The following is a 218,567-nucleotide window of genomic DNA, read 5'->3' as shown; positions in this document are numbered from 1 at the left end:
GTCTCAATGGAATCTTGCCTGTCTCTCTGGGGAAAGAACAGGTGTGGTATGACTGGATTCTTTCCTATTTCAAGGAAAAAAATAGAATTCAAGGTGTAAGACGTAAGTGGCAAATCTGACTGTCCTGAACGTTCATGTAAATGCAGTTATACACTCGAACCTTCTTTACTAGGCAGAAAAGAAGGCATTTTTATGATGCATTTTATGGGGCTGAGGAGATGAGTGAGCAACGGTTGTGTGAGGGGACGAGTCACCCTTCTGAAATTCTCTAACAAGCATTTAATCTTTATTCCCTGGAGGGATGCTTTGGTAACTGGGAAAGTGAGAACAATAGAGAACTGAGGTCAGGTTTGGTGGAAATGGGTCACAGTAATTCATACCTCAAAAATAACTCATATTAGTTGGTATCCACCTTCTCAGGCTCCAATTTTGCCACCTCCCTGCAGATCCAGCAGCTTTCCTGTGGGCTCTGGTGTCTTGCTTGGGCAGCACTGACCAGTCTCTCACCCACTGTACAGATTCAGGCTGTGGTTTTCTAATCGGCTTCCAGAAAATTAAGAGGAAAAATTACCAAAGTCTTGTAGCCCCTTAGAAGACTGCACGTTTCCGTGTGTTCGAGCCTCCTGGATGCAGAATTCCCATCGCTCCGCAGCGGGGCCAAGGCTCTGAAGCGCTGGCTGCAGCCAGGCAGGTGCAGCACGGGTGGCAACACCTTGTGGGGACTCTTACAGGTGCCTGGAGCTCTCAGGATGCTGTTATCCCTGGAAAGGGGCACGTGGGATGCCTCTCCCCACATCCATGCCCCGGTGTCCGTCTGTCCTGCTGGCTGTAGTGCCTCACCCTGCTTGGCCTCAGCTCAGCCCTCCTATGCTGTGATCGCACCTCCTGATGGCACTGCAGACATACTTTTAGAAATCCCGAGCAGCTCCCCACTTAGACCCATATTTCGAGCTCTTATTTAATGTTGCCCCCTTTTCGGAGGTTTTAAGAAAGGTGGCAATGCTTTTTTGAGATTGGGTTGTTCTGAGGCAGGCAGAGTGATGGCATTTTATTTTGATTTCAACAGCACGCCCATTAGGATTTTGAAAGGTAGTAATATTCCCTGGAAACAGAAGAGGGCAGCTGTTTTTTGGGAAATGAAGAGTGCATTGACTATTTTTGAGAATGAAATAGCAGTCACTCAGATCTAGATGAGAGCGCTTTTTTTTTTTTTTTTCATGAATGAATAAAAATAGCACAGTATTTCAGGGCTCATGCTGGTGTAATTAGTGTGTGAAATAGCTGGACCCCCATCACCTTCCACCGAGTCCCTGGGTTTTGTCTGGCAAAATTAGATTCCTTGCAATTTTATTGCAATGTAATTAAAAAGCAACCAGGGGAATACAGAACTCGGTGTTCAGAGATGTTCAGCTTCAGACAGAGTAAAAAGCATCTGCAGCTCACTGAATTGAGTCAGTCTCTTTATTTACTGCCCATGAAGAAAAAAAAAATGCTGTCAACTGTCTGTATGCATGGAAAAATCAGGTTTAGTAAATGTTTTTCAACCCCCCAAATGCATGGGGATTTTTTAATTGGAAGAGTATTAAACAACAAATGCATAAGTTCCAAACCAAAACATCCTACTGGAGTGAAATCTTTGTTTCTAATTTCTCAAATAAGGTATCTTGATTTTTCAAACTTCCATTTCCAATGTTAACAATTACACAAGTTTGACAGGAGATTGCAATGAGCCTAAGTTCATCCAAATCTTTATTTCCTGGCAAATATTTGGCTGAAGACCATGTATCTGCTCTAGTGTGCAGCCCTGAGCCCTGATTTCAAGGCCCAGAGCAGCCCTGCTCTGGCACCAGCCCCAGCCTGCCTTGCCTTCAGCCTGTACACCTATTTTTCAGTGTATGCAAACAGCACACAGGCAGTGCAGCCTTGTAGCACAGGGTGGCCAGGTTTTCCATGAGAGATTTCCCATACTAATTTTCCACATGATGCCTGTTCCCCATCCAAAACTCACAAGCCCCTCTCCCAGGTCCCTGTGGCCGGGGCTGTGCTGGGGGCATGGCTGGATCCAGAGCCGGGAAGTTTGGTCTGTTTTTAAAGCCCAAAGAATTGTACTGAATCCCGTGGAAACACGTGTCCTGGATGTGTTTGCCCCCAGTGTGTTGTGTGTTTCCTGGATGCCACATCCTGGATGTGGCTCTTAATGAGAGGGGCAGTTAGTCCCCGTTCATGTGGGACTTGTACTTCCCAGTGCCTTCGTTGGTCCAGGTAGGTAATTTGGAAAACTCAAGAGTGACTTCTCCCAGCACCTTCCCAGTGCCACTTTGTCCTTCCAGCTCTGGAAACAAATGGGAATTTTTGTATTTGGCTGCACCAAGAGGCATGTGAAAAACAAATTGTCTATTTTTTTTTTTAATAGCTCCAAGGCAGAAATAATTAGAGACCCTCCGTAATGAAACAGTAGTGACTGAAAGGGTAGCCCAAAACTGCTCTTCTGATGCAGGAAATAATGAGGGCTGCCCTAAACTTTTAATTAGAGGCTCAAATTTTATTTGCAGCTCCTGACAAGGATAGCATCCCTTAATAATGCTCCTGACAGTTCCAAACTCCTGAAATTAATATGAGAGCAACGAGGATTTAATGGAAGCGCTAATTACAGATGCTGGAATTATTCTGCTGCAATTCAAAACCTCTGATGTGGAGAAACTCTTAGCATGGTTGGGCTGTCATCTAATTTCTATGAAGTTTTGCTGTGAAAGGTGACCCTGCCTGTACACACCTTCCTTCTGTGGGCATCCTTCCCTCACACTGACTTCCACAGCTTGCAAAGAACTTGGATGCAAGTAATTAATTCCCCCTGCTCTGGAGACACTGCTACTCATACCCCTTTTGAGTGCTCTTCCCTCTATTTCCCCTCTCATGATTAGTGATAATGTCCTCATGGACTCACATCCAGGCTTTCTCCAAAAAAGCCGACTGGTTATGCAGGTGGATAAAACACGGACAGCTGTGGCAGTTTGTACCTGGAGTGCCACCTCTGCAGCAGGAGCAGCTGAACCTCGTGTGGAGCAGCTCCTGCTTCTCTGTGCTCCATGGGCTCCTTTATTAGACCAACAAATTGGTGCCACTTCACGTGGCCATTCAGGGATTGGTGGGGCATGGATGGACGTGGAGGCCAGGCAGCCTCTAGGTGAGAGGGAATGATCCATGCACTCAGTCTCTAACCCTGAGTGCACCTCCCAAAAAGCACAGATCTTTGGAAAACATCTGACATTATCAGTAGACCTACTTATGCCGTGCTCCAAAGCCACTTTTTACCCCAGACTTCCTCCAAACCCCCCAGAGGTGCGTGGAGACCCTGCCAGGTCCCTGGGGCCAGTGGGCTGTGGGAGGTGGTCCCTGGCTAGTGAGTCTTTGGCAAGCTGGGCAGGTGGACTCCACCCTTAGCAACCACCTGGCTCTCTGGAGCTTTCATGGTGATGCCAGGAGATTGCTGCTGGCCTGACAAGCTGCTCTGAACACCCTGAAGGACCCTGTCATCATCCTCCGAAAGGTTTTGTTAGGGTTTTGGAGATATGGCAGCAAGCCCAAGCTGCCCTCCTTGCATGTCCTGAAAATGCTCTCTCTGGATGTTTAGCATTCAGGAGAACAAGAATTACATTCAAAGGCTTTAAAGTGAGAGCTTCAATTTCCAAGATCAGAGGAAGTCGCAGACTGAGGGACTGGAGAGGGACCTTCCCCAAAACATGAACATCTTTTGATCTGCACAACTTTTTCTAGTCTCTCTTACAGCCAGCTGTGAAACCTGAATCTTGATATTAGTTCCAACTGTTGAATGGCTATTCAACAGATGATGAATATCATCTCTGCTATTAACACAAAAAAGTAATACCATTTTCTGCTTTGCACATAATGCCTTTTGAGAAATAGATGAAGACATAAGGGACACCGAAGAAATATTTAATCTAAGCTTTTTTTCCTTCAGGCCTGTATTTTGTCACTCTATTGAATGATTACACTCCAGTTCCTGCCCTTCCCCAGTTACTCTGGAGACAGTGACAAAGGCAGGAGCCATCTCATCCTGCATCAGTGCCCCTCTCCTAAGGGAGGGGTGTGCACCTTTTATCAAAAAGTAATAAATGTTCTTTGGTATAACAGAGTGAAAAGGAGGAGGGGGAAACCACCAAGCTGGTTTCAATATGCTCTGTTAATAAGCCAGAGCCACTGTCATAAAAATGCCAGCACCAGCATTGAAAATCGAAATATAATCTCAATGATTCAGCTGTGAAATCTAATTTGGCCAAAGAGGGGGCTTGGAGATTTTTCCACTCTCTCTGGTCAACATGGAGTCATGTGCATAAATACAAATATTCCTGGGAAACTTTGCAATGAATTATACGCTCTGTGGCAATAAAGATGGAGAAGTTTTTATTGTTGTGGTAATTCCTGGCATGGGACATGGATTTTGTAGCTGAAAGAAAATGGCCAATTTTATGGATTTTTGAGCTCTTATTTATTTGTGAGGACCTTGATAGAGTGGAATTTGAACATCCCATTCCTCTCCTCCTCTGCTATTAAAAAAGGGAGCAATAAATCAAAGATGAATTGGTAGAAGTAAAAATGACAGGAAAAATCTTACAGTGTTGAATTTTGGGGAAGGATATTTGTAAACCAAATACTTAGTTCCAAATGTCACTGTAAAATAATTTTCTCTCTCAACTTCCCTGAAATCATGGACCATGTGCTGACCTCAGCTCATGCTAAACCTACTAAAAGTAAATAATTCTGAAATCAAAATTTCGTACCAAAATTGAGAATTTAGAATACTCAGAATTCTGAGCAGATTGAGTGGGGACAGAATGACATTTTACACAAGCATCTTAAAAGCTCCAGTTGTCCATATGACGTACTAGTGGGTGGCCTCATAACATCCATATTTGTGTTTAGTGGGGTTTCTAAGCACAGTTATAACTATGGTAAAATATACAGAAAGAAATGATTAAACTTCCCAGGGCTGGGAACAGAAATCCTTTCTTCTTTAGGGCCATTCTTGCTGCTGTTAAAGGTTTATCAAGAGGAAGCTGCATTTTTCTCAGCACATTATTTTTGTGGTTGTTTCCCCAGCACTGACAGCAACCCCAGTACTTTTCATTATGTGGTAGATGTGCAAAAGCCTGCTCTGTCTCCCATTAAAATCAATAACGATCTTCTTTAATTAGCATTCAAATTACAATCAGCCTTTTAACATTACTATCAATTAGGCACAGCACAGCCATGCCCTGTTGTTTGTCTGAATTCTTCCAAGTGAGCCAGGTTCACAGAGGCTGGGTGGGATCACGGGCAGGAGCCAGACCCCAGGGATTTGGGTTGCATCCACTGATGGTCACAGGCTCTCTGAAATATTGCTGGAGCAGCAGGAGGAGGCTCTCCTGAAACAACAGACGCAGCACAGCTGCGTTGATTGCCCTGTTCCAATCAAATGAATAACTTGGATGTGTCAGAAATGTGATTACACCCACAGAAAATGAGCCTTTCCTCCTTTTTTCCTCCGTGCTGGATGCTGAGGGCTGGAGTGACCTCGGCATGCAGTGAACTTTCCCCAGGAGCTGGGCTGGGGCCCAGAAGTTACCACAAGGCAAATTACAGCACATGGGAGCAAAGGATAACTGGTTGTGAAGCTGCAGGTTGGAAAGCCAGGGCATAATAATGCTGGGTTTATTCTTCTCCAAGTGCTGTACATCAAGGAACTGATGTAGATGTTGAGGGGGCACCATGGGAGCTTGGAATGATTGATGTGTCATCATAACTCCTCCAAAGCACCTGCCAAGGGGGACCTGGGACAGGGCAAGGCAGGTTCCAGGCACTGCAGCTTGTGTTTGCTGTGCAAGATTGTTTCTTCAGATTGGGATCAGAATTTTGATTGGGATCAGAATTTATTTGCAGGGCTTCAGTCAAAAAAAAAAAAAAAAAAGAAAAAAAGAAAGAATGAAAGTGTTTTGATGAAGTTAAAGCACAGAACAAATCTGGTTCCCTGATGGCTCTACCAAGGTTTGATGAAAATTAGCTGCTCAGCACATGGTGATATTTGCTAGCAAAACAGACTAAATGATCTAAACCAAAGCACATGAGGCTGTTATAAACCTCCTATGCCTTAGATCAGAAAATTGCTTAGCACTGGCAATTTACTCTAACATCCCTCCTCAATCTAATAGAGATTATCCTCTGGAAAGGTCTGTTTTCTACTCTGAAAACTCAGACTACCACGTATTTTCCTCTGTCCCCAAAGCTTATATTACATTTGCACTATTTAAACTGCTGACTGTTTTTTATACTATTGTGTTTTACAACCACGTGGTACATTTGAATTAATTCTGCATGTGGGAAAGCAAGGCAGACAGAAACCTGTTCTTCGGAAGCGAGGACTATTTCCCCTTGGAGCTCTATACTTCACCTCCTCTCTCAATTTTCTTTATGTGAGTTGATAGAAGACCCTCTTGGCAAGGATAGCAGTTGTCCACGTGGAAAAGTGACCTTTTAATTTATATTTTTCACTTTCTTGGATCCAGTGAGCACCTGGAAGAAGGAGTGCAGCTAGTGCTGCTCTGCCAAAGGGCTTTCAAGGGCTGCCAGCAGCTGGTCCATGTAGGTAAGGCAGGCTGCTCCAGACCAGAACTAACCTACTAGCATTAATTAAAAGACAGAAGTATCTAAGTGTGATGGAGCTTGCCTGTGTTGCTCCTGGAGAGGAATCTCAGTCTTATTTATGAACCTCTTTGCTGCACATTGAAGGACACACTTCAGGCATTGCAGCACACTCTGGTGTGACCACATCAGTAAATATGGACAGAACCAGGGCTTTTCCTGCAGGACAGAGGGTGTGAGCTGCCACAAAATACAAGCATGGTGCCCCAGTGTTCAAGGCCAGGCTGAAGAGGGCCCCGAGGAGCCTGGTCTAGAGGGTGCCATGGTTGGGGGATTGTAACTAAATGATCTTTAAGGTCCCTCCTAACCCCCACCATTCTGTGATCCTTGTGGCCATTTAGCCTGGACTGCCTGTCAAAGCAGGAGATGGGGATTCAGGGGCAGAAAGGAGAGAAACAACTTCCCCACTTCCACCTCTGCTGTCTTCTTTATTCATTTACATCTCACAACTGGATTTAATTTATCAAGATGTGCCAGCTCAATGAAACTTCTGTTTCTTCTCTTGACTGCTGTGATAATCTCACCTCTGCTGCCTTCTGAAAATAGAAAAAGCCATGCAGATAAAATAACCCGTTTTGATGAGTATCCTTGAGATTTTTCAGCTTTCTTTTCTTCACAGCACAGAAAACTTCAAATTTCACCTCAGCACCTGAGGCTCTGATTTCAATTTACATTAATTTCAGATAACATAAAGTGATTCCTTAATAGCTGAGAGCATTGTTAATAACTCTCTTTTTTGAGGTAAAGAAAGAAGAAAATGGTCTAAAAGAAATTCAGATATTGTTCATAATAACAATTTGCAATGAAGCAAAACCCTTAATGTCCCTATGAAAGTTCTTGCAATAAAATACATACAGTTCCCTGTTTGCCTCTTAATTCTTATTTCACACTTTTTGTTTGCTGGGCTTTTTGATTTTCTGAACAAGATGAGAAAAATAAACTCTTGGTGCTCAGTTCACAGGAGCCCTCTCATCAAAGAGAAGTGAGTTTCCTCCCTAACCCTGAGTAACTCACCTGCCTTCCACAGGTAAGGAGGGGGATGAGGGGAAATCCACACTCTGTGCAGGGTTTTCCAGTTACATCACAAGGTCTGATGGGGAGTCTCCAGATGAGAACTTCAAAGACTGGTCATTTAAAAACCCAAAGTCATGATTCATATTCTGACAGAAAGGTCGTAACTCTTGCTTTAGCTTGGGAAACTGAAAAATGGCTTTATTTAACAGCAGTGCACTTATCCCCCTTGAAATGCGAATGAAGATTAATCCTTGGTCACGCTGGGAGAGACTTTGCTTTGAAATGGCTGTTACAGTGATTTTAAATTAACATACACAGCACACAGAGTGAATTCTTTTCCTCTGAGTGTGTCCACTCTGGGCACTTTTTACTACAATTTAATTGACTGCCAATTAATGTAAAGTAGTCAGACATTTTTAAGGCCAGGGTAGACATTTTCCCACATTAATCTGCAAGCTGGTTGATAATTAATCTGAGACATCTATCCTCCCCAAGCCCAGAGATAGGTAAAACTATCAGATAGCAGACATTTGTTACTAAAAACCACAATTATATCTTCATTTATAACAGCTGAGGAACAATGTTTAATTAGTTACGTGATATTATTTGTGGACAACTGACTTCCATATAGACAATGTCTAGAGTGGCTCAAGTCATATATTTGGGTTTGAAAATTACCTCAGGAAATCATTTGCTCCTTTGTGCTTCTCTTCTGATCTCCTATTTAACACCAGCAAAAGAGAATGAAGAAGTGTTTCATCAAAGGTAAAGTGTATTCTTTTCAATAATGAGTTTGTGGATTTTTTCCAGTCAAGGGAATCTCAAGAAATTAAGCAAAATATTTCTCTCCAAATATTTATTCAGCCTGAAGTTATTTGTGACTTTCTTTGGAAAGAAAGGAAGCATTTTTAGAAGAGACATGTTCTACAAAGCATGTTGCATGTGCACCTGCTTCATCTGCCAGCCCTTGAATTTGGATGGAGTGAAGGTACAGGTGCCTTTGCATTTACCTGACATTTTCCAGTCCCTCAGACACAGGATAACCTCAGGCTCACTACAAGCACGGGATCTGTTTGGTTCTCACTCTTGGAGAGATGCCCCAGCACCCACATCAGAGCATTACCTCTCTGAGCAGGGTCTTGTCCCTGCATAGCCCGGCCCTTGGGAGGGGCTGTGCTGTGCCTGGTGGAAGGTACAGGGGAACGAGCAGCTCACAGAAACACAAACCCACTCATCCCATGTCTTACCTCATTTCCCAGCGAGCACAACCACCTCCTTACAGCTGCTGGGTGATGAAAACCCTCCACTCTGCTAGCTAATAACGGTGTGTGAGCCAAGCTAGTCCTTGAGAGAGAGAAAAAGGAGCTGGCAGAGCCTCCTGCTTTCTGCTGGTACCCACCCACCTCCCTGAGTGCCAGTGACTCGTGCTTGGATCTCCAACAGCAGACATGCTGCCCAGTGCTGTTGTGACAGATGCTGCCAAAGCCTTTGGGGCCTCTTTCTTTTGCCAGATCAAGGCAAAATATTTAAGAAAGTGAGACCAAGTGGACTGTTCTGCTCCCAAGCCCCTTGTTGAACTCATTGCCTCAGGACTTGCACCAATGCTTCAATGATGGTTTCTGCTGGGCCCTCAAAGCCCTCAAGCCTCAGGCAACGTCTCAGAGTCAGGGTGCTGCGGGCAAGCTCAGAGGGTTCTGGTGACCACAGGCTGGACTGGGCTGGTCCACCTTCCTCAGTCTGTGATACCAAATGTATACTGGTCATACTGGGGGCAGTGCAGCCTCTGGAGCTGATGCTGCAGTGCAGACAACACTCATGGACACCCCCACCCCCAGTTAAGAGCAAGAAAACAACTGTGACCTTCACTTGCAGACCTGGGTTTCAGCTTTGTGATTTCTGCCCACACCCCATCAAAGCCTCTCCAATTCTGTAGACACCCCTGTGGCTTAAGGACTTGAAACTTCTTCCAGGGAGGTTGGAGGAAAGCCCCTGCACAAACATTGAAAGGTTCTTAATCAAAGTCAGTAAGTGCCAGAGCAAAATGAATTGAACTTGGGGGTGAAAAATGGCTTTTCTTTTTAAGAAAGGTGGATACTTTCTATTGATTTTTTTTTCTTTACTTAGGATTTTGCAGCAAATCCATAAAGAAACTTTCACTGCAATGTTCTTGGAAATAAATGGTCCACATATTATACACATTCATTTACACCCAGCAGACCTATCTAAAGAGAATAGGAACTGATTGAGTTAGTTTTCTGTAAATGAAAAGGGGCTTGGCTGTACCAGTCTTTTTGCAAAGTAATTTATCTGCTTGAAAGTTGGATCATCAGCTGTAGTTAAACCTCATTTTGCTTTCAAGATGCTTGTTTTGTGCTTTCAGTCTAGGCTTTTTCTAAACCATCACGAGCTCAATTTATAGCTTAAGTTTGCACAAACTTCAATGAATTAGGTCACGACTAGGGATGAGCCTTGCTGCCAGTTCAGTCTAACCACTGCATGACCTGTGGCAGCAGATGGTGGGATGACCAAGGCAGCTGCTGGGAAATAGCCCATAGTAACACCAACAAGGCTTGTAAGCTGTGAGGAATTCTGCGTTTTTCAGTGGGGATGCTTATTAGGTACTCAATTCTGTTTCTTGTACCAATAGCCGTCCACATCCTGTTGCCCTCTTTGTTTCCTGTCTGGACAGCTACACAGACTATGCAAAGAGGCAGAGTGGCTTTTGGGCTTTGAGAACTCTCTCCTTTTCCCACTGCATTCGTTCTAGAGGAGCAGCAATCCCAAATCTTTCACTACAGTCATCTCTGTCTCCTTGCTGCATTTATTCCCCCCCAACCACCACCACAGGTCTTGGATATTAACTATCCTACTGCCCACTAGCTTCACTTTGATACCAGCCTGCTCAGACAGAGGTTAATCCTGAGGAAAAGCCTCCCACAGGATCCTCTTTCCTTTCTGCCTACTCACATGAGCCAGCGAGCTCGTGAGTGGGGTGGGGAGGGAGCAGGTCAGTGCTCAGGCCCCTGCATGGGGGAGCTGAGAGCTCAGCATTCCAGAGATGCTTTGATGTCCAGAGAGCTGCAGCTCTTTGTTTTCCCTGCCCTTAGCTCGGGCTGGCTCCGAGGGATGTCCATCTGCTCCCTCTGGCTTTAGGCAGCTCTGCCCCAGCTCTGAGGGATGTCCACCTCTGGCTTTGGATAAATCTGCCCCAGCTCTGAGGGATGTCCACCTCTGGCTTTAGGCAGCTCTGCCCCAGCTCTGAGGGATGTCCACCTCTGGCTTTAGGCAGCTCTGCCACAGCTCTGAGGGATGTCCACCTCTGGCTTTGGATAAATCTGCCTCAGCTCTAAGGGATGTCCACCTCTGGCTTTAGGCAGCTCTGCCCCAGCTCTGAGGGATGTTTATCTTGGCTTTAGGCAGACCTGCCCCTTGGTGAGGGCAAAGCCCGGCGAGCTCCCATGCTGTAACTCTGCAGGAAGATCGGGGCACCCCAAGACCCTCCAAGGCTGCAGCAGTTCACAGGCACAGCTCAGGCCACAGCCACAGCAGCAGACAGTGCTGGGGACATGAGTGTCACCCAGCCCAGCACCTGAGGTGCTGCTGCTTAAGCTTTTGAGGGCACACACATCATTTTGTGAGTGAGGAAGCAGGAAAAAGAGGCTGACAGAACATCCAGAGCCCCAGCAGCTGCCAGCAGTCCTTTGAGCGAAGTGGATCCAATCCACGATAGCCATGGATCAGGATGAACAGAACCAAACAAGCAGGTGCTCCGTCAATGTCCCCTTACCTGCAGAAATGTCTGACAGCCTGGCTGGAAGGTGCAGGAGAGCTCCCAGCCCACATCAGCCGTGCTGGGTCCAGGGGCTCTCCCCAGGGCTGGTGGGCTCTGGCTGAGGTCTGGAAGACATGCCGACCACAGGCAGGGCTGTGCTGCCAGGCCCTGACAGTGATTTACCTGATTTGCAGCCCTGGGGGAGGAAAAGCCTTCAGAAATCAATATTAGTGGATTTTAAATTAAGTGCTAAATTATCTCACCTTCAGTCACAGTGGATTTACTCCAGAATGGTCTCTACAAAAATTTACTGGTTTTCCATGCAAAAAAATATGTGGCAAGTACAGCACATCATGTATTCCTTCTGCCCCCCACAAAAGGAAACAGTAAAAATTCCTTCTTCCTCCCTAAATCTATGTTGAGACATTCAGATTTATCTCGCAGCAAGTCACTGGTGAAAATAGCATGATGTAAAATTATTTGGGGAATAAACCCCTCTTACGGTTGCATCAGGCATAGATACAACGATATCATACATAACTCTGGTGAGCTTATAAATATATGGATAGAAAATGACCTGCAAGTTGTTTTTCCTCTTGGCTGTGAGATCAAGAGCCAGTAGCTCTGATCAGTGTACACTTACACTTTACTGCAGTGCAAGGGAATATTTTTTATGCTAGGAAACACCTGTGATGGAAAAACAGCAATATAAATACTTCATCATTTCAGCCACAGCTGCTCAGTGGCTCTTGTGTGAATTCTAAGAGATAGCAAAACCCGTAATCATTTCCCTCTTCTGCAGTTTGTAGCCAAAACATCATTACAGTAAAACACCAAGCTTTGCAAAATGCAAGAGGTGAAATCATGACCCCCACATTTAGATGATTGCAGCCTGGTCTGCCACGTGTGCCTTGTTTCCTGTTCCCAGGGGTGCTCCTCGGGTACCCACCACGTGCCTGACAGTGGGAAGTGAGTTTGGAGTCCTGAGTGAGCTTCAGCTGGTGCTCTTCATGGTGCTGTGCTGTGGCTGCTGGAGGAAAAGGTCTTCTGACAGCACATCAGGACAGATGAATTTCTTAATACATTTTTGTAGCCCTAGGCTCTTGGTTTGACTCCATCAGCCCTGCTGAAGGCTCTCAATAAGGATGTCCCAACCAGCCTGGTGGTCAGGCACTCCAGAGGTTCTTGTGATGCCAAATCTGCCTGTTAGTTGATAGGTCACAACCTGTGCCCCTTTGTTTGGTGTTTTTGGCTGTATCCAGCTGCTGTGGAGAGGTTATGGTCCTGGGGGAGCTGTGTGGCAGCTCTGAGAATAGGGAGGAGCTCTGTCCCTGGATGACACCAAAGGTTTTTGTGAAGAATGGGGAGCTGCAGGTGCATGGAAATGCTAATGGATTGTCCTAGAGAACATGTCTGTGGCACTGGGGGCAGTGCCCCAGTGCTGGCCTCATTCACTCCATCTGCACCTGGGTTGGGATGTTGTGAACAGACTCACATTTGCAAATGGAGGAGAATTATAAACTCTTTCTGAATTCTGTCTGAGAACTGGGCTCTCTGGTCAGTGCTGGGAGGCTCTGGCATCAGCAAACATGCTGTGGTGAATACTGGGCTTTTGTGGGAACTCACTGGCCCCATCCCAGCTTGGGCTGGGTCAGGTGCTCATCCCTTACACTCTCTTTTTTGCACTTTCTTTGCCTTTCATGTGGCAAATAGCTCCCACCAGTGAATGTCAGGATTTTTTGCTCATGAGCAGTTACAGACATGTTAATTCTTCCTTAAAGAGACTTAAAAAGAGTCAAACTCCATACCCTGGTGCACACATTGTATGTAGTAATTAAAAGCTCTTATCACACCAAGTTTTGCTTTAAATATAGTTCATAATTCCCTCTGGACTACAGAAAGAAAAAGTGATTCTAAAGCAATGTATGATAGATAGAGCAGCCTGTGAAATTCATATCCCTTCTGAAAGCTGGGTGGGGAGACCTTTCCCAAGGAGAGTTGGAGGGGGGAAACTGGAGACACAAAGAGAGAGAAAGGAAAGAGAACAAGAAGACTCAAAGCAATGAAACACTCACCCCTTTCTAAATAAATGCCTAAACTCACTTAACATCCCAGCCGGATGGGTGTGGAAAGATATCCCAAGGGAGAAGTGTTGAAGGGCAAAAGAAACAATGAAGTTCCACTCTGACTTGAACCAGCCCACTGTGAAGGCTGCAGAAAGGCTGGCAGTGCCACCAGGGTCTGACCCTCTGGGCTTCGTGGTGTTTCTGGAGCTCTTTGCCACAGGGACCACTGACATCCCTGGCTATTATCTTCAGCTCAAAAAAAGGAAAATTTGGTGCACTGAATGTGAAAATGAGGGTGTGCTTTACTCCAATAGAAACCTGCCTCACACCTTGCTCTCCACAGCCCAGGGCATCCTCTGAGGATTCTCTGGGTGCTCTCTTGCCCAGCGACTGGAAAATATCAAAAATGTTTTTTTGGAGTGTCCATAATGCTCTGTGGAGAAGCCCAATGCGAGAAGACAATCAAAGAATGGAAATGGGTGTTTATTTCTTCACTTTTCTATTCGTTCAGCTTGACAGTACACTAAGGGGAGTGTCAGGGGATGCATGGCTGGGCTGGACCACGTGAGGAAGGAGCACAGGTCCGTGGAGCCCCCTCCCTCTGGATGTGCTGCTCGAGCCCGTGACACGCTGCAGCATCCCCAAATTACTCACACATCTGTTCCAGCACCAATTAGTCATGTGATGTTTGAAACATCAAATATTCTTTCCCTGCTTATCAACACTGCAATTATGGCCTGTCAGGGTTTTATGCTCTACTCAAAATAAACACCCAAATGTTCACGTTAACCCTTCAGCTCCCTGGACCTGGGGGGTTGCACAGCAGTTTGGGGGGTGAGCAGGGATCACAGGGCTCCTGCTGTGGGGTGAAAATGGGGGAGAAGGGCAGTGACTTGTACAGGGTGTGGGGTGCCAAGGCCAGGCTTTGAACTGAAGCTCTAGACTATTTGCTAGAAGGCTTTCATAATATTTCACCTTTTTTGCCATGTGATATTATGAATACAGGGCAGCTACCTTGGCTGTGGCAAAGTTTTGAAGCATCCTTGGAAGAACTGATAATAATTTTTTAGAACCCCTTTTTCTCCTGAATCAGGGTTTTTTTTTTTCAGTGTAACTGAAAATTTAGAGGAAAGAAACATATTTTAAGGGAGTTTTAATTTTCTCTGTTAAAGGATGGTTTGCTTTTGATCTGCCAACCAGAAGTTATCATGATTTTATTTTACAAAAAGGGGATGAGAACTAAAAGGTTTTAACTAATTTTTTTTTTTTTTTTTTTTTTTTTTTTTAAGAAACAGAGAACATCTTCCTGCCTTTTTGCTCAGGAAAACTGAGGTTTTCTTTTTCTCAGCTGCTTGAGCCTATGTTAATGACAACGTGGAACATACTGCAAAATCTTTTGCCTGGACAGACGCTGCAGAGGCTTTGCTTCATTTTGGTGGCCAGACAGGGTTTGTGTGCTGGTTTTCACCAGTCACAGCCTCTGCTGCCCTGCTCAAGCCTTACCCAGCAGTGCTGTGAAGGCAAAGAGGGCTTGGGGCATTTTGGGGTGCAGGGAGGAGAGGTCAGGCTGTGCTGAAGTACATGCAGTGAGTACATCCAGTATTTACCACTGCTGCAACCTGAATCTTTTAGACACAACCTGAGTCATCTTTCCCAGGCCACTTCTCCGTTTTTTTGGGAGGAACTTGGAAGCCAGCGCTCAAGAAAGACCCTTGGCTATGGCAGGTCAGGAGCAAGGGCCAGTGGCAGAGCCAGCCTTGGGAAACCTGCCCTACTTCTGCCTCTGGAAGTGCTGGGGTCTCTGTCTGCTCTTTGGGCTCTGAATTCCCCACTGAGTTCACCCCAAAGTGAGAAAATGAGCAGAGAGGCTGCAGGAGGGGTCACAGATGTGCATTGGCTCTGAGGGACAGACCTGACTCTGCTCTTCCCTTCTCCATGACCTTCCCCACTCCACTTTTCACACCTCCCTTGGCTTTGCTGTGCAGGTTTTGTTTGGAGACTTGGAACTGCACAGCAGTTAATAGTAATGATCTGTAAGCTTTTTTTTTTTTTTTTTTTTTTTTTTTTTACTCTCTATTGCTGCTTAATGGCCTAAACATCTTGAATGCTTTTGATAAGTTGAGTGAGGTGTGTATATTGAATTCCTGGTGTTTCTGCTGTGAAGGGCTCCTAGCAATGAGCAATGTCAGAGCTAATCTGCAGCTCTCAGGGCCTGGGACGCGCTGCAGCAATGTCAGGAGCCACAGCCCAGCTCATGTAGAAATCCTGCTTTATGGATGCTGCTCCAACACCTCTCCTGCAGAAAATGTCAATGTCAAACAGAGAAGAAAAGCAATGGGATTGACTTAGACTAAGAGAAGCTCAGCTGTGTCCCAGCCTGCTCTTTATCAGTGTCACATGGGACATTCATTATCCAATTTTATCTCTGCCTTGGGATTACTTATTTCTTTAAAGGAGAGCTTGCTGCTGATTTTCATCTTGAATGGCAGTACTGATCCAGTGCAACATTCCAGCTGGGTAAAGTTACCCAACTCCTACGTTTGCATCCATCCTTCAAACAAAAAAAAAAGAAGCTATGGTTACAAAAATGTTATTTATAAGAATACTTTAAGAATTTATATTTCCAAACAGCCCTTTTCCTACTATTTATTATTTTGCCTTTGGAGGATAATGTTTGGAAATGTTTCTTCTCCTCCCGGAGCTGTGTTGGATGCTGCCTTGCGCTGGCTGCTGATGAAGACAAGCTCTTGCACAGGTCTCTGTGCCGTGCTAGACAGGTGAGCTGAGTGGAAACCTCCTTCAGAGGTCCCTGACAGCCTGCCTGCTTTGCTCAGTGGCTCTGTGGCAGCAGTGTGGCAGATGGAAGCACAGCTGGAGTGCAGAGGCTGAGGGGGACGCTGCTAATGAGGGGTGGCAGCCCGGCACAGCCCAAACAGCTCGGCTCTTTAGCAAATGCCTCTGTGCTTTGGAAGGGCTTTCAGGCCTGAGTGGCCAAAATGGCTTTAGTGCAGCCTCTAGAACTGCTGCTGTGACCTAGCCCCGCTCTTCTAGACCCTCCAAAGATCTGAGTTTTGCATGCATCTGCTATTTCCAAGGCAATTCAGTGAGTCAGAACAGACCATAGATGTGCCATTGCCCAAGTCCACACTGCAGCATGAGCTGGGCATCTTTTGAAATACTCACAGAAGCTTCATCTCCAGACAGACATGGGCAAATTGTGACTCCAAGGGTGCAAGCTCAGCACCTGGGTTTGAACCTGTGCCTCTGTAAGATAAATACCCATTTCCCATGCCTGAGGACAGCAAGCCTCAGTTTCCCCTCTCACGCAGGCCAGCTCAGCTCTCTGACATGCCCTGGGATGTGCTGCTCTGCCCATCACATCCTTGCAGCACCCAGCTGTAGCCCTGGCCTGCTCAGGGGACAATGAGGAAGCCAAAATAACCCAATTCAGCTTCCAAGCCCAAGCCATTACCCAGAATCTGAGTGCTTTCCCTGCTGAGCTGTTACTGCTGCAGGTTCTGCTCCCTCAACTGCCCTTGACAAAGCCAAATCCTTCAGGTCTCCAGGTCTCCCAAGCCAAATACAGCAATCATTTCCCTGCTCTTTCTCTCTCTCTCGACTGCGCTTTTGCCCTGTAATTCCCACATTCCCAGAGGCTGCAACTTTCCAAATTTTTCCCTTGAGCCCAGCAGGAGATTTGTGAGTTCTGGGGTGCTCAGAGCATGAAATACCTGCTCTGGGTGCTGTAGCTGGAGCCTGGAATGTGTTTCTCAACACCACAGTCTGGTTTGTGGTTTCTCTCAATGTGATGATTCAGTTTAGTGCAAATGCCACAGTTGGGTGATATCTGATTTTGATACCAAAATGACATTTGATTTGTTTACAATAGAGAGTAAAGGAAAGTAAGAAATATGTTACTTTGAATTTCAAAGAGAAAATCCTCATCTGAAGAGATCAAATGCCTTCTTTGTATCCTTTAAGATAAAGAACTTTTGATACTATCACAATCCACCTTTGGTAATTTTGGGATAAGAAATATTATCTGATAGAAAGATATTTTGCTGAAAAATCAGTTGCTCTGCTTCTGAGAGAAATATCTGACACCTGTAGAAAGATATGTTACTGGAGAAAACTTTCAGCGGTTGTACATGAAGCCACAGCTGCTTCTGGCTTGCCTGAGTCAAATTCCCAGTCCAGCCTGGCAGAGCTGGAGCCTGTAGCTGCTGGTGTGTGCTCAGACACCCAAGGACAGCAAGGATGCTGCTATCAGCTCTTGTCCCTTGCAAGGCATGGGTGAGCCCACACTGGCTGCTGCTGGCAGCTACACAATTAACCTTGCTAATCAGCAGCTCTCTGAGGAAGGAAGTGTACTGATCCTGCAGGGAATTCATTTTTTTGCTTCAGGTTGATTGATATTCATGTACTTCAATATTTCAGCTCTCCTGTGCTGAGAGTGCCAGGTCTGGCTGGAGCAGGAGGGATTTTTCCTCTGCTAAAGCAAGGAAGAATTGCTCTGCAGGAGCTGGTACTTCCCTACAAATCTGATCTGGGCTGGGAGTTGCTGGAATGCTTAATAGCACTTGAGGAAATACAGGGGAAGGAGGACAAAGGAGCAAAACCTACAGGGGAAAACATCAAGTGAACTGAAGTAGCAGAGGGAAAATTAGGATTTGAGGTGGGATTTGGTGGATCCCAGGAGGCTGGCTGTGTTGTGCTGTCAGCTGGTCCCGCGTGCCTGGGTCTAATGTGGGTCTTGCACTCGTGGTTATTTAAAACTCAAATTGAGTTGGAGTGTGCTGGTGTCTGTCCCACGTGAACAGAGCAGGTCTTCCTGATTGTTGCTTTGCCTTACTGTGCTTCCCCACATTTTCACAGAACGTGGTGATGTTCACCAGGGCTGCTGCTGGCTGGAAACTGATGGTACATCCAGGTGGACCCTCATTGCTTATTGTAAGTATTGTCTGGGAAGAATCCATTGTGAGAGGAACAGGATTTGGTCTATCTGTGGGGCTGAGGGCTGGCTTTGTCCAGTTTCAACTTTATTGAATGCACAGACACCCTGACCTTTGGCCTGGCATATGGGGTGGCCAGCATGAACTGGAGGAACATGGGTTTTGGTGGCTACAGAGTCTCTGTGTCAACAGATTTTCTGGAGTTTGACACAAAGGAGTTAAAAAACCAATAGTAAACTGGCCCTGCTTCCCATGGGTCAAAAATGTCTGAAGATGATCAGTTTGGAGCTGTCAAAATGTTCCCTTCAAGTTGTTTTCAGCAGGAAGATGATCTGCTTGAGCTGAGCCTTGCTCAAGGCAGAGCCCAGTGTTTGCTCTGCTCCAGCCTGGTGGTTTCACCAAATCTTGGCAGATTTGAGCAGGAAAAGGATCCACAGTATTTTGGGGAAGAGAAGGTTCTCCATCAGCCTCCCTAAAACTAATCCTCTCCACTCTCACAGACATCTCAGCAGTGCTCTCCTCTGAAGGACATCAGGCATATCTCCCTGTTCCTCTCTTGCTCTGCCTGTATGGTGCCACTGCTGTGGCCCTGCCTGAAGGTCATTCACCAGGGCAGGGGTCCTGTGGAAAATGGTACATCTCTGTAGAGTTAGAGCCTGTATCACCGTGCATAGGTACAAGTGGTGCAGCATGGAAGCTATTCAGGCATCTCTATTTCTGGCATTTTGTAACTTTGGAGTGTCTGCTTTTGCAACCTGAATAATGTTCTTTTAAGTATAGAGTTTGGGAGGTTTTTTTAGGATGTAATTATAATCTTGTTCTACATAATTTAACAGCATCAGGGCAGGAGATTTTTATCCAGGGCTGGAAGTAATTGGCAGGCTAGTATTGAGCAGCCAAGCAGCTCGAGGGAAGGACAAAGCTGCTCATTTCCCAGTCACAAAGTGGAGAAGAGGACAAGCCCACCCCTGGGTCTTCACACAGAGCCTCTGCAGTGGGCAGGATGCCTTGTGAACTTTGAAGGAGCACGTTGGAGGGTAAAAATCATCACCAAAATATCTGCACCACAGATGTAGAAGAAATGAGTGACATTTGGGACTTACTGTGTTCCATGGGCACGGTGGCATGCCCAGAGCTGACTGCCATCTCCTGTCCTGCGCTTGGTGTGAGGTGTGAAAGGTTTGAGGGTTATCTCAGGCTTGGGCCAGCAGGGTTTGGGAGCTGGGGGTGTGAGTCAGCTCAGCAGAAGTGTCATTGGCCAGCAACTGCATGAGAGGGCCTTGGATGCACCTTCCTCACTGTCCCCTTTGGGACCTTGAGTCATTTGTGGTGATGGGTCCATAAAAAGCTGCTGGTGGTGGTGGCCAGCACCAAACTCAAAGGGCTGCTGCCACCAAAGCCTCCTTGCCCAAGCATCTGAATGTGGGTTAGTGCTGATCCAGTTTACATGGCTCTGATGATGGGAAGTAGATGGAATTTCATCTTTGCTTCTGCTTTCCTGCATGTGTTGATCTGCATGGCCAAGAATCTCACCTGGAGAGAGGCCAGGAGGGGTGGGAGAGGACTCTGAAAGGGTACAAGGGAACAACTGATTTCCTAGATCATTAATTTGCTATTTGCAGCCAGAGTGTTATTGGCTCAGGATGAAGGACTGCCAGGGACAGCAGTGGAAATCTGGGACTGCAGATGATTTCTCTTCTTAAGGTCACTGCTGAGTGGCACAGAGCTAGTGGCATGGCATTGGAGAAACAGGAGCAGGGAGTGCCTCCCAAATTCCTGTGCACAGACCATGTCCTCAGAGCCCTGGGTGCTGAGGACAAGGCATGATGTGCTGGTGGGACAGGGACACTTGAAGCTGCCTGCTCTCCCCTGTACCCTTCTCTGATTTGGGTTGCAACCCCTCTCTCCTTGCTACTGTCTCAGGATTAACTTTCTGGTTGAAGCTATCAGGTAAAACCTCCTGGTTTTGACAGCAGAAGATCTGGATTCCCTCCAATGCCAGTTCTAATTCTGGTGCTCTTTAACAGGGGAAAGCCTCCTGGATAGCTCTGCCATCTCTGCTTCTATGTCTTTCACTGGATGCTTTGAGTTAAGAGTGAAAAAAGGAGTGTGGTGGAGTATTAGCAAAAAATCAGGTTTTAAAATGAGGTTAACCAATTTCTCCACTCACAGCCAAGTCCATCACAGCTCTGACTCGACTCCTGTTCCTGTGACAAGACACTTGGCTACCAGGCACTTGCCTACCAGGTGCTGGGATGCCCAACCCCGTGCTGCAGCAGGTTTCCATACTTCACTCACTGCTTGAATAATTCTGTTTTGATACTGAACACTCAAAACTTTTAGCACCTGGTTCAGTGGGCCTAGTAAGCAGCTACTCCTTGGGAAGCAGAGATTTGTGAAGGGCCATGTGTTGTGCCCATGAAATGAAAACCTGGATTTTATATCCAAACATGGTGTGTCTGCCAACAGAGAATGAGGCCCCTGAACATCACCTGTCCTGGGAAACCCCTGTGTGTGAGCAGATAATCCTCATTTCTCCTGAGCAAATCAGAACATCTCATTTACTCATGTTTGCTGTTTGTCTTTCCCTCTCCTTCCTGGTGGCTGTTTAATAGAAACCTTGGATTAGTGACACTTCACATGCTGTGGAAAAACCTGCTCTGGGGCAGATTTCTTGGCCTCTGTTTTTCTCTCGGGTGGGAGATCTTGTCTCGTACTTGGAGGCTGAGAAAAAGAAGCCCCTGTGTGGGGCCGGGAGCCAGCACGTGCTGGGGAGGAATGGGAGCTGCCAGTGGTGGAAAACGTGCTGCTGCTGGTACAAACTTGCCTCCCCACTGTCTTTGAGCACACGGGGAAGTGGTGCCAAGCAAGTGGCAAGTAATTACACCCAGACCCCCTCTGTGACGGGTTTTGCAGCCTCTGCAGTGTTTGCAGCCTCTCGCTGCATTGTTCAGCTGTCTTGCTGTATTAATGGTTCTGAACTCTTGCTTCTGAGGGGAGTGATTAAGGTGTTGCTGCTTAGTCATCAGACTGTGCTTCCTATTTAATTTCTGATGAATATAACGGAGAGCTTAAGTGCACCGTGATTGAAATCATAAGTGCCTTCCCCGTGGAAGGGTTTCAAGGTGCTCTTCCTTTTTGCCCCCTGGATTTTGGGGATTGAGCTGCTCAGCAGCCCCTGGCTCAGCAGAGCCTTTGCTTGTGATCCAGAGTTAACTGGGCAGGTGACTGGGTGCTAAAAAGTGCTTGGTAACTGAATACAGAGCAGCAAATGCAGTTATGCAAAAGAATTGCCAAGGTGGAGACTTTAGGAAGAGCAGATGAAACCTCCCACCTTCCTCATACACATTTTCACATGGGGGAATCATAGAATAGTTTGGCTCGGAAGGGACCTTACAGATCATCTAATTCCACCCCCTGTCACAGGAAAGGACACCTTCCATATGGTATCTTAGAACACCTGTCCTAGGAGGCAGAGAGATTTTAGCCTGAGCTGAGTGGGAAGCACCTTTTCAATTCCACAATATTTTTTTGAGCTGTGAAATATTCTGCAGAATATTCGAAATATTCTGCAGACTGAAAAACCTGAAAAAAAATCAAGTTGGGTCAATACAAAGAGTTAGGTGAGATAGTGGTAGATCACTCCAGATTCAGATTTTGCTTTTGCATTTTTCCAAGTTTCAAAAAAAAAAAAAAAAAAAAAAGTCATAGTGGAACCGCTATCTTTATAAAGGAAGCTAGTTTTTGTGTGTACTGAATGTCACAGTGTTCCAGCAGTTTTCTAACCTTTTTTGTTTCCTGAAACATATTGAAAATTGAGCACGTTCCTGGACAAAAAAGCTGTACATTTTTTTTTACAACCTATTGAACTGTCTGATCCTTCTGTGCTCTACTGAAGGGTATGAACACAAATTTATATGGTTCCCTAAATCTGACCTGCCTGACTGCCTCTGGAGATGCTCCTAACTCTCACCTGCTTGTCTTGAACTTCCAAATTAAACACACCTTTTCTATGTGTTCTGTGAGAGCTGGTCTTCCATCTCTGCCCATGTTTTATGAGTCGTTGTTGAGCTCCTGCCTGGAAATGGCCATGTTTCCACAGAGCTTGAAAAGCACTTTAGAATGAGCATCTCTATTACAATAAAATCACTATGCAATGAAATACACTACATTCTTACCTAAATAAATGAAGTTGTGTTAAAAATAAATACTCACCTACCAGCTCCTTCTGTGAAAATGGAGAACTAGAAAAAGTAGACAGGCTGTATGGAGGGCTCTGCTAATATTAACACATTTTTTCAGTGTTTGGAGAAATTTTATTTATTTATAAAATCTTGGTGCGAATTCACCAGGCAGTATTGCTGATTTTCTTTTTCTTAGATCGTATCTGAAGGATGAAGATATGATCTAAGATCCTCTGTGTCAAATTAAGTTTGTTTTACATTTAGCAGCTGCAGGTCAGGGACAAAAAGTAGCTTGTTGGGGGACCAACAGGTGGCCAAAGGCAGCATCAACCCCTCCTGGTTCACTGGGATTTAACTTTAAACACAGAGTATGTCCACACAAACATCTCCATTCAGTAGCTGTTGCACTCTTTGAGGCAGGTGCTGTGCTTTGCTTTGCCCATCCTGGTGATCCCTGAGATGACCATCCCCACAGGAGCCTGGCTGGACCCTGGCTGGGGCTGCTGCTGCTTAATCCTTGTGATGGATCCTGCACTTCACTGGTGGGAGATAAAAATGAAAGAACCTTGCTGGTCAACCTCACAAAAAAAAACCTCATCTCAAAATATTAAAGTGAAACAATCAATTTCTGATCTTTTTTTTTTCTTTCACATCAGAGGAACTTTTATGTTTCTAACTATAATTTTTCACAATTTCCTATAAAAAAAGTTTCCCTCATGCCTAGATTTTAAAATGCTTCTACAGTTCAAACTGAAAAATGGAAACATTTTGTTTTCAAAACACTGAAACAAAATAATTGAAGTTGACTCCTGCTTTTCACTCTATCCTGCTTAACAAAAACAATTTGGCAAAGTTTGTATTCAGTTGTGAGATGTTTGGGAGCTCCAAAAACTGCGTGGTGTTCCTCTGAGTGCTGGGAAGTGACGAGTGCTCAGTGGAGCAGAAAAGTGAGGGATTTTCCCAAATCTTTGATGGATGATGAACAGTACAGGGGCTAATGGAGAGAATATGCTCAGAGCCTATGAAAAATTGTGTTGCTGCAGAGATATTGGATAACACCCCTGAATGCCTGGAGCTAATTTAATACCAGCATGACTGTATGAGAAGGGAAATGAGCTGAAAAAATGATAAAGGTGGTATTAAATGGACAACACCAGTCATGACAGAGTTTGTACTGCTGTAAGGTGAAGGGTTTGCCAGTCAAATGAGAGCAGGAATCCTCATGGAACAGATTAACACCAGCCAGCTCCTTCTCAGCAACTTCTTCCATTGAACTGACATTAACCCTAACCCAAACCCTAACCCAGCCCCTAATCCTTACCCCAACCCTATTTTTCAAGCAGAATTAAAAAATTAATTACCCAAGCTCACTCCTATCCTCTGTACAAAAGTAAAAAAAAAGAAAGTCACAAGGTGGGATTTATTCCCTATTTGTGCTTCAGGTGGGAAATCACTGCCTTTGTGTCTCCTCTTCTTGTGTTTCCTCAACCCTCTCTCCTTGCTGCATTCACCCAAGCTCACCCTGGAGATAGGTATTCTTCCACTGGGTACATTCTGTGAGATAAATTGACATCTCCTCAATGAAGAAAACTAAATCAAAATAAACTCTCTGTTGTCCTAGCTGGTGACATTTATAAATCTGCTGCAAGGTGCCAAATTTCAAAGTATTATAGCAAGGATGTTCACACTTCAGCTTCAGATTTAGATGTTCCAGAATAGGAATAAGGCTTGACATATACAATCTAATTAAGAAAATGACAACTACTAAAAGGCCATGGGAATTTGGTATCTGAAATACTTATGAAGGCTTTAAATCATTTTAAATCACACAAGGGTGCTTGTCATAGGCTTCTGATGCCTGGAAATACTGCACAATCTTTTTCAAATTGCACCTCTCCCTTCCAGGGTTTTCCAGGACAGGTTTGTCCCTGCTGCCCCAAATGACCAGCTGGGACATCAAGAGTGGAAATGTTTGTACTGGGAAGAGTCAGAACCAGCCTTAGAAGCAAGGGTTAGTTTGCCTGGCTGCTGAATTGCATGACATGTTTTTGCATTCATTTGAGCTGCCTGTAGGAACATCAATGCCTTTTGTAAGGGAAAACATGGTATTAAAATAGAGTGGAGAAAGAAATAGGACAGACTAACATCCCTGCTGAAACACCACCTCTCTTTGGGGCAACAGGAGTTGTCAAAATCCCATTTGCAGTGCTAACACTTCAGTAGGGGGTTAACAGTGCCAGGGATCAGATGGATAATTCCCTTCAAAATTATTGTTTTACCTCACTCCATCCAATTACTCAAGTTGTTTTGCTATCCCACAGATCTCTCCCTTAATGTCAACAAAATGATTATAGCCTACAACAGCAGCAAGATGTTTCACCCACAGGAGCTCTGGTGAAATGTTTTATGGCACGGTATGTTGAAAGGAGCGTTTGATGTGTAAATGTCAGGAACAATCAGCTTCCCTGCCACCGAGGGAAAGCACACAAACACAGGCACCAGAAATGTCACAGGGCACGTAAATCATTGTGCAAATGGCCAGCACAAGTGCTGGTGATGGTGGGGAAAAGCTCAGTGCTGCCAGGGCTGGGCAGCATTCCTGGCCTGGGAATTGTGATTGGCAGCACAGTCCAGCCCCACTGATGCTGAGGTTCCCGGATCTCCCAGCGCCGGCTTCTGCAATTCCAGCATATTGATCAAAAAGGAGGTTTTGCAAATGAACATTTATAAATTCCCTGGTGCACCAGCACTCCTCTTTTCTTCATAATGGAAGCTACAGAAAGCAGTTTGATGAAACAGGCCAGATCTGAAGGCAGCAGATACTGAAATCTGGAAGATTTAATTGAATATTTTTATTACATATTTTTGGAACCTTCATTATCCCCCCACCCTCCAGGAATTTAATTACCTAAGGAAAATTATACTACTGATTACAAGATTGCAGGTTTATTTTCACTGCTGAGAACTCTTTTTTTTTTCAGCTCATTTTACACTTGCATGACTTGTTTTGTAACATCCTGAAATTTTAATGCTATGATGAGGAAAGGTACTATATATATATATATAGGTGAACTAGGCAGAATACTTGATTTGCAGTCTTTTTGAAGGGAAAAATGTTATTTTCTTGGTTTGAGTAGGCCTGTATATGCTTTCTTTGAGCTATTGGATAATGAGTTCATCGGATTGCTCCCAGGATGTGCCTTGTGTTTGTCCTTCAGGCTGGGTGCAACATGAGGAACTGAGAGAGGTATCTTTAAAACATAGGAAGGAATGTTTTCTATAGGGGAATAAAAATAAATTATGCAGAAATTGTGACTACAGTGTGTATGAAATTAAACTGGCAAGTATACTATGGTAGATATTTGACAGATAGGACAACAATTTAGCCAGATTCTCAGTTTTTCCAATAAATCATTGCACCTGGGTCTTGTAAATCATAATTCATGTCAGCCAGCACTGAGTTAAGGTCAGGAGAGATTTCCGAATGTGTTATTATGATTATCTAACAATTCAGTTAATAGAGCCATAGAATTGGATGAGATTTTTGTCATTTCCCATGTCACAGCAACAGAGACCTTTGACTGAAACAACATCATGAATATTGGATAAGATCCTGCAGTGCTGCTTCTCCGTTATGATATTATCCAAGGATGAAGGTTACAAATACATGAATTGTACTCTTCATTTTCCAGTGGGTAAAAACAAAGGAAACCCCCCCCTAAACAAGTTTTAATACACAACTAGATATAATATAGCTTTATATAGCTTTTTCTTTATATATATATATATATCTATCTATATATATATATATATCTGTATATATATCAAGTAAAAAAATCTAAAATAGTTGGAAGTAAAAAATGAAAAAATAGCTGATAGTGTTATTTTTTCTTTACAGTGATATGGTAGCAAATACAAGACAAATGAATAATAAACCTTTACATAAGGAGTTCTGGTCCCACCTCCATCAATAGGGCTCAGACTGGAATACAAAATGGAACAAGGTGTTATTTGCTTTTTGGCTACAGCTTCTGCAAGTGACAAAAATTATGTTGATAAGACAGAAGAAAATTATAGCACTACGCAAAATAAAACTCCAAAGTGTTTTCCAAAAGACCTTACAAACACCATAGGGTACAATTGACTTCTGAACTGAGGGAGCAAACACAAAGCATCATCTAGTCCTACTGAGGCTGAAAATACTGTATGCTTCTCCCGACCCGACCTCAAAGTTCATCCTTTTTGTGCCATCTTGCCATTAAAAAAACCCTTATCAGTGCTTTCCCCCCACCCCCCACCGCTGCAGTCAGTATTAAAAAGCCAAAGCCACAAACCCATCCAATGGACTGAGCCAGGTGTGAGACCTCAATGATGCACAAATGGTCGGCTGCCCTTTGTCCAGCAGTGAATTTCCCCAGAATCTTTTACACCGAAAACATCAATTGACTAAAGCTTGGCCAATGGTCACACTGAGCCCTATCTTGGCTGTAGAAAAGAAAGTACTAATCCCAGCATAAAACAAGATCATAGAGACGGTCAACACAAAACAGTGACTTTTTCAGTTGTCTGCATAATAATAACATCATGTTTGCATATAGAACAGCTTTTGCATTATTGCTCTACTTAGAAGAATATAGTAAGGAACTTATACCAGACTTGCACATTACAAACTTAAGGTTCTTTGGTGAAGAATGAGAAAAACAGTATTTTCGCTGTCATTAAATTTCAGAGAAGTCTCCTTTCCTATCTGCTGATCCTTTGGATTCTCTCGCAGAGCAGGGAAAGGTATTGAGTCAGCTTTACCATGGCGACGATGGCGACCCCACCGATCATCATGCAGGTGGGCCAGAACAGGGAGTGGAACAGCACGTTGGAGCTGTACAGTTTGGTTAGGATCACGTTCTTCTGCACGCCCTCGGGGTCGTAGAAGCAGGAGAAGCGTTGGTACTTCCTGAAGTTCTCCATCACGACATTCACCAGCGACATGGATTCTTCGTAGTTCTTCCCGCACTTGGGGATGTACGAACACTGGGGAGAAATCAGAGGGAGAAAAATGTCTCCAAACCTTTTTACAATGTCTGTTTGCAGGTGGCAAGTGGGGAAATCTCCAGATGATTATGCTTTTCATAACAAGAGTGGAATACTATTACGCTAATAATGAATTTATCACAGCAAAACTCAATATTTTGCACATCTATGGAATTTCCCATTGGAGAACCTCCAAGTGCTGTTCAAACATTAATGCTTTAATCTGCACAGTGCCTTGTGAGATAGGTGAATATATTATTATTGCTAATTTACACATGCAAAAATAGAACTGATGAAGTACCTCTTCATCTTAAGTGGCACACATATGCTCGCAGTTAGATGGGTAATTGACTCTCTGTAAATACAAATCTGGAAGTTTAGCTCTCGCTTGGCTTGGATCAAAGTGATCACAGTGGGCACAGGAGTTCAGTCAGAGGGGAGAGGGATGAGGAGGGACCTTTACACAAATATTCTCATGGGGGTAATGCCTCAGCTAGAGACATATAAGTGGTCCAGGTTTTCCTACTGACAGCCCAGAGGACTTTCATTCAGCCTCTATCTGAAGATCAACCTGGTTGCTAGGGTGGCTCTTACTGAGGCTTTTGCTTTTGACCTTAGCATAAGTCCAACAGTTCCTTTTCTCTGAAGATGATCCCGGATTTTCAGTTTTAGTCCCAAAAGGAAATAAGATTTGGGGGTGGCTCTATCTAGCACAGTTGCAACCTAGATTTCCAGAGAATACTAAGGGCAAGTTATTTTAAAAACTGCTTTATGGAGTCCATGCACTGAAGGTATTCCATGGGAAAGGTGGGGCAGTGGCCCTGGGCTCTGCTGACCACTCCCTGCCACGAGCTGGTGGAGGCTGGTGAGGTGGTAGGCAGACACAAGCATTGAGACCATATCTGGACAATTTTTGACCTAGAGCAGAAACCCCTCAACTTGCTGTTGCTCCTGCTTGTCTGGAAGATGATTGATGGGAGCAGCCCAGGGCCTCTCACTTCCTTCTCTCTTCCATGCACTTACACCCCACCAAATCTGAAAGTTTTCTACAACTGCACAGGATTTTGAATTACTGCTTCAGGAGGAGTGGAAATCTGCTGCTTGACTTCTTGTTGGACATGCGGGGTGGGGGGGCAGCAGGCTGCTTGTCCTGGTGAGAACCTAAAGTAGCCCCAGATAATTTATAATTTATAAATTTATAATTTAATAATGAGAAAGTGGGTTTTGCTAAGGAAAGAAGATGTTTTGATTAAAATAATGTGACCCATGGGTTTTGATTATTACTGTTTTAATGTACAGACTTTATAAATGTCCCTCCGTTCTTTTTCATGATGTGCTGTGAGTTCTTTTTTTAACATACTGCAACAAATCTCTAGTCCTAATTATGATCAAAGGATTAACCTCATAATAGAATTTGATTGATTCATTGGCAAGTTATTAACACAGAATATGATTTGAAGCATGGCAGAGAGATTGTCTGGCGTTAGCAGACTGGAGCATTAATGGTGGAGCGTGGCCACACTGCCATTATGAATATTTCATAGAGCTCTAGAAATTAGAGATGAAAAATATCAAAGCATTAATATCTCATCCATCTTGCTGCTGGTGTGTGTCTGCTCCCTATAGGATATTCTCTTGTACTCTGACCAAATTTGTCTTAAATGTCCAAAGTCACGAGCCCTCTTCCAGTGCCCATGGGTCTTTAATAGATCATAATCTACTAAGTAGGGGAAATTTCTCAGTGAAGCATTCCTCATTTTCCCTTAGTAAATTATGTGTTATCACTGTCATATCAGCAGTATTTCCAGTTCAAATGGGCTCGTGTTGTTGTTTTTTCAGGGAATTTGGGGTTTTTTTCTTGTCATTTTTTCGCTATTCATTTCTGTTTCTGGAATTTCCATGAAGTAACCCAAATGAGGTGATTAAATTAGAGCTTGGCCACTTTGGCAAAATACAACTTCTCATTGACAGAAAACAGAAGGTATGTAGAAGCCAAAGGGATGAAAGATTCCTGGGCTCTAAGTTTGCAGAAATATCCCAAGAATGCAGTGAGTCCAAGTACTGTCCAAGTTTTCTCAGAGGGGACCTGAAGCAGAACTTGAGCTGTTCCCTACACCTGCTGGCACAGAGCCCCCATCCATGCTGTGCTGCCCATGATGGAGGGTCTGGGACCATGAACCTGTGAAATGCAGCTGTGCAAGGCGAGTTGATTTGTTTTGCCTCTCACCCAGACTCCATGTGCTGAAGCCGTGTCTCTGTCCAGGCTGTGGTCTCCCAGGTGCTCTCCAAGGTATGTGTGCCCTTACTCTGTGTGCTGTCTGCCTCACTCTGGCTCCTGAGCTCCTGGAAACATCTTGATCTTAGCTTTGGTCCTCAGCACAAGGACAATAAATTTTGTTTGTGGGGTGCTCCTGGCCTTCTTCAACATCTCAACTTTCCCAGTGAGATCCCAGGGCTGTGTTTCATAGGTGTTTGGCAAACAAGTAGGAAGACTCAATAACAGGATTGTTATTGTATTGATGTTTTCTTTGTTTTTCATAGTTTACATTTTCAATAGTTTTCTCCAATTCCTGGTAAGGAATTTTATATCCACAAGTGTATGCTGTACCTGTGAATGTAGACAATTAAATCTATGCTGATTTTTGGCACTTCTGCATTGTCAAACACTTGGAAATCTGCAAGTAAACAATGTCTGGTGCTCTACCTCAGGTGAAGATTCTGTGATACAGCGTGAGAAAGGTGGTTCTTGTGTTCCTTGCAATCTGAGCACAAGAAGAATCTATCAGACAGTTACAATTAGAAGTTGTGATTAATGTTTTCATCTCTACTTTCCCAATATAAAGGATTGGGTAGGTATCCTGCCTGAACTACCTCTGGACACATCCAGTCCAGTGCCCTTCTCAGTGCAGAGTTGCTCGGGGATGTGTCCAGTCAGGTTATGAATATCTCCAAGGATGGAGATCACACAACTTCTCCAGGTGAGCTGGAGGCAGTTTCCCTTAAATCAATGAAGATACAGTAAAAAGGCTGTTGCCAGAAAAGCCCCCAGTTCGGGCTGGGCAGTGAAATACACAACTCTCATCATATGTCTGTGGCTGGGATTGGTGTCCAAGCTGAGCCTGGAAACTTAGACAGGATGTGCTGTGGCAATCTTTGTGAGAAGGTGGTCAGGATGTCAATTTACATCTCCTTTGGAAAGTGCAACAAATTTGGAGAAGGGTTGAAGGAGATTGAAGGATTGAAGTTCTGTGTCTGAGTTGGCCTCAATTGATCCCTTCAGAAGGAATTCTCCGGTTCCCAGCTGGAATCCACAGCTGAACACCTCTGTTTCCCCTCCCTGCACCAGGCAAACTCCTTCCTGACTTACAAACACCTGAGTCTTCAGTGAGAAACCCTGAGAAGCCACATCATTTCTGAGTCCCAGGCAGTTACAGCTGATTTTGGTGATTAAATCCTTCTTGTTATCTCACTAATGGAGAACTGATATAAATCAGCAGTAGTTCCAATGACATGAAAAGAGTCAAAATTGCATAATAGGAGATCAAAATGGATCCTCTCTAATTGCTTTAACTACCACATCCCTCCCTTATGGTGACAGCCTGGCTCTGTGGCTGATTTACCTCTTGCAGAGGCTGTTAGAGCCTTTGGCAGCTGAGGAAGGAAAGTGCAGATGTGGAAGCATTTAAACTGTTTTGTCTGTAGTATTGACAAGGGGCTGGGCTTGTCCTAAAGGCTAGTGATAAAGTAGGCACAGCAAGAGCAATGAAAAGCCAGAAAAAAATCTTGTGTGCTCTTCTTGGAAAGACTTGGGCAGCTTGACAGGTATGCACTGACTTCCCACTGATTCCCACCAGAGACTGGCAGCAGCACGCTGTAGATCTCAGTATAAATTGTACCTACTCCTCACTCCATCTTCTGAGCTGACAGCCAGGTTAGACAGCAATTCTCCTGGATAAAGCATGATTTAAAATCAAAGTGGATTTTGCTCTGTCTGTGCTGGCTGGTGGGGAGAAGAGAGGGGCAGGCTCCAGATGCTGCTGTCTCTGTGTGTGGGTGCTCAGCAAAGCAGAGAGGTTGGTGGAGGGCTATCACCTTTTGAAAGTCACTGGTGCTGGTCTTGGAGTGTCAGGACTGTGCTCTGTGTTGTCCCCAGTAATGTCAGAGCTCAGTGAGCCAGGCACAGGGGTTTTTTTTTGTTGTTTATTTGGCAAGGGTAAAGACAGGGAACACAGATGTAAGTGGATGGACAGAGACAGGTTAGCACCCAGCACTGCTCAGGACTGCTTTCCTGCTGCATGGGGACGCTCTCTGGCCAGGGAAGAGGGAAAGCCAGGGAATCTGGAGTGCTGAGATTGGTTGAGCTGATTTGAGCTTGGAAACTGCTGATCTGAGCCATGAGCAAGAAGACAGGTATTTTATAGACATTGCAAAACTCCACTCAAAACTGCTCTTGTATTCAGGTCACATAGCCAGCAGCATGTCAGGAAAACCTAGGAATCCTCCTGAGAGCAGAGCTTAACCTGTAAAACAACCTTGGGCTGGAGTAGTATTAACTGTGTCTACACTAAATTAAGAGGAGGTGGCATCTGGGAGGATTTCAAAGTCCATTTCAAGCAAGCAAAAATTATCAATGAAAGAAGGTGGAGATTTATGCTGAATCTGTCAATTTATTTGAATCAGTGGAGCATAGAGCTTTATCTGATCTCTTTTAATCAAATTGAGGCGTGAACATCACGGTTTTGCTTTTGCCCCAGCAGGAAGTGAGGTCTGGCCTGCCTCAGGCTGCATGGACTGTGAGTGCCTCTTCCTGCACTGATGCCAGAGTGGAGGGGAAAAAGGGGGAACTCTTCTCCATTTCACACTTCAGAGCCAGAGGACTCCATCTCTCAGCCATGAGAGTTAATTATCCAGCAGAATAAGCAGCCTAGTGCAACCATGCCATATTTTGACTAATTTTAATATCACTTCATCTTAATACGCAGGATTAATTTGTTCTACTGAACAGCTGCCATAAATAGAAACACAATAGGTTAGAAACACAATAGTGTCAGCAGCCTGATCCGGGGCTCTGCTGTTCCAGGGTGTGCTTCATCAAGTTTGGGGTTCAGTGACCTTGGATAACCAAGCAGTTAAAGAAAATCTGGCACCTGTAAGTCTAATGATTCCACTGTGTCCCAGCTCCCTCCAGTTTGTACTCTCAGGGGCACAGGCACTGTCAATATGAAGAAAGGAAGGTGGGGAGAGGGACATTTCCCTGTTCCCAGCTCTCCTTTCCCTGTGGAAGGCAGGGGGTGATGCACGGCCCGTGTCTGCTGCACAGCTGTGCTGCTGCTGCCTTCTCTGCATCTGCTGCCTCCTTCAGCCTCCAGACAGAGCTCTCTCCATCCCACATGCGTGGCGTTACGCTTGGAGTTACTTGGAGTTTGTACTTGCAGAAGCAGAGACAGGGATTCTTCAGGTTTGCTCAAAATAATTCCATTATTTGCACGTCTGGAATCAGCTGTGCTGTAAAGATGGGGCAACCACTTATTTTATTCATGCCCCAAAGCCAGGCCCTTTATCTTGGCACCCCCCACTCAGCAAACTTTCATGTTCTCTGCAGGATGAGTGCAGTGACTGGAGCCCAGCAGCACAGCTGTCCTCAGGGGAGCTGCTCAGGCTCAGAGTTTGTCACCAGAGATGGAGATGGGCTCTCAGCTCTCCCCACCACCTTGCCTGCCCTGCAGAAATGGTGCCATTTCCATTCTCACTGCCAAGTGGATGCTCCCTGCACGTTTCTAGGGTGTTCACTGTCATGGGCAGCCATTCCTGGGTGGGAAGTGACCTGTCCACAGCTCCACTGTGCTCGGTGATCCCTGCTCCTGTAAAGCTCTAGAAAAGGATGAGGGAGGCTCCAGCCCTTGGGGCACAGCACCCCGTGTGGAATGGATGGAGGTAGAAAGTTGCCCCTCTCCAGACACGTGAGCTCAGTTTGTGCACTGATTTCTGCTTTCTCTGCTCTGTATTTATCAGTGAAGCAGGAGCTGGGAGCCTTATATTGCTCTAAAGCGAGGAATGGATGTAATGAGATGAGAAGCCCTCCAGAAACCCATTTAGGAACAAATTTTATTCTGTGCTCCTACCTCAGAATTAATTTTCATTGTTTCCTCGGTGTGGTAGAGTAGAAGCTTCTGGCCAGAAGAGGTGAGATTAACATACACCTGCAGGCAGGGGTACTGAGAGATTTTCCAGCACTCTGGACCGCAGTTAAATGAGCAGTTAAAGGTTTCTGTGATGGATGCATTGAGAAGCGAGCACTGAGTCTCTTCTGTCCAGACACTAAGCAGGAAAAAAAGAGACATTAGAGCATGGCAAGAATAGGCAAATAAGCACTAAAGCCATCTCAGGATTCCCATCAGAAATATACTGGGGGCATCTTGCAGGAGAGGCTACGTGTTGCAGCAAAGCCTGGCCTGTCTCATGTCACACATCACAGACAGTGTTTTATTCTGTAGTACCCAAAGTTTAGCCTTTGGGCACAAAATTACCCTATTCACTTATGTCTGTGTATAAATGGAAAAGTGAGCTGGAACTTGGACGCTGGAGAAGGTGTATCTGAAAGGGTGTCAGCAGAGAGAGAAGAAAACTGAGCAGCCTGTGCCTGGGAGAGCACAGCACACACGGTGCTGCATAACAAGACACCTGAGCTAAGACTTGAGGGTTAACTCAAAGTCCAGCTCAATTTAAAGTGAAGGTTGAGAGCACAATTTTGAATTAGCAGGGTACATGAAGACACAGGAACTCTCAAGGGGTACTTCATGCAGCTCTACCTATGGAAAGCTTTTCCTAGTGGCAGCTTGCTCAGTTTTCTCTGAGTTAAGCCAGTGGTTGCAACTTTTCTGGAGGATTTCATCTCATCTCCAATTCACCAGAGGCTAAAACTGGAACGACGGAGCCTGGCTGTGCACTAGCAATATTCACTGGCACGTATTTAAAAATTTACAGCGGTGTTTCCCTTGGGGAAAGGGCACACTGAGGGCTCTGCAAAAAGCCCTTTGTGGGCTGGGGGAAGGTTTCACCCAGGGCTCCCCTTTATTCGTGCTCAGCCCCTCAGCTCACCCCCAAGGTGGCTGTCTTGCCCTACCAGGAAGGGGATGAGGGTCTGCTTGCCCCTCAAAAAAACTGTGAGAGGCTTTACACAGTAAGTGATATCAAAGATTTCTGACTAATTCTATTGCTGTTTTATTTAAGCAGTAATTCTGCTGTATATTCCATTTTACATTTATATTAAATTATGCTATGTTTTCTGGGGGAAATTGAACGAAAGGATTTTTTTCACCCTCCCAGGCAGTATTTGGTGGAGGGATGTTGCTGTAAAGGAGAATAACCCCTGAGGAGATCTGTCTGTGTGGAAAAAAGTGACAGCAAAGGCTCCTGGGTTGTCTTCTCCTCACTTTCACCTTTCTGGCTGCTATTTTATTCATGCAGGGGGTTAATAAAGTAAGACCTACCTACCACAGACTTGTGAAGATGGAATAGTTGATACTTTGGAGGTGTTTTGATATCATCTGGCATTTTTTTTTTCACATATCATATAATATAAATCAACTCTTTCCACGTGAGCAGTTTTGACCTTAGCAGCCTCTGCAGTTGACCCTGATATTGCTGAAAGATCTGGGAGAGCAATTTGGAATAGCAAATGCTCTTGGATACTTAACAGGTTTTGATCTGAGTTTTCAAAATCTAAATTTTGCCTTGATTTAAAAAGGGACAAATAACTTTATCACATAAATAGATGCTTGTGAATCAGTAAAGCTCATCCTCATCTGTATTCCTTATCACTGCAGGGTCTAGAGGGAATACTCTCATGCAGGTGCACCAGTATAACTGAGGATGCTGACACCAGTTAACTGTAGGCACTTCTTGTATTTGCCATGTGGTGTTTGACCCAAAATATTCCAGGTATGTGCCCCTGCCTTAGCGTGGCTTGGGGCATGGCAGACTAATATTCTGATACCCAGTTACGCTTTTTTCATTCTCTTAACTGCACCAATCAGGACAGGGAAAAACCCATCACTGACAGTCTTACTGCAGTCTGTGCTGGATTTTAAATAGGGCTGGTGCTTGAAAACTGATTACAAATGTTGTTAATGAATCACAGGCCAAACTCTCTGCTCGGTGGCAGAGGAGGAAGCCAGAGACAGCCTCAGAAAAATTAAATGCAGTGCAGGAGTGATGGAAGATGGTCTTTTGCTTTCAGCAAATTACTATCTTTCATGAGGATTTCACGTGTTAAAATGAAAGTAATAACCGACATGGAAAACTACATTCTACAAAGAGCTTGATTTCTTCCCCAGATGAATTCTCCATCTTTCATTTGGAAGTGTACTGTTTCTCAAGGCTGCAAAATATTTTTTGCTCTTTTGTCCTGAGTCTGGGCTTTGCAGCAACAGCCCCTGAGAAGCTTACATGGTTCAGCAGACTGCAGGCCAGCTGATATGGGTGCTATACTGGTGTTAAACTGTGCCAAGTCTAAAGCCTGTGGATCGAGATTTTGTCAAACAGGGATCTAATTCTTCCCTCACTTTATGCCAGTATTACCCGAATTGCTTCACTGTGGCTGTGCCAAATTTATACTGGGGCAAGGAAGTGCAGAGTTAGGCCTATGCTGACCAAATGAACAATTATCAAACTTTAATAAAAACAGCCAAAAGAATGAGCCACGTGAAGTCAGCTGGAGCCGGGGACGTGAGACGGGGACAGCCTGGAAATTACCTTTGCATGTAGGAGCGCAGCAGCGTGATTCCCAGCAGGAAGTACATCATGATAGAGCACACCATCATGGCCAGCCCCAGGAGTATGGCCCGGTCTTCTCCAGCTTTCAGGGCTGTGACTGTTTTCCTTTTGTCCAGTAGGTCGTGATCCCTGATTTTTTGGTAAATGTTTCTAAGGTTGAAAATAATACATTCTTATGTGAAGTTCATGTTTAATCATCAGTGCAGCCTCTACAGGGTGGGCACTTCCACCTCCATACCCATCTCATGGGAGAGAAAGGCTTAAAGGTCCTCTGGTGTCCTTTTCCAACAGATTCACTCTGACCTGGTGGAAACTTATTCATCTCCAAAATAAATTACAGCCATTTCTGAAAAGGTGAAAACCCCTTACAGCAAATACAAATATTAGACACTTGTGCCAGCTCAGTAAATGCTTCTTTGGTACAGCCTCTTTGGCTCGGTAGAATTATCCCAGAGGTGCATTTGACCTGCCAGTGCCATCTCAGGCCACCAGAAGACATCCAGGTGTATGAGGTGTCTTTTTTTCCAGCTGAATAGGGTAACAAGTCTTATGTTACCACATGTAGGAAATAGCCTGAAGAAAGTCATCATTAATATTATCTGAAAGGACCATGCTCTCTTTTGATTAACTACAGGCTATTGGTTCGGGCAATTTTCCACGCTGAGTGTGACTCAAAGCTCATGAAACACTATAGGGATTTTGCAATTGATTTTTGTGGGTTTTTCTGATTGAGAGCTTATTTACTGTGTTCATAAAACAGCTTTTTGGAAGGCCAGTTACTCATTACAGTGAAAGCCCTCACAGAGAATTATCCACCAGAGCTATTTGTTCTGGGATTAAAAAAAAAAAAAGAAAAAAAAAAGGAAAAGGAAGATATAACAAACCATTCCCCCTTCAGCAGAGAGTCCTTTGCATTTTCTAACCATAAGTCCTTCTTTCATCTCCGAGCCTTTGATGATTCAATGGGTCATGAGGACACAATGGTGGAGAAGGAAATATTTGAGTACATTTCAAACACACTCAAACTTTGTGGGTTTAAAATGTACTTACAGACCTGAGGCTGGTCAAAATCTCCTGTGTTTTCTGTTATGGTTCTTTTGAATCATCCAGGCAGCACCCGAAGCATGTGAACCGCACACCTCTGAGCCCTGGCACCACCATAACATGGACACAGTAGTACACGTGGGAGAAGTTCCTCTTCTACTCTCTGCAAAATGGCAGGTGAGCAACATCAACGTCACTTTGGGCTCTAGCAAACCCACCACTCGTTTCAGCTGAAGCCACCAAGTTTCACTCACCGGTGGGGGAAAAAAATAAAAATCACTGAGTCAGGTCAACCAGAGAACTTACATTGGCTATTAAGGATAAAGAAATAGAGATAAGACAGATGTAAAATCATGCATAAACACAGTAGAAGCAACAGCAAAAAATATGTTTAATCATAGACTCCCTGAGACTGGAATTGAATTTCTATTTAGATGATGAGTCATAGCCAGGAAAAGCACATATGGTGTGGGCTTTTATAGCAAAAATCTTGCTTAGACAGTACTGCAGTCAATAGTCTCCTGTACCTAACAACCCTTGAGGTTTTTTTATCCAACTGTAGTTTACATCTTTAGGTGTCCATGGTTCCTCTTCAAAACCATCCTTTAAGGCTTGTCAGTGTTTTCCTTTTTGGAAATGAAATGGTAATTCTGCCTGTCAAGGTTTCCTCTGCTGTTTGGGAAAAAAAATATTGTAAACTGGCAGATGCAATTGCCTCCAAAGAAGTAACATAGAGTAATAATCTAATGTTACTTTTCTATTATTATTTATCACTCTGTATTTATCTGCTGCCATTAGGATTTGCATTGCTCCCAAATGCAAGCAGACAGGAAGGCAGAGATTGTCATGCAGTTCCAGAACATTAAATGATCACACAGCATAATTTATGTCAACGTGTAGGCATAAAACAGGCCCAGTGCAATCACTCACTAATGTCATTGGACATAAAAGTGATACAAATGGACAATTTGAAAACAAATAACTAATTGAGATTGGTTACAAGTGCTTCCCATTGGCCTTTAGCCAAGGAACACACCATCAGAGGAAAAAAAAGGATGGACTGAAGGGTGTGTAGTGAAAATGAGCTACCTGGCAAAGGTGACTGGTGACTACCTGCCAGGTGCATCCTCCAGGATCACCTGCGATAGGATATAAAACTAAAGAAAGCTCTGCCTCAGAGGTCAGGCTTGGAGCACTGCTTCCAATGCTCTTTTGTAAATATTTGTTATTCAAAGCCCCCAACAACAACAAAGTGGTAGCCTGCTACCTCTCACTGAGGGCTTTTTCCCCCTGAATTCCTGCCAGGAGTCAGCCTGGTGACCCTGCTGGGGCGGTGGTGGTGTGGCACATGCCAGCCCATGACAGCAGTCCTGCCACAGCCCAGCAGACAGCACTGAGCAGCCCTCCCTCCTCCTCCTCATGCTTGTGCCTGCACTGGGGAGGTGCCAATTCTCTTTGTGTGACACTGGCAGCATCTGCTGCTACAAAACTTCACATTTTTGCCCCTGAGAGCCCTGGTTTGGGGAACACAGTATGTGTTGCCCAGTTATTTGGCCACAAGCAGAGCAGTCTCAGCACCTCCCTCGCTGGGGCAGCAGCAGTGCCCTGCACATGAGTGTTCAGCTGTGTTGGGGTGGGTGGGATCATGTACCTGTGAACTTTTGGCACAGCTCAGGGGCCTCCCTCTGGCTCGGTCAGCTGGAATAATGCCCTGCTTAGCTGGCTGATTTTGGATCCCAGAGCTGCACAGCCACAGCCAGCTGCCTGCTGGGCTGCGTTTAACTACAGGTCATTGCATCCCAGGCACTGCTCACTGAGTGACTCCATCTAATCCTTGTGATTCCCCAGGATAACTCCCCATATGACATCCAGGGGGGCTGTTGGTTTTTAAAGAGGCCCCAGCTGTCAGAACATGGGGTCTCCCTGACCTCTGCAAAGGCACTTAATAGGAAGCAAGCCCCCAAGGACAAAAGGTCTTCGTGCCCTTGAGAATTTCCAAAGTGAAGTTCTCCCCTGCTATATTTCCCTGTCCTTTCTGCCAAGCTGCTCAGAGGGTAAAGACTGGCTGCTCTCCCCAGGCTCAGATGCCAGAGGAGAGATCTCAGCCATGACTGTGCCTGCTGGGGACAGGCAGAGATTTCCCTCTCCATGTCCCTGCACAGCAGCAGTGCGGGGATGCCTCTGCAATGTGGTCAGCAGATCCTTCTGTACCTCCTGCTCCAGAATGAGCAGTACTCAGAGCTCTGTGAAGAGTGCCAAGTGTCCTCACGGGAAAGCTAGAATAACCAGGCACCTGCAATTACTTTATTTATTTCAAATGAACACAAATTACCTACCTTCAAAGCCCTCCCCTTGCAAAGGGACCATGGTGTGACACTGAGGAAGACATTGCCTCCTCTGGCACCACGCAGTCGTGGGGCTCATCAGACAGGGATGCATGCCTGAATAATTCAAAATGACTTTGAATTCACATTCCCTTCTCTGATATCACAGTTGTTATGCAGATGTCACTCAAATTACCTCATGGTGAGGTGTTTACTGATATCAGAAATCCTTGAACGCAGTGGTCAGAAACTACTCCTGTGTCTTATCTGCAGAATTCTCTGTGTTCAGGGATTTTTTCTGCCCAGAAGCCACCTTCTTTACATTTTTCTTTACAGGTATATTTGACTGCACCAGTTTTTGCTAGTAGACCTATGGCAACAGGAAATCCTGATGGAGCCCTCAGAATAGATATTAACAGATTTGTTCACTCAATTCCTTCCCTCTTTCTCACCAAGCTGGACAAAGCTGAACCAAACCGAACCAAACCAAACCAAACCAAACCAAACCAAACCAGTGCTTTATTTTTCCAATGGTTGCAATAGCGTGGAGAACCTCTTTGACAGCTGAGAAAGAGTGAGGACTTGACTAGTTTTCCAAAGCATAAAATGTGGCAGCTGGGGAATCATTGATGGCTAAAACAGCAATGAAATACAGATATTCTGGTGCTGATCCTGCAAAAAGAGATGCCTGAGAGACACCTTCCACCCAGGAGGAGGTGATTCCTTTAGAGCAAGTGGCTCTCATTGCAGCACAGTCAATATTATTGTGCAACCCCTCAAAAGTCTCTGGTTGTAGCATATGTTGTGTGACAAGTTCGCTGATCCATATGACAATCTTCCTGTCTGAAGTTTAAAGCACAGAATTCTTGGGAAAGGGTCATTTAAGGTGAGTAATTTCTCTGAAAGGCATCACCTGTTTGATATAATGATGGCACTGGTGACCTTACATGTGTTGAAATCACTGCCAGACACTGGAGGATGAATTTCTCCCACTAACAGCACTTGCTCTGTATTCACACCTCTCCTCTGCAGTCCTCAGGCTGCCATCAGCACTCTCTCATTTCCATCTTCTTTTCCTCCCTTTCCCTCCTGCATTCTATTAATCACTCACAAAGTACAAAGAAGTCCTTCTGTACAGCTCTACGGAACCTCTTGGGAAACAAACCCACTCAAAGGCTTGTCAGGATATCTGAGTTTACCATGGCTGGTGTGTAGGCACGGAGATACTGCTCCCTATTCCCTGTTTCTGCAGGCAGGCAGGCATGAGCTCTGCCTGGATTTGTACTGACCAGACTCTGGTGAGCCCTCAGCCCAAGTTAATAAGCCTGGCTTCAAAGCATGGTGAAAGTCAAAGGCTGTGCTAATCAGGAGCTTCCAGCCAGCCCAAAGTGTGGGCAGATATGTCCTCCAAGTGTCTAACCCTGGACCAATGCAGAAGGACATTAGCCTGGGGAAAATTCAATTAAAGAAGAGACTGGCAGAAGTACAGGAGGCATTTAGACAACCAGCTCCAATGAAAGTTCATGCTGCAAAGTTCATGCTGTCTTCAAAATATCTGTTTGGGGTCAAAGAGCTGAACACCTATGCAACTTTTGCTGAAACATTCAGCGAATCGGCCAATTCTCCAAAGAATCCCAGGGTCCTGAGGGCAGCTCTGCTGCCTGAATTCAGGAGTGCATATTGCCAAGCAGAAGCCAACAGTTATGTCTCATTAGAATTACTGAAGAGTGTTCTTTGCTAATTGGCACTGTAGATACATTGATATCTGGTTTTGTTTCACTGGAGTGTGATTTTTTGTGATTACGTTTAATAGTGACTGCAAGAGGAACTGAAGGAGAGGTGGAAAGGGGCAAAGGAAAGAAAAGAAAGGCAAACGTGTCCTTGTTGTGACAAGACAAGCTGTCCAGCAAATCTTACTATAAAGGAGAGGGATTTTGGAAGGATGAGTCTGAGCATTACTGACAATCATTATTTCATCATTGATATTTAACTTTTATATTCCCAACTGAGCACTGCCTTTGTCTGTGGATTTCAAATCTCTCCTTCCCTTTCCTTCTCTTTGGCTCATTTCCCTGCTCCTCTGGGAGATCCAGTAACTCATTTATTCCTCTGTCTCCTTCGGCCTGTTTCCTCCAGGAACACCACTCAAGTGGGCTGGTGAGCCACCAGCTCACTTTCAAGCAGCTAAACAACCCCCAGATACTGTGCAATGTATTGCACACAGGCTCATCCTCACACGTGCACTACTTGTATAACCAGCAAACATCTCTGGCAGCTGGATGCATCACTCAGGTGTGCAACAGCTGTGTGGGGCAGTGATCTGCCGGGGGGACAGTGCGGCTAAAGGCTGGAGGCAGGACACCTGCAGAAAGCATGAAAGCTTCACAGGGGTTGGGGTTGCACACCTGTGGCTGAGGTTTGGTGTGCTTTTAAACCTGAATCAGAGATGGTCACGGTGTGCTGCTGATGTCTGAGAACAAGGAAGACTTTGGCCATGGCTCTGGCATTGCCCCTCGGCTCTGCTTTGGCTTGGCATGGTAACCCTGGCACTCCTGGGCTGCTCCTGTGCCTGGTGGAGCAGCAGCCAGGGCTGTGGGGCACAGGGAGGACACCCTTTGCATCCCTTCTGCTTCTCCAGTGCCACCATGGGCCACACTCACAAATATTCAAACCCATAAGAGACGATCAGCACAGGTGCCTTTACCTTTTCTCATCATGTCTGTAAGATGTAGATCCCCGGCCACTGGTCCAAATAAACATTTTAGAGGGCTGCCCAGTGTTGGCTCTGCTCGCTGCAGTGGGACGATGGAAGGACCTGGGGGAAGAGGGACAATTTTTGTCACTGCCCATCCAACATGGCAGAGCACATAATATCCAGTGTGCCAGACCCCCTGTGGCCATGCCCTGTGTGCTCTGAGGATGGACATTTGTTAACTTGAGGTGAGATGTAAAATAATGGGGATGAGAGACTAGTGTTTTGGAATGGAGAATAAACACCATTAGCCCCACTGGCAAAAGGTGAGGCTGGCTAATCAGGTTTAGCTCTGCTCCACGCTGCAAAGGATTCATACCATGGGCAAGAAATCATCAGTAGATCAAGAAAAGTTAATAGCTGTGTCCAGTGTTCTTATGGCAGTATTTTGGGGGGAGAAAATGGCTATTGTTTAAGCACATCCACACTCATTACAGGTTTTTAGTTGTTCTGCAGCTCTCTGCAAGGTGAGGCTCTCAGGGAAGGTGTCTGAATGGGGCACAAGTATGAGATGTAAATGCAGCATTTTGTGGAAATGTTAACTGATATGACAAAGATATCTTTTCCCATGGAGAAATTACTATCCCGAGGCCAGTTAGATCCCTGCCCAAGGACTTCCTTGTTTCACTTCAGGGTATGGGATCTGTTGCCTTCTCTCAGGGTTTCAGGCCGTACTGGACCTGCTAGTGGGGCTATGACTCCCCTTGTAGCCCCTCTTAATTTCTTCTGGCTTTTGTGAGGCTCAGTTAAAAATCTTGGTCTCTGAGAATTGGGCCATTCCAATGAAGGCTGCATTTTGCATTCTTTCACAGCACAACGTTTTGTGTTTTTAATGCATTCAGATACAAGCTTAAGGGGAAAAAAAATTCCAGATACCAAATACTTCATTGTGAAGTTTTCATACACTGGGGGCCATTCTTTAGTTCACAAAAAAATAAACCTGATGGCTGATGCTGTCAGCAGAGAAGGCACATGATCTGAGAAAATCTCTAATGTCACTGTCTCCATAACCATGCAAAGGGCTAATTTCAATATTTACATAGTGGTGAACCAGGAGAATACTTAAATACTGTAGAGATGGCTGCAGGGGAAGACTGACATGGATAGGAGCCAAAATCCATCTGTGTGCAGACAGGCTGATGGGTGCCGAGGGACTGGGCATTCCGCCTGGAGTCAGCCCAGGGCCCCCACCACAGGGGCCATGACACAGCCCCAGGCCAAATTCACACCCTGGTTGGGCAACTGGCTGGGCAAACTGGCCAAACTGGTGCTCCTGTCACCTTCTCCCTGCTGGGATCCTGCTGCCCTGCTCAGATGCTGGCTCAGGAATGGGACTTGCAGACAAGGACCTTGCTTAAAATAAGAGGCGGCAATATTTGATGAAGCTTTTGGCTGCATTGGTGAACAGCAAATTGGACAAGAAGGTGGTCCAGAAGAAGGGAGGAGGAAGGAGGGGAATCTTCCCCAGCCCTTTCCCTGATTCTGTGGCGATCAGTGCAGTCTGAATGCCAAGAACAATTCTGTTCTTTCCACTGTAGTTAAGTATTGGGGAATGAACAAGATGAGGCACTACCTCCCTGAAATAACTATAGTTTAGAAGGTGAAGTAGCATCTGCTGGGATCAAATTAATATAGCAAACAACTAAGTGTTTTGATAGTGATATTGGTCAGAAATTTCACTTGTAAGACCCTGAGCCAAATCCTCACACTGCTGGATAAGATTTTACCCACATTACCTCAGACAGCACCACAGTGACCACCCAGCTGGGGTTTCTGCTCCAAGCCATGCAGGAGGGGTCAGACCAACTAGCCAAGGGCCACATTGCATGCTGGACTGAGCCTGTCCGAGGCTGAGCCCCTTAATGATGGAAAATAAAATTATGTTTTATTTAAATTATGCCATTGCACTCTTTAGGATGTCACACACTACAGGAAAGCCTGGCTGGTTGTGCTGCCACAGCCTGAGTGGTCCCAGAGCCATCAGGAGATGGTGGTGAATGCTATTAGAGAGCCTTTTCTTAATTAAGCAAAACTTGGGCACACATTAGAGGTCATCAGCAGCTTCTGCCACCTGTCTGAGCCTACAGAGACATCAGGCAGGACTCCCTGGGCAGGGAAGCAGATTTATAAGCTCCAGAGCAAATTGCTGGGCTGGGAGCTGGGTGAAGGGGCCTGTCCCACTGAGGGGAAGCCAGAGAAGGGAAAGGGATGCTTCTCCTCCCAGTGAAGTGGGAGTGATTTCAGACTCCCTTGTAGTGCCAGTGCCCTGGAGCAGTCCATATGTGACAGCTTTAATGCTGCCTGCTTCGTTAGTTGAGCAATCCAAGCTAACCACCACTATTTAACACACAATTGCACAGCTAATTTTGTGTAAAATTGTAACACTGATGACATCATAACACTATTCCAGAGGTCGAATAAGTGACCGAAGTCCATGGCTCCCTTAGGCAGGGGTTAGACATTAGACAAAAACCTTTTGTGCACCAGCAAAAATACAAATCCTCAGTACCCTTCTTTGAAGGTCTTTGGAGGATTCATGACCTCCAAAGCTGCAACCTTCACGAGCATGCTCTGCCCCACCAGGTCAGTTAAACTTCCATGCCTTTCTCCCCTGCTGGGTAGGTCTCTAGGCAGGACCGTGAACTGTGTTTCTTCACTGCCCCCTCTCTCTTTTCTGGGAAAACAAATAACACTACTTTTTCTTGGCTTTTTTCCCCCACGGCTTCTCAGAGTCAGCTGCCGGCAACTTATTTTTATCATGCAACAAGTAATCAGCCTGTGCAACTCATTTCTGCAGGATGTCAGCCTTGCATTCAGAGTGGATTGTGTGATTGCTTGAACAGACGGAGCACCTAAAGTCATGAAAATACCTGTTAAAAACAGTGGAGAAGAGATGCTTCAAGCTGCTTTTTAGACTGCCAGGACTCTGTGGGGGATATTCCTATAGGGCAGGTTATCCACAAACTGCTGCAGTTGATGTGACTTTTGCTAGTCAGTGTGCTGGTGGGACTCTGGGCTTTCTGCCTGACCTTGCCTGAACACCTTGGTCTCCTTCACTATTTACACAATGTGGCATCAATGCAGTTGTCTCTTGACACGGTTGCCACAGTGACAGGCAAAGAGGCCAAGCTTTTTTTTTTACAAAACGCACCTCATTCTTCATATCTGGGTCTATCCTGAGTAAATGCTCAAGGCTAAGGGCAGAAATGCAGAGTAAAGAGTGCACAGTCTGGTACAAATACATGAGTCTGTGATGCTGTCCCACTCCTCCCATCTTCTCTTGTTCTCATCCTCTTAAGCGTTACCTGCTGATGGTTTTCATGGAACTCACTAGAAAACCTGACAAGATGTCCACTTTTTCAGCCATTGCAAGGTGAAGAATTGAGACAGCTCTTAGAAAATTAGAACTATTCTGCCCTGTCCTAAGGAGTATCAATATGTCCACACGACAGCAACCACCCAGTTGATGATTTCAGTGTGAAGAAAACACAACAGGGTAGCATTTGCTTCAAATTGCTCCAAAAAAGGATGTAATTCTGAGGGTAAATCACAAAATCCCTTAGCTGGTACCTTGGGGACTATATTACATACCCTATATTACTCTGTTGTCTTTACATTCACCCTGGGTTGGCTGTTCTCCTTCCTCTGTCTTCAGTTTGTGTCATGATTGGTATGAAAAGTCCCTTACCTCTAGGTCACCACAGCTGTGAACAGCCAAAGAGAGATGTTGCAGACCATGTTTTTAGATGGAAAGCTGGGTTTAATACGTGTGTTTGCTTGTAATTGCCTCTGTCTATGTTTATGTTAATCACAGGGTTTCTGAGACCTTGGAGAACCATTTACAACACCAAACTAATGAGCTTTTTTCCCCTTATGACATTTCATTTCCTGGGCAGTGTGGCCACTGTAAAAAGAGAAGCACTTGCATTAATTTTGCCTCATGAAAGACAGCCTGATTCATCAAAAGGCAAGCAAAGCTAAACATTCACCTAAAGATTCAATCACTGACTACCTCAGCTCTGTCTGAATACACCCACATCCCCCACTGTCCATGCTGACAAGTGCTGCATGCTTTATCCCAGTATTTTCCAGCCAGAAGATTCATTCAAACCCCAAGGGAGTTCTCTGGAAACCACAAAGTTTTCCTGCTAGCCTCCATGTTAACCTCTCCCCTTGCCACCCACAGCAGCCAGTGCCAGTTCTTGGACAGATGGGTCAGTGGCTGTTGAGTGATGGGAAATATTTGGTCTCTCTCATGCCTGGATACACCCTTTTTTTGAGTGGTCCCACCCCCCATCACCCATGAGAAAAGGAAGAGACTGAAACCAGGCATCCAAGACAACCTGCAAGAAGGCAGTTGTTCACTTTGAGGTGAATTTACTGAATACCAACAATTAGACTTTGTGTCCCAAGAGGTCTTACTCGTGCCTCTGTCTGGGGATAGAATGTTCTATTATGGATTTGATGAGCCAGAAAACAGGGAAAAGTGGTGTGTGATGAAGGATGGGAGAAGAAATAAAAGAGCCTGTTGAATTTTTAATGCAAAGTGCAGCCTGACTGGAGGGTAGTCTGGCTTTTGGGTGCCTTAGAGCATGGAAGAGTTTCCCAGGCAGAGTGGTGGAAGTAACTACTGTATTAAGATGCTCCTGTCTGATTCAGGAGATGATCCAGGGCAGTTTTCCAGTCCTGGTGTTAAAAGAATAAAAGAACTGGACCAAGGACCATTGTTTGCATCCAAAATATTACAGTAAACACACACCAAGAATAAAATTAAGCTAACTCACAAAAGAAATGCATCTGCATTAGCAGAAGACAGTCACCACTTAGGGAACATTCCATGCTCTGGCAGCAGCAGCTCTGGATGGCGGAGCAGCAAAAGCAACACCAAAGGGTGAATCTGTGCCTCGGGACAGAACTTTGCTGCTCCACAGCTGATGGACAGGGCCAGGACAGAGTGACACAAATGGCTGCTCTAGTTGCAGCATCTCAGGAGCCCCAGCTGTGCCAACAGACTAATCCAAGCAGCAGGTGACCTTCAGCCTGGGGTTTCTCAGTATGGCAAGGGGAAAATGGACAATGGGGAGCTGGTGCTAATGTACTGACAAGAGTATGGGAAGGCTGATGGTTAATGATGCTTCATTAATGATTCACCTCTGTTTCTGACCCTGCTTCAAAATGTCCCCAGAGCTCAGAGCTGAGCTCTCCATCTAGATTTTGAAATGAATGAGGGAGACATCCTGGACACAGAGTGGTCTTTCTGGATTCCCATGTCACAGGCATGTCTAGGACATTCCATGTCCAAAGGAGGAGAGTGGGGCTGTCAGGGACAGCTGAAGCCATCACATGGAGATGCAGATTAGCTGTGTGTGGAACACAGTGACATTTGGGTATGTTTTCTAAGGCAGTATTTCTTTATACTTAAAGTCACACTTGATAGTCGTTAATTATCGTTTTTCAGTATATACAGGAGAAAAAGAAGCATTCAGGAAGGCTGAATCTCTGTATCTTCCTGCTACATAACAATATGTCTGCACTTCAAAATTAAATATTCCAATGTAACCTCTGAATTTTCTAGGTTTCCATCTCATGAAGTTCTTTTCTCCAGTGCTGATTATCTTTGTTTTGAAAAAGTTTTCAAGCCTTGCCATTTAATTATGCCCCTCATCCCTAGGCTTCCACTTTCCCAACAGCTACCTTCCTCGTCCACCCAGCATGTCTGTAGATTTCATAGCCTTTACTCTTCGTGATCTTTTCACCATTAAATTCCTTCTCCATTTTTCTTTCCTTATTTGTTTTCCAAGTGCCTCTTCCTCTACATTACTATCCTCTCAGAACTCACCCCTGGTTGGGGTGGCCCGTAAAGGTGGAAAAGTCTCTCCTCCAACCCGTGCCTCCAAAGAAAGACTCAGTAGTCTTCAGTCATCCGGTCTCAAGGTAGTTTATTGTGTGTTATCTAAAAGATTTCTCCCTGAGCTGCTGCGGTCCGTTCAGCAGTCAGGCAAGGGCACACTCCGACGCCCAGGGGGCTAGTGCCTTCTTTTATATCACACATTACGTATTAGATGTTTACAGTTTTTCCCCAATGCCCATCACCTGTATTGAACAGTGACTTTCTACTCTAAACCAGTCTGTGAATGCCAACATCACCAAGAACATGGAGGTTAGGAAGAAGAAGGAAAGAGGACAGGGCACACCCAAGTCCCTCCATCTTAGAACTTCTGACCCCCATGTACAAAACTCAGACCCCTCTGTACAAGGCCTAAAACCCCCCTGTAACAGCACTCAAATATTCTTCCTTTCACTTTGTGACTACTTCTACTACAATATCTAAACTTTTGTGATTTCTTGTTCTTTCTGCAAGGTTGGTAAATTGTTCCATGGATCAGGTTCAAAGCCACAGGGGTCTGTGGCTGCATTCCAGGGTCTCAAATGCTTCTGACCTGGGCCCGGAACATCCAAGAGTGTCCAAGGGACATTCTGTGCTCCGACACTATCCCAGTGACAACTTGTTTCACTCACCTTGGCCACACCGTGTTAGTCTCAATTATTCTGATTTAGCTGATTGAAGCAGCGAATTTGAAGAAATTCCTGTGTCCCCAGCTCAGCTACAAAGGAGGGAGCTACTGTCTGTCACTGCAAGCAAGAGACTCACAACTTCTCCTCTTTGGTGATTTTTTGCTTGCCTTGGAGCAGTCTGGCATCATGGCCTCATTTTCCTCATCTGTACAAGAGAGGTGCTGGTGCCACCACTGTACCTGGCACTTTCAGACCATGCCCGGGTGGCAGAGCATGAAGTGAAGAGCCAGCCCTTGTTACCATCCTCATGTTTTGGTGCTGGTGAGTTTGCAATCCAAGCACGAGGCAATGCCTCTCTTGGCACGTTGCAGTCATGAGGATCAACGTTTGTGAGGAACAGCTGAACATAATTGTCCACTTTGCCTGTCAGGATTCTGAAAACATTTTTAGCTTTCTGTGCTGAATTTGAATTTACGTAGCAAGTGACACATTGGACAAGCACTATATTCATCATCTCAGCTGCTCCCTGGCTTCAGAGAAGGGCACAATCTGCCTGTAAAACAGGGTTGTTCTGGGAGGGGGTGTAGCAGAGGCAAGTGCAGGGTCACCTACCTGGAATTTGCTTCTATGCAGCTGAGCCAAGAGAGTTTTAAAGTGAGATCTGCTCTGCCAAAGCCCAGGCAGCATTACACTGATGGAGAAGGATTCTGGGGGTAAGGAGGAAGGCAGTGAAAGTGCTGCACTACCTCACTTGATGCTCTCCTTTAAATCTTAACACAGCCCTCTGCAATTGCAGAGGGATAGATCACCTTGGGTGCTGCACTGCACCACAAAAGCTGGGCCAGGCTGGCTGGACAAGAGCATGTGGGTGGCAGTGAAGAGGCTCTGTGGCTCATGGCTATGCCCTGATAAACCCAGTGGGAAATGGAGATGGGGTGAGAGAAAGCAGATGGAGTGGAGGCACACTGCCCCATGCTGAGGTCAGTCTCTTTGATGGCCATCAGAAGGGAATGACCTTCTCCCCAGCTGAGTTTTTGTGGGTGCCTTCTTCACCAGATCTTAAATGATGCTGTTCTGGATACTAATACAACTATTTTTAAGATTAATTTGTTGCACAGTGGGAGCTGAGTGTCTCTGACTATGCTGAAGTGAGCTGCCTTCAGACTTGACTCCTATGTCCTTTCTCCTCTGCCATTTGAGGGACCTGGGATTTACACCCCAAAGTGTGAAATAACAGAGTATCGGCAGTGCTGTTTTAGAGGTGATGAACAGAGGCACAGAGGCTGCTGAGACCTGGCCAAAGGCTCCCAGGAAGTCTGTGGTGGTTGTAGTTGAAAAAACAGCCTAAAAATGGTGGACAACCACCTTCCACCCAGCGAGGAGGGAGGAGAGCCAAGACACGTACAGATGCCTGTGTCAGAGAGCAAAGGCAGAGCCTTGCTTTGTGGTTGTGCCAAGTCCCATCCATGGGGACACCCCCTCCAGCTTTGTGCAACTGTGCCTCAGCTTTACACCCCTCCAGAGATGCTGATCTGAGAAGAACATGGCTTTTCAATGTCCCTGAAGAGACTTTCAGTTCAGCACTAAAATACCAATGGTGTGTTTGAGGGTAGCAGCACAGAGAGATGGAGGGTGATGTGCTGCTGGGGACACAGAGGACACCAGCAGCTTTTAGGGAAACCACAAAGGAGAAGCATATTGCATGAGTGATGTGGCTGGGGAGGGGGGTGAGGGCAGAGGAACATAAACAGATGCAAAGCAGCACCCAGAGGAAAAGCACGAACAGGCAGGGCAGATAGGGCAGGAGTGGCTTTTCTGTCACCTAATTCCTTGAGCAGGTCAATCATCCTTTATCTCCTTTGAGTCAGTCCCTGTGCCATGGAGAGCAGCAGCCGGAACAAAGCAAAGGCAGAGGAGAGCTCAAACTACTGCCCAGTGGGAAGTGAATACTCTGGCACTATTTATTTTTGAGTCTGCATTTGGATTAGCTGTAAAGAGCTATGTGGATAAGCAAGCAGGCAATTACAGCTGAGACGTGCTGCTCATGAATGGAAACAGCTCCAATCTGCTCAGGACATATTGAAATTCTAATTCAGTTAGATTCCTTTAGTTACAGCGCTCATCACAGACACTAAAAGAGATAGGATTAGAAAATAAATACAACTCTTCTGCTGCCTTCGGTCTGTCTTCTGTGCTCCCCTTTTCCTCCTCCCCTCCCAGTTTTAGCTGTTTGACTTTATTTTCTGTGGTAAAATACAGCAGTCTGCTCTTAGTCTTGTTAATTTTTATGAGCATCTAGCAGAGCACAGCTGGCTGGACCCATGTGCTGCAGAGGGGTGAACAGTGAGCACCAGCACAAAACCACTGCTGCAGCTTCTCATGCCCCATCTGACTAAAGACCACTGCCCAGAGACATCTGCCAAGGCACAGGTGTGACACGGAGGCTCAGAGCAGAGCAAGGACACCATTTGCAAAAGCTCTTCCCTGGCATCAGCCCTGGTCCAGACAAGAGCTCCAGCCTGCACTGCTCACCCAGTAAGCAGGCTGGCTCTCTGCTTTGGCTAGTGGTGTGAAGCTCCTTCACCACTGCAGACAACCACTTTTGCACTGTGTTTGCTCAGGCAAGTTCCTAAAAGATCTGATTCAAAAAAGTGACCAGGGAAGAGGACTGGGAGTGCTGGATCAGCCCTGCCAGTGTGACCTGGAAATTCAAGGAAGTTACTTAGCTGTGTGCTGCTGGTTTAATTTCTCTGTCTGTCAGTGAAAAATGTTGCATTAAATCTGCTGAAATATGCAAGGAACAGATAATTGAGCTCTAAATGTCACAGACTGCTGGATTGGAGGAACAGGAGGAGCTTGAGTGTGTATCTCCATCTGACTGGCAGTTGTATTCCATCACACGTGGTCTCTTGGACATGCTGGGGACCTCTGAAGGCAGGGGAATGTCTGCAGGTAGGTTGTGAATAGTCCTGACACATCATCTTGGAAACCTGGTTGTGGCAGACCCTGGGTAGAAAGTGCTCATCTCCCATGAAACTAAGGAACGGGCTTGATGGAGAAAGACAGCTGGAATATCCAATATGACTGATACTGAGTCATGGAGCTGTGAAACAAGCAACTCTCTGGTAAAAACAAACACCCAGCTTGGCTCTCATGAGCATCTTTCCTCTTTGTGTTATTACAAAAGGGTAAAATTGACATCATAAGCACTCTGCAGTGGCTCGTCATCCTTTCAGAACACAAACTTCACCATCTGTAGCCCTCTTAGTTGAATATGATAAATTGCTCAGATTCACAAAACAAAATTTTGTGCCCAAGTGCTGTAGAAAAGCTCCAGACATTTTTTTTTCCTGCACACATTTCACATCATTTTCACAGAATTTTAAATTTTTATGTCTTTATTTCTTAAAATGCAATTGTGTAGGTGCAGCTGCCTATTGGATCTTAAGTCTAATTAATGGCTACAACTCTGTGGACCTTTGAACTCATATATGTGTCTTCTGGAGATCCCTGTTGCTTTGTCTGATTGCTTTTTGCTGATTAGTGGTGAGGAGCTGTTGTTTTAACAGCTCAATATTAAGGTAGTAATTGAATGGGAGTTCTCTCCATCGAGTAGTTCTTCTATTCATAGCAAAATGGAACAGCGCTTGGGAACAATGTGTAAATCATATTTCTAATGACCTCTGCACACAGCTAATGCTTACCAGTTGGGGACCTCTGCTCATATATGACCAGATTTCTGTCATAGTCTGTGGAGTGATGGTAAGGATGTCCAAGCCACATATTAGGGACAGAAGCCAACTGGCTGATTGGAAGAACAATGCAAAACCCTAATTCCTCCTGGGCAGCTACGTGCCCCAGAGAAACCTTTCCAGTGCAAGAAGAAGGAAGCCTTTCCAGTGGAGACATTCATGTTTAGGACAAAGTCAAATCCAGCCTGATGAGCAAGGCAAGGGAGAAAGTTAGAAACTAAGTGGGTCACATGAAGGCAGAGTGTTAGAAAGACAGGGATTACAAGCTAAAAGAGAGTAGTGATGCACAAGAGAGAGCAGCAGCTACTGCAGCAAGGTAGAAATGAAATGCACAAGGCAGCTGGTATGGGGTGGATGGGAAATCTGGTGAGGTGAGGAGTCGATTGACTGCTGAGATGAGGCTGACGACTGGGCTTAGCCCAGTGCTGCACCAGCCATGAGGTCAAAAAATCAGAGTACACTCTAAAGCACCTGCTCTGCAGATGAGTTCAGTGCCTGGTAGGCTGGATGACACAGATGCAGATTCAGCATCTTTAGAAAACAGTAGCTCAGGATTTATGAATCTCTACAGATGTGTCCTTGTAGCATAATTTTTAGCTTAAAAACAATTTTTCTTTAGAGTCAGGAAGAAAGATAGTGAGAAAGAACAAAAGCAAAGTCTAAGACAGAAGAGTGTGCATATGCCTTCAATGCAGTTTTGAACCAAAAATGAGAACAAAATCTCTGCTGCTCTCTGAGGGCAGTGGAGCATGCTGAACAGTGAAAGGGCCATGTCCATGAAACCAAAACCCCGTGTATTTTTGATCTTATAACTATCTGGAAATGAAAGCAATGGTAGGAGCAGTCACAGATGCTTCCATTCCTCATATGACAATAATCTATATTAATTACTGCAAGCATCCAGCTTCAAACAATGTCACTGCAGTGCTATTACGGTTGAAAAGTATTGAGTTTCCAAGGAGGTGAATATCTTTTTCTCTCCCTAATCATGATTACTCGGCTTAGTACTTGGGCCAAGCTTCTATTTAACCAAGATAAATGGATATCTCCAAAACAAGCAAGTTAACACTATGCATCACATTATTGCTCTCCTCACAGATTTCTTGCCTCGTGTGCTATTTTACTAAGCTGCTAAACACAAATAACAGTAAGAACAGGGAGGAACTATGCAGGATCCTATATGTATTAAATGTAAAATAATAAATAAATCTGTTTTTGACCATTAATTTATCCTATTCTGTGACAGCATTTTCCCTTGATTAGTGTAATATAACAACAATATTTTGTCCTATCATTTCTCTTCTGTGAAACACGGGCATCCACACCACCTTTTTGCAGATACCACCATCCTATCTGACTAATATTGTGTCGCTTCCTGCTTGGAATTCTTATTTATCATTTAAGTTGATGTGCCAGCACTGTAGGTTAGCATTCAGAAGAGCAGATGGGGAATTAGAGACAAAACTTCTGTCAGTGATAACGGGACTTCCATGCTTCATTTCCCCCAGGGCGCAGTGAATGTTTTCCTTTTCAACAGTGCTGGGCAAAACCGCCTTAAGGAATTGGTGGCAGCAAAGCTGTGAGCTGGCAACACACTGAAATTGTCAGAATGCAGGGATAGATTTCGGGTTGCTGGGCTATTTGTGGGAAGTTATTTTGTAATAGCTCCCGGGAAGATATCCATCTCAGTACTGGAGTTCCAGTGCAAGATACCCAGAGAGAATTGACTTTCTGGGAGAGTCAGTGAGAGGTCTGGCACTGGACAACTTCTTCTCCACAAGTGGGTTCACCTGACAACATTTCTGGCTGTGCTGACCAGGGTGGGCTGCAGATCCATGAAAGGTCCTAATCCAGGTCTCCAAACTCTCCAAATCCCACTATTTCAGCATCATCCTGATCCCCACTGCTGGGAGCACCTCAAGGCTGTGCATGGGCAGCTCAGTGAGGGGGGCTTTCTTCCTACCCACCTCCTACAGCTTTACTCAGGGGCACATGTCCCTGTGTGTGGAGGTGTGAGGTCCACACATGCTGTACCTTCCTTCAGGGGAAAAGCTCCCCTGTTTCTCCAGCAGCTCTGTGCACCACCCCCTTTCCCAGGCTCCAGGGAAGCTCGTTTGCCTGTTGGGACCAGCACCCAGAGTGCAAAGAACCTCCCAAACTGGGACGTGGTTCATGTGCTGCAGCCTCAAAATTCCTCACCACCAAGGAGTCACAGCCAGAGGAACATCCCACCTCTGTGCTGGGGACACTCCCAAGCTGGACAGCCCTGTGGCACCTCGCTGGGATCAATGACCCCACACACTGCTGGCTTGGCCATGGGCTGCGCTGTGGATGCTGGCCACTGGCCACCCAGCAGTCACTGAACGGCAGGAACCATCAGGATCAAGGCAGAAATTGCTGTCCTGACACACCAAATGTCACAGGGGAGATTAAAAGCAGAGTCTGCCTGCTAAAATGTGCACTGAAGACACATAGGAGACCTGCCCAGAGAGCAGGAGCTTGCCCCTGTCCTCCAGTGCCACACAGATGGGATTTGTTCAAATAATTTCCACAGATCCTGCACCATCTCAGCTTCCCTGGCTTTTGTCTCCAAGGTGTCCATCATTTGGCCAGCCTCCACCCACCTTCTTCCAAAGAGCAAAAGGCTTTTACTGATCATTTGATACTGCTATTAATTAAACAAAGAAATAGATGCTGAAAATCAGAACCTATGTGTTGTGTCTGTATTCTCTGCTCTTTAGGACAGTTTAACAATTACATGTTAATTTTCACCCAAATTGATGCTTCTATGGATGTTCTTCCTGCCTCCATCTCTTTTAAGAATCTCTGAGCCCCAGTAATCATGTGAATTACATTTGAATCAAAATACAGAAAAGCTGTGTGGTCACATTGACCTTGAAATCCTGAAGACCATTTCCATATAAAGGTGCTTTACAGCAGAGCTTGTGACTGAGGAGGCTGCAAAGGGAAGCATAACCAAAAATGTTTTTCATATGGAGATAGTCTCAGGCTATTACCTCACTCCTAAAAGCTGGTGATTGAATTCTCCAAATTGTTTGGATCATTTAAGCAGACATACCTGTGGGATAACTTGTGAAAGTGTCAGCTAATGCCCTGCTCCTGCCTTGAGCTGTCCCTGTTGTCAAGTGTGTGCCTTTCTCTCTAATACAGTGTAGTAAGTAAATAACAGCTGGTAGTCTTCCTCCAAATGTATTCAGAGGGCTTTTATCCCTTATTGATTTCATAGAAGTAATTCAATAAGGGTAAATATTATCAAGAACTGCATTTTTATTGCATTTTAACTTTCACCCATACTTGCTCCTCTTCCTTACACTAGAGCTGCTTTTTAAAAATTCTTCTTTTTAAGCTGCTGTACAAGCTTAATGAAGTCCATCATTTCAGTGCTCTTGGATATGTACTCAGGAGAGACTGGGTACTTGATTTTCTTCTTATTTACACCTGTGAGGTCAGCAGCTGAATGCAGAAGCAAGCAAAGGGCCAGGAGCAATGCCACAGAGCCTGTCAGCACCACAACAAAGGCTTTTCTTCAGTTTGCAGTGGTCCTTTGGGAAATCCTAACAGCTGCACTAATGTTGGATGTAATTGAAGAAATACGCTCCTTAAACAGGCAGGCAGCTCAGTATTTAAACATATTGCCTGTTGAAGGAATGCTTGAAAGCTGATTTTTGACCTTCATGTAAGGCAAAAAATAGATTTTTTTTTCAGTATCTGTACAGATTTAGAAAAAATGATGTGGAACATTTTGTCCAATAGTAGCTTTTTAAAATTTCTTCATAGTGTTTGTATTTATTTTTACATTTTGCCACAATGGAAATTCAATCAAAGTCAAGGATTTTATCACCTTTCCACTCGACTGCCTGAGTCAGACACTTAAAATGTAACACCAGCAGCCCTGCGAGTAGTCGATTAAAAGAAAAATCAACCTTTTGCACTATAGCTCAGAGAAGTGCCTTTTTGCTTTTTTTTTTTTTTTTTTTTTCTGTAGCCTGGTGGAGTCATTTGCTATCAAAACAAGTTTTCACCCAAAGTGGTCTGCTATTGGCACACTACAGGGGCTGGAAAATGCTGCTGGAGTGTTTCAGTTACCAGAGTGCTCCCCAGTCAGACCAGTTTGCTGGTGCAAAGTTCTGGGCTTGCAGCAGGAGTTCTGCTGTCAAGCACACTTACTAACTGGGAAGCAGCAGTTTGCATCCTCTCACTCAGTGCAGAGAAAAGTGAAGTTTATTTAATCTGGAAAGCAGGAGTGGAACAAAAATGACTATTGCTCTGCAGCTTTCCAGCTTTCCTTTATGCTCCCAGGAACTTTCTTTTTTTGTCTATCGCCACTTCCAAAGCTCTCACTTGCTTCCCCACAGCTGGAGCAGCAGTGCTTTTGGCAGCCAGGTCCTCCTGAGGCTCTGCTGTCCCAGGTTTGGTCTGATGTGACAGAGGATGCTCATTCAGCCCATTGCTGCTGCCAGTCCCCCCAGAGGATCCCAAAAGTGGCAGTGGGAGAGAGGGAGGGCTGACTAGGGGACAGCACACCCAGTTCTGTTCTGCAGATTTCGATGCACAGAATAAATTCCTGTGGGGTATGGGTCACTGAGCAAAGATATCCATGTGTGGGTTCCTATTTCGTGTACCCTGCTGTCAATACAAACCAGCTGGCTGAGCTGGAAGGTCAGGCTGGCTCCAGCAGTGCCCTGACCTCCCTTTCTGCTCATCTTTGAAAGGGCAGCCCCCAAGTGTTAGCTTGGCAGGGCTTGGAAGAGTACCAGCAGTTACAATAAGTAACTGATACTGTTCCCTAAGTGTCTGTATTTTCATTTCTATGGAAAACATTAAGCTGATCTAGGAGCACTTAATTTGGGAGATGCAACTCAATCCCAGCAAAAAGCAGTACTTGGAAGACCACCCGTGGATTTCAGCAGATCAGGTTCCCTGCAGTTACACTGAATGTCATCACACTGTACACAGCTGCTGGCTCCAGGTTTGCTAATTTGTAAAACATCGTGAAGAAGATGCTGCAGTTGTGATCAGGGCAGCTGAATTATAGGTACTTAAGCAGCACTGTAGGGATATGAATTCTGTTTATTGCACAAACCTGCCTCTATAATTAATAGAAATTATGCCATCCCCTTGCTCTGTTTTCATTAATTCAGACTGATAGCTTCAGAAGACCAGAACAGATTAGGAAAAACATTTTGGAAGAACAGGAGAGAACTAGAGGACTTTCTCTGCTTTTCAGCATCACCCCAGATCTCCTTCAATGTGTAAGGAGCAAAATTACTAGCACTGCTTTGGGTGTGACAAACCACCTGGCACCAAAATTGTAGCCTTGTTTTACTTTTCACTGCTCCTGGGATGAAAGATCCAAACTTCCCTGGCTACCTGTCTATATTGAACATTAGGAAATGTACTTTAAACCCCCAAGAAACAGCCACACTCAGTCCAAAACCTCCTTAAAGCCCAACTGCTCTCTAAGACCAGCGCCAGCACGTCCCAATAAAAACAGGCTGCAGGGTTTACCTATCAAACTGCACATGAGCTGAACAGCCCTGGCTCCTTTAATGGGAGTTTTATAGGCCTCTTTCCCCTCTCTTAGGAGGTGTAAACATATCAAGGTTTAACATTATGCTTTATTTATCTCAGTGGTGTAGTGTGTTATTGTTCCCACAGAAGCACTGGTGATTCTTTATCGTAGTAGAGAGGTGGGCACTGCATGAACCAGAGCTGCTGCAGGAGCTGGCTAAGCCATGGCCAGTGACATCTGAAACAGAGCTGAGTTTGGGTGCTGTCCCATTATTTTGGATGCTCTGGGGACTGGAAGCAAAGTGTGTCCAGAAATGAGGATGAAAATCAGACAGCTTAACAAGGGGCAATGGCCTTCCCCTCTCGTGGTAGAAAGCTTTGCCCCCAAAGCAAAGACACATAGGGATAGGTATGTCCAAGAGGACTTGTTTTCCTCATGATTCGTTGAAAATAGAATTAATCCTAACAGCTTTCTACCATAAAGTACGTTGTGACCACTGAACTGCTCTAAGGAGGGCCCTTTATTGATGTGACTCCGTGGCCAAATGTAATGCAATTAAATGATTGGATCTGGTTACGTATATTGACACGGTGTCAGTGACGATTTCCATTCTCTCTATTATTTCTAAAAATAAAGTCATCTGCCATAATTAGAAAATATGAATGTGCTAAGACCTCCATTAATTCTTCTCCATATTAATCTAAGATCTGGGCAGATGTTTATTAATACCTTGTTTCACTGCGTTCATCAGCTGTTACCAAGAATAGAAAGATTGAGACCTGATCTCATGCTGAAGGTTACACAAGAGCAGATCTTGCCAAATCTTGGCTTCTGATTGATATTTTGACAATGCCTTGTTTTTTATCAAAATGTTTTTTAAATTTTGACCCTCTCTCTGTTTTTCTTTCCCTAAGTGCCCTTTGGACCATGTATGAAACTCAGTGGTGTTTCCCATGCTCTGGGGCTGTCTGGTGTGATTTCAGTGGAGCTGAGCTACATCCGCCTGTGGCCTGCCCTCTGCTCTTTCCACCTGGAGCTGGGTGAAAGCCCAGGTCCAGAACATTCAGTGCTGAGCACCTGCTGGTGGGTGCTTGGGGATGGGTGTGAGGAACAGCAGGTATGGGTGGACCTGCACCAAGCTGTGAGGAGGGCTGTGAGCAGCCTGTGGGACCTCTCAGACCTTCCTGGTATCCTGCGCTTGGCAGGTTTCAGAGCTGGTCTTTGTCCCAAGTCATCTCCCATTGCTTTCCCTGGGTCTTTTGCCAAGAAGCTCCACAATTTAATTATGTTCTCTGGCAAAGAGTGTAATTTTCCCTGTTTCTTTTACATATTGTGCGTGGTAACCTGAGGTCACTCCTGATCTTCCTCTTCTTTCCCATTTGCCTGGTGTTTGCTGCCTCACCCCACTCTGTTCTTTCTCACCATCACAGGGATTGTTCTCTTGGCTGTTACTGCCCGAGGTCAGTGTCCATCAGGGCACCTCTGCTGACCTCACAGTTTGTACCACCAGAGTGACTGCCCTGTCACCTCTGCAGAGATGGCAGCTGCTTGGCTTTGTCTGTGTCCATGTGGCTGTACCAAGGAGCTCTGGAGTTCAGCCTGGTGCCAAACTCCTGCTTGCTCATGTTCCTGGTGTGCTCAGGCTGCCCACAGGGAGAGCAGGCACTTGGTGGCTGGGTGAGCTAACCTGGGATGAGACAGTGCTGGTTCACCTCTGATGTTCTCAGCAACAGTACACAAGATGTATGTCTGTTCTACTGCATTGGGGCAGCAATGGAGCCTCTTTCTTGGTTCAAGGAAAAGTTTAACTCTTTCTGGCAAAACCTGATGAACTTCTCCTGCGGGACTCAGCTTTCCCAGGCTAAACTATTTTTTTTTTATTAGCTGGTAATTATTGTAGATTTTGCAAACTCTTAACACTAAAGTGGATGAGACGAAAAGATAGGTCTTGTGACCTATCTGTTGTGACCACACTGTTGCCATTCCTCATTCAAAAGCAAGCAAAGCAGGGCTGTTCACAACTGGGATTTACTTTATAGGGTAAGATGTAATGCACTGAACTGGGTGAGGCAACACTTGGTCTGAACCTGAACCAATATTTTTGTCTGGGCCACACCTGAAATGAAACTAGACCATATTGTGGGGTATTCAGGGCTGAGAAGGGCCTTTCTTTACTGCTGTACCCAGCACAGTCCAGTTGGAGCTCCTGTAATTCATAAGGCCTTGAAGAACTGAAATAATTTCAAGATTTCAGGATAAGCATGACCCAAACCCTACCATACAGTTATCAGCAGGAATCCTGAACTGATGAACTGGCTGATATGTACTTTAAAGATTGGGGGCCCATCCCATCCCATCCCATCCCATCCCATCCCATCCCATCCCATCCCATCCCATCCCATCCCATTCCTGGCAGATTCAGAGACAGCCAAAGCAGATGAAAATGGATTAGCAAAACAGAAACAGGTTTCATGTCAAAACTTCTCCTTAACTCAAAAAAGAATGTGGGTACAAAATTAGACCTTGTTTTGTTCAAAGTAATTTTAAGTTCATATATATTAAAAATAATTGAAAAAAAAATTCCAGTGTTGCTTCCACCACTTCCTAGCTCTTGTCCATCTCCTTTGCTCTGGATGCTGCTTATCTCTTCTCTTGTCTACCACCTTGAAATTACCAGTTTTTTGCATTCTTTTTTCCTTTCTTGGAATTGAGTTTGAAGAAATGCACATAAAGAGCTATTCTTTGGGTCAGCATTTCAATTAGTTCTAAGTCTTACATTTCTATTTCCTAAGTCTGTACTTATTTATTATTTGCATTGAATCTTTGCCTGGGTGTTTGCATGAATTCTGATAACTCTGTGGGGTATTTATCTCTACAAATAGATCAGAAGCTTTTGGGCTGCACTTTCTAAGCAATAGAGACTTGATTTGAACTTGAAAGATTCTGTACTGCATTTACTAATACAGCAAGCTATTACAGATGCATGATCCACAAAATTACTTCAATCCCATGCTAAAGGAAGTAGGTTTTCTACCTGTTCTTCCTGGTCATTTAAATTTAATCAGTTGCCAATCTTACACCTCATTTTTTTCATTACAGTCACCTTGAGTTCATCAGGGGAAAGAACATTACTGATGTCATGGTGACATTCTTTCCAGAGTTGACACGTTTGGGTTAATTGCTGGTCCCGGCAGGCCTGAGTGTGTGGATCACCCAAGGGACTAATCTATAGAGAGGATCTAACAGGAATCAATCTCCTACCTCAAAAGAGAAATGCTCCCTTCTCTTAAAATGCAGTAAAACAAACCCCGCTCTAATCTGATCCGAATTAAAATCGGGAACAAACTAAGAGTTAAATTTCTATTTGTAATTTGTTCAAGTAAGTCTTTGCACTGTCTCCCTCCAAGCCAATTTTGGGCTAAGTTGAAAAACACTGCTCCACAAAGTCTCTGTGGGAAAGCACCAGGAATGCAGCAAGATAATAGTGTGGCAAGATAAGGGGGATTAAGATTACTTCTGGTCTTTTTTAAGACATAAGAGGTGAAAAAGTTAATGGAACACTCAGCCGAGAGACATTGCTTAGACCTGCAAAAAGTGATAAACCAAGATAGCTGAGTGAAATATCGGAGTGGCCAGAGTTTTCCATGTAAATTGCAGCCTCCTGAATTCCACATGGATTACGGCATGGAAAGATGCCTGGCAGAAAAGGACCTGGGCATACAGGTCTACAACTGGCCAAACAGGAGTCAGAGGTGGCCAAGAAAGCCAATGGCATCTCACCTTGTGCAGTGTGGCCAGCAGGACCAGGGCAGAGATTGTCCCCCTGTACTCAGCACACGTCGAGGCCACACGTCGAGTGCTGTGCCCAGTTTTGGGTCCTTCACTACAAGAAAAACATTGAGGGGCTAGAGCATGTCCAGAGAAGGGCAAGGGAGATTGGAAAGGATCCGGAGCACGAGTCCTGTGAGGAGCAGCTGAGGGAGCTGGGGGTGTTCAGCCAGAAGAAAAGGAGGCTGAAGGATGTGTGTGGGGGGGGCAATTATTGCTTTCCATGATCCGCTTAAAGGGGGTTTTAGCAAGGTGAGGGTTGGTCTCTTCTCCCAAGTAACAAGTGAGAATACAAGAGGAAATGGTCACAAATTGTGCCAGGAGAGGTTTAGAATGGCTATTATTAAAAGTTCCTTCACCAAAAGGATGGTCAAACCCTGGAACAAGCTGCCCATAAAAGTGGTTAAATAATCATCCTTGGAAGGGTTTCAAAGAGATGTAGAGGAGTCACGTAGGGACATGGTTTAGTGGTTGACTCAGCAGTGCTGGGTTAGTGGCTGGACTTGATGATTTTAAAGGTCTTTTCCAATCTAAAGGATGTTATTATTCCACACTGAGAATTTGCTTGTATTGTTGTGGAAATTAGACGTTACTTTAATCACCATGGCGAGTTTGAGTGGATTACTCTGTGGAAACAATATCAGCCACTGACAATCCAAATCCAGTGGACACCTGATCCAGCTGGTGTTGAAGCTGATGAAGTATTTCTATTGTACTTAATGGGCATTGGCCTCAGCGTCAGAAGAGTGCATTTCAGATTGAACTTCTCTGCCTTTGCAGCGATTTTATTAAATTTGCGGAGTTGGTATTAGATTTGCTCAGTGGTATGGGAACATTACTATTCTGTTAAATTACTTTTTCAGTTAATAATATATTCTTTTCTACAAAGATTTTACTTTCTTAAGTCCTTTCCCCCTCTTTGCCTTCATCTGGTTAAGGAACTCATTCTCCCTTTCTGCCTTGAGCTACTACATGCTGTTATCTGGCAGGGTTAAACAGCTCTCGTCCACTTCTCAGAGGAGTGCTCTGTATGTTAAACTGTATTTTTGTTCCTTGGGCAGGCTGTCCCTTTCTAACTGGTGGAACCAAAGCAAGAAGTGTCTCATGAACTATCAGGAAACCTAAATCAAAGCAGGCTCTTGACCCCAAGTTCTTCCAGGTCAAGGCTCAGTACTAACTTCTGGGAAAGCCCTCCTCATTGCTGAGCTTTTTGTGTCCAACAAAGAGATACACTTTGTGAGCCCATTCCCAATGAAATGGATCTGTGGGATCCAAACTGTATTATATTATTTGTAGTATTTACACCTGTAATACCAGCAGTATGCTAAGGGCTTTGAAGAGATCTCAGAAGACAAAGTCCCTGCCTAAAGAGCTTAATATTCATATTTTATTCACAATATAAAAATATACATGCTCTGAGTCTGTAAGATACCGGATTAAAAAGGCTTTTCTCCTTAAATTAGCTCACAGAAATCTAACCCCCTGAAGAGAGCGAATGAGGCAGCTGTGGAGGGAAGGGAGCCAGTACCACTGAGTACAAAGTGTCTCTCAGCTGCCTCATCTGGAGATGTACTTTCAGCCTCAGCGTGGGGTCCTTACAGACACTTTTGATCCCTGTGAGCCCAGCTGGGATCAGAGGGACAGGTCCACCGTGGCCCCCTGCATGGTGTTCTTTGCCAGAAGCGAGTCCCAGCCCCGCTCCAGAGTGGGTGAACCGGGGTGATGTGGTGGGATGGGATCTGCCTGTTCAAACTCAGCCCTCCTCAGTGGAACAAAACCAGATCACTCATCCTTTTACTTGGGAGTCAAGGGTGTACAGCACACAGCTTCTCCATTCTGACTGCTGTGCACAAACCACACTATTCCCAGTATTTTGACACAGTACAATTATTTGCTATTTCTATGCACCACGCACCACACCGTCAACATTGAAATGTATTAAATTATTTAAGACCAAAGGAAACCCAAATAATAGCATATGAAGAGATATTTTGGAAAGTGTTCCTGCATTAGATGTCCTTGAAGTTTGGTGGGACTTTTGCCATAATGGACAACAGTTGCAGGGAAATGGAGCAGAGTGCTCCAGAAGGGATTGGTGACCAATATGTTTGTGAGGCAAGGCAGTCAGACCCACCATTAAATGTTGACAGTTGAGTAGCAAAGTGACAAGAGTTCAGAGGCTGTAAGTTCCAGTCTGTTGCAGAATTTTAATGTGTTTCCACATGAATGATATTCAGTTAGATATTGTAAGCACAGTGCTGGAAAATTAGGATTAGCAAATGACTAAATTAAACTGAAAATTGGGTAAAGAGATTTGGAAGTAAATGTAAATGCTTCAGTCGTAATGGACTTTGCCCTCTAAAGAATATTTTTTTAAATAGCCTGTTAATTGTTATTGGATTTAAATTTTTTCCCATTACAGACACTAGGGATTTTGCACAGAAATCTGAGGGGGTTATAGAAGGACTGTAAAAGAACAACAACAGAAAAGATGTAGGTTGAAAGTGACGCAATGACCTCTCTTTTGTGAAATGCTCATCACAGATTCCTGGGAAAATTTCTGGGATTCATTCCTGGCCACAACACAATACAAAAATACTTAACACAAACCTCACCAACTCACTCCTGGTCCTTAAGAAAATATCTGTTACAAGGCCAAAATCCACATCAATCTTAGCAGGACTATTATCTCTGAAACCCAAGTGAGACACAAAGGAAACTGCACACAGACACAGGATGTAAATAACTCTGGGCATTATCTGCAAACAGGGGAAATCACTCAGAGGTGGCAAAGGAGATGGTCCATGCTGGACCCTCCAACATGCCTGACCACCCTGCCAAATGCACAAAACCAAATCCCCATCTGATCAATGGCATTTTGAACAATACAGGAGTTGGGATGCTCCACAAACCAGCCTCGTGCTAACACCAAAACGAACCAGACAACTCAAATACCCAAAATGGGAAAAGCAAGAAGTGTTAGTGAAAGAAAAGAGTGGGTGGTGCATAGCCCCAGTGACTGTCTCAGTATATTGTTTTTTCCCACGAGGATCTGGAATATCTGACACTTCTCATACTGATTCCCTAGGAATATTGCAAGAGAATTAGAGATAGGGGGAGAAAGATGCAGAGCAGTCTGATAACTTACCATGATAATAGCTACCGCGTCAAAATTACATCCAAGGCTTCCCTCTTCAATCTGTGAGGTTTGATGATGCTGATTTTATCAGCAAGGTCATTTTAGCACCCAAGCTTAATCCACAATCTATTCTGATATTTGTTTAGGAGATTTGAGTAATCTCTTTAGGAGTATTAACAAGTGCTGGAGTCCTAAAGAGCAATCTTCTCTCAGCCCTTACTGGAGCAGAAGGATTTGAGATCAAAGTTAGGTGAAGGCTTTTTTAAGGCAATCTGGAAGCAAATGGAATTATCTTTAGGGCAAGTCACATTTTGGAGAATAGAGGCATGAAGTTTGCAAAGGAGTTTAGGTTGCTTTTGGGTTCAATTTCTGGCTGCCTATGACCTGCTGCATGCATTTTCTGCATGCAACCCATGACCTGCTGCATGATTCAGCTGTTGATAGGAGGGCAGAGGAGCTTGTTCTGAGATTTCCTCTCTGAGCCATGTACAACTGCAGTCAGTGGCCAAAAACATGTGAAAATTTACTGCCTTTTTCCAGTGTCACCATATACTGCTTGTTGGCTCTTTATGACACAGGGCTGGCCCTGGAGCTCTGTGTTGGGAGGTAACATCTAGCTGAGGGAGTGGATGGGAAAATTCAGTGAAACAAAGTCACTGATGCTCAAATGCCAAGCTGTTAAATCTTCAGAAAGTCTTGGTTCAGAAATCAGTCATTGTTTTTTATAAATAATTAGAAATATAATCACTGGATATAAAGTCAAATGTTCACTTGAGGGCTTCAGGTTGCATTTTGGAAGGGCCTTTGAGGAATTGTCATTGAATCTTCACACCCAAAGTGTTCTGGTTGTTGCATGGGTGTAGGATAAACCATTTCCACATGGTTTCATCTGAGACTACGTGGCTGATATCACATAGGAGTAGACATTTTCTTGCAGATAGGCTGAAGAAAATCACAAAAATATCAAAATAACAAAAACAGAAGCAGTGCTCCCACAAGAGTCCCATCCAGGCAGGCAGAACAGCCTATGGCACTGTTGAGCTATTAACCCTTGCACCCTCTTCTTCCCCAGAAGGCTGATGGATTTTTATCTACCTCCAGTAACAAAGACCAACACCCTGGCCTGTGGGGCTGAATGCTGTGGATACTCATCTCAAGTTGTCTGCTGTTTCACAGCTGGCAGCAACAGATAAATTTATCATTTGTCTGAGCCAAGGTTCACCAGATGGAATCCGGTCTCATGTGGAGGTGCTGCCTCGAGAGTAGAGGTAGGTTTGGGTATTAACTCATCTCACCTTCCAAACTTTGGAATGTCTGAAAACTTGGAACATAATTTGGAATCCTAAGGCCAAACACCCCAAGCTGTGTGTACCAAGGGGGTACTACAGCTTACCTAGGAAAGGTTTACAGTGAGCTTTGCTATCCAAGCTGTAACAATGTTATATTTGTGGGGCTGATAAATTGCCACAGCAATTATTTTATTGTAAAACCAAACAAATCTCCCATTAAACTAATGAGAAGCAGTATTAAAACTCATTCTTCTACTTTTGAGAGATTTTTACGTAGAGGTCTAGCAATGTTTTGATGTCTGGGGAAGTGGCAGCCCATATGAGCAAATGGAGGCACCTAACAGCATATGGGAAATGTCCTTGGCAAGGCCTATAAAATCAAGGGTAAACGAAGTATAGTAAGTGTTTGCCAAGGTACATTTTCAAAAAAGACAGTAGGGAACATGGCAAATATTTTAGGGACATATAGAGGTGGACTTTGCAGTACTGGATTTATGGTTGAACTTGATGATATTAGAAATCTTTTTCAACCTAAATGATTCTGTGAAATATTAAAAGATTTTGTTGATAAATTCAACACACATCTGGCAGAGGGGATGTTGTAGGGGTGTGGAGGACTCTTGCCCTTAAGACACCCACTGCATTTGTTGAGATCCACAAGTCAATAACAATCCAGCATCCTCCTCCCTGGTCTGGTTGCCGATGCAAAGCAGCGCGGTGAGCAGAGGTGGGAGAGGAGCACTGCAAGACTGTCCAGCCTGGGGGCTCAGAGGGTTCTAAAATCCCAACTGTAATGCCTATGTAGGTCCTGACATGTCTCCTTTAAAATGAATGATGAGGTCTTGCTGCAAGGCAGCTTGCCTGGGGGAGACAGTCAGATATATATCAAAGTGCCTGAGCAGGTCCCAAATCAGTCAAATATTCACTTGAGTGTCTTGAGTTAAATTTTAGTCCCCAAACCCGCCGTCTAAAGTCACTCAAAGCAAGTTGTCCCAGCTGCCCTGCTGGGGTGGGTGCTCTGGCATGAGCAGCAGTGCTCCTGCAGATGGTCTGACCTCGCTGAGCACAAGCCCTGCAGGATTAAATGCTTATCTTGGCACTGTAAACTTCCGTGGTAAGAAGGCTTTAGGAGAAAGCAGCCATATGCCCAAGGAAAGGCATCGTGCAGAGATCAGCCTGCACTGTTTACCAAAGCAGAGGCCAGGAGTCAAGCAAGACAGGACCAGGCAGCCTAAAGCCTTAAAATCTCACTGCATTCATTCTCCACAGCAGGAGCTCAGCCCTCACCACTATTTCACAGTGATTTATATGCACAAAATAAAACCTGCCTGGTTTCTTGTGAGGGTCATCCAAATGCCCTAACAGGAGGCTGGAGCCAGAAGTCCTGGCACTGAAAATGCCAGGTCCCTGGATGAGGACTCTGGCAGATGCCAAACTAGCAGCTCCATCTTCCTGGGCGACTGCCAGTGTTACCCTGGACTTTTCTTTTTCTCACACTTTCAGAACTGTCTGACAGCAAAATGGAGAAATAGGCAGTCCAGCTCCTACAGCCTGTGAAAAGGAAACAAGTCTCTGAGCAGGGGAACAGCAGAGGAAAGAGGAATGTGGCATTTCCAGCTTTCTCAGTGCTGTGTGGTAGCAGACCCCCATTCATGAGAAATGACCCCCATTGCTTAAGCCCTTAACCCTTAGATAGTTTCTTCTGTTAGTCTCAGATTAAATATCTAGAAGTCTGGAAATGTAGATGAAATCTGCCTTGCAGGAAGGCATGTGGAGTTAAACAAGTCACTTAATGCTCATTTCTTCAGTTTAGTACAGCTTGCTGAACTATTTGATCCACCAGAAACTCTGCCAGGTCCCTGGGATCCATTCCTGATCTATTCCAGGGCAATACTGAACAGGTATTGCCCAAACTAGGGGACCCATGAGGTTGCTGAAGAAAACCACTGAGATGAGAAATACCAACTGCTGCTGTCTGGCTCAAAGGTTTGACCAGAACTTCAAGAAGGAGCAGAGTAGAGCCTGATTCAGACCTCTGGTGAGCATATCAGAACAGCTTCAGGTCACACTGAAGACCTATGAGGCTCTGAAAGCTCAAGGAAGCATTTGGATGATTATCCAGATGGAGCCTTAAGTACAAAGATACAATAGCTTTTATCATTAACAAAAGCCTTGTAATGGACATCTGTAATATCCACACTTTATGATAGCCTAAAAACACCTGGTCCTATGTCAAACTCATCACCATTTGCAAGAAACAAAATCAAGATGTGATAAATCTGAAACAAACATACAAAACCAGGAGGTATTTCTTTGGTGTCTTCTCAGAGACAGAGTGCACAAGAGTGCACAAAATTTACAGGTGAGAGTGTATGAAATAGTCATGTGTGTCATATCTTTGCACCAGCACCTTCCTGTATGTCAGCACACCCAACCAGTGCGGTAAAGGTTAATAACCATTCCTTTCTTCGTTTGCAATCACTGTGACCACAAATTGAAACCTAAGGTTGGCCACTCAGAAATGTTGGTGTTGAGTAATTCAGATTTTGTGAGGGGATTCAGTATCATGTGAGGGGAACTAGAGAGCAGTGTTACTCAAAGTGTTGTGACATCAAGACATTTTTGGCATGATGTACCCTAACGCTGACAGGACCTGTAAAAGTGTGTGGAAAAAAGAGTTTTATTTTTCTTGTGTGTTTGAAGGGTCAGATACAATTGGTAATAGAGAGCATGTGACTGCTAATGAAAGTATTAATATAGATTTGCTAGAGCTTTTCATTATGAACCACTGCTAATAATCTTTATTTTCACATGTGAGTGGAAGCACACGATAAAGGCATCCCTCAGGAAGTTTGTGCATTTACTCTCCAGCCATGACTCACTCCTTACTCAGAGAAGCAAAGCCCAAGTGACCCTGCTGGGGTGAGCACAGAGCCACCACAGAGGAAGTTTCCTTAGCAACAGGAAAACATCCAAAACCTCTTCCACCTCCTGCTTGCTGTTCCTTGAAGTCGTTTGAAGTGAATGGATGCTAAACCTCATACCTGAATTTCAGAGGTGGAATCAATGTATCACAAAGCAAATCCTTTTGCTTGCAAGCAAGTTAACTGTAGCTGCCACCCTCCTGAATTCAGGCTTAATAAGGAAAATAACATGATTTTTTTAAAATCTACTCTCTCCAAACACTGCCTGGGCTCATATACAAATAGCAGAAACAGCTCCTGCATCCTCATCTGACACTGATTATCATCAGGGATCTGTTGAAGTTAATGAAACCATGGCAATTCAGAGCAATCAGCCCAGCATGAGCTCTGTGCTTGTGGGTTCCAGGTGCCCATGATCAAGGCTGATGAAGAGCAGAGAAATAGCTCACCCGGGAGAGAGGGGGTTTGTTCTGTGGTGTTTCTTTGTGGGATATTTTGAAGAAATTTTGAGGTTTTTGGGGTTTATTTTAAGAGGTGTTGGACCAAAGAATAGGGAGCTGCAAGCAAATGGAAAATTGTTCTTTGTTTTTCCAAGACACTGTGTACAGTAGTCTGATGTATTTCCTATTTGTATGTACATTGTTTCTTAAAATATTTTTACTCCCTGTATTGCACCCCTGTGGGGTGAAATGTGTATATTATATTGCAACAAGATGCCACTTTTTGTGTTCACTGCAATCCATGCTAAAGTTCAATGAGGCTCAGTGTATGTGCTTCCCTCCCTGTTGTAGGCACGCAGTCATGGAAAGAGAGTGCAGAAATGAGTGTATTGATTTATGCCTATCACTGTCTGACAGGAGCAGATGGGGGTCTGGGAGTTTCAGTTTAGCTGATGGACTGCACTAAACCTGACCTGGTTCTGGTGCTGCTACATGTGAGATACCTTTGATGCAGCTAAGTCACTTTTGAAGTATTGCAGAAGGTGAAGCAGAGCCAGTTTTGTAGGCAATAACAACAGAATGAGATTATTTAGGCTAAAGTGAGTCAATATTTGGAAAATTCCACTGTTAATAATCAGACCTTGCCTGAGGGAAGCTGATTGATGCTGCCTGTACCAGATGGTTTGCAGCATGAGACAGCCTGAGTGCTCCTGTGAACACCCCTGATAGGGAAGAAGCTTGGGGGAAAACATGAGGGTGCAGCCAGAAGATACATGTGGGCATCAAGTCACCTCACTGGGAAAAGCACAGTCAGGGGTTTCTGTTAAAGGTGGAGGAAGAAACAGCACTTTTGGTAAAGATATAAAATTACACAGATTTGAGCTCTGGTAGGGCATTTGAGCTCTTGTCTGTGGTCACCCTCAATGGTGGCCCTGTCCCCAGCTGGTGTCAAACATGAGGGTGCCTGACCTGCTTTCCCAGGGCTGTGAGCTCCTGCTGGCATCAGAAACATGAGGCCTTGGCTGTGTTATGTTGACATCTGTGCTATAAAACTGGCAGCAATAATGAATGATAACCCATATTTCTGTAATATCCTCTTCCTCAGCACACCTAACAACATGCCATTGATAATGCTTTTTAAGGGCTGGATTTTGGCCAGGTCCTTGAAGAAGCAATAGCTTGGCCATGGTCCCACAAAAGGGAGCTCCAGTCTGTAACACTTCTGATCAGGGACAAGGGATTTGCTTTCCCTTCTCCCAGCTGGCTGCCTCCCCTGAAAAAACAACTTTTCCGCACAGCAGAGGCACGCCTGACTAGAGGGTATTTAGTGGTTCTAAGAGCCGGACCTGAGTACCTGGCTGTTCTTGGCCTGGTGCTCAAGCTCTGAAGGCACTGCCTCTAGCTGAACAAGTGCACGCGCTCTAATGGGTGATTTCGGGTGGGAGCAGCTGTCTGTAGTGTCAGACAGCAGATCTAATGACATGCCACTGAGCTGTTCTGGGTTAGGCTACAGCAATAACTCATTAAACATAATTCTGAGGGAGCCAATTTTGAGAGTGTTGGAGTGATCACAAACAACTGAGGCATAAACGAGTCTTCTTTGCATCCTTGGTCCGTAGTGCAGCTCAGGGCATCTCTGGTTATTTGTTGACAGAATTTATTGATGATTATTGTATTCCTTGGCATGAACTGAAATTTCAGCCTCCAAATTCATGGCCATTAACCATGGTGAGAACAAGTGAGCCATTTGTCTCACATGATGGGTTTGCCTGTGGAAGCTGCAGATGTTTTGACTGACTTATGAGCGTGGCTGGGTGCTCGTGTCAGGTGAAAACAGAAAAACCAAAAATGCCCAGTCTGGAAATGGGTGTTGGTGTGTGTGGCACGATGGTCCCTCCTGCAGATGCTGGGCTGGGAGCAGTGCTGTGTCTTCCTGGTGCCCTGATGAAATGTACTGCTTCTGCACAGAGTGTGGTTGTAAAGATAAAGAGGAGGTGGGTTGCACTCATTCAGTGCTTTACAGCGAATCCTGGTAGAGCCTTTCTGCTCAAACTTTTATCTTTCCTTCCCTGACCACTCTGACACCAGCAATTTGCTGGTCTGTTTGAGTCACCAGCATAAAAGGAAATGCTGTGATTTGTACCCCAGGAGCAAGGATGGGAGCCTTCAAGCACATTACGTGCATGGAAAGGATTCTGATGCATCCGGCGCTGCGACTGCTCTAAAGACCACTTCAGATCCTCGAGTGTGAGCTGAGTGGAGTTTGAACAAGCTGTGTGCTTATGCAATTAAAACCAAGCTGTGCTGCTTCTTGAGCACTTACAGTACTTGGTAGGGGTACACAGAGCTCAGGCACTGCTGTGTGGGCATCTCTTTAAACCCCAAATGGAGGGAAATTGGCCCCTGTGCTGCAGGAAGGAGGCTGTGGGTTCCTGTCTCTGGCTGTGCAGCCACTAGCTCAGATTCTGAGCAGTGACTGCACTTTTCATCAGCACCTGTGCTTGTTTTGCTCATGGTGTTTCTTGTTTTTATGGATCAGGAGTCTGCAATCAATTTCAAAAATACCAACAGTACAGTTTGAGCCCATGAGATCAAGAGTGGATGTGTACTTTCAAGAAAGCACTGAAGAAAAAAAAAAAAAACAACACTTTGAAAGTAGTATTAATTCTATAAATGCCATAGAGGATAGACACAGCAAGGCACTGTTTTTTCACTGAGTGAAACAGAATAATGAGGAATCAAAACTTCTATATCCTGTTCCATATTTTTCATTAACTTCTATTTGGAGGCAAACAAGTGTCTTCCTTCCCTTCTTCTGCCTCCTATAGGAAAGGCAGAGCTGCAGCTGGGAACAGAGCTGTCTCATGGCTTTAAGACTTTGTGATAATGGAAAGCCTTGATGAATGCTCCTATGGAGATATAAAATGATTAATCTACAGGCATCTGAGAACACTTATAATTTAGCTTTTGGTCTTGTATCTGCTATTTCACTTATGGGGCTGTTAATAATCTCATAATGCACATCAGGCCGTATCTTAGTGATTAAAAAATGATTAAAAAGGGTCTGTTCTATCTGTAACTGGTGAGAAATGCAATTATTTTTAGTAGTTCAGTGCCAGTAACAATCAGATGTGGTATTAAATGGTTTTAATAATTTGACTGGAGGGATTTTTTGAGGTGCTGGAAGCACCCCATCAGAAGCACAGATCATAATGTTGTGGCAGCTCTGGAGCTGGTGTGGGGGCAATGCAGGAGGGCAGGAGGCCATGGGATGGAGATCAGAGGGATGGGAAGAGAGTGAGAATGAGGCAATTTGTAGTGTCAGACGTAGTGCCTCACCTGGAGGACAGTTGGGGAGGTAAGGCCTGGGTGGGAAATCTAACAAGGATGACAGAGCTGGGGGACACAGAAGGATAGACATGTGCTGACAGGGAAATGAGAGGGCTGGAGATGAGGCGAGGGGGGAAAGCTCTCTTCCTTCCTCACTAAGACCTTGTGCTGACAGGAAATCCCAGCAATGACCTCTGCCTCCTAAAGCTGACCTGCTGGTCCCTGGAGGAGAGCCTGCAGTGCTGAGACCTGTCAGATGATCTGGCAGTGCTGGAGTGCTTCCCAACAGGCTGAAATGTCCAGTGCTCCTCAAAACCTCACAGCTTCTTCACTCACAGAGAATTGTGTCATTAGCAGGGATCAGACTTCAGTTTTAAGCAGAATAAACCCAACTGTAAGCATGCGGGAGGGACATGGATGGGCTTAAAACATTTCTGAGGTTTTTCACTTGCGCTTCCCTCATATGGGATGCATTTAATCTCCCTGCCAGCCTTTACACATCAACAACAGAGTTAAGAATTAGAGGAGAATAAAAAATGGACAGTTTATCAAGTTTGTCGTATTTCTAATGTGGAGGGCTACTCTTCAGCTCAAACCCAGTACAGAAGCTAATTGCTGAGAAACAGGGGAGGAACGTTGAAAGCTCCAATTAAGGCAATTTAAAATCTCCATTGATATTAGGAAGAAAATAACTGCTGCTGGACACATATCAGTTAGCAAGACCAGCTTACCAACTGAGGGGTACAACTGACCTGTTGTAGAAATGGGCAAGGATCTGCTGAGCAAGTTGTAATTGAACTGACTGAAATATAGAAATTTGGTCTCTTATCCCTCCTGCACACCCCAACAGTGCAGCTGGGAGATGATGGTTGGACAGTAAGGGGCAGGTGCTAAGTGAAGCCAATTTGATCTGGATGCAGCCCAGCAAGGAATATCAATGTGCCTGAAGCACTAGGGTTACCAGCATCTGTGGGGCTGCCTCAGAAGTGCAGATCTTCACTTCTGCACTGGGCAAGTTTTACATAAATGACATTTAAGTAATTTGCTGCCTAATTTCTGGTCAAACACTTAATGAAGTTATACTGTCTCACACTTTTTTTAAGAACCAAATAGTCTACCTGACAGTGTTTGCCTGCACACACAGAGAAGTGAGTCCCTGGTCACATGGGAGCCAGAGGCAGCTTTGCCACCGAGTTCAACTGGCACTAAAGCTGTTCCTGTAAAAGTGCATTTCTACAGTTGCACTGCAATACCTCTGCTCTAGACCTCTAGTTAAATGCATGTTAAAGTCTAGGATCAATCTGCCTGGCAGTAAGTTAATGGTCCATGGTGTAGCTGCTGCTGTGATGCCTCTTTTCCATTAAGAGAGAGGCAGTGTTGCTCTAAGTGGCTCGTGTGTCCGGAATAATGGTGCTTGTGGCTCGCACCTGCGTGGGGAGGATGCTCGTTGCATTTAAACTAGATGGCATGAGCCAAAAGGATTGTTCAGCCCAAGAGGCACTGCAGAGCTGCAGTGCTCCAAAGGGACACTCTTGTGGGAGTGGGAACTCCTGGCATGTCCTCTCCAAGCATTATTTCAGGAAGCTCATGCAGACCCCTTCGCTGACTGGGTTTTGCTGCCTCTGCCTGCCCTTCACCTGCAGGGTGCTGCAAGCATCAGTACTTCTGTTTGCAGCCTCTGAACAAGCATGCAAAAAGCCAGGAGAATTCTTTGCTATCCCTGCCCTCTGTTGGCACAACATCCTGAATCTGGCTCAGGGTACACTGACCTACCAAATGATCCTGGAGTACAAAGGGGAGAGATGTTGGTCCGTTCTGGATACATGCAAGCTCCAGTCTGCTGGGCTGCCTCTGGAATTTTGGGTAGTAGCCTGAAAGGCACTGGACCTGGAAGGTTCAGTGCTTGGTGTTGGGCTCTCCCAGCAGTCTGCACCTGGCATGCAAAGCAGCACAGAGAAGGGGTGACTTCTCTAGCTGCTTTAAAAGCAAAAGCAGAAGGGGAAATAAAAAACAATTACCAGCTTTGAAGGTGGTAAGGGTGGTGAGGCCTTTTGCTTTCCTTTCCCATGGCTGTGCTCCTTGTCTCTCTTGGGGCCCATGTTGTAAATCCTATGCTCCCATCTGAAGAGCAGTGCCTGCAGGCTTCCTCCAGAGCCCGTTGATGCAATCTGGGTCATTCATAAAAGGTTGTCAGGAACGATCCTGCACCTCCCTGCTGTGCCAGCACAGAGCTTTGCCTTCCAGGGCATGGGAGGTGCTGGGCTGGTCCCGAGTCTTGCTCCTAAACCTGGCTGACTCTACCCACTGCAGCCTTGGGGCTCCTGGGGTGATGGCTGAGGTCGGGCAATGCTGGGACACCATGCTGGGGGCACAGGAAGAATACCTCGTGGCATCTTTCTGCCCACTTTTTTTGGGTGGTGAGGATCCAGTGACTGAGGCTAGTCGAGGGCATTCCTGTGAGGCAAAACCCACCTGCCCTGCCAAGGGGCTGCTGGAGAATAAGAAGATTTTTAGTGGGGCAGTGAAGGCCTCCTAGGGAAAGACAGGATTTCCTCCAGTGGGACTGAGTAGATTATGACAGAGAGCTAATCTGTATGGCTGTTTCATAAGTTTCCCTAGTGCCTGGACTCTGTGCTCAGCAACAGACACTCTGTGTGCTGAGAATAACTGATTGCCCAGAATCACCATGTAAGAACGTGTGGAGGTCTGGAGCAAGCTCTGCCTCTCAGTCCCTTTGTATTTTAGTGTTATCTAACAAAATCTCTCTTCATTCCCACACCAGGTTAGTAGGAGCGACCAAATGTGCTGTCAAGCACCACTGCTTGGTGGAAACCACCCTTCACCTGGCAGTTTACCTTCCTCGTGAAACCCCACCTCTTTCCTTGACCTTATTTACCACAAACAGGCAAATGTTTGTGGTGACAAACCTAACTCCAAAGCCACTGTTCAGACCACTGTCCATCTCCTACTCATTTACTGCAGTCAAAATTCACAAGCAAAGGCAGAATGCAGGTACTGCTCCAGCCCAGGGATCACACCACAAGGAGCTTTGCTACTGCTGGTCCCTGTGCTCAGACCAACTGCATGGTGCAGCAAAAATCACAAGCAAACAACATCCAAGGCCTTACAGATTATATTATTACAAAGTGCAAGTGAAGATTTACGTTCCCATCTGGACACTTGTTCTACGCAGCTTCAAGTTTTTATCCAAATTATTTGCTCACTGACTTAGTTTTTCTGTTCGTAAATCCCTCACCTGCCTGTTTGCTATTCTTGGATTAAAATCACCATATGTAATACAGTTCCTGTTCCAGCAGCTTCTGCTGCTTGTACACATTTGGACAAATAAACTCTGAATGCATTCTGAGGAATATGGATATTCCCAATCAGCCCAGGGCTGGAATACTGGCACTGCTTTGGTGTAGCACAATGCTTGGAAGCTGGGGAGAGTGTGGAAGTTTGTGCTCTGTCAGTGGGAAGTTTGTGTGCAGTTACAACTCCCTCAGCATTTTTCTCTTTTAAATGCAAACATATACATGACTTCAAATGTCCACCCTAAAATAAATAAAGATCATAAATATGAAGTCAAATAAGACCCAAACCTCCAATAAGTGCATTAAAGCTGCCAGTCTGTTTTAATTTGTTACTCCTACACCTTTAGTTTGCCTGACACAGCTGGGGAGTGCTGCCAGTGAATGCTGTATGAACTCCTGTGTGTGAAGTTGGAGGGGAATGGACAGTGAGCTCCCCCTTGGCTGTGAGCCACAGCCTGGAATTTCCTGACAGTCTTTCTTTGTGGTTCTGAGAGCAGCTTGGTGTCAGGGAGTGTTTCTTGTGTCCCTTCCCTACCCCATATGCTGTTTCCAGTCTCTATTGCAGCATTCTGGAGTATTTTGCTTTCCAAATGAGGTCCACAGGGTACACTAATAAGTTGAAACATCACAATATACATCAGTTAGACATTGCTGTAAGCCTCTAGCTCCAGCCCACAAATGCTACCAACAGCGAATTCATTCCTCAGATGAGCAAGTGTAATTTATAACTCAAAGCAGCACTTGCAACTGTTTGACTAATAAAATGTCCTTCACTTGACTCCTCAGTTAAAGCCTGCCTGGTGCCAGCCCCTTGTCAGGTGCAATCACTCTAGGAAATCCTTTTCCAGTGTGCACCTAGCAGTCAAACCTGAATGTGCTCTAATACATGCTTTACTCTCCACTCCCCAGTACTTCCCTAAGTTCTTCCATCAACCCCATCCCAGATGCCTTGGCCCATGCAGCAGCTTCCCCCCAAAAGGATCAGGTTTACCTGAGCAGCAGTGGAGCAGCAGTGCCTAAAATGGAGATTTCAATGGGATGCGACAAGGAGATTTTCCCTCTCATCTACAAACTTCTGTAGTTGCCACCTTTGGGAAAACAGCCTATCTACCAGCAGAAGGCTTCCAAATATCTTGTCTCTCAATATGTCCAAGTATTTCTTGCTGCTTTCACAGTTCCCAGGAAGTTTTAATTACTTTTGGTTTTTAAATAGAGGCAAAGCACCAGAATTCAGCAACTACACAGAAACAAGCTGTCAGAAGGAAGTGGGTGTGAAGACCCTCTGAATAAAGTCAACCCAAAAAAAGCTGAGCTTTCTCTCTCCAAACTTTATTTCACGAAGCTCCTTGTTCTCTCCACATTTATAAAAACACTTCTTGAAATCCGCTCTGCCTGCACATCCTTGGCTGCCGTGACTCCACTGGGGCATGATGGCCATTTCCATGAGGGCAGGATGCTCCGTGTGGAGTAGGTGCCTTCTCTGTCATTTGGCAAAGCTCATCCCTCTCACCTGCTCCTTGGAAGAAAGCTGCAGGAGTCAGGCAGAAAAACGGGATCAGGGCTGGGGCAGTCCCAATATTGTGCTGAGCCCGTGGCCAGGCAGCACCTCGCTGGCCGTGCACCCTCTGCTTCCCGAAATGTCAGGGCTGTGCAGGAGCAGGCGTGCGGCTCCTTCTCCAGTGCTCGCTCGTCCCTGCGTACCCTTGCCTGTGCTGCTGTGAAATCAGGGGCTTCCCAGCCTTTCCCTCAGTCACCTCCATCGGACCACTTTGTCCTTGGGTGGTGTTTGCTTTTCTGAGTCAAGAACGTGCTGGAGAGGCGCTCCCGCTCGTCTCCGGCTGCTCACTGATTTCCCATGCTGAGCTCTTGTTGTTTGCTTCTGTGGCAAAAAGAAAAGCAGCTTTTGCTGGTGAGGTCCACAGTTAGTTGTGAGAGGATCTTTTTTCCCCCCTGTTTAAAATGTAAGGTCTCACAAACTAAGAAGCTACAGCCTGTCTAGGTCTTATACCAGTCAGTCTCTGATTCATCAGAGAATCTCCTTGGTAACTAGCAGTTCCTCTCTGATGATTTGCTACTAAAAAGCTCTCCCAATTTAAAGATAAAACACAGTGAAAGCAGAAAGAGGAGCTACACTCTATAGATACCTTATACAGAAACATATGCTGTGTGTACATGCAGCCATACTGGATATTTTCTGATGTGTGTGGGAAGCAGCCTCTCTGTGAGACAGCATGGTATCACCCTACGGATGGCAAAGGTGCCCCAATTGCCTCATCTCTGCTAGAAATCCTTTTTGCTGCTCCAGGGTCAGTAACCCCATCTGCAGGGTAAATAATCCCCCAGGAGAAGATGAGGTTGGCATTTAACAAGGGGCTCAGCAGTTCATGCTTTAATAAGCCAGATTTCTGCCTTGCGTGGGACTGATTGCCAAATACAAAGGTTCAGAGACAGGGAGACTTTCTGCAGGAGGTGTGCCTGGTGTGTCTGATGCTGCCTGGTTGCCCTCTGGCTCTGGTAACGAGCCCCTGCTGCCTGACCCCCTCCTGACACACAGCAAAGTGCTGCCTGTGCTCTGGTGCTTGCTCAAGCTGCGGGGAAGGTGCTCACTGAAGATTTTTTTTTTCCTAGGAATCAGTATTGCTGGAAAAGTTGGTCCAAGGTGAGGCTAAGAGCACTCTGTGTTTGAAATAGTGAGTAACTGTGCCCAGAAAGTCAGTGTAAGTGAAGGATGCCAGAGGCCAGGAAGCTCCGTGGAGAGATTTGCCTGGGGTTCCTCAGGGATGAGGGAATGGTTTTGGACTGGAGGTCACTGTTCATGTTGTGCATGTCTGGTGCACCTACAGCCAGAAAGCTCCAACTCCCTGTGCATGCTGCGTCTGTGCCAGCAGGACTGTCCTGCTCTGTGTAGGGCTTCCTGTGATACTGAGCCCCCCGGCGCAGTGAAGAGAACATCAAATTCAAAATGACTGCAACCAAGCTGCTTCCAATTCCTTTTCCCAGATAAATCAGGAATTAATATCACTCCCAGACTTCTCCTGCAACACCCTTCCAGCAGCCCTTGGCAGAAGTGAGCAGAGGATAAAGAGCAAGGCAGGTTCACAAGGCAGACACTGGGCAACCCACATCCTTCTCTGTATTTCCTCACTTGCCTTATGTTCCATGGCACAAATTCCTCTGAATCATCACAACAAACAGCAGCAAAGCACCAGATCAGTGAGATGTTTTTCCATTCCTGCAAGAGGGTTTTGAGCTCACTGGGAAAGCTTGCCCAGCCCTGGGAAGCACCAGCAGCTGGAGTGTGGTTCTTCCAAGCAGTAAGGAGACCATACTCCATGGATGTCAGCAATTTGGGACCAAATCTGTGTTCCCATTAGGTGGTGTGGCACCTCTAATATCTGAGCCCGAGAGTTCCAGCATCATGTGCTCTGCCTGAGGAGGCCTGATCCAGCCCTGCTTAGATTCAGACCTGTGGTTTCAGGGTCTTTAATTTTAGCAGGAAAAAGCTTGAGTGTAAATGTGCTGCTCATACCAGCAAAGCCAAAAGTGCTCAGACCTACATTTATCAAGGAATATGAGTGACAATAAACTGGTTCTGATAAATGAGGGCTGATATATTCAAGCCCATTTTTGATGCAATTGGACATGTCAGGAACACGACCTCGTTCTGGTTAAGGGATGAGTTTTCAGATAATCAAAGTTCTGATAAGCAAGGCCTGACTTCCACCTCAGTCAGGAAGAAAAGGGGAGATTGATGCTCATCCTTCCCCTTCCTGCTCTCCTGCTGCCACTGTGGGTGCTGAGGCTTGGCATGGGCAGGTGAGTCCCTGCTGTGTGGGGTCAGGTGCTGCTGTCTCAGGCTTGAAGGGAAATTACAAGGGGAAGCCTCTCCTCCACCTCTCTCCTGCCTTTAAATTTCCTTCCTGAAGCTTGAAAGCCTTTGCTGCTACCAGATCTGTGAGCCTGTGCCTCTTGGTGGGAGGGAAGCAGATGGAGCCCCTGATGGGAGGGATGTCTACAGACATGTCCTGGCTGGCTTCATCTCCAGGATCCCCTCATGGAGGGAAGGATGGGGAGAGGTCAGGTCCAGCAGCACTGCCACTCAGAGCCACTCTGTCACCAGAAACCACCAGACTGGGAAAAGCAGGACCACTTGTGTTTTGCCCAGGGGTAGCTGGAGCTCATTTCCCCTGGGGGAGCCTCAGAGCAGAGCCTGGGTGCCTTGCCCACCCCCCAACTCTTCTGGAGCAGGAAATGCTCCTCAAAGCCTGTCCTGACCTATGGGGGCAGCGAGCAGACCTGAAGCAGATCTGACTGCTCACCTTTGCTGAACCTGTGGAGCGGCCAGATCTCAATTTTTATGTGATATGTTTTAATCACAGTGTTGTGACTTGGACCATGTCATGGGGAGAAGTGGAAAAGCATCAAAACCTGCTTGTTCCTCACCTCCCACCTGGTGCCTGCATCCTTCCACTGGTTCCCCTGCAGACAGCATCTCCTCAGCTGGGCTATTGCCCACCCTGTGTGGGTTTGGTTACAAATTGATATTTATAGCTATAAAAACAGAGCTTTTGTACAGTGTTTTTGCTCTTCCTATCTCCTCTGCAATGTGTCTCTATTTTGGGAAGTGGCACAAAGGTGTCTGCAGCTATTTATAGCAGGGGAAGGTGCACAATGCCTTCAGCCTGGGTGGGCTCTGACCCTGGCTGAGGGTGGTGTGGGGTCCCTGCCACCAGAGGTGATGGTGGATTTTTTCTGCTTTTCTGGTCTCTTTTATTTCAATTGTTGGCCTAATGCTGAATAAGATATGAACTTAAAGGACTGTTAATGGCAGTTAAAAAAAAAAAAAAAAGAAAACGTGCAAAGCCTTGGCAAGTATTTTTTATGAATTGAATCTCTTGAGATGAAAGCTTCATTACTGTGAAACAATGAACCTGCTACACTTCTAGTAGTACAAATGGGTTTCATTTGTATTAGGAAGATACAGGCTTATTATTTTTAGTTTGTTCCTGTAGAACCAGGAATGTTTAATGTGATAATCAATGTAATTGAGGAACTGAAAGTACAGAAAATTGCAGCACTCTCAGAAGTGATAATGACTACAACTGCAGCACGGCCAAAAGGTCTGGGACATGGGTACAGGAGTGGTTAAAACAGACTCCTATCCCAAGTGTGGATGATCCATGATCCCTGGTTGTTCTGGGATCTGTGGGAGGACGGTGCAGCCCTTGTAACCTGGTGGGGTGTACCCCGTCCTGAGCACCCAGCAGGAAGCTCAGAGCTGTGGGATGCACTTGGGATGGCTCTTCTGGAAGGACAAAGGGAAAAGGAGTTTTTGCTTTTGTCCCCAAACCTGAGGATTTGGGAGAGGAAGTTTCCCCTCCTGGGAGCTGGGGGGGAAAAACATTTGGGAGCAAGCCTGACTGCAAAATTTGGCACCTATGCTTGAGCAGGTCTTTACTGGGGATTTGTAAGGCTGGATAGGTCACAATTTGCCCAGTTTGGCTTTGCTTTCTTTCTTTTTTTTCTCCCCAGAATTAGCAAAAGGCACACATTTGACACCAAAAATCTACTGTCAAATTCCCAGCTCCTCTTCCTAAGTACAAGGTTGCTAAAGATTTTCAATTAAATGCTTCAGAGCTCTTAACACAGGGAAAACACAGCATTTCCTCTCCAGCCCACTGCTCACAAACTGTGATGCTGTTTTGTGAAACTTTCACTCCAGAAACCCGGCAGCAGGCACCCACCACACAACTTCAGCCCAAATTCTATGAAAAGCACAAGCAGCAAACTCATGGGAGGACCCACCAGCAACACGTTGGTCACCTATAGCTCAGCACCACGGAGATCCTACTCCAGCTTTGGGGAGCTGCTGATTCCGTGTACCAAATCCAGCCTTTCCTGCACCTTCAGGCAATTTCCCTCCTCATTTCATTCCCTCCCTGATGCAGCTGGGGCTTTTTTGTGATTTACTGTGTAAGCTAGTCCATAGAAGAGGTGGAGGGGAGAAAGGCAGATCCCTGTGTCTGCCCTGGCACCTCTCCCTGAGGCAAGGATGCTGTGTGGGGCAGCTGGGCTCCATTGTGGGCTGCTGGACACCAGCCTGGGTGGTGATGGGTGAGGAGAAATGCGTAGAACCCAGGGCAGACTAAATATATTTCAGATGCAGCCTCTGAAGCTGCTAAACGCAGAGCAAGTCTGAAAGAAACAACAGCTTGCAAAGGTGCAGCCAGGTTTGTTTTCAGCCTTCTCCATTTTAATTTGTTTCACTTTGAGGAGGGACATTTTCTATGCTAGAAAAGTTGCCTTATTCTAGTGGTCTCTAATAAATCACGGCTGTAGACACGTCGGTGCCCTCTGGAAATGCTGCTGAAGCTCTTTTCCCATGCCAGGACAGGCTCCAAGCTGACAGCACTGGAGCTGGTGCCCAGACTTCCCCACAGTGTAGGGCTTCCTCCCTCTGCCAGTCTTTAACAGATAAGCACAGAGAAACAAGGTTTGTCCATGAAATGAACTCACTTTAGTGCTTGCCATGATTTAGATTTAAGCCTATTGCAATCAGAGTGTATTTTGAGGGAAATGACTGAAGGCAGAGCTGAAAGTGCAGCCGTGGTGATGCATGGGCTGTGGTGTTCATGCTCATACTGCAATTGCTTACATTACAAAGCAATTATCAGAGTTTAAAATTCCAATAGCAGTTAGAAAGGCATATATGCTTGGGGGTTTTCCATTTGCAGAGATGTTTCTTTTATTGTACCTACTTGCCTAGTAACTTCACCGTTTTAAACACACCAAAGTGTTTTAGAAATCTATTTGTGATCTTTGTTGAAAAACAAAGGCAATCCTTCCAGACCCACACAGAATACTTGCTCTGTTTCAAGTGGCTCCTAAAGCCCAGTTTAGATTTTGTGAGGTTTAATGAGGTAAAACCCCTGTACAATGTTTCCTGCTCCCTTTGGTAAGTTTTGGCAGCATATCCTTCAGCTGGGGCAGCGTGCTTCAGTGCTCTCTCGATCACTGCAGTGCCATCAGCTTTTCCCTATCTGTCCAACTCCTCCAGGAGCAGCAGTCACTCTTGCAGTAAATTTTCACCTGGAATAGCACATTGTTCTTGTGGCCTGCTCCTGGTGCTCTGCAGACAGGATGAAGGGGTGGGAAGGGCAAACCTTCTCCAGCAGCTGCTGAAGATGAAGCTTCTGGCTGATAATTTGAGGTGGTGCCATGTTGGCTGGCAGGGCTCTGGACAGCGACAGTCCAGCCCAGGAGGGCCAGAACTGAACTGGGACCTGCTGGAGGAGATAATTCAACCCTTATGACTTAGCAAGGGAGTCTCTGCAGAGAGGAAGATGTTTGAACCTGACAAATTCTACACCTCCCAGCGGTGCTACAGTTCCCTCAAACAGCATCAACAGAATAATTGTTTGTCACCGTTTATCAGGTGCAAAATGCATGTGAAATTGTGTGAATAATTTTCATAGTAACCATAATCATCACCTTCCCATGTAGGGATTGGAATGTCAGGATACTTGAGAGTACCACATGTACCTGTGTCCTTGTGTAAAGCATATCCTCTTCTAGCAGCCAGCCTTTTGTTTTTGGGCTTCCACTGTTAGACATACAAGCATTTGTAAAGCCTTGATTACTCATCAATACCCTTGCATTAGACACATGCTTTTGTAATGTCTTTAAGGTTATGTGGAATTCTATTTGCAATCCCTTTCATAAAAAAAAATTACACAAACCACTTGCTGCTAAATCTGGCTGTCAGCAAGCAAATGCCAGAAACTAAAATGACTATTATTATTACTGTTATTTGCACCATTCCAAAATCCATTAATTTGCTTGTTGCAGTGTTAGGTAATGAACACTTCTGCAGCAAGGTCACACCTCCATTTTACATGAAATAACTATCTTTACTCATGTTTGATATATGAAGCCTATTTCTTGCTTAGGGCATAATGTTTTATTAATATTATTTTCCTTTGTTCTTTCTTACAGATTGTCTATTATGACTCTAAAGATTGCCTGCATGACATGTCTTTTTAAATTCAATGCATAATTACATAAAACAGAAATTCATTTGATGCTACATTAATAAATCTCTTATAATGTTCTTTGAACAGGGGGACACGCTGCTATTATTTACCAGAAAACATGGATTTAGCTGAGCTTCATGGAATTTTGCTGTCACTGACGCACAGATTGGATATGGGCAGAGCAATGATGGAAATAATGTGAAGGCAAACTGTTCAGTTCAAGCCAAAAAGACTGATGGAAATAGTAAAAATAGTAGAAATGTGAAAGCAAGAAGTACTGAAATAAGTATCTGACACGGGAACTTGCAGGAAAGGTTCACTGCAGCTGCAGCTGCGCCTGGCTGAATGTCAGCCTGGGTTAATTTGCAAGGTGACAGATGTCTTGGGAACGGGCAAATGCTGAGGAGCAGAACTGGTGTCCCTGGGCCAGGTCTGCTCGTGGAGCTGAGCTGCTCTCAGGTGTCCTTGGAGCATCGGTGACTTACTGCAGCTGTGGCTTTGGCACTCCTCTTTAAGGATGATTGTGCAATCCTACACCTCCACAAGAAAAGTGTCTCCTCCGCTCCTGGCAGCACAAAGTTTTGACCGACTGACCCTATCCTGATCTGCTTCACCCACTTCAGCTGGTCTTGGCTCACCTCTGACTCTTTGAGCCCAGTCTTCCCCTGACTGGCTGTAACCACCCATTGCTGGGCTTCGGGGTGCTGCCAGCCACTGTGTCCGGGTGTTTCTGGTTACCCCAGCTCCTCCTCCAGCAGGGCTGCTCCTAAATACCTCCCAGGTAAGCTTGAGTTGTAATTTCACTGCCCCTTTGCTGTGGCTGAAGGAGTTTTAAGGGTCTTCACAACCATTATAGAATCCACTGTGCAAGGACAGAGAAGAAAAGAGGACCTCACACCCTAAACTTTGAATGTGCAGGAGGTAAGAGCTGCTGTTATTGTTTTGTAGCTAGAAAACCTGCTGGTTGGCAGATATTAAGTGTTTGGCTGAAGGTCACAGTGAGTATCTTTGAAGTCATTTGATAAACACTTTGTTCTCAGCAAAGGATGTGCCTTGGGCTGTGATCTTATCCTGTAACAAAAGTTCCTCCTCATTTATTCTAGTCTGGTGGTATAAGTTGCTCACATTTAATAATATGTGGAAGACCATTAATTGTGCCTTCTGATATATGTTTTTAATTTCTTTATTCATAATGAGCTCATTGCTGCAGCAGCAGGAGTGAAATATGTGATACTACTGGAATTTCTTTGCAATTCAGCATTAATTAATGTCCACTTCTCACACAACGTTAATAATAACATGCCTAATGTTTCAGAGGCTGCTGTGGAAAATTCTTCTCTAGCTGGCAAGAGCTGAGATTTGCATTTTAGCCTTTTGTTTAAAAATGCCTCTGAAGGACTTTGAAGTACTAGAGTGCAGTTGGATGTAGCACCCCTGTCCAACCCAGCACCATGTAATCAGAATTCTGGTCTATCTGCTCCCCTCGTCTCTTCACGTTCACCAGTTGGTGCAGGGAGGACACCTCATGTCCAGAGGCCATGATGAACTTTTTGCGAGGAGAGCATGTCTGTCAGCTCTTATTCCTGCTGTTCCAGCAGATTTTTGGTTAAATGCACTGTGGCACTTGCTACCTCTGACATCATTTGTGTCCCCTTGCATGGGATGGGCTCCTGGGTCTGTGTGGTGATTTTCCTCACCTGTTGTAATAACAGCATACTGCAGTTTTTGCTGGTCTTTGTCTCTCTGGAGGATTAGATGTGTCATTTAGCAAGACTGGCCATCCAGGGATAAAAATATGCCACTAAAATTAAGTTGCCGTTTGCCTGTACTGTGAGATTTGTGTTAATACTATCACAAGGTTAAACCCCTTTCTTCACAGGTTAAAGAGGATGGATTTACTGGCCTGAAGTGTTGACTTTTTCAGCATATCTTGCTACTGTTTCATGCATTTTCATCTCCTCAGCCCCGTCCAGGGAAAAGGAGGGGCTGGGTGTTGACCTGTGGCTTTTGGTAGAGACTGAGGAACGGTCAGACTGATGGTTCATGGCTCACAAGCATAGTGTTTAGCAGCAGGACTAGGTAGATTTTAGGCCCTCACCACCACAGTGGATGTCTCTGCTGTGAGGATAAAACAGTACCTTGCTGTCAGAAGTCGAAGGCTGTTGCATTTCCTATTCCTGACCCTTTAAAGTATGATGTGGTCTTCTGTGTATACAGAGAGCTGAGAAATTCATAAATGCACACAGATTTAAACAAGAGATGCTGCTTCCTTTTCTGAGCGCCCTGTCAGGCTGCTGTGGGAGTGGGATGATGTTGCATGGCAAACTTGGGAGTTTCTGTGTGACCTTGCTGCTAAAAGCTTCATCTTGTGGCACCAGGGGAAAACAGCGAAACTGTGCATGGACTCTAAATTTTTGCTGGTTTTAGGCTGCTGAATGAGCAGGTCTGGAAACTGCTGCTTCACTCTGCATGCTTGGAGTGGCACTCCCAAAAGCTCCTGCCATGGCCCAGGTTGGAATCACCCTTGTCTAAGGGCAGCCTGGGGATGGAACAGCCTGGGGTGTGTTAGAGGTGTCACCTTGTCCCTGTGGTCATCTCTGACACCTTGCTTTGTGCACCATCTGTGTCTGAGCTTGGGAAGCAGCTTTGCTGACTGGGACAGATGCAGCTGGCAAGTTCTGCACACCAGCAAGGGTCACTTATTTGCTGCTTCTTTTCCAGCCCTGCTTTGCTGCAGGTTGGAGCTCACCCAGTGCTTGTGCAAAGCAAGAATCACAAAGCCAAGTCCTGGATAGGCTGTGGAATGGGAATGGGAGACACTCTGAGGTTTCCATGCACAGGGGATGTACCAGGGACTGTGTTTGCCCCACGAGGGCAGCTGGGGTAATCTCCTCCTTTTGTGCCTCTGCACTGCTACATTGGAAAGAAAAAGGGAGGTGACAATTATTGCAGTTCCCCACCCTTGCCCACCAAGTCTTGGCAGGGAAATGGCACTCGTTGTCACAGCCAAGCCTGCCATCTTCTGTCCCTACAGCTTTGGTGGGAAAGCTCAGAGGGAGGGATGTTGGATCCTGCTCCATCCTGCTTCACTGAGTTGCCATTAGGAAAGCTCTTTGCTTTTGGTTTTGTCTCTAATTTGGAATATGAGCAGATCTCGGTCAAGAAAAATGAAAAGTGAAGAATGCTAATTACTACACCCTGAGGGTAATGGCCTCAGTGTCCCCATGTTGCATCTGACTTTAGTATTGTGGGTGGCTAAATACAAATTCAGATGGTAGCACAGGCTCTTCAGTAATTTACCATTTCACTCACAAATATGCTTTGCAGAAAAATAACTACTTTAAACCTTTCTCTTTGCTACACCCACTGACAAATATAGCTCTGAATCAGTGTACTGCTGTCTTTCCAAAGCTCCCATTCACATCTGTCTGTGCTGAATTCATACGCAGAAGTTTTTGCAAAGAAATGAATTGCTAAAATTCCTAATGAGTGTGGTTATCAGAGAGGCTGTTCTAATAAAAATAATATACATCAGCAGAGCTGGCAGGTTTTTATTGGGGCAGTTCTTCATTGAGCCCAGAGTAGATGCTGTGTGATGAATCTTGTTAGTGCTGTCACTCTTGGCCCTAATGGTGTGAACAGCCATTTAGCTCTCAAAACAGCAGAGCCATTCACTGGCTGGTGGTTTTTTGGCATCATGCTCAAGTGTTCTCCAGCCTTTCCAGTCTTTTGCCAGTCTCTGACTAATTCACCAATTCTTTTATAATGCATGTGTTCCTCCTGCAATGCATCTTTTAACCTCTGATGTTCAGTGTTTTATGATGTGTGCTGCCTGCTCTCAGTGCAAGGTGTGAGCAGACACCTGGCTCTGTCACCAGAGATCCAGGTAACACTTTGTTCTTTGAACACCTGTGTGGTTTGTTTTATATCTTTCCCTTACACAACTTTTTTTGAGCTGGATTCCTCTCTGGCTTTCACAGACAGTTATAGCTCTAGACTGAAGTGGACACCAAGAGATAAACCGAATTCTGTGGGGCTTTTGTGCAGAGTACAACTGGTTCATTCATTATAGAGGGTGCTGCTGCTTGCTGAGCCACCCCCAACCAGCTGGGTATTTCTTGAGCGTCACGGATTGTCTCATGGAGACACCCACAGCCTGAGGCTGTGAGTCCACAGCTTCAATGTTTGCTTGCTATCATGATGACAATGACCTTGTTTCCCTGGCTGGGTTGAAGCTGTGGCTGTGTCATGCAGGGTGCACACTCTGCAAACAGGGACAAGCAGGAATTTGGAAATGAGCCTGTACCTGGACTAGTGCTTGTGCTCCTTCCTTGCCACGTGCTGTGCAGGACCACTGGATCTTAGTCCCACCGTGCCAGCTTTGCTCTGGAAATGGTGGAAGGGTTTTTTATGTTTCTTCTTTGAAAGTATCTATTGCTGATCTCATGTGTCAACAAACTCAAGTGTTTGCAGCAAAGACAATATCTTACAGAGTTGTTTCGCATCAGTGGAGATCTCGGCAAAAAACAAGAAAAAAGAATAAATGCTAGAGAGTTTAGTGAGACCTGCACCAGCTTTGTCTAATACAAACCTTGCAAGAAGTCCTTGGATGATGTGAACTGGCTGTTATTGCTAGCAGAGAAAATAAAGTTGCAGTAGTTTATACCAGCTGAGTACCTGGTCATTACATCTCATGTTGTAAAAGCTACAGTGGAAGCACAGGTTAAAATGGCTATTCATCTTTGATCCCTCAGCAATGTAAGAGTCTGTAGTAATCTCTAAGATTAGGGTAATAGAGAGCTCAAATTTTATACACAGCCTGCTAAACTATGTTTACAAAATGCTTCAGTTCAAAGAGGAAAGTGCTGCACGTGCAGTGTGGAGTGGATTTCTCCTCTTCCCTGCCTCTGCTGGGCTTTTAAATGTGTGTGTGGTGCCCTGAAAATCTGACTTGTCAGTGCTGTGGGTGCTCTGAGCTGGAGGCTGGCACTGCTGGCCTCAGCACCTGGTGTTTCCAGGGGAAAAAGTGTAGCTGAGGAGGGGGTTTGTGGAATAAACAACATATTTATGGAATTACCCATTCTTTGGGAACAGACATGGAGCCAGGCTGCATTTGAGAGACGATGTAAAACCAAGTTAGACGAATATACTGTCATGCAGGACTGGAGCCAGTGGCTTTGCTGTTGCTCTTGTTTCCAGGTGACTTTAATTACACTCCTGTGCAGGGGAATGTGTAAAACATGATGGCACAAATAGGGAAAAAAAAAAAAACCTTTCAGGTAACGGGAGGCACAGTTGCAGGTTCTTAGTTTCTAATCCAACATACTCCAGCCCATGTCTCTAGGTTCCCTGTGTATTAATACAAGTCTTAAAAAAAACAATTAATGAGAAAGTTTTCAAATGCCAAAGCAGAAAGTTACTGAGACCAGGAGCCAGCTAATTTTTGGCTGTCTTGGGCCAAGCCTGGGCTTGCTCACCAGGCTTCAGTGGAGCGATAGTGGGTTTGCCCTGGGAGAAAATCAGTTTGTCTGACCATCAAGAGAAAACATAATTCAGACTGCAAAGCAGAACAGAGTGAATTTTTGTAGCTTGCTTGCTGAAATCTTCTTCTTTGAAAGTCTGCTCTGGTGTTGTGAAGGAGATAGCAAGAGAATGGATTTGGTAAAGGTTGAGGTGCCTCAGTGATGAATGGAAATTTTTTTTCCCTCTCAGCTTGCAGTAGTAATTCTATGTATCTGTTCATAGGTTTCTCAGAAAACTCTTTTCATCCTTCCAGCAATATTTGATGCCCTGTGTATCCTGCAGACTGCAGAAAATGTTTACTCTGTCATGTTTGCCCTTCTCCCAACAATGCACACACACAAAGGGTAGTTTTGAAGTGTTTGTGCTTTTTGATTGACAATAAAAATCTTTTGCTATGAATTCTGGCAAAAAGTTCATGGTCTTCAGAATGCTTTACAGTTAATCTCATTTAATTTGCATGACTAAACAGTGGTTCTGCATCACTTCATTACAAAAAATTTGCAGAGCTTCGAAAGTGTTTCATTGCTAGAGAAAAATCCAGCAGTAAATCCAGCTTCCATGTATGGTTAAATTGCTTTAAGCTAAAAACAGCAATAAGAATAATTATTTTTCATAGAATCATATTGGGTTGGAAGGAACCTTAAAGATCATCTTGTTCCAATTCCTGCCATGGGCAGGGACACATTCCACTTGCCCAGGTTGTCCCAAGCCCCGTTCAACCTGGCCTTGGACACTTCCAGGGATGGGGAAGCTGTGGATACAGCTTCTCTGGGCAACCTGTGCAAGGGCCTCACCTCCCTCAGGGTCAAGAATTTCTTCCCAATATCCATTCTAAACCTATTTTCTTTCATCTGAACACCGTTCCTCCCTGTTCCATGACTCCATTCCCTTGCCAAAAGTCCCTGTGCAGCCCTCTTTAGGCACTGGAAGGAGCTCTAAGGTGTCCCCAGAGCCTCTTCTTCTCCAACCCCAACTCTCTCAGCTGTCTCCATAGCAGAGGTGCTCTGAGCATCTCTCTGGACTCACTCCAACAGGTCCTTGTCATGTTGAGGACCCCAGAGCTGGAATGAGCACTGCAGGTGAGGTGCCATGAGAGCAGAGTAGAGGGGGAGAATCATTGCCGAGTCATGTGGAACTTCTTGTCAATCAACACTCCCAAGCCCTTCTCCTCAGGGCTGCAGCTGCCTTTTGCCCCTTCAAATGCAGCCTTAGGTAAGAGGAGACAGTGAGGCTTCAAGGCCCAGAAGAATCTGGGTGTGGATGGTGGAAACAATGAGAGATGTCTTTGTGTAAGAAACAATCCAAGTTACTGTCAGCACGATGATGTGATTCACTGCTGGAACTTCCTGCCACATCAAAAGTTTTGCCATGAATTATTTAGCAAGCCTAATTGAATGTAATTTTGCTGTTGGAGATAAGTAGCCACTAAGCTTAAAAATCAATTTGCACACGTCACAGAACTGGTATCCCTTAGAACTGGCTTGGGATCATCCATAGTGCTGCCTCCTTCATGCTGCAGTTTTATGCCCTTCTTTTTCTGTTCGTTTGACCTGGGATGTCCAACAGCCCACTGCTCTGACATTTTACATGAAGCAGGATGTAAATCTTCCTGAATTTTCAGTGTGACACACATCTCAGACATTTCTTTGTCCTTCCTGAGGGATTTATAATGCCTTGGGGCAGTACGGCAGACACACTCAGCTCACTGAGTGGTGCAGAAGGGCTGGGGTTTGCCCAGAGCAGCTGGCAGGACTCACAGTGGTTGTGCCATGGAACTTGTGAGCAAGAGAAAGCAAGCCAGGAGGTAACACAGCTGGAAAGTATCTCTGCAATGGGAGCTAGGAAACACTGTAAAGGGGTTGTGTAGGATAAGAAACCTAGATTTTTGGTCTATTGAGGTCAACATAATCTACTGGGGATTAGGCAGGATCAAGTAATTAATGAAAAGGAAAATTCATACCAGTTTTCTAATCCCTGCAGATAGTGTAGATGACACACTTCTGCTTCTGACCCTTCTAGATGTGTTTTCATTGTAAAGACGTGCAGAGAGGGAAAGAATGGGCAACAGGCTGCAGAAAGTTGTCACTAACTCTTTCCAAGTGGAATTTTTTCAGTGGAATTTTTTTGGTTCAATGTTGCTCCTCTCTGACCTACGTTGTTGTGAAAACTCCATTATCTGTCCATTTCTACAAGGGATACTGGATGCTCAGCAACTGGAAATGCTGATCTCCAGAAATGGGTGCTGCTTCTGCCAGCGCCCACCCTGGCCCAGAGCTGGCAGAGAGCACAGCTGGGCTGGCCACAGGAGGAGTTTGTTCCGGGGAATCCCTGCTGGGTGCTGCAGCAGAGGTGGGATGCTCCAGTGCACAGCTGCCCTGCCTTTCCTGCCAACGCAGCTCTGGTGCCAAGGAAGCAGAGCCCCAGTGCTCTGGTGCTTGCAGTCTCAGTATGGCTGTCTAAGGCTGTTTCCCATCATGTTCTCACTTTTACTGCTGAAACATGATCTTCCAAACGGCCCCACTGAAGGGTCTGGAGCTGTTTAGCTGTGTGGGAGAGAGATTTCTGGGTGTTCGTCGCAGGGCTCATCTCTGCCCCTGTCCTGGTGTCCTCCAGTGGAGGACAGGATGGAGGGGGGACAGGGAGGGCTGTTCTGGGTTTATCTGGAGCAGGTGCCCAAGCAGACAGAATCTGGAAGGAAGTAAAAAGAAGAATTGGAGAAGGAGGGAGAGGAAACTGTAATAGCCCCAATCCTGTTTTCATAGATCCATGGCTGATTAAGATTGTCCTGAAGAGCTGCTGTGGGGTTGGAGCTCCAGGAAATCAATCCACAGGCATTTGTGCATTGATCTGTTTGGAAACATTAGCTTGAGGAATTTCTCCATCTACACTTGTTTTTGTTTGGGTTCATGTTCACAGGAATTGATTTTCTTAAGATCTGAGCATAGAATCAGATGTTTTTCTGGATGCACTGGTTCAACCTCAGCTTTTGTGAGGAGGCAACAATTGGGATTTCACTTAATTTGGCTTTGTTTTTGAGATTCACCAGCAGTAAACAGTAGGTTTGTGACTGCATTTTCCTCAGCAGCCCTTGAAAGGGCAGAGGGCTGTTTTATCTGTAAGGCTGAAGTGTGTTTTTACTCAAATGCTGTGGGAAGTGGGAGGCAAATCCAGCTGTGATACAGGGTCATGTGGCATGGCATAAGGGTGGATTCCTACCCCAACAAAACACAGTGACCTCTTGACAGGTAAGGAGGCACTAAAGTGTCATCTTTTCTTAGGAAAAGTACTGTGTCTAGGTACATAAGTTGTGCATGTGAAGGTATACGTGTGGTCATGTATTTTCTTATCAAATTGCTTTGTTGACCTCTGGCCATAGAGGAATGAGATTGAAGCCTTAGATAAAGTGAAAGCCAGGTTCCCCAATGCTCTGCAATTCTGGAGAAAACATTTTTGGGGAGAGAAGAAGGTCCCAAACTGCATCAGAGGACGACAGGAGAGGCTCCCCCTTACATCTGCCTATCTTCCAGCTCATCTCCCAATCCTCCAGCTCATCTCCCATGGGTGCAAGCACACCAGCCTTTGCTGTGATTGTCTGCCACTGCCAAGCCCCTTTAATTAAAGTAGTGGATATCTGTACCCAAATTGCTAAAACAGGCAATACTATGGGTTTGTTTCCTCTGTCTTCACCTTCCCCATGGGATCTGTGCACTGTTTGCCACTTAGCCCAGCATGGACTGCCCTGAATCACAGGGAGACTGCTCCAAAGCCAGCTGTAAGTGGAGCCACTGCAAAGTCACAGAAATAAAAGTGGCTTTGTCCCCTGCAGGCTTGGAACCTCTTTACCTTGAACCTGTGCAGAACTTGACTTGCAGGGGTCAAATCAGAGTGAGATAAAGTACAATTATGGTGTTATTTTGTATGCAGGGACTGAGCTCAAGCACTCTGTGTTACCAAAAGCTGATAACAAATAGATATGAAACACCTTTGAAATGTTAACTTATCCTAAAAAGCCTATTTCTTCAACACTTCTAAGAAGCATAAAGCTTCATCCTAGACAATCTGCTCCCTTCTCTCTATTTTAATAAGCAAGAAGCATAGCATCTGTCTGGAAAGAATGCAAGAAATAATTTTACATTCACACAGCTCAGGAAAGAAGAGATGTGGCAAAACTTGAAGAAATCCCAGTTTCAAGTACAGAGATGAACAGACAGAAGAAAAAGCTGGGGACAGAGAGGTTTCAAGCAGTATTGTGCTTCCTTCCAGCTGTACTGTCCCATCTTTTCTCTGAGGGCTGGAAGGGGCTGCTTAGGCTGTGTCCTTCCAGGGGATATTTTACTTTTGACCTGCATGCAGAAGCAGCCAGAAGCCCAGGTTTCTGCCATGGCAGGCTCTGTTTAGCACAATATGCACTTTCTCTCCCCAGCTGCATTTTCCCTGGGCTCCCTCTGAAGTCGGGTTTGCTGCTGAACTCCTTGTGTGGGTACACTGTGACCCATTTCATTTCAAATGAACTAGGTTAGCTAAAGCAGTGGAAAATGTAGGTTTTGCTATTTTGCCTCGCTTTGAGTGAGCTCCTTTGGCTGTGGAAGACCAGTCCCTTGGCTGATGTAAGTCCGTGCACCTCCTTTGACTTTGATGGAGGCTCATCTCTTTGTTCCAGCTGCTGATCTCCCCTGGCATCTGGTACAATCTATCCTGTGTGGTGTTTATTTTAATAGGCTGATAAAACTATTATTCTCAAGGGGAGATAGAGGCTGCTGGCAGTGTGTTTAGACAAATCTGCACCCATACAGATTCCATAAGTGTTTGCTTCAAAGATGTAAACACCACGTTACCCAATTAAAGGAGTGTCCTTAATAATTTATCAGGCAATTAAAACGTTCATTGCCCTTTATCCCAGAGTGCTCCACCAGTGATATATAATCTGAACCTAAGTTAAAATGCCATAATAAATGAACAGTGATGCAATGCATCAAACATAATGGGAACATTAAGGCAATGGAGGGTGGTTTGTCAAGAATGGAAGGTATAAGGCAGTTAGTGGAGCTAACTTAATTTCTGGAAATATCACTGCTCCTGAGGAGTGGGGCATGGCAGGGGGATGTCTGGCAAAAAAAAAAAAAAATTCAGTAATATGTTCCAGGGAAAACTTACCCATTACAAAGTTAGAGACAGGAAAGATCTTTGTCCCTAGTTATTATTAATAATCCTCTTGAGAATGTCATGAGAAAAGGAAATGAGCAACTGAAAGAGAGGGATTATAGCAGGATAGGTGTTTCAGCTTAGCTCTGGCTGCTTGTTATAGTACAGTATTGCTTCCTACTTGTGTAATGGAAAATGCAGAAGTAAAGGGAGGATAAAAAAAGGCAAATGCTTTTGTTGCTAATTCTGATCTGGATGTTTTAAAGAAAATTACCCCAGAGGCTGGGAGTCCAAGGAGCTAGAATCAGATTTGGACAGTTTGTTTCCCCTTTGAAAATCTTAGTCATTATTGTAAAAATGCCAGCGCTTTGGTGGTGCCCAATCCCCTGCCCAATCCCCTGCCTGTGCTGTTCCCTCTGCTCCTGAGAGCTGCTCCTGGGAGTGTTTTGTGGTATGAAGGTGTACCCAAAGACATATGGGTCATGCAAACATACAGCTGGTACATGTTGCCCTGTGGATGAAGGAAGGATGATAGTTTCATCTTTCCTCTTTTTAACAGTATCTTAAGGTGGGAGGATGATTAAGGGCCACTATTACTGCTTTTGAAGAGCTCCTCTTGAGCACATAAAGTGTGGGTATGAAAAAGGATGGGATGGAAGTGAATGGCAACATAAAAATTATGGTCCTGCAGTTCCCCTCTCCATGCTCTGAGGCTCAAACATGACAAGTGGTTTTCTTCAATGGGGAAAACCCAAATGTGACTTATTCTGTGGGCAGAGTTTTGAGGCTTCCCAAATACCCACAGTTGCTTTGACTGTGGGTGTGAAAGAGGCACGTTTTGAAAACGGGCCCCCATAACAGGGCTCTCTGATCTTTCCTTGGGCACACACATCCTCCGCCATCTCAGAGAAGAAATGTCCTGTTCAAGACTCTATTCCATGCTTGCTGGTTTCTTTGCCAGCCTGTACAGACCTGCATGATGCCTGTGGAAACTGTGGTTATTAGTACTGGAGTCCTAACACAGCATCTTGCATCAAGTGGAGCTATGCAACCAAAGGTGTGGAGCCCACTGCACACAGCAAGGGCAGGAAGGACTTGGGATGGGCTTTATTCCTGCTCCAGTTACTGACTCACTGCCTAATCCTGAACACTTTGTGCTGTTATTATTTCCCTTTGCCTATTTGGTCCCTTGTGGATGCTTTGGAGAGGGAGCAGCTGCTTGCTGCAGGACTGAGGGTGCTTAGTGCTGTCACTACACAGCAACTCGTAACAATAGCAAGGAGGGCTATTGGAGCTTTATACTGAGTCATTTTAGTGTATTATATGGACTGGAACAGTGCAATGGAATGCAGGGCTCATCCTTTCCCCACCACTTACAGTATGCATTGAATCCATTTATTTATACTGCCACTCTTTCTCCTTCATGTGATGCAGAGGAGAGTCAGCCCCCTGTTACAAACACCCCAAAGATTTCTGGGGCCAGGATCTGCTCTTTACTACATGTAGGAAACTTTTACATTGTTTTGGAAAATGCTGCTTCCAGCAGCACGTGCAGCTCTGCCATCCTAGCCTGCACAGCAACATTCATGCTGGTGCACTGTACTACCTGCCTCCTGGGGAGCTGGACACTTCTTGGCAATCCCCTGTCCTAGTTTTAAGAACAACCACATCTGTCAGGATAAAATATTTTGGTTTGTCACATCTCTTCATTCTAAATTTTTTTGCTGAATAAAATTTCAGGACAAAAGAATACAATTAAGCAGAAGCACAAGCCACAAAAAAAAAACAACAGCAAAATGAGCTTTTATAGTGATACTTTACTCAAATAGCTTTTTATTAGTTTAACCCTGCCAGCTTTTAGTTCTTTATGACAAGTTAAAGAAGGCATCTCCCTCTCTTATCTTCAGAAAGGCACACAGAAAAAATGACATCCCCATTTCTGTCTTAAGACGCCTGCATGTCCTTGTATTTTCACTCTTGCCTTTTGTGCTTGGTTCCCTTCTTTTTGCAAATGAGCATTTGGATGCTGTTCAGCCCAATGGGTGACTACAGCTGTTCTTTCTCTCCTCGTTGTTCTGGTCACTTGGCTGACACTTCTAGCACCTGAACTTCCCCGTTCCTGGGTTCACTGTGCTTTTCCTTGCACACTTCTGAAGGCGGAACAGCAAGACCTTTGTATTGTTATGAGATTTAAAAAAAACAGCCCAGTTTTTTTAGGGCACTCATCACTATTTTATCTTGTCTTTAGATGCTTAAATGAAAAAAGGCTTGTGTGATTTACTGATGCTCCATCTCACTGTAAAGTTATAGGGACTGCTGAAGGTCCCTCTGCAGTTAGATGCTGCCAATGCTTCCTTTGTATAAGTGCTATTCCTTGGCATAAAACTTAGAACACCTGAAACAAAGCCAGAGATCTAATATCCCATCCTCAGAAAATCAGGAAAATGTCAGCTCTAAATTTGCTGTGAAAACATTTGATTTGTGATGAATTTCTAGAGGAAAATAAAAATAAAAACTGCTGCCTTGCAGAAACCACAAGAATTTCAGTAGCTTACAAGAGAACTATTCTTTTTGATGACTGCCTGAATCCTCCTAATGTCATATAATTTATGTTAATTAAATGCTGATGGAATCTGAATAAGCATATTGATGGAAGATGTATTTGAGATACTGTTATTAATTCATCATTCAGTAGCTAGTGTGTGAAATAATGCATTCCTAGGCTCTGATTTAGGACATTTCATTTTCAGTATTACCAAGATGTCTGTTTCCAACAGAAATAACCCTTTAATCTACTGAAAATCCCAACCAAAGCACAGCACAACAACAATTAAGCAACAACAAAAACTCACCAAAAGCCCTATTCGAGGCAGCTGGATTAAACAACTCAGAAGCAGTAATTATTTATGCCTTTCAGAGCTATAGCATATACTGACCCCAATTCTCCAGGCAATGGACATAAAACAGTTATTTAAAAATAGTTATAGCATTCAAGTATGAACAAGGAGCACCTCTAAACCCAACAGCATGCATCCCAAGGTTATGCTGTGCCAAGTGTAAGGACATGGCAAGTTCCTTCCTGGAACTGTGCTTTGTACCTAAATCCTCTCTTTGGTGGTAGTGAGATGTGGCCAGGACTCAGCATCCTCCATCCAGGTGGGTGAGCTGAGGCTGGCTGGAAACTCCACCTGATGGCAAAGTGTTCCCCACCATGCCATGACATTTAGTGGTGCTGGAGTTCAGTAAGTCTCTTGTAAATTAATTTTGGGACTTAGCAGAGCCTAGGGACATAACTGCTCCCATTACTCTGAGCTTTACTGGAGGAAGGGAGGCAGTGTCACCTCCAGAAGTTACTTTCCTTTGCTAAAGGGTGGGTCTGTAACCTGTCCCACCAGCTGTGCTTCGTGACCCCGGGAGGAAGAAGTGACACATGCACACTGAGGTTCCTTCAGCTCAGGGACAGGGGAGGTCTAACCCCAAATCCAGGCAGAGGCTGGGACATACAATTCCCACCAACACTATGGAATGGACTTGTCTGGTTTTGTGGGATCATGTGGAAGCTGGGTCCTGGTTTTCTGCAGAGGTTTTCAGGTGTTCACCCACGGCTTACAGCTCTGTCCCCTGTGTAAAAGTCATTGCCTCAGGAGGTGGGGGAGCACTGGTGCTGGCAAGAGCTGTGTTAATTCGTGAGGCTGTTCACACTTTCCTCATCGCTGCATTGAGCCCTGGGGAGGAGTTCAGAAACAATGGAGAAACGTAATGATGAGCTTCACTGAGAGAATTACAAATGTAATAGGGAATGCAATGAGGTAAACAATGAAAACCAAGGTGAAATTTCCCGACTAACTGGAGCTGAACTAACTGTGGCCACTGCTGAAGGAAGCTGTCTCATGTCCTAGCTCTGCAGGCTTCGCCACTTTCTTCACCCAATGCCATTACACGGGGCAGGCTAGTTCTCTTTAGACCTGTGGAGTTAGTTTTCAGGTGGGTCACTGAGTGAAAGTCAGTGGGGGATTTCTGCTCGTGCTGAAGGTGAAGTGCAGTGGCAGCACTCCCAAGCTGCTGTACAACTGGGAGTGTAATGTGGAAAGGGGTAAGGCTGCAGGTTGGATATATGGGCACACGTGACAAATGTGCTCTTTCTCTGCAGTGGGGAAATACTGGTTTCACAATGCTCACAAATAACTGAAAGTTATTTAATATCAGGTGTTGGATTCCAGTGACCTTTCTACAGCACCATCAAGAGAGAAATAAAAATCTGGGAAGAGATTTCTTTGAGCATCTGCACAGAGAGGACAGAGGTGCTCCAGATTGCAAAGAGCCACTTTCCCCTTCTGCTCCCCAAGACTTAGCAATGCCAGACTCATTCCACGTTCTCCTCATAACCATTCAGATCAGTGAATTATTTAAATATTATGCCTGTGGCTCCTCAAATGGTAGCTGGAAACCTTTCTTTGGGTCATTTGGAAAAAGGTGCTTTTAGGCTGCTGTCTTTTCTAAGGAGATCCTGCTATTCACGTGGCTGTGAAGGGGGTTTGAAAACAGTCTGTGTGTTTGTGTACAGCAGGGAGCAGTGGCTGCTCCCTTGAATTCCCAATTCAGGCTGTGCTTGGGGTGGCTCTGACCACCCCAAAAATCCAAGGTACCTGTGCATATAACCTGCTGCTGGGCTCCTATCTGCTAATGATGGTGTCTGGCCCAGCTACCAGCAGTTAAAATTCATGCACTGGTCTGTGCAAGAGGCACAAAGCTGCAAATACTCAGGAATAGCTCTTTGCCCCCACCAAACCATTTGAATTCCTGGAGGATTGACTAAAAAAGGCTCTCACAGGGGACATGGCCAGGAACTACCTGCATCACTGGTTGCACTCATGGATTCAGACACCTCTGTAAACCTGTGCTTTCCTTCCTAGTTACCATTCTTTAATGTTTAGATGGGTTTGACAGCAAGCCTTGTAAATATTTCTTGCTCGGGCTGGTATTTGCTTTTGGTTTTGGTTTCTCCTCATCCCAGGGTAGGGCACCGTGCACCATCAGGAGCTGTGAGCTTTGTTGAACAAAGCACAAGAACTTGTAAGCTCCTGCCTTCACGTCCTCTCTGTTTCTACATTACTGTGGGTTTATCTACATCCACTTGCCTGGGGACTTGTCATCTTATTTGTAATCTATTGTTTTAATTATTTTCTGTGAAGGTGCCCAAAGACCTTGGGGTATTGAGACACAAATACATTATTTATTCATTAATTATTCATTACTGCTAACTACTCCCTACAATGTAGCTGTCTGCAGTAACTAGCCTGGGTGAGCCCTCTCCCCTGGATAAGGGTGTAGCTGCTTTATTTACCAACTATTCCTTGGTCAGGAGTAACATTGTCAAAAATTGGGAGGGAGAAATATTTACACTTGGCCAATAAAACATTTTCTTATGTGAATTTCTAAGAGTTGACCTGAAAATAATCAGATGGAATGTACGCTTCCTAGTAAACCTCTGAGGTTTATAAGCTATTGCTGATTTGTCCCAGAACTGCCTGGAGGGGGATTTACCAGGTGGTTAAAAGTGATTTAATTTCCTTGGTTATCACTGGTTTTTCCCACTTAAGAAATGCCTCCTTCTGCAGCTTCACCTGCATTTCAAACCACCCCAGTTACCTCTGCAATTCAGTGCACAGGTAGCTGTCTGCCCTGCATTTTGTTTGAAAGGCAGAAATAAGCACAGAAGCATTAAAAATAGAAATAACCCTGAGCTGAAATGATTTCCCCTTCCTGGCTGGCTGCCTTGCATGCCAGACTTCAGTCATAGATCATCTGAGATTGCTGAGGCTGGAGCTGTCCGGTGCTAATCTCTGCATTGGTTTTCTCAGAGAGATACCTGGTCCCAATTTTTCATGGGCTCCACTCATTCCTTGTCCCTCACTGGTCTATTTTCCAGGATTTCCCTGCACCGATGCAACAAAAGAGGAGGACTGCAGCAAACCTCCAGGTGCAGGAGGTGTTCTTGGACAGCAGTCAGTGACTTCAGCCTGCCTTCCCCCCTTCAGAGCTGCAGCTCATTGCAGCCCTTGGCACCACGGGGCAGCTGTGTGGTTTGAGCTCGGATCGTGGTGTCAGATCTATCCCTGGTGGGGGCTGGGATTCCTCTCCCAGCCCAAGCAGTGCCCATGTGGCTGTGGGCCAGCTGGGGTGACCCCTGGCGAGCTGCTGCTGGAGGACATGCTGCCTTGGAGATGCCTAAATGGAACTCTGAGTGACAGCTGTAAAGGTCCTTTGAAACCCCAGGGAAACTTTAACAGGATTTTGGTGTTTTGTTTAAAAAAACTAATAGTTGATCAACTTTTGATTTTTAGCTTGAGGGGAAACCAGTCATCTAAGAGCTGGGTGATCCTTGGGGCTCCTTTCCAACTCAGAATACTCTCTGATTTTGTGAATTGCAAACCTCTTGATTGGTATCAGGTCAGAGAGGTTGAAATACCTCAGATGGATTGATAAGACCAGACTTTCCAGGGATAAGAATGCAGACTGGAGAGGTCTGAGGGGGAGGAGAGCTGTGTGTCATATATAGTGACACTGTTTTGCCCTCCTGAAAGACCATCTCCTCAGGGACTATTGCAGCAACCTGACTTTGTGTGAGCACTTCTGGAAATAAAGTTCACCCACTCAGGAAAATCAATGCAGGCTGCCAGGCACTGCTGTGACTAGCAAGTCTGTAGATTTTTTTTAATGTCTTAAGATCATTTCTGGAAGCTCTAAAACTGTGTAAAAAAAAAAAACACCTCTTTGGCTTCATAGACTTATCAGAAATCCCCCTGGGACACTGTGGTCACTGTGACTCTGCTCAAGAAATTTTTGCATCTGCTGGATTAGTGTATTGCTACACACTAATGTTGTGGATTTCTACAGTAATCAAGGAAAAAAAGTGGTATGGAAAGATATTCTGACAGTTCTGGAGAGGACAGAGAAGATGTCTGGGTAAAAAAATACTGATATTGGAAGGGTAAATCAAACACCCAGCCCTGCTATCAGCATTTTAATGGAAAGCAGCTCAATCACTGGCGGGATCAATCCCTATAGACTGAGCCCATGGCTATTATCAACTTTTCCTATGCCCTTGCTGCTTATAAATTTAACTCCACCGCTCAAAATTTTAAATGACAGGCACAGCAGCACTGCAGAGAAAGGAAACAAAATGCTTCCCTAATCCATTGCTCTTTGAATACACCTCTTTTCTGTATGAAATGTAGTTTTTGCCCGCTGCTTATACTTGAATTTGTACCCCTCTTTGCTCTCTGCTGTGGTTGAGAGCAGTCTCCGTGTGATACACTGGGAGTACCTGTCTGCCCTCCCATAGTCACAAAATCCATTTTAAAGAAAGTGTTCATGGGAGAGCAAAGCCCATTGCACACAGTTCTGAGTGTCTCTAGCAGAATAGCAAATATTAAATGGGACTCTTCTTAGATGTGCTGCAGGGTAATTCTCCCTCTGCTGCTCTCTCCAGTGCTCTCCTCTTGGAGTTGTGTGGAAATGGGACTTGAGTGCTTCCAGTCTGCTGCTGATCTACCTGGGGAGATCTGGAAAGCAAGGTGGGAAAGTGCCTATCAGCCCTCTTGCTTGCACTTCCCAAGAGGTTTGGAGCTGTGCTGCTCATCTGCCAGCTCCCTTTGAGAGAACCACGAAAAGGAGTATCAGTGACCATTCCTAAGCTGTCAGGGCAGTGGCTGGCTCAGATGCTGGGAGGAGATAGCCTGGAGCCAGGGTAAGAAATGACACAAAATCTGCCTAATGCAAGCTCCAAATCTGGCTGGGGGCACACAGTGAGTATTTGGAGCTCTCACGCCCTCCCCACCACTTAGGTGTTAATTTTACGGCCCTGCAGTGTTTGCCTACAGCTGCCTGCCGCACACAGCCCCGTGCCTGCTCTGAGCTCAGGCACCATGCCAGTGACTGGAGCCACTGGCTATGGCAGCAACAGGAGCATCTTGAGCCAAAGCCACCTCCTAGGCCTGGCTTAATGGAACACTCATCAAATGCTTGCTCAGTTTAACAGAAAAACCCCAGAAATGTCAACATGTGCTGGCAGCTGAAAGCCTTTGTGTGTGACTGTGTAGTGACCACAATTGTGCAGAAAGTGACAAACTTCTGAGGGTGTCTCAGCATTCATGGGAACGAATGCACACACATTATCATTGGGCATTATAATACAAATTATCACCTTCTCTACACTCCCCAGTTGTGCTATAATCTTTCAGAGTGCTACTCCTTACTGTGCAAGGAGCAGCAGGAGAGCTGGTGCCTCACACTGCTGTTCACAGAATGAAAGTGCAGCATTATTGTGACAGCGTTTGCTGAGTGCCCCCTGTGCCCGGAGCACATCCAGAGCCATCCAGCCCACACCTGGGAGATGAGCAGAGCTAATCTGACACTGCATCTGCCTCCTCTGTCCAGTGCTCCTCATAAACACAGAAACAATTCACACCAACGTCTGTGGAAACTGGATCTTACAAGCCTTGTTGCCACATATATTTCAATCTTTGCTTAAAGGCGAGAGAAGCAGAAGTTTGGAGATGTCTCTCTCTAGAGACAGATCCTATCTTTGAAGCATGGTTGCCATAGTAAAACCAAACTTGTTTTGTGCAAAGGGTGTGAAAAGGTAAAAGTTTGAACTTGGACCAAGTAGGTTCATTATAGGAAAGCAAATAATAGAGGTAAGAGCTGCAGGGAAGGAAAATAATCCTTCAGATAGTCTCACTTGATCCGTGATGAAATAAGGAGCCATTGAAACAGGTTTTAATGCGTTTCAATTATCTTTCAACAGAACTTGCCAAAGTCTGAAACCACAAGGTTTCAGTAGGAATGTGATAATGATGGAGATGAGGCTCAAAAAACATAAATAAGGGAAACTGAATCTGATATGGGCAGTTTGCTTGAGGTTGTTTTTAAAAAGCAGAATTTCTCTCCAAATTCTGCCTGTCTTAGTCTGTCAAGAAGATATATCTGTGTGTACAGGATGTGCTTAACAGCAGCATGATATATCACTGATGAATAAAGGACTTTGTAGATGGATACCTGCAGATTTAACACATAAACAAACCCTCTTTCCATAGCCCTCTGCTACCTGTTGCAACCTAATGAGCAGAAATATGTCAGGGAATGCCAACAGGTTTTTTTCCAGTGGGTTGTCTTCAAATGCATAATTGGTACCAAGTTGTGACACTACAGAAGTTTGCAAAAATTGTAACTGGTGATCAGAAAGCAGTCTTTGCCAGACAGAAAGAGATTTCTCCCCGGGTTTGTAGCCCCTGTTGAGTTAATTTAGCTGACCATGTGGGGTGGGTGAGTGCTGCAGCACCTTATGGCTCCCCAAGTGCCTACAGAAGCTCTCAGTGTTACTCTCTTGACCATTTCTCATGGCTACTTTGATCCCAGCAATATTTTGCAAGCTCTTGAGGATGTTTGCCAAGTGACATTGCCCCATTCCCAGGCAGGAGAGATGCTTGGCATGGGAGCACGGGGTGCAGGAATGGAGCTCCGAGGACACTTCATGGAGAGGTCTGGGGAGCTTTCCATTAGAAAAGCAAAATAGGACCCATCCTCCAGTCTTTGTCCTGTATGAAGAGAACTTTTATCCAGTTTTTCTATGTGTCCCAATACACAAATGAACCTATCCTCCTTTGGCAGCACCTGTGCCAACCAGTCTCTGAAGGTCATGTGCCACTCACAGTGATTACAAGGACACTTCATCCAGCATGGGGCAGATCCTGGGGCTTCTACTCAGATTCTTCTCTTTTTCCTATTTCACGGCAAGTATCTCCCCTAGACAAGCCATCTGTAATTATAGCTGAGCTAATGTTTACACCATTCCCCCAGAAACTCTCTTGTTTCCACAGTCCCTGGTTTTGCCTTGCAGAGTGTGCCTGGCTCAAAACCTCATTTTGCCTTGGAGGAGCTCGAAGGAGGCCAAGGTGAGATGCTGTGATTTGACCTGGCTCTAGCTGAAGTCAATGCAACTTTTCTTCCTATCATCCTGTTAATTTAACGTGCATCAGGGTAGGGTTTTCCATGTGGGGATGATGTTTGCGACAGTGCTGTGGTGTGGTGAATAAACCTAAGCCCACTATGAATATGGAAAATAAATTTATCACAGTGAACTCGTTGTGCAGGGCAGGGGTAGCTGTGATGTGGTGTAAAAAGGCACCAAATACAAGGACCTGGAGGTAAGAATAATAACCAAGAAAGTCTGCTCTGCATCTACATTGGAGCTTTCTGATCAAAAGCAACACATATTTGAGATTATGGAAATTATTTATGAACAGTATCTGGGGAATTCTAACTGGTACAAATGAAAGGAGCTTGTCCTTCCCTCCCTGCAATTTGTCAGTCTCTTTACTTCTCACCTTCTGGCTGCACAACTGAAAACTGGGCTTTTATCTGAGGAAATGAATTTAGTAAAAAATATTTTTTAAGAAGTGATCTGATCCTTGAGACTGGGGAAAAAACATTACAGCTGCAGTATTTAATATAATTTAAAAGCTGATTACTCTGCATGTGGAATCAGTACTTTTCATAAGGCCTTCTACTACATCTGGTAAGCACCCTAATTTGTATTAATGGCTCCTAAGGAGCCATCATAGTTTATCAAGAAAGTAATATGCATTTTAAAAGCATTCAAATAAAGATTTACATGATAAACCTTAATAACTCTGGAATGCATTATTAGCTAACATATACTCCCAGAAGCAGTCACTTACTTCAGGCAAATTAGATAATTCAAGAAGCCATGAAAAGCCTCAGGTCAGAACTAAGCTGTTCCTTGGTCACCCTCTAGGATTTATTCAAAGCATTAAGGGGCACTTTCCATCTCAGCCTTTGTATGGTAAGTGGCTATTTTGTGCTTAGGAGAACTGCTATGATTTCTTCTGAAGAAAACAACCTGTTAAGCTTTAAAGCTCATTATTTATCACAAAATGGCCTTATATCTCTGGCAATATTTCCCTGCAATTGTCCTGTCAGCCAGATGCTAAATAAGATATCAGTATAAACCACTTTCCCAATATCTGTGAAATATGGCTGGTAGATAACAATGTTACTGAGATGATGCTTTTAAATCATGAGAAAAGCCAGGCAGTAAATTGATGGCTTCCATAAAGCCAATGGAAAAATTAATACTGTGGAGGAGAGGGGCTGAAAACTGCATTTACTCCAGAAAGATGAGAACAAAGCAGCAGTGCAAATGAAAATTCAATAACTTTTAATTGTGTTAAAGACTGGGACCCCTCATACAAAAACTTGCATGGAACAAGAAAAAAATACATCCTAGGGAATAGCTGTGTGCTCCAAGTAAAAGGATTAACTGACCTTTCTCTGCTCTAGTCGAGATAATTTAATTTTAAATGTACTTCTTAGTGAGAACTAGTCATATCCTTAAAAATGAATGATTTATACTTTTTTTTCCCCCACTGAGTTCTGAACTGACATTTTCATGCCACCAACTCCATTTTCTGGTTGTTCTGTATTTGCAATTATTCTTGTATGGACAGCCTCAGCACTAGGGACTCGTTTTGTTCTTCTTGCTGGTCAGCTTCATGGTGCTGGCTGGGCAGGAAAGGCTGCTGCCCAAAAAAGAGGAAATATTTAACTGCCCAGACACATCCTCTGCATCTCTGCTCTATGTATTGACACGGTACTGCCTAAAAGTGGGGTTTGGGATTTTTCGGTCCTTGGACTTTGCTTGCCCTGTGGGCTTGGGCTCTGTGCTCTTTATCACCTTCTCTGGAACTTTGGAGGGACAGCAAATATTTGTATATTCCACTGCCAGCTGGGATTAATGAGAGCAAAAGAACATGTCTTAAGTGCACTACATTTTTTAGACATTTAGATGCCAGAGAATCTTAGCTGGAGCAAACTCTGATAGTGAACAGCTGGTGAGGCAAATTGTTGTGAAAGATTAAAGGCCTTAATTTACCTTGAGTGGCACTATAAATGTCCACCCACCTCCGTGGGGCACGTGCTGCTGAAGATCCCTCACTGTGGTGAGGGGAAAGGGGACGGAAGGAGAGAGGGGTAATTCTACGCAAGTGATCTGCTTTTACCCATGTCTCTGAAAGTGTGTGCCAGGGTGAGTTCCAGCTGAGCAGGGCAAGCAGGAGCTGGCAGAGTGCTTGGCTGGCCGTGGCAGTGACCAGGGCTTGCCTGGCAGGAGGGGAATGGATTGCACTACCCAAAGGCATGAGCTGCTGGAGTGCAGAGCAATTGCTGTGGCAAAAGCCACACGGAGCTGGGTTGTGACAAGTGGCCAGTGCAGGGCACCACTGGCTCCTCAGCTGGGCTCCATCCCAGCCACAGTGAGAGCAGCGCTGGGAGGCAAGGCAGAGCTCAGCCAACCCTTGCTGGCAGCAGAGTCGTGCTGCTCACACGTCTAACAGTGAAGGAGAAGCTGGAAAAGGCTTTTCTGGGGATTTGCTTGGATAGTTTGTTGTTTTTGAAAGGCTGTATAGCAGGGTCAAATTGCTGCCTGTGAGGAAGGGAATCGTGCCATCTTTGCTCTCTTGAACAAAAAAGCACAACTTTTGGGGAGTTCTGTGTATCTTGTAGGGCAGAGATAACTGAGTTACTGCCGCTGGAGCCCCTCTGCCAAGGCTGCTTTCAGGCCAGGAGTGAATTCACTGCAAGGAGAGTTTTACTGAGGGAAGGAAGCTGCCCTGACCTGACCCAAACTTGTTACCTGTTTACAAAACTGCTAAATGTCCATGAGTGAAACTGCAAATCTGAAAAACTGGGCTGTCCCTAAATAAGCTGCAGCTGCCATTGGGGTAAATGACATACAGCTTTGTTTCAGGCTGAAGAGTGGAAGGCAAAAGGTTTGGGAAGGGCTGCACCCTCTGAGATCTGTGGAGCGTGGCTGGGGGCTGTCCCTGCCTCCCCTTGGGCAGGGTGTCACTGAACCACCACAGTGTGCCTCAATCCTTGCCTCATTTTTACTTTTATTTTACATCTGTATGTCTCTTATGAGGCACCTAAGAGAAAGCATGTTCATGGTCTTGCCCATTCCCTTCTTCTTCTTGTCCAGTGAATGCCCCTCCCAGCCTGGGCGTGGGGTGGAGGAAACCTCCTGGTGAGACCATGGGAGGCAGCAGAGGGGGGCAAAGGATCACCTGGAGGCAGCTGGAGAGGGGGTGGTAATGACAGGTGAGGGCAGCAGGGTGGCTGACTCCCACCCTGGGGTGTTTTTGCTCAGCACAGGAAAGGGAAATGATGCTCCCACTGATATTTCTGTCAAGTCACTCAAGATTGGGAAACACAGAGTGTGGACTCATGGTCCCCTTCCTTCCCCTGTATGTCTCACTAATAGCAGCCTGGGATGGATTTCCAGCTGGGTTAATTACCTCTAATTGCCTGCAGCCTTCTAGCCAGCCTCACCTCTCCCCAGGAGGTGCTGGCCCCAGTGGGAACAGCTGTGGTGTGATGCCCAAGGAGCTGCTCCTGCTGCCTGTGGCCAGACACCACCTGCACACATCTTCTCCCCTGCCCAGCACTGAATTGCTTTGGGCATCCTTGTAAATTCAGTTACTTGGGGGAAAACAAATGTTTTGGTTCCCACAGTTTGATAGAAGCTTTAGAAGTGTGCATATAAAAATAGTGGGTTTTCCACATGGGTTTGTTGTCACAGGTTTCCTTCAGCTGTCTGGTGCAGTTCATCTCCACTGCAGCATTATGGAGTTTCTGGGAGCTGTAATGGGGGAAAATGACCTTTGAAAAAAGAGGTCAAATATTCCTATAAGGACACAACAAAGTTTTCCTTTTCTTCCTACCCCAAAGCTAGGCTTTGTTTTGTGTGCTTGAACAAAAAAAAAAAAAAAAAAAAAAAAAAAAAAAAAAAAAAAAAAAGCTGATTAAGAGGTTTAGGTGCATTTGGTATCTGTTTACTCAAAATCCAGGGCTTAGTTGTGATGAGATAAAAGTAAATCTGGCTTTATTGTTTCTCTTCCACATTTAAGTGATCACAGAAAGAGCAGCCATAGCCCAGCTGCTCAAACACACTATTTTCACGTTCGGTTGTTGCTTCTATTAGTGTTAAGTCAGACTTTGAAAGGAATTTTCTGCAAATTTGTTTGTATGGAGTTGGGCATGGAGCAATTCAAAGCTTGGCATGGCAACAGTGAAAGGGAAGCAATTCAGAAATCCAGGGAAATGAGGCTGGCGGCATTTCAGTGTTATTTACCTTCCTCTATAATCTCGCTTGTGAATACTGGGGCCAGTCAAAAATGTGTGTGCTCCTCTCCATTCTCCTCCTTCATTAACCTGTGGTACCAATTAACCAACGAACCTCTGGGTTTCACCTGATCCTCTGATGTCCATCACAAATAATTGTGCTAATTAAATCGGTGACAGAATGGTTCAGATGGGAGTGCAATTCCTGAGATGGAATGGACACATCTGAGAGCTGTGAGAGTGCTTGGAGTAATAATATTTAGCACTAACAAATTAAATTTTGGAACTCCATAGAAATTCATGCTTCAAGGCTTAAAGTTAATCTCTGTCAGGGCAAAACCACTGTTGGCATAGATTATCCTGTGTTTACCAATTAAGGAATTTCTTGTAGCTTCCTCAGAAGGCTGTTGCTGGCTGGCTTTGAAGGCAGGATTGCATCTAGCAGAGCATTTGTTTTACTTGGGTGGCAGCTCTTACAGCAGGTGCACTGACCCAGGAGAATAAAGCAAAAATGGGCACAATTCCATGAATACAGGAGACATCAACTGGGGTTTAGTCATTGTGCTGGAGTTTGGGAGACTGACTGCTAACTTTGTTTTAGGCTTCCTATGTGTTTTGGTACAATACAGGCAATTTTTCTGTGTCTTTGTTAATCTGCTTTCAAATAAGAAAACTCAATCCCTCTACTGACACCTTTTCAGCTGAAACATACACCCTTCACTGAGGAGGGGTCAGTTCTTCCTGTGGGCTGGTACAGTCAGCACCTGGCATAGTGGAACATTGAACTTGAGGATTTTCATTTTTAGCTGTGATGCTGCTGCCATTCTTGATGATAAGGGTGACAGCTGTAGCTTTGCTTTTTCTGAAGTTTATTGGTTTCAGCATTTATTTTTATGTTTCATTTTCTTACAGTAAAAACTACTTTTCACATATAACAGCCTGTTAGTTTGATTTTTCAATTGTGAGTATAGATAGTATAGAGAACCATGAGTTAGCAGAAGGTGAAGTAATTTGACAGTATCTCTAGAATCTGAATGAAGAAATGAGGGTTAATTTATGATAAAACACTTCTTTTACAGCACATATTCTGTCTTATTCACACAGATTTAGTGAAAGAGATACCACAGCACAAACCATATCTGAAATCACAGGAGCTGGGGAGATGCTGTCATATAACTTGTAGCTGTTTTTCCATGTCTGGCAATAAAATAAGTTATAGATGAAAAAGATGAGTTAGAGAGGAAAAGGAACTCCATTTGGATAAGCAATGTTTCCTCGTCATGGGCACGTGAAAGCCAGAAATATAACATATGAAAAAACACATAAGAAATAGGAAAAAAGTGCTATCCTGGGAAATGAGAGCTTGAGAATCTGAAAGGCAGTCACTGCTTCAGAGGGGGAAGGTTTGTTTCTGCAGTTACTATGAAATCTCATGAATGAAAATGTCATTCTGCTGTATTTGTGCTATTATACCGTGCAATTTACTGGCAGGTAACCAGCTCTTTGAAAGAAAAGCTGATGGTCCTGTTACTGTGATGCTGTAAACACACAACCCAGAAAAAAAACTGCCAGAGAGAAAGAGCTAGAATATGGTGTGGTCTCCAATTAATTATCCCCCTGCCTTTCACTCTCCTGGCCTGACCAGTTTGCTCTCCCTCTCTCCAGCCCAGGGCATTACTTATCACCCATCCAGCCTCTGAGAGCTGCAAAAGCATCATTCAGTACCCGTGATACAGCAATTCATTTGCAGCTGCTACTGTCCCAATCTATCATTCCTCTCTGCTGCTCACACCAGAGTTCAGAAATCTGCCTCCAGGACACTGAGGCAGGCAGAGAGGGTGTGTGTGTGTGTGTGATGTCGAGGTGCTGGGGTCTGTGCACCCCCCCTGTTCACACACCACACTGGCTCGTGGCCCAGCACGTTCTTGGGCTGCATGTTGCACTCACGTGCAACCTTCTAAATGCATTCAATTGATCTTTATGGCTCCATGTTTGTCTTCCACCTGGTTCAACACGAGGCTCTAATTGGCTACCGTGTCACAGACATTAATAATAAATATGGCAATTAGCTAAAATTGTACTTGCTATTTGGGTGGCTCCTCTGTGTTATGTATCATGCATGAAGGCACGCCAGAGCTGCTGGGCAGCCTCACGAGCTGAGCACAGTCAGGCCTCGTGCTGGGGATGGGCTCCTGTGCCTGCAGCAGTTAATGATGCCAGGGCTTCATCCCAAAAAATGGACACTTTGGATATTAGGTGACACCTACAGAACAGGCTTGTGTGACACCATTTGCAGCTGTGAAATCCTTTAACATAAATCACGTGCCCACATCTCGCCTGTTTTCTGGCCCGTGGGGAAGGTGTGAAGGCTCTCAGTTGCTTTGCAGGCTGGGAGTGAAAGTCCAGTGCCCCTGCTCTCAGATGTTTCCCAGGGAGGTCTGAAGGCACTCTTGATGATGAGCTGCTTTGAAAAATGTAGCCCTTAATTTTGGCAACTCTTTGAAGATAAAATGTTTTCATTGTTGTTGTTTCCAGCTTCCAACTGATCCCAAATTTGTGATATTGTATTTCTGTCTCCCACCAGTCAGAATAAGGTAAGGCTACAACCACCATGCAATAAATAGAAGAAAGGCAAGTGGCTTTGTCAGGCCTCTGATGAAATACTTGTGTTGGATTTTGTATCAACTTTGAGATGGGAATTGGGCTGGTTTTTGTTCATCTTTAGCTGACAAACAAGATTAAAATCCTATTTGTGCTCACTCTCTGGCTGTTGTTGACACTGTCCTGTAAAATCCTTTCTGCTGGGTTATCAAACTCCATCACAAAAATAGTCAGGGTTTATTCCCCCATCACTGAGAGGTTTCATATTCTAATCCTTTTAGGGTAAGGTGATTTGACACCTCATATTTCAAAACAGAATCTTTTATGAAAGCAAAATTAAGCAACAACATTTATTCTCTGATTTCCTTTATAAACTCCAACATATCTTGGCACACTTCACTTTTGTATCTCTGACTTATGCATAAGAGATGAAAGTTATCACTGTAAAAAATGTTAAAATCATTAGAGATGCTGTCACAGGTGACTGTGATATTTATTCATGCTCATCTGGGGGACTTCTAAGGCTGATGATGTGGTTCAATAGAAATTACAGAGTGGGAGTTTTTTTTAGCATTAACAGTTGTTAAGTGTGTCAAAGCTGGTGAAGTCAGAGGAGCTTTACAAAGACAAATGCACAAGAAGCATGACAGCTGGTGAAATTCATTGATGAATTCTAGTAAGATGGATTGGAGAGAATCACCTCAACTTCTTATGTGTTGGCAGATTTTAAATTAATTATACTTTAACTGCTTTGGAAACAGACCTGAGAACAAATTTGTGGAGCCCAAAGTATGTGGTGGTTCAATAAATGAAAGATGTATAGAAAAGTAATCATCATTTTAGCTGTGTACAGAATGAAAAAGAAATCAAACACTGAAAATATTATTACAGTGCCATTAACATAAATCAATTGCATGCTCTATCCTCAGAATCTTTTTTCATTTCTGGTCATCCTATCTCATAAAGTCTTAAATGGTTATAAAAAGAGTGCAGAGATTGACAGTAAAAATGATTAGAGACGTGTAAAGATTTTTTTAAGAGGGGAGGAAGCAGCCTGGAACTGCTGAGAAAACAGCTTTAGCTGCACTGGGAGATTTGAGCAGCTCAGCAGGACCAAGGCAGGCAGTGGGTGCTGAACGTGGTCCCCCTGTGCCCTTGCTCACCTCCAGCCTAACCCTCAGGGCCCCTGAAGTCTATAAACCATAGGGATTTTAGCTCAGGGTTGTGGAGCTGAGTGGCAGCTCCTGCTCCAGATGTGGGTCACACTCTACACTGGGGACAGGACAAAAACTACAGCCCAGCCTGGGCTCTTCCTGAGGCTGGGGCTTGTGGAAACAGCCAAAAGGGGCCCAAATGCTGTTTTAAAAGGCACAGCCCTCGAAAACACAGACTGAAGATCTCACCCTCAAAAGCTGGCTCTGTCCACGTACCTCTTGGTGGAAATGGGATTTTAAGCCTTTCCTGTCAGATCCTTGCCCAGGTCCCTTGGTTTGGGAATGTGCAGCACAGTGTACCAGCTGCCTCTGGGGGTTTTCACTCCCAGTCCCCTCCGGCACAAACTGCTAAAATGAATCTGCTGGAACCTGTGTATTATGCTAAAATATTTGCCACAGGATGCACACCAATTGCTTAATAGGATTTTAGACAACCCCTAGAAATTTTTGCACGTAAAGAGAGCATCTATCCATTTTATTGGGCAAGCTAAGTATTTTCAAGGATACTCTATCTCATGCTTTAAGGTGTAAGTCAAACATGCAGCTACAGCAGACTCAGGCAATGCTTCCCTTCTTGGCAGGTTGCTCTGCAGTTTTGTGCCATTCCTGGGAGGAATGTTGGGATTCCCAGATGTGATGCAAGTGGGAGCTCCCCTGGGCACACTTCTCGTGGCATTTCAGCAAAGGGGAAGGAGACCTGTCTCCCCTGTCATTGCATTTGGGGTGGGCTCAGCCCCCCACTCCCACAGGTGCTTCTGGCACCTTTCTACCTTTCTCCTGATAAAATGGAAGAGAGAAACAGTGTTTCTGAGGTGTAAATAATGTTTAACAACTGGGCCTTGGAGTTGTAAAGGAACTCCTGCACTTATGCTATAATCATTTTGGTGGTTGATTTAGAGCCAAGTCCTGCTGGCCTGACTGAAGCAATTAGCCTGATTACTGCCAGAGGGATGCTCATGCAATTAAGGTGAGCCGTGTTTGCTCTTTATTGTGGAAACCAGTTGTCTGTAGAAAAGTAGTTGACACAGTGCAGTGGTGCTGAGGCAGGAGGGTGATGGGCTCTGAGACAAACCTTCAAGCCCTGACAGAACCTGGTGTCTCTCACAGAAGAAGGATGGACAGATGGACATTGTCTGACACAGCTCAGAGGGGAAAGCTAAAACCTGACAGTGAGAGACGTGTCCTGGTGTGTTTGCTCTGTGGGGCTGCAACTGTTGTTGTTTCCCCAGCTTCTCAAAAGGATGGAACTGGCTAATTAGATCTACAATTGCCATTTATCAAAAAGAGCATCTGAAGTCTTCAGTGATATTCCCACCTCCCCTCTGCTATTTCTAAGGCACCTATCAATGTGGTGCAGAAATACCATCTGGATACCTGGCTGGTGACCAGCAGGCTGTGGTATGTGAGGGTTTTAAATAGAGACAAGAGAATGGAGAGTGGAAAGGGTAGACAAACAGCATGTTTTCATGGATGCTGAAGAGGGTATAAATGAACTGAAAAGCACAGAAGGGCAGAAAAATACCTTTTCTTCAAATTTTCATGATGAAAGGAGTAGGGTATGTCAAATCTTCTAGGAACCTCCCTAGGAATATTTAAACTGCTTGGGAAGTGTTCCTGCAGATGAGCAGGGCTGCTGCATTGACTCTGTGGATGAGCACTCACCAGAGAGCAGGAGCACCTCTGCAGAGGAAACTTCTTCCTGCCCTGCCAGGAGAACCTCTGCACTGGCTCTGGATGCCAGCACTTATCTGCATTCACAGCTCTGATGTTTTAGTAAGGGCAGGCACAGCTTTGGGGTCAAGAGCTCTGACTTATCCCTCCCCCTGAATTCAAGGAAATTTAGAGGTTTTATTTGATTCCACAGAAATCAAATACACTTTGCAACGTGGGAATTTGCCTTTTTGATGGATCTGAAGGGTTTGTGAATAGCCTAGTCCAAGGTTGTAGTGTGAAGCCACTTGTGTCATCTTAGTGATGATGAATTCACTCATATCAATGGAGTTTACTCTTTGTGTTAGCACTGCCCCCCAGGTGGGTGCCTGTGTGTGCACAAAATAATGGCTCAGTCTGGCAGAGTATCTTTGCTAAGAAAACCTCACTTGTCAATTACTGGGGATTTTCCCTGAGCTCTGATGGTTCTGGAGCAGAGTTTGGGCTTCTGGTGTTATGACAGAATTTTGCAGGTTCAGTGATGGCTTTTGACAGCTCAGGTCCCAGCAGGGAAAGACTCCTCACTTGAAATCAATCGATTTTATCACACAGGAAAAAAGAAAATTAAAACCCACCTGAAACTCAAACCTGCTTTAACAGGGGCTCCTCTCTGGCTGAGCTGTTAATGCAGATATCTCTACACAATGAGCATATTTATGTGGGGAAATATCAAAAGGTAGGTGCACCTAACAAAGACCTCCTGAACATGCTTAATGCACCAGATAAATTGTTTTAAAATGCAGAGGGTTTTTTTGAGTTTTTAGTGAAAAAACACATCCACATATGCATCTCTGAAGAGTTTTTTAATTAATTGCTTTCAGTCATTTCCTTTCATAAAATTAGAACAATGATGGAATAGAATGGCTGTGGAGTTTGGCCGAGGAAAGATTATACTAATCCACTTGAAATATGACTAAAACAGAAAGCAAGGAGAGATAAAAGTAATTTTTTTTCCCAAAGCTTGTTTACCTGTGACAAAATCCTTCCAAATCAGCTGCACACAAAATACTGGATCACCTTAATTAAACTCAACCAAAAGAAATCTTGCTTTGGACTTCTTGGGATATTTCATATCCAGAGAGTTTGTCCCGTGATGCTTTTTGCAAGATGGGGGAATATGTGTTTCATGCATTTAGTAATTAGGAGAGCAGCAAAGCTTTTAAAGAGCAGAGTGACACCCAGATCAACTTGCTATATGGAAGCAAACAAAAAGGGGGAATTTGTCATAATTTTTTTATATATCCTGAGGCATCACTGAGAGTGGTTTTCAAGAGTCAGAGGACCTTTCATTTGCATATCCCCAGTTATAAAAGGCTATGGTTACAAATGAACTTCCTTTGTTCCCTCCATGGGTTATTGCTCCCTAAGCCTTGAACTATATATTCTTTGTTGAAGGAATAAAAAGATGTCCTAGTTAATGTGATGCTACCCACTCAGACTTTCTTTCCAAAACTCTTCTTTTCCAGAGCAGTAAACTTTGCCAAAACTCAACAGCCCTCCATACACCATCTCCACAAAGACTGGTTTTCACAGCTGAATCAATTCTTTCCCTATCACCATAAGACCAGCTCTGGAATTCCACATATAAGCTTAAAAAGGGCTCATCAATAACCAGATGGGCCCTGAGGATCAAAGAGCAGTGAGTGCAGACACACTGCTGTCCTTCTTTGCCCTTCAGCCAGCCAGTCCTGGGCTCTGCAACACATTGCTGTGGTCAGCCTGTGGCTGCCTGAAGCCTGTTTCTGCAGCAGTCTCACCAGGGCATCAAGGCAGAGCAATTTAGGGGTGTTCAGCTGTGCCAGGACTCTGGCTGCTCCTTGCTCCCTGTGCTTGCACCTGGCTCTGCTCTTCTCCTGCTTCTCCTGCACCAGCTCTGGGGCTCCCAGGTGACTCCCTCTCAAGTCCAGACCAAAGTACAATTTTCAGGAGGTTCCATGAGCTTGGAGGGCTGTGAGAGCCTGGAAGGTGCAGGAGTGGGTGGCTAGATGGGAATGGGAAGGCAAAAAGAGAACAAGGGGCAATGCCAGCCCTGGGGCTGATGGGTTCCCTGAGCTGTCCCCCTAAAAAAGCCAAAACACTCCTGACTGAGGTCAGGGAGTAAGTGTATTTGGCAGCTGCACTGAAGAGCACCTGGACACAGGTCTCCAGGAGGATTTAATATTCCTTTATTCCCTCTGACTTTGATTTAACCATGGGCTGTGATGCTTTAAGTACCAGATATTAATTAGAAGTGGTAGTAGGTCCCAAAGGGACCATACTCCAGATCTTCTCACCATTCCTAGTTTGACTTATTTCAGGTTACTACTCTGAAACATTATTTATGCACCCAGGAGCCTGACATTTATAATGCCTAACTAAATTTGCAAATAACTAATGGCTGTCAGTGAGGAGTACCACTCTGCTGAGGTGGAAAATAGCTTACCCACAAGTAAAACCTAGCCAAGTATATGGGATGTTTTCTTCAGCATTTCTTTAGGGCAGGCAATTATCTTGTCCCTCCTTTGGATATACACCTAAACAGGCACAAAGGGACGATGCTACATGGAGGGGTCCCACCAGGATGACAGCTTTGGAGAGATGAATCACTTTGGGCTGAAGCAGAAACTTCACTCTGAGCTCAGATCCTCTGGAATGGAAGTGGGGAAGTGGGACAAATGCTCTTTTGGCTCCCCTGGTCTTCAAAACCCTTCTGGCAGTGGTTGATTCAGGACAATGCAGTGGCACAGAGTGGGAGGAACACTGAATTCAGGCAAAATTGCTGGGTACCTGTGAATGGCTGGGGCATCCCATTGGGCACAAGAAGAGATGAAAATTATTTATGGGTAGCAGGATAGCTTTGTATTAAGAAAGAAAAAGTATCTGAAGACATAATAGGAGTTTTAACAGTATCTAGGGGGAATTTCAAGTTGGGATTTAATTCCAGACTACATTTTGTCAATTTTTGTCCTAGCAGAGAGTCTCTGCATTTGCTCAAATTTTAGTTCCTCTAATTCTTCTCATTCTCTTACTCTCCCCAGGCAGTATCAGTCTGGTGTTATGTGTGCCCTGACAGAATATGAATACACGTGTGTTGCCTGTAGTGACACTACTGTGTGACTCACAGCACTTGCAATTTAGTCCCACTTCTATTTTTAGAAGAAAAAAGGATATCTAGGATCATTGGACTTTAAAATCATTGAAAAGGTAAAAAGGGGACATCTGATGGGGGTGTAACTGCTGGTTGCCTCTATGAAGTCTTACCAACTCTGTTGATTTAGCTCACACCAGACTTTCTATATAAAGTACATGGACAATAGAGCTCACTCAGTGGGAGACACGAGGTTTCCTCCTATGTGACATAAGTACAGTGCAAAAATATCTCAAAAGGCAAATATATTCATGTTTTATAACCTTCTCCCCTTGATTTGTTTCTGAGTAAAAGAGCTTGGTGTTTTGACAGCTGAATTTTTTTTTGTGTCTGTGAGGAAATACGTTTGACAGAAATTCTTCACCCAACTGGTTTTGACTGTTTTTAAACCATACATCAGGTGTTACTTTTCTTCTCATCTGCCATTTTCACAACTCTCCCATATCTCCATGGCATGTTAGTCCCCCTGCATGACAAAAAGTAAACTCTGTCACCCCCTTGCTTGCTGGCAATTTTGGTGAACACAGGGAAGGATTGGGAGCATCATCTCCAGGGCTTGCCATGGGCTGAGTCTGGTAAGACCATAGACCTAGAGGTTAATGACCCAAATTCACTAGATTCACTGTTGAAAATTGTACTTGTATATTAGGTGTTCCTGCTATTCCCATTCCTGCCTCCTCTGTACCTGCTCTATGTGCTACTGATCCCCCCTTCTGCCAGTCACCCTTATTTTTCCCCTCTTTCAGTGTTTTCTCCTGCACTCACTGCCTCACTGTTGATGCTCTCTTGCTGTCCTCCCTGTTGGCTGTCTTCATGTCACAGAATGTGCAAGACAGGCACAACAGGAGAGGTTATAATGTGGAAAATTTAGAAATTTCCATTATGGTGTTTTTTCCTTTTAAATTGGCTGCACAAACATTTTCCACTGGCACTGTAGACTTACTCTGGAGAGTTGGGGAGACCACGGGGACATGGCAAGTGCCGAACGGCCCATGCAGAGCACGATGGATGATGCCATCCATTTTAACAGAGCTGCAGGAATTCAAACACTTTTCATGAATATTCATATGAAATTGAAAGCTGTTTAACCCGGCTCTCACATCTGTCTGGCGGGAGCACTTCAGTGCTTTTGTGTTGCTCATATGACTACTTGCAAGACGTGAATTTTAAACCTGACTGACTACTCAGAGTGTGATGGAAATCCAGTATGAAACAGTACACTTGGTTGTGAAATTTGCAATTCGTTTTCTGCCAGTTAGCCACACACATCAGCTAATCAAGGAACACCACAGGACTGAACCAAGCAACACAGTATGAATTTGCAAACATTTGCCATTCCCAAAAGATCTGTAAGCCAAGAAGTTGTTTGCTGAAGAAAGCCCTAAATAACATCAAATAAATAAATTAGAAAATTGCATTACCTCCACAGACAATTCATAACAGAAAGGGCAAGTGAGATTCATGGCAAAAAGTACTCATTGAGCTTCTGAAGAAAGCGGGGAAATCGTTCCTCAGCACAGTGAATCAATCTGATGTAGTTTGCTTCACTATCTGCTGCCCATTGCTGGAATGATGGGAGATTTGGAGTCACTTCTGACAGGCTCTCAGATGAATGGGTATTTGGTCCTGGCAGAAGTTTTTCTAAGTGGCCAATTTGTCTGGGGTAGTTTTGAGAGCAGATTTAGTTTTGGATCACGGGATTTGCCTTGTGTCATATCTTACAGTTGAAAATGCCTGAAACATTGACCTCCTTCTGCTACACAATTTGGCTTTGCATTTTGCCCTAACTGGAGCCCTGTGTTCCGCTTCATTCCCTGAGCACCACTGTCTGTATTTCCATTGCATCACTACCACAGTAGCCTTGTTGCACTGCCCTTTCCCCAGAGATGCTGAGGGATTTGCCCAAGTCTCCCAGAGAAGTCTGGGCACAGGTTGAAGAGTCTCCCACCTCCTCATGGTTTTACCCTTTCAGGCCCTTCTCTCAGAGAGGCACTGCAGTAAAAACAAAAGTACAATTGTCTAAGCTTCTGGACAAAAGTGAGATGGAGAAGAAAAACCATATACTTGATTTCTGCATGCATTGCTCATTTCTGGCACAGATTTAATATCTCTGTGTAATAACTCTTTGATCCATATTGCAAACTGCTACAACAATTTCTTTGGAAGAAAGTTTTCACTGTTATTTTTATGTACTCAGTAGAGTACATAACACTGGTTGAAATTATTTCCCCCCAAATTTGCAATGCAAAGTAATGCAGTTAACTGAAAAGTTCTTGCTTGGATCAAATGGGGAATATTTATGTTTCTTAAAAGGAATTCTTACCATTCCTGATCCAATATTGCTTCTTTTTGGCACAACCAGTATCCACTTAAGACTGTAAGCACTTTTGTTTTTAAATTGTCATTGGTGCTTTGTTTTAAAAAGAATTATATCACGACCTATTTACAATGCAATATAATACACTGAAGTTCTTCTTAAAGAGAACATTAGTTAGGACGAGTAAATTCAAATTACTTGGTAAGTCCCTGATATATAGGAATTTTTTTTCTGATGAAGATTTAATGAAAACAATCAGTCTAACAGAATTCTTGAAGCTGTGAGTTTTTGGCAACCGTACTGTAAAGTATCCTTAGTGACATCCACATTAAAGTAGATTTGAAATGGTATCATAACCTTAATTTGAAAATTTAGCACAGCAAGTGACTCCATACCTCTAGCTGCAAGATATGACTCTCAGCTTCTTTACGTGCATTTTTAATGGGTCCTGTGAGAAGCATTTTCACAAGCAGAACATTTTATTGTTACTAAATACCACTCACTCTGAAGTCCCTCTGTTGTTTGGAAATGAAACTTTAATGAACAAGTTGAAACAATTCATCAACCCAGGGAACATCACACTCAGATCAAACACACCAAATTATAAGGGCTCTGCACATGCATGGAAATATGATTTTCATTCATTTTGTTCCTGCTGCTCATCCTGGTGAGGGTCAGACATACTCAAATACAGGAACTCACAGCCCAGCCGTGCCCAGGACCCTGTGCAGACCCCATTACCCTGTCTGGCCATGCAGACCTGACTCTGATTTTTGGACATTTTCTTGTCTAGTGATGCTAAACAGGCACATCATAAAAAAGTACATGAGGCTTCTAACTTTGCCTATCACCTCTTGGACTTCTGGCTAGGAAGAAACAAGCTTTATCCAGGGGAAGCCTTCCTGTTATCCTGCTGAGTGTTCATTCTGCCCCTCAGCCCTTGCTCACAGCCCTTTCAGCATCCAGCTAAACGCTGTACATCCTTCCCCACGCTGGTGTCTCAAGGGAGGAGGGTGTCAGGGGGCTGGCAGTGACACGGGAGGAAATCGTGCCTTTTTCCGTCTGAAACTACATTTCTCGTCCAGCAAAACAATGCCAACAGTGCAGAGAAAGCTCTGATTATGCAAAATGGATGGACCCATCACGCCTTCTTTTGCAATAGGTTATAACCTAAACAGTCCCTCACCCGGAAAATTCCTCCCACCACCTTCCCCCGCGAATGTTTTCCCCCTTTCAAATGACATCGGTGGCACTCCAGACACATTTTACACATTAATAGCATGTCTCCCTCATCTTACAGGCTCCATAGCTTTCCTCTTCCCCTTTCATTTTAGGGCAGCTTCCCCCTCTCCCTTCTCCCATCTCAGAACCAGCCCGGCTGGCTGGGTAGAAAAGGAGTAAAGTGTTTTCTTGCATGACCTCTATGTATTTTACTCCGCGGGAAGAACAACGTGGAATGCACACTCAGCAGGCAGCGAGGTTCGAGCCAGCTTGTCCTCGAGGCATTCCTGCCATGAAACACAGGACTATCCACAGTATTTCCACCCCCGGCTCTCCCCCCATCCCAGCGCCCCCTCCCCAGCGCTGCCGCCGCACCTGGCGGCGCTCGGGAAGCCGGGGAGCAAAGCACGAACAGCGGGCACCAAACAGCAACAGCTCCCTTTGTTTCCCATGCAAATCCTACCTCCGACAGTTGTCACATCTTCCTCCGAGGCGAAGCCTAATTATTAACAAACAGAGATCCAGCGGAATCCTCGGACGTGCCACCGGTTGTTAAGTGCTGTCATCGTTCCCTCCCGGTGCTCAAACCTTTTTGGACCATTAATGTCACAACCCCTGCTAACTCATCGCTTAGTACTCGCTGCTCAAAATGTCTGAAATAGTTTGGAAGGATAATAGGAATGACAGGCACACTAGACAGCCATGCTTGAAATTAGTTTTCTCCAGCTGACTTAAGGCTGTTTCGTAGTGCTTTTAGGCATGCACTCCGTAGGGTTTATTAACCTAGGCTAGACATGCCATTCCTGCTTTTATTCAGGGCTGTAATAGGATGGCTGCTAGGAATGCAGCGATAGGTCTAACTCCATTCATCCCTCCGTAGTTCTTAAACCTCCCTGGGAGAGGAAACAGCTTCAGACATCCTTAAACTTACTGAGACTACTGTTTCTGCAGAGCAGGCTTTCACACATTGTTTTGAAACTAGAGAGAAAATCCCTCCCGGGAATGGAAGGTGCCGTAGCTCTCCCGGCTGATGCGAGCAGCGAGAGGAACCGGCAGCATCCGCCCCCGCCGCAAGCTGAGGCTGGCGCAGGACTTGGTGGAAGTAGTGATTGGAAGCTGAAAGTTCTTAAAACTCTGTGAGGCAGCTGTGGCACAAAGAGGACGAGGGGGATGCAGGGACCGCGCTGTGCTTTGTGTACACAGAGTCACAGACGTGCACTGCGCTTCTCAAAAGGCAAAGTACTCTTTGCAGATGGTGGGGACTCAATCTAAATTTCTAAGTAAGCAGCACCTGGGATGATGGTGGGCAGAAGAAATGAGACGAAAGCACAGCATTCGAAGGGAGGTGGTGAGAGATGCTACAGGACACTGCTGTTTTCAGTAAAGCTGTGCTAATCACCAAATCCCAGCTCAGAGATATTTGTGCCCTGCAGAGATCTTGGAGCCTCCTTCTTCTTGGTGGCCAGTTAATGACCAGCCCAGGTCAAGATGCAGAAAGGCTTGTAAACATCTGCTACCACTGGTGCTGCTGATCTCAGTATGGTCCCTAGTGGACAAAAGTAAGAGCCACCAGCACAGACGTGTGTCTGCCAGCAGCAACGGCACACATGGGCTGAAGGACAGGAGAGGCACCCTGGAGACAAGGCAGGCTGGGACAGAGCAAGTGAGGAGTTAGTTCTTTCATTGCTTGCTCCACTCCTGCCTGGTTTTTTACTACCACCTGGTTCACAGCCCTTTGCTCTAAATGAAAATACCATTTGGGAGACAGCTCAGAAATGAACGGTGTTGGGAGAGATTAAGGAGGAAAGCAGATCTCAGTGAAACCCCAGCTACGGCTGCCTCAGACCCTGGCAAGGAAAGGGTTAGGACAGCACTAATGGCAGATTTGCTTTACCAAACAGCAAGTCAGTGCATGGGCCACTGGTCTCTCCTCCTTCATTGGCCTTCACTGAAACCATGAGTGACAGCAAGCTTGTTGCTGGTGCAAGCCAGCCATAGATGGGGACATCTGGAGTGACACAAGCGTGATGTTTGCTTCTGAATCCATGCTGCTCCTAACAGAGCTGCCTTTGCTCTCTGTGCTTCCCCGTGCCTGCACTTGCTGTCGCTCTTGGACACCCTCCCTTCCCCTCTTTACCCACTGCTCTTTACACAGTCACTTGGTTGGAGGGGAGGGCTCAAGGCTCCACTTTTGTTTCTCAGTTTACAGTGGGGTATTATTAGCACACCAAGCTTCTCCCAGAACTGGTGGCAGCAAAGGGGACTTTGAATTTTGTAGGCAGGAGTCTCAAGGTGGGCAACTACATGCTGACTGGTAGCAGGGCTGACTGAACAATACCTGCTTTCTGAATAATTTAAAGACTTTTTTTTTTGTGTCACCTATCTTGCATTTTTCATGTGCCCTTCATTCACCTTAAGGCAGAAAAAGAAATGGAAAAAAAAAGTAAAAGTTCTCAAAGTTCCCATTGTCGCAAGAAATATATTTCTGTTTCAGTAAGGGTCTCACTGTGCCATTTTTTTTGTAAGTGGGATGACACAGCAGTTCAAGAGACATAAGATTCTGGTTGGAGATACCAAGGTCTAGGAGTCTTGACTTTGCTGATGACCTTCTGAGAGATTTCAGTGCTGAACTGGACACAAAAATGTTCAATGCCAGGTCAAAGCAGGTGGAAGTTGCCACTCACATTCACAGTTCCCCAGCTGTGTATGCTGAATATGAGAACATTCATAAAAAGCTCCCTCAGCTCCCACTCTTTCATGGACCTCTCTGCCAGGGTGATCCCAAATGCCTCAGTCCTTCCCAGTAAGTTACAGTCACTCAGACTTGGGGGTCAGCAGGTGACAGCTGCCTGTGAGAGTTGTGTGACTGAATGGAGAGGACAGGTTCTTACCTTGGGCGGCATTTGAAGGGGGAACACACTATTCAAGGTGTGCAGCATAGACAGGGAATGACCAGAAAGATTTCTGGGGCTGGTTAGTTGGCACAGTTCAGTCTTAGGGAGAGATTCCATGATACTCCCCCTTTCCTCAGGCTTTTTCTAATCACTGAGCAGCAGCAGCAGCTGCCATCAGTGATGGGACTGGTGTACTCCCTATCCTCACTGTGGCTCTACTGCTGTTGTGTTTTTCTGGCACACCAGTCTGCTCCTTGCTGGAAAGAAGATACAGGGAGCAGTGGAGTGGTGATCTGATCAGATATGCCAATTTTCTGTCTTCCTGTGCTGCATGAATGTTGTAAAGTAGGGAAGCAGAGGGCTCACATGTGCTTTCACTCTGCCTTCCGTCAGGAAAATCCTATTCTGTGGGAGAGGAAATTGCTGCTCAGCTGTACAGCAGTGGACCTCATTTGAGAAAACCCTTTGCTTGCAAAGGAGTGCAACGATTTAGAATGCCTTTGTCAGTTTCTGACCAGTACTTGGGAAATGGCCAAGGAAAATGGACAGGAGGAATTCAGGAGGTTTGCAGTTTGCATGTTAAAATATGCCAAATAATATAATGAACAGAGTAACTAATGCATAATTTCATTGTGAGTCATCCTCATTACAACAGGAATTTTATAGATATGTAACTAGAAAGTGTAACTATCAGTTACAAATGCACATTTCTACTTGCAAATGAAAGGACATGACACATTTAAAGCTTCTGGTTGCACATACAATAACCTTTTCTCCTCCTGTGGTCACAAATTCTCTAGGAACAGTATGAGTATATGTTGAAGTTGCATACCTATCAGACAGCATTCCTTCTACCCACTTGCTGAGCCTTTTTGAAACAGCAGCAGGCAGTCTCACTAATCCATAGATACTTGGTGTGAATTGTGTGTTAAAGGAGTTGCAGGAATGATCTGCTGATGACTCTTCCATGCTGGGTGTCTCTGTAGAGTGTCAGTGTTCAGTGCAGCATTAGCCTGGCAGGGCTGCAGGTGTGGTGTGCACGACAGGTAACAGGTTGTGTTCAGGATGTATAATCACTGTGTCAGCGAAAATTAGTCTAGCAGGAAAAAGGATCCTCCAGAAACAGCCAAATTCTGTCATGCACATCTAGATACTCTTGGGTGTTGTGGAGCCTGAACTCAGACCTGAGTTTTGCAGAGGGCAGCTATTCCCAAAAAGGATGAGTCCAGTGTGGGGGAAGACAAATTCCTAACAATTATCTTGGCAACAAGCATTAATCTCACCTTTGTCATTTAAATGAAAAAACTATCAAGAAACCTTGTTGATGTGACTCCCCAGATTTACAGCTCTGCCTGGTTTCCCTCCTTTTTCCCTGTGGCAAAACAGGCATCACCTGTGTGAATGCAACCCCGTGTTTGGGCAGAGTCTTCAGTCTCGTGCTGAGAACCACAGGACACCCAAGTGTTCATTTAACTGAGTTACATCACAGGGACTGGCTAATCGCTTCCACATGCTGCTTGATTGTCCCCCTTTATATCCAGCTCTGCCCTTTTCTTGCACAGCTCTTTTTGAGCTGCTTGCCTAAGACAAAATAACTACATCTGGAGTGTTGTTAAATGACCCAGAAGCTGCTGTTTTGCAGACTGACACTGTTTGATGCAAATAGATGGCTTCTTGCTGTGAAAATCTCCTTGGTTGACAATCCATTGGGTACTTTCAATGATAGTTGTCTGGATTAAAACACAGGCTCTTCTTTGTATATTCACACTATCATTCTTGCAGAACTGCTGGTATTAAATTCTTCCTGTGCAGTTTCAGTGCAGGCCTCTCTACTCCCCACTTGTGCAGCAGCTGCTGGTGCACATCTCTCCCTCTCTTTGCCTTCAGCTTTTGCCATCTGCCACCATTAAGTTGCCCAGGTGTTGGAAATCTTCTTGCTCTTCTCTGGCAAACATTACTCTGCCTCCTTCTTCACTAATTCAACCTTCATTTATATGGAGGCTGGTAGATCAGGATCAAACATCTGCTGCATTTCATACTTCAGGGGGGCAGGTGGAGAACAGAGCACATATAGTTGCAGGCAAAAATAAAGGCTGGTTAACCCTTCCTTCCCTAACTTTCCACTCCATCTTTGAGAACTTACAGTTTTCCTGCACTTCTAGATGTGCCAATTATTTAATACTTGCCAGTTGGGATGTTACCTAGAGCAAATATATCCTAAAGCAGAGCTCATTTTCAGAAACATCAAAGCTTTCACATACTGCAACAGTGTCTAGTCCTGAGGTATTGAGGAGCAGCAGAGTTGGAACATATCTAAGACAGTTATCAGCAAAGACACCAGAATAAACCTTTTTTCCTCTGTAGACTGCTTCTGCTGGTGCAAACAGGGGCCACACCACTGACTTTGTTATGCTTTCCACAGAGATACAGGTCAGGCATCCTTTGTGATTGCCTGCAGGGGAAATCCAGGCTCACTGATCATCTTTCACAACAATGGGGTGCTGTAAACTATTGAATTCTTTTGGAAGAGATGATGAAATTAAATGATTTCCAGTGTGCCCAATCCTCTTCAGCAAATCACTGAAGATTGACTGTAAGTTTGAACAGCAACAAACCAGAATCCAACAAAACAGGCTGCTTACACAATGCTGCTTGCTGGGCCTAGGGAATGCTTCCTGCTTAAAGGCTGGTAAAATATGTATCTGAGGATGCACACCCAGCTGCTGGGGCCAGTCTCCAGTGTGATTGTTGAGTAATTCCAACAGGATTTCACACTTCAGCAATTTTACTCTCCTCAGCCTGGTTCTCAGTAGCAGCGCTTTCTCAGCCTGATATTGAGTGAGATTCTTGGGCAGAGATGGTTCCCTGCTCTGAGCAGTTCTGCTGAGCAGCAATTGCTGCCTGCTGCTCTCCCATTTGTTAAGCAATGGATTAGTGCTCAGACATTTGAAGGCCACGTTGGCCTAAGCCCTGTGTGCAATTCTGTGGATTTACTCCTCTCCTGGAATGCCATGATCAGAGGTTGTTTCTCTCTTGTTCAATAATTTCCTGAAGCACTGCTCCAATCGACACTGCTGTGATTTCCCTGCTTTGTGGCAGATAAAGCATTGTGCCATTCACCTTTCCCAGAAACACCAAATTGGCCACTTAGATGCTCGCTGATTTTACACACAGTGCCTGGCTGTTTCTCCAACTCTTGATTGCTTTTTCTGTCCACACTTTCCTGTTCCTATGTTAATATTACTTCTCCAGCAATTTTAGCAAAATATTGCTAGATAATTCCTTTGCCTTTCTTGCCACCCCCCTGCAAATCCCCCTGCTATGCAGAACTCTCCTTTCTTCAGGATTCAAGTATCTCCTTTAATGTGTTCTTCCTTTTATTCTTCACTCAGCTGCTGCTGCCTTGCTTTGGTGGAATAGTCACTTGTCTGATGAAGCTCATGCTTCTATTTCTGTGCTCTCCCTTTTGAGAGGTCCTTTGCATCTGTGAGATGCCTGTTTGGGTTTCTTTGATGATTTGGTGCTGTATACTGAGCTCTGTACTCCAGGAGTGAAAGATCAAGTGGGAAAGATCCAGTTGTGGAGAAAGTGTGCAAAGGGGGAGGGAAGGGGGTTTTGCCATGCCCCAGTGAGAGAGTTTTCAGTGAAGCAATAACAGAAGCAGACAGGTAAAAGGCCAGGCCAGGAGCAGGACTGTGGAGAGGCTGTTTTTTAACACCGTGACTCAGTTTCCCCACTTTTAAACTAAGAATAATCCTCTGCCTTTATAAATTCCTTTGTGAGCTTTGCTGAGAACTGAAACAGATGACTAAAATTCAGTGTTGCTAAGCTTATATTGTTGCTGTCTTGCTGATGAACTTTAAATTCAGAAGAGCAAGGGCCTAAAACTGCCTGAGAAGCCTCCACGTTGTACAGGCTGTTTGGTGCTGTGATCACACACAGCCACTCACGAAGGCACGATGTCTGATGTCCTTTGGCTCTTCTGTCTGAGAACACCACAGACTCTCGTGGGAGATGCTGTGGGAGTGCAGGCTTGTTTGTAGGGTGAAGGAAGCATTTGGTGGCAGCTTCACAGCAGCCAGGGAGCAGGAGGGACGTTGCCTGGGCTGGATTCAAAGCCCAGCCTGTTTGGAGAAAATGCCTCCTGGTAGGGACAGCAGAAACCTCACACAAGATGCCACTTTTTAATTTTCCTGATCTATATTCTGTGGCAGGTGCCTGGAGTGGCACATAAATCCACCAGCAGAGGATTTATGGTTGTGAACACCAAATATTCACCAAAGCTCAAAATCTCTTCCCAGTTTCCCTGCGGAGTGACCAGAGGGATTTGATTATACTTACTGAAGCAGAGTTGTTTGGGATTTATACCACTGAGGACAACATTTGGTCCTAAACATACATCTCCACTTTTATATAGGATTTGTACAAAGTTATTTCTTCCCCATAAAGAAAATCTTACAGTGCCTGTGCAAACCTGCCACCTCTTCCCCATCACCACAGCAGCTGAGGACGCAGGATGTGCTTATGAATAAATTATTTGGGGGGAAATGGTATTTGGAAACCTAGCAGAGGCTTTCCAAGAGGAAATAGGCAAAATGATAAATCTTTGCTTTTAAGACAAGCTACAGGGATACTCCTCTGGCATAAACACACATTCTTTCATTGATAAAGCTGATCTATTTTCCCCCCCTCTGATGAATTTTTCAATTCTGCATATGCAAAAATATCAATGTATCATCAAAAGCTGAAGTGGACTCCAGAGGAATTTAGCCAGTCAGTTATCTCTGGTTTCAATTACCTAATGGTATTTGTTTACATCTGCTTGAAATTATTTTATACTCATTATGGGTACTGAAGTAATGTTTCATTATTTCTCCACTTTTGTGAGTTTTTAAAACAACAACAACAAAAAAAGGAACAAATTGTTCACAGATACACCTGTAATCTGACCTTTTCTCTCCTCTGAGAAGTTTTAAGAAGATTATTTAAGTTTTTGTGTCTGTACTTGCTCTATTTTCGGAGTCTTAGAAGTAACCTTGACTCAAAATTTGATCTCTGAGAGAGGCACACAAGATGCATTACAAGCTGTGGAGTTCATCCCTACTGGGATGAGGGGCCATATCCTCACTGCATGAGAATTTCTCCAACAATACCCAAACCCCTATTGCAGCAGCTCCCAGCTGGAGCCTCACACCACAGAAACCAGTGATGTTTTATGGTGGGAATAGAAGAGACCTGGAAAAACAGTCCCAGGAAGTCTGTACTTCTAATTAATGTCCATCGTGACCCGGATGTTGCAGGATCAGGCTCTGGCAATGCATTTGCTGCCTGTGTCTGAGGATAAAGGCACTCTGATGTGCCTCACAGACACACACAGGCACACCCAACATCTCTAACCCTTGCCTCACTCCTCTAATCCCCTCTCCTCCCACCCACAGCACTGCAGGAAGGATGCTTTTCTTTACTTGATTTCCCTGCTCAGATTTCAAATGCCTCTTGGTGCAGTAAACGACTAAAAAACCCCAGTCCCTAGAAATGCAATAGCCTTTGGGGGAAGCATGATGGATCTGGTAGTGCAGGAACAAACATCCCCAGGGCCTCGTTTATCTCACACACCATGTCTATTTACCTGGATTTTTTCCCCTCAGAGTCGCTGTTATTTTTGCACAGATGACTAAAACAGCTCCCCCCTTCTTGCCTCGATGCTCACTGGCTTTTGCTTGCTCTCCTGGTAGCCCCAGCTGGATCTTTAACCCCTGCCAGGCTGGTGGGCTTGAGCAGGGCTCAACCCCCAGCAGCCAGCTCCAACGTAATCCCTCAGGAAAGCAAAGGCGACTCCTTGGGATGCCTGCCTGGCTCTCCAGACAGACTGTGCTAATTGCAGAGTAGAAGTGAATGACAGATCCTCAGATATGTCCCCAAATCTAACTTGGGTGAATCCACCAAACAAGCAAAGAGCCTCTGTCCTTCCTGGTGTGATATGGAACCTCTGCTCGGAAGCTCTGCTCTGGAAGCTCTGCTCTGATCAGGTTTAGTGGGATGTGAAGGGTCAGGAAGCCCATGTGAGCAGGGAGGTCTCTGGAGCTGTGGAGACTGTGGCAGGCACCTGTCAAGTGTGAAAGATGCTCCCAGGTATGGAGGCCTGGCTTCCTCTGTCCTTGCAGCTGTGTGTGGGCACCTTGTGGTGTAGCTGTTGCAAAGGAGCACTGGCAGGATGTTGGGGATGGCAGGGAAAGCCCTGGATTGTGAAGCCCAGGATGGGGATTTGTTTTCCCTGGCTTCCCTCCTGAGCCTGGCACAGCCTTTGCCAGCAAAGAGAGCACTGGAAGTTCCCCACACTGTGGGGTATGAGAGGCTCAATGCCCTACACCAGTGATAGGCTCCTGCCTTCGCAGAGCCTGCAGGATTTGAAATATCTGTGTGAGAGGCAGTCCCAAACAGGAGCCACTGGCCTGTTTGGGAGGCAGAGCAGGGCCCTTGTGGGCAGTAGTGTGGGTGTGTGGGCAGCATTGGTGCAACATTTGTGCCATTGTTACTGCTGCCCTCGTCTGTGCTAGAAAACTCAGCACAGAACTAAAGCAGGGGCTGCACTCGTATTTGAGGGCAGAGATACTTCAGTGTTTGTCAAGAGAGGCTTCCAAGACAGAAGGAATCCAAATTATACTTATCAAAGAGGTAAAGAAATGGTGACATTAATCTCTCAGCTCCACTTGTGTAAACACAGAGCAACTCCTTGGCAGTGGATGGAGATGCTCCCACCTGTGCCAGTGTCAGGCGGAATTTGGCGTGGCTGGATGCAGGATAGCATGAAGGAGCCATTGGTGTGGAGCCAGGCGGGAACCCAGTGGTACTGGATTGATTGCAAGTGATGTCTGTCCCACACACCACAGTGAGGAACACATGTCTGGGTGCAAAAGCAGATGTGCTTTTTCTGTCCTCTCTTTTGCAGAGAAAACCACCGTGTGCGTTAATTACTCTGGCCAGCTCACTCCTTTCAGGGTTCTTTTCCAGGGACTGCTCTATTGTGTCAAGAGCAGTGCAGCCACTGAACAAAAAGACATTGTGTGCCTGATGTTATTTATGTGCTTGATTTCAGTTACTAGAATATTCCTTGGAATATCTGACGTGAAGAAATTTCCTGCCATTAATTTTTAGTATAGCTATTTCAAATGACATAGAGGATCAAGACTCTATATTTATGTACTTGATATGATATATATGTTATATTCTCTACTGTATAAGTAGTACTGTCTGCTCTAATTTCTATCTCCAGATATACAAATGCATTTTGTTTTGAAAAACTTCAATCCTGATATTGGATTTTTCTCCTGAGATGTTTTGTCCATTAAACAATAACAGTCAATAATATTTGAGTATGATGGGAAAACCATCTAAATGTATGAGCCCTGTTGCTGTCAAGAAATATAGCTTTACAAAGGAAGTCTTAAATTTTCCTGAAGCTCTTCTGATTTCAGTGGTTTGACAAGAATATAAATGAGAAGGAAATTTCTTCCTTTGCTGGTATCTGATTTCTGAGTTTGATTATTTATAACGAGAGTTTTTATCTTGCACAATCAGATTTGCTATGATTTCCTTATTAGGTTCATAAAACTGTTTTGTGAAACAGAAAATTAAGTGGGGATTTTTTTGCCACTAAGTTCAAATTTGTCTGAACTTTCAACTGGACTCTGGTATCCTATTAGAGGCTGTCTTTGATAACAACCATGTTTGAATTGCATTACTTTCTTTTCTAATTCCAGTCACTGACCATTTTACTTTTATCTAATAGCAGTACGAGGTAAATTACCCATGCAAGGCTGTTAAAGATGGTCCTAGAACAGCTCAAGTGAAATGTCTTAATTTTTCTTAATTTTCATTAACTCACCATCTTTATTGTGTGTCTGTGTAGTACAAACAGTCAGTAAAAATACCTGACTGCAGACCTGTCCAGTCTGGCTTGGAGATCTCTCTCAGCAGCTGCTGGAACAGTCCCAGTGGATACTGAAACTGAGGAGGAGGGAATGCAGAGCCCTGGCCAAGGGCTGTGCTGAGAAAAGGAGCCGTAGAGGAGCAAGCAATGAATGATAGACTCTTTCTCAGGCATGAGGACATGAAAAAGGATCATAAAGATGTAATATGGCCTGCAAAACCCACAGCATTTCTGGCTCTGAAACCCCTCCAGCTCATGGCCTTCAACCCTGCTCTGCCCCCGTCTTCACATAAACTGCACATCTGTGGGCTGATGATCTCTTTAGGGCTTCCTCACAGGCCAGAGCTATGAAAAGCTGGCACTGCAATCACATCTGGTCATCCTGAGGGGGAGGAACATCACGAAAATCAGGTTTCAGGGAGAAAAGTGAAAAAGCTGCCCTGGCTGAGGCAAGAACAAGGAGGTCCTCAGTGGGTAGGATGAAGGGAGGAGGGAAACAAGGAGAGAAAATATATTAAAATAGATAACTTGGCAACATAAATTTAGCACATAGGAGCCCACCAGGTCCCCAAACCCAGGTTCTTTTTCACGAGTGACCAAAGGAAATGCTTAAAAATTATCTCTCCAGCCAGAAGGCTATGAACATGAAATAGCCCATTACCTGCACCATCCAGAAGCCTTTGGATCAAACCCAAACAAAACACATGCAATATTCACAATTTTATTTTCATTTCAAATCACCTGCTTCTGTGCACTTTCAAATTTCCTGTCCCTTTTTTAGGGAAGAGATTTCCTCACTGCCATAGGAAAAGATTCAGCATTTTGTTTCCCCTGGTCTTGTGAAAATCTCGGTCTTATATAATTTTTCTGGAACTTGGCCTGCTTGACTCCTAAACCCATGAGTCTGTACTTTGACATTATAAAAGCATGATTTCAAACCTCTTTTGAATTAAAGAAGGTAAAAAAGCCCAAACATTTTTTAAAAGAAGGTAGAAAGGCCAGTAATAGAGGTTAGGTACTACTCTGCTGTGGCTTTGCTAGAGCCAATTTGTATGGAATCTGGCTCCAGATGGGGCACTGTTCCTGTCACCCTTTTGTCACTGTTCCTGTCACCCCTTTGTGTAGTCCTCACTTAATATATTTTTAAAGGAAAAATATGACCTCTGTGACTAAAGGCTGGTTTGTCTGACCTCAAAGTTATACAAAGCTTCAGGAAGTAAAAGGACTTCTTTTTGAAGGAAAGAATGCAGCAAAGCTCTACCAAAGCAATGTTGTGTCAGATGCATTTGATGATTTTATTTGATAGGATAATTGATTTTCCTAACAAAACAGTGCAGTAGATCTAATCTCTCTGGACTTCTACAGTGTATTTGACATGGTGACAAGATTAGTCAAACTGCAGAAAACATGGATTAGTGGAATTGTGCAGGAAATGTCTGGAGAGCTATGGAGAGCATATTTTTGGAAGGTTTGGGGTGTAGTGGTGACCCTGGTGTCTCTTTAGGGTTGGTGGGGGAGACTGATTGATTTTGTAATTCTAATTTTTTTCAAAATTTGGGGCTGAGATGAATTAGGGTGGATAAGCACAATAATGGAGGTTCAGAAAACTATTCCAAATATGGGATAGACTTGAAGGCTGCAGCAGGAGAGATGTAGTGTGAAGAAGGATGTGATCATATGAAGGGCAGGGCTGGGCACTGAGAGACTCCTTACATGCACTATTTCTGTGAAATGGAGCTTATCCTTTGAAAACTACAGAGAAAAAAGTGAACTCAGATGTTCTGGCATGCCCCAAGAGACTTTGTGAGTTTATGATGATGTATCAGACATCCAGTGTGAACATCCCTGCTCCAGGGCTTGATGAGATCTTACCTGGAGCACCAGGCAGTCAGTCCTGGCACAGAAACTCAGAAAGGATCTATTGAAACAAGAAACAGCTGCAGAGAAGTGCAGCAAATGCAGCCTTTCCTTTCTATGGCTTTGTCACTGCTGTCTACAAATGCAGCTGGGAGGAAGGCTAACACTGGAGGGTGGGAAGAGCTATTTCTACTCAGAGCAGCATTGACACAAGAACAAATAGGTAGAAGTCTGGAAATTTTGGGAAGATTTCCAGCCATTTGAAGAATGAGGCATTAAATTAGTCCTCTTGACAAAGAGGTGGAGGTAAAGAAAGTAAACTATGTAAACTAGGTAAAAGCAGTTTTATGACAACAGCTTCACTGCTGGATGAAGGGGATCTTATGGAAGGACAGCCTGTGACTGCAGGCAATTGGGCTCAGTGATGCAGAACCTTCTCCCAGCCCTCTGTTTTTCTGCTCCTGTCAGGAGATCTCTGTCTTTTGCAGTGATTCTGTGAAATCCTGTGGTCACAAGGCAGTGCCTGAGGAGGGCACAGGGAAGAGACTTTGCACCAGTCAGGAGCACAGACAATATGTACTGAAGGCCAGCTCTGGGAGACCATGCATGAATATCCCTGCTGAGCACGTTTGTGGGTGTCAGCATCTTTATGGCCTCTGGATGAAGGAAGAAGCTTTCCCTGAGCTGGGCACTCCAGCCAGGCAGGACAGAGCTTGGCAGGCACAGCAGAGCAGCTGCTCTCTTGTTCCCACCCCGCAGGAAAAATGTTCAGAATCCCTTGTAACTGAGGGAGTCATGACCTGTGACTGAAACTTTTATCTAAATCCTGAAAATAGAACTGGTCTGATCCTCAACTCCCAGGAAACAGCAGCAGGAGGAGCAGGCAGGCATCAGCTCAGCATGGGCAGCTCTTCTCCCTGTTCCCTCAGTCCATCAGTAGGTGACCCCAGCTCCTGCTGCTTTGCTCGGGGAGCAGCACCGAGCCCAGCCACGTCCCTGGGAGGGCTGTGGCATCCCCAGGTGCAGCGAGGATTGCTGCAGGCAGGGCTGCAGTTCTGCTGCAGTGCTGCTCACAGCCCAGTGCTCACAGGACTCGCAGGCACAGGCTCCTGCAGAGAGTCAGCAGCTCCTCTTACCCCCAGCCCTGCGGGGCTGTGCTAGCCCAGGTCTGGCCTCCTGCTAATCACACCCAGGCTCAGGGAGGGATGTGAGGGCCAAGTCAGGGCTGTGCTGGTGCATCACAGGTCGTGAGGCTGCCCTGGTATTTTGGCTGGGCTTGCTCATTTCTGTTGGAAAATGCCATAGCTCCGTGCCACAGTGATGGTTCTTAGCAGAATGACACCATTCTCATGGGGAAATTTTCTCCTTCTACTGGCACAAAGTAAATGTCTCTTTAGCTCATGTAAAGCATGGCTAAGATGTCATGTTGCCCATGAAAGTACCTCTTGACACATGTTCAGAGGGGTGATGGAAACAGCAACGTTGCCAGTCAAGGAATTGCTCTTGTCTGAGCAGACATCTCCTCAGTTTCCCCTTTCTGAGGGAAGAGGAGGGGTAGGCACTGATCCCTTCTCTGTGGTGAGCAGCAGCAGGACCCAAGGGAATGGCTGGAGCTGTGTAGGGGAGGTTTAGGTTGAGTATCAGGAAAACATTCTTCACCCAGAGGGTGGTCAGGCACTGAACAGGCTCCCCAGCAAAGCAGTCACAGCCCCAAGGCTTCCAGACCTCCAAGAGCATTTGGACAAGGCTCTCAGGCACAGGGTGTGGTTCTTGGGGTGTCCACTGCAGGGCCAGGAATTGGACTCAGTGATCCTTGTGGGTCCCCTCCAACTTAAGGCATTCTGTGATTTGGTATTAAAACTCCTCCTACAACAGATCCTGCCTTCTGAGCATGGAGGTTCATAAATGCAAAGTTCATAAATTTGCTATGATAGTCAAGTCAGGAAGCAAAAGGGACTCTGTTCCTGCAAATGTCTGGACATTTTCTTTTATAAAGGCCACGAAGAGTAAGTGCATTGTGACCAGGTGGTCTGAAAGGGAAACAAGTGCGAGTGTCCAGATCGTATATGCATTTGAGAAGTCCTGCTACTTCAGGAGAGAAGAGTGAACATTTACTTCTGGAAAGGTTCTTAATGTCACAGGGTTAAAAATGGGAAAATAAGCCTGCCCAAAAGTAAAGAGTTTGGACTAAACCTCCCTTCCTTTGGTGCTGTGTGACACCTAACAGAGCTTCTCCAGCAGAGAAATCTGCCCTGTAGTCCTTTGTAGCTGGCACTGATATGTCCACAGCTTCTCCTTTTTTTTTTCTTTTTTTTTCCCCAGAGGAACTGAAAAGACTGTGTCACATAAAAAGCACAAATTTTGTCTTTGATAAAAATAGCAGAGAGAAGAATTAAAAAGACACAGAGGACAGAAAATTAGTGTTTAAAAGAAGAAAAAAAAATAGATACAGGCCCATTTTTCAGCTTGACTGAGTTGAGTTTTGGCTCCCATCTTCTTGTATTCTTTATATGAAAGCCAGCATTTCTTAGAGTCAGAGGTTCACTGCTGGGTCTGCCACCAACATAAAGGATGCAGACACCTTGGGGCAGCTCCTGCACCCCCAGGGTTATGGAAGGAAGAGATTTGCTCTCCTGAAACTACCTGAGATTTTCTTCCAATGAGGAACTTCTCTAGAGAAACACTCTTCAGAAAGTGCCCATTAAGGAAATCGCTGTAAGGCTTGTGAATACCATTTGGAGTTGCTCTGGAGATGAAGGATTCCTTGCCCTCTTTTGTCAGTGACATGCTGATACTTTCCCCCAGCTTACTCCCAAGGAGAATGCAGCTGCAGAGCCAGACTGGCAACCTACCATAGCCTGTCACTGCTGGATGTGGTGCTGGATTCTCGGGCATTTCCTTGTGTTTCAGTTTGCTCCTTTGTAAAGCAAGCATTTTTCCTCATGCTGAACATATTTGTAAAACCAGGTGGTGTCCATGGAATGCTTTGCATTCCCTGACTCCACTGGAGAGGATGGAGTGCTGCTGCTCAAACCCAAGGTCATGCTGACCTTGATTGCTGCACGTGACTAAGCCACCCTTTTTTTCTTTTTTCTTGCTGCTAAAATAAATGCCCTGAGAACAGTTCACTCACTTCTGCCATTTCTGCAGATTTTCTTTTACTCTGAGCACTTTCTTCAAGTCAAATGGTCAAATTGTAAAAGGTTTCTGTGCATCCAGTGGATGCCTCAGAGTGAGAGGAAGCCAGCAGAGGTATCACCACAGCAGACAGAAGCTGCCTGAACTCAGCTATTACAGAAGACTTCTTCCCATCACCTCATCTGAGCACTAAACAGCTGAGAAGTAATTATGCTTAATGTTCCCTGATCTCTTCCCTCTCTGCACATGGCAGGGTATTCTGTTTCTGAAACACTTGCCTCATGTCCATGGCATTTGGCCTGTAGCAGGGAGGTTGGGTCCAGCCCCAGAATGTCTAAAACATTTTCTTCTAATAGATGGCTCACCATAAGCTGGAAATGCGTCACACACCAGCCAGTTATTTCCACATCATAAACTCCTAATGCTTCTTTAGACTGATGGGGTTTTGTATTTGCTAAGACCTGGAAACATGCCAAATATTCCTCCATGCACGACGCTTCTTTTATTTCAGTCACTGCTGAGTTAATCGTTGGGTATTTCTGGTGCTTGAAAGCCCCTCCATTTGCTCCTGGCTATGAGCTTAAAGCTGCTCAACAGCTCACAGCACTCTGCCTAGCAGGGACAGAAAACATTTGTGCTGAGATGTGACCTCCCTCCCTGGCCATGGGGTTTGCATTGCAGGCCTTCCCAGGACTCCAGGGAATTCCTGGGGCTGGGACCTGAGCTGTCCTCACATCCAGGTTTCCACTCAATGAACTCCTTAGATATTTTCTTCAAACTCTGCATGCCACCAATCCTATTCCCCCACTTCTCTGCGTTTTTTCCTCTTCCAAGAACCTTGCCCACTAAAATCCCAGTAGATCTGGGAAGTTCAGCTTATCAGCGTTTGCTGGAAGGAGAGGTATTTGGGAGAACAGTGGGAGTAAATGCACATTTTCAGTGGTGGCTTGACTTCTGTGCTCAGATCTCTGGTGATTCCGTTGGGATGCAATTGTCTGTTCATCCCAAGAACCAAAAGGCAATTCCGTTCCATTAATCACTCTGCTGGCTTTTAATGGTCTTATCAACATGCTTTCTTGTCTGCAGACTTTCCATCTTTGAAGTGCTCTGCCTGCTCACCTCTCTCTTTAATTTGTTCCTTTTATGGAAAGACTCTGGTAACTGCAGAATTTCCTCTTCCTCACAGACTCCAAGTCTGATGTGCTTTCCAGATTCTCCAGCTGCTCAACACTAGTTAAGACTGTGCCAACTCATCAGATAACTCGTTTGTTTCCACCCCCCCCCACCCTCACCCCCAGAGGTTTGTGTGTACAAAGCTTCAGGCATAAAAATTGCATCGGTCCTGAAGCTTGGCAGACCCACCAGAGGACAGTAGCAAATACCTTTGTCAGGTTAAAAACAGTGATAACACTTGACCTTTTTTTTCAGTACTGAGAGTGAAAAACTAATAGTTTGTATGATGGAGGAGTGGATGAGCTTATTTAACTGAAGCGGGTTTGATTTAGCACGAGGATTTTGCAAGGGATTCAGCCTCAATACAGCCTTTTACAGTACTTTAAATCCCTCCTCTTTCCTCTTTTGAGGCGAATGTAGTTATGCTTACACAAGGAGGAGGGTGTATTCTGCAACTAGACACTTTGTTTTCCAAATGCACCCAGGAACCAGGAGTTAATTACACCCACAGACCTACTTGCATATGCACATGCATGCAAATGCACACAGGCAAGGCATGCATGGTTTGTTTTCTCTTTGCCCTTTCTAAACGCTCTGACCTTGTACCAGCTCTTCTGTAGCTACAGAGCTGCTCCTTCCAGAGCTCTGCAGAGCTGCTCCCCATGAACAAAAGCTTTAGCTCCTCACAAAGTACCTGTGAGCCTGTTCACGGATCCTGGCTTCCCTGGCTGACACCAGACCTCACCACACACAGGGAATCCTTCAAATGTCAGCTCCCACAGGGGCTTCTTTGAAAGGACAGCAGTAACAGTGATGCTTTTCACTTCTGCCACACTTCTCATAACAGGAGAGCAAAGCATTTCCTCAGCACTGGGTCCTGACTATAGAGGTGCATGCTGCCATCCTCTACCCTAAAAGTACAAAAAAAAAAAAAAAATCTGGGCTTGAGTGGAAACCTCAACAGAAATGCCCACTGTGGTTGTGGGCACTGAGCTGTGGAGTACAGATCTGGACGTGGCTGCAGGCAGCAGGATGTCCTCCATGGAGGGAAGGAAGGAAGAAAGGGTAAGGCAGTTAGAGCAATGAAATCCTGCCTTTACTGCATGCAGGCTACGTGGATTAACCAGATTCAGCCCAAAGTATTTGGGCTGAAATCACAGCAAACTGCCATAAATAATAGTAAACATAAATGTCTACAAGATCACCTCTGCATTATCAGCATACCCTCCTGATCTAGAATCTTACACAGCTGTGTAGAAGTGGACAGAATCTCACACTTCAGCATAGGCAAAATGTCTCAACATTTTGTGATGCCTAGAAAATAGTTTAAACAATGCAGTAAGTTTGTTCTGAGTCATAATGGACAACAATTAATGACAAGGGCACGGTTCCTGCCCAAATCCCTAAAAGCACAAAACAAAATCTTCCTGGTATAAACACAGAATCATACCATATTTCTTAATTCCACCCCAAAACCCTTCAGATCCCCAGTCCCACTGGAGAGCTTTATATTCATCAAAAATCCAATAGATTAAACAAAAAGGCATGGCAGAACCCAGCCTGTCCAAATGAAAGCCTCTGAGATTCTCTGTAAATCCATCACAGAGCATAAAAATCATTAACTTATCTCCTGGTTTCACATCCTCCTGACAACTTAGTATCCAAATGCATTATTAGTGGCTATTTCTTCGTAGTTGGTAGCTAAAAGGGAATTGGGAGGGAAAGGGCTTGTGCTTCCCAGCACAGACCAGGCCACCCCCAGGAGCTGCAGGTGGCCACAGGTTGCTGTTTCCTCTTGGTCAAGTTCCTTAGCCTTTTTAGGCCCCATCTCCCTCTCTGTCCTGGATAACAGCTGCTGATTTACTTCACAAGACTTTTGTGAAGCTCCATTTTTCAGTGCCTGTGATGTATTATTTATTGTCAAAGACATAAACAATCACATCCTGAGGTTGCTGAGCACATCACCTGCATTTTGATTTCTGCCAAAGCCTGTCTTCCACTCAGACAAACCCTTTCTTCTACAGTAGCATAGCAATATTTTATTACATTATAATGTAATTTAAACAAGTCAATATGCATGTTTGGGGCCATGAAGTCAGTTCCCAATTACTGACTTTCTGGATCAGGGGAGGCTCAAGGGAAAGCCACTGGATTTGTGATGCACTGGTGACAAAAATTTACTGTTTGTTTTGAGGACTCTTTGCAAGATGCTTAAAATTGGTGGTCCTGTCAGTATGTTCAGCAAGGTGTTACTCATGTCTCAAGGACAGATTTTAGGGTGAGGAAATGTCCTGCACAGAGGCTTAAAGAGCAGCAGAATAAACATATGTGGAGAAAAGCTGAACGGAGCCCAGATAAAACAATTCTATCTCTGTTAAAGCTACATGGGGTAAATGTATCTGAGAAAAGGCGCAGAAAAATAAGTACATTTTCTATAAATCTTGGTAAAAATATTGACTTGGTTTTCATATTTTTTTCTTCTGGGGATTCTGGTCTATCAGGCTTCCTTGTTCCTGTTAAAAAATGTGATGACAAACAAGGCAATGGCTAGATTTAACATCCTGACTGACCTTATCTAACTGACCTTGCACCAAAACAGCACAGTGTGCTGCCAAATTTTCCAATTCTCTTCAGTATCTGGAGTCTCAGGAGGTCCATTTCCTACATAATTCTGCATCTGCTGACCTTATCTCACTGCCCAAAAGCAAAAGTCCCAGTCAGGCAGTGGGGGCCTGCTCAGAAATGGTCAGAAATTTCAGCCCACTCAGAAATGTGTGAGTTCTGGGTGCAAAGCTCTTCTCTGGAAATACAGAAGCACTCAGCTTGTGGGTGGTAGGGCTGTTGTAAATCACAGCAAATAACAAAGTCTGTGTCACTAAAGTACCTTTAGCTTCCAAATTCAACCAAGAGCAAGTGTTTAACTAAAATCCTGCCAAACTCTGGAAGACTGAATGTTGTTTGGATAATACAAAGTGTTGCAATTTTAAAGATGCATGGCTTCAGTTTGGGGAGAACTCTTCTCAACACTTAAAAATAAACCAGAGAAAGATAGAAAGATATCTTGTGACTCCCCAGAACTTTTATATTGTTTCACTTGTTATACAAGCCAAAAATGGGTTTAACACAAAATAGCATTGACTTTTCAATCATTAATGGCACAATCAACTAAAATACATAATCTGTTGCAGTGTTTGTAAACACTTGCAATTAAAGTGGAATAAGATTCAATTATAATGGATTATGTGTGCATAATAATGCAGATCATGCAATTCTTATTAGTTGGGCTGTACCCTGAGCTCGGTTCAGGAGGAAATTATATTGAAATGCTCTCTAATGAAGAGGAAATTTTAATGGGAAGACAAGGTTGAAAAAATATTACTCAAAGCAAGAGGAATGAAAGCATCCTGAGGCAGAATACAAATGACGGTAATACAAAGTCATTTGACTCCATCTCCGGCTTCTTGCAAAGATTAGGAATTCACACTTGACAGCTGCTGGGAGCAAGGCAGGCACAGTTCCCCCCACTGGTTGCCACTGTTCCCAAAGCAGCTCTGTGCTTCCTCTCAGATAAGCTCCCTACAAGCTTTGCTCATTTTAGGAGTTTCACCTGGTACAAGAGACAGAAGGATTCAACTCTCTATTTTAAAAAAGTGTCTCCTCCTAGGCTGCTACTTTTTGGGTGGGGGCAAACAGTACTCCCAAAACGCCTTAATTTAATTAATTTCCACTTTTTTTTTCCTCCAATCTATCAGTTTATATCCAAGGCTGACATGCAGCCATCCAACCTTTCTCTTTGTTCAGTCATTCATGGAAGGTGGTTTACTTCACATGAGTTGGTTTAATTAACTATCATTAGGAGCAGGGGAGGTCCAAACTACATTTTCTAAAGCGCATAAAATTACTCCTGAAGAGAGTGTAGGTGATACAGAACACCTAAGAGCTGATCTCAGCTAAAACATGCAGCCCTTGTCTCATTCTGGAAACAGATAGCTCACGTGCTGCTTTACAGAGGCAGGAGCAGTGGGCTCACGTGTATAACAATGCAAACTGTGCTGCACTGATTAGTACAAGGCTTTGGCTTGACTTAATCAATATTTGAGAGGTGAAATATGAAGTAAAATGAAATAGATGAGAAACCCAAGCTGCTGTGTTTCATCAGCCCCACAATCCTGAGGTGGCTGAAATCCTGAAGAAGGATCTGTTGGCATGGACGAGGCATAAAGGATATCTGCTGTTGGCACAGAGCATAGAGGTGCACTACTGTAGGGTGATGACAAGTGAGGGTGGGAGATTGAACTGGAAATTTTACACAGAGAAGAAAACCTCTGGGTGTGTCTGGTCCCACCAGTACCACCAAGCATTAAATCTCTCAGATAATCAAGGGGAAAATTGCACAGACACCCGAATCCAAATTCTCCATTCTGAACAAATGCTCACTGGAGGAAATTTGAAATATATGTCACCTCAGCTCACAGTGAACAACAGTCTCATACATATTCATACATTCATTGCTCTCATGTCACCCCCAGAGGGGGATTTGTGCCCATCCCAGGGAGAGCAGGGGGCAGCATGGTGATCTCCTGGCTCTCAGGGGGCTGGTTGATCACCCTCCATTGCACATCTGCTGGCTTTTTCTTCACTTGAACTTCTAGTGTTGCAACACATGAGAATTTCCTTGTCAGGAATTCTTTCTGGATATTTAATCTGTTTCCCTTTCTCATTTGTAATTATCATTCTTCCTTTTACCCCCCCCACCACTTAATTTTCCCTGTCTTTGGCATTTGTACCTTTCAGCACTAGATTGTAACATCTCTCTCTAGCCATTTTTCTCTGAGTGTATTACAGATTCAGTTCTTCCAGTACTGATTTAGTTCCTTTAATCTTCCTTTATAAATGAATCCCTCTATCCCCCTGATAATTTTTGTTACTCTTCTCTGAACTCACCACAATTTTTCAATATCTCCTTGCTAATGAGCTTCCCAGAACCGAACACAGTGTTCCAGGAGTAGAAAAAGCAGAAGAGCACAGAGGTGATCTGAACCTGCCCTGCCCCAAACTGCACTGCCCTTTTGCTGCCATAGCTCATTTCTAGCTTGGTTCTAACTTGTGCCCACAAGTTTGAAGAGAGTAGATGGAATTCACCTACTGTTCTGTTTCACATGTTTAGCAGGCAAATTCTAATTTTTTTTTTTGCAAGTATTATTGAGTTTGCACATCTGTCCTAAAGGCTGCAGTCTGAAAATATCACTCATGTGGAAGATGTGGAAGTAAAATCCTGCCTTATGTCACTAACTTAGAAAATATCCAAATTGTACAACATGCTGGGGTAGAAGTGGACTTTCATAAGCTTTCAGGCTCACAAGACTCACATCCACTGAAGCAGACATGCAAAATTATGAACCCAAACCTCCTTTCCTCCTACCAATGAAAACTAATGATCTGTTTGTTCCAGTAAATGGGAAAACTGGTCACAGTCTCCTGTTCTGTGACTAATCCTGAATGCATTTTATACTGTCCTGACCCAGCTGCTTCCCTCTCTGGATCTGTTTGCATCTTTTGTGGAGGATTTAATTCCTCTTAGTTTCATCTCATCTACATATCTTATTAAAATGTTGTTTCCATCACCATTTCTAGATGAACAGTGAAGATATTAAATATAAATTAAGAGTAAGCTTTGTGGTTCTCCTACAGTCTCCTCATCTTCAACTCCATGCTTTGCCATTCCCTGTCAGACTTTCTTTATGGCTTTCCAGCCTGTTTTCAATTAAGACAGTGTTGATCTTCAAGCTGATTTAAATTAATTTTTCTACAAAGATTTCATGAGGCACAGTATCAGATGCACTGCTCAGATGCAAATATATTACAGCTCCAGCATTCCTTTCATCTGTTAATTTTCTGTTTCTATCAGAAAAGCAATCAAGTTTGTCTGGTGAGATTTATTCTTGCTAGACTGGCGCTGCTGGAGGGTCTGTGCTGCTGGGCCCAGCTCTCAGGTGCCAAACCCCCGTGACCAGAGCTGTGTCTGAGGCAGCTGGATGTGTCAGCACCTCTAAAAACGGGTGTTTGGGGGGCACAGTTATGCTCATTCTACACTGTGGGCTCAGCTAACTGCCAGTTCTGTCATTATTGTACCAATGCAAGCCCAGGTGAGAATACTGACTTGTGATTTCTGTCCCAGAATGCTGGGATCCTGTACAGCAACCTGGGGTGCAACTTCCCTCCTGGAGGGCTGCAGCCAGGGGTTGTGGTCCCTCCAGCTGCTGGAAGCAAAAGCCCTTTTGTTGTGGTGAGGCCACCCAGGAGACCCAGAGAGCTGTGTGCTGGCATTTCTGCCTCAGCACCATCTGCAGAGCATCCTGCTCCCTGTCCTGCTCCCTGTCCTGTTCCCTGTCCTGCTCCCTGTCCTGTTCTCTATCCTGTTCCCTGTCCTACTCCCTATTCTGTTCCCTGTCCTGCTCCTGTCCTATTTCCTATCCTATTCCATGCTCTGTTTCTGTCCCATTCCCTATCCTGCTCCCTATTCCTATCCTCCTGTCCCTGTTCCTATTCTGCTCCCTATCCTATTTCCTATCCTGTTCCCTGTCCCATTCCCTATCCTGTTCTCTGTCTTCCCTGTCCTGCTCCTATCCTGTTCCCTGTCCTGCTGAGCTGCTGGCAGCAGTGGCCATTGCCACCAGGGACTGCAGTCACCCAGGGACCACTGCAAGGAACATTTGATGGTCCTAATTGTGCCACTTGCCTTTGTATTCCTCACCCTCACCACCTTCCAGAGCAACGATGATTAGTGTAGAAAGGGTATTAGGTAGATCTTCAGAAAATAGTGTTTGGGATAATTTATTTCTCATTTTAAGTGTCTATTAGCCTTTTCATTAGTCTAATTCTTAGTCTTCTGGTGGCTAATTAGGAGGAATAATCACATGCAGCATGGCATTTTCACCACTTCCCCCAATAACATAGGCTGATCTGTTTCAGCTGATTTAGGTATCAGCTAATTTTCCTTGAAGTATTTTCTCATATGCTACTAAGAAAAGGTGTTTTATTGGCTTTTCCTCATTTCTGAGTTGTTCACATTTCTTTTATCTGTCTCATTAAAGATAGGTTCTAGTCATCATTATTTTCATACCAACTTAGTTTACTAATTAATGGACATATCATCTGTCTAGGATTTGTGCTTGTCTTCCCCCAATATTCATATAATAAGAATCTTTCAAATTCCCTTTAATTCCTTTGACAGCATTAATTCACTCTGATTTTTTTCCTATCCTTATCATTCCCAGATGAGCTTTAAATGAATCTGTATTCTTGCTTGTTTCCCCTCCCACTGTTTCCTATTCCAGCACAGGGTTTTAACCTCACATCTTTGAGCAGTCCCTCGTGAAGGGACTGTAACTGTGCCAGATAAAAAACTTTTCATGCACACTTATTAATCATGCAGATTTTGCATCCTGGCAGCCAGAGACATTGGAGGGGTCATTTCTGGAAATGGTGCCTTGTGAATAATGGGTGCAGGGCCTGGGTCAGGACAGGGACCACTGCCACTGGATCCTCCTAAGCTGAGCATCCTCCCATGGACCAGACAAGCTAAAGTTGGGCTCCCTCCCCAAAACATCAGCCATTAACCCCCCACAGAGCAAGCTGCAGTCCCAGCACATTCATCAGGGTCCTTCAAAGTATCCCTGGAATACACCCGATGCTCAGAAAAAACAGTAGACCTCTTGCTGTCAGTAATTAGTTCCTTAAAAATTATTTCCTTAAATAATTAGTTAATATTTGTATAGTATTTTGAAGGTGTTAAGTGTTCTATAAGTGCACACATTATTTTTGGCATTTGAGGGCCCTTTCAGTGTCTGCTGGCAGTGCCTGGTTCTCAGCATTAATGAATTATGTGACACTGCTTGGGGGTAGATGTGTTCAGCAGAAAGGATTAGTTGCTCTCTCCCCATACTCTATGAAAAAGAAACCAAGCAAAAAACCAAAAAACAAACCCAAACAAACTGATTGTTTTCCAGGAAAGGGAACATCCACCTTTACCACTCCCTTAGGGCAGCAGAGAGCCTCATCCTGGGCCCCTGGTCCAAACTGGACCGTCGTTGTCCTGGTGGTGGGGAGCACAGCTAAGAGTCTGCCCCATTCTGTGTTCCAGCTGCAAACCCTTCCCTCACTCCATCATGGCTTGGTGGGGTAAGGGAAAAGGCAAATTCTTTCCTTCATGCCATGCAAGTAATTACTTTTTTTGCTGTCACCTCTAGAGTGGGAATTCTGAATATGAATGATTTTGTTTTTTAAGAGTCACTACATTTGCAGCAGGGACACTGGTGAAGTTATTCTCAAAGTCAGGCTATCAACATATTAAGCAGGCTCTTAATGTGATCTGTCTAAATCAAGTGGAAGTTGTGTGTATATATACATATATATATATATATATATATATATATATATATATATATATATACTGTTTATATTGTTCCTAAAAGCTTACTTAAAATTCCTGGCTACTTCATTATTCTGGGAGCCTAATGCAAGGCAGCAGGTACTACAGTTCCCCTGCAGAGTCTATTTTCAATATTAATTATCTTGCTGTGCGTTAAGTAGTTTTTGTTTTTGCGTTAAAAGGTTTATAAAAATTAGATTATTAAAATGATAAAAACTAATTTTCTCAAGTGTAGCCACTCTGCAGCAGTCAACTAAAAAGAGAAAAATATGTGCACTTGGTTGTCTTGGAAAAATGGCACAATAACTAAATTATCATATGTGGAGGAAGGGAACAGTGGGAAAGGCTGCTTAATCACAAATGTTGTTGCTGTCCTGCTGGCCATACACTTGTGCTTGCGTTGATGGGTCTGCTGCTCATTTTCATTCCCAATAAAGCAGATTTTTGTCTGAGAAATTAATTTCAGTATATGACAGGAATGGCTATCACTTGCAAACGCATCACATCTGCTGCGAAGCTAAGCCCAGCCTGACAAGGGTGTGTTCCGAGTGCTCTTTCAGGAGGAGTGGGCTGAAGGAACCTCCCTGGGGCTGGCTCTGGTTTCAGGGCATTAAGTTGGGCTGCTCTCTTGCAGGGGCAGCTGTTCCAGGAGGATGATCTTACGGTCAGAGGAATCTCTTTTACCAACACCACTGCTGTGCCTCGGTTCCCTTGCTGCAAAATGAAGAGGAAGCTCTGAAGGAGAGGGAGAAGTCCCAGCCCTGCCTTCTGTGAGACGTTGTTATTAGTCTGCTAATGCTGACAGATATCTGGTTTCACTCCTTTGCTCTTTATCCCCGGTGACATGCAGAGGGACTCTGCAGAGCTGGTACAGTTATTACAATACATTGTAAATTTGGGGCTGCTGGACCTCAGCAGATTTGTTGGTTTAATTTTGGCCAAACAGAGAACTCTGAGGTGAGGATTGGATGGTTAAGAAAGATACATCCATCCCATCCCTCTCTGAGCCAGTGGGCTGGGAGTGTGATCCGAGTGCTGCTGCAGCAGAGGTGGCTGCAGCTCCCAGAGCCCTGCGGGGCTGCCAGCCCCAGGCACCCATGCTGCAGTTTGCTGTCCTGTCACCTCTGCTGCTTCCATCACCTGGGGGGTGAGACAGGACCAAGTGGGCAAAGCAGCAGCAATGCCTTCCCCAGCCACTGTGCTCCACATGCTCCCTGTGATGCTCCCATAGAAGATCCTTTCCTTTCCCCCCATCACTACAAACACAGACCTTTAAGCAGCATAACACATTTTGTTATAACAAAGTTTCCTGCCTGTCAGGCAGAGGCACCTGCAGAGAATTTGCTAATGCCAAAGCCATGAGAATTAATGTCACTCTTATCTTTAGCAGTTGTCATCCCCACTGCATGTGCGAGGATGAAACCAAAAGAGCAGAAGGTGCTTTGTGAGATACCAGAGTAAGCCAAGAAGCTGAGGAATAGCAAGAGAATTGCTCTGATTATTTTTCATGATGCAAATATCCATTTTATGTGGTCCTGTAGTGGTTTCTGCATTTTGGAACATTTTCTTTCAATGACTAGCAATCTAAATATCATTTTTTCAATGAGGTTGTTATTGTTAGTGTTATGAACTGTTTATTTGTTGATATCATGCAGTTTTCCAATGTCCTAGAATTTATTATGGGTATTAGAGATGCCAGTGTTTATCCATTTTACACCTTCATTATCTGATCTAGCCCCATCATTACTCCAGATACATACAATGGCATTATCATTGTTGTCCTGTTTCATTATAATTCCCCTTTGTTTAGTGCTTTATTTCTAAGAAATAATTTGTTAGGAAACATGCTGAAGCATAACCAGACCTCATATCACATATGTTTGGATCTCAGGCATTTGACAAAAAATATCTGTGACTGAGAGGTGGCACAGCATTTGTTTTACATCAGTGTTCACAGACTGGGCCAACAAGCACAGTTAATGCCAGATCCTAACAGCCTCTGAGAGCCTAAAACGTCTGTGGTGAATGCCCCAACCTCTCACATGTCCACAGGGAAGGTTCCCCCATGTTGAATATAGTCTCTGTTCTCAGAAAAGGAGTGATTTGTCATATGCATATATGCCTCACCTGCAGTAAAAATGACTGATGTGTATTTGATCTTTTTCCCTTAGTTCTTCTGAACTGAACCTCTGTGTTGTGTGAGTCTTACACTCAGTTGTAGAGAGGGAAAAAGAGGAGAGAGTGGGGTAGGAAGAAATTAAAGCAGGGTTCAGCTGCCTCTGACTGAGATGGACACAGATGTCACCCTGTCAGGGTGGCAACTGTTAGATTTTTATGCTGAGAAGGATTTTGAGGATCAGCTCAATAAAAAGTACAGCCAATACAAGAATGCAGAACATAGAGGGGCCAGAAAGGCAGCTGTGACATGTGTGACATGAGGGGACTCCTGATAGAGGAAACTGCCTGTCCACCCTGGGCAGAGAAAGTGTGCTCCCAGCCTAGGACAAATCACTGAATGTCCTGCCTGAGAGAAAGCAGTGAAAAAGCTGACCTGAATCCATTTTTAGCAGTGATTGTTCTTCTGACTGAAAACGTTTTCCAGCTACAGGGAAGCTGCACTCAGCTATGAGCAGGTTCTGCCTTGCTGGATTCCCACCTGGTCATCAGTGTGAGGTGGTGGGATGCCACCAACACTCGAGGAGGACAACCTGGGTTTGCTCCACAGCCTGGGCTTGTTCAACAGCCCTTCCTCTGATTGCACTGTGTAGCTCATGGCAATCATTGGCCACAAGTAACACAGAGTCACAGGAGGTCTTGTAAGAGCATCTGCTGCAATAAAAGCAGATAATTGTATCTGTATTTTAGGGAAGCTTGCAGTGAATCTCAGTTAGTAACCCCAAACACAGCCCTTAATTCCTGTTAAAGGCTGGAAGGGAAAAGTTCCAGTTTCTCAGCTTGTGAGGTGTCATTAATAAACAACCCTTGGAGAAAATACCAGAAACAGTGTTTTGGAAGAAATGGCATGATTTAAAAAGTATATTTCATCCAGTAAGTAATTATCACACCCGCTGACATTTGCTAAGATATAATTCAGTGAAAAATAGAACCTGTGTTTCTGCTATAAATTCTGGCTCAATTCCCACAGATACCAATCCTCAATCTTTAGTCAAAATTTGCTGAGGCATTGTCTAACACAGAAAATGGGCTCTGAGTTCCAATGTAAAAGCTAATTACAGGAGGTACTGCAAGACAGGGCAAGAGATGATGCCTGTAGTGTTTAAGAAGACAAGGTTTGGTACCCACTGTTTTCCAGAAGAAAACTTCCCAGACATCAGTAACAATGCCTTAGATGCAGAACATGCCCACAGACACATCCTACTCCAGTACTGAAAAGCATAAACTGCCTTCTCTCCTCTCCTCTTCACTCAAACCCCAAACACCTGCAGCAGTATAAGCAAATACCATAAAAATTAGAAATAACATTCCAGTTCCAAATGCAAAGAAGCTGGGATATGTCTGCTCACACAGGGGGAAGTGTGAGGATTTGGCTGATAGGTGAGAAGTCAAGATTGATTCTATACAACATAATATTTGGAAAGCCTGTCTATCTGTTCATCAGGAATGGCTTCATGCCTGGGCAGAGATGGCAGCTGGGTCAGTCAGGGCAGCAATGCCCATCTTGGGACAGCAGAATATTTTGGGGGGCATTAATGTCTCTGCAGGCATTAAGACCTTTGGCATCAGCTCTGGATTCCCCAGGTGCCTTTTCCCTGCTTAGCACCAGGAAGCTGCACTTTGCTTTGACAGTTTTGCCTGGAGGCTGTGTGAAACTGCACAGGAATGAGGGGGCTGGCAAAGGCAGGGTAACAGCACGGCTCTGGATTAGTCTGCAGGGAAAGTGCTGCAAAATGCACTTTTGGTGGGGAGCTGCTCAGCACTGAAGGCTCACTCGGCCGTGGCAGTCGTGGGAGCCAGCAGTGGCTGGGAGCAGCAGTGCCAGCTCCCAAACATCAAGAGAGGCACTCAGGGACCCCCACCCAGTGCTCAGCTTCCATCACAACCCCGTGCGTGACTCGGAGCAAACGTTATCATTTGTTACAGGGAAAGAAGAAATAGAGACCTCGGCTCTCCAGCAGGTGCAGGGGATCTGTCCAAAGCTTTGTCAGGGAGGTGGCACAGCCTGTGGTACAGGCTGTAAGGTACTTCTTGCTCCCTGCTCTTTCTCAAGCACCATTTCTCATTTAGGACAGGGTTTGACATGGCAGAACAGTGGGTAGGGGCCATTCTTTTGTAGGTTCATCTCCATGCAGAGCTGTCGTGTGTCTCTGGCCAGTTCCTGCTGGACTGCCTGGACACTGCTGCAGCTGGATCTGTAGTTCTTGCCAGGCACTATTTTCTATATGCTGCAGTGCCAAGAGCTAAATATCCTGAGGTTAACAAGCCTTTTCCTCCCCTGAGGTTTTTCCTCCTGTGTCTCAGGATCACCTGTGTTGGACTATGCCCCAGAAGAGCACCTTCTGGTTGCTCCCATCACTGCACCCTAGCACAGCTCTCTGCCACCCAACAAATTCTCATGGCATGCCTGAGACCTTCCCATCCTATGAGCAGCAGCACACAACTCTCACATTTCAGCATGCAAAGACCACCAGAGATCACATATAGGCATTAAAAGCACTTGCTGAGAGTTCCCAGATGGAAAAACTAAAGAGCTCTTCTCCAAGGTTTGTGCCTGATTACGCACCATCCCTGCGCTAAACTGAGATTAATGTTTCAAAGGAAATACAGTGTCCCGTGTGCACTTTCAGAAAGGTCCTGCAGACCAGCTGAACCAGGGTAAACTTATAAGAGGCACAGTCTTCTTGCTTCTTTCTCTCTGCAGTACATACAGGAATAAATCACTTATGTAAGTCTACATGTGTTATCAGGCATGCAATGTGAACGTTGATGGTTCTCATTACCCAGGGCCAGGGAGGTCTGTTACCCACTGTTACAATGCTAACAGCATATTTGTGTGATGGTGTTGAGGGTTCATCTGGCCACAAAGAACTCATACTAAGTCCTGCACAGCATGGGACTCACACAGGAAAACAGTTAATACAGAATATATGTATGGTGGGGAGACAAAATCCTCTTCATCGATTGTCCCAGCTGGCATGGGATCAGCTGGGTATGGAACACCTTAACTTTGTGTCCCTTGGGGCATGGGGAAAGGAGGAGCAACACCTTACCTTAATGCAAGGTGAAAATCACTGTATGGCAGTAAAGGGGAAAACTGAGGTTGCCCTTGGGAAACAAGGGAATATTTGTCACTCGTTTAGGAAAACAGCAGGGTAGGACTTGCAGGTTGGCTAAATGTCTGAGTAAAGTTCCTGGAGGAGAAGGGATTAATGTGCTTTCTGGTACATGTTCTAATTTTCCATCACACTGTGGTAAGCTTACAGTGGTCATGGCATGCTTTGTGATAGTGATCAATATGTAATTAGGCAAAATGCTAATTTGCTAATGCCCGAAGCCTTAAACCTCACTCTCCAGAGTCAGCCCCAGGTGCATTACTGCTGTGTGTGACAAATCACTTGTGCCCTTGCCCTTGACCTAGCAGGGTTAACTCCTATCCTGACAATGCCACCAGTTCAGTTTAACCTCTTCTTTTTCCTTTGTGTGAAAAGCCAAACTACAGCTGTCCCTCAGACAAAACACGATGCAGAAGGTGATGCTCAGGCTTGTCCCTGCAGGAGATCTGGAGGGATAGCTGTGCCCGGTGTGCTGGTTTATGCAAGAATTAACACCACGCTTTAAAAAAGGCACATTTTGGTGATCCAGAACTGCTGCAGTTTCCTCCTGCAACATGAAGAAGTTGCTGCCATCCCCTTCCCGTTTTATTTCTGCCGGGAAATCCATAGCTGGTAGTATAGCAGCACCTAGAGGTGGATTCCAGGGACAGCTCTGCCCAGGGGTCTGCACGGAGGGGCACAGGGGGCTGAAGAGAGGTGCTGCCGGGTCCCAGGCAGCACCCACAAAACTGCAGGGCTGTGGCAAAGTGTCCCAGAGGATTTGGGGTCAAAGCAGAATGGACCTAACTTTCCTGGATCTCAGGACCTTTCCTACCTTCTATATCAGACCTGCCAGATCTATGAGACCAAAGAGACCACCAGAAATGATTTCTGGGGGATCCTTCTGATCACCTGTCTTCCCAGAAGGAAGGGAAGGGGAAAGGGCAGCCAATATCTACTCAGTGATTCCTCCTTCTCTCCTTGAACTAGAGGCTCCTTGTTGGCAATCCCTGCACCCCTGGCCTGCCTGTCCCCCTTTCTCTGCTCATGTCCCCCAGAGCCTTTGCTACAGCCCCAGCTCCTCTGCCTGCTCTGTTCTCCCATACCCTGCCACTGCTCCGAGGCACCTCTGAGATCTTCAGGGGCAAGTTATCCTGGAAAAGTCATGTGAACAGCTCTGCCCCATGGAAGGCACGTCTGCATGGAAGCAATCCCACCTTGTCACTGAATAATCCTGACCACTGTAAGGGAGGGCTCTTTTCAAGTAACACTGTGTGTGTGTGTGTGTAAGGATCTTGATACAAAACAGTTAGAACTTCTCTGGATGTTAGGCATGTCATCTGATCCAGACCTGGTCAAAGGGAGAACCTTGTCATCCATGCTGACACGGTTGGTCACTGGAAGTTCCCCTTGCTGCTCACGGGGATACAGCTGGCTTCTAGATGGCTGTTCCAACTTTTTCTGAAAGATTAAACAGTTCTTTATACCTGATATTATCTTCTTTTCCTCACAAAACTAGTCTTGTATTCAAATTAAATCACTTCTCTGACATTTGCTGTTCCATAAGCCAAGAAACCAGCTCATCCTTTGTAGCCTTTTGCCAATGCTATGGATCTGCACTTGCTTTGGTATTTAAGCATTCTGGAGAAAATAGGCATGCTAGAAATAGTGCATCAATTTAGTATAATGCTATATATGGAGGTAACCACACTTCCTTCAATTAGCCTTAATTTCCTTATTAATATAGTCAAGAAGTTCAGCCTGCCTTTGGTGCCTGCCTCTTTTTCACTTGGGGGTTAGGAGAGGAAGGTCTGAGCCAAGGGGAGCAATTAGGAGAGGATAAGAAAGTTCTGAGGATAGCCAGGTCAGCCCAGCCCTTCACAAGGGGCACATGAGCAGTTTAAGCCTGTTTCTGCCCAAGGAGAAAGGTCTCAGACTTCTGAAGGAGGGGATGAGATGGCTACATGACACCTGCTGCCCAGCCAGAGCTGTGGTGCTTCTCTGCTGGGGGAATTGAGAAAGGGAAAGGAGAGACTCAGTCCATGCTCTGGTAAAGTTGGTGAGTCCGTGGAGATGTCACCTTGTCTGCCTCTCCTTCAGCTGATAGTGGGCTCAGCCTTTTATCCTGAGGGCTGAACCATTCTTGAGTCACACAGCTCCTGCAGTGAGGGCTGTGGTAAAAGCAGAGCTGATGGAAGGACTCTGTATAGGATGGCTGGGTAAGATATCTGGGCAATATATCTATAAACTGGCACACATTAGAGCAGGCCAGCTTTCTGTGTGCTTTTCCCATCCTACTATTGGTCTCATTACAACTAAGCCTAATCCTAGCACAGACACAACAACACTAAGGTCAGCAATATCCCTTGTGGAAGGGTCTCAGTCCCCTGTCACATCCTACTGGCTTTCCTTGTCTGCTGGTGGCCAGTGACACATACAGTGTTATGCTGGCACATCTAGGAAATGCAGCTTTTCATCTCAGCCCTCCCTGTGCCTGGCAAAGCAGTGGAAAGCAGTGCCTTTAGGTGTCAGTGATTGTAATGGTCATTGTATTTTTACTTGCTGGTTCCTAATGTGCTGGTCACCAACCCAAAATAACCAGGGGCACTTTCTAACTCCTGCAGCCACTGCTGAGCCACTAACCAGCAGTCCTGGGTGCTTTTGGCTATTGAGAGCCCTAGGGCAGAGTGAAGGTGCTGTGATCACAGCATGGAGCTGTGGTTGCTGAAGAGGAAGGTGAAATTCACCTCACTCATTGTGCAGATCTGCAAATTCCTCGTGTCTTAATCAAAACTGGATATTCCAGCAAGAAATGGTGTATAGAGCCATGCAGGACTAGCACAGTCAAGAAAGCATGGCAGCAAACAAATTTATTTTTAATACTCATGAACAAGACTCTGTGCAGGTGGAATGCTTTGGAAAGATCAGGACTGTGCAGGTGTGCCTGAGACTGTTGCTTTCTCTCCTACTTGACCAGCACCATTGAGAGGCTTCTTTCTTGCTTTTGAGAGCAGCATACTGCACGGAAGGGTTTATCTCTGTTTCTGACTTTCAAAGGGATAAAAGCAGTAGAATTTTGATTCCCACTCCCTCATTATCTTCTAAGACTAAAACAAATCTGAGCTCTGTGACTTGATTTTCCTTTCTGGAAGAAGAGAGATGGCTCAGTCCCATCTCCTTGTTCAATGAGGTCAAGGCACATTTTGCGCTGTCCAAAGTTTTCCTTTCTAACATCTAGCTGGTATCTTCAAATGAGCATCTTGGCTACTGCAGCTTTTCTTAACCTTTTGGGAAAAAACAAAAAGCTTTCTGTAATCTACCTCTAAAATACTTGTCTAGAGGGAAGATGAAAAGGGCTAAAGGAAGATACACTCCATAGTAAGTGTTGCATAATTTCAAACAAAGCGTATCCTGTGCAGGCCCAGACACTGCTCTGCAGAGAGGCCAGTTCTGGCAGTAACTCCACTGATGCTAATAAATTAATATGAGTGTGTGTTTTGTCAAACCTGTGAAAATTGATAAGGGCAAGCAGCCAGCTGCTGTGTGTCAGTGCAACCCCACAGCTTTTGGCTCACACCCCTTGGTCAGGCACTGGCCATAGGGCCAGAGCACACGTGTGCCACAGGGGGTGAGCTGCTGCAAATTAGGGGCCCTGCAGAGCCCCTGCTCACCAGATGCTTCAGGGAGTCCATTAATTGCTTTAAAGAGCAGCAGATGAACTGAGGGTTTCCTCAGGAAACACGGAAAGAAGCGGAGCAAGAGCATTTGCAGTGGAGTTTTGCCAGCAGCTGGAGCAGCTGTGGGCAGCAGGTGGGCTGGGCAGTGGCAGGCAGCAGGATGAGCTCTGTTTGCTCACACCTCGTGGCTTTAATCAAATCTGCTGGGCTTCACCTTCAAAACTTCAGTGGGAGATCAGGTGTGGCATGTCTTTAACTCTTTGAAGGCGGCAGAGAGGCTTGTCTGGAAACCACACTAACCACAAAGCCTGCCCCTTGGTTTTGCAGACTGTAAGCAGCCTTACTGTCTGGTTTTTCAGTAGGTATTGGGTCTGATGGTGGGCTCTTTATTTTCAGTGAAAGGGACACAAGTAACAGCTGTCTTGTTCAATGTCATGAATGACTATTGAAGTCAACATTGGCTGTGAGAGACATTTCCCTTATTGAATTAATTCTGGTGTGCAAGGTTTCATTAAACACATGGAACAGATATTGACCAATTGCTGCAAATCCTCTCCTAACTGCAGTTATTCCTCCTTGTCCTTTATAAACTGACTCCACACTGGAACTGTACAAGGGACAATTCACTTAAAAACTGACAGTAACTGTTCTGTTTGCAAACTCACAAATAGGAATTACTTAGCCTCCATAGAGGAAAAGGTTGTATTTTCCATCCTAAAGATTTAAGCCCAAACCTTGCCTAGGGTCTCTCCTGTTTCCTAAGAGCCAGGAGGCTGCTCTCCTGCACTCCAGCCCAGCTCTGTAACCACGGGGCTATTCTCTAATCTCTTATTCCTGAAAGCCATTACTCTACAAACATGATAAATAGACTGCTAGAAGTGTTTAGCATTGAATATTTCTGAAGCATAATTATTTCAGCCTCTCTTGGCAGCAGAAACATTACTCTTATGTCAAAGATGAGGAAACAGGGGCACAGTGCTCTGTCCAAGCTTGTAGGACTGTTCAGCCCTGGGCTGTGGCCCCAGGTCAACCCTGTGAGCCGTGTTCCAGTCAGTGCCAGCTACTGCCAGTGAATTAAATAATAGCTCAGTGGAAGAGGAAAATGAAGCACTACTGCTGAGGAAGACAAGCATGGTTTTCAATGAGATTTGAAAATTGAAACAGGAGTGATTAGGCTATCAGTGATTAGGCTGATATCACTGTGCAATCTAGAGATGTTAAACAACCAGTTCTCCACAGCTGGGCTGGTGGGAGTATCGGCCAGGTGGAATTACTCCATCTCAAATGCAGTTACCTGCTAGTACTGCAGTGCTGCTTGGAGGGGGTTATTCTGTCATGGGAGGGAAGAGACAAACCTTTCCTTCTCTGACTCCCAAAATCTTAGGGAAACCTGATGCCATAACAAAACTTGATTTTTCCTTGACAGCTTCACAAAGAAGATAATGCCAGAGGAGCAATGGAGACACAGTGGAAGAGAGAAAGTTTATAAGGAATAACTATTAACAGTATAAGGAACACATCTATAGTGTCAGGCCACATCTACTCTGCCATGGGAAAAATTGCAGGAAATAAAAGATTTGAGTTTGCTGAGCCCCTGAGCATGATCCCTCCTGTCCCTGGCACAAGCTGTGCCTTGGCTGTGGTTCAGATGGGCTGGATGGAGCAGAGACCAAGGGGCAAAGCCCCTGGCCTGTGCTGGCTCTGCAGGCCCTGTGGCTGAATGACAATGGGGCAGATGACTAACTCCCTTTCCAGACTGTAGGGAATGTCAGGTGACAGCAGGGGAGAGTGACACTGACAGTAGGCTGAGAACTGCAATGAGCTGACAAGTGGTAGAGAGACGAGGGTGTGCAAACACCCACACCCTAAATGTGCAAGACATAATATAGAGAGGGAGGATTATGGATGCTGAAACTTTTGAAGTGCTAGTTGTCCAAGAATGTCTATCTTTGCTCTGATGCTTCCTCTCCAAGTACATGGTTAGTGGTTTGTTACATAAAATCCAGTTCCAGCTGACTGACACCTATCAAACAAGGCACACCATGAATTGTGTTTCAGCCTGGTGAACTGAGGAGGAAGAAAATAAATCCCCATTTCCAAAAACTGTCTTTAAAAAAAATTAAACCGTACACAGACAAAAATACCAAACAAGCTGCCTGTGTATGTCATGCTTTACAACTGTATGACCAGAACAGCTGCTCTCCACTCACATATGTGTCTGCTAGTTCTGCCTGAGTTAATGGGGTGCTTGGAGCCCAGGAGGGTTCCCTCATGGTGAATCCTCTGCAGTTCACATTATGAAATATTGTCTGCGGCAATACTTCATATTTTTATAGTACAAAAATTACACACCCTTTACACACCCCCCTGTTGTCCATAATGGCCCCGTGGGCTGAGTGAGCTGAATAGGGTTGCACCACTAGTGGAGGTTTACTTGCTCCTTTGCAAACTGGAAAGCCACATTTTGTTTGAATGGAATTGCTTAGGGACTATTTACAACCATTCCAGCTCCCAAGGGTTTGGGAAACTTTGCTACAAGTTTATTTGGTTGCAGTATGGTCTCTGTCAAAGCACCCAGCCTCTCTTGCGCCCTGCTCTGCCTTCAGTGCTGCTGGAATCCTGTTTCCTCTGTGATGAGGAACCTGCAGAGAGCAGATGGGTTCCTTGCTCTGGCTGCTCCCAGGGATGCTCCTGCAGTCCAGGAGAAGCCTGGCCTCTGGGAGCCCTGGCAATGGCTCTGCTTGGGGGCTTGGGTGGCCAAGGGGGACATGGCATGTGGAGTTGGAGACAGGGTACCAAAGGTTTCGTGGAACCAGAATTTCTGGATGGCTGTGCACAGTGGTGAATTTATATGGATTTTCTGCTGCCTCAAAAAGGAGAACAGGCAGAGAAGCAGGGATGAGGGGGAAAGGATCAGCATTGATTAAGCTGACAGTTCTGCTAATGTCACTGTGGACACAGCCACTTGCCTTTCCTTTGCTAGCAGCAACTTCAATAATAAGATGCAGAGGGAGAAGGAGGGAATGTAACTGCTCACAGTGCTGCTGGCAGTATTTAGATGAGAATCTGGTGGTGTGATGGATGGCCATGATGCAAAGATACATAGTGATCAGTGCTCTGGAAATGCAGGCAGATTAAGCAGGACTGTGCCTGACTGATCTGAAGGTGACTCTACTGGGAGACAGTGGTTAGATGCTAATCTCTTTTTGCTCCCCACAAATAATGTTTGTGCAGAACTCAGAACAGTCCTTGCAAATATGTTGGCAGGTGCTGCTTTCTCACTTTGGCCTAGATCTTCTCGATGGGCTCTGGGGTTCACAGGCAGAGGAGAACTTGTTTGGTTCTGACAAGCCAAGGTGCACATCAAGCCTGGGCAGAGCAGAGTGATGCAGCTGTCCTGTCTCCTGCCCCTGGTCCTGCACCCAGTGTCCCCACTGAGCAGGCTGGCTGAATGGCACTCTTGTCTCACCATGGTCTGCAGACAAACTCAATTCTTGAACTCTGTACTGTTCTATAGGAGCATTTTTCCTAATTTTACCTTCCTTCTGGCAGCTAAGGAGGATTGATACAGCTCTGCCCAAGCACCTCTAGCTGCAGGGTAAGGCAGTGTGTTCCTGGTGGGTCTGGAGTGTGTGAGATGGGACAGTCTTTGTCATCTTCAGACACCAGTTAGGGCTGGATTGAACAGGGATAAACCACAAGTAGGGAGTGTGAATCATGGTGACTGTGCCCTGTACCTGTATCAAACCTGAGGAATGAAACTAAATCTTTTTACACCCACAGTTTTAGCCCTAAACCACTGCTTTAGAAAAGGAGGAGGGTGATGTAGAAATTGTGTCCAGGCTGGTTGGTGTTATCGTTATCATCAGCACATGGGTTTGCACGCTGAGTTTAAATGTAGTTACCAACAGTGTCCACCAAATCTTGTACCACACATGGTGGCTCTTAAGTCTTACATTAGACTGCTGGAGTAGGATTTAGGGCTCATTCCATCCACTTTCGTGGACAGATTCAGATTAAGTAAGAGATGTTTCTGGTTTTATAAACTTCATGTGTATTTGGCAAAATCAGCTGTGATGGGCAGCTCTGAGAAGAACCATTTGTATAAATACCCAGATATCATTATTTGGATCCACATCTCCAAGGTCATCATAAAGAGGTAATCTTTGACATTTTTCAAAGCACCAAGTCAGGTTATTTCCAAGCAGGTTTCTCCTTGGAAATGAGTATAAAGCTTTAGTTTTAATTCTGTAGGAGAGAAACTGAAAATTATTAACATCTCCAACACTAGACTTCAGATATAGAGCATTGTGGATATCTATCTCATGTCTCCACTTAGCCAGGGGCACTGTCTTTGCTGTCTCTTTCATCCAAGGACAAAAGGAATTTGTTAGGATGGCAAATATTCTCCCATTCTTGCAAATTAGCATTAGAGCATCACTATAGAAATATTCCATGCTATCTGGATTATGGCAATTAACTTTCTATCAGTGAAAGCTGGTTTCTAAACTAATATTTAAAGAAGATGAGAGAGAGATGTCTACATGAGGGGCATTACTAAACAGATTTCAGTATTTATTTTTCTGACAGGGATTCTGTTTCTCCTGAAAGGGTAGTGTACATCTGTCTTGCAAGGAGTTTCCTTAGAGGGTTTAAATGAAGAGTGAAGCTTTGAGAACAAAATGAAAATGGAAGAAATATACTGCCACAGGAAGATCAAAAATGAGGCACTTGGGGCTTCAGAGAGTTATCATTAATCCCCTCCTGCCCAGAGGGCATTCCTGTGTGACCATCAAAGTGACACACATGCAGCAGTCTGGCAGTTTGCCACATCTCTGGGTTTGACGGACTTTGCTCTGGGGATGGCTAAACCTCCAGCTGTTCAGAATGGCAGCTTGTTTTCCTCAACAAATTTGCTCCCATGTTTATCTGACCTATCTGGAGCCACAAAAGTTGATCATAAATAGTTTCAAGTGTGTTTTCAACACCTTTTCCTTACCAAAACCTGGAAACACAAGCAGCCATCAAAACCTGACAGCCTGTCCTGCCTGAGCACAGCTTTGCCTTTAGATTCGGATCAATGTCAAGACTGGGTTGTACTGCCTAAGACTGCTGTTGTACTTATGGCTTAACAAAACATAATGTTCATCTTATTAATACGGGGGTAAATGCAGGTGTTTGTCTGTCTGGTGTGCTGATAAGGCTGTGAGGGTGACATTTACCCCCAGGACAGCACAAAGAAGTCCCTGGCTGGTTCTGTGAGGCAGTACTGCCCCAGCAGTTGCATGGCAAGGACATGTACTTCAAATAGATAAAAGGAGGCAAAGGTCAGAAATATACTCCAAGAGGCAAAATGAGCTCTTCTTCAAAGTGAGGAGGAGCTTAGGGATAGAGCTGAGGATCTCACCGAACCATCAGTGCCTGAAATGGTTTGATTCTGTTCACCTCATTAGCTTGGGCAATCTCCAAATCAAGGGATTTAGAGCACTGAAAAACTGTTTAATAATAACTGACAAAATGGGAGCATTGATTTTGAAAATGCTGCACAGGTATTATAAAAGAGTAGGGACATGATGGGTGACAAAGAGATGTGGGAAGCATTTGTTTGGCTTTGTTTGGGTTGAGTAAAAGATGAGAGAGAGGGAAAGAAAAGGATCTAACAGTAGCATGGATACAAACAGTGTAAGACACACTCAGAGCATATAACAAATTTCAGAGCCTCCTTTCCCACCCTGTCTGCTGCACACAGAGATAGGGATGGTTACTAAGACAATATCTGATGCCTGCAGATAAAATGTTTATTTGCTTTTATATAAAAACTGAGCTGGAAGTACAGCTCATGACTGCAAACTGGGAAAGAGGACAGATATTTCCAAAACTGCTGCCAATCCCCTTACAAGGACAAGATTTGACTCCTGCACATACTGAAGAGGAACCCGTGACTCAACATGTGGATCTGGACTGAATTGCATTCACAGGTTTTTATTCATTATGACTCCTAAGCTCCAAAAATAAGAGCCTTTCAAAAACAAAATTAAAAAGACACCAGGGGGTTTGATGTTAAAAAATTACCAGCAAGCCAACCCTTCTGAAATAATGGGAACAACTGTACATATTTCTCAGCAGTGAAAGAACTAAAACTCAGGTGTATTTTGACTCAGATAAATCTCAAGTTTCCCCTGTGTACAATCGAGACTGAAAATTGGAGAAGGACTGATGTGAGGAGATGAAAGTTTCCTCGCCAGATGAGGACTTGGCTCTTCTTGCTCAAATACACTTATTTTCAAGACTATTTGCTTTGTGATAGCTCTAAATCCAGGGCTTTCAATCTCTCAACAGACCTCCTGAGCAGAGTAAATGCACTGCAATAGGATTCAGGAGAGCTATCACTGGAGACAGCAGGAGATGCTGCTGCAACGGATTCCACCCAATGTGGGTGAGAGTGGAATGGATGGTGTTTCCTCTCCCTTTGCTCCTTTTCCCAGTGCTACCAGTAACACACAGACCAGTGCTGCATCATTTCCAAGCAGCCTCAACACCTGAAACTGGTGAGCTCATTATCCTGCAGGCAAGGCCAGGACACCACCAGGAATTCAGGATTAACTGCATTAACCTGGCTCATGTTTGAGCACGTTGATAGCAGCCTCTCAAAAAAGACCAAAGTTCTCGGGGCTCAGCTGGAGGATGAGGTCAGGAACTAACATTTTTTTATAGTAGTTTTTAGAACTTCTGCCTTCAAACATAGAGATGAAGTCCACTCCCTCAATTAAAAGTCAATATTGTGACAGGAATTCTAATGCAATGGAGGAATATGTACGACACAAGCAGTATCACAGACTAGGGTAGGCAAGTGGCTATTTTCTACAGAAGCTGTGAAATGGACAGTGATTGCATGCACAACCTTTATTTTGAGGGGAGAGATTTCAGCTTTTCAGTTGTCTGAAAACACAGACAAAAACTGGCCATGCATGGGGCCTGTTAGCTCTCCTCCAGAGCTCATGGCTGCTCATGAATGCAAACAAAACAGTCCAAACTGGCCTCATCTAAGCCATCCTCCATCATTCGTCTTGTTTGTTGACTAACACAGGGCCAGCTGTCGAGTTAGTGAGACAGAAGCATTAAGGTAGAGAAATCATAGAAAAGAAAGACTGGGAGGCCCCTCAAGGGTCACTTGGTCTATCTACTGCCCCATGGCAGGTTCAGCTTTACCTGCACCACTTCTCTCTGTTTTGCCTAACCTGTTTTCGAAAATGTTTTCCAGAATTCCCGAATGCCACATCACTACACTAGGTAGAAAGTAAAAGGTGTGCTTCATGAAAAATACCACTGTTCAGGCAGCAGTTTCTCTCTAGGATGTTAATCTGGTGTACAACATCCACTGTGGGGTTTCCTAATGCTTTCAGGAATCACGCTGATCCGCTGGGGACATGAAAATCTCAGGACTGGGAAGTGGAAGATACAGGCTAATGTTTGCCTGTGAGGTTGTTATTGATAATGTGCACGGTGAATTTTGGCTGGATGGGGTTTTTGGTCTGATGTACCATGCAGCTGCCTGTAAGACCTTCACTGGAACGAAAGGGATTAGGCACATACTGAGCAGCTCTCAGGTAGTGCTCATTAGTGACCTCGTTGAGGTTACTCTCCTCTTTCTTTGCCTTCCCAGGGCATAAGGTAAAATTGGACTAACTCTCTGTTTGGTTCAACCTCTTTTCCTTTTTCTTTGAACCTTGAGGACATTTTTGTGGAGAGAATAAACATGCCCCACAAAAGGAACTCCCCAGGCTCAGTGCCAACATCACTAGGAGAAGTTTGCTGCATATTCCATGGGGAGCCTCTTCCACACTTCAAATCCAGGGACTTCTCCCCAGAACCTACTGGGAATGGTACCAAACCTGCTTCCTGCAACCCAGCATCCCACCAGGGCTGTCAAACTGGCACCATCACGGAGCTCATACCAGTCAGTGCCACAGCAACAGAAGCATTTCAGGATAGCACCAGCACATCATGGATTTTAAAAATTGCTTTTAATATCTAATGTCCACATCTTAATCCCAGTCAAATTAGCTGAGCTCCTAAACACTCTTGTAGGCACTGTAAGTGGGTGGAAAGGAAGAATGTTTGTGAATGGATATGAGGAAGCAGCAGGGAGATTTCAGAAGAGGCAATTGAGAACTAATCCCAGGCTCTGCTGTGCGACAGTGCCTCTGGATGCTCCCTTATTTACTGATAAACAGCAATTGACTGAATTGTACTATTTATATGTTTTAAGCATTTTTCCAAAACTGCATACCTCACAGGAATGTGTGGGACAAACTGGCAATGGAAAGGAGCAATTCTAAAGTATTTAACAGGCCTGACTGTCATTTTTATTCTGCCTGTATATGTAAAGCTTTTAAAAAATAGCTTTAAGGAAAATGAGAATCAACACCCTTGAGCTTACATTGTCTCTTACAATTTGAGGAGCTAGCACAAATCTTGCATTCCCTTCTTCACTTCATGGAATATAAATCAGAGAATATTATACTTTAAAAAATAATTCTGGTCTGGCTAACAGCAGGAAAATCCAGGATTCCAGTGATGGAGAGTAACAGTACAAAACTTATTTATTCATATCAGGTACTGCAGGTTTTACCATCAATTCCTGACTTGCCAGCAGCTCTCTACATTAATGGCACTTTCTTTTCAGCCTCATATTCCAGTATTTTCCTAGACTGAAGATTCCTAATTTGAAAGACATGGCTTCATGTTGACCAGAAAAACAATCTCTTCTCTGGCAGATCAAAGCAGAGCAGACACATACAACACCACTTGCTTCCTAGCCCAGGACTCGTGGAGTTTCACTTTTTGGCATCACTTCAGAAGTTTTAAGATTAGAGAAGGATGTAAGTCAGAAGATTTGAGGCTCTGATGGGTTGCACTGCAATATGGGTGTTTGTTGTTTGGGTTTTGCTGATTTTTTTTAATGTGTTTGTTTTATTTTTTTGAACCTTATGCAAAGTACTTAAATGTGGTCAAATTAGAGACAATGCCAAATTGCTGGCCCAACCCTTGTTATCTTTTTCTCCCTACAAATTATCCTCCTGTTTGGTAATTGCTCTTGTCTGAGAATATTTGTTGGGTGTAGCTTTTGCTGGGGTATTTTAAACTGCTCTGAGAATAAGGCCCCAAAGAGAAAGTTGCGGAAGAAGAAATTCCTGGGGGTAGAGGAATTGAGCTTAAATACTATTCTCACACTCAGAACATTCAGAGATGCCTTTAATACCATATATCCAAAAGAGAAACGTATCTACCAGGGGGTTACCTTTGACAGTATTTCTCAACAAATCTCCAGAAGCTCTTGTTTATGCAAGAAACACAGAATATTTCCCCCACTTTTTTAAACATCACAGTATAATCAGAAATAAATAGATTACTGTTAGTTTCAACATCATTTCATGCAGTCCAGAAATAAGATGGGAGAGAAATCTTTTAGGTAAAAGCAGAAATTTCATTAAGAAGCAACATGTGAAACACTTTCTTTGTTAAGCATAATTAGCAGTTCAAAGACACTTGCCTTTCAAAGTGTCTGCTTTGATTCCTGTCAGATGCAGAGGCAGTGATATATGACACGACATTCATCAACTAGCTCTCAACATAAAATGATGTGATGATTTTTCTCTAATTGAGGGGATGGGAAAGCAAGCTTCCTTTTTTTTTTTTTTTTTCTTAAATGAGCTTGAGAAATAATTTAAATGGCTGTCAGATCTCCAGCAGCAGGTAGTAAAAGACTGGATGGAAGATTTTCAAATTCCGTTTTTGCCCATTCCCAATGTTTTTCTTTTAAAAGTATGTTACTTTCTGACATGTCAGATATTACTTATAGGAATAGTTTTCACCTGTTTTTTAAGACATCCCCTGTTCAAATTTGCCTGCTCACTTCAATTTGCCATTCTGACAGCTTTCTTTGACACTAGGTTGCTCTTCTGAAATGTATTCCAACTGAGAGGTTTTGAAGTAGTTTCATTTTATTTTTGATCTTCCTGTGACTATCAAGTCTTATGCTGGCCTTTTTTTTTCTAGTTGGCTGCTCTGGTGTTTCTTTCTCTTCACTCTCCACTGACTCCCCAGCACATTTTTATTTCACAGGTGGATATTTTGTGTACTCTTCCTCAGATGCTATTTTTCTTAGCCTCTGGATTCTACAATTCATATTATTTGGCCTTTTTTTTTTTCAGAGTAGAATAATTATTAAAATAATCTAAAATAACTAATATAATAGCCAGCTAGAATGACTCAGTAGCAGAAGGACTTGTGAGCATGAACTGCTCACAGCAGAAATCCAAGGTCTGTGCTCCAGCTGAGAGCTCAGGAGAGAAGGGATGACTGGTCCTACATCACCCTGAGTACCTTGATGTGGCTTTGATGACTGCAATAGGTTATTTCCATGTGCCCAAAAAAACCTGCCCCTTCAGGTTTTGCACAGGCTGTGGGCAGCATTTCAAGCTGTCCAAAAAGAGAAACTGAAAAGCCAATAGAAATACTCCCTTACATAAAATCAGGTTGTGAAAATAACTTCAGGTTATTCATAATTATTTTTTTCTGTGGTTCAAGGTTTTAAACAAGATCCAGGCCTCCCTTCTGGGTTTGCTCCTGACATGGAACTTTCTCTTCCCTTGTTACCAAGTGTGTGACTGCCTGTGTTTTTGTCTCGGTGTAGCACATGAAAAGCAAAGTTCTACAGCAAGAAGTGTCCTGGAAGCCTTGGTGAAAGAGGAAGGTTGTATTTTGGAAAAGCAAATGTTCAAAGCTGCTGCTTAGTGTGGAGTGACTCAGCTCTCCGGGCTTGGGTTTGCCAACAAAAAGGCAGCTAAACTCAGTGTTTCCATGAAACCAGTGAACAGTCATACTGTCAGCTCTGGTGCAGACATGTAAAATCTTCCATCAGCTGCAGTGAACTCTTTGCTGTGGAAAGGGATGAATGCAGCAGAGCACTGCATGAACACTGTCAGGGGAAGCCCCTGCCCCAAGGAACGTTGGGTCTGCATGGGAGAGCAGGGAGAAGCCAGAGGCAAGGACCAAAAGAAAGATAATTTTTCTATCCCCGGTTCAAGATTGTCCCTCTTTAAGACCCCTGCTGAGTTAGTGTCCCCTCAGAAGTTACATTTCCTTCACGCACCAAAACACAACTCTGCTTTCTGCTACTTTACAGCATGAGGGAGCAGTGTCTGCTTTCTGCGAACTGGAGAGGAAACTAATCTAAACATTTGTTGATTCTACATTATTAGAATTTTTTGTTGATTCTACATTACATCAAATATTTTAGGAATATTTTCATTCTGTTTCATATAGGAACTAGACCTGTGGTCTCTGACTTGTGTTTGCTATCAGTATTTTCCTAGAAAACTTTTAAATAGACATAAGATTGAATTATCAGCAAACAGGAAATAACAATGTTTTCTTTTTTGGAAGTAGAGTCGGGAAACCCCATGAAAAAACAGCAGGAGGCCAACATACCATAGGTGTGCATACAAAACTAACGTAACATAAAAGTTTGATATTAGAAATACTCATTGAACAGTGCAGGAAAAAAACCCTCCATCTCAGTAAATTTCAAGATTCCTAAAAGATAACTTAGAAAACAGAAAGAAGGAGTGTCAAGAACATTTGGTCATTAATTGCCTATTTTTGACTCGTGTGGAGTCTTGTTTGTACAACAGAGAATCATTTTCATCCACCCAGCTGCCAGGTATGAGTAAAACATCTGTGAGTAAAACATCTGCATGTCATCAAATCCTATACAGAGTAATTTTCCTTTAAAGACACCATTTTTAATTTATCTCAAAGTCCAGCTCAGCTCTCAGTACCACGTTTATACCAGCACCACCAAATTGTACCAGATTATAGGATCATGAACTGGGCTCACTTACCCTGTCAAGTCTGGTTTCACACTGACACTTCCAGCAGGGCAGGTGCTGTATTTTATTAGTTACAGAGATTCACTGTGCATCCAGAAGCTGCCCTCTGCACCCTGCTTTTATAGCAGGATTCAATACAGCTGAGCAAATACAACCTCTGCATTATATATGAGGTACAGGGAGGTGATGGGAGCAGGGTAAATGCTCTCATCAGGTGTAGTGTGCACAGGAACCAGAAACACAGAGACACTCTGCGAGACCGGGGAAAAGGACGAGGGAAAATGTGTTTGAGTCTGCCGTGAAGGCCCAGGAAACCCTGCTCAGAGGGTTTCTGTCCCAGCCAACTCTGTAATCCCCACCCAAGGCCTGGATGCAATTACCACTCCATTATATTTCCATGCCTGACTTTAGTTAAATTCTCAACACTGCAGCCAAACAGGGGGAAAAGCCCCAAACAAATCCAACGTACCAGGTGCTAACAACTTCAGAACAGCAAACCGACGGCAATTCCCCAGCCCAGAGTTGTTTCTACTCACCTCCATTTGTCTCGGGGATATTTAAGGCAAAGGCTCATTTTTGTCCTGCAGATTCCGTGCTGCTGCTCAGGGTTATTTTGCCAGGTCGTAAAAAGGCTCCTGAGCAAAAGGAAGAGGAAAGCAACACGTAAAGCACACACAGAAGCCCAAGAGGAAAGCTACACCCTACAGACCAGCACTAATAGCAACGGCGAGACTCGGGAGAACACTCCCAGTTAGTAACTTTTTCCATCGATACATCTGTTACAAAACAATTAAGCTGCAAACTTCTCTTCCTTCTTGCAAGCATTGCTTTGCTATAGAGAAGACCTCAGATAAACTATGTGATGATGAATGTGGGGTTTGTCAGGTTTTTTTTTTTTTTTTTGGGTTTTGTTGTTTTTTTTTTTTTTACCAAGTAAGCAAATTATTGAAATATAAACTAGAAGCTCAGCTGACTGCTTTAAAAATACACTGCTAGGCAGTAATTATGACAAGGTGCATTTGTCCATGGTTCAGGACTTTTTTAATTCAAAAGTCTTCAAGAGAAGCAGTCTCATATTTGAAATAACCACCTATGGGAGTTTCTGGCCAGCAAGCGCAGCAGAGGTGAATGTTCAGATGATTAATAACTTAATTTTTTAAGAGCTTGATGGGCAGACAAGGAAAATATGGCAAACTGTCCTTGCCTCAAGAAGGAGTTTTAGTGCCAAAACAGAACTGCAATGAGAAGAAAAACTCATGATTTCACCTCTAAAGACTTTCAGGGTAGGGAGATGTGTGGAGAGGCAGAGGGATTTACTGCAGCAGCAGAAGCTGCTGGGCCCAGCTGTGTTTTCACATTCTTGCCTCAGTGGATTTGAGCTTCTCCAAGAGCCAGGGCTGTTCCTCAGTGTAGGTCACAGGGTAGCTGCGTGTGTGAGCCCACAGAGGCAGTGTGGAAACTTTTGTGCTGACAGTTAATGTGTGCCTTGGAAGAAATAACAAACAATTAGGTTTGAATTAAAAAATTTTGACAGGTACCTCTTGCCAAATGTTAGTCAGAAAGGAAAACTGATGGATGTACCGTGTATGAAAATTCCCAGGGTGTAGCAAATTCATTTGTTTTCCAAAAGCCAGTATCAGGTTCTTCCCTTGCCTCAGAATAAACCTGGAACTACTTCGGGGAGGTTGAGAGAAATTAAGATTCTATTCACCAGGGTAAATGAAGTCTGGCTTGAGCACAAAATCAGAAAATGCTGTATGCAGTAGCAGAGGGGTGAAAGAACTGCTGCAGGAGTTGTCCTGTTAAATGTAATATTAATCTCCACCCCTGTAACCCTGTGACATCTTGCTTTGCTGTTTTCCATCTCCACGGGCTGGTGGACTTTTTAAAAGTTGTGAGTTAGGTGAGTAGACACACAGATCATGTAATAGTATGATCAGGCAGATCATGGGAGAAAGGAGTAATCTGGTTCCCATCTGGAATATTAAAAGAGACCTGAATCCACTTGGTTCCCAAATCTCCTCAGACCCAATGGAGTAGGTGTGCCTGTGCCCTTGGTGCTCCTTGAAAATACAGTCAGCATCTCCTGCAAGTCTTGTTTTCTGAAGGAGTTTTTCCATATGAGGTCCTCTCAGCCATGAGCAAGCCTGAAAGCCTTTCCATCCACACTGCCAAGGTAAGGGACAGCCCTGGGACACAGGCACAGGAGGGGCAGAAGTGTCCCTAGTCCTGGGACACAGGCACAGGAGGGACAGAAGTGTCCCCAGCCCTGGGACACAGGCACAGGAGGGACAGAAGTGTCCCTAGTCCTGGGACACAGGCACAGGAGGGACAGAAGTGTCCCCAGCCCTGGGACACAGGCACAGGAGGGACAGAAGTGTCCCTAGTCCTGGGACACAGGCACAGGAGGGACAGAAGTGTCCCCAGCCCTGGGACACAGGCACAGGAGGGACAGAAGTGTCCCTAGTCCTGGGACACAGGCACAGGAGGGACAGAAGTGTCCCCAGCCCTGAGACACAGGCACAGGAGGGGCAGAAGTGTCCCCAGCCCTGGGACACAGGCACAGGAGGGGCAGAAGTGTCCCCAGCCCTGGGACCTAGGCACAGGAGGGACAGAAGTGTCCCCAGCCCTGGGACACAGGCACAGGAGGGACAGAAGTGTCCTCAGCCCTGGCTTGCTTGTCTTCAAGCTGAGAGCTGCTCCCTGGGCAGGAGCACCCTGCATCTTCCCCCCAATGCAGTGGTTGTGCAAACCCTAGAGCAGCATCTGGCCAAGAGTTGAAGACTGAGGACTGAAAACACTGTACAAGAGGTGGGAACTGATTTTGGAGGGACAGGACAATTGACTTGCACCACTAAAGTCCCTGTGTATAAATCCAGACGTCTAGAAGAACAGAGAACCCTGGTTTTTCAGACTTTTTTGGATTATTTTTAAGAATGTTCCTTTTGGTCTGGCACAAGATGGAGTGACATGACAGCACACTTTCCCCTCCTTTATAATTTTCTCTCAGAAAGAGCATCTGGCCTTGCTGCCTTTGTAGCTGGCTAAAAGCTTGACATGTCAACTCTGAATAATCGAGCCAGGTTAATGGTAGAACATAATTTACAAGCCTCCCAGCATATAAATTTGTTGGTACGGCTGTTTGGAGTGATTGCCAGCAATGGATTTGTGCTTTCTCACCGTTCACAGAGCTGGTCACCTTATGAAGGAAAATCAGGGGAGTACTTCCAGCACAATTATATTTAAGCTACTGGCTTTCAAAGGGTCTTTGAAGCAAAATATTTTGTTCCTCATTATTAAAGCAGCACTGCCAGAAGCATGGGTAAATTCTTAGGTACCAAACCTGGTTCTATGTGCAACAAGGACAGGGTTTATAGTCAATTCAGGGGCTGGTTACTACCCAAAATACTGAAATTGTCCTGCTGAACCCTCTCTGTATTATTCTATATATTAATTTTATTAATAATTGAATAGGATGTATATTTAGCTTTTGTAATTAATTACAATTAATTGTATAATTACATCTCAGTGTGCACACCCCCCTTGCCTCACTGCTTGCCCTCACACAGGGCACTGGTTCAGGGGGCATCAAAGTCACCTCATTTTCTGCCCATTTCACTCCCTGGCTGTGTCTCTAAGAAAGCAGAGAGCAACAGACCTTTCACCTTTCAGTGACATTGGAATTTTGGGATTACTTTTGACTCTCAGTGGTCTTTGACCCTCGGGAGGAGTATTTGACCCTTTGAGTGAACTTTGACATTTCAGGGTGACCTTTGTCCTGTGAGATGACCTTTGATCTTTTGGGATGACCTTTTACATTTGGCTGGTCTTCCACCTTTGGAATTTTGGTGTGACCTTTGACCTTTCAGGCAAAAAATTGCACTGTCAGGGTGACTTTTGACCTTTCTGTGACATGATTTTTTGGATGACTTTACATTCAGGCTAATCCTTGAATTTTTTATGAAGTTTGACATTGTGAGAGACCCTTGTGTGACCTTTGACCTGCCCTTGATGTTTTACCTTTATGTAACCTTTGATGTGTTAGTGACTTTTTACATCTCTAGTGACCTTTGAGATTTCAGTGACCCTCAACCTTTTCAGTAACCTTTGACCTTTCTGATATATTTCTGCTTTTTGGTGCGACCTTTGACCCTTTGGATGACCCTTGACCTTTTTGGATTGCCTCTGGGGATTGCCTTTGACTTCTGATGCTTAGAGTATGACCATTTACTTTTCTTCCCCTATCTGCTTTCAGGTTATTTTATTCCTTATTTAAAAGACAGACCCAGAACACCCTCCACTCCACCTTTTCTTCAAGAAAGTCCCCTTCACATGATAGTTTTGTGGTGCTTGACTATCTGCGCTTTCAGAGGATAATACATATTTTGTCATAGAAGTTGTGTTTCAGCACTTACAGAAATTCTCTCATACAATTTATTCATAGTTTAAAGTATCTGGATATTCTTATTGATAGAAACAGCTGAATGTTTTTGAGTCCTGCTAATTTGACCTCGTAGTAATTCATAGCAGATGCATCACAAATTAATTATGTGTTCTGGGAAAAAAAGATTCCCTATCATCCCTTCCTCTGGTTGTTGCCATTTAATTTCACTGGTGCATCTCTTGTTGATGTTGTGTGAGACGCAGTAAATCTTTACAGTCTCTTTTCTGTCCATTGTTCATAAACATCTGTTGGTGTCAGTTTTAATTTACTTTCCCCTTCCACTAAAATTTACTTGATCTGTGTCCTCACTAATGACTTCTGCATGTTAATAAGTGATCTTGCTCTTCTTCTCCATTCCTGTTTCATGGTTTGTCAACAGGGGATTCTAGCAGAGAAAGCAGTATTAAAAACATGAGTGTGGAAAGGGCTGATGTAATGCCCTAATTCCAGGTAGGAATACTGAACAGGATAGGGGTGTATCCCCTTGCAAGCCCTATCTCAGTGCCTTTGGTGTCAAGTCCTCCTGGCAGCAGATCCAAATGTTGAAAATATTGAAAATGTGGGAGGGAAGAGCCATGAAAACACTGAACACCTTGGAAGACCTTACCTGCAGGGATACCTTCCAGGGCAGCCCCATCTGTTTAATTCTAAGAATTTAAGGGGTATTTGATTAGTCTTAAGCACCTTACAGAAAAAATACAAATGTAATAACAAGGAAATCTTCAGTCTGCTGAAATGAATGTAAATAGATAGTGAGGATAGTCAAATGAAGATTTACAAGAACCTGCAAAATCCTAACAGGAAAATTTGCTGTCAGAACAATTCTCTGGAGGCTTTCTAGGCTATCCATCCTTGGGAGTTTAAATGTGGCCTTCCTAAAGATCCTATAATGAAGTGGGCTTGAGGACATGACATGTCATCAAAACCACCAATTAAAACAAAAATCACTGGTCTGGACTCTTGTGGATAGGCCACCTTTACATAACTTGGAAAGAGACCATAAATAGATATATAAATTACATATAAACATTACATGTAGAAATTATATTTGATAAATAACATATTTCTGCTAAATTTCCTAAGCATTTCTGATAAAAAGCAGGACCCAGAACCAGAACTTTAAAAATACAGTTTGTTTCATGTAAGAGCAGCAAAAGCAGCCAAGCAAACCCTTCCAGGGATTAGGTGCATAAAAGGAATGATGTGTTTCATGGAAATAATATTTAGAACAGCTGAGATTAAAGAAGTGACCCTGACCCAGAGGCTATTCTAAGATATTGGATGACTCTTCATGAAGCCAAATTTCCTGGGAGGTTGTGAACAATATTTAGTGGGCATAAGATGTAGTCTTACCTCCCCTGGATAAAAAACACTCTTAAACTCACACACTGTTGGGTTACATTGGGAAGGGGAAGGCATATTTCCAAACCCAGTCAGTTCTTCACTAAAATTCCCTTTTGTGATGCAAATTCACCCTGGGATTTTATACCCAAAAGCAGATAACTTAACTGGGATCTTTGCTGATTCCCTCCCAGTTCCATCCATCCATCCATCCATCCATCCATCCATCCATCCATCCATCCATCCATCCATCCACCCGTCCATCCATCTATCTATCTATCTATCTATCTATCTATCTATCTATCTATCTGTCTATCTGTCTAATCTATCATCTATCTAATCTATCTATCTATCTGTCCATGATATCCAGCTTAGCCTGCGGGAAAATCTGTCAGCTTTTCCCACGGGCAGTACCTGGGATGCACTGCCTCTCAGCACAGCCTGCCCATGAGTGCTTTCTCCTTGGGCAATCCTGGGAATATTTGCTGTGCTTTCATCTGTTTGTGGCATCTTGATTTTATTTGGTGACAGGGGAAGGAAACACTGGCAGTGTAAGAGTGGGAGGGAAGCAGTACTGGGTAGTGTCTGTTTTCCCAAATTTCAGCAATGCCAGCCCCAAATGTGAGCTCTGGTAGTGAGTTGCTGTGTGCTGCTCAGGTGAAAACCAAACCCAGCACCCTGGTGGATTAGATTCACCTCTTCTATGCAGCACCACTTTGGAGGAGGCCTACGCAGGTAAATTTTGCACCTTGTTTGGCAAACTTTGGATCAGCATTGCTGTACAATGTCTCTCCTTGCAATTTCCACCCTACAAGGGCTGCATTTTAAAAGGGAGGAAACTGAATCCTGTAACTCAAGCTGTCTGTGATGTGAATGAGTAAACCATGGGAAAACATGAGAGCAAACATCAGCTACAATATGAGAACAAACAAACAAACTTGATATTTACCTTCCCAGAGAAACAGGACAGAATTTAAGATTCTTTTCTTGCTATTAGCATACAAAAACCTGAGTAGACCTAACCAAATCCCTTTGAGATAACTTTGTGTTATTGCCCAATTCCTTTAGGTTTTTTGCATAGATACAACTGGGTATGTGATTGCTGCCAGTGTAAGAGTTTGGAAAGAAAACAAAAGACCTATTAATGCCTTGAAAAGTCCTCGTGTTTTCCTCCTTGGGCCTCTATGCTCAGCGTGACCTCCATGGCTGTCCTTTATTCACACGGAAATGTTCTTGTCCTTAGCCCCGTTGCCAGGAGTTAATTTCTCTGCTGGGCTCTGCTGTCAGCCTCCTGGCATCCCTACCAAAGGCACTGCCATTGCATGTGCCTTCTCTTGGCTCCCTGTCTTGGGAACTGAGATCTGCAGCGCACCAAGGGCCAGTCAGACCTTCTGCAATGGATTTTTCTTTGTAGTCTCTTCCTGTTTTTTAACCTGTGCTGTCTCCTATCTTCTTATTATCCTAAAGCTGATTTTTTCTGACCTCATCTTGAATCTGGCACTGCCTTTGTGCTTTTTTTCACTTGCAATATTGCTGTTCTAAGTATTTAAAGCTTTGTGGTTCTGCTTTCGACTTCACTTTGCTGTTCCAGTGCATCTTCCATCTCTGGCATTTAGTTTTTGGGTATAATTTATTGTGAACCTGCTGCCTTTAAGCCTTGTTCCACTCTTTTTTCCTGTTTGCTTCAAGGAGGTGCTTTCCCTGTAAAGCCTCCATCTGTGGACTGAAATATCTGTGCAGTGCACATGTGAGAGGTGGGCATGGAGGGCAGCCCCAGGGCTAGTGGGGATGGGACAGGTTAATACCGTTCTGCTCCAAGTTTCTGCAGCCTTGGCCACTGGGGAATTGCAGTCCCAAACTGCCATTATGGTTTGTGTTGGGTAACTTCCAAATTGTCCTTTTGTGGGACTGAAAATGGCACTGAGAGGTTCCATGTGGCTCAAGCAAACGCCACAAACATTTTAATACAACTAAAGCATTGAGAAGACATGGCTACCATATGGAATGTCCGAGACATGGGCACTTATCCAAACATTCATTCTCTACCTGCACTTTTTTCTTTGGGGTAACAATGATGAGGAATTTCCTTTAACATCAATAGAGCATACCTGGGCCTGCGATGTTCTTTTTAAAAAGGTTATTTCAACAACAGTTATTTTCTAATTATTATACACAGCAAAATATCAGCTTCCAAAGTAATTGCTTTAGTAGAGAGCCATTTTATAGAAGAATTATTCATTGATATTTGTCATATTCTTGCCATTTATTGCCAAATAAATATAACAATAAATATTGCTTCAAATGTGCCTGTCTGAGCACCTACAGTCACTGAAGGTTATCAGTGCAGACAGACTGAAACAACCAGGCATCTGCAGCCTCCTCTGTGCCTTCTCTCCTTTCAGGTGTATGTATGACCCATTCCTGCAGTACCTTGGGGTTCTCTTATGCTGATGTCACTTTGTTAATATTTTCATGGGAAATGCCCCAGGAACAAAACTTGGCTCACCTACCTTTTTCTATATATTTATCTGTAATGTGTAGGTCTGCTGTTTCTGTTCTTGGATAAAATCACATAAACCACTACTTAGGCTGGGGTTCCTCCAAAGAGGCAGATTCACACTGTGGTCACTGGAGGCCAGGCTCAGCTGCATGCTGCTGCTTGCCAGGTATCCAAACCCTTTGGGATCTCTGGCTAGGTCTGCTGGATGTGTTTCACACTCTTGCTGCATTATGAGTTCCAAAACACAGGCTCCATACCACTGGGCCTTTCCCTCTCCCTTAGGTGCTGTAAATAGATTTTCTTGAAGTCACAGTGCTGTCTGCAGGAGCTGCAGGAACATTCTGTAAATTGCTGTCTGTTAAATTGCTGTCCTGGCACTTGGGAGATGTATAAAATACAACCTTTGTTTGTGTGTCAGAGCAGCCTTGAACATGGTTATAGGCTGTTATAATTTCCAATCTGCTGACCTCACATTGTACTGTAAAACACCTTGCCAGAAAGGAAGCAGCTCCTTGGTTTGTCTACTTTGAGCAGGCCATTTAGGATGAAATGCTGCTTGTGAGGTGATACATAAATTGCAAACCAAGAGTATTCCCCCAATACCCAGTGATACCTCAGCCAGATGCACACCTCAGGAGATTGATGTGATCTTTCTGTTCTTACTGGCACACGAAGAGCTGTTACTGCCAGGCAAGAGAGGTTCCAGGACATGGAGATTAAGCCTGGGATAATTTCATTTTTTTAAAATGTCTTTGGTCATTAGTCAGATGAGCAAACTTTATATCTGCAAAACATTCCTCCTAACCTCAGAGCATTTCTGACAGTTCTCTAGCTCTCATCTTCTCCACGGGAGGCAGGAGGAGTTTGTGTATTAATTATCAAGGCAGGAAAAGGATGCACACCCCATTTGGATGCCCCAGCCTGGAATGAGGAATCAGAGAACCACAGTGACTTGCCCAGGTTTCTGCAGAAGGAAGAGGAGGAAGGAAAAGGAAAACTGCTCCCTCTCAGTGTTGTGTAATCCTGATTCAAGCCTTTGCTGGCTGTAGGGGAAGTGTTGGGAGCTCTGCTTGGCACCATTAACCTTGACTGCCAGGTGAGCCTGAGGGGAAAAGAGGCTCTCTGACTTATTGCTTTGACCCCCTTACATGCCAGCCTAGTTCTAGTTTAATTCCAGTAAATTCAATACAGTTACACCAGAGATCAATTTGTTCTGAAGTATTTTTGGTGTGTTCATACATAGAAGTGTCAGATATTATTAGCAACAGAAGTTTATCTTGTGAGATAGTATTAAGAACCTGATAGAAGTGTGATTTCGTTTCATACTGGCAGCAAGTGTAGGAAATGCTGTTTGACTCTATTCACAGCATGGATTAGCAAAATTAGACTTGTCTCCTTTGCACTAACAAGCTCCAGAACAGAATGTGAGCCCTTAAAAGAAGGAAACTCCTCTCAGACACACACAAAAAGCTGTGGGAAGAAAATCATCAAGGCTTCCAGGAGAAGAAATTATTACAGAGTTCATATCTCTAGGGCATCCACTCTGCAGGATTTTTGTGCACAGTGACATGACTTTATGTTTTTATTTACATTTTCTGAAGCATTCACAGGATGTTGCCATAGGGAATGCTACAGTTGTCTGGGATACCCTTTTATATTTACATCACAAACAATTCTGCCTATATACTGACTTGATGCTGTTTGACAATCAGTAAATATGGTGGGGCTGTTAACAGTTTGGGTCAGGTTTTAATATAGTTGGGGTAATGCTGTGTCTTCTTGGAACTTCATAAAATCTTCAGAGAACTGTTTGAATGCCACAAAAGCACTGCTTATGTCTAAATGACATTATTTCAGTCCTCAATGACTGTGCATCTTGACCAAATTCATGATCATTATTGCTTCATCTCAGATGTTCACACCAGGCTTCTCTTGCTCACATACATGTTTAACAAATTGCTGTCTTTCAGAGGAATGGAATTATTGGACGTTTGTTCCCAGAAAAGGTATTAACTGCTTGTCATGTATTATCTGTTATTTCATTAATTATTTATCACTTGTAATCCTTATTTAGGAAGTTCTAGCTATTCATCCAAGAATGGTATCGTGCAACTTGTGCCATAACTGTGCAACTGTACAAAGTAATGAAAGCTGTCACTGTTTCTGGAGCTGCTGCTGCTGCCTGCCCATTCTTGTCCCTCATCCTACACAGTCCCTTCTTGCTTTTTCAGAGAAAGAGGCCAAGAAAGTGATCTAGGTTAAAGCTGACACTACAAAGGGAAATCTTGGCCAGACAGATACTTGTTTTGGTACAGAAAGGAGCTAGCAGCACAGGGAGTTTTTGGAAGAGAATTTGACTTTTTCTTCTGGCAGCCTGTGCAAACTGATTTCATCTGATTGAGAAATGACATTGTAAAATGACTGTTACCCATTCCTGAAGAGGAAGTGCTGTGTAGCCAAAACAACAAGTTTGTGACTTCCCCGGATGTCAGACATGCTTTAACTTCTCTGAGATGTGGATGTTTTCCCCTGCAGGGGCAAAGGGATCTCCTGAGTGCCCTTGGTAGGTCTGTAGGCACCAGCAGTCCCCACCATAGCATCATATTCTGTATATTTTCAGGGAGGATGGAGAGTGTGGTATCACATAAATACACTGGCCAGTGGTTCTCTGTCCCCAGTAGAAATGTTGGCCTAATTTTATCAACAGGAAAAAAAAAATAAAATCAATCAATCAAATAGGGCCTTTGTCCAGTATGAGTTGGGATATTCCTGTTCACAAAATGGCTTTGTCCTGCCCCACTCCATGTCCCCATTGCTGTCACTTGATGTATTTTCTTGAATATTCATGACCTTGGTTGGCAGCCAAGTGTGTGCCACTGCAGAGAGAGAAACACCACTGCTTTTTAACATGCAAGTTTTTCAATAAGGAGTAGCATGGCAGAGCATAGATACAAACCCAGCACAATCTGAGGGTTTTACAAACAAATACAAAACACAGCATCCAATGCTTCATCATCTTTATTTATATTTTCTACCTCTATTTATAAAAACTTTCTGGCAGTTTCTCCCAGCTTGGCCCACAGGACTCCAGCCACTGCCCTCTGCTCCTCCCTCAAGAGACAAGCACTTACAAAATGAGGGAGTCAATAATGAATAACAGCAACAGGGTTACTTCTTTTCATTTCTGGGTCAGCAGTAGACTGAAACACATTTAGAGATGTAAAATTAAAAAAGATAGAAACAGCATGGTGGCTAGAAGGAAAACCAAGAATGCCCAGCATAGTGCCAATTACTAAACAGCCTTTAGGCTTCCTCTTGGCTGCTGATCAGCCAAGGTGCTCTTGAAACAGAGAGCTGCATCTCACATGACAACAGGAATGAAGATTCACCCTTGACCTGTGTATTTGCCCCATGCAGAGTGTTTCCTCCAGCTCCTGATGAAGCTGCTGGAAGGTCTGGGCTCCCCCTCTAGACATGCTTTGTCCTCTCATTCTCTCTTTTGCTTTTCTCATTGTCTTCTGGATTGCTGACTTTTGGTTACTAACCTGCTTATCCTCCTCCCAGTGCTGCCCTGGAGGATGCACAAAATGGGTGGGGTCTTCTATTTCTCTTAGCTCTGGGATTAAAAAACAAAGCAGCACATATTGACAATGCACATTGGTTTTGGACCTTGAGCAGTTTGCTAGTGAGTTTGGTTTTCTGCCTTCTCCTCCTTCTCTTCCTGTAACCTCAAGTATCTTGAGCACCTCTCATCTTCTCTCCAAGGTCTTTTCCCATTTTGTGTTCCCAGAACTGTTTATCATGCAGGCAAAGGGAAGCATCAGTTCACTAGAAAGGGAATTATCTATTTAAACATCACTAGTCTGACACATATTGATTTTAATTTTAGGAGGTAGCATGTAAAACATAAATAAAATGCAGACTTTGGTGGCTTCCTTCTAGGTCAGGTTGCAGCTGCTCCATCACTGATACCTCATCCCAGCAATGTTCAGCAGCCTGTGCAAGCCAGGTCCCCACGCTGACCCTGCTGTAAACTTTCTCTGAAGGTGCAATTTGCATCACACCCCTGTGTGTGTGTGTAACTCCGAAGTGGTGCAGTGGCACACCTCCAGCCCTCAAAGCTGCTTGTCTTCTTTGAACCCAGATGCTGAGGGTGACTCTGTGCTCCCCACCTGCCACAATCAGCCAATTGTCTATGGTCTCCATCAGCCTGAATGTGTGCCAAGGCTTGGGACTGGGAAATGTCAGCACACAGAGGCACCCTGGGACTGCTGGGAGGCTCACACAGTGCTGAGGGCAAGACCAAAGATGGGCTCAGAGAAGAACTCTGTGTATTGCTTCAGATATGGGTCCCCTTAACAAAGCAAAATGCAGCTTAAGGTCCATCAGCTGGAGGGCTGATATTTACTTCCCTGCAAAGTCTTTAACCCAAAGCACCTGCAGCCCCATTGCAGTGGGTGAGTGTTTTGCATTATCTTTCCACAGTTTCTGCCTGTAGCACAGGGACAGAGTCATCTTTAGCTGCCCCTTCAGATCTTCAAATGGATGTTTTACAGCTCTGAAAGGGTCTTCAGAGGCATTTGGTGGGTGCAAAGGATGTGTTAGTCAGGGGGCTTGTCCCCAAGGGATCTGATTCCCCTTGTTGCCTTCTTCTTCTGCCCCTGGGGACAGTGGAGGTGCCAGCTGTGCTGCAGAGGTGTGAGTACCTGTGTGTTTGCCTTTGCTGTCAGTGGCTGCAGCCTGTGCTCTGGGGGTGCTGTGTTTGCCTGTTCCCACAGAGCAGAATGGTGTCAGCATGAGCTACTGAGCCCCTTCTGCTGGAGGCTGCCAGGTGCTTCCATCCTGCTACTTGGTGTGGTCTGGATAAAAACCAAAGAACAAACCTTTTTGCAGAAACCCCTTTTACCCTTTTTTGCCTAGCTCTGCTCCCTGTGCTTTAACACCAAGGTGGTTGTGGCCCTGCCATTGCACTTGCTGTTCATGCCTAGCTCCTGGCTGCTTGAAATACTTTAATGCTGACCTGTATTTACTGACAATTGAGCTTTTCATGGTTTTGTGGAAAAGTACGTGCTGCTTTTGATCCTGAAGGGAATTAATGCAGAAAATCAGCACAAGTTGTGTACCTTTTGAAATCTTAAGCACGAGGCTTTCCTTTCATTTAACGTCTCATTGGAAGTTGCTATTTTTAAAAATCATAGAAAAGCTTTTTGCAGTGCCACATATGTCTTGGGAGGCTTTCTAAAGTATCAATGTAATTCTTAGAGAATTTTTTTTAATAGAAAAACTTTTACTAGTGCTGTTTTTAAATTTACTCTGAGGTTTGCTGCAGTAATGCAGAAGATCAAAGGAAGTGGCTTTCTGCCTTCCAGTCAGCAGAAGTTCAGAGGTCTTGCCTGTGACTATACCTGTTCATAACAGATTGATCTGACTTCACCTGAGGGAGCAAGAGAACAGAAATAACTGACTTAAACTGGAAAAAAAAAAAAAAAAAGAAAAAATATAGGGTTGCTGGATATGATAAACTACTGTAAATTGTTGAAGGTGATCACTGTGCAAATCCATCTCACCAAAATATCTCTAATTGATTGCAAGACAGCTTCAAAAGTCCTGAGAACTTTGTAGTCAGGATGTAAAATGAAACATTTAGGCATTTGGCTGACAGTGTAACTCAGCCAGCTAGTTCTGTGGGCAGCTCTTGAAACTGGCAGGGGCTGTCCATATTGCTCTTGTGGGCTGTCCAGAGCCTGAATGGGAGCCATGTGTCTCTTAATGGTTTCTCTCAGCCTTAGTAATGTGCTCTTAGGCATTTCTATTTCTTGACTATACCTAAGAGACAGTCCAGTCAATATGGTGTAAAGCAGCTGTTTTCTGCTCACATTTCAGTGCTTTACCAGTAGGAGTGTATAGGGGTTTCCTGGAGAAATCCAGGTGAAGACAAGTAAAGCCTACTTTCAAGCTGAGTCTGTTTGGAATATGCTTTTGAAGCCTTGAAAAGTTTTCCTGAAGAGAGCTTGCTCATACTTGAACAATATTGTAATCAGTATTTCAGTTGAGTGCTAAGAAAAAGGGAAAGAGGAGGCCAAGGAAATTGATACCATTAGAGAAAACTGTGAAGATATTTTTTATTGCTTTCCCTAGAGGAGATACAGCTCAGAACATGTTCAGATCTTAAAATACTGTTGTTTGAAAAGTGAAAATGAGAGTAAAGAGCTGAAGCTGTGTGAACCATTGCCAGTCTATATGAGCCTGAAGTTTTCTAGTCTTCAGGATGTGAATCGAAATGTAAAGTGCTGCATGGGGTGTTGTGAGACTCTTGGTCCTGCTCATGAAGGACGAGGCACAGCCAGACCCTTAATCCATTTTGCCAGCTGAACCAGATCCATTTCAGCCTCGAGGGCTCTGTGCTGTCCCAGTGCCTGGCTCCTGGGATCTGTCCTGGGGGCAGAGAGCTACTGAGAGACCTCATCTTCCTTTCTTCTCTCCTCCCCAGCCGATTTGTCAGGTGTGCAGCACTCTTACTCTAGAGGTCAGTATAGTGTTAGGAATGGAAATGATGCATAGCCAATTCCTTCTCCCTGATGCGATGTTCCGGGCTGAACTCTGAATCATGCTCCTTCCCATACAAGATGGGAGAGAGATTTCATACTGGGGAAATGTCTTTGTAAAAGCACAAGTGCCAACATGGGAAGCTCAGAGGGCGTTTGAGAAAACAATCATTGAGGCTCTTTGTTGAATGGAAGTTATGCATGCACTAGTAGCAATTTTCTGAAGCCATAGACAATAACATAATGTGAGTGGGTGATGGCAGAGATTACATAGGGTGAAATTTAGGGAGCTGACAGCAGCCTATGCATCACTTAAGGCCTATTTCTGAGGGCTTAATTATGGCTTAAATAGCCTTGTCCTCATCTTCTGTGGAGAAACAAATTCTGCCTAGAATGAGCACCACGAACACAGAAAGTGGAATCTGTGATCATCTGTAAAACTCCTGTGCCAGGGAGGGAGTGGTTTGTACTGAGAACTGATGTGGGAAATGCAGATTTATATTGTTGCTTGCACACTATCAAGGTACAATGCTGTGTTTTGCCATAGGATGTGCTGATCTTAGTCCAAAGAGGAGCCATGAGAATATCAGTCTTTAAACAAACAGGAGAACTGAGCAATGAGCAGAGCCCAGGTGTTGTGGTGGTTTACTCCATTTGTGGAGGAGCTCTGTGGCTGATAACCCCAAAAGCAATCCCACTTACTGGTGCTTCAGAGGCATTTACCTTATTTTTGGGTGGGCTTTCTGCAAAGAGTCAGACTTGGTGTTAGGAATGCTTGCAAAAATAGCTCTGTTGTGTGACTTCAGGAGAAATCAGAAGGGGACTGTCACATCTGCCTTTGGTACAAAATGGTTGCATGCTGGTTCAGTAAGAGAAGAGGCTCTGAGAGAGATCAAGCTTCCAAGCCACTTTGCATAATGCATATTGAACAGTCAGTTTTTCAGTCAGTTCTCAGGATGTGTTTTAAAAATTATGATGGGCAAAATTAAAGCTGAACCCATCAAACTCTTCTTTGTCTTTATATGCTTGGGTTTCTTGTAATATTTAACTTTTTTCCTTTGCATTTCCTGGACTTAGAATTCTTAGTTCTGAGATAGTCAATACTCCCCTTTAATGTATTTTGTCATATGTTCTCAATAAGCATTTTCAACTTGAAATCCTAATAAATGTTATTTTTGTCAAAACAGAAAAGGTAAATTGAAGTAGTCTCCTGAAAGCCACTTTGAAAGCAGAAATATAGATGAAATATTAGGATTATAATAATAGCACTTTTCAAAACACAAAGCTTGGTGGATTTAACTGTTCCCTTTTTAATTAAGAAGAAACCTGCAAATCACTGCTGTTGTCTGGAAAGAGATCTGTTATTCAGATGTCTGCTAAAGTGTTTTCATGAATTCTATTCTGATTCTGGGTTTGTTCACAAATTGTCTACTCTTATTATTCACAATGTGTGATTGGGCATGTGGTATATTTTCTGCTCTCTGTTTAATGACTGAAACATTTTGACAGGGAGTAGCAAATGGTGAATGACAACTAGAAAGCAACATGCAACTTGGGGCATTTGCAAACATTTTCAAGACTATTAACAGTCAGAAGAACACTGCTGAAGCCTGGGTAGTCTGACCTCCATGAATGATAATGATTCACATCTCAGCCATTTAGTTACAGATGTATTTCAGTCAGTTTGTCATTTGTCCAGATCCATTAGGTCTGCTAGCAAAATTATTGTCTATGAATGATGTGTCTTTCAGTCCATCCAAGCTTTGATTTACTTGTAAATAAAGCCCAATTCTGAAACTCGGCCACGGGGGAGCAAGTTTTCTGATTTCCATATCAGGGAAGTGAACTAAAATTATGTATTTTTGTCCTCTAGGACTGACACAGAGGCGGGTACTGTATTCTTGTTCAAAGAGTTATAAATGTGGTGCTAAAGTCAGTGTGCCTGCACATTAGCATTAGAAACACTGCATTTCTGAAGTATAGAATTAACTAAGGTCATATAAAAATATCCTGACACTTTTGTTCACAAATAAGGAATCGCTTATTTTATTTGATAAACCTCATTCTCTGTCACGGTGCAAAACCCATCAAGTTTCTTCACTTCTTCAGATTGGCAATTGAAAAACAGCCCTATTCCAGTTCAGAAGGTTTTGAGATGGTGGATGTGTGATTCTCACACAGAATATGTGCAACTTTTTTTTGCTGCAGCCTGGAGTTCTTGAGCTGGATGAATGATTAAGATTTTGTAACACTGCAGGCAAAATTCCTTCCCTTGATCCACGCTGTAGATTCCGTTTGCATTGTCTGCACACATGGTACTTTCATTTGCATCAATGGGAATTCCACATGCTGAATAAGGGAGAAATATTTGCATTCTGGATAGGTGCCTTATTTGGGCACTTATTAATACTTAACTCACTCGGGCAGGGCTCCCAGTGACTTTGATCTTGTTGGCGAGCTGCCCACTGGGTTTGAAGCCCTGGTTTGAAGAGTTGCTAGATGGCATTTTAATGGCAGGGGTCAGCAGTGATTGCCATACAATTTTTCTTGCTTTCCCCATCAAAAAAGTTATCATCTGGAGTAAGTCATTGCAGTTCTTTTTGGAAGATTAATAGCTCTCCACTGGCAACAGAAAGCAGTACACCCACTGATGAGTTTATCATTTGAACTTTGAATCCAGTCAGGAAGTTGAGACATAAGCTCTTCCATGGTGGTGATTTGTGGTATATTTCCAGTTTTCAGGGTCAGGTTGTTAACCAGAGTAACAGTGGTATAAGCACATGTCGTAGAGAACATGAATCAGAGGAAGTGTCTGACAAAGACTTCACTGTGCAGGCAGCTTTCCTGGGATGCTGTGAAAGTCTGACATGTGTCATGGAGCTCCAGGTGTCAGGCCTGAAAATACCACACATATTAACAACCTGCATGTGAGGATTTAAAACTTTCCTTGGCAGTTTTCTTGGTACTCAAAAGATTTTATTCTGTGGCCTGTCTATGGAAGCATTTCATTTTCCTCTAGGATACACAGTTCCTAGAAGTTTTCTTTGCTTTTCCCTATCACTTAGAGGGAGAAAAATAGTGATAAGAAACCAAGCCAACCACCTGTATTGGGTAACTTGTAACTTTTACATGGGTAGAGTGTTCCTCACTTTGTATTTGGTAACAATGCTCTGGGTTGCTATCAAAATTAAGATATCAAAAGAGCATAATTGTCTGCTTATTGTGAGCATTATTGTCTGCAAATTTCTAATGCTTGTCCTGTCCTTCTGAGAGTAGTGAAACATAAAATATTCTGGGAGAAAACCTATGCTGTAAAATATAAATAGTATTTGAGCTATGCCAACACTGGAAATCATTACCTATAGAAAATTCTGATGTTCTGCCATGTTTCTGTCTTGAACCAAAATAAATACTGAAAAAATTTATGAACAGGGAGTTCTGAAGAGCACTGTAGTATAGAAGTACTTAATCTTTTGTTGAGATCCAGTGCAATGTTATGGGAAAATGTTATGGAAAAGGTAGTCCAGGTGTCTCTTGCCTCTACCCAAGTGCAGGATTAGATGGTTTTGCAATATGGTCTAACGGATGCTACACTCCCTTTAACAGATTCCACAAAGTACTAAACAAGGAGAAGAGACCAGCAAGTACTTCCCAAGGCAAATTCCAGTCTGGGAAAATCTGATTTTATTGGAGATTTTTTGGTTAGCTTAATTGACTTTTCTTTCTCGTTACAAATCACTTTGAGGAAAAAACTCTCACTCATATCTAATAATAATAATAATATGGAATTCAACTTCTCTAGTAATAATAATAATATGAAATTCAGCTTCTTTTTTAATAATTGCACTGAGAGTTATGGTATGGCAAGTTCTTCTACCTGTGTTGTAACAATCTGTTCAAATCCACTGTGATAGTGGAAAAAGTCTGTCCCTCAACTGCATCCAAAGTAATGCTGAACCCCCTTTCTGTAGGGGCTCTTACTCAGAAACTAAGATGTGAGGGTAATTCATGTGCAGTGAAATCACTCCAGTTTTGTGGACTAGATGATAGCCTGTGATACACAAGAAGCACTTGGGTGGGGCTTGAGAGGAGAAACATTTGTCTTCTGCTCTGGTGGCTTAAGCCTTGCCTGGGTTCTGGAGGTGAAGCCTTTAACTGAGAAGGACCTGCCCGGCTCCTCTTCTGTTTGGTAACTTCTGCTTTCTACCTTATAATAGAATGTAGTTCCCACTGAGGAGCTATTTTCATATATTTAGATATTCATTAATATTAGTACTCTAAATAAAAAATTGCACCCCCCCCCCCCAAAAAAAAAAAAAAAAAAATCAGCTACATATTGCATGTGCTTAATTCTGTGCATTATTAAAGTGAGGCACTGAAGCACTGGGGGAAGAAACCCTTTCTCAGGAGTGTCCTTGCTCCTCTGAAGGCTTTGCTTTAGCCACTAGGTGATGCAGCAGCTTCTCTTTGTGTCCTGGGAAGTCGTGGAGGGAGAAGCTGGAGAATCTGGCATATGAATTAGGAATGAGTAATTGGAGAAGATCTCCACTCCTCTAGAAGCGATATGGACTAGATAATAGCCCTTGGAAAACTAACGAGATGATAGGATTTCCAACTTTACATTTTCTAATTGCTTTAAATGAAACCCCATTAAAAACAGCTGGTCTGATTCTCAACTGATATAAATTGTCATATATTTTTAGATTTAAATAGCACTCGGCTGGTCTACCCCAGATGCAAACTCTGGCCTAGAATTTGTGATTGCTATCAGCTTGGAATGGAAACTTCAGCACTACTTTTACAGGCAAATTTATTTTAATGTATTATCAGGAGAACATAGCATATTTCCAGGTATTGTGTATCTGAAAAAATAATCACCAAGATGACTAAGAAGACAGTTAAAGTAATGCACGTATCCACATCATCGCTGCTCAGGGCAGAGAGATGAAACTTGAGTGCCAGCCACATGCTGGTAACAGGTAACCTAGGGCTTCAGGTTCTTGAGTCCAAGGAAAGAAAAAGGCATTTTGTATTTTTCATTATCTGCTGAGACCCACACAGAAGAGGAAATACGTGGAGTAAGAGGATGGAAAATAGCTTTTTGGCAAAAGTAGAATGAATCATATTTAAACAGATTTAACCCGTGAGATGTTGCAATTCTTATTTGAAACGAAATTAACAAATGATTTGTTGTTCATTCTGGGCCAGATTCTCATCTACCTTAAATTTGGAAAAAGTCCTAAATCTGGCTCTTAATGTTTCCTTTTTACTGGAGCTTGGATGACTTTGAACATTGCTATAGCCCCTTCCAGCAACATTATTTTAATAGATCTCTGACCTGTGTTGAAATAATTGTCTTAGTCCTGGATCTAAGGCCGGAGGGAATTGGGTCACAGTATCTGAAATCTACACTGATGCGCAATTATAGGGGTGGGGAAGTTTAATTGTTTTTACTTTTCTGTATTGTGTATGTTTTCTAAAGAAGGAGGGGGAAAAAAAAGCAATTAGAGCAGGATTAAAGAGGGAGGGAGAAATATTTTCCAGTAACCATGGGCTATCCACTGATCTATAGCAGATAAGACTTTTATAGGCAATAGGTCTATTTCTGATCTAACTTAAACTAATTTCAGAGCAGTCAATGCCAATATACATTGCTTTAAAAGAAAGACTTCAAATAAACTCACTCAGGGAATGAAATAGCACTTAAATATTTGAAGCTGTGGGAGTTATTTTGGGGAATAAATTGTCTGAAAGAATTGGATTCCAGATTACTTCCAAATTAACGACAACTTTCCTCCATGTTTGCTGTTTTACAGATTTAGACAATCAAGCAATATAGAGCTTTCTGAGTTATAAAGGGTTAGAAATCCAAAGTCCCATATTATTGATATCAATATAAATATATTTAGCAATAAAGGATTGTTGTGTTTATATATTGATCAGCTAAAATTATTAAAAATGTTGTATTCAAAAGCACAGTTTATAATGGGACATTAGTTGATTAAAATTTTCACATCACAGATGGTAAATATTCTTTAATAGTATAACATTAGGTTGAAACATGGAAAATTCCAAAAATACAATGGACGGGTTGCTTACATTTCTCTCAACGCAGACAGCATGAACCACTGTTCACATTATTGTTATTTACATATCACTATTTCCTGTCATCTGCTTTGAGTTAGCCTTGCCCCAGTTCATGTTTGGATCACAGCCGTAGCTGGAGAATGTTTTGCCACAATTGTTTCCACTGCACTTAAAACATATGAGGTATGATTAACATTGACCTTGGGTTGTTTTAGATGAGTTGCTCTATCAAAACTTAAGTCTAGGGATGCATTTTATTTTCCCTGATGGAAAACATCAAGGCAGTACACAGGAAATCAAGACTAGGGGAAAAATACAAATCAGAGTTGGCTTGTGGGCTTTGTAAATTGAAAGCCCTCAGTGAAGTTGGACTCAGTTGGTTTCAGTACCTTAGAGGTCTCATGCTTTTGTGTCCCACCTTATGACTAAAATTTACTTTCTGAAAATATGGAAGCCAAGGTTTTTGCAGAGTAATATGCTTCCAAGAGAATTCTCAATCATTAATCCTGTAAAACCTGTTGTAAAGTGGGGAGTGTGGCCAAGTGGAGGGAAAACACACTTGCATATATAGATAAGATTCTATTTCAGGAAAGAGAGTAATCCAAAATTGACATCACTTGGCCATCTGTCCAAGTAAGAATTGTATTGCATTCCAGGTTAAGTGAATCTGGAGGGACTATACCTTTTTCTGGACATATTTAGTGAGATTTTTTTCACTTGGAACTTTTGTTGGTCTATTGATAATCATGTTTCTGAAACCAACTGAATTGAATGCAGATACACTTAAAGTTCATAAATATTTGGTCTTATTTTCTTCTCTTCTTCCTTTTAAAAATTTATTTTATGCTGATGAACGCTGATGCTTTTAGTGACGTTTCATCAGATAGTTGCTGTTATTGCTAAGATGTTTCTTCACGTCCTATAAAAGATTGTATTTACATTCATGCAGTTCAGATACTTCAGCTAACTCTCTCTGTGCTGAAGACAAAGGAGTTCTTCTGATGCCAGGGTTTGTGGGTCTGGAGAGCTGTGGAACTGGTCTTCTCTGGAAGCATATCATCATGGAGGAGAGGAAGGAAAAAGGAGAGAAAGGAAAAGCAAACATGTTACAAAGCATCCTTCCCTACTTCAGATCTGTGTTTCCTTCTACCATTCTCAGAAGATTATCCTCTCTGTCATGGGCAAAAATGACAAGTCCAGTTCAAGTCAATATCTGGTAATAAATCTTCATGCTTATATTGCTGCTTCTAGCTGTTTTTCTGGACACATTTTCAGAGGAGCTGCCATTGCCACATATCAGTGAGTAGGGCTGAGGAGAGAGAATTTGAATAAGGTGGCTTTGTTTGCTTAGAGGCAAACATAGACCCTTTTAAATCACAAACCTTGTGTTATTCTTTGTTTTAGGATCCAAACTGGAACATGCATGTTCCAATATTTACTGGCTTTCCATCATGAGAGAGGCTGGCTGTAGCTGTTTATGGCTTTTATTCTTTTTAATCACACCAGGTTTTAATCATTTGGGCTGAAAGTAGAAGTTACACTCAAGATTTCAAACAGCAGAGATTTAGGAGCCATTCACTCCAATGCTATCACCTGTGAGGGAGGGACTGGGCTTGCTGCCTTGGTAACATCTCCTGACAGTAATAAAATGACAGAAAGCAAAGACGCCACAGCTTGACTTGTCTTCCCCATGGAAGGAGGTGCTGCCTGCTTTGGGAACACCAAACCCCTCATTCACACTCATCCTTCATGCCGAGTGGAGGCCATGGGGGACCTTCTGGAGATGCTTTCCCAGTGTCCAAACAGAGAATGTGCCAGAGAATGTGCTCCTGTGTGCACCCAAGCCCCATGGAAGCTGGTCCCTCAAGACTCTGGTGTTGAGCTTGCCCTCCCTGCTGCAGGGACAGCCCCACTGGTGTATGGGAGGCCACTCAGCTGCTGAGCCTTCTGCCACCAGGCACCAAAAGGCTCCGTTTCTAAGGCCCTATCATAATTTCATGCGTGTGGAAAGTAATTATCCTAAAAATGCAAGGAACAAAGGGAATTTTTTTCCCTTTTAATCCCCTTGCATCTCAGTTTTGCATCTGTAAACTGACAACAATATACTGCTGCTCATAAAAGTGAAGATGTGTGTTGTATTCCTCATGAATCATGCAAGTGCTGTGTGACGTCCCATATTCTAGTTAAGAGTACAAGGCAACAAGCAGGGCTGTTGTCAGAGCTCAGCCTCGAGAGAGGTGGGAGGGAAAAGGCTGAGAGGTTTTTCCAAGTAAGGATATCTAAGGAAAGCACTAATTGCTCTTCCTGCAAATGATTTCCCCCCTTTTCACTTAAGAAGTGGGGGCTCTTGAGGAATCCTGGTGTATCACAGAAAGACAAAATTTATGTTCCTGTGCATAGCAGGATGGAATGAAAACAGTGATATCTTTGGTGTTTCTGGACTTTCTGAGCATGAATTAAAATGGGACCTGCAGGTACCTTTCTTGCTGACTTCAAGCCGTGGGACTCACATGGATGAAGTGGTGTGGTAAAATAGGTGTCACTGGGTTTTGGGGATCGCTTGAAAAAGGATGTGACTATCATAAATTCTGCTTTTGTAGCAGATTCTCCTTTGTCTCCTGCTCGTGGCTGCATCCCCACTCATGTCCAAGCCTGTGTTTCCAGACTGTCTGCAGCCAGGGCCCCAGTCTGGGGTGTGAATGGGTTTGTAAGGTGGGGAGGGCTCCTCTCCTTTGGCAGACTTGGTCCTGTGCCCTCCCAGGCTCCCACCTCACACAGTCCTTTTCAGAAGTGCAGACACACTGCCTGTCTGCTGCAGGAATATTTGATTTCACTCCCAAGTGTTCTGTTCACACAATGGAAAGTTGTGGCAGCGTAGGTATCCTTGAGGTGAGGACATTCCCATTGTGCTGATCCGAAGGCCACAGATGAGAGGAGGTGGTATGACTCAATCTTATTAGAAGGTATTAAACCACTTCATCTTTTATCCCTACAAGCACAACCCGAGGACAGCTGTGGGTGGCTGTAACCTCGCTGTCTCATTTTTCTTTGTATTTCTGTTGCTCAATAAACATTAACACGCTGTAGGAGAGTTAGAGATTTTATTTAGCTGGAGCTGTAAAAATGCTTCTTCCCCTCAAATTTCATCTCCTTTTTTCCTTTGTTTCACTGATGACTGGCATCATCTGTTCATCTCCTGGAGGGTTTCGAACTCTGAATTATGATTGCCTCTTGCTGCCCTTGTTTTCTATGCACAGTTTCTGTATTCCCATTGTCTTAGATTAAATTAGCCCAAATCCCATCCCTAGCCTTAGCAAATTTAAGCCTCAATATGGGTAAGAACATTCCTAATTTTTAAGATGGGAATTTCCTTGCTGGCTTGGGAATTTTTGAAGCTTTTTAAAAAGCAGTGATATTGTTTCTTGCAGGATCTCAGTGGATGTTCTTTCATTTTCTGCTTCTCTCCTCATGTTCTCGTCTGCCCAAGACACACAGCTCATGTTTTAGCACCTTGGTTTCACAGTTCGTAAAAACTGGCCTAGCCTTGCAGTTTTCACTTGAACAAATATTTTTTTACACTTACCTAAATTACGATCAGGTCCCAAAACATTGGGGTATTCTAACTATAACAGCAACTACCTTTTCCAATAAAGATGACTTCTTTACCCAGAAACCTCGGAAATTAATTTTGTATGAAATTAAGCTTTGACCCAAAATGTAGGGAGGGAAGGCTTCTGCTTATGGAGATCTTGGAATATCTTATGCAAAAGAAATAATGCTGATACAAAACAGAAAGATGAGCCTTGTTGTTTCAAACTACCCAACTAAAATATGCACTTTTTTTTTTTTTAGAAGCTTGTTTTCCTTTCTTTTACTAAACCACTGAGGCAATTCAGTGAATTTGATCTGCATTTGCAAATCATTTCAGTTGAGAAAGAAGCCCTTTTTTGTGAATAAAATATTTGCCTGAAAAATATTTGCTTGGCTCTGGCAACGTGGCATATGGGCCTGTGTAATTCTTCTCGGTGGGATGCGTTTAACCCTGGGTGACAAGCATACTGTCAGTGCTTAATAATCCTCAGTGGAGACTGCAGTGGGAATAAGGTGGTTCTCCGCATCCCAGTTTCGTTTATCCTCACCTCCAGCCAAGGAAGTTGGATTGCCTCAGGGGCTCGTTCCCAGGTGCAAATATCTCTTGTAGCTCTTGGAAGTTTCTTTTTACACTCTCCAACTGCCAGCCCAAGAAACACACCCACAGGGAGTCCTGTACAGCAGAAATGTTGCTGAACCAGGCTTCTTTTAAAATTCCTTACTGCCTCCTCGTTGCCGATTAGCCTCCCATGGAGAGGGGGGAATGGTCTAACACTTGGTAGTACATTGGAGAAATGATGACCACAGGGCTCTGCATCCCTTCAGAACATTTCTGCTGTGCAATGCTGGAAGCTGTTTTAACTCTAGGTCCAGCCCTACTTCAGACTATGAAAATATATTAATTTTAATGACTGAAGAAATGAAGGGTACTTGGCTAGCTGAAGTTCTAATACAATATGTAAGACAGAATGAAAAATAAATTAATTTTAAATGGTTTGCAGACATACAAAAGGTTCGTTTGCTGCATATAACATGCTCAGTAAAATAATATCCTTTAATGTGCTGAGCTCTTCATGCTTTTCATGAAGCTGCATCTAATTGTACTATTCAAAGTTGACTTATTCTGCCACTGCCTTCCTTTGAGAAAAATAGCATTTTAAGACATGACTAGCACTCTAAGTAGTCATTAATTCTTAATTAATTCAGAATGAAAATTAAAATTCTGCACTGTATACATCAACCTGAATACCATACACAACACATACATTCAGAAGAATTACTCTGGAGAGCATAAATTCAAGGTGATCACAAGTGTGTGTGTATCTATGAATATGCACACACCTGGATGTGAATACTCAGATATACCTGCATGTCTGTGCCAAACCAAGGGTGGGACATTTTAATGTTTGCTTCTGAGGAAAATTCAGCTTTATCAGTCCTGTATGCCTTTGATTTTCCCAGCAGAAGTGATTAAATAATGAAATCTGGAAGAGGCTCTTTGGGCATTTTACATACAGCAAGATATGAAAAGGAAAATTGTCTTTGAAGGAAGCCACGACTTCACTAAAAATTGTTTGTTAACATAAGAAGGAGGTAAATTAGTTTAATCCATTTGCAATGCAATATAGTGAGAAGTTGCATGAAAACCAAATGAAAATGGCTGTGACATACTGTCCAGATGGTGGGGATAGCTCCAGAGAGGGGTTGTTCAGCACGGGACAAGGCTCTCTAGAAGGTAAGAATATAAAAATAATTTTGGGAGTAGGCTAATAGGAAGTTTCAAACCCCTGTGAAGACATGATTGAAAACATTCCTTTTGAAGGTCTGGAACTGAACCCAAAGCCTATTTAGACATTTTAGCACATGGCAGGTTATACATTCATTTTAAAATCCATCCTCTTGCATCCTCTGAGCATCAGGCTGAGCAGCTTTTTCTTTCTTTTTGTCCTTTCTCTTTTTGCCAGTACCTGGTATTATTTATCCCATGGGCAGCAGTCACTGAAAATAGGTTTCCTGACCCCTTGGAAACTAGAGGAGAGTGGTGTCCTGAAATTTAAAGCTTTTAATGAAGGGCTTAGGAGAGGCATCCAGCCTGTTCAAAGGCCTTTCCACCTATTTATTAGACACAGAACTACATAGAAATACAGAAATCTGTGGCTGTCAGACTGCCAGCCACAAGACAATACTATTCTTTCTGAGCCTCTGACCAATTTTTGTTCTGTTCCATCTCTGGAATTGGTTGTTCCTGCCTCTTGCATTCAGTCTCATAGGAAATAAATAAAAAAAAAAACCAAAAAAAAAAAACCCACAAAAAACTATAATATCAGTGCAGCTCTAGCTTCTGTGCTGGTAATCAGGACACAATGTACTGCTGAGGATGCACACTGTATTATGCAACTCATTCAGCCTGTAATTATCCCTTATTCCCCTCCTGTTGTAGCAGAACAGCTCCAGACTCTTCCATGACCACTCCAGGCTGTGCAGCTCCTGCTGTTTGTTAACTGCTCAGATAACAAACTGTACTGCTGGTGGTGAGCTGGCCTTCAGGGCCAGCTCAAAGGCCTTTAAAATTCAAGGTTTTATTTTTAGGGTTCTCATTAACATGTCATATATGTAATGTTCACAGACAAGGATCAGGATTTCTGCTGTAGGGATCTTTTTAATATTCCCAGGTGTTGAGCGCTGGAGTGTTTTAAACCTTTCCACTTGGTTCTTCACGAGAAGTTGTTCTGGGCACTTGTGCTGCTTGAAATGTTAAATGATTCCAATACCTTTCCAATTTGGGATCACTCAGAGGTCAACAGAGAGATGGATTAAAGGGGGGAAAAATGTGTTATATTGACTGAAACTATCTCCAAACTGCAGGGAAAAGCAGTAGGTATGGCCAGAACTACTGGTTTGACTGGCATCACAAACAAAAAAGTTCTCTTTTTCAAAAGTATCCAAGTGCTGGGATCAGGCTTTGGGCTGAATTGCTGGTCATGGAAGATGAGGAGAAATTATTTATCTGCTTTTGTGTCTTGGACACAACCTGTGCCTTTGGCAGCATTGGGCTAAACTCTGCACAAATGCAACCTTATCCAAAATTTCAGGAATTCATTGAAACAAAGTTTCATTGATTTCCCACAGCTTCTTGACCTGAATTTCATTCAAATAGAGCCACTGAATTGTAACAAGTGATACATGATTAATAGTAGGAAAAGTGAGTTCCTCCCTTCACCACTCAGACCCTGAATGTCAGTAAGATCACTGTAGCCTTGTTAGGATTTCTAAAATAAATGAGATGGGATAAGACCACCTATACTTAATGTATTGGTTTGCATATTTGCAAGAAGGAAGTGGTATTGGAAGTCTGAATGCCTGAATTATTGCTGCACTTTCTTTAAAAAAACTATTCCATATAGAAACCAGACCTGCCAAGAATTCCTGCTTATGAACCCAGCAAGGACACCCCAACACATGCTTCTCCTGTGGGTATAATTATGGTATTTGCCTTTTAAATCTCTACATGTTCTAGCACGATGATGACTGGAATAATAATAATTGAAAAATCTCATGTTACCTAGCAATGATGCAGTTTATGCCTTACCAGTGTGTTCTTAGATTATGCCCAATAAAAGATGACAAGACTTGCTTAAAGTCTTAATCCTGCAGCAACACTGTAATCTGCTCAGGTGAGCTGTATTTTCCTTCTTGCACAGATAAATAGCAGAAAAATTGGATCATTTGGAGAAACTTTGAAGAAATGTTGTGAAACAATTACTGTGTACATTGGTTTTCTTTTGTCCTTCATGCCTGGCCCCACTTCAGAAAGCTACTCTTCACTGAGGAATTTTGAGTTATTGTAATTGGGGCTGACTTCTCTTTGAAGAGAGAGCTCATCTTTTTCTTCTCTGTGATGAGAGGGAGGTGCACATTCAAGACCAGAAGACCAGGTGTGGCTTCCATGGGTGTGTTTGACCAAGGCCAAAGGTGAGGGGCAAGACATTTTTGCATTTTCATCCCCATTCATTGTTATTTAGGTGGCCAAGCCTTGTGGGCACGGACTACCTCTGTCACATGCATGTACCAATGCCAAATGAAAATGCAGCAGCAGTCAGAGCCTTGCCAATGACAGTCACTTATTCACTTATTTGTCCAACACAGGACATGACACCTGCCTTCCTCTCCTCCAAAACCCATTGGACTGGCTGGAAAACATGAATGACTGTGGGGAAACCACAGAGCCTGTTTATGTCTGTGCTCAGGCATTGATGGCATCATTCTTTAAATTAAAGCTTTGGGCAGCACCTTCACATGCCAGCAATGTGATTTAGTCACTGTAGAGCACCAGCTCCCCTTATTTGGTCCCAGAACTAAAGATGTAATTTTAGAGAAGAGTATGAAAGGTCAATTAATTTTCCCAAGCCTTAATCTTGAAATATCTGTGTTTATTTGACCTTCAGTTCAGTCAGAATTGATGTAGATTCAACCTCCAGCTAAATGAATGCTGCCTATTGATTTCACACAGACCAACAGCAGTTCAGGGATATTCAAAAAGCACTCCTTTGGCTTTCTGAGGCTTATAAATTGAAGTATTGTAAGGCTGCCAGGGGTGGGTTACCTGGACAAGACATTGCAAACGAAAGTCCTTTGTGTGGATGTTTCTTAACAAATAATACTTTCCACGTGGTAAGGTGCAGATCCTGGGTTAGGGGGTCTGCTGACTGGGGCAGTCTGGGCCATCAGTTGATATCTTTGTCTCAATTTTCATTTCTGTGTCTGTTAGAGCAAAACTGGTTAAAAAGCTTTTGGGTAATACCTTAATATTGAAATGATTCAAAACAGCTTTAGTCTCCTGGTGGAAAAAAAATCAGCTTTTCCCATTTAAAGAATATAAACAAGACTTTTATCCTTGAATTTTCCTTATGGAAAATATGTTCATTTCCTGGCATGCTCCTCCATCCTAGCATATGATCCTTGCATTGCATCATCATAATTTCTGGGAAGGGGCTGCATTTCAATGGCAAAGAGATGGACAAGGCATTTAGGATGCTCTGAGCTGTCCATGTCCTTGTGTTTGGTGAGGGGAGATGGCTCATTAGAGTTTCATGAGTGGCCTTAGGGCCAGGTGTAGCAACTGAGAATGTGATACAACAGACCTGCAACACAGGATCTCTCTTGTTTTGTAGCTATTTAATTCACCGGGGTTTCTGGATGTGATGTTACAGCAGCAGTTGCATACTTGGCCTATTTAATCTTGTATTTTTAGTTTAACTCTCCCTTTTTGAACACAGCTATAAAAATCTACTTATTGTTTCTCTCAGTTTCAATACTTAGCTTTAACTTTTAATCTGCTCTCCAGTGACTCACTAGTGAATTGAAAGGACATGTTACTCTCTGCCTTTATTTCATTCCTGTGGAGAATTTTGAAACTTTATAGGAATTACATTTTATGCTTCTGATAATTACAGGTTAGTTTCCTCATCTATTACTGCACCTATTTTTCATCAATTTGTCCTGAATACAAGATGCTTTACTTAATTATCCTTCTTCCAGTTCAGGTTTTCTCATCTACATAATGAAAACAAGCTGACCAGCTGATGGGACATAGTTCCCTTCATGATTTCAGTACAGTTTTTTATTATTGTCCTTTCAGTACCTGCAAGACTATTTCTAGGAGTGTGAAGTCCTTCAAAAGTTGCCCTATATCTTATTGACTGTTGATTGGATTAATATTGATACATCTCATGTATGTATGGCATAGCAACACAGACATACTGGCCATTAAATACCCACAGATAACATCCTGACACTGTCTAGCCCACAGAATGACTGAAAATTCCATATTCAGGCAAATTTCAGCACCAGTGTGTTCAGTAGGTCTGCTTGACTTTTTAATTTTTATTCCTCCTTTTTATTTAAAGCTTCTGAGGTCTTTTAATCACTTACTCTGTTTGATTGGTTTTTTCATATCTTATACTAAAACACATGCTCACCCTCAAAGGAAGGCTCAAAATTAAATTATTATGTTTATAAGACACTTATTGAACAGTATATTTGCCAAATGCTACAAGATTATTAAGCAACACTTAATGATGTTTGTTGGCCAAGTTTGTATGCTGTGCTGTAGAGCTCAGTAAAGTTTCCATCAATGATATTTAATATATGGTAACCAACCACTCTTTTGGTTGTACTGAGCTGCTGTGTTTTCTGCAGCTCAGAGGCCAGGGAGGGCTGTGAGTCTGGAACCAGTTTAGTGCTTTAGTGAAGTACTGGAGCTGTTCAGAAATGTTCAGAGATGTCACTGAACTCCTCTCTGTGATGTAGGAGTAGGCTGGTCAGCTCCAGAGTATGATTTCACAGAGCAGAAGACCCTGTGAAAATGATACCTTTTTACTTTTGTGGAATAGCTCTACTGTGGAGAAAGAGACTCTGGTCTTTATGCTTTTGGAAAAGCCACATAAGAGCCAGGATCCGCTGGGAGCTACGTGTCAGCTGTCTCATTTGGGAAGAAACATGATTTTAGGAAAAAAGAAAAACATTAGAACACCTAATTAAACACCTGCCAAGTAATGGTAGATCTGCTTGTTTCTGTTATGAGCAATAGGATCTTGTAGACTTTGAAAGTTACTCTCTGAACATTCACATGGAGTGTGTTTAAATTTGAAATGTGGCCTGGCAGAACAAACTGGAGGGTGTGATTTTTATGGACTGGACTTGGGGCACAAAGTGGTGTTTTCCGAAGCACTGAAGCCTTAGTCTCACTGTAGAGGATGATTTAAGCAAATTAACTCCTTAGTATGTTGACTTCTATATGAAATGTGACTTCTAATTGCTTGAAGGCCATATCTGCCAATGAATTCAGATGCTTATTACAATTTTAAAGAATACATAACTAACCAGGATGCCTACTTCTGATGATTTCAAGTAATTTTGTTCTAAATTATTCTTGCTGTTCTCCTTAGATTTTATGCTACCTACTAAACAACTTAACTGTTTTGGCTAAACTTCTCCCCAGTGTAAGGGCACTTACTTAATGTACTTGCTCCCAAGAAAGACCTTGCATTTTGTTCTTCATTTCCAGAACAGACAAAAATCCCAAAACAACCCTTAGATTGTCTCTTTGGAGCTCCCTACCTTTTTAATCTGTGCATTTTAAGATTCACAGAGAGTATTAGATATTTAAAAGTCCTCATTATTCTGTGTTTGTCAGCTTTGAACTGTCTTTGCTATTAGCTTCTAAATGATCTAAGTCTTTCTATAACTGACTGGAGTGTTCCTCATTTACTGTTCCCCAGACTTTAACACTATCAATTTATAAGCACTTCTTAATTTGCTTCTAGTTTCAATGCTTTTTGTATTCTGGGCCAGCTTTCTCCATCTCTTCTGCTACTTGAGGTATTGCAGGTATTTACTATCGAACTTGAATTAGTGTTTTATTCAAAAGAACAAACAAACCTTATTTTTTCATTAAAAGAATCTATGCAGTCATCCATATATCATAGTCCAATGAAGTACATGACTGTTTCAGACACGAATCTTTCTGCCACCCTCTGCTTCCAAACTCCCCCAGGTTCCTGGGGGCATCTGCTTGTCAGCAATACAACTGTGAGTGCAGGAATGCTGTTGAAGATCACTTGTTTACCAGAACTTACCCTAAAATCCCTTTTACCAAGCTGCCAAGCCCCTGCCATCACTTGGCTCATCTCCAGTTGTAAATCATGCTGTTGTCAGGGCAGTGTGGGCAGGGAGAAAGCAAAGGTGTGCAAAAAGAACTGTCTGGCTTTGTGTTACCTCTCTCTGACGTCCTGTGCCTCTTCCTGTCTTCACAAGACTTACTCTGGGGAGGAAAACTCTCTTTATGTTGACAAATTTGCACTGCAACAAGATGAACAAATTTTTTTTCATCCCTGGCTGGATCTTCTTGCTGAAAGACAAGATCTTGGATAGAGAAGCAAAAAGGCAAAGCTGACAGCTCTTCAACTGCTTAATTGATAGGTGATTGTGTCTATTGTATCAGCAATTGTATCTATTACAGCAGAAAGTGTTTCCATGGTTTTCCTTCTTTCGGTTAGCACAACTTCTTCTAACATTTTTCTAATAAGCTCCCAACAATGAGGAAAATTGTGTGATAATTAGGTGTAAATGCTACATTGGAAACTGTTTTGTACCAGTTTAAGGTTTTTAACTTCTTGCAAAAATACGCCAGCAAAGAAAAAATTCCTAGCAACTTATTTTTTTCAAAACAAAGTTGAAAATTTAATATTGTATGTGTTAGTGGTCTTTTTTTATTCTCCCTTCCCACTTCTCCAGATAGCCGTGGAACAATTTATCTGTAGGAAAGACACATACTGTATGAAACTGAGGGTAGTGATGCTGCCCACCACTCTTGAGAAATTTGTTGACAACCCTCTGATTAAACTTTCTTCCTTCTTCCCTTTCAGCCCAATTTAAATCAAAATACTTGTGGAAATAATTTCTGTGAGAAAAATGGAAAAGTTCCTAGGGTAGCTGAAGTCCCACAGCCTTCTCCATTAACGTGCCTGGGTGTTTGCTCCATTTATGTTTTATTTATCATGCTCCTGAGGTGTATCATGAATAGCATTTGTAAGGCATTCCTACTAGATAGTGTGGGTATTGTGAAGAAGTAATATCCCATATAAGACCAATAAATTTGCCATGACAAGTTCACCATTACAGTTGTACACAGTATAAATACTCTCAAATTAGGTATTTCTTTCACTTATGGCAAAGTTATGCCATAAGTCAAATGCTCCTTCCTGGGAGCATAGATTTATCTCCTTGAAAGCATCACACTTGTTTTTAAATGTCAAAAACAATAATGCAAAACTTTAAAAGGGCAGTAGAAGAGGTATGGGCGTAAGTGGTGAAAGCAAACCCGCTGGTAGCTCGGTGTTTGCTGGCTGGAGCAGATGTTTGCCCTGCCCGAGGCCAGTGCAGCAGAATGGCCATTGAGGGACCTGCCCTCCTGCTCTCCACAGAGCCAGCTGATGGGAGCAAGGCTGCACTGGAAGAAGTGCAAGCCAGCAATGACAGGAGCAAGAGAAATAAGGATTTCTGCTGATTTGGTGCTCTAGCTTCCCTCTGTCTGACCAGTGAGCCATGAAGGAGCAGGTTGCCCTTTGCTGGCTCTTTCTCATCCTCTGGGAGAGCAGAAAATGCTCCTTGTGAGCCAGTGCCAGAAGAAGGCACTGCACAACTCTTCCCAAGGAGAAAGGAAAAGACTTGTTTTGGCAAGTAAGCCAAAGATTTCAGAGAGAAAAGTGCAAACACATGCAACGAGCTAAGTAGCTATATTTCTTCTTACTGGTAAGTGCAGGTGTGACACAATCCTCAGGCTGAATAACACTCCCAGTAATGCACAGGTAGCTCCATCAGAAGCAACAAAGTTACTCCAGATTTATGTCAGTGTTCCCAGGAGTTTGCTGTGTTTTTCTGTCATCTTTAAGAACAATCACTGCAATCTCACTGAGCTCATAAAAACGGTAGAAAATATTTTAAAGCCAAACACAGCACAGACGTCAGTGTGATATTAAATTAGTTTTTTCAGTAGCCTCTCCAAAGATTTATATCCATTTATCAATGCCTTTTCTGAATTACATACATAAAATCTTTACATGCAACATAGGAAAAAAGTCATGAACAGTATCAGTATTCAGATGGTATTAGTGACATTCAGCATGACAAACTGCGTAGGAAGCTGGTTGTCAAAGCCCTGTGATAGTGAAAATGGCTCTGCTCACAGCACCAAGATATTACTGCTCTCTCCTAAAGTCTGAAAGGCTGCTAAAAAATCCCTGATATATTTTGTAATTATGTTAGAGGCATCAACATACCATTAAAGTGTTCAGTGTTTGGTATCCATTGCTCCACTGAGGATATGTGGGAGCAGTCCAGCCTTTCCACGTCATCCCACTTCCCCAAGAAACAAAACCACTAAACTTGAGCAACTAAAACTGTCTGTTGTTTTATTTGTTTGGGTTTTTTAGCACAGTGCTAAACACAAAGTGGCGTTCAGCATCTTCTAAGAGAAATCTGAAGACACTGATAATAAATTACTGAGAATTACTACAAATGGTTGATTTCCACGCCTGGAAGCACACTCTGTCCAGGAGTTCAAACCTGAATCTGCACAACTTCTGTCCTGAATTAACTGTAAAAAGGGAAATCCTGAACATTTCAGGATCATGTATGATAGAAGCAACAGACCCATAAAGATTTATCTTTTTGTTTACTTTAGTACGCTTGGAGATTTAAAAGCTCCCAGAAGCACAGGAACCAACAGAATAGGTTAGGGAAGGGCTTGAGGTGTTTGAGTTCTGTTGGTTTTCATGGGAGATTGGTTCCTCAGCATCTTTGTAGATCAGGTCTAAGGTGCTACAAGATGTGCAGCTTGCCAAACAAATGCAGCAGATGCTTAGGATGGGCATGCACCTGGTCAGAGCTGTCCTCATGGTGCCTGGAGCAGTGAGGGGATGTGGCCAGAAGTGCTCAGCACATCTGTGTAGGATCTGCACTGGGTGTGGGCCTCACAAATGATACCTGAGGTGAGTTAGAGTTAAACCTGAGTGTAGTGTGCAGAGGGGCCTGGTTTCCATATGAACCTGAGGGTTCTCTCCACGCCAGGGTTAGGGCAGGAAAGACTGCAGAAGCAGATGTTACTCGGATTCGGGATTCAGGAGCATTACTCAAAGTCGCAGTGTGAAAGATGCTTCTCCTGGGTCCCTCTGGGTTGTAAGCAGCACCATGACCATTTTTTCATATTTATCCAGTGTTGTTGCTCAAGATCTGTGTAACATGCCCATTGAAACAGACACAGAGGAGAAGAACAGAGCACTGTGTGCTCTGCAACCGGGAGCTGTGACCTTCCTGTTTACTACATGTAGATATATATTTTTTTTTAATTTTTTTTTTTACATTTGTTAAAGGAATGAGGCAGCAAATCGCCAACAATAACAGAAAAATCAATACCCGCCTCTGCTTCTTTTGTGAGATTTGGAACATGGCCTCAATCTGTCAGACTGAATTACAGAGAGTGTGGGTGTCAGCAAAGGCTCAAACAAATAGACCTGCCACACTGCTCATTGATAAAAGGCTTAGGTCTGTACCAGTGTCACCACTGCTGCTGCCTCCAAAAGGTACGGAGAGAACAGGAACCTTTCAGACCAGAGGAAAGTTACAGAGCCATGAATGTGTTCACTTGCACTTTGCATGTAAGATTGTACTAATCTCCGGAATAAAAAGGGTAAACAAACAATTTGACAAATACAAGGCTCTGGGGCATTACCTTGCTAATGGATGTTAAATCAAATGGATGAATTTGAATGGAAGGTGATATATCAACACAGAAATGTCATCCCAAAATAGGCCATTGATCCACTAGCTGAGAATCCAGTCTTCGACAAAGGTCAATGCATCGGAGAGAGGAACTACCTCTTCCAAACTCATCATTTTCCCAGGCAACAGTAAAAGACTGTATCAGTATATAGAGGAAAGCTTCCTCCTGTGACTCCAGATGGTAATTAGTTTATACCCTGGAGCATGAAGATTAACATCCCTTATCACTTTTAATTTTGCCAGTGGATATTAAGCCACTGCAATGAGCTTTTGAATCTTTGAGTAATACACGATGAGATGTTCATCTTACAAAAAGCAGCTAGTGGGGAAGTCCAGCATAGTGTTTGTATTGTCCCACTGCCCAAAGACACCAGCCAGGACAGCTGCTTGTGCCAGTGGTGGAAGAAGGTGGTGCCCAGCAGCACTGTCAGGAGCAGCATGAGGTACATCAAAAGTTAGCACTGGGGATTTGTAGGCACAGAAACAAGCTTACAGCAGGAGCTGAGCATTAACTTCACTGATATATTTACCGAGAGAAAGGCAACCTTTAATTTTCTTAATTAGAGGTGCTTGGCTCTGTGTAGCACAGTGCAGATTCCCAAGAGATGAAGGTGGCACTCGATGGGTTTGTCTGGCCAACAGCAGCACACGGAGCAGTGCAGGGCTTGGGCTGCTTCTGGCCAGAGTTGCCTGGCTAATGGAAAACAGAGGCTCAACACTCTGCCTTCTCTGCCCCTCTTGGCCAGGCAGCACCAGCTCAGTGTCCCCTGTGCCCATTGCTCCTGATCCTCATCCTGTGCCTCAGCCCAGCATGGCAATTCTGACTTGCCCCAGCCATCCTTCCCACTGTGGGGCAGATAGAGCTGCCCCTCCTACTCCAGAGCCTACCTAGACATCTGAAGGGCTTTGGCTTGTTGGATCTGCAGCTCACCCTTCCCTCCAGGGGAATGTCTTTCAAGCATCATATTCTAAGCCTCCTTCTCTTAAATACATTGTTAATCCAGCCAGAAAATTGAAAGTTCCCACAACGGCCTTATGCAGACCGATTCCTCCTGTTTCATATCTTCTTTTAACTAAAATACTTCCTTGCTACTTTATTTCAAAACGAGCTTTGATGATATGAATGTCACTAGATTCCACATTTAAAAAAAAAGGACATGGAAAATATGATCTTGTTCTTCCCCTGCTCTGAGTAGGCTGCAGTTAATTTCACAGACTGGTTATAAACCACGTTTAAAGAGGAAAAGTCTTCCCTTTAATCTGTATCAGCCTTTGCAGCCTTTCTAATTTCATGAAATGTCTCCTCATTCTTGTCCTGTACTATGGGCAGAATGGGAAAATCCAAGGGGCTTTCATTGAATTGTTCATTATTTCATATGCCTTTGTCATTCTGTATCTATCTATACAGCGATGAAATATTGTTAATAGGGGAGCAGAAGTCTTTTGTTGAGGACAGGAGCTGATTGCCATGGACATGTAACTAATAATATATGTGGTTAAGATTGTAATTTGGAGCAAGGCTAGCAAAGGAAAAAGCAGAGAGGAGCATACTGTTTCTCCTGATGAAAAGAGTCGATGCCAGAAAAGAAGCAAAATAAAGATGAGCATCCAGGAAGGGGGGGGGAAATCCTCTTTTTGAGATTGTGTTCACCTCTATACCAAATGCTTCCATTTTTGCCTTTCTTGTTTCAATTCTCAGTGTAGCAGCAGTGCTGTGAGAAGGGTTAGTCTTGCAGTATCCTCATTTTCAAGACTCTTATGGTAGCGTTTGCGCTTGCAAAGTGCAAAAGTCTTGGTGATTTCATTTATTCAACAGATCCAGGCAAGCCTTTGAACTTCTGTGTGCCTGAACCAAACCTGAATTCACAGCCTTCATTACAGACCTGATTCAGCTTCCCATGAAGTCAGCTGGAGTCTTTGTATTTAAGTCAGTGTGGCCACTTAGAAGCTAACAGGCTTGCATATGTTTGCACTAACTTGATTTTGGGTAGCTTCTTTAGAATTGTTTCTACACAGAGGAAATTGTTTCTGCACAAAGGAGGAGATGACAAGTAACAGATATTTAAAATAATATGTGATTAAAGATCATGCAGTCTAAGAGTGCTTGGATTTTCACAGAAGTCTATGGTTAAAAGTCATGCATTATATTGACAGAAATTGGAACGCATAATTTCTACCCCAAGAGGTCCAAATCCTGGCCTGACTAGACCTGAGTTGGTCATCATCATACTGCTCCCTGAAACACAGCTTTCAATCAGGTATTATCCTTATTTTCTATGGAGATAATCATCTACAGCAAACAAGAATCTGGCTGTTATTGTTAGAAATAAACCTGGCTAGAAGCTGAAACTCCTGTTTGAAATCAGGATGTAGGAAAAAGATTTGAAAACCTGTCTGCTATAACGTGCTGAGGAAACTCCTCTGCATGACCAGAGACCAGGCAGTGTCCAGTACCTGGGAGCCACAGCCTAATCTGCAAAGAGATGAAAGAAAGTGGGATTTTAGCGGGTAGGACCCCGGACTGGTGGGCAGTCAGCCTGGCAGGGGTGTTGTGGGCACTTAGCAGACACGGTGCTCGCTGTGTTTCTGCTATACCTTCTCCTGATTTGCCTTGTTGCCATCATCAGCCTGTTTCTGCAGACTGTTTTTGTTCCCATGACCCAGAGTTCTCCCTGGTACAGCAGAGCTGTTTCTGAGAGTGCTGTAGGGCTGCTTTCAGGCAGTGAAGTTTCCTGCTGAGGTTATATGAGATGCAACTGGAGGTCTCTTGCAGGCACAGCTAATTCCCTGCTGCTCCTGTGCCAAAGCCTTATCAGCCATGAGAATGTCAGCAGAAAGCCAAACGAGTGCTCAGCCTGTCATCCCCAAGATTCACGAAGGATCGGCTTTGGAAAAGGATTGTGCTGAATTTTCTTTTCATCTGCATTTATGAATTTTTTTGGCTTGGCTTTGCCCTGTGCCAATCTTGCGCTTGCCCCAGGGGGGCTGTGAACTGCAGCAGTCTCCTTGCCAGCTATTTCCTGCATACCTGTGGTAACAGTTTCCAAGGGGCCATGCCACTTATTTGTTCCTCTAAATGGAAGCGTATTGCAGCAGCAGCGCTCACTGCAAACTGGAGGGGATTGAAGGAGAGTGAAATTGCTACACATTGAAGAGTTAGGAAAATATGACTTAGCCTTGCCTGGGAAGTAAGCCACAACACATAGCAGACCCTTTTAAATGAAACATACAAATATGCAAATGCCAGTGTGGCTGCATGTCTTATGGAATTATTTTGTGAGCACATTTCTCCTTGGCAAAAGCATTACATGGGCCACATTCAGTCAGTTTTAGGAGAGTGCACTGTTTTGCGGAGTGATGGCAAGGCACAGTTATCCATATGTGACCATAGCTGATTCCTACTCTGCATTGATGTGGGATCTCAGTAGCTCAAGAATGGCAAACAGAATTGGTATTTTCTCTGAATAATACACAACCCAAACTATCTGTCCTGAGCACCAGGAAAGGTGGTAAACAGATAAGCAGAGTATCCCATACAGGAAACCCAGCCAAATGAAAGGAAGCTTCAAGGATGTGTGAGATATATCAGGATTATCTTACATGGCAAAAGGGAACTGGGAAGAGTTGCTGTTCTTATTCACCCACACAGGCTTTTGAAGTCAAGCAACTTAATGCTGTGGTCTGTGGCTCCAGGAATAAATCTGTGGCACAGAGCTAGGGAGAGCTGTGGTTTTGCTCGTGGTTCTACTTGATTTTAGAGAGGTCACTTCATCGGTTTCCTTCTCTACCTTCGGTAGTTTAAGCAGGAAACCTCCACAGATAGGACATGGTGCTGCTGATCATGAGTGCCTTTAAGTGACTCCTCAGGGGATGGGTATGGCACTGTTTGTCCATCTCAGGCTGGACTGACCGGCAAAGCTGGACCCCTGGGTGCTGGGCCTGGCTGCACATATCCAGGGGAGGTGACAAGTGGCCTGTGCAGAAGCCAAGTACTGTCCTCTCTGTGGCTGTTTGCTGTGCAGAGCTGTAAAAGAGTGGGAGTTCTCTTGTGTTGGGCAAGTTTAGGACAGCAGTGTATTTTCATTAACAGAGGGGGATTACCTGCAATGTCAGCCTGCTGTGAAAATTTGTAGTTCATGGAGCTATAGAGCCTTATGTCCCCTTTGGTCCCCAGAAAAATAACGCCACAGGTGCACAAGTAATGACTCTTGTCTGGCAATTGATTGGTGTCTGGCTTTTCATGTGGCTCTGCCCTTCAGCTGCTGTGTCTTTGGTGGCACCATGCCAGCAGTTATGTTACTGCAGAACAATCACACGCAGCAATGTGTTTTCATTTGTTTTGCTTGGTTCTTTTTATTGGTTGGAGGTTTTGGGTTTTCTGTTTTGTTTTGTGATTTTTTTTGTTGGTAGGTTGTTTGGTTTGTGTTTTTTTTCCCCACCACCCACTCTTCTAGTTGTTATTTCAAAAGCAACAAATGGTTTTACTCTGGGAGCAGCTTAACAAAATCCCAGCACCCAGCAATACACCATTTGGCAGGTGAAGCCCTGGCCACAGCATAATTGTAGGGAGAAATCCTCCAAGCAGTCGCAGATGTTTTGTTCTTAGGGCCAGCAGAGGCTGGAGAGAGCTGTGACTGATGGGTTCTGCTGCCCAGCACACAGGGTCCATGCAATACCCTCCAGCACCAGCTGTGCTCTGCTGCTTGCTGTGATGTCTTTCTGATAGCAGATAGCAGATATAATCCAAACAGGGAGCAAATGCATGCACCAAAACCTAAGGAATATGTTCTAGCATTAGTTTGTTCTCTCTGAGAGAAGACTTGCTCAGAGGCTGAGTGGTTTGAGGTGGTATAGACACAACCACTTCCTCAAGCTGACTCAGGCCTCCCCACACAGCATGTGAAAACCATGTTAGCTATCCTTTAATATTCTTTGGAAAAGGCTTCTATTCATGATGGTGGCAGTTTTTTTTTTTCCTTTTTTCCTGAGGCTCTGCATGCACAAGCGTGTTTCACAGCTGGTTTAGCAAGGATGCATCTAATTTAGAGGACACTGAGGGTTCCCACAAGCTGTAGTGACACTGATCACATGGGCAAGAGCAAAGCACTGTGGAGGGTCTCTCCTGAAATGTCTGCCCAGCACACTGATGCTGAAAGAGGGATGTAAAACACTGAGCAGCCTCAGAGCAGCTCTGAGTGACAGCTCAGACCTGGGACATGCTGGATTCTTTGCTCTCCCCTTGAATTTGCTTTCATCTGCCTCTGGTACCAAGCTTTCCACCTTGATTCTTTCTTCAAAGCCTGTCTACAAGCTTGTCACTTTAACACTGGCTATTCACTTCCTCAGTTCCCACTTTCCCTGGTGCCCAGGACACTGCTATGGGACAGCTGCCAGCAGACCAGCCTGCTGGTTTTGTACTTCACACCATCCTGTGAGCTTAACTGCACCCTGCATTGGCCAGGCTGACTTGTGCAGGGAAGGGACATGTGGAGCTCCCCTTGGGATGTGCAGCCCACAGTGCACCCAGCAAAATGAGTATCCAGTGTGCCATCAGAGCCTGGCAGAATTGGCCTTAGCTGTGAGGCTGGGAAATGTAAATGGTGAAAAGGTCATTGATGCATGTGATCAACAAATACAAACAAAACACCAAGTGGCTTTGAGAGGAGGCAGTGGCAGGGTTGTGTAATGACTCTGAGCACAGACCTGGCTTGAGCAGCCCAGGCTCTGCCCCTGCTTTGGTAAATTCCCAAATCCTCCAAATAGAAACAGCTCTTGGATAGGGACAAGACGTACACAGTACTGCAGTTTACATTTTTCTTTGCTGCTTTGCAAGAAGGATGTGGTTTTTTGTGCACTTGTGAGTTCTGGTAGTGCTCAGTAAAGCTTTGGGGAGATCAGGAGGAGCTGAGGACTTCCTACCTGGTTAATCTCTCAATTGTGGTGCTTAGTGCTTTTTTGTCTTTAGAGAATTGAAGTGTGGGTCACATGTGGTTCTCATGTTGAACCAAAACTTCCACATGGTTCTATTTTTAGTCCTGAGCAATGATATCCCAGGAGTGACAGCAGGACAGCCCCACAGGCCTTCCCATCATCACGTGGGAGGACGTGTGGTGCTTCAAAGAAGATGAGGAACATGTGATATGAAAAGGCCTTTGTAGCCCAGAGTCACACTACAATAACTCTGTGCTCAACAACAGGTTGTGGTTTGAAAAAATATTGCTTCTGTCAGCCTTGCATAATGGAAACAGCAATCAGCCTCCATTAGGTCAGAATGCATTGTCAATCCACAGTGAAGCAGAAAGGACTACATCTCGGAAAACCTTTTCATTAAGCAAAGAAAATTGATACCAGTGCTTGGCTCAGCCTAACACTTTGTTCGTGAGGCCAAGTGTGGATAATGGCTGGGCTTGTTTTCCTTTCATTCGTTTCTCTATGCACAGTTATTTTGATTAGGAAACATCCACCTTTCATTCTCGATGAACAATTCTAAAAACTTTCTCCCAACATTTATTATCTTGTATACACAATCAATGTTTGTGTAAAGAACAGCATTAGAACATAGTTCAGGAAAAAATATTTTGGCTTGTGAAGGAAAAAATATTTTGTCTTGTGATTGAAGGTACAGTCTCATTCTATTTGAAAAACTTTTTTTTTTTTTTTTTTAATGCGTGATAACTACAGTATCTTTCTTTTTTTCTTCATGGATTTTGGCAAAATAGCTAAGGGCCATGTTCATGGGGATTATTATGCCTCTCAGTAGCTCACAACTACATGTGTGCATTAATGATGTAGTACTGGCTACACAGGGGCCTGCATAGTTAACTCTGCAGCCAGTGTGTGAAAGGACTAAGGTTTAAAGGGTAGATACAAGACGTACCCAAAATAATACAGGATGGTAAAATATTTTTGTAGAGGAATTCTGTGAGAGTAGCAATGCAAATGATGCTAAGGCTGATTGGTTAACCAGAAATCATCACTGTGTATCAGCCTTGCAAATACCACTATCCCCTTACCAGGATGAGCTGATGATGATACGGAAAAAGAGTAAATGGATGGGTGGGCTTTTGCATAACACTGCCAGATCTAATTCTAGAAGTGGTGAATCACTGCCACTCCTATGGCTACAGGATTTTCGCTCTCAATTTTTTCCTGTTGCCATTAAGCTTCTCTTTGTAGAAAGGAGGACCCTTTCAAGCCTTCTTTCTAGCCCCTCTAATTCCATGTGTTTTTCCTGCTTTCCCCAAGTAATTAGGAGGAGTTCTTTCCCTCACATTTATACCATCAATAAACCTTCTTGGTAAAAAAACCCCAAACAAACAAACTCATTTCAGGAGACAGAGAAAGCACTTTACTTTTGCTCTGTTGCAGGTGGCTTTGGGAAGCCTTGCTATTGTGGGTAATGAAACATAAAACAAGAGGTTGAGGGCTGGGAATTGCAATGCTCTGTGCTATTTGCAATATCACTTCTTCCTCTTCCTGTGTATAACTCATTGTTTGTTGCTGGGGTCTGTGCACTTTTGTCACAGGTGGGCTGCTAAGGGCCTGGGCTCAGTTAGGGGCTCACAGGCAGGAGGCAGAGCTGGCTGTGGCATGGGGCTGCCTCCTTTGCTGTGGTCATTACTCCTTGATGGCATTTACTCAGCTGCAGTGGGCCACACAACTCCGTCCATTCTCCCACAGCTGTAGGACTGTCTTGTTTGCCAGAGCTGGACAGAGGATGAAGTGTCCTGCAGTCCCTTGTTGGGGGTATCCTTTGATATTGGACCTATGGATAACCACAGTCCCACACTGGGGGAAAAGTTGCTCTCCCCTGGATCAGGCTGAATCCAATATTTATGAATATGAAGACTGAATATGAACATAGTGAATATGCACAGGAAGGATTTGTACTGATATAAAGTAAAACATGATAAACCATCACCCTGAAGTAACTGTTTGACATAAAGTATAACATGATAAACCATCACCCTGAAGTAACTGTTTGATGTAAAGTATAACATGATAAACCATCACCCTGAAGTAACTGTTTGTACCTAGAGAAACTCATCCCAAACTTCTCAGTACATAAAACCTCTGGGATCTTGTTTTTTTTTTTCTTTTTTCTTGCATTGCTTCCCCCATTGTTTGCTACTCTTAATGCTTGCCTGTCTCTAAATATAAATGGCTCTTTTCACTGCAGTAACAGAACGTCATGAATAAAATGAGAATGTAAATTCCTGTAGGGGACATCTAGCCCACAGCCAAGTGCATATAAATAATGATCCATCTAGAAAGGAGGGGCTAGAGAAACATGAAGTTATGGTGGTTGCTTCTGTAGTATGTACACCTGATACTGGGTCAGCTGGCAAAAAACTGATTCACAAGTCCCTGACCAGAGAGCTCTAGAGCAATTCCTCCCCAGACTAGACTTTCTTCTCTCCCTGTGCATTTATCTCTTAGCATTTTTGACCACAGTTATACATTAGGCTGATAGCTTTATGTTTCCTTTCTACTATCACTCATAAATTATGCTTAGTCATAAAATTGCAACTAAGGAAAAAATTAGTGCATCTGCCGTTGTTAGGAAGCCTTCATGTCATCATCTATGCTCAGTGTTCCTTTGATTCCTCATTTGTGACCTATCACAAATGTGAGGAAAGATTTTTCTGGCAGAGAAGATTTGCATCCTTATCTTATGTATTCATTAAAAGGAAGAAGCCGATTCTCCATGTTATTCCCTTCTTTGCCTATTTACAGCATGAATCTGTCAGGGATGCAGCAGTTTTGAGTAGGGAGCTTTTCAGTGGATTTGACCCTGGGCTGAGATGTGGAAAATGAAGTAATGCCATGAATTCTTGTGCAGGTGAGGACTGCAGTAACCTGAAAGTCAGCACAGCCATGGAAGTGTGCAACAGAGCTCTGGTAGGGGATGTGTCTTTGAGGCTGAGAGTGTCATGAGAAAGAGATACAAAATATAATACTCTTGTCCCAAAAGATATAATCCAAAATAAGTACTGTGGGGGTTGCTCTGGCTTTAATTTTATTCTGGGGCTTTCTTTAAAATTTGCATCTTTTAATGGCATAGAGTTCCTACTCAAGTTCCCAGAAAAATTTTTGCATTAATTTTCTAAACTTTCTCTACTTAAATTATTTTTTAACTAGACCAGAATGCCTTTGGTTTAACTTTGATTAAAATGGTAGAATAAAAATGTCAAAAAGCCCCTCAATAATGTCATTAGTCTGTTTCAATATTTTATTAGTGATTTTTCTCATCTGAAAGCATTTGTCTCAAAAGCTTATTTCAACTGTTATTTAAGAAAAAACTAATGTAAAAACTTAAAAAATATTGAAGTTTTATTCCTCTCCTGATTGAAGCTTTGCTTTCTATTTTGGAATTAAAATGAACTCCCAAGTTTATGGAGTTTTCAGCAAATGACAGAATTCCACCACCTTTTCAGAGATTCTCCCATAGGAAATGTGCTCTTAGACTGGACAACCTTGCTGATGAAGTTGGTATAAAAAGAGTGTCTAATTATGGTTGAAGACTGGTAAGGCCTTAAGGAGTCTGCACTGCGCCCTCTACACCGTGTGCCAACAAAAAAAAATTGCTGCTCTGAAGGAGAGTCCAGATCTCCTCAGTTAGGTCTGGCCTAAACCAGGACAGCTTGCTTTGCTTCCCTGGGCTTTTCCCATCGCCAGGGTCTTGTTCTTTCACCTCACCTTGCAGCTGTCTCTGCTGCAGGAGGTGACATGGTCTCTCCTCACCCAGAAGAGCGTTGAGAGACTGGCTCTAGGGTGAAAATTTGATTTTCCTTCTTAGGTCCAGGAAAAGCAGCTTTCAGGGCTGATGTACCAGCTTCAAAATTGTGCTGGAGACAAAGCAGCTTTTTCTAAGACTGACTCAAAAAAAAAAAAAAAAAAAACCCCAGAAAAAAGAGATGGATGTAAAAATGTAGAAAATGTGGTATTTGCTGACTACCTCATGCTTGGAGAATGCTACTTTTCCTTTGTGTTTTGGCCATTATATCATCAAGAACTGGCACTTTTTCCTCTGCCTGCAGGGATTGCCAGTACAGCAAGTCTGTACCTGGAGGCCTGAACCTTGCCTTAACTATTTAATGTTGTGCAATGATTAGACCATGTCTCCGGGCCCATTTGCTCCATCAGATTAACACGTCGGGCAAGAGCACATACTTAGAGAGAAGCATATCCTGACAGATATAATCAAACACCATTTAAATCAAGGGAGACGATGGTGACATTAATCTGCCCTGCTATAACAGCCCATTTAAATGAGTAGGAGGAGGGAGGAGGTGCAAGTGAGGATAGATGGTGTGTTTAAGTAGAGAAATGAAATCTCTAGAATGACTTCAGTGGAGATAGTTTTGATTGAAGTCAAGTAGTAAAATGAGCAAGTGAGAGAGATAAATTTCTTTAAGCTGGAGACACTTCAGGTTAACAAAGGTGTGTGAGTACCAGGGATCTGTAACCTGCTGAGACCCACAGAGATCTGTGCTCTTGATACAGACAAATAAACAAACTAGAACAGAATGGCTCATATTCCTTGTGGGAGCCTAAAAATTGCTTTGTACATTTTACAAATCAATCAGCGTGAGTTTGAGTTGGTAGATTAAGGCCAACCAGATTATAAATAAGAGGATTTTTGTGGGACTGGAAGCCAGTATAAATTGCCAACTGTGAAGGGGGGAAAAAAGGTTGAAGCAGGTTCATAGAGAGCTATGACAAACAATGCCACCCATGTTCCTGAAATCATGCCATTTTTTATCTTTTTCTCCCATATCTGACACACACCTGTGAGTCAATAACTGTACTTTCTCAATAAGTTTGGGGTGGTGTGTGCCCTCCTGCCAGGGCTCTGCAGATCAGAGCCCAGGTAAATCAGTCTGTTAAGAGACAGAAACTATGTGAAGCATGAATAGCTCTTCAGAGTAGCATAGGAAGATATTCATGCTCTGCTCTAACTAAATGCCACTATAAATTGCACAAAAAGAGATTAGGATTGAAAGGTACTTGCTGTGCTGTTCTGGAATGACTAATTAGCTGATGCAAATCCAGTCCAAAGTACTGTTAAGGAAATCAGACCTAGGAGGTAGGTATGAGTATTGTGTAACTCTCACCAGAAAAAGCACTAAGACTAGACTGAACTTGCTACATACAAATACTAAATTTTTTTAATCATAGCGAGACATAAATAATCCTGAGATTACAGCCTTTCTATTAAAATCTTACCTTTTCAAACTCAGTCAAAAATGTATCCTGAAGATAAAACTACAAATCACTATTATCCCTCAAAGTAATTAGTTGGATGAGCAGGAATCAGCCAGGGAAAAGCATTTTTAATAAAGCACCTTACAAATACAGTCAATTTTTTTGCCCCAAACCTTTTTTTCTTTAAAGATTATTTTAACTGCCATCTTCCTTTGACCCCAATAAAGTTGGTACATGAGGTTTATAGAGCTGAGGGTAGAGGATTCATGAGAAGCACGAGGCACATGTCCTGTCACATACCTCCAACCCTGTTCAACAGGATTCGTTAAAGCTGGATGTGCATGGGCCTTTCCTTTCTACCTGTCTCTTCTGTTTTCTTTTCTCTGCTTTAGGACAGGGGCACTTTTAGAAGAAAAGGTATATCTCAGTAGGTTTGCTCTCTATTAGGAGTTTTTCTCTCTAACATTTTCACTTATATACACACTACACTTTTTTATAACACAATGACTGTTTTGTCATGCTGAATAAGTTTTCCTGATCTTCATCTTCCATTTGGGAATATGGGCTAAATCTTACAACAAAGGACATGATAAAAGACAGGCGTAGCACTTTTATTAGGAGGAGAGGGAGCTTTTGAAGTACAGTCCTGAAGTCAGCAAACAAAAACTAGGCAGCAAAGTGTGCTGCCTGTTACAATGTGCTTCAGAGATGAGACTAAACCCAAGTGAAATATTATGCTTTTTAGTCACAGGTCCTGCTCCCAAGTGATGAAAGGGATCTCATGACTTTCTCCTGAGTCAGAGCTTTCATTGCCCCTGAGAAAGGGATGCACTGGTTATATAAATGACAATTAATTGAAGTACCCCAGAGCCTGGGAAAATCCAGAGCAGAGACACACAAGCCTTTGTAGGTAGCACATTGAAGTTATCAATCAGGAAAGCTGTAACTTCTTTTTTTTTTTTTTTTCCTAAAATGTAATTGTTCCTGCTAATGTATTTATTTCTGAAATCCTACATCCGGCCCCCGGAGGCTCAAAGATGATGTGAAATACCATTACAAAACCAAACTCTCACATTTGAAATGCACTGAATATAATGAGGAAACCCTCATCAAACTAGAGCAGCCACTCCTGCTATTTTGCCTGAAACTGTCTCTGTATCCCAGATGAGAGCTCTTCCCCACGCTCATCTTCTAAAGATGTAAGACCTACTTTAGAGAATGGCATTTCTGAGTAAGGAGGGCAGAGCTATGAAAAGCCCTCGGGATATTGGACCGGCTTCAGATTCCTCTCTACCGAGTTTGTTCAACTGTGCTCTCTCTACAGTCTATACGATTAATTAATGTCTGATAGATTAGGAACTCCCAAATAGGAAATCATGTTTTTGCCACAGGCTGTAGCAGAAGTGCACAGGGTCTTTTTCTGACATTGCTTTTGCTGATAAATCCTGGGAGGAACTCTGCTGAGTCTATCAGGCAAAGTCATCACAAGGAAGATCTGATAGGGCACAGCAGGCAAGCAGAGCCACCCATCATCCTCGGATCTGAGTCAGCCACTGCCAGGGAACAGACACACAAATGCTCCACTTGGTCTCGATCCTTTTGTTTAATGGGATGAAAAATCATAGGCTTTCAGGGAATAGCACAGCTAAAAGGCTCAGGGGAGATGTTCCAGCAGCCTTCCAGCTCCTGAAGGGGGCTTGCAAGGACACTGGAAAGGGGGTTTTCATAAGAGCATGTAGTGATAGGACAAGGGGGAATACCTTTAACTTGAAGGATGGTAGAATTAGAATAGATAGGAGAAGAAATTCTTTACTCTAAGGGTGGTGAAGCACTGGACCCATTTGCTGTGATTGTCACATCCTTGGAATTGTCTAAGGCCAGGTTGGATGGGGCTCTGAGCAACCTGGTCTAGTGGAAGGTGTCCCTGCCCACAGCAGAGGAGTTGGAACTGGTTGATCTTTAAGGTCCCCTCCAACCCAAACCATTCTGATTCTAAAGAGCAATGAAGCAGTTGCACATAAATATTAGTATTTTATTTAAAATCTTAGGAAAATGCAACCCTAATTGCAAATCCACCCACTATTATTATCCCATAAACAGAACTGTGAGTAGGCAATCCTTCTAGACATATCTCTAAGTGCTATACTTAACCCAATTGCTCCTAACAAAATAGCTTTATTTGTACCAAATCTGGACCCTGGAATCAAGCACGGTGTGTTTTTTTCTGGAGAGGGTTTCAATAAAAGGTCAAACTACATCAGTATTGTGGCTGTGGCCTGCAGCACAATCACCCTGTAATTTTGTCTTCCTCAGTGAAATCCCAATGCATTTGAATTTAGTCACATCCAATCTTGAAATTTTATCTCTACCAGAGGGTGGACACCCATTTATTTCAGTGGGGTACCAACAACATATGTGTGGCTTTGTTATATTTGTCTTTTATCAGCTTATGACACTCAGAATTTATAGGAGTTCTTTCTCAGCAAACCCCCCATGCATTTGTATGTGATTTCCCCCCCTCTATCTAGATCTCGCCTTGTATATCAGTGTATTACAATGCTTTTAGCTCACTGCAGTAACATTGCTGAGTTCAGGGACTTGTGTTGATATTTTGCCCAGAGACCACCCAGCTGTGTTTGGGTATCACCTTCCACACAGGCACAGCAGTTTGGGCTTATGTGATCTGACACGACTGCGTTTCACTTTGCTTGGATCGTGTGCTCTCTTTTGTCACTATTTATCATTTTCTGGAATCAGCTGCACAGAATCTCTCTCTCCATCCGCTACCTTAACACGAAAGGGCTCTTTGCTGAATACATAGATTTAAGTTTTGCTTTCCATAAATGTTTCTCAGAATTTGGCAACATGTGCAGACGAAAAACAATTATGCCAACAAACCTGTTTTGAGAATAGCTGTAGAAATTTGCATTCTGTCCCAGTTTCTGACACAGACTTCCCTTCTAAGGATGGAAAATTGCTCAGTTCTTATCTGTCTCAATTCTCCAGCTCTAAGGTGGGAATAACAACATTTCCTTTCCCCAGTGCTTTCTCTGTATATTTAGATTAGAAGCACAAAAGGGACAACAGCTCCTTGATTATTTTCTACAGTAGCTGCTGACACACAGAACTGCTTCTCTTGATTAGTATTAACATACATAAAAATAATGCTTTCAAATACAAAGAAAAATTAGTTTAAAATTGAACAAATACTGATTTGCAGTATTATCCAAAGTCTAATTAGTTACAAATGAGGGGACTTCTTCCTTCACAATAATTGTATCATTTTGCTGCTTTGCTATGTCATGTTAATCCTGGTGCTAAATCACTGTTTTTTCCATGCATATTCTGCACGGGGTTTTTCTAGGCTGCTCCTATATGGTGTAGCCCTGAAACCTGCAAATGGACAAGACCTTTCTGGTTTACCAGCAATTTTTTTTTAATAGCTATTCTGAAAGAGGGTTGCAGTGTAACTTTCAGTTATAGTT

At 44.1% G+C, this 218,567-nt stretch overlaps 1 protein-coding gene and 1 long non-coding RNA gene across 11 annotated transcripts; one reads left to right on the top strand and one right to left on the bottom strand.

Moving 5' to 3' along the window:
- Window positions 1-26,468: 26,468 nt before the first annotated feature.
- Window positions 26,469-168,724, bottom strand: LOC137479774 (calcium-activated potassium channel subunit beta-2). Of its 10 annotated transcripts, XM_068200331.1 has the most exons (7): window positions 168,563-168,697; window positions 77,664-78,551; window positions 75,377-75,526; window positions 42,560-42,670; window positions 36,467-36,637; window positions 33,835-34,030; window positions 26,469-27,712 (listed from the first exon to the last, which is right to left on the bottom strand). In XM_068200331.1, the coding sequence occupies exons 2-7, from the start codon at window positions 77,735-77,737 to the stop codon at window positions 27,428-27,430; spliced, it is 987 nt and encodes a 328-aa protein (XP_068056432.1). In that variant the 5' UTR covers window positions 77,738-78,551; window positions 168,563-168,697; the 3' UTR covers window positions 26,469-27,427. The 10 variants fall into 10 exon arrangements, with proteins under 10 accessions (XP_068056432.1, XP_068056431.1, XP_068056433.1 ...); XM_068200330.1 differs by lacking the exon at window positions 168,563-168,697 and having other exon boundaries at window positions 77,664-79,009; XM_068200332.1 differs by lacking the exon at window positions 168,563-168,697 and having other exon boundaries at window positions 36,467-36,616; window positions 77,664-78,707.
- On the top strand, window positions 69,756-73,185 carry LOC137479775 (uncharacterized). Its single transcript, XR_011002508.1, has 2 exons — window positions 69,756-70,188; window positions 70,452-73,185. It is a non-coding gene; the product is annotated as an uncharacterized lncRNA (long non-coding RNA).
- Window positions 168,725-218,567: the final 49,843 nt, after the last annotated feature.

Source organism: Anomalospiza imberbis, chromosome 10 (genome assembly GCF_031753505.1).
Source record: "Anomalospiza imberbis isolate Cuckoo-Finch-1a 21T00152 chromosome 10, ASM3175350v1, whole genome shotgun sequence".
NCBI classification, from domain to species: Eukaryota; Metazoa; Chordata; class Aves; order Passeriformes; family Viduidae; genus Anomalospiza; species Anomalospiza imberbis.
The sequence above is the reverse complement of the archived record's forward strand: the minus strand, read 5'-3'. Positions and strand labels throughout refer to the sequence as shown.

Excerpts from the sequence above, each read along its gene's own strand:
- LOC137479774 (XM_068200331.1), bottom strand. The coding sequence starts at position 77,737 with ATGAGAGGGAAAATCTCCTTGTCGCATCCCATTGAAATCTCCATTTTA. Across the intron at positions 36,638-42,559 it reads TACAGACATGATGAGAAAAG|AAACATTTACCAAAAAATCA; the intron begins GTAAAGGCACCT and ends TTTCAACCTTAG. Across the intron at positions 34,031-36,466 it reads CTGCGCTCCTACATGCAAAG|TGTCTGGACAGAAGAGACTC; the intron begins GTAATTTCCAGG and ends TTTCCTGCTTAG.